This window comes from Lathamus discolor, chromosome 2 (assembly GCF_037157495.1).
Source record: "Lathamus discolor isolate bLatDis1 chromosome 2, bLatDis1.hap1, whole genome shotgun sequence".
Classification (NCBI taxonomy): Eukaryota; Metazoa; Chordata; class Aves; order Psittaciformes; family Psittacidae; genus Lathamus; species Lathamus discolor.
Window position 1 is genome coordinate 82,260,579 of NC_088885.1, and position 288,358 is coordinate 82,548,936.

Genomic DNA, 288,358 nt, shown 5'->3' on the forward strand with positions numbered 1-288,358 from the left:
AGCATACAATTATTGTTGGTAAACTGTGACACTTCCAGAGTAAGAAGTAGAGAACTGCATCCTCAAATGAGATTGAAGGATGATAGAAAGAAACTATACAAATTGACCTTGGACCAGGACACTAGGTTTCACATTTATAGTATATCAGAGTAGCTATATCACTAGTCAGGTAAAACCATAATTCTGTCTTGTATTGGATAGACTCAAACACCTGGCATGGATGCTACTCCATTAGCAGCTCAGTGGCAATGCTGCTATCTGCTGAATTTCTACCTGGGTGCTCCCTAAAGGGTTCTCATCTGAGCACTGAGTTAGCCTGATGCCACGTTATCTTTACAGATCTGAACTCACAGCTTGAGGTGACAAAGGCACAAGCTTAATAGTCATGGTTAGGATGTTCTTTACATTCTAAGTGCTTAATTTCTGCTCCTTATAACTTTCTAAGCCAGAAATTTCCTGGAAGAAAATTTCTCAGACTTGTGCTCAATCCAGAGGTGAAGTGTTTGTTAAAAATCCATGTAGTTGTTACTGAGGTATCTGATCATAAGGCTAAAGGAGAATGCGAAAGCACTTCCTGTTACACAGGGTATGTATTGCAGATACTTTGTTTCTGGAAGTTATTAATGTAATTAATTTTCACGCTGACACAGTTCAAGCTGTCACAAAGCTGCCATTTGTCTATCAGTAATATTCACCCCCTACATATTTTGGCGTATCATAAGAGGCACATTCTTTGTTGTCTCTTATTCCTTTGGTGTTTACTTATAGGGCTCAGTGGAAAGAATAGAGAACATATACTTTGGTAGAGGAGATGATAATAAGCTTAGAAATTACAAAGGTACTCTGAAAAAAAGAAAATTTTAGCCCTTCCTTTAGAGAAGTAGTAAAATCTATTTTATACTAAGTTTTGACATTTTCTTGCATTCTAAAAGCAAGAGAACATGAACCCAGCATATTCGGGACTCTTAAACAGGCTCTCCAAGAATTCCAGATTTTTCTTACACTGTTCTGATATAAAAAAGGATTTGTTAAATCTTATTTTTAGTTCATAATTTCTGAAAGCAAGCCATTCACCCACAACTGGACACAGCAGACCAAATCAAGGTTTGAAAAAATTAATTGTTTCCCAGGCTGCTTGAAGAGGTAAATACTTCTTATATGCACTCCATCCTGCTCCTGTTTTTCTACATCTCTTCGTCCTGCATATGGCTCTTATGCTTCTTTCAGAGGTGTTTTTTTATCCATCTCATGGCACTGTAAACTGACAATTGTTTTGTTTGTGGGCAGGGTGATGGTATGTTTAAATACCCAGGAAGTCATGGCACTTTTGTTGCTAGCAGCTGCACTTGCTCATGAAGATATTTGTAATGGCAGATATCCACTTAGCTTCAATCCTATCATAGAATCATAGAAACAACTAGGTTGGAAAAGACTGTAAAGATCATCAAGTCCAGCCATTACCCCAGGACTACCAACATGAGCTCTTGGCCCATGGTTGAGTTTATATATAACTCTTTGATGCAATATAAGTAAGATGTGGATCAAAAAATAATAAGTCATTCAAACCTAAACTCTGCATGTTATGCCCAATTGTTTACTGTAGCTACCATATATGTGGGAATCCATTTGAAGTCTCTTAACAGGCAGCAAGTTTCATATTTTGGCAATGAGACTGGACACACAGATTACTCAGTCAGACTTCAGTTATCTAAATTCAAATGGTTTTATTCTCCCATGGGTTTGGCTTGGTTTTGTTCTGCTACTGGCTGCTTCACTGAAAAACCAAAATAAGAAATTAAAGGTTTTCTTTCTGTTTAGGAAGAAATGCCAGCAAGTACTTATTTTGTCAGCAGGCATGTAGCCTGTTCCCCCAGTTCTTCCTTATCAATATGAATAGTTTCTGTTATATTTTTAATCATCTTCCCTCGCTGCAACATCTTGGAAAAAAAGAAATGTTCTAAGAATTTTGTTTGAAAATATTCTTCCCTATTTTTAAACTCACATTTATGTTTTTTATTTTTATTCCTTTGTAATATAAACAAATCTTTAAACAAAAGAAACAAAGATTAGAGCTCCCTAATTTATTTTTTTTAAATTAAAGTTTACACAAGGCATTTGTAAAACAACAACTTATTATACAGGAAAACCAGAAAATAGTATTTCTATATTTTGCTTTCACAAGTCTCTAATTTACCCCCATAGAATGATTGACTGTTATCCTGTTACCACTGGTGCACATGATCATCCCCATGTGTCTTTAAAACCCAAGAGAAAAATCAGATGTATTAATTTAATGCTTTCTTCAGCTCTTGATTATGTTAATTTGAATTGCATTTATAAAAAAAAAAAAAAACAAACAGATGATAAATCAACTAGTCCAGGCATACTTTTTTTTCCTGTGAGTAAAACTGAAAAAGGAATATATATTGTCAATGAAACTTTGCAATATGTTTTAGTCCATTCACTCTTGGGAAGGAGTAAAATGTCCTTTATAAACAGCGAACAATGGAGGTGTTCTGAACATATGAACATTGGCAAATTACAGAGTTTTCCATTTCTATAAAATACCCTAAAATGCTGCACTTGGTCTAACAACGATACCTTCAGAATCAACATGCTGTGAAATTTGGGTTTCAAATTTCAGGCCCTTTCTGCTGAAGGGGGGATATTACCATGAATCATGATAGGGCCACAGATATGTTATTGTTAGAAAGTGAATGTAAGTTCCACATCAATTTGAATGTGACACTGTATTTAAAGCTTTTCTTTGAATTCTCTTTTATTACTTTATATATATGTATATATGTATATATATATATATATGTATAAATATATGGTATGATGCCTTATGTGTGGCCTGAAGACTAGATGCTTTTTTATAAAGGAATAAATTTACATGTTGGTTATCCCTGACATCTCTTGCCTCATGATCCACCAGATTGGGTTCCAAGCTGAACAAACTATTCTGCTAGATCACAACCTATGGCCTGGAGTTTTGTGATTCCCACTCAGTATATGATAGAAAATATAGCTATCGCATTAGTGAGTGCTGCCTCTGCACTATATGGTGGGACCACATATTGCCCTTTTTACTTGCCTTTATTTCCCTTCTTTATTACCTTTCTAACTTAGCTTCCTTGGACACACATAAAAGATCACTCATTTTTACTAGATAGTGAAGTTGAAGGAGCCTATAATTACAAAGGTTTATAGCACTGAGTAGATTGAGCAGGTCTGTGTTTTGAAAGAGAATTATGATGTCTTGTGCCCATAGGATCTGCATGATTAGCTGTCTTAGGTTATCCTGATCTTACACAGGTGACTTTTAGAGTAAGTAGTGATTATGGTGGCTAAAGATTGAGTAGAAAATTAATTATCCTTGAATTTCAAATTCTTACATAACTTGCTACTTCCACCTGTAGATAGCACTGCTTGTTGGAGAAAGAACTGAAGAAATTATCTCAGAATTAACATTTTAGAATCTAGAAGGCTATTCATGGTGAATAGTCTTAATGAGAAACTTTTCTGGGCTAACCACTGATTTTGAAATGTTATTGACTGTGAAGTGCCCTGTTCCTGAAATTTAGAAAGAAGTATTCAAATTTTTCTGGCTTTAGGTAACAGGAAAGAGTTAAGTTTCTTTCTCAAGACACACTCCTGGTGTTTGAGAAATTAAATAACTAATTTTATTCTGATGGAAATATTTTTAGCTTTAAGGTGCAGTATATACCTTGCAATGGATTTATTTAGCTTTTTGAAGGTGGCAGGACACAGTTGCACACCAGAAAGGTGTTAAAATATAATAGTATAGAAAAATGGAAAAAGAAAAAGGCTTTTTGAATAGTGTCAAACTCTTTTAAAACCAGCTTGTGCTTCATCAATGTCTCTATTTCGCCTTGACACTTTTTGAGGTATCATTTCTTGCTGTTAATTGGCAGTGAAAAGCATGCTGGCAGTGTGAAGCTTCAGAAATTGCAGAGCATCTCTCTTTGTGTGTTAATTGCTGCTTGCATATACTATCATATATACCCCATATAGCTTTTTTTTTCTGCTGGGCACTACAGGGAAATTTCAGAATAGCATTAAAAATTGGATTGTTTTCCAGTTTGTATTTTTGATCTAAACTACAAAGTTCTCTCTTGCTTTGCTTATAGAGATGCATAGGAGGAATCCCTAATGTATAATCAGTGTGAGACTAAAACTCTTACAAACACAGAACACTTGGGCATTTGTAGTAATGATAATAGTCATTAAAGTTTATACTTGTGTCTAAAGGGTATTTGCATATACTGCTTGAAGTAGCTAACTAAATCTCTGTACAATTTGCTTTGGCTTTGTACAAAAGTATATGTGAAATATAGCTACCCCAAGGTTACTGAGAAATTTACAAGCTCAGGAGTGCTGCATCCCAACTAGAAGGAAGTGCAGCAGGAGGGCCAGGAGACCTCCTTGGATGGATAAGGAGCTGCTGAGGAAAATTCAAATGAAAAAAGAGGCTTATAAAAAATGGAAGCAAGGACAGGCGGCCTGGGTAGAGTACAGGAATGTTGTCCGGGAAGCTAGGGACCAGGTTAGGAAAGGTAAGGCCCAGTTAGAATTAAACCTAGCCAGGGATGTTAAGGATAATAGGAAGGGATTCTACAGGTACGTAGCAAACAAAAAACAGATTAGGGACAAAATAGGCCCCCTGAGGAAGCTTTCAGGAGAACTGGCTACGCAGGATTTGGAGAAGGCTGAGGTACTGAATGACTTCTTTGCCTCGGTCTTCCCTGGCAAAGGCTCTGACTGCACCACCCAGTTCTTAGAAAGTAGATGCAGGGACTGTGAGAATGAAGACCTTGGGCCCGCTCTGGGAGAGGATCTGGTTCGAGACTATCTTCAAAATCTGAACGCACACAAGTCCGTGGGACCTGATGGAATCCATCCGCGGGTCCTGAAGGAGCTGGCGAATGAAGTTGCTAAGCCACTGGCCATCGTATTTGAAAAATCATGGCAGTCAGGTGAAGTTCCCGAAGACTGGGAAAAGGGAAATATAACCCCCATTTTCAAGAAGGGGAAAATGGAAGACCTGGGGAGTTACAGACCAGTCAGTCTCACCTCTGTGCCTGGTAAAATCTTGGAGCACATTCTCCTGGACAACATGCTAAGGCACATGAAAAACAACAAGGTGCTTAGTGACAGCCAGCATGGCTTCACTAAGGGGAAATCCTGCCTGACCAATTTGGTAGCCTTCTATGATGGGGCTACAGAATTGATGGGGAAGGGTAAAGCAGTTGACGTCATCTACCTGGACTTGTGCAAAGCGTTTGACACTGTCCCACACGACATCCTTCTCTCTAAATTGGAGAGATATCAATCTGATGGATGGACCACTCGGTGGATAAAGAACTGGCTGGATGGCTACACACAAAGAGTTGTGGTCAATAGCTCGATGTCCGGCTGGAGACCAGTAACGTGTGGTGTCCCTCAGGGATCGGAGTTGGGACCGGTCTTGTTTAACATCTTTGTCGCTGACATGGACAGTGAGATTGAGTGTGCCCTCAGCAAGTTTGCCGATGACACCAAGCTGTGTGGTCCGGTTGATATGCTGGAGGGAAGGGATGCCATCCAGAGGGACCTTGACATGCTTGTGAGGTGGGCTGATGCCAACCTTATGAAGTTCAACCATGACAAGTGCAAGGTCCTACACCTGGGTTGGAGCAATCCCAGGCACAGCTACAGATTGGGCAAAGAAGAGATTCAGAGCAGCCCTGCAGAGAAGGACTTGGGGGTGTTGGTCGATGAGAAAATGAACATGAGCCAGCAGTGTGCACTTGCAGCCCAGAAAGCCAAGCGTATCCTGGGCTGCATCAAAAGGAGCGTGACCAACAGGTCAAATGAGGTGATCCTGCCCCTCTACTCTGCTCTTGTGAGACCTCACCTGGAGTATTGTGTGCAGTTCTGGTGTCCTCAACATAAAAAGGACATGGAACTGTTGGAACAAGTCCAGAGGAGGGCCACGAGGATGATCAGGGGACTGGAGCACCTCTTATATGAAGACAGGCTGAGGAAGTTGGGTCTGTTCAGCCTGGAGAAGAGAAGGCTGTGTGGGGACCTAATAGCAGCCTTCCAGTACCTGAAGGGGGCCTATAGGGATGCTGGGGAGGGACTCTTCATCAGGGACTGTAGTGATAAGACAAGGGGTAATGGGTTAAAACTTAAACAGAGGAAGTTTAAACTGGATATAAGGAGGAAATTCTTTCCTGTTATGGTGGTGAGACACTGGAATCGGTTGCCCAGGGAGGTTGTGAGTGCTCCATCCCTGGCGGTGTTCAAGGCCAGGTTGGCTGAAGCCTTGTGTGGGATGGTTTAGTGTGAGGTGTCCCTGTCCATGGCACGGGGGTTGGAACTAGATGATCTTGAGGTCCTTTCCAACCCTAACTATTCTATGATTCTATGATTCTATGAGATAATTTTATTTTCTGCCTTGGTCTTTCTATGCTTTTAATAAATAGTGACACAAAAAAAAGAGTTAAAGCTCTAATGGAAAGCTTAAGATATTACAGCAGTAACAGGCTAATATCAATTAGAAGTAGAATAATGGTCCTCAGCCACTGGGCATATTCTAAATATTATCTTCTGTTTTAAGGCCAGATTACAGCACAGTTTTCAAGTTCCAGTTACTTTTTCAGCTTTTCTTAAAAACAAACAAATAAAAAGAGGGAAAGAAATTGTATCATCTTATTCAACCACACTGCAATATTCACTGAGAGGTTTTTGCTGTCTACATACATTTGTGGCCACTTCTGAATAGTCTTCAACAAATCAGTTTCCTTAGCTTCCAGTTTCCTTTCTAAACTAAGTGCTAGCGTGCATTTTAGAGGCTGATTGGCATTCATGTCATTAGATCCTGGAAATTACTTTTCTAGAAATAGTGAACAACACTCTTTGTTGCTATGTAGTAATTAGAATTGTTTTCACCACAGAAAAGCTGATACAACACACTGCCAAACTGGATGATAGCTATTTTTTCATCCACTTGGCAACTATTTTTCCTTTGTTTAAATGTTATGCAACATGCTGGGCAGTGAAAAGCACTACTAGGTTTCACCGAATTCAGATTAATTTTGGGATGGGGAGTGTTAGCTAGAACATGCGTAAGTTCTAATCAGGTTTGTTCTAAGATTAAAGTGTTCATGAAACAGATTGACTAGCAATTAGCTTAATTAATTGACAGCTGAATTCCTAAAAGTGGAAAAAATACAGGAAGCATTCATCTAGCATTTAATTAAAGGATACATTTTTTGTAGAACCTTCTTATCCTGATTGTCTCATCTGAGTGAGCTGAAATATCGTTCAAAACACACAGCAAAATTCTGTGTTTAAATGTATCTTTACTTCCTGGATAAGACAGAAGCAGGAGTCAAAATATATAGCAGAATCGTTGTTGCGTTGAAACACTAGGTTAGGAAAGAAGATGAAAAATATTTTCCTGCTGTAGGATATTGTCTCTCTCAGTCACAGTGCCAGTTTTCAGGAGATGGAGTTAAGGAAAACTGTTTTGGGACACTTCCTCTCCCCTTCTTTCTTTTCTCTTTTATCCTACTCTCACCCCAGTCCTGTAGTGAAAAATCAACATATTCTATTCCACTAGACCACAAACTTCCCCACGTACAGTATGCATCCTCAGTAGTAAATAAGTTCTCAAACTAATTTGCCACATTGATAGATTCCTTTCTAAAATAATTAAACAAATACAAATATCTGATATGCATGAATATCTAATAGGCACAAAGTTATGTTTCTTTTAAACTTAGAGATAGCTAAATAGCCTGCAGTTAGTATTTTTAGGATGATATAACTATGGAGGAAAATAATATCAAGAATTCAACAGTTACTTCTGGTATAAATTAATTCGTTTTCTATCTTTGTGCAATTGGTAAAAGCATATAAAAGTCTCTACTAAATCTTCAGTAAAAACATTCAGAACTTAAATCTGCCAAGATAGTCTTGCAGAAAGAGAAATTTTATTCTTTTAATAAAAATAAATTTTTTCAGCTACTTAGTTAAAAGCATTAATTTACCTCCCCCCTCAAAAATAATCAAAATCTTGTAGTACCAGCCGAAAAATAAATCTGTACCACTTTGTAGGGCTGTTTTGAGCCACCTGAAATAATTTCTTTATATCCAAGTGGAACATGACTAATCAGTTTCTGGGATTTAATTTTTTTTTTTTTTAATTTAATTTAAGGATTTAAATCATTTCAATGCCTAAGTGAGATCATGGTATTCAATGCTCATCCTATTGTTCAGTATGAAATCTCTCATTGACTTTACCAATATCACAGAATCACAGACTTACTAGGGTTGGAGGGGACCTCTAGAGATCACCTACTTCAAACCCCTCTGCCAAGTTAGAGCCACCTAGAGAAGGTTACACAGGAGCTCATCCAGGCAGGTTTTGAATGTCTCCAGAGAGGGAGACTCCATGGCACTCCTGGGCAGTCCGTTCAAGGGCTCTGCCACCCTCAACATAATTCTTCCTCGTGTGAGGTGAAACTTCTTGTGGTTTAGTTTATGGGCATTGCTCCTTATCCTGTCACTTTGCACTACTGTAGGGTCTGGCACCTCCTCTTGGCACCCCTCTTCAAGATATTTGTGTGCATTAATGAGATCCCCTGTCAGTCTTCTCTTCTCTAGACTAAACAGGCTCAGCTCCCACAGTCTTTCAACAACAGAGAGATGCTTCAGCTCCCACAGTCTTTCCACAACAGAGAGATGCTTCAGACCCCTTATCATCTTTGTGGCCCTTCACTGAACTCTTTCTAGTACCTTGCTATTCTTGTACTGAGGCTCCCAGAGTTGAACACAGTACTCCAGATTTTGCCTCTAATCGCTAGGGCTCATTAGAAGGGGAGCATCATCCCTCTTGACCTGCTGGCCACACTCCTCCAGGATACGACTGCCTGCAAGGGCACACTGCTGGCTCATAGTCAACTTGTCCACCAATACTCCCAGGTCCTTCTCAGCAGAACCACCCTCTAGTAGGTCAGCCCCCAACCTGTACTGGTACTTCAGTTATTCCTTCGCAGGTGCAGTACCCTACACTTGCCCTTGTTGAACCTCATTAGGTTCAACATTAGGTATATATATATCCATCAATATTTCATATTAATATAATTTATCATGAGAGTAATAGTACATTATACTGGCAGAAATATTGGGCTCTGATCCTGAAAGGTCTTATGTGGTGTAGGTTCCTGATGCCTGGAAAGAATCCATTAATCATATGCGTGCTGAAACTAATGATTCTTAATATAAAATTCCTTTCTTAGAGACAGAGACTTTACAAACAGAGACTGTAAATTGAGTCCCCATGACCAGTAAACAGAAAGTATGTGGAAGTACTGGTAAATAAAGGACGAAAATCCCATTTTGAATAGTTGAAATAGTTGAAATTCCTTGTTTAAAATTTAATATTTAAATATCTTGATAAATATAAAGGCATTTAAGAAGCAAACTGGAATATTATGTAGCATGCATCTACTGTATTTAAAAACAGAAATGCCCTGTTTTTTGAGAAGCCATGGAGGGACCATTTTTAACATGGTGCATTCTCCATGAAGGATGTGAAAGATGACTTTCAGCTGTTTATAGTGACAACACTAATCCAGCCACTTTTTCCTTTTTTTCTTTTTTTTTTTTTTTGTTTATATACATTTTCTGTAAACTCTTTTTATCAGATAAAACAATTGCAATATATATTTCTCCCAGTATTTGTTGTACTCAGAAGCACTCTAATTTAGAGTGAGGCTCACCCAGTTCCCTGAGGGGATGGTGCTGAGGGTTAAGAAACTAATTGATTTTGCACACCTATCCTTTAGTTTTATAACTAAGCTCTGTTCATAACAAACACAAATTGCTCTCCACACTGCACATCTGATGAAGATTCGTGCCCTACAGAATTAAGTACTAAAGTTCAGTCAGTGCACAATGACTATGTCATCAGCCCAGTCTTTACACCCTACCCTTTCCATGTGAAACATACCTTCCTGTGACCCCTAAACATGCCACAGTAAACACTGGTCCCTCCCATATGTCCAGCAATTTTAGTGCCATACTCCACCTGTTTTCCTGTTCCTTGTCTTTCCTTGCATGTTAGTCAAGTAAGTGACTCTCCTTGGCATTCTTGATGTAAAGCTACTTTCCAATTGCCTGGCTTAGTAAATATATCCTGGTTGCCTACATACTGGCAGTTAAATAAATGAGGATTACAGATGAACTCAGAGTTTAGCTGCTCCCACTTAGGAGCATTGCAAAGATGTCTCTCTTTTACTCTAGTGTCTATTTTAATTCACCTTACAAAGGGTTAATATTTTGTAGAATTTTGTGCCTTTGTTTTCTGCTACTGGGTTCAAAATATAGTAGGAATAATCTGGCAGACAAACACACATTCTGTATGATTATGCAAGTTACTTTTCCTTAGGAAAACAAACTAGACAATAAATCTGGTGATTAGAATTTTTATGTTCCCTGAACTTCAGATCTTCCATTTTGAAATTTGTCAGACTGACCCGTTACTTACTCAAAACCAAATTCACAGTCCTTTTTGTAACTTCTTTTTATTTCTTTGAGTCACAGTTAACAACTATAGCATTTTCAATTTCAAAGCCAAAGCAACTCTGTTTTCTCTCTGAAGATAAAGACCAACTTAAGCAGAGTTATTGACTCAAACCCTTTAATTCTTCAATTTCTTTCATTTTATTTCAGTAAGATACTGTTGATTTCCTTTAACCTCTTTGCACATGAAATCTGCTCTACTGTTGAAGGCGAACATGTAATTTACATACTATTTTTAATATGATACCTAGGCCTGTGTGACTTTCTGTACTAGCAAGGTATTTTTTCTTTATTATAAAGGACTGATGTAGTATCATCGATCAGAATCTAGAAAAATGCTAGTATACATTGTTTGTGCATCATCGGTGCATATAAATATTGCTGAGACACTGAAAATTTGTTTCTGAAATTGGTATCAATACACCTTTAGACCTTTAAAAACCTTTCAAACATACTCCCCATTCCCCATTTTTTAATTGCTAGATGCAGCAGATTTACAGTATCACCCAAAGGTTTCAAATTGTGTTATTTTTAATGAAGAGAGATACATGAGGATGCACGAAACCTTAACTGGTGCCTCCTCCTGTTTATTCAAAGCCAACTTTTTCTGCTGCTCTGAACTAGGTGAGAATGGTGGTAAGGAAAGAGACTGCTCTTCACAAGGTTATCTCATGAGCCCATAGAGCCATAGAGGTCAAAACAACATCTTGATCTGCACACAGATAGCTATGGAATAACAAGTAAAGGAACATCTGATTTAGTGTATTCACAGCTCTTACAACCAATAGAGATGCTACATTCTACTTTTCCATAGGGTTGAGTTTGGGTTTTTTTGCAATTTTAGCATGCTGCTCCATATAAAATAACCTGCGCAGAAGGTTAACAAGGATACTGGTGATCTCTGCAGACTAATTCTGCAGGATGTTAAGATTTTTATGAATACATGCCTGACTTCCTTATTACTTGTTTATTTAGACAAGATCAGTATTGGTATATATGTACAATACGAGTCCATCTGGCATAAAATGACCTGTATCTATACTATTAAATTCACTTTTCCTTTCAACAAGATGCCTCCAAACATATCGCCTGTTACTAGTGACTTCATTCTTTTGAGGGGCTATCATTTCTAAGAGTGGTACATCTTAAAAGGTGAAATCCTAGTCATTATCATTACATTGTGCCACCCCTTTCTTTCATAAATTATCATTTCAGTCACTTAAGAGGAGAAATAATATGGCTGAATGAAATATCCTTCACCACAAAGATTAATATTATAAGAGGCTGGCAGAGGTGATATTGGCTCATCCAAAGATCTGTAAAAACTGATGGCATTTTAATTTCATAAATATTGCCACTTTCATTTTACACAATTTTATCATCCTGAGACCCCATAGTTACGTCAGTTATTCCTTCTTCCAACAAGTTTTCCAATGCTGGGATCTTTTAATCATCACATATTTCGTGTTTGTTCTGTTTTATTTCACTGTTCTGTTTTATTCCACTCCATAAAGATTTCTCCTATCTTTATGGATAGGAGAAAACGTTTTGTTTCTGGTTTACTAGTTATTCACATCATAGAGTCAGAACTCTGGTTTACTAGTTATTCACATCATAGAGTCACAGAACGGTTTGGTTTTGTTTGGAAGGGCCTTTTAAAGGCTATCTAGTCAAAGCCCCCTGCAATGTGCTGGGTCATTTTCAACTAGGTCAGGTTACTCAGAGCCCTCTCCAGCCTGACCTTGGACGTTTCCAGGGATGAGGGATCTACCACCTCTCTGTGCAATCTGTTCCAGTGTTTCACCACCCATCTGGTAAAAATATTTATTCCTTATATATAGGCTGAATCTGGTCTCTTTTAATTTAAACCTGTTACCTCCTGTCCTATCACAACAGGCCCTACTAAGTCTGTCCCCAAATATTTCTGGTCTGTGCTAACTCCCCAAACACACTCAAGAATTTGTTACAAGGGTGTTAATCAGAAAGGATCACGGTCTTGTCATGGACCATTTTGATAACTTAAAAACATAGAAACAATTGATTTCCTTTACTTAGGAACAGTACCTGGGATTCTTTAATTTCCTAATATAGATATGGCCTATACCAATGTCCAGTCAGAGTTTTCAACTACTGACCTCACCAGCCTATTGTAAATAAACCTGCAAAAAAGAACAGATTTTCCACTTCTACTTGCTCTTACATAGCTTTCTGACTTCATTTTTTTGCTGTTTTTTTATCTGAAGACAGTTTTGGTGAGCTAACTTTCATAAAGTACACAGTAAAAATGAAACTAGCTAAAAAAAAAAAAAAAAGACTTTTCATAAACTTTTTGATACTTTTATCACTTTCAGATTGTTTTAATACTACCAGGGGTCAAAAAACACTTTTCAGCTGTGGATGGTAGTTCATAGATCAGTATGTGTTTACATATTTATGCCCTGCGGAGAAGGACTTGGGGATGCTGGTCGATGAGAAAATGAACATGAGCCAGCAGTGTGCACTTGCAGCCCAGAAAGCCAGCTGTATCCTGGGCTGCATCAAAAGGAGCTTGACCAGCAGGTCGAAGGAGGTGATCCTGCCCCTCTACTCTGCTCTCGTGAGACCTCACCTGGAGTATTGTGTGCAGTTCTGGTGTCCTCAACATAAAAAGGACATGGAACTGCTAGAACAAGTCCAGAGGAGGGCCATGAGGATGATCAGGGGACTGGAGCACCTCCCATATAAAGATAGGCTGAGGAAGCTGGGGCTGTTCAGCCTGGAGAGGAGAAGGCTGTGTGGAGACCTCATAGCAGCCTTCCAGTACTTGAAGGGGGCCTATAGGGATGCTGGGGAGGGACTCTTCGTCAGGGACTGTAGTGATAGGACAAGGGGTAACGGGTTAAAACTTAAACAGGGGATGTTTAAATTGGATATAAGGAGGAAATTCTTTCCTGTTAGGGTGGTGAGACACTGGAATGGGTTGCCCAGGGAGGTTGTGAGTGCTCCATCCCTGGCGGTGTTCAAGGCCAGGTTGGACAAAGCCTTGTGTGGGATGGTTTAGTGTGAGGTGTCCCTGCCCATGGCAGAGGGGTTGGAACTAGATGATCTTGAGGTCTTTTCAAACCCTAACTATCCTTTGATTCTATGATTCTATATTTTAAATGTAATTGTTGCTCTGATCCACTATTTTCAGTAAGGTTTCCACCAGACAATCTCATGAATGGGGTTTGAAGAAATGGTTTGCAAGCCATCTGTAATTTTGAACTGTTTTAATGCAATATTTTAGCTTAGCTTCTTGAAGAAATTGGTAGTATGCAACCCTATTGTTCCTCCATCCGTGTATTTGTAAATGTCTTCTAATAACTTTAGAACCTGTGAGTCATTTCAGTTATATTTGGCTGAGAGTAGAGCTTTCAAGGCTATTTTATTACTATAAATCCAGAAAAAAAATGGTAACTGATTAAAGAGATGTTAAAGAAAAGCAGTTGTAACTCTGTCCTGTATTCCTTCCAGAATGAAACAAACATCTAATTAAACAATATACTTGTTTCAATATACTAAACCTCACATTTTTTCCATTAAATCTAAGGAGGAACCTTGTGCAAGGGAGAAAAGAGAGGGCTTTAAGAATATGACAGGGAATGTGGCTACTAGAGAACGAATGATTAGGAAATATACAGCACTACCTCATAAAAATTTGAATTTCATGAGCTCTGCTTTTCATGCAACAACCTTTCTTTACTAGCCATGTCATAATAATAGCATCAATGGATAAGGAAATAGAAATGCTAAGAGAGAGGTGTTAATACAAAGTTCATTGTTTAAGTGCCTTTGAATATAAGGGTGAGAAAGATTTCAAGTACCTGACGGGGGTTGCTGACAGGCAGCGTAGTTGCCAAAGGCAGCACAGAGAGATTTGTCTGAGGCAGATTTTTAAATGACAAGGAGGAGGTCCATCATTGAAACATAGTATCTAGAGAGTGGCATCTATGATAAATAGTTGGTTTTCCTGATTTCCACTGACATCCAAACTCAGCAAAAAACCTGGGAGCTACTGTCTCACCCGGAGACAAAGTACAGCAATTAAGATGCTTGGGCTCCTTTTCCTCTGAGAGGCAGAATCTTCAGGTTGCAACTGCATTCAATCTCCAATCTGAGAATGAAAAAACACAGCCTGACACAGCAACCTTGAAAGACTGCTGACCCTGTGTTGTAGCTTTTACTCTGAGCGCAATAAAAATGAAAAGTTGCTTTTTCTGTTGTTTGAGTGCTTCTAATGCTTCAGGAATAAGCATAGCTTTCTTAATTTTCTTTAAGACAATAGGAAGTCTGGAAGGAAAAATGTAAACATGTAAAATGTGCATTTTCCCAGACTACTATGTTAATGAAAACTATTGGAAGTGAATCTAAACCAGACTTAGACCTTGATTCACCCTGAAACCTATTCTACCATTTGGTTCCATTCTTTTTGTATTGCTGTATGCAAGGAACTTGACTGTCTGGCCCCTTAGTTTTGAAGGCTTGCACTAAGGCAAGTAAGTAATCATGGAATCATAGAATAATAGAATCATAGAATACTTAGGGATGGAAAAGATCTTAAGATTTTCTAGTTCCATCCCCCCTGTCATGGGCAGGGACACCTCACACTAAACCATTCCACCCAAGGCTCTGTCCAACCTGGCCTTGAACACCGCCAGGAATGGAGCATTCACAGCTTCCCTGGGCAACCCACTCCTCACCACCCTTACCGTAAAGAGCTTCTTCCTTATATCCAATGTAAACTTCTGCTGTTTAAGTTTGAACCCATGACCCCTTGTCCTATCACTACAGACCCTAATGAAGAGTTCCTCCCCAGCATCCCTATAGGCCCCCTTCAGATACTGGAAGGCTGCCATGAGATCTCTGCTCAGCCTTCTCTTCTCCAGGCTGAACAGCCCCAACTTTCTCAGCCTATCTTCATATGGGAGGTGCTCCAGTCCCCTGATCATCCTTGTGCAATATACTAACACTGCATATATGAGAACTAAATCAGAGAGAAAAATGGGTAGTTAGAGTTAGCTACCGCCAAAGTAGCTAGTGAAGACAGTAAGTTGTGAAAGACTATGTTTCCTTTCAAAGGTCAGGCTTTATGGAAGGATATATGTTGTTTCTTCTCCCCTTCGTCTACTACCTAGAAACAGAAATTATTAGCAGAGATTTTACAGTTGTGGGCATGTGCCAAAGTGATTGCCGTTCTTATTTTTATAAGTGTAGATAAAATAAAATATACTGTGTTTATTTGGAAGATGCCCTCTGCACAAATAAGTGTGTAAATAACATATAAGCATGCATTGGCATATATTTAGTAAATGTAGGCAGAATTTCCTTCTGATCTGCATTGCAAATACCCTATCTACACTGGGAAAATATGTTGGATATTCTGTAGTCATTTTGAGTACAGAGCAGCCTGACAGAATTTGCATTGGAGTTCCACAGTTTATATGATGAGAGTATTTTTTCTTACGTATCTATAGTGACAGTTGTTTGTTTGTATAGGGACCCTGGGGTTTTCATGCATCTTTCTTGTTCTATTTATTTATTTATTTATTCACTTATTCATTCATTTCTTAATTGTAACATTTATAGGATATGGTGTTTTGTGAGTTTAAACCTTCAGAATTCAATCATCAAAATAAACCTCCAGAATTCAATCATCAAAATAAACCTCATTGATTCTGTTTCATTATTAAAAAAAAAAAAGTTTTTGCAATGTATTTCAATTATAATTTACTCCATATTTGAAAAAGTTTTAAAATTATATTGTGTCTTTTACACCACTAATGCTTTTCAAAGCTAAGTTGGAAATTACAGAAATTCTATTTTTGTGTGTGTGTTGTCCCTATATAGGGTGTTATAATTTCATGTAAAATTATGTTATTGAAGATTAATAATCTTTATCTACATAGCAGCATTTCAAATATCTAAAAGAACAATTTATTACACATTACTCATTAGCATATTCATAAACAAACAAGGATATCTTAACGCCAATTGATTTCAGGGAAAGCTAATGGATTAGTTAAAAAGAAAGTATTTCCTTGCAATATTGGTGGCACTCTTTTGTATAGCTAAAGTTAATGGTGCCTTTGTACCAATTATAACAAATCTTGTGGCAGGCAGAAGATCTGGTACTTTTAATATTTTAACATCTTCAAGAATCCCCAGGCAAATTATACTTTTTCCTTTAAGGCAAACTGCAATGCAGTCCAGTGCAGTGAAAAATTAAGGTCTCTATTTTCAGATAATTTTAGGGTATTGGTTTGAATCATTATTTTAAAGTAATTTTAAAAATTCTACAAAGTTACAAATTTTAGTACAGAATGAATACAAGAGTATGCATGTTCCTCATCTTGTAAGAAATAACTTTACTTTTATTTGTTCTTTTGGGGTTTTTTACTTCTTAAAAGAAAATATATTCTGTGAATCTACTCTGCTCTGTGAAGCTACTCTTTTGACATGGACCTCATGCTTATCATTTACAAGTGCATCAATAAATGTATGGCAATTATATCAACCACTGTCTGCCTGAAAATTAAAACCAGATTTTTTTTTTCCACTTTTTTTTTTTTGCATGATGTTACTTTATCTTTTTTTTTTTTTAAATGTAAATTTCTTGACTGTTTACTCTGCTATTTCCTTGCATTTTGATTTAATATTACAACATGAACCTGTCAATTTCTGTTGCACATACCTTATAGGCTGTTTGCTACAAGAAGTTGCACAACAAATTTATTTGTGTAGAAACAAGCATTAAAGATTGACATAGCTATTCTTCACATGATGTTGTAAAAACATCTTTTATGTGCTGTGGTTAATGTACAGTATGACAAGCACTTTTAATGAGAAAAAAAATAGAAAATGTTAATCGGGTATATAGTGAGGATAAAACTGTTGTCTCCATTACAAGGGAAGTTTGATTGTTCTCTATTACAAGGGAAGATTGTTCATCTTTTACAAAAAGATGAAGTTATAAAATTGCAAGCAATAATTGATAAAGTCCAGTGTTTCATATCTTAAAATGAAAATAATTTTTTCCTACATGTCTAGGACATCATGCCATGTAGAAGATAAATAAAATTAAAAAGATATAAATAATACATGGTTATATTTCCATATGATACTACCTTTAATTTTGGGGGATCTGCCTTAAAATCTTTTCTTGTATCTGTTAAATGTACTCTAAAAATAATATATTCAAGGAAAAATATTATCTTGCTCTCTTGAACTGGTTAAAATTATGTAAAGGATATTGGCATGAAAGAGAAAGAAGACTGTTTGCAAAATCTAGAATTGTTCTGGTTTTAAGAGTAAGTTTAAAATTCTTAGCTACTGTTTCCATTTCCTCTCCAAATTTGCCATTGCCATCACTCAATTTCTGTTTGTTCTTTGAATAAAGCTTAAGACTTAGATAAGACGAATGGAAAGTAACTTTTTCATGAAAAGGATTTTATCACGATTCTTCCCTAAACTGCTCTTTAAGTTATAGAGCACAACTAAACGGGAGAAGCATATATAAATTCTAAAGAGCTACTAAACAAAAATGAAATGCAAACTTTGCACTCCGCTTGATTTATGATGATAATTGGAGTTTTCTTTATAACTTTAACAAAGTTACTCAGCCCTTAATGAATTCTTAATTTTTCATATTAAGAAATAAATGCACAAAAAATAGAAGTTAATATGTGAATATTCTTAATGTAATGACAACAGAATATAGGAAAACATGAGAATTTGGGGTTCTTCATTTATTGAAGACTTGATGATTATCATGAAGTGTGGCTAGCAGCTTGATCAAGGCGATTCTCCCCATCCACTAGACTCTCATGAGACTCCACCTGGACTAAACCTCTTCAGATCTGGGTCCCACAGCACAAGAAAGACACAGGCCTGCTTGAATGGGTTGAGGAGGATCACAAACACAGTCTGGGGGCTGGAGCACCTCTTCTATGAGGATATGCTGAGACAGTTGAGGTCATTCATCCCAGAGAAGAGAATGCTCTAGGGAGACCTTATGGCAGCCTTACAGTACTTAAAGGAGGCCTACAGGAAAGACGGTGGGTGGTGGAGCGAAGTCCTTATCAGGCAGTGTAGCAGTAGGACAAGGAGTAGTGGCTTTAAACTGAAAGAAGACAGATTTAGATTCACAGTAAAGAAATTCTTTACTGTGAGGGTGGTGAGACACTGGAACAGGTTGCCCACAGATGTCGTGGATCCCCCTTCCTTGGAAGTGTTCAATGCCAGGCTGTCTGAGGCTTTGAGCAACCTGGTCTAGTGAAGGTGTCCCTGCCCATGGCAGGGGTGTTGGAACTAGATGATGTTTAAGATCTCTTTCAAATCAAACCATTCTATATTTCAATGATTCTATGATTCTATGATTTAGTGAAGATTTAAAAAGCATTACGGGTTTTTAAGAACACCTGTTCATTTGTAACATTAATTATAAAGAATTCCTTCTTCACAGCTTTTATTTTACAGTCCTCATTAAGACACTTTTAAACTGCACTGTACTTTTTCCAAATGTAGGATTACTGTCTTTTGCTACTTGTGAGGGTTTCCTGAGGTGATAAAACAGAATTCAGCTGTCAAGTGAAATATCATTCTATAGACAGTGTAGGTTACAATGTTCTGAACAATTAGAAGGAGCAATAACAACATAAGGCAGTAGTTCCCACACCTGTACAAATCAGCCATCCTTACATACAGATGCAGTCACAGCTGTCTTCCACTCCTGGGCTGCAGGCGAAGTATATTTTCCCCAGTCATATTGCAGTTGCGCTCTGTCTTGTATCTAATGTAGTTAAACTTGATTGTCATCCACCTCATTTGAGAAAAAAATACTTTTCATTTAGATTTGCTGCAGGCCAGGCAACTAAGGACTGTCCCAGAGCCTCTGTTCTGAAAAAGACACAGGTCTTCAAAGCTGGAGCTTCTAACTATTACCCTAAAAATATTGATGGACCTCTTTGATGTCGGGGAGGAAGTGCTAGATGTCAGCTTGTGCAGTGGGCAAGGAGGTTTATTCTTTGAACGACCATGGGAAATTTAACCACAACTAAAAAGAGATTTAACTATATTTCTTAATGTTTCTTTGGTGATGGAATCATCAGTGATAGCTGCTTTTTCTTTCCTTTGGCTTCCAGCTCAGTGACAACAGGAACAGCACAGCATGAGAACATGTGGGCATACAAGAACAGTGGGAATGATTCAGTAGAGGAAAACACAGAGTAAACAATACCAAAGATAAGCAAATAAATAAAAGAAGGTAAAAAGTTGGGTGAATAAGGCAAAGTGCTAAATAAAATATACAAGAACACTGGAAACAAATTAAAAGCTTTTAAGAGACTCAGTTACCATGGGAGCATTTTCTAAAGTAAGCAGTGAAACAGAAAGATAAATTTCAGATTTCTTTCTGGAACAAGTCCATAAACAGGGACTTTTTTTAAGAGCCACAGCCAGACAAGTCTTGTAGAGATTCTTCTGTCCATTTCCCCCATTCATTTCCCTGTGTTTATATGCATTGTCTACCTCAGTAAAGGCTGGTCATTAATATTTGACTCAGAACAAAACTGTAAGTAAAACAAGAGAAGCACAGCCAAGAACTGACAATAGATTCAGCTAAGAGTAACTGATAATCTTGTGACTGAGGCAGTTAATGTGAGATGCGGGTGACCTAAGCAGGGTCCCAGAGGTGGATGCTAACTTGGTTACAAGTCTCTTTCTCAATAGATGATATAGAAAATTGTATAGACAACACAAAACATTCTGAAAAAGATTGCAATACATACCAAGATTTCATATATTGCTTAAGCTTTTAAAATTCCTTGTTATTGCACTCAAACACTAGAGTTCTATAGAGCATATAAAAATTGCTGTAGGAAGTGTACGGTAATTATCAGTAAGGAGTTTGTAACCATGAAGGCAGAATGCAAACAGCATATTGAAGATGGAATTTTAGAATCATAGAACCATACAATAGTTAGGGTTGGAAAAGACCTTACGATCTAGTTCCAACCTCCCTGTCATGGGCAGGGACACCTCACACTAAACCATTCCACCCAAGGCTCTGTCCAACCTGGCCTTGAATACCTCCAGGAATGGAGCATTCACAACTTCCCTGGGCAACCTACTCCTCACCACCCTTACTGTAAAGAACTTCTCCCTTATATACAATCCAAACTTCCCCTGTTTAAATTTGAACCCATTACCCCATGTCCTATCACTACAGTCCCTAATGAAGAGTCCCTCCCCAGCATCGTTATAGGCCCCCTTCAGATACTGGAAGGCTGCTATGAAGTCTCCATTCAGCCTTCTCTTCTCCAGGCTGAACAGCCCCAGCTTTCTAAGCCTCAACTTTCTCAGCCTATAGAATCATAGAATCATAGGATAGCTAGGGCTGGAAAGGACCTCAAGATCATCTAGTTCCAACCCCTCTGCCATGGGCAGGGACACCTCACACTAAACCATCCCACACAAGGCTTCAGCCAACCTGGCCTTGAACACCGCCAGGGATGGAGCACTCACAACCTCCCTGGGCAACCCATTCCAGTGTCTCACCACCCTAACAGGAAAGAATTTCCTCCTTATATCCAATTTAAACTTCCCCTGTTTAAGTTTTAACCCGTTACCCCTTGTCCTGTCACTACAGTCCCTGACGAAGAGTCCCTCCCCAGCATCCCTATAGGCCCCCTTCAAGTACTGGAAGGCTGCTATGAGGTCTCCACGCAGCCTTCTCCTCTCCAGGCTGAACAGCCCCAGCTTCCTCAGCTTGTCTTCATATGGGAGGTGCTCCAGTCCCCTGATCATCCTCGTGGCCCTCCTCTGGACTTGTTCCAGCAGTTCCATGTCCTTTTTATGTTGAGATCACCAGAACTGCACACAATACTCCAGGTGAGGTCTCACAAGAGCAGAGTAGAGGGGCAGGATCACCTCCTTCGACCTGCTGGTCATGCTCCTTTTGAATGCAGCCCAGGATACGGTTGGCTTTCTGGGCTGCAAGTGCACACTGCCGGCTCATGTCCATTTTCTCATCGACCAGCACCCCCAAGTCCTTCTCCGCAGGGCTGCTCTGAATCTCTTCTTTGCCCAATCTGTAGCTGTGCCTGGGATTGCTCCGACCCAAGTGTACGACCTTGCATTTCATAAGGTTAAAATTCATAAGGTTGGCATCAGCCCACCTCACAAGCATGTCAATGTCCCTCTGGGTGGCATCTCTTCCCTCCATCATTGTGGTTCCCTCAACCGAACCACACAGCTTGGTGTCATCAGCAAACTTGCTGAGGGCAAACTCAATCCCACTGTCCATGTCACCGACAAAGATGTTGAACAAGACCGGTCCCAACACCCATCCCTGAGGCATATCATTACTGGTCTCCAGCTGGACATTGAGCCATTGACCACAACTCTTTGTGTGTGGCCATCCAGCCAGTTCTTTATCCACTGAGTGGTCCACCTATCAAATTGATGTCTCTCCAATTTGGAGACAAGGATGTCATGTGGGACAGTGTTGAACGCTTTGCATGAGTCCAAGTAGAGGACGTCAGCTGCTCTACCCCTGTCCATCAGTTACATAGCCCCATCATAGAAGGCTACCAAATTGGTCAGGCAGGATTTCCCCTTAGTGAAGCCATGCTGGCTGTCACTAAGCACCTTGTTGTTTTTCATGTGCCTTATCATGCCTTTCAGGACAATGTGCTCCAAGATTTTGCCAGGCATGGAGGTGAGACTGACTAGTCTGTAGTTCCCTGAGTCATCCATTTTCCCCTTCTTGAAAATGGGGGTTATATTTCCCTTTTTCCAGTCATCGGGAACTTCACCTGACTGCCCTGATTTTTCAAATATGATGGCCAGTGGCTTAGCAACTTCATTCGCCAGCTCCTTCAGGACCCATGGATGGATTTCATAAGGTCTTATGGACTTGTGTACTTTCAGGTTCTTAAGATGGTCTCGAACCAATGATTGCCTCTAACCAATCAATTTTTTAAGTTAGAAATAAATATTTGCTTTTCAAGGATGGAAACTGAGTTAAAACCATAAAGATTTTTTTTGTTGTTGCTGACGTACTAGTAGGGAATCACGTGAAATTCAGCAGCAAGTTAGTAACGTGTTGATTATTAAGGCTTAGCTTCATGCATTTCAATCATTAAAATGCACTTTGCTTAAGGACAGTTTAGACAACCACATTTATTTTAACATCAGAAAAGGTGAATTGGTCATTACCTTGAAGAGCTATCTGGAAACAGTTTTACTGGAGTTTGGAATCTTGGAGGAGCTGAGAGGAAAGACTTTTGCTGGCTAACTTTACATTTTTAGAATGCTACCAGTAGCCTCTCTTTCCAAAAAGACAATTTTACAAATTTATCACTGTCTGAATAATAACAGCGCAGAGTGACAACCTTAATTATTCTTCTGTGCACTCCTACAAACTTTCTGTGACACTTCATTGTGCCCAATATAGCTGAAATCATGGTTTCTGAGTGGATTTCATCTCTGTCCATAGTGTCTTTCTTAAGGTTGAGACTACTGTTCAATCCGTACCAAAGGAGGAAATTACATGATTTTTAATTTCTCATACCAGGCCTTGGGTTTCAAATCCTGTATACAATACCTATAAACATCTCAATTTGACTTAAGATCAAACCATATCTTCCTCTGCAAGCCCAGGACAACCTCTGTTGAAGACATAATTCAATATATTTAGAAGGATATTATTTCCAACTAGGTCCATGAGCCGTGTAATAAATGCAGCTTCATGCCCTCTTGACTCAGATTCGTCATCATTATCCACCATTTTCAATAGACTTCAGTATCCCAGAATTGGACAAATATGTGTACCAAATAAATGTGCTCTGTGCTGGAAAGATTTTCTTTTTCTCTAGAAACTAATTTTCTTCTGTTCCTTTTCCTGAATAGATTACCTAGTAGTTAACAAGGAGTGCCTTCATATTGTTGCCTCTACTGCTGAGCTACTATAAAGGTGTAAAGAGTGGTGATACCCACATAATTATTTTTTATAAACACAACATTCAAATTCCATTTAAAATCCATTTATTTAGGAACTGTGGCAAGCATTCAAGCCTTGTTGACTGAAGAGCAACATGTTAGAATTCAGCTAACTACCATCAGTACGTAAGGACTACAATCTATAAAAATTTTGCACATATAACATTACACATCTGTGAATATTCACCCTGTTTTTCTGGAAAAAGTATCCTTTATTTTGAGTCTGTAAATAATATATTGGAAATAGGCATTGTGGAGAGCTATTTGCAAATTTAGAAAGATTCTGTTAAATTTCATGCGTCGTATTTACTATGCAGTCCTAATGATGTTAGCATTATTTATCATTTAGCTCAGTACAGGATATATGCTTGCTTCTATTTTATGAAATTATATAGATCTAAACTTTTGTATTATTACAGGTGTTCTTATTCCCTTTTGTTTAGCTTTGTTTGTGTACATGACGGAAGCCTTACAACATTTTTTGAGGCTTTTTTCCCCTAAATTTCATTCTCACTGGCTCTGAAGGCATTCTAAGGAGACTGGATTGCTAACAAGATCTGTAAAACCTGGTTGTTAACAAGGCATGTGTAAAACTGCTGGTGAGCGAATGATATATGTTTTACCTTGACAAAACCACTCCTCAATTTGATAAAAGCAAGAAAGTGCACTTCCAATTGCCTTAGGTGCTGTGAACAACCACACAAAATAAGAAATATCACCTCTACACTTAGGTTATTTTTGAAAAATAATAATTCTTTTATTAAAAATGAGAGTATCCACAGATACACAAAACCAGTATTTCAAAGCCAATTGTTATATAAAACCTCTGTGTTGCATAAAGCTTTCTTCACTGTAGAACAATTAGTGAGTGCAAGAGTATGTTCTCTATCAATCTGTGTTGTAGCACTCTGCTTGTTGCCTTGAGTACAGTGTACAAGCTAGCCAGAAGGCAATCCTTTTTCCTTTAGAAAGATAACAGCAGCAATCCAGACTTTGTATTGCAGCCATCAGTAGCTCAGATAAAATGTGGATAGTAAATATAATCTACCATGTCTTGGGACGAGATAGCAAATCTTTTCTAGCCATCCATGATTTCCCTGTCAATTTTTAAGATTTTAAAACTACTCAGGGGTATATGTAGGAGTCAATATTTTTCATTCACCATTATACATGTGAATTTCTGATGTCATATATATGTAACCCATATGCATAATTTTATTTATGGTAATGCATTTGTGCCTGCAATCATCAGAATTATGCTTGCACTTTAGATTTTTTTTTTTTTCCTAACATTCTTACTTGTGTTGGCAAAAGCAAAATCCTAAAAATGTTACATAATGGTATCTAGAAATGCAGTATACTATTTCCAGTTGTTTGAATAGACCTAGGAGGTATCATGCTTCTCTATAGAATTACTTAAACACTATTTTTCACTTAGAATTCAGATAGAGAGCGTTCACTGCAACATAATATGAGGAATAAAGCAAGTCAATTATGAAGTGGGTATTTAAAATTTTACGAGAGAAATACTTATTTTTGTGGATGACAATAAAAGAAAAAGTGAAATTATTGGCACATATGCCTCACATTAAAGAAATGTGTAAATCAGTAGATACACAGATTCTTGTCACAAAGACCATTCATGTTGGCAGTTTATAGATATTTGATTTAGTAGGCTAAGTCACACAGTAGGAGTGTTACTGAGGTAACTGTGTGTATGCATAAAAAGTTCATAAAAGTATATAGAAGTTAAATTCCTGCTTATAAAAGGATCACACAGGGATTAACTGGTAAATACATCTACAACTAGAGAAGTAGTTTTGCTTGCAGTTAAAAAAAATAAGTTATGATCTTGTAAAATTTACTTTTTCACATCAAGTTTTAGGAGAAGAAAAGTGGAGTAGCTGTAAAGTTGGAAGGCTGTAAAAGGAATATTTCAAATGGCAATATTTGGTTTCACACTCATAATTTTAGTTATGTAAAATAGGAGAGCAAAATGGTAAAAGGGGACAGATAAATCTCCAGAAAATGATTAAGGGGCTTTGCATTCCAGATTAAATTTTACCAAAGCACTCTTGGATGTCTTGCTGCAGTATGTGACCTTCAAAGAAACATGAAAGGATATTTACTCATAAGACAATTTTAGACAGAGATATGTGGTACCTCAGCAGTTACACAGGTCAGATGACTAAATCATTGTCATTCAAAATGTCTGTTGCACGTGAAAAAAAATAACTCAGAAATCATATATGAGTAGCCCCAAGTTCCTCCAAAACCCAGAAGATTAACAACTTTTTCAGACTGATGGAAATCAGTAAGATATTTGACTCATAACAGTGACTTCACTGAGGTCTGTTTCAACAGCAACCTAGTGTCTGAGGATGACAACAATTTCATCAAGGCCACCTGAGCACTTCTGAATATGCCAAACTGGAGACCTTAGAGTCCTAATTCCAGCAAAATGTTGTCATGGTTCTGCAGGTAATGCTTTTTTGTAAGGATTTTTTTTTTTTTCCAGTGTTTCTAAGGAATTCCTTTTTGTTTACATTTCTGCTTACTTTTCATCTAGGGCCTGCCATGACACTTAGAGCACATCATACATAAACACTACAAAGGCTTGGTTAAATACAATTCTTCCCTTTGTTCCCAGTGATAGAAATCTGAAGCAGATTGACTATACTTTTCAATTAACTTGAAGTCTGAGAGGCTTTTGTGCTCCTTAGGCAAGAAAGTATGAGCAAAGCATAATAATGTTTTTCCCACTAGCTGCTGCTGAACTGCTTGTCTTAGAGCTTCCACAAGACACAGAAAAACATTTTGCAAAAGCCAAAGCCTATTCTTTATTTACAGGTTATGCTGACATAGTATGGAATAAGAAATAAACCTGGAATGCAGTAACAATAAATCTATACACTCAGCCTGACAGGAGGCCAGCTACGTTTTATATACCAACTTTTCTCCGTATTTATGTGTATGTGCCTTATGAAGCTGGATTAAATAGAAATATTAATGTGCATGAATATTTTATTTTTAAATAATTATCCAAATTTTAATGCATTGTTTTCAGTTATGAATCTGTGATAAATGATAAATAGCTTCCCCCACACACACAAATATTCTGTTATTAAGGGCACATTTTAAATCACCAGTGGGAAGAGTAAATCAGAATATTTAAATTCCTGACACACTGGTGTGGTTCAGCTGAACTAGTCCTGGCTTATTCAGAATAGCTCACATTTTTTTGAAACACTACACTAAACTCTAATTTTCTGATTTCAGCTTCACATTACCGGATCATTCAAGCTCAATAAGCTCAAAAAGCTCAACAAGCTCTTCAAATAATTTAATAAGATAAATTTCAATTTGTGAAAGTAAGAGCTACCCTTTTTTATTAATGAATTTGCTGCAGTAGTAACAATAATGACATCAGGAAGAAAATAGTCAAGAAAATGGCTTTCTGAACACAAAACTACAAAGTTGCCAGACACCTTTTCTCTTTCCCTTTTCCAAAATAGTTTGAATTTTTCCAAAGCAGCTTGCACAGAGCAGTGTGACTTCAATTTTCATTAAAAATTATAGTGCAGGATTCAGAGCACTGGAAAATCCTCACTTTAAGCATTCTCCTTATATGAGGAAGCTTACTTTTTTCAGGTTTGGAATCTAACCCATTGAGAACAACATCAGGCCTGCTAAGGCAAAAAAGCATATAACTTTCGTGAAACTATTCACTCTTAAACGTCAGGTTACTTCTTAATGATACCAACTAAATAATTTATCAGGAATAATAAGTCAAGGAGTTCTGGTGCATAATGTGAGGATTTATAGCACTTGAAGAAATTTCTAAGGTTTTACTAAGAAGAACTTATCAAGCTCTGTATGGAAAATGGCAGGTCCCTGTCATTATTGGGAATATGCACATCTGTAAAGAACTGGGGAATCGCAATCATGGATTCTCTAGGAGACAGTTAAAACCCACATGTCAGTACATGTACAGAATACACTAACAACTTGTAGTTGCTAGCTTACACTTTAAGAAGTGAGACAAGGGGGACACAAAATCACAAAATGGAATATATAAACCTTTAGAATCAGTTTTAAGTAATGTTAAGTTTGATGGCTTTGTAACAGTAGCAATGGAAAATTACTAAAGTGCATGATATATAGAAAAAAATAGAGTGCAGCTAGAGAACACACTGAGCATTCTTGTACAAGATAAATTGTTATAGTTGACACAGTTTTAAGAAAAACAGTCTAGAAGAACAGGACACAGAGATAAGGAGTATCTGGGAAAGGCAGGTTTCCAGGGTGGGCTACAGTTAAACTAACTGATAAGTAGGAGGATAGGAGGATTATTATGTCTCCGGTATGAGCATCTACTGAGCATGCTCCAAAGGCTGCCAGAAGTGATGAAGATTGTTGGAAGAAGTAAACGACCCTCAGAGACCACCACCACGATTCTGTACGCATGCAGAGATCTTTCTGGAAAATGATGTAATGTATGTAAGCCCAGGGACTATATAAGGACGGCTTGTGTAGCAACAGGGAGACACACGTTAGGAGGAGCTATCCCCCGTGTCTCCTGGCGCCACAATAAAGAATACCTGCTTGTCAACTTGAAAACTTTGTTGGCAAGTTTGTTCCTGGAGTTTTCTCTGAATCAGAAGACACCATCACAATTTGATACTCAAATAGATAACAGGGAAAGCTGTAGACAAAACGTGTTATCTGTGTTTGTTTTCAGAAATAATATTCAGTTTTGCTAAACTTTCAGTTTCTGTCTTTGTTTCTTGTTTTGTCACCATGCTCAGTATGGATTTCAAGTTTATTTAGTAGCCTTGACTCAGTTTTACCCTAGACTTTGATGTACAGTAAGAAACTAAAATGGCTGACTTTAAATGTGACATTTAAAGTAATGATATAAGAAAAATAGTTGGTGAAGCTTCTCCATGTTGTAGAAAGCTTTGTCAAATTAAAGAGTTAAGATTTATTGCAGAAATTTAAAGCAGACAAAGAATTTGATACCTTAGAAAAATCTTTAGAGGGGAAATCTAAGCATCTTTGAACTGCAGAACATCACAGCAAAATTCAGGCTCAATAAAGATGCCTCAGATTCAGCATAGAATCTTAGAAATACTAATGATGTTTTTTCATTTCTTATGTTTTTATCTGCTTTTTATATTTCTTCTTTTTGTCATTTAAATGATTTGCATAATTACGATTATTCTGGCACAGCCTAATGCAGTGATTTGATGGTTATAAATTGTCATGGAGTTAGATTAATGATAGATTAGAAAAGTCACATTTGGTATATTCTCAAAGGTTGAAAACACCTCAGGATTCTTGTGTCTTTGCTCTTTGTTATAGTGAATCAAATGAGGTTTTTCATATAGCACTCGGGCTTGATAACCAAGTTTTACAGATGTTTTCAGCAAATTGAAAGAACTTGTTATTTACTACTCATCAAAAAAAACCTGGATTCAATTTCACTTTTTATGTAGTTGACCCTAATACAAACAGAAAATAATTCAGCAAATGACTGAATTAAATTGTTGGCAAAATTAGATAAGCTTAATGATCTGTTTAGGTCTCACACTTAATGTGCCTCCCAAGACCACTATTCTCAGAAATTTGTTTTGTGTTTATCATAGATATAGTAAGACATAAACTCACTAGTAACATACAAGAATAATAAGTTTTCTTTTTGAAAGTTAAATATAGCTACCTATAGCAGCAGCAAATGCAAAAATATTTGAATGAAAAAACAGATCTAAGGTTTGTTTGAATAATACATTATTACTCATTTGCACAGATCATAATTATGGGTTCTTGTTTGCATTTTAACAAGTATGGATCCCACTAGAGCAATAAATAGTGACAAGTTTATTCACAAAGTGCAACTAAATGATGCTTGTTATGGATTTTTTTAATTTCTTCTGAGAAATATGGGTTATAAACCTAAAATACATATATTTTCAACAACCAGTCTCATTTTATGGTCAATGTAGATCACAAGGTACATTTTTATATATTTTCATGTATTTCATAATAATTTTATATATAATTTATTGAAGTAAACAAAGTAATGTACAGCATAACATAATTCACACTAATATTTATAGACTTTTTTTCTCAGCTATCATGGCATATTTATATTGGGCGCATTTAAATATCTTTAAAGCTCTTAAAGAAATTGTAAAATGTAATAATTGTGTTGTGGTTTTTGGCTTTTTTCTAAATTAATTGCTGCTCGGAGGAATACCAGATTTTAAAGAGTCCTTATCTACTTTACCAACCACTTGGAAAAAAAAATTAAACTTGACTTTCTACCTGATTCTAATATCATCAAATACATATGAACTGACTCAGCGCTTCAAGAAATGAATTGTCATAAAATCTGTATGAGTCACCCAGCATTTACATAGAAACAGTCTTCTTCACATCCTAATTCCAGTATCTTGGTATTCGGTTCACCCCTTTACATTAACCTCACAGTGCTGTGGACCTTTTCACACACCTGTACATGCATATACACACTTTTGCATATGTGTATGCATACATCATATACATATAGATATACTTACACATATATATATACACACATATGTGCATAGGTACATATACATACACACACACATGTATACATATACACACATATACTCACATATGTATATATGTTGACCAAAGATCACTCAGGAAAAGGACATGATAAAAGACAGAGCAACTTTCTGAGTATTTGAGACTGGGACTTCATAAAATCCCAGTCCCAAATTTCAGTTTTATATTTGTGAGGAGGACTTTCAGTGGGCACAAACTGAAACACAGGAGATCCCCTCTGAACATCAGGAAATGCTTTTTTACTGTGAGGGTGACTGAGCATTGGTACACAGTTTCTGGAAAAGTAGTAGAGTCACTGTCCTTGAAGACATTCAAAAGGCATCTGGAATCAGTCCTGGGAAACTTCCTTTAGGTGGAAAGGGGAGTTGGACCAGATGACCTTCAGAGGTACCTTCTAATCTAACCATTCTATGATTTTGTGATAAAACCCCATTTGATAGCTATATTTCAACCTAGGTTGATTTCATAATGCTCTAACTTAAGCTTATGAGTTGTGGTGTAGTCTTGTCTCCTTCACAGAGTCTTCAGATCAAAAGGAACTGTGGATATTTCATAGCGTCAGTCAGTCTCTTGCGGTGTTTTCAATCCAAAACCCACTGGTCCTATTAGTAGTCAGTACACCTGAACAGAAACAGATTCCAACTGGGTTGGGTAAAGGCCTCAGCAGTTTGGAAACTATTCAGAAATCCCTTTTCCTATGTCCTTTTATTAGCTTTCTCTTACTTCATTTTTACTTTCTTAATCCAGTTTAAAAAGATAAAGTTAATTAAGAAATAGAGGAAATTATTTAAGAGCATGCATTAACTGTAGTTTACCCTCAGAACAAAAAACCCAGTCTAAAAAATACACTCCTCCCTCCTCATCTAAACACAGCAAATATTTACAGTAAACATTGTAAACATACACCTATTAACTCTATGTAAGGTATCAAGCAGTCCAGCAAGATGAAGAAAGCAGTACCTATGGGAAAAATCTGTTTAGTGGCCAAGCATAAAGAGTAGGATAAATAAAGCATTTCAGTTGGCTAAAAATAATGTTCATTATATTGTCTTTTAATTTTTTTTTTTTTTTTGATGGTGCTTATGCATCAATAAAGCAATTACTAAAGAAAACAGCCATGAAAGAACTAATATGTTTGGAACTTTGCTAGTCTTATAGGCAGGTTACGTTTTAGATCAATTTACAGTGTTTACAATGCTCAGATATTGCAAACTCTGTGTCATAGGAGTATTTAAATAAACATGACCCAAATAGATGATACTTTTTCTTTTATGTCTAGAGTTATGATATATACCAGCTCTGTACGTGTCAGAAACTAAAACATAAGAGATCGATACCTGTCCACAGAATTCTCAGCAAGTATTGATCAGTTTTAATGACGATATATTAACTTTTTTTTTTACTACTGTTTTTCTACCCATAAAACATTATTCTTAAGCATTAGTTATTCCAAGAGCTGTAGTAAGAGACATGTAGTGTACTATTTGATTCTCTAACTCCACAGCTACTGTGCGCAGATCAAGTAATGAAAAACATCGTTATTCATTCATTGTCAATCTCCTATGAGATAAACAGAGCAAATGATTATATTCATGATTCTTAATAGCACACTATTTATTTGTGTTTATGGAAACTATCTTACTTTAGTGAATTTTGGAGCATTTGAACCAAAACTCTCTCAGTTGCAGGATGCTGTGTGAACCCCGCATATGTTAAAAGTTTAAATGGCTTTAAACTCCCAGTTTTCTACATTTTTATTTCAAATGATACAGTAAAATAGTATTTTCAGCTTTTCAACATAAATACAACCTGTCAGTTTGAAGGGAACATTATGCACCTATAAAGAATGGTTTTTTTAGATATTTCAAAAGACAACTGGGTAGCACTTCAATCATCAAGAATTTTTTGTGTATTGTCTGTAATTCCAAAGGAGTATACATGTGATCATTGAAAGCATTTCCAAATGTTACTATGAGGATGCCTGGAACACTGTGTTATCTTACTTCATAGAACACCTAATATGGAACCTATTATAGTTGCTGAGGGATGTCACACTGATTTTATTGTCAATAAAAGAAGTACATCACACAGAAATCAAGAAGTGGAAAAATTTATTTTGTTAGTAAACACAAAGGAGAGATGAATCTCTCTGCACCAAATTCAGGATCACACCACATCACATTGATTTATGATTTAGTCATGTGAGTCTCATCACACTGAAGTCAGAGACTGACATCTGATCAAAGATTAACATTGGTTCACAAGCAGTCCGGTTAAGCGGGCGTGATGACCTGTCATATAAAATAAAAAAAAAATTGCAAGGAGGATTTTCAAAATCTGACATCTAGGTATGATAAGTATTCTAACCTTCTAGACCTATGACATAAATCCAAGGGCATAATAAAAAAAGTAAACTAAAGGCATTATTTTCCGTAATATATTTCACACATAGTATTAAATGGATATATAGTAACACAGTACACCTTGTGAAATATCATAATTATTTGAAGGTCATAATTAGACTCAGGACTCAAAAATCCTACAAAGATTGTTTGTAACAACTAATCTTCCAATGATAGTGGTGCTCTTCATTTTCAGAATGTCATGGTTTAACCTCATCAGAAAGCTGCTTGCTCATTTCTTGCTCCTTCGCAAGTGGCATGGGGAGAGAATTAGAAGAAAAACCCATGGGTTGAGATAAGAACCTTTTAATAACTGTGGTAGAATATGTCACTGCTACTAATAATAATGAAAAGGGAAATAACAAGGTAAGATATACAAAACTAAAAGGGGAACCTTCCCCCCCCAAAAAAAAACCCAGTGCTGCACAATACAATTCCTCACCACCTGCTGACCGATACCCAGCCCGACCCGAGCAATGATCAGTCCCTTCTGGGTGACTCCACTGAGTCTATATACTGGGCATGATATGCTGTGGTATGGAATACACCTTTGGCTAGTTTGGGTTTGGGTGTCCTGTCTCTGCTTCCTCCTGGCTTCTTGTGCCCATCTTCACAGGCAGAGCATGAGACTGAAAAGTCCTTGATCAGGGTAAGTGCTTCTTAGCAGCAACTAAAACATTAGTGTGTTATCAGCATTATTCTTAGACCAAAGCCAAAACACAGCACTGCACCAGCTGCTAGGAAGAAAAATCAAACATATTCCAGCCAAAACCAGGATACAGAGCAATGGTGAAAATAACTATACTTTCCTGAGAAGAGAGTTAATGAAAAGTCTTCCCTGAATTCAAGCAATTTGAAGACATTTTTAAGGCTTTATGAGCATTTGCAGAATTCTACATCTTATTTTACTAGTCATCAATGTCCTACAGTGCTTTGAGTAGTTATGTTATTCCAGAAACTAGAGATGAAGGTAAATGAACACCTCAGGTTTTGTATTTAATCATTGCCAGCTGTTGAGCTACTCACTGTTCAAACAGAAAACTGTGCCACTTTCTTAGCAGATGGAAATCTGTTTACTTCAGTGAGGAAATACTAGCCTATACAACTTTAAGAGATGGACACCATTTACAATCCCTTTTTACATCTTCATGGTTCAATATTGACAGTGGAATTAAATGAGAGAAGAGCCTCTGGAAGGCATCCACTGAACATAAAAAAGAGTTTTAAATATTCACAAAGGAGATCTTGTGGAGTGATCATGGGGACATATCAAATAGTATTTAGTCTTGTACCACCTTAAGAAGCATTTCAAAATCTAGCTCTTGTAATTTAAAATTTTAAATTAATTTCTGAAAGGCACCTATAAATATTTAAAGAATCCCTGAAAAATAGTAGTTGTTTTGGTATAAATATTTAAATGTTGACAATACTTACTCGTGTTATTCATTTTTCAGTCTTTTCCATATTCGTTGTTCAAAATAACTTACAAAGGAAATCAAAAGTACAGAATGTATATGTATAAATGTACTCATCTATAGAAAAGTTACACATTAATGTGTAAATAACTGTAAAAATGAATATTTGGTGTGTATTTTTTCTTAGGGGAAAATGTGCAATTCATTATGCCAATGTAGTGCCAACAATATAAAAAAAACCCCTATGGCCTGGTTACTCTCAAAGAAGAGATAAAAATCAACACAAAGTGCATCCACTGGTGAATATATTAAATCAAATATTGCAGGAACAAGGTAGAGCTCTCATGTTCACTAAATATTTGTGAACATACAGCTTTACTATGCTGGCACTACCTGCTAACTATATATTGCTCTGTGCTGAATGTCTCAAATAAGTTAGCTTTTTTAATACCTTATCCTGGAAATGGTACAAGGTCATAAAATTTTTCTTATGGCGAAATACAGTATGAGCTAGAGAGTAATTATAAAAAGACAGGTCTGTATTAGCTGTTATCCTCTAATCAAACAAAATACTGGCTTACACAAATAGAAAAATATGGTGAATAATTCCCATATAGAGTCACATGTACTCGGTTTGTGTTGCAAGTGCTAAATTTAAGTTCTTTAGAAAAAGAAACCTCTTCTGCATTTTTGGTGGTGTTTTTGGGTTTTTTTGTTTTTTTTTTTTTTTCTTTTCTTTCTTTTTGCAGTGAGATTAGCTTTAGAAAGACAGGATCTATGAAAAATGAACAGTCTTTCAAATGCTTCCTAGTCCTGATGCCTTTCGGTCCTGATATTTTTTCTCCTAGTTCATTAAATGACTTGTCAGTTTCCCGGCTTTTGGCAGGCTGGGTCCTCATACACTCATCAATGAGGCTTAGGCATCTCATTTCTCCCTGCCCCTGTCAATAATCACTTCCAAGCTTGGCAGATACTGCTGATTTCTCCTCTACTCCTTTACTGTTGTTTTCCTCCTTTAAAATAGCTGCTCTCATTTCTGAGTCTGGAACATGTTGCATTTTGTTTAGTGCTCTTCTCCACAGCGCAGGAATCCTCTCTCCTCAAGTCATTCCTTGCTAATGTCACTCCTCTACCAACTTGCTCTGATAAGCTATTTAGTTTCCTGGTGTGTGCTGACAGTCACTATCAATGTTTTAAGTGCTTTTCAGTATGTTGATCCCCAAGGATTCACATGATCGTAAGAACTTGCTTTTAAATATGAGTGATAAACACAATATTCCATAAGATAAAAGTCGCAATGGTCTTTGAAACACAGACTATGTGCCTACAAAATTTTCAAAATTTCAGAAATGTTTGCATCTTTCAAGACATATAATAAACACAGAAACACAGAAAGCTCTACAGCTTTCTAACTCGTATATGCAGGCTGTTCTAAAATTGAAGTTATAAGATACTAAGTGCTACATCCGTTAATTGAACTGGAGGCCAATGTGATGTTCACAAAAATAGATGGGGGGAATCTCAAAACTCAGTGGGGAAAGTGAATATTTCTTCACCTTGAGAAAGAAATTGGATATGGTTGTCTGCACTCACAGAGTGACTGTTCTGGGCCTCCTAATAAGGCTTTCTTTTACAGGCAATTTAGAAATATACCATTTTTCCATAAGGTATAATTATGAGCAAGAAGCACTATTTGCTTACAAGTCTGAGAGATTATTTTCTGAAGTATTATTTACCTTCAAACAGGGTCAGTAGGTAAGGGTCCCCCACATGCAAGCTTTTTTACTTGACATCAGAAGTAACTAGCTGGTGCAGCAGTTGCTTCATGAAAAAGCCAGAGAACAGAGCTGCAAATAGTAAAACTTCAGGAAAAGACTCCCTAGATATGGGGTGTTGCCCAGTTAATCTATGCTACTGAATTTCTCTCTCTAATGAGATGTTGTTCATTAAATGAATTGATTTGTGTTTTAAGAGGCGAAAATGAATTCACTGAGCACCAGAAGTTTTAGATCCATTTTCTCAGACCCTACGTGATGTATGATGTCAGCATATTATTATGAACCAATGAAATTGAAAACTGGCCCATCTGTCATCAGATCCTTGAAGAGAAATTTTAAAATGTAGTTAGCTTGGTAAGTAAAACTTCTTACTAAGGGTTGCGTTTCCCTGTGAGTTCTAATATTTAGGTTTCGAGCTGCTTTTTTAATAGTTCATTTCTCTTTATAAAATACTGAATTTTGTAGATTGTGATAACAGAAAAAAACAAGACTTCAAGGTGAAATTAAATTGATTTATTCTAATTTATCTATAAAATACCAAAGCCTTTTCACCACGGAGTGTATTGGCCTCTGAGCTACCTGAATGCCTCTTTTTCTAAACTGTCGGACAAGAAGGCTGGTAAACTGATAGCTTGAAAAAAAGAAGTAAAAACTCCTACAGTATCTAGCCATCTCACTCAATTATAATTCTGAGAAAAAAAGATAGTTATCATTTTATTACCAGAATCAGAAGATGCAGATGGAGAAGGTTATAAATAGATGGAATTAAATTAAAAAACCCAACAAACCAAAATTAGATCACTGGGCCCATGTGACATGAGGTCAATCCCAGGTTAAAATGTTCTTGACTATCAATTATTTTCTTGCATCTTTAACTTTGTGGGCCCTTTTAATCTGAAATACGTGTTTATGAAAAAAACCTAATCTTTCTCTGTGTGTCTCTCAGCATTGCTACAACGATATTTCTGAAGGGAAAGTATAGCTTCCACAATTGCTTGAGCAGAAACAAAAAGCACGTCTACTCTACTGTGGCTTCATCCATGAGGGCTGAAAGCCAGACTTCATAATTTATGAAAAGGATGTTGTACATAGAGCTTATTTCTGGGAAGTTTTGACTCAGCTATGCAGGCTGCTTAGGGACCAGTTTGAGCTTCTTGCTTGTTTGAATGTGAATCAGTTGTAGCCAAGAAGCCTTTAACTTTGTCTGGCACTGTGCCTAAACTAACATAGCTTTACCCTCAGACAGACATATACAAATAGACTATGCAGTCAAAAGTTGGCTTCAACTTTAATTACAAATACTAGTTTGGAAAAAAATAAAATACAAAATTTCCTATTGGGTTTCAAAGAGAGCCATGATTTTGACTCAAGCGGAGTCAATATATTTTAAAATATGACTTTAATCAAACTGTTTAAGTATGCACAAAACAATTTCATCTATCTCTGTGTTCTTTCATTAGAAGCTGACAAAATGAATGTTGCTCACAGGAATCATCCTCTAAAATATATTATTCTCTCTGCATTCTTTCCTCAGCCCAGAATTTTTATTATGTGTTGAATGTCTGCCAGCGTTTAATACTCATTATCTGAAAGTAAATATCTTGAAGGATTTCAGAAGTGATCCTAATTATGCCCTTAGATTTTAATGGAAGACAATCAATATCCTATCAACTATGTTGTGAAGGACAAGTGTATGAAAAATATGTAGAATTACAAAAATTGTTGACAGATTGATTGATCAGATATTGTGAAATTGCTCAGGAGAACTCCAGAGAATACAGTGTCATTACCTGAAAATAAATCAACTGGAAGTACCAAAGGAAATGCAAGCCAAACTTGCAATATGAGTCTAGTCAATGCCTACATTTCTACTTTTATTGATTTTTAGAAATGATCATCTGTTCCAGCTTGTGCATGACTGTCAGCCTGGGACTGAACCTGTTATCTGTGATGACCTTTTGCTGAGGAAAACGATGAACTGAAAAATCTCTCGGTCACCTTTAATCACCATTTACTCCTCAGTTCCTACACAGAAAGGCATTAAGCCACAAGAGGTAGTTCAAGAACCACTTCAGCAGCGAGAAAAGCCTGTTTTTAAAGGTGAATTACAATGCATTTTATTTCTCAGCACTTTTGTGATACCATATTTTTGGTTTTGTTTGTTGGGGTTTTTTGTTTGTTTTTTTAATAATTTGGATAATCTAAGATGTAAATTAATGAATGTGAAAGAAAAAATTTCTGCATGTTTTCTTTTAGCAGTCAAACTAGCTATTTAGCTCAGCACCTCACATATGGTGGTTAGAATGTTTTAGACCTCTAGAATTCATAAATTTTCTTACAGGACACACAAAACTTAATTTTTCAATGTTGCACTAACATGGAAATTGTTTTTAAACCAAATTTTCTTGGTTATATTATTATTTTTATAACTTATATTAATCATACTGAGGTAAACTGACTTTCCTTTAATTAGCCTTAATCTTTGTCAGGGTTCAGGGAGCAGAAGATTGAGTCTGAAAATTGGGAAGAATTGTAAAACCCCTTGACAACAGCCTTCCTCCTACACTGTGCTGTTTTATTGGTTGAAGTGGAGTCTGAACTGATATCTACAAAGGAAACATTTGGTTTAGATCTAGCTGAAGTCAAGAAACACTAGTGTTTTGCTCTTTTTTTTTTTTTTTTTGCTTTTGTGGTTTTTTTTTTTTTTTTTTTTTGCTTGCTTGTTTGTTTGTTTTCTCTGAATCCCACATGGATACATTTAACTTCCTAACATGTCCCTTCCTAGATTTTATTTTGTTCTGAAGGCTGACAGCCTCACATACCAAAAGCCTAGTTAGCTATTTACTGTAATCAAAACAGAACAAATACTTGAAAAAACCCATATTGTGTATGTTAGAGAAGGACCCAGGAAAATATATCTCTGGGAATTGTTTAGAGGCAAGAGATAGAAATGCAAGGGCTAAAGTGCTTACTGAGTACTAGGTCCAGCAGCCTGATTACAAGGCTTCTCCATGACATTGATTTTATTTTTATCTCATGCCATAGTCCTGGCAAAGTAACTGTTCTTATTGTTCATTAAATGCAAGCAAGATCAAGAGCCACAAGCTGTCTTCCCTGTTCTATATTGTTCATCAGCCCAGAAAGGCTACTGGTCTTTCAGTGTGAGAACATGGGTTGAAATTCTGCCACATTTGCAGTAAATGTATCTTTTTTATTTAGTTTACAAGTGAATTATAGCTTTAATCATCATCGTGCTCATGCAACACATAGTAAAACTGTATATCTATTGACATAATAAAACCTTGGTTTAAGGCTTTCTTTCTCAGGTGTTGAAACGCAATTTGGATGCAACCTGACGTGTGAATTTCATTTTGGGAAAAATGGCTTACACTTCCTGTGACTAAGGTGTCATTAGTTTCTTTTTCTAATTATTTATAAGTCCATAAAATGTTTTTTCTTCAGATTGCTTCTCATTTGCAACACAGACACACACAAGAAACTGCTACATTCTATTTCACAATAAATATAACTCTTTCAGTGCAAAATCCCACTTTGTGTTTTTCATAGGGGGAAATAAACCCCCTGATTTAATATGTGCTTTAATTATCTTCTCTTAGAATAAGGACTATTGTTTTCCTAAGGATCTTTAGATATAGTTCCACCTTGTTAAACAGATTTAAAAATCCAGAAAACATTAAAAGCATTTAATAAACAGTGGAGCTAACGTAGGTATTTGTATATCAAGATTTTAAATTGTACCAATGTATCTTTAAGGTCTCAAATCGAAGTTGGCATATTTATTTTCAGTGAAAAAAATTATCTGTTTCTTTACCTTTTAATCAAATAATCAAGATATTTTTTAAAGGTAAACACTGCTGAGAATTTTTTTTAAGCAGTCAAGTTCATTTTTTTTTTCTATTTTGTTATGAACAGAAGTCATTATTTACAAAGTCACTGCAAAAATTTTTCTGCAAATGAGTGGACTGCATTAAAAACAATTAATAAATATTATACCATAGATCATTATATGAATCCTCATTAAATTCATAGCAGGTGAAACCAACCAGTCCTTATTCATGCGGTAATTATTTTTGACACTTACTTTACAAAGATAAACTTACAGAAACAGATGAAATTGTGTATAAACAACGAATAAGGAAAGCATTACCCTGACTAGGGAATGTGCCTTACTGAAGATGATCTTGGAACATCAAAGATGATTTTGGAATTAAAAGTGACACATGCATACTGTTGTTTTGTTTTGTTTTGTTTTCAGTCTTCTTTGTTTTTTCTACAGAAAGACAAAAGACTTGAAAGGTAGTTTTCCCTGGGAAAAAAAAAAAAAACAAACCACCACCAACAAAAACAAGCCCCAAACTGAACAGGGCAAAAAAAACCCCAAATCAAATGAAAAAAAAAAAATCAAATTAAACCAAACAAACAAAAAAAAAAACCAACAAAGAAAACCAACAACCAACAGTCCCCCACTCCCCAAACACCACAAACCCCAACACTCAAGTCTCATTTTTATTTTTAATAATTGCAGTTTTCCAGTTTGAAATCTGTTTGGTCAGCATTTCTATGATTCTCCTTGCAATATAATTTTCACTGATGACAGGTGGTGTTTATGTATGTACCTAGAACCGCTGGAATGAAGTTTTGAAGTTCTTAAAATGCCAAAATATGCCCTACCTGTTAAACATGATCAAACTTTATATTTTGTTTTTAAACCATGAAGCATTTTACATACCTGAGTATAGTACACTGAGGTGAAAATTTTGTGGCTGTAGTGGTTTTGGTGGGGATACTGTTAATCTTTTCCATAATAGCTGTTTAGGGCTATGTTTTGGATTTGTACTGCGTCAGTCAGTGTTGATAACACAGGGATGTTTTAGTCGTTGTTGAACAGTGAGTACAAATCATCAAGGCCTTTTCTGCTTCTCATATTGCTCTGCCAGTGATTCGGCTGGGGGTGCACAAGAGGCTGGGAGGGGACACATCCAGGACAGCTGACACCAACTGACCAAAGAGATATCCCACACCATATGATGTCATGCTTAGCAGTAAATACTGGGGAAGGAAGGATGAAGACATTCACAGTTATGGTGTTTGGCTTCTCAAGTAACCACTATACATAGAATCACAGAATCATAGAATGGTTAGGGTTGAAAAGGACATTGACATCATCTAGTTCCAAACCCCCTGTCATAGGCAGGGATGCCTCACCCTAGACTATGTCACCCAAAGCTTTGTCCAGCCTGGCCTTGAACACTCCAAAGGATGGAACATTCACAACATCTTTGGGTAACCTGTTCCAATGCCTCATCACCCTCACAGTAAAGAACTTCTTCCTTACATCTAAACTGATCCTCCCCTGTTTAGATTTGAACCCATTAATCCATCTCCTGTCGCTATAGTTCCTGATGAAGAGTCCCTTTCCTGTACCCTTCAGATACTGGAAGGCTGCTACGAGGTTATAATCTGACAGATGATGGGAAGTAGTGAATTAATTGGGTGGGATGATCTCCACAGGTCCCTTCCAACCCTAACAATTCTGTGATTCTGTGAACTCCTTGGTTTGCCGTTCTTGCTTGCACAGATTTTGTTTTATCAATTAAATGGCCTTTATCTCAACCCATGAGTTTTCTCACTGTTACTCTTCCCATACTCTGTCCATCCTAATGTGGGGGTAGTGAGTGAGTGGCTGGTTAGATACTAGCTGTCAGCCAGGGTTAAACCATGACAGTGGTATGCTGCCATTTTGTCATGGTTTAAGCCCAGATGGTAATTCAGAGCCATGCACCTGCTCGCTCACTCCACCCATCTTTGGGTCAGGTGTCCTGTGTCTGCTTCCTCGCAGCTTCCCATGTCCCTCCTCACTGGCAGAGCAGGAGACACTGAAAAGTCCTTCATCGGTGTAAACATTTCCTAGCAACTACTGAAAACGTCGGTGTGTTGTCAGTGCTGTTCTCAGGCTAAAGCTGAAAAACACAGCACTGCACCAGCTACTAAAACTGAGAAAAATGATTGCTACAGCTGAACCCAGGGCACATTTATACAGCTTTAAAAGGATTTCCAATGAATTTTTTTCAAGTAAAATTCAGTGGTGAACATGTTTTTCTAAAGAGTGAAGAAGTTATCAGAATAAATTTTTTTACATACTTAGATAAATTAGACATGTTAAACCTGGCTAATTAAGTGGGCTTTTGTTCATTTAAATATACATATTATATTTTGAAATTCAGATTTTAAAACTTAGGTTCTATAAGACAGTTTCGAGAATAAACATCTAGAAGGCACAAAATTATGAATGTGTAAAAAAAATTCCCACCTTCATTTTTTTTTTTAATTCCCATGTGGATTTGGAAATAGCTAGCATGTTGGCAAATATATAATAATTTTATAAATAATTGTGAAATTTTCACTGGCAGACAGGAATTTACAAATGTTTATCCTTCCTTTATGGTTTGCATTTCTTCTGTCAGAAATAAAAAGCAGGATTTATAGCAGCTATACAGGGAACTCATCAAAATAATAAAACAAAAATTCATCTGTCAAAGTAAAGCAGAACTGTTCTGGAATAGAAGAAGGGTTCAGAAACATCTGATATATTTTTGTACCAGTTTATGCTTCTCAAACTTCACAAGCACTCTTCTGATTTTCATCTTAATTTCCTCAAAAAAAGGACAGAGTATCCTAAGCTCTTGCAGTTGAAATGTAAGCACTTGAAAAGAGTGTGACAGATGAGTGCATTGCAATACACCTGAACAACTGTATAAGCAGTTTGGTTCACAAAAGCAATCAGTTAATTCAGCTACTCAATAGAGACAATTTACTCAATTTAAATGCCCAGCTTGTCTACTCTTACCACTCCTTTACTTGGAATAACTTTTAAATAGCAGAAATAGCATGTATAATCACAGCACGCTGCTTTGGTGTTCTAAGTGGACCAGAGAAATGGTCCCCATGACTCTTCTTATGAAAGAAAAAAGCCCTGTGGTCTTCCTCAAACTCCACAGTCACCTAACAGCAGTAAACCCAGAAGAGCTATACAAAGTTTTGCCCCAAAAGTGACAGCTTTGCACAGTCTACTTGGACAGTTCCTGGGCATCACCAGGATGTTTTGTTTGGCAAAACTGGATAAACATTTCTTCTTATAATCTTGTGATCCTTATGGTCTTCAGGATAGAGAGGTTTTAAACACTCAGTTATTGATTATTTGTCAATATACTTGAGGTTCAAAATTGTACATTGCCAGATCTTCTGTACAAGGGTTGTTGGCTTTGGGTTTTTTTTTTTTTAACTGAAACGTGCAAGCACATGCACAAAGCTCAATGCACAAGAGTAACTGGTACTAATTTTTTCACCCTGCTGGTGACCTCTCATGGTCATCCTGACCATGAATAAGTGGAAATACTGAAATGTGAGGAAAGTTTTCTTTACGCACTGCTCTACCACCCAGGAGCTCTACCACTGCTCTACCTATAGCTTTCCCCTCTATCCCATTTTTCCATTGTCTGTAGAGAAGTCTGCTGAGATTTCTAACTCATGTTTCCAGGCACAGGAGGAGAGTGTGGAGGATTTCGTTTCCAAGAACAAATGTTATCATCTAGTCCCTTGCTGTAATCTAGATTATGTCTGTTTATTCATCCTAAATTATTTCAAATTTCTACATATGTTTAAAATTATAAATAAATACGGTAAATCATAGCAAAATATTTTGGTCCTCTATAATCTATCATGATTTTTTATTTTTACTGAGGTGGAAAAATTCCACTTCAACAGATGAACTGGATGTACCTTTGATAATGACAGTCATAGAAGAAAAATATAATTGGGAAGAAAAGAAGGACAATTAGCCTAATATTCACTATATTTATCGTAATTCAGCATAATTATAGCAAATATGTAAACCAGATTTGTGTTACAACGGAATTTCTTATGTTACAGTTTATCATTTTTTGATGTTCTATAAATCAGTATGGACAGGTTAATAAAACCATCCCAAGAAAAACAAGGAAATAAGTTAAAATTCCTGAAACCACAAAAATCTCCAGTCCAGCTCTTTACATACACATTCTTAACTTTGAACATGAAAAATGTATGCAAACAAAAATGAACTTTTAGAAATAACTCCAATCAGTCTGGTAATTAAAATATTTATTGAACCTTTTAGTAGACAATCTTAGATTTTTTTTTATTTTCCACAAACGTGGTTTAGTGCATTTTACATAGGCTGAAAAATATTTGACAATATTATTTACACAAGGCAAGCATAAGCTACTCCCTGAATGAAAAACAAGTTAAATTACTGTCCATGACTTCTGTTACTCAGAAGTGTCCCCAAAATGCAGGAAGATTATAATAATGTGATAACTTGAAATATGATGGTTTATGGTTATCTTGTGATCCTTTTAGCAGTTTCCTTGATTAAAATAAGTGTCATTTTTTCTCCTTATCACTTTCAAGATGAACAGTCTCTGTAAATTTAAATTATCAACAAGCATAAATCCCAGAAGGGGAAAATGCTGTGAATTTTTCAGTCTCCCGTGTTGTATCTCTGTAACTACCAAGTCTGTAACTAATGCCAATTAAGGTTTTATTGCAAAAAATAAAAGCACTGTGAGTGATGTGCAACAAATACTTACAGTAGACTCCTGAGAAGTCTTTTATTATTGTTTCTAAGGAAGATTAAACTACGTGTGCAGCTACAGGTATGTTTATTTTTTTATGGAAAGGCTGGAGTGAAGGGCTAACTGGAATTAATGAGATCTTCAAACTCTTGGTTTAGGATGGATAAAGCTCTCTCTCAAAAAGAGACTGTGCACTTTTGCTGGTCTATACCAGTAACTGCAGATTTTGTAGATAGGTACTCCAACCAATTTTGCAGAATTAGGCAGGAAAAGAGTTACACAGCTCACAGAACTTCTTATTTTATTATCCTCACAGTATCAAGTAAATCTTCAGTCCTCTGCTAGAGTGTGTAATTAATGCCAGGAGTAAAACTTTCTAAGGACTAGAGACAGGAGGATTTTTATTACTAACCACTCATCTTCTACCATTTCATTGTTAGAATAAAATTGTAACTGGTGGCTATTCTTACTCATATTTAGCAAATGACAACTGTGGGGAGTGAAGGTGATAAGAATTGCATGAAAAAGAGTTCAGGACTGAGCTCTGAGGCCTTGGTGCTTTGACAAGCCCTGGGGTGATGAGTTGGGGCCTTGAAGGCCAGACAATGTGGGGGTTGTGAGAGGGTCTGAAACATTGTGATTGGATTATTTACCTGGAGAGTTTTACAGTTGCCAATGAAATTGAACGTTGTATGCATGCGCAGGTTGGAAAAGTACTGAACAAGGGGATAAAAAGGGTTTGGTGCTAATAAACGAGGATTTGATTCTCTGCATCAACTTGAGTCCGTGTCATGAAATGACACAGACAACACGTTCTGAAATGGTTCCCAAAGTTACTTGTGTTGCTTCTCTTAGTACAGAGCAGCACCCAATCTATGTCCACACACCACAGTCCATATTTCCACCCTCACTTTTGTACTTAATCTCTCAGGTTTGGAAAACTGTAATTATAGCCAGCCATTCATTCACAAAGCTGGCCTCTGTGCAGCAGCAAAGATTTGACTGGTATTAACAAAAGACGTTGGCTGAGGAAAAGAATTCAGCAACAATCATTCAGGAGGGCCTCTTCAGCTCGTTTTTGTCCTTGATTCCTAATGACAAAGCTGGCCCAGAACCCACAGTTTTGGCTTTTAAAGATCCATCCTTTTGTGGTTCATATGCAAGCCAGTTCTGAGATCCAGGTGGTTACACATTAACAGTGATACCATGGCTTTTGTCCAGTAAAAATTTTGGTCCAGAATTTTAGATTTCAAAAGTATTTGATGAGCTGCCCCAGACTTTTTCTTGTTCATCTCCTTACATCTGATGCATCAGTTTTCCATGATTCCATCAGATCCAGCAGTAGTGAGCTCACAAACCTCTTCTACTAAAAAATGTCTCGGTATACCGGGGCCTGATTCTGTGTCACTGAAGCACCTTCTTCTTTTTAGAAAGCTTTTTAGGTTAGGTGGCATGTTATGAAATGAATGGAGATCTCTGGAAGGCAGGGAAAAGATAACTGACATGGTGCGTGTCCATAGAACTGGTGAGAAAGTTTCCCACAAGTGGAGGAGTCTTGCATGTACCACAGTGTTGTCTGCCATGGAAATAATCTTCTAAATGAGTTGAGCTCTGCGGTGTGAGATTTACAAATACAGAACACCAAAGGCTGTACACCAAAATGAGTGTGAACATTACCGTATTTTTTCTATGGCCAACAAAAACATCTTCATCATTTGTTTGATGTTTGATAGTTTTACACTAAGCAACTGAAACCCTACGGAAGAGTTTAAAATCACAGAATCACAGAATCCCAAGGGTTGGAAGGGACCTAAAAAGATCATCTAGTCCAACCCCCCCACAAGAGCAGGGTAACCTACAGTACATCACACAGGAACTTGTCCAGGCGGGCCTTGAATATCTCCAGTGTGGGAGACTCCACAACCCCCCTGGGCAACCTGTTCCAGTGCTCTGTCACTCTTACAGTAAAGAAGTTCTTCCTGATGTTAACGTGGAACTTCCTATGCTCCAGTTTACACCCATTGCCCCTTGTCCTATCACTGGATATCACTGAAAAAAGCCTAGCTCCATCATCCTGACACCTACCCTTCACATATTTGTAAACATTGATGAGGTCACCCCTCAGTCTCCTCTTCTCCAAGCTAAAGAGACCCAGCTCCCTCAGCCTCTCCTCATAAGGGAGATGTTCCACTCCCTTAATCATCTTTGTGGCTCTGCGCTGGACTCCTTCAAGCAATTCCCTGTCCTTCTTGAACAGAGGGGCCCAGAACTGGACGCAATATTCCAGATGCGGCCTCACCAAGGCTGAGTAGAGGGGGAGGAGAACCTCTCTTGACCTACTAACCACTCCCTTTCTAATGCACCCTAAGATGCCATTTGCCTTCTTGGCCACAAGATCACATTGCTGGCTCATGGTCATCCTCCTATCCACCAGGACCCCCAGGTCCCTTTCCCCTTCACTACTTTCCAGCAGGTCAACCCCCAACCTGTACTGGTACATGGGGTTGTTCTTCCCCAGATGCAAGACTCTACACTTGCCCTTGTTAAATTTCATCAAGTTTCTCCCCGCCCAACTCTCCAGCCTGTCCAGGTCTCGCTGAATGGCAGCACAGTCCTCTGGTGTGTCAGCCACTCCTCCCAGTTTTCTGTCATCAGCAAACTTGCTGAGGGTGCACTCAGTTCCCTCATCCAGGTCATTGATGAAAATATTAAACAGCACCGGTCCCAGCACCGACCCCTGAGGAACTCCACTAGTCACAGACCTCCAGCTAGATTCTGCGCCATTGACCACAACTCTCTGCCTTCTTCCTTTCAACCAGTTCTCGATCCACCTCACTACTTGATCGTCAAGCCCACACTTCCTTAGCTTATCTATGAGGATGCTGTGGGAGACAGTATCAAATGCCTTACTGAAATCAAGAAAAACTACATCTACCGCTCTACCATCATCCCTCCACCTAGTCACTTCCTCATAGAAGGCTATAAGGTTGGTCATACATGACTTCCCCCTCATAAAACCATGTTGGCTGTTCTTAATGACCCCCTCATCCTTGATATGCCTAGTGATGGAGTCAAGAATAAGTTGTTCCATCATCTTTCCAGGGATGGAGGTAAGGCTGACCGGTCTATAATTACCCGGGTCCTCCTTCTTGCCCTTCTTATAGATTGGTGTGACCTTTGCCATCCGCCAATCCTCAGGCACCTCGCCCATTTCCCACGACTTGGCTGTCTGTACATTGAATTGCCTTTGTTATGATTATGCTCTGTTATTATGAAGCAGTAGAAGCAAATGAACACAAGAAAAATAAACTCTTTTTATGCACACATACTTTAAAATGACCAGGAACAATGAAACAAACCAAAAATGTGATATTGAAAGAACAGCTTTTTCAAAATGTAATGGTCTCTAAAGGAAAAAATTTAATAAGGTACCAGCAGTTCTTTATGGAAGCAAATAGTCACATTTGTCGTTGTTAGCCGTCCCTCAATGTAGGAAGTTTAATGGTGCAGAGAAGTTTACGCAAGCCTTTTGTGATAGGCTGCATTGTATCAATAGCATAAACATGGACACATGTATACAAACACACAGGATGGAAAGATGTTAATTCAGGTTAGGGTTGCCACAACAGCAAGATAAGGATTCATCCAATCTTTAACCAATATATTGGAAAAATTTTGTTTTCTTTTGTGGTTTATAATGTGTACTAGCTTCTGTTCTGTTAAAAAAAAAAATTTGCTTTTTGTGCTGTCCTGGTAGCTGCACAGAGTCAGGTATAAATTTATGAAGGGAGAACTTACTTCTGAGAACTGACAAATGCTTGTTCAAAGAAGTTTCCAGAGCATAAGGGTAAGACATCCGTGAGAAAAAGAGATTAAGTGTGTGAGAAACAGTAGCACTAGCTTAACAACACAACAGAGAACAGGAAAAGGCTCAGAAGTCAACGCATCTGAGGTAACACAATGAAAAAGACTCCCTGGAAATGCAGAAAAGCCTGTGTAATGTCTCTTGTAAACAAAGTCTCTAAAGGGCTGCTGGCCAACATGGGAATCTGTAAGAAGGAAAGTAATACTGATAATGGAAACACAGGGGGACCCTCCCTCCCTGGGTCACTTTTGGTCAAGGATCTTTTATTCTGTGAAAGAGATTCTGCCATCAGGATGTAAAAAATTTAAAACATAGAATAATTATGTATTCACTAATACATGCAGTATGTAGGTAGTTATGACCATGTTACTATGCTAAGCATTAGCACAGTTGCCTTCAGCATCTCCTCACCACACCTTGTACTCAGATCTGTCTGGACTTTCAAGCTGTTTAATTCCTCTTCAAACTTCCAGCCCCCTCTTAGCCCTAGACCCTGGGCTTGGATTTTACCTTGCTAAACACTCAATAGCTCTCCTAACACCTCATTAAGTCTGTCCTTTTTCAGATGTCTTTTCCCATTTGTCTCAGCAGATACTTGCTGCCTCATCCCTCATCTCACAAGCTACAGCTCCTTGCTCCCACTGGTTAAAGAATATTTCCTTAAACCTTTTGCTGACTATGGGGAGCTGACTTCTGTGAAGACAGGAAGGAAAGATGCAGACAGAAAAGGAACAGCCTTCTGGTAGGGCCCTGCTCCTGATCATTTCTGCAGTTGAGGCAGTAGAGCCTGGTCAGACTCTGAAAAATAGCCCCTGAGGAAAAACATGGCAGGTTTCTGAGAGTATATAGTGTATTTAAGTCAGACATTATGAGGACTGCATTTGCTGTGAACACAGTTACTGGGTATATTGATGCTCCTGAAGTAGGAAAATCTAGTCAATGTGATTAGATGTTGTGATTTGCTGGAAAACTGTATCTTGTTCAACATCTTCGTCTCTGACATGGACAGTGGGATTGAGTGCGCCCTCAGCACGTTTGCCAATGACACCAAGCTGTGTGGTCTGGTTGATATGCTGGAGGGAAGGGATGCCATCCAGAGGGACCTTGACACGCTTGTGAGGTGGGCTGATGCCAACATTATGAAGTTCAACCACGACAAGTGCAAGGTCCTACACCTGGGTCGGAGCAATCCCAGGCACAGCTACAGACTGGGCAAAGAAGAGATTCAGAGCAGCCCTGCACAGAAGGACTTGGGGGTGCTGGTCGATGAGAAAATGAACATGAGCCGGCAGTGTGCGCTGGCAGCCCAGAAAGCCAACCGTATCCTGGGCTGCATCAAAAGGAGCATGACCAACAGGTCGAAGGAGGTGATCCTGCCCCTCTACTCTGCTCTCGTGAGACCTCACCTGGAGTATTGTGTGCAGTTCTGGTGTCCTCAACATAAAAAGGACATGGAACTGCTGGAACAAGTCCAGAGGAAGGCCACGAGGATGATCAGGGGACTGGAGCACCTCCTATATGAAGACAGGCTGAGGAAGTTGGGTCTGTACAGCCTGGAGAAGAGAAGGCTGCGTGGGGACCTAATAGCAGCCTTCCAGTACCTGAAGGGGGCCTATAGGGAGGCTGGGGAGGGACTCTTCATCAGGGACTGTAGTGACAGGACAAGGGGTAATGGGTTAAAACTTAAACAGGGGAAGTTTAGATTGGATATAAGGAGGAAATTCTTTCCTGTTAGGGTGGTGAGACACTGGAATGGGTTGCCCAGGGAGGTTGTGAGTGCTCCATCCCTGGCGGTGTTCAGGGCCAGGTTGGCTGAAGCCTTGTGTGGGGTGGTTTAGTGTGAGGTGTCCCTGCCCATGGCAGGGGGTTGGAACTAGATGATCTTGAGGTCCTTTCCAACCCTAACTATTCTATGATTCTATGATTCTATGATCTGTGAAACGCACCATGAATAGCAGTTCTCTCGCACAAACATGGGCATTCACTGCCATTTTAGGTGACTTAGGTTATCTGTCAAGAGAAGACCAACTTCCCTGTGGAGAACAAGCTGTTTGTACAATACCCTTGGAGACAATACCAGTATCTTCAGTGCACTATCTTTAGGCAATTGAGCTGGCTAAAATGCTCCCTAATGACCCCTGACCCATGAACTACTTTTAATACAGTTGAGAAGAGCTTACTATAACCACTGAGAATAAATTTTACTTCATCAATTTTTACTTTTATTGCAAGTTTCATCTGTCTTGTGCTTTCCCTCTTATAATAAATACCATCCCAAAGCTGTGCATTGCTCAGTTGTGATTCAGGTGTTTCTACGCAATTTAGGTTTCCAAGTGATTTTTCTGCTGCTTTAAGAAATTCCTAACAAATAAAAATATCTATAAATTTCATTGTAAATCTGGATAGGCAGGATTTTTTTTCCTTCAAAACAAACCACTATCTAAATGGATAATAAAACATTTTACAGACAGACCAGTTATGACACAAACTGAACTTTTTAAAGTGCAGTGAAATGTGACACGAACAAGCATAGCAGAAATACAATATAATCTAAAAGAAATAAAATAAACTAAGAAGATTTAACAGACTCTTGAAAGCAGTTTCACTTTTAGCATCATAAATTGTCTGTAGTGACCCTGTTATTAACTGCACAGGAATGGGTGTGCTGACTGCATAAAGTTATAGTAGATCTACATAGAGGAAGGAATTAGGGACTTAAAACTGTGTTTCCATGGATGTTTCTCCTATACTGTTAGCTTAAGCAATCCCTGTCTTGTGTCACATGACTACTAATAAAGATGGAACAGTTCAGGGAATTCAAAGTTAAAATATTGCTGCAGATAGCAGTGCTTTGCAGCTAGTCTAGTTACTGTTTCCTTCTTACAGAAGGAGAAACAGGGTGACCATTTAGTGATATTTCTCCAACATTCTTTGCTGGTTTCTAGTGTTTTGTGTCTGAGAGTGCCTGAAAACTACACGTTAGTGGTTTAGAAATCCTTTCTCCCCACGCTCCCTGGAGATTTTTTTTTTGTGTGTTTTTTTTTTGTTTGTTTTTTTGTTTGTTTTTGTTTTTGTTTTTGTTTTATGGTTGGTTTGTCTTGCTTGGTTGGTTTGGTTTGATTCATCTTGTGAACCCTTATGCCATTTTAGTACTTACAATGTCTTTTGCTTGACTGTGGCTACTTATTAGATGAAAGGAACTTTGTTACAAGCATTCCCTGCCACAGTCTTTTGTTGTTTTGTTTCATTACAAGGATAATAAATGTGCTTAAAAATACTGTTGTATTTTCAGGACTTAACAGTACTACGAGAAGATCACAGTGTGCTGTGGAAGCAGATAATTGAAAGACTGCTCAGGATCAAGTTGCTTTATGGATTATGCTTTATCCTATTCCACACAATTGCTACAGGCTTAGCTACAGGCTTAGGCACAGGCACTTAGCTGCCATGGTGTGATTCTGAACAACACCTATCTGGGACACAGGGGATCATCTGCAACCTAGCATGCATGGAGATTTTTGATCTATGTTAAAGAATTTTATCTGGTTTTGGGACTACCACAGTACAACAAGAGTAAGATCATTCTTCATGCAAAATAAAGAGCTGCTTTAACTCTTTGTAGTTATATTTATTCCTGTTTCCTCCAGCCAGAAATACTTTCTCACCAACAATTCTGTCTTCTCCTTTCCCTACTAATATGCCAGCTAACAATATGAAATGCATTGTGTAACATTAATATAAAAATATCAAAGGAAACATTATTTTTGTTAGAATGTATATATTCACAGGTAGCTCTGTTTTCTGGCCTTTTTGTTTTTAATGTTCTAGTGCTGAAAACTTGTGAAGGCTTGGGATTTCAGAGGAATCTAACTTATACATCCAGCTGGTATTTAAAGGTAACGATAAATGTGGCTTAAATCCTGAAGTATCCTGTTGAGAGACAGAAAAAAAAGTATTTTCTCAGATATACTCAAAGGGATCCTGAATGACCAAGTTAATTTGCAGAATACTGCATTTAGGAATTCAGATGCATAATTCATTCCAACACCTAGCTGCAAAAGAAGGTAAATGGGATATAGGGAAACATTCAATGACTGTGGGGGTGGTGAGGCACTGGTTTGGATCGCCCAAGGAAGTAGTGAGTGCTCCATCCCTGCCAGTGGTCAAGGACAGGTTGGATGAAGCCTTGGGTGGGACGGTTTAGTGTGAGGTGTCCCTGCCCATGGCAGCAGGGTTGGAACTAGATGATCTTAAGGTCCTTTCCAACCCTAACTATTCTATGATTCTATGATTCTATTACCCAGTAACAAATATCTAAGGTGAGATCTATGGAGAAAAATGTGTTTATGAACTTCTATGAAACAATTTTTTTTTAAACACAGAATTCCCAGAGGATGAATATTAGAAGCATTTCAGGACAGAATGTCCTAGAAATACATGGAGTCAGCGAAGTATGGATGGACCATGACCTGCAAGCTAGAAGTACCATAGAATGTATGGACTGCATGTGCATTTACTGCAGAAAAACAAACAAACAAACAAACAAAAAAACAGACTGCATTCATAATTTCAGTATTCATTAGGTAGATTTCTGTACCCTCTTCATTTTGACGATGTCGCTGGTGATATGTTATTTATAATATACTATTATTTAAAGAGATATTAAATTTTCTAAAGAGAGAAAAAAAAAAAAAGCTGCTTTTATTTTGCAGGATTTTACTCCTCCTTGTCAAATAAGTATCAAAATGGCCGGATGTGTCCACTGGCATGTCAGTGACAGTGAAGTGTCCGTACAGACACTTGCAGCCTATCTGTATGAGCAAGAAAAGGCTACTGCAACAAAGTCTCCTGAGAAATTTCTGAAAGCAAGCTCTGTTCCAGATAGAGACAGGAACAAAATCAGGTTAAGGAAGTACAGAACAAGAAGAAAAGGACTGCTTGGCTTACTACAGTAGATAACAATCCTTCAATAATACAGCAAATATGGAAAAAAATGCAGAAAACTGACTTCCAAATGTCACAAGAAACTAGCACAGAAAGGGGAGAAGAATGCATCTTTCTGCCAGCTGAATTATTTTTAGGCATGCTAATAGTGTGCTACACAGATTGCCCAAATACTCATTCTGCTGCTAAGCAAGAGAATAGTTGGATGTGTCTCCTCACATTGTTAGCTATCAGCAGCCCTACAAACACAGGCCAAAAATCTCTTAAAAATCACAGAGCCTCTGCAAATATTATAAAACCGGAAATAGAGGGCTGTGGTGCAATGTGGCTACTGAAGTGTTTTCTAGCCTCAGTGGCAGCATTTGAAAAGCATGTGCAGGATTGAGGCACTCTTTTCTGTGTTTTTCTTTTGAGTATTTGACCAGTATATGTCAAAATTTAATTTGTGGAAATCCTAGGCCCATTGTGAACCATTTGGACTTAACAATGCATTGCCTAGCCTGTTGCATTCTGTTATTTTTTTCAAATAACAAAGAGTTGGAGATAAGAAATAAATCTTTAAACAAGGCCATTTATGCTGGACTGATTCCCATTCTGCTACTTTTCCCATCTTCTACTCTGGGGCTGCAAAATAGATCAGGACAAAGTTTGTCATGCACCAGCTGATGAAATGTCATTTTCTCTTTCCAAACAACCATGGGGTTTCAATTAGGAAATTTGATTTAAAGCATTCATCCTTATAGTGATTAAAGATATGCTTGAAGTCTGTTTAGATCAGCAAACACTGTGTCCTTAAATTTCTAATATACACACTATATTACAAGCAATGGCTAGAAAGACATAACCTTGTCATGGGTCATTTGTCAGTCTGCCTATTTACTGACATATATACAGAAAGAGCTGCTTGTGCTTGTATAGAGGAGTTATCATACTTGCCTTCTGCCTTGCCTACATATCTCACCTGTCCAGAGGGAAAGCATTCCACACTGCAACCTGAAAACACAAAGCAGAAAAGCTAAGTTTAGTATAGCTCAAACAGGGAAACAAAAGTAGTATTAGATGAGTTAATTTTAGTCATGCTGGGAGTTGCTCCTATAAGGCAACTGAAGAAAACCATTAGTGAGCTGCCAGGTATAGCTGTGGAAAGCAGTCCTGCTGCTGTGATATTCACTGCCTTGACACAGATGTGAACGACAGCACAAGAGCTGATGAAGTGCCTGTGAGATCTGCTTAGGCAAGTAGGAATTATGCTGGTAACTAAAGTTGCGATTCCTGCATTTCAAATCAGCTTTTTAGATAATTCTTAATGTGAAAAAAAATCCTGTGTACACACACAGCACCATAGGAGGGCAGAGAGGGTAGTTTCCAGAGAAGCTGACCCAGTAGACAGCTCAATGTAGTTGGGTGAGTTTCCAAAATAATTAAAGATGTACAGAAATCTGTTTGAAATGTCCATATATTTTTTTGTATCTCTCATAGATTAAATATACAAGAGTGTTCCTAATCAATTATATTTGATAAACTACAAAAATAATGAATACTGTAGAATTTTTATATTTATGTACTTTTCCCTTTCCCATATAGATCAGGTCCTTCTGACCACAGTACTTACAGGCTGGAATTAGAATTTCTTCTGACATCAGTAACAACTTTTTTTCCTATATCTCCATAATTTTGTAAGCTGTTAATTTATTTTTGTGCACTCAACACATGATAATAAAGGAACAGTGGCTTTGGGATGAATGCTATTTTTTCTTAAATTCAGAAAAATCCAGAATATTTTGCTGAGCATGAGAGACTGGTATTTTTCAGTGTGACCCAGTAGATGACTCGAATGCTGTAGCCCATCTGCAATATACAGAAATACACCTGTCTGTTGGTTCTCTGAATAAAATTGCAGCAGGTGTTTGGAAAGCAGATTTTACCCTAAAACCCAGATTTCTTTCCTTGTGGATGGCTTGGCAATGAACTGAAAGTTGCAGGTGTAACAGGAGGGGGCACCACAGGTCTGAAGACGCACCTTCTCCTGTGCCTGCACAACCCAGCACAGAGCCAAGTACTGTCTCTCCTCTCACACAGGGGAGGGGAGTCCAAATTCCAAAACTGAGACTCGTGCCTCCCTGCTGTTGAGGTTGGACTAGTTTGTAAAATCAGTGAGGCGCTTCACTGCAGTTAGTCAGGCTTACTGCACTGAACATAATCACATTTTGTAATAATACTGCAGCTCAGATGACTCAAAGACACTGCAAATGCTGGAAATATGAGGTCATAATTCGCTACATAAACCTGGTCAGTTGAGAGAAAATAGTAGTTCAATAAATTTTTCACAGTAAACTGTAAATAGTACCGTAGTACCTGTGTCATTATATATAAAGATAGCAAAGCTTTTGCTGCATATACAGACCATTTATTAATAACTTCTTCCAGATAGATAAGCCCTGTAGCATCCTTAAGGTACAATGAGCTGATTTTAGACGCCTGTCCACTAAATGTAGGAGCTACACATTCATACCCTCATTTTTGCAGAATGAATTGCCTACATATATATTTATTATGTTTTCTATAATCAAAGATTCCCAAGCCCATTATGCAGTCAACCACAAATTTAGAAAATGAATTTTGAAAGTAAATATGCCAATGCTTTCATAAATGTAAATAATTTCATAATTTCAAGTAGGATGAAACCATATTTGATTGAAATTAGGGTAGAGTCTAGTAGAAGCATTTCTAAGAGCTCAGAAAGGAGCAGATCTCACCTGGGTTGTCAGATACTTTGGTATCTTACAATGCAAATGTAAGGTGTGAAATGCAACTAGTTGGGTGAGTTTGCAACGGCTCAGTGTGCTTAAAGAAGCAGACTTTTCTGACTGGTGACCCAGAAAACTAACATTTCTTGAATTATCTTCTCCTTTTCAGTTAATAATTTCAAGCTCTTCAGAGACTCTCTGTCTTGCTTATAGATCTTCACATTACGTTCAGACAAGGAATAAAAGTTATACATGAATGAATTGGCAACATTAACCAATAGTGTTCTCATGCTATCTTTCCTACATATTTAGAATGTTAAATGTCCAGAGTGTCCATAATCAATGTACACGTTGCCAAGTTCACAAATATGCCCAATACCAGGTAAGTCAAATGAAGAAAACAGTGATTCACTCGTAAAAGTTGGCTATATTCTTGTAACTGTTGTGTTGATAAGGCAAACAGGGCTCATGGATGTGGTTAAATGACTCATCCATTTATGCAGGTGTGAGTCATCTGGTTTTAGGTCCAAAAACCTCTTAAACACTGACAGTCTTGTAACACCAACCACCTCTCTAAAAAACTTGTTCCAGGGTTTGACAACCCATTTGGTAGAGAAATGCTTCTTAATGCCCAGTCTAAACTTCTCCAGGCACAGCTTTGAAACATTGTCATGCATCCTGTCACTGGATACCAGGTAGAAGAGATCAGTGCTTTTCTCTCCCCCTCTCCTGCTCAGGAAGCTGCTGAGAGCAATGAGGTCACCCTTCAGCTTCCTGCTCTCCAAACTAGATGATTAGCCAAAAAACCTTAGCCACTGCTCACAGGACATTACTTCCAGGCCTTTGGCCACCTTTGTTGCCCTCGATGCATTGAAGTGCCTTCATATCCTTCTTAAATTATGGGGCCTAGAACACTGCACACAGTATCCAAGGTGAGGCCACACCAACACTGAATGCAGCAGGATAATATTTCTTTTTTTGACTGTCTGGTTATGCTATTTGATGCACCCCAGGATGTGGTTTGCCATTTGTTTCAGAATAACTGGCACAATATCCTTGAACTAAGAAAAAGTGTGTGTACTTTAAGAAGAGGTTTGTATGTTATTGGTTATAAGCTACACTGCTGTAATTCTTATGGGTTGCATATCAGCACTAAAAGGAAGTTAGGCAGAATTATACTTTGTGGAGTTCAGACGCCAAGGTAACTATAAATAAGTCATAACCGGGTTCTTGTCTTAAAAGTACAATAAAATTCACTCCTTATCCCGAACCTTCACATTTTATTTTTGCGCAACACAATCACAGAGCATGCCTGTTGGAATCAGTGACAGTAGACATATGCTTTCATTACTGAAGGCTCTGCTATTGGTTCAGGTGGATGTAAGCAAATATTTCACAGTATGTGAAACTTTGCTTGATTGTTCACTTCACCAGCATTCAGTAACATTCTTCTTAGCTCCTTTTTAGAAGAGCAGGATTGCATGTCTTTTACTCAAATAGTTCTCAGAGATAATTGTGAAGAGAGTAATATAATTAGAAATATCTTCATAAGTGCTAAAAATAGAGGTGCATTTACCACATTGGGATATCTAACACCTAGAGCAAGGACATGCTTTTAACAGTGGTCTTAAAGGGGCTAACAGTTGTTGAATTTTGGTATACATTACAAGTTTTGATGCGGGGCCAGAAACAATGCAAAACCTATGCATCCATTAAAAAAATAAATTAGCATTAATAGAAGAAACTAATAGAAGAAACAAATTGATTTCTATTCTGCTGCCTGCACCTTTGGAAGTAATTTGTTAATAATTTATATTATTCTTCTTGTCTTGTTGCTGTGTTTTTTTTTTTTTTAATCTGTTTTTAATAGACAAATATCTCATTTCCAGATTGCTTAGTTGGTTTGCAGTGCTATACTTCTACCACTTGGTGTTAGAAACACAACTTTCTAAAAGCTAATAATGCTCTACTAAGCAGAACTTGCAAGACTTGTCTATATTGTGTCTTGAGAGTTAACTCAAGAGCAGAGAGCAGTCTATTTGCCCTCCATGCAAAGAGCACACTGAGGAATGCAGTCCAAGTGCAACTGAGGGGTCCTCTGCTGAGAATGGAATACCAGGTGTCTGATCATGTCCACCACCTCATTCACTGCCAAGCAATTAAGATGCTGCCACATATATTGAGCCAAATTATTCATGAGCATTCTGGAAGCATTTTTAAAGACTCAGTTGTAGACCTTTTGCAATGAAAATTCTATTTCAATGAAATACTTTGCATTTCTGGGACTGATGTTTTGGTCATTTGATTTACACTTCATTCTTACCATCAACAGTGTTCAAGATATCATGAGGTCCCGCAGTAGAGAATAGGGTCTGGGTACACTATATTCCCAGCTCTTGCATTGAGCACTTCCTGCTCTAGAAATGTCTAGGCAAACAATGCCTGGACACTTTTAGAGCAAGCCCCTTGCAAGATAAAATTTTGCCTTAACTAGAGATAAGTCCAACATGGTTAGCAGGTACCCCTTCTCCAGAAGTCTTTTTTTTTTAGACTGGCAGAAGATATCATGCTTTTCAATATCATAAAAATTTGTCACTTCCTTTTCTGTGATAATAGCTTTCATTCTAAGAAAAAGAAATGTTTCTAGCCTTCATGTTCATAGGAAACCTTTGAAAAGCTGGATTAAAAAATAATTATATTTTTTTTTCAGAATGATAAAGAACCTAAAAGGGTGGGGTTTTTTTAAGATTCCTATTCAATTTGATGTATTCAGACTTCTGTAACTAATGAACGCATGTAATTAATTCATAGAATGATGAAATAAGTTGGAATGGACCCATAAGAATCAAATTTCATCACTATCATGACAAAAGGAAAATTAAAGGCAGATAAGATCTGTCCTGCCTATGCTCTAGACCAACCAACAAAATAGTGGTATTTAATATGGCCTTATGCTAGGAACTAAGAAACATTGCATAAGCTTGGCCATAATATCTATTGTGCTTGGCTATAGGTTTGACATTGTACTAACATGATTCCATCAGTTTTGAACCGTGAAAGGAAGTTTGAAAGCCATGAATGGTATCCAGCCATGCTGTCTGTTGACTGAAGTAACCTGGGAAAGGGGATTTTTTGAAAATATGTGAAGTAGAAAAGGGATGAGTTTGCATTTGTCCTCTGTACATTGCATAATGTCTAGATTCTAAATTAATGATTTAATTTTTTTTTATCCTCATATTTTAAGCAGAGCTCATTGATTTAGGTGAAAACCACTGCAACTTGTCATTCTACTACTTTCATCTTTAGTTTTGCACACAGGCATCTGCACACTACATATGCTAAATATTCAATAAAATGACTCAATACCAAATACAGCATCTATAAAAGATCTTATGTTTTAACAATAAAATTAATATTATAAAAATAGAAAATGAAAACCATCAACATCCCAACTAGAAGGAAGTGCAGCAGGAGGGCCAGGAGACCTCCTTGGATGGATAAGGAGCTGCTGAGGAAAATTCAAAGGAAAAAAGAGGCTTATAAAAAATGGAAGCAAGGACAGGCGGCCTGGGTAGAGTACAGGGATGTTGTCCGGGAAGCTAAGGACCAGGTTAGGAAGGCTAAGGCCCAGTTAGAATTAAACCTAGCCAGGGATGTTAAGGATAATAGGAAGGGATTCCACAGGTACGTAGCAAACAAAAAACAGACTAGGGACAAAATAGGCCCCCTGAGGAAGCTTTCGGGAGAACTGGCTACGCAGGATTTGGAGAAGGCTCTGAATGACTTCTTTGCCTCGGTCTTCACTGGTAAAGGCTCTGACTGCACCACCCAGGTCTTAGAAAGTAGATGCAGGGGCTGTGAGAATGAAGACCTTGGGCCCACTGTAGGAGAGGATCTGGTTCAAGACCATCTTCAAAATCTGAACGCACACAAGTCCGTGGGACCTGATGGAATCCATCCGCGGGTCCTGAAGGAGCTGGCGAATGAAGTTGCTAAGCCACTGGCCATCGTATTTGAAAAATCATGGTAGTCAGGTGAAGTTCCCAACACCTGGAAAAAGGGAAATATCACCCCCAGTTTCAAGAAGGGGAAAACAGATGACCCGGGGAATTACAGACCAGTCAGTCTCACCTCTGTGCCTGGTAAAATCTTGGAACAGATTTTCCTGGACAACATGCTAAGGCACATGAAAAACAACAAGGTGCTTGGTGACAGGCAGCATGGCTTCACTAAGGGGAAATCCTGCCTGACCAATTTGGTGGCCTTCTATGATGGGGCTACAGAATTGATGGGGAAGGGTAAAGCAGTTGACGTCATCTACCTGGACTTGTGCAAAGCGTTTGACACTGTCCCACACGACATCCTTCTCTCTAAACTGGAGAGATATCAATTTGATGGATGGACCACTCGGTGGATAAAGAACTGGCTGGATGGCCACACACAAAGAGTTGTGGTCAATGGTTCGATGTCCGGCTGGAGACTGGTAACGAGTGTTGTCCCTCAGGGATTGGTGTTGGGACTGGTCATGTTCAACATCTTCGTCGCTGACATGGACAGTGGGATTGACTGTGCCCTCAGCAAGTTTGCCGATGACACCAAGCTGTGTGGCCCGGTTGATATGCTGGAGGGAAGGGATGCCATCCAGAGGGACCTTGACACGCTTGTGAGGTGAGCTGATGCCAACCTTATGAAGTTCAACCACGACAAGTGCAAAGTGCTACACCTGGGTTGGAGCAATCCCAGGCACAGCTACAGACTGGGCAAAGAAGAGATTCAGAGCAGCCCTACAGAGAAGGACCTGGGGGTGCTGGTCGATGAGAAAATGAACATGAGCCAGCAGTGTGCGCTGGCAGCCCAGAAAGCCAACCGTATCCTGGGCTGCATCAAAAGGAGCATGACCAACAGGTCGAAGGAGGTGATCCTGCCCCTCTACTCTGCTCTCGTGAGACCTCACCTGGAGTATTGTGTGCAGTTCTGGTGTCCTCAACATAAAAAGGACATGGAACTGCTGGAACAAGTCCAGAGGAGGGCCACGAGGATGATCAGGGCATTGGAGCACCTCCCGTATGAAGACAGGCTGAGGAAGTTGGGTTTGTTCAGCCTGGAGAAGAGAAGGTTGCGTGGGGACCTCATAGCAGCCTTCCAGTACTTGAAGGGGGCCTATAGGGATGCTAGGGAGGGACTCTTCATCAGGGACTATAGTAACAGGACAAGGGGTAACGGATTAAAACTTAAACAGGGGAAGTTTAAATTGGATATAAGGAGGAAATTCTTTCCTGTTAGGGTGGTGAGGCACTGGAATCGGTTGCCCAGAGAGGTTGTGAGTGCTCCATCCCTGGCGGTGTTCAAGGCCAGGTTGGCTGAAGCCTTGTGTGGGATGGTTTAGTGTGAGGTGTCCCTGTCCATGGCACGGGGGTTGGAACTAGATGATCTTGAGGTCCTTTCCAACCCTAACTATTCTATGATTCTATGATTCTAACATTTTAAATAAAATCATAAGAGCAGGATGACAGTAAACGTACTACAGTTGTGATATTGGAATGCCTGAGGATTTTTTTTTATTCTGCAAAATACTTATGTGTCTAAGAATTTCATGTAGTCATTAATGCTGGAGTTCAGTTTCTTCTCTTTTGTTTCCATTTTGGCAAATGTGAAGATATGAACCTCACTTACCTGAAAATAAGCTTTTCATTGTATTTTTTTCCTGGAAAAAGGATTTCTGGAACAGAATGCATGTTCAGTACATCTATTATTTCTGCATATTTCTAAAGATTGGGCTACTAGTTGTAGCTACTAGTCTTAGTCTGGGAACAAGCAGCATGAAACAGAACACTGTGACTTTGCATTTCTATGAACAAGTAATTGTGACTTACTTGGAAAAATTACAGTCAATGGAGAAAAAAAAATTGTTATGAATCATCTGACTTATTTTAAACATTTCCTTTAGGATGAGATGAGCTTGTTCTAGAAGTGCCTAACTCTTTCCATTGCCAATAGCAAAGCCTGAGATTATGAATTTGGATAGAAGACTTTGCATTGAAAAACTCTCCATGTCTAAATAAGGACACATTTAATCCTGTTAGAGAAATATGACTATTTTTGAGATTCTGTGTCTTAATATCTTTGCACCTCACTGTGATGTAAGTGCTCCTAAGAAAGATGTTGGGGGCTGTCCTTTAATAGGGATATGTACAAAAAATTAAATGCAAAAAATATCCTGATTTTTTTTTTTTTTTTTACTTTAAATGTATTAATTTAAATTGATCTATATATCCACTTGAGATTTTAAGATATATACTGGAATACCTTTCATTGCAAAGGTACATATTTTTTACAAATATGTACTGAAAATATATAAATGTATTGCTGAATTAGTACCTGTGTAGTTCTAGTTTACTAACAGAAATCAGTTATGTGCTTTATCTTCCTGATGAAAAGTAGAAGACAATGAGCTATATCTTGATCTTTTTTCTTCTTATGCTTGTCAGTTCACAAGATTTCTTTTGTTATGATAATTGGATTAGTGACTAGTTATCTGATATATATTATTTATATTACTTTGGTTTACTAATTAGTTCCTGATCCTTTCTCATTTGATTTTTGCATTTAAATAGCTTCTGAAATTATGGTACAGTTACCTAAACCAGTGTTTGCAAGTTACTCTGGAAACTGAGCTCATAGTTTGGCAACAGATTAAATGTTTTTATCTGTTTACATATTTCAGCATCTTCTTTCTATTTTATCCAGCTGTGACCTCCTATTGCTTCTTCCATATGCTCTTCTCAGCAGATGATTTTATTATATTTATTATTTTTTTGCATAGTCATATATTAGCACTTATATATCATAAACAGCAGTTTCATTTTTTGTTGTTTGCTTCTTCATATAGATTTAGTCACTCTATTTTTGATGGGTTTTTTTTAATCCTTATATGATACATATAAACATTTCAAGGCTGAAAGTATTTTTGGAATTCCAAATAGTATAACTACATTAAAGAAATTATATTTTATAATCTTATTTTTATATTACTGAATATTTGAAGTTCAATTGAAATTACAGTATTAGTTATACAACATGAAGGAGCTCACCCTTAATTTTTGATCATATCAGTTATCATTAACCAAAAAGCTGATAAAAATTTTGCCTGCTTATTGGCCAAACAGTACTTATTTTTTCCAGGAAACTGTAGTAATGTTCGTGACAGGGGAGTAACTTCCATATGTTTAGGACAAGGCTTTGTTTCTGGTGATGTTCTGCCAGGTGTGTCTTCTCAAATAGCTTTACTTGCAAATTATTTGTGTTAATGTACTGTCTATTCCGCAGCCAGAAGCGCGGCTCTCCTGTGCTGCATACACAACATGAAAGGTCTCTAACCCAAGAACTTACAATACAGACTATGACACAGCTGACACATTCTCTCAGGAGTTAAGAAAAGGGAGGGGATGATCACAATGAGAATTCAAGATTATAGTCACTGAAGTCAAGGTACTTTCTTAGATTTCGTTTCAGTAATATACCTCTAAGGCAGAAAGTTAAGAAAGAACTGTTCATTTTAAACTGGTGGTGCCCAAATTCTGACTCATGTAAAACCACAGGCTCCTTATCTTCATTACATTTGACATGCTTTCAGTAATTTCTCTGTTTTAAGAGTGCATGGTAATTTGCAAGAAATTTGGAATGTCAGAAATTGTCCATGTTCAGAAAAGATTTCGTAACCAGTTGCCTAAGCCAAAAAGTTTTTACTTCTTGGAAGTAAACATTTCATGAGGTCAAAGACGTTCTGAATCAATTTGGGGGATCAAGTTAATTTGTAAGGTCACTATCTATAGCAATATGCTGTTCAGGGCTTTGCTGAGTTGACTAGGTTTTGAAGCCCCACCTATAGAAAGACACAATGACTTTTTTGCCTTACCTTGTGCTTAAGAAACAAGCCATCAATAACCTGAAACTTTGGAAGGAGACCTTAGGGAGATGAGAGACACTCTCAACTATAAAAGCTTTCTAAGCATTCTTCCTTGTCACTACTGTTTTTAAAACCATTAAATACTGAGAAGAGCCCATATTAGGAATTAATGAGATTTTTATGATGTCATAGGACAACAGCAAAAATAAAAATGAAAGTGGCTAAATTTTCCTGATGACTTTCAGTGCTGGAAAATGTAGCTTTTTGCCTAACATTATTCACCTGAATTGCAGAGGAGTTAACAGACAAGCTTTATCAAGGTGTTGTTTTGTCACAAGCATCCATTCCTTTAATTCTGTACTTGATGAACATTGATTTTTATGTGCATGCAAATATCTACAGCAAGCATTGCATAAGAAAGATTGCCAGGAAGCAGTGGAATCTAATTCCACTGTATTTTTCAAAGATAATCTTTATTGTTTTGGGTGGGTTATGAATAACTGAAGGCAAATCCTTAAAACAAACTAGGTCTACAAAGTCTGTCTGACAAGGAACCATATCTGAGCTTAAAGATACTCAGCCTGCAGAAGAGAAGACAAAAGCGACAAAACTCTCAAAAGCTTCCTGCCACAGGCAAAAGCCCGGCAAACCTTCCCGCATGCACAGCTCTTGTCCCACTCACATGGCTTTGGTTGGTAGGTGCAGGGGCAAGGAATTTAGGTCCTGAGCCCATGTGGGGCTACATGAACATATTTGACCATAGCTCAGATTCAACCAGGGTATAAAAGGAGCCCCGATAGAGACCCATTTTCAGTTAGTCCTCCTTGGGGCAGCGGGGTTGCAGTCTGGGAGTCTCCCCTTGGGTCAGGAGGTTGTCCAAAGGAACTCCTTGAGGTTGAGAGCCCTCCTTTTTAGGTGAGTGATTGTGCATCTTAGATCATTGCCCGTAACCTTGAAGAATCAGCAGTGCAGTGATGAATATATGTGAATCTGTAGTTAATGCTGGTGAAGCTTTAATTGAGTTTGAACAATAAATTTTGTTTAGGCCTAATTTATTGATTCCATGACAGTAAGAAAAGCCCAATTTCTCTGGAGTGGGTACAGAAGAAAACAGTCAGTTTAAGGAAGTGACATTCAGGGATATTTTCCTAAAGATAAAGAGTGGAAATCAATCAATGAGTGGTTAAAAGGTCTGTGAGATAGTACAGACTGGCATGAAGTCTGCCAGTTGTGCTGCGTCTGGTTGGGATGGAGTTAATTTTCTTCATACCAGCCTGTATGATGTTGTGTTTTGAGTCTGTGTCCCAAATGATATTGATAAAACACCAGTGTTTTGACTGTAGATGAAGAGATGAACAGTGCTTGCACAGCATCAAGACCTTCTTTGTTTCACTCTTCACCTCCGTGAGTAGCCTGGGGTGGGGGGGAGTGAAAGAGGTCGGGAGTGGTCACAGCTAGGACAACTGACCCCAACAGACCAAAGGGCTATTCCATACCATATGATGTCATGCTCAACAGTAAAACCTGGGTGGGAGTTTCTCCAGAGTAGCAGTTGCTCAGAGATTGGCTGGGCACCAGTCTGCAGGAGATGAGTGATTGCTTTTGCAGCAGTTCTTTTTCTTTCTTTTTTTTTTTTTTTTTTCCCTCCTTCACTTATTAAACTTTTTATCTTTGTTTGTTTTTCTCTTGCTTTTGACCTTCCAATTCTCTACTTCATCACACTGAATGAGAGAGCAACTTGCTGGGAGCTTACCTACCAGGTAAGCCAAACAAGCAAAAGATAGCTTCTTTTCATATGAACTGGTGAAGTGGGTTTTTATTGCATCATTCCTTTGTGATGCAGGACCATAGAATCATAGAACGGTTAGAGTTGGAAAGAACCTTAAGATAACCTAGTTCCATCTGCCCTGCCATGGTGGTTTTGCATAAGACTCTGTATAAGAGTCTTGGAGCTGATTACAGTCACCTAAAGTGAACATATCTTCATATAAACATATCTTCACTATAGGAAAGGCCTATTGTTTTGTATTCTGTAGGGGTAAGGTGTCTCTGTGAACTGAATTCACATTCCCTCTGTACTAACTGTCCTAATTCCTAGAGCACTGGAGTGAAAGTGAGCCATCACATGCATCACATACAGGGCACTAGCTAGGATGCTGGCAGAAGGTGTCCAGCCTGCTGCCATTCCTCTACACTCAGTACCTGGAATTAGCTGGATTTAAATTACTGGAGGTATGTCTTCATATGTAGTAGTCACACTTCTGAGAACAGGGTAACTACGCTGTTACCTACTGGCAGTGTTTGCACTGAAATCAAGACATCAATCAGATCAGTAAATAGGTATGCAAATGTCTGCAGGACAAGGGTCTTTGTGAAAAATATATGTAATTTAATCCCCTATTAATAACCTGATAGGTCATCCTGAGGACATAAGCATGAAATGCTGTGTAACACAGTGTCCTGGTTTCAGGTGGAATAGTTATTTTTTATTTCCTAGTAGCTGGTGCAGGACTGTGCTTTGGCTTTAGTCTGAAATCAGTGGTGATAACACACCAATGTTTTAGGTGTTGCGCAGTAGTGCTTGCCCTGGTCAAGGACTTTTCAGTCTTTCATGCTCTGCCAGTGAGGACGGGCACAAGAAGCTAGGAGGGAACAGAGACAGGACACCTGACCCAAACTAGCCAAAGGGATATTCCATACCAGAGCATGTCATGTCCAGTATATAAAATGGGGGAGTTACCCCGAAGGCCCAGACCGCTGCTCAGGTCAGGATGGTTACTGGTCAGTGGGTGTTGATCAATTGTATTGTACATCAGTTGTGTTTTCTGAATTTTCATTTCTCTTCTGTTGTTGTTCCTTATTATTATTGCCAGTATTTTTATTGCTGGTATTATTTTTATTATCTCTGTATTTTACTTTATTTCAATTATTAAATTGCTCTTATGTCAATCTCTGGGTTTAACAAGTTGAATTCTTTCAATTCGCCTCATCCTGCCAGGTGGGGGAGAAGTGAGCTAGTGGCTGCATGTACTTAGGTGCTGGATCAGTTTAAACTATGACACCTAGGTTGCCCTCCAGTCCTGCAGATCTAGAAGTTATTACTAAATTTATGTCTTGATATGATTGAGGTTCTTAATGACTTCTTTGCATCAGTCTTCACCGGCAAGTGCTCTAGCCACACTGCTCAAGTCTTGGAAGGCAGATGCAGGTAGTATGAGCATGAAGACCTTAGGCCCACTGTAGGAGAGGATCAGATTTGAGATCATCTTAAGAACCTGAATGTGCACAAGTCAATGGGACCTGATAAAATGCACAACAGCCTTCCATTATCTGAAAGGGGCCTACAAGGATGTTGGAGAGGAACTCTTCACCAGGGACTGTAGCTATAGGACAAAACGTAATGAATTTAAACTTAAAACAGGGTGCTGTGGTTTAAGCAAAGTCAGCCATAAATCATGCAGTCGCTCTCTCACTCCCCCCACTTCTTACCCTCCCCCTACTCCTGGAGGGATGGAGAGGAGAATCAAAAAGAATGCAACTCCCACAGGTTGAGATAAGAACAGTTTAGTAACTAAGGTATAGCACAAATCACTACTGCTACCACCAATAATAATAATGATGAAGGAAATAACAAGGGAAGAGAATACAACACCTCAGCACCAGCCAACCGATGACTCCCCCAACCCCACCCAAACGAGCACTGACCAATGCCTACTCCAACCCCGCAGTGCCTTAGCCCTTCCAGGTAACTCTCCGTTACATCCTGGGCATGACATGCTGTGGTATGGAATACCTCTTTGGCTAGTTTGGGTCAGGTGCCCTGTCTCTGCTTTCTCCCGGCTTTCCCTCCTCCCTGGCAGAACATGAGCCTCAGAAAGCCCTTGGTCAGACTAAAACATTTGTGTTATCAGCTCTGTTCCCAGGCCAAAAGTCAAAACACAGCGTTGCACCAGCTACCAAGAAGGAGAAAAATTACTGCTACTGCTGAACCCAGGGCACAGGGGAAGCTCATGTTAGATATAAGGAAGAATTTAAATATCTCTTCATATTAATAACTCAATCAAAACGTAGATTAGTGTTCTTTCTTTACTGTGAGGGTGGTGAGGCACTGGAACAGGTTGCCCAAAGAAGTGATAAATGCTCCATCCTTGGCAGTGTTCAAGGACAGGTTGGACAGAGCCTTGGGTGACTTGGTCTAGTGTGAGATGTCCCCATCCAGAGCAGTGGGGTTGGAACTAGATGATCTTAAGGTCCTTTGCAATCCTAATCCGCCTATGTTTCTATGATTCTATTAATGAAAGATGATAAATAATGAACTAGACCTCAGTTCAGGATTTTTACAATAACTATAGAGTTCCAGTTTCTGTGCACTTAACAAAACTTTGGTTCATATCCATATTGATGCAGTTCACTGCTATTCAGCGTGTAATATGTCTCTCTCAAAATATTTCACAGCTGTGATTCCACATTAAGAATAATTGATAAAGTGTAGGTCAGTGGTTTGCAAAATAATTTTGAATCTTCTATGTGTGTTGAAATAGACATATATAATACAAACTTACAAATAACTTTTACGTAAAAGACAACATGAATGAATTTCTGTTAGTGCAATTATATGTGAAGCTCACAGCTCTGTTGTGTTTAGATAAGCCACTAGCACTTTTTAATACAAGAAAAGAAATTGGTACATGTGTTGAACTAGCTGTCTTCTTGTAGAAGGGACGAGAGCTTTAAGAGGTCAAATAACCTGAACCACAGTTAAGGCTACACTGACTCTCCAGTCTACTAGCTGTAGAGAATGTGCTTGATAAACTCTTTCAAACTATATATCAGTATGCATGATTAACATTTGATATTTATTTGTAGGATCAGATCCTTGTATATTAGCATTCATAAATATATAAACACAGAAAGTGGTTTTCTAGAAACTAATCACAGAAATAGGTGTAGGTGCATAGACGAACAACAAAATGTTTCTATATCATTATAAATATATTTAAACTATATACATAATATATAAAAATATATTATAAATTATTAATAACAGACCTCTGAAATCATAGGAGTATAATAATATTCAGATTCCTTATTGCCAACATGAATGACATCCCATGGGTTTCATTGCTTGGCATGGTAGCTGTTACAAAGTTCAGTTACCCTAGGAACACCAGTAAAGCTCCTTTAGGATTTAAAATATACATCCCACTAATATATTTTTTGATAGAGCTATTAATATGAAGTAATGTTTAATGAATACATTAATCTCTCTAAAACAATTAAGTGATTTTGCAGTAAAGCAAATAATTAGGTTTAAACCACAGTTATTTATTCTTGATATTAAAACCTGACATTATAAAGAAATGAGCAAGTGTTATTAAAAACTTTCAGCTGTGAGCTAATCAGTGTTTGTCTGTAGAGCAGCAGTGCAATCCTCATTGCAATATGTTACTGAACATAGTGCTACTAAAAAATGTCAGTTAAGCATGAAATGCTACAGAGAATTGCAATTACAAAAGTCAAATCAGAGTCATATTATTCTTAAGAGTAATTTTTTAAAAGGATATAATTCTAAGGGACTGCATATGACACAGCAAAAATCTCCGATCTGCAAAAGGCTGCTAAGTAAACATTTAAGTAAAAGGGTAAGTGAGCAGTTACACTCATGTGAACATTTTTTTCCCTCTGGATTTGTGTTTCAAGGATGAACTCTGTGTGTATTGCTTAACGTATAATCAGGGCAAAATTTCTGAAGCAGACTCTTCCACAGTGTGCAACTTTCCTTTTTCTCTTCTCTGTTCACACAATCCTGATAAAAAATTGCAGCCTTTCTTCTTCTTATCTTTCTGTGGTTTGGCTTCAATTAGCTGGAACATTCTAAAAATATTAGAGGGAGCTAGCAGATAATAAACCAAACAACATAAATAAAGAAAACATATGATCACTTAAATCTTATTTTTATTTGGTCTTTTGATCTATCTCCACAGGTAAAACATGGGTTCTATTTATTTGAAAGTGAAATATATTGAATGATTTTATTTTTTTTTAAAGTCCAATAAACTCGAGCCAGAAGATTTTGTTTTATTTTCTAACCTATAATGGATAATTTGTCAAATCATTCATCACTTTTGTATTTCAGCAGTTTTCTGTTTTTTAAATTATTTTCTTTCTGTTCACCACTTTGTCTTGTCTTTTCACACTGGAGTCCCTCAAACACTTCCCTTAATATTAACACTAGAGGAAGAAGGATAGGAGAAGGTAAGGTTACAAAGGAAGTCTGCAGGTAATCAGCAGATTCTTTTGAAATATCAGATACTTACTGTCTGATACGGATTTATCCTACCCAATTAATAACTTCATTTTTTTGAGGCACTTGAATATGGAATAATTGAAGTGTAGTCTCCAGTTAATTATTGTAATCCCCTGAGTCACAGGAAGACCAACTGCTTTGCTTCAGATATTAACAGGATGAAGGCAGATATTTTCCAAATCCCAGAATAATCCCCCAAACACTGAAATGTTCCATCATCACTTGTAAGACCATCGCAAAAGATTGCATCAACAACCCAAAAAGAACTGCAATAGTCTTTGAGGGTACTGCAGGGTAAAACCTGTTACTGAGTTGACATTTAGGCTCCTAGACATGTAGAAGCCTTCTCCTGGGAATCTAGCTTATGAAATGGATATAAATTTGATACTCAAAAGCTGGGTAATGGTAAATAAAAATACAGCAAACAAAAATAACTCAGAAGTTGTGAAATGGCAAATAAAAATACAACAAATAAACTAAAATAAAATTTAAAAAATTGAGACATGGGGATACAAAGCCAAAATGAAACTTTTTACTGAATGAGAAACTGCATTTTTCTCTGCTATTTTCATACAGAAATCTGAAATTTCTGCTATTCAAACCACATATTTCCAAGTTAGTTTTGTAGGTACATCAGTGTATGAGCCTAAGTCCCATTCAATATTAGTTGCTATACAAAGAAATAGCTGTGATTCTTTTTTCATTTTTGTTTATCATAGCATTCCAGTCTAGCAGAGGATTTTTACTGCTTTGGAAATCCACTGGGTTTAAACTGGGCTTAAACCATAACAATGACAAAAGCACTACAGATATTCTGGAAAACATTCTGCTATTTGCTTCTTTAAAATACCTTTTGCTTCACTCAAAATCAGTGAGTGTGTCCTGGGTTTACCAGGAGCCGTTTTGCTCCTTCTTAGTAACTGGTGCAAGCTCTGTGTTTTGACTTCCAGCCTGGGCAGAGAGATGATAATACCGATTGTTTTTAATTGTTGCTAAGTAATGTTTATTCTGGCCAAGGACTCTGTGAGTCTCATGCTCTGCTGGGGACGAGGGAGGCCGGGAGGAAGCAGAGACAGGACACCTGACCCAAACTAGCCAAAGAGGTATTCCATACCATAGCACGTCATGCCCGGAGGGGGAACTGGAAGTTACCCGGAAGGGGTAGGCTCTCGGTCTTCGGGGGGGTCGAACTCGTTCGGCGGTGGTATCGTATTCTCTTGTTATTTTCTCTTATCAATATTATCATTTGTGGTAGCAGTAGTGATTTGTGTTATACCTTAGTTACTGGGCTGTTCTTATCTCAACCCGTGGGAGTTACATTCTCCTGATTTTCCTCCCCATCCCTCCGGGAGTGGGGAGTGTCGGGGGGGGTGAGTGGACGACCTGTGTGGATTGGTTTAAACTACGACAGAGTGGAATATAGTTTTTGCTGCCTTCTTAGAATATTTTTCCAGAATTGGCTTGCTGCTGTGCCATGAGTAACTGAACAATCTCAGAAACTGTTTTTGCTTTATATGAGGCAGATGGCAGTAGTACCAAGCCACAGAAGACTTCAAACTGCTGTCATGACTATAATCTCCTCTGAGCCAAACAAATATTTAAGAAGAATAGTTTGAGAGATGAGCTCATTTAGTACAGTGTGAAGAAGAGAGTGAGAAAATCGCTTACAGAAATCTCAAACTCTTTGAATCCCTGGCCAGTATGTTAATGCAGCTTTGGTTAACTATTTCCAATGAGGTACGCAGGGCTCTAATCCAATGAAATAAGCTAAAACAGAAAAACCAATTGCTATTCCCTTCCAGATGGGAAAAGACCAAATATTGGTTTTGTTACTCAGAAAATGGCTTTGCAGCAGAGGAACATTCCAGTTCAAAAGTGTCAAAGCTTGTAATTTGTAGCAAGATCTTAGTTTTGTTTGCTACTGTATTTTCAAGACTATAACAATTTTCAGTAAGCTTTGCTCTGCATTTAATGAATTAGGGTAGATATTAGAGTGTCCAACACTATGGTGCTTAGGAGTTTCTACTCTGATATTCAATGAAATAAACCTCTCTAGGAAAGATTCATAACATGTTATTTACACAGCAGGTGTCATCTACAAAAAAGGGACTTAGATTTTCCTCGGTGTACTATCCTGATCTTTAAAAGAGCAGTTCCATCATTATTAAAGGAAAAAGGAGGAAGAAAGCTGAAAGACCTTTCGTTAACCTTTTCCATGTGACCAAATTATCTGAATTCAGTGAGGATAATAATTTTGTTAGTCATTTTGCAGGACAGCAGCTGAGTCTCATTTTTAAAAGCAACTGAAATAGCGCTTCAGTGGAATTAAGGACAAGATTGCTATTAACAATTTATAACTGTGATAGGCCAGAAGATACATGGAGGCTAATAAAGGAGGTATTGAAATACAAATCCTAATTTCAAATTTGTATATAACTTCTAGGCATAATCCTGAACAAATCCAGATGCATCTTAAAAATAATATTAAAAATAAGCCTCTAGAAGATTAGACATTACACAGATGAAATGGCGACTTGCTGCAGGCTAACTCAAGCTGAGTGAGGTGACGAGTTTGTAAATTTGACCTTGTAATATGAGATCGCTCATGAGCACCTTTAGGAATTCAAGTATCAAGATTTAGTTCTAGTGCATCCCTGGGTGCTGGCACAGTCATTCTCTTCACCTCTCATAAAAGAGCACTGAGTCATAAATACTTACCATCACAGGAGGTGGAGCAAGCCATTCTAGAAACCAAAGACATCATGCACAACCCACATGGCATGAATTTGGTAGTAGTGGACTGCCCTTTATAATCCATGGCTGAGATTAGTTCTCTCTCAGTTGCTGCTTTTTCCATAAAGTGTGAGCACTTTACCCTCACTTATTACTCTGCTCGTATATCCAGCTATGTTGCTACATACATCATCATCCACTAAGAGTTCTGAGGTTTGATGAGTCCTTAACCCTAGCTTGAATATTCTCAACCTGTCTTATCATATGCAGACCTCAAGGATATGCAATTCTGCCACCAATGTGGGGAAATTTAGGTTTTATTACCATGTTCTTCAGGGAAATTACAATGTGAATAATCTGTGGCCTAGGCTGAATCCATGACTTTGCAACATGTACCTTCATTTGTTGTAGTAGTGGTAGTAGTATGGTGCAGGGGAATCGATCAGTAGTGGTCTGCTTTCTAGGGTAAAATTTTAGCCTCAGAAGTGGAAGGCTGATGACCAGAAGGAGCTCCCCATGGGCATCTCACAGTGCAATGGGACTGGCTTTCAATGGGACAAGAGAGTGGGAGAGGACCCTTGAAGGATAGGCAGCAATGCAACTTAGACTACATGCCGGGCCATTTATGGAAGCGTTCAACATAATCAGTGCTTCAGGTGCTGGAATAAAATCAATAAATATTTCATAAATATGTTTATATACCATTGACTAGTTCACATTTTTTCTGTCTGGTTGTACCAATGCAGAAGAAGAAAGAGCAAGCAAAAGCTTTCTTGTCCGTTTCCGTTAGTCTTCAAATACACCTTATATTTGATGCACTTTCTGGGGTCAAGGCTAGGAGAGTACTTAAAGCTTTCTGAGCTTTATGCAAAAGTAATTTCAGAAAATTTGCAGAGTGCTTTTATGGTTTTTTATTTGTTTGTTGTTTTTTTTTTTTTTTTTTTTTAGGCATTGAGATTTCATATGAAGTTTATGGCAGATAGCAAAGCAGATTATATACCACTCAGAGGAAGACGGTTCTGCTACATAAAAATCTTATTTCATATGCTTGGAACACTGAAACTATGAACTCATGATGATTATTGCTACTTCTGAACACTACTGTGGTTGCAGAAAGCACTTTTCTATCTACTACTTCAATGTTTGGAGACCTTCACCCTTTTAAAAAGGTGACACAAATGATTCTCTCTAAATTGAAGTGTTTTCTATTGAAAATAACAGTGTTCAGAAATAGCAGAAACAAAAAAAGATTACCATTAGCAAACACCACTTACTTATTCGAAATTCCGGAATGTTACATCTTCCTACTGCTGAAACAATGATGACTCAAATCCATATTAGATTTGGGTGAAGCGTTTCTGTTTTCAAGAATTATTTCACTAAAAATTTTTCACTGGATTCAAAGCATTTAATTAAGTTTTCTTTGATCCTTCACAAATATGTCCAGTAGTAATTATGTAAGTTTGAACTTGGATAAATTAGTATTTCTATTTAATAATTGTAAATTATTATGTTGGTTTGTATTAAAAGCAAAAGATATTCCTCAAGAGAGGATATTTTGCTAAATTAGTCATTTTTCCTTTTTCTTTGGAAATTTGGAAAAAACAGTTTTCAAAGATTGGATTATGTTTTCTTTAACTATTTGAATGTTTTCTTTTTTTTGACCAAAGACAATCAAACGAACAAATATACTAATTTTCAAAAATAATGTAGTGACAGTATCTTTGTTTATATTTTCTGGTGTTAACTTGAGCCAATTTTAGAGATATATAAAAACAGATGTGTTGCAAAGCTATACTTTATTAGTCTTATTTCTCTCATTTCTTGCACTTTTCTAATCCTGCCACATTACTGAAGCTGCTTGTATTCAATGAAAAGGAGCATATGCTTATTTATGCACTTATAGTTAAAGCTCACATTCCTGAGGCATAATCTGTAAGGACATATCCCATATTTTTTTCCTCATGTGAAACTACTTCCTAATTCCTTCCGTCTTCTTGCTGATCCATGTGTCTCCTAGCATCACCTCTGATAACTGGACACAATTATTCTTTTGCTCTCTCAAAATAGATGGAAATCTAGCCATACATTATAGAAAATGCAAGGTGACAATTAGAGCATGTAAGCCAGTTGAATTTGGTATTATGTGCACTGTATTACACCCTGAGCTAGATATACATGTACCTCAGTCTCTCATTCATATATTTAAATAATTGAATTACAGCATATGTACACCACTGGGAAAGAAACCTCCTTTTTAATTACATCTGCAATTATTTGACAGCTTATGTCTATACATCTCCAAGCTCCCAAGCTAGTAAGCAATGATTATGTCCTATGTGAAAACAGCATTTAATATTTATTTTTGTCATATGATAGTATCTGATTGATATACCCATCTTTCAAAAGGAAGAAAAATGCACATAAGAAATCATAATGAGGACAGTTACTTCTAACTGAAATAATTTCTGTATGCAAAGAAATTTGTTTGCAAATGTTTCTCTTTTAGGTGTAAATCTTCCTAATTCCCAAAGTGTCATTTCCTGTGTGTAGCCCATAGAGCTCAATTTTGAGGTAAGCAATACGGACTTGTCTTAAAAAGACCACTACTGATTTTTGTATGGGGTTAAAAAAGGGATTCTGATTAAAGAAAAAAAAAAATTATGTTCAGGTGGTTTCAATTTATCTCTGTAGCATTAGAAAGTTTTGGGTTTTTTCTGTTTTCAAACAGGATAAGAAGGTTTGGACCCCAAAAGCTTTATGCTTAGTTCTGAATCCAAATAACACACATCAAATTTTTTGCCTGAACCTCTTGTGTCGCCATGAGCTGAAAATATCAGAAAATCAGGTTCTGTACTAGGGTTTATAAAGGCTCTGCTATCATTAGGAACACTCAGTAAAATCGATCCAAATTAAGTTGGGGTGTGAATTTAAAATTGGTTATCTGCACTAAATATTTGTGTGGACACTGATTTAAGATTAAAGTGGTTTTAACTTATCTTTATTAACTCCCTAAGTTTCAAACAAAGGCGTTAATGCCATTAAACTAACTAGGTTTGCCATTCTGATTATGTTTTCTACATGTTCAGGAAAGATAAATGCTCACTTATAGAAACTCTGCAAGCAGGAGCTATTCCTTTACAGTTTTTCAATTCTTCTGGGTCTGGAAAGCAAAAGATATGAAATACATGTGAACATTTGTTGCCTTTAAATGACTGAATTGATTTCAGTTAAGAATGGCCTTTAGATTAAAAGAGACTTTATTCCATCCACTTGCATACGGCAACTTGCCCATGCATTATTTTATACTTGTCTATCTTTCATAAGTACATATCCATCCCTATGGGCTCTGTCAGTCATTACTTGAATTTAGTAGACTTAAAAAGACCAACAAGAGCAGAATCATTCTGACTTTTCAGGCAGAGAAGAAACAAAGCATTCAGTAAAATAGCCATCTTCTGGGTGACAGAAGAAGAACGCAGAGGAGGCAGAGAAAATACATTTATACTTGTGGAATCCTTGTAAGTTAATATTTCACATTTTCCACTTTAACTAAATTTCCTGACTAGGGCTGAAATGCAGCTGGCATTTGGGCTTACTGTTTGTATGTTTGATCAGCAAATTTGCCAAGTATAAACTTGGAAGCATGTGTAGACCTCAGTCTAAATGCCATGTCATCACAGCCTTGGGAATTCAGCCAAACAGTGCCCACTGCAGTCCACTGTTTTCCAGGTATGTAGTTTCAACACAGTGTATTTGTCTAAGCTGCCTTCAATTAGACAGTGGTTTAAATCTACTGTAAAAAATTATGCAGAATCTGGAACATGTTAATGCTAATCTAAAAGATGGTCTTTTCTACATGTAAATGTGGTAAATGTGAATAAAGCTTGATTTGTAATTTTTTAGCTTAAAAAAAGTATTTACTAGAAAAGAGGGTGAAAGTGAAATGAGGAATTCACTAAAGTTTTAAGCAGCTTTTATAAGTTTTTTTCCCCTAATCTCAGTCAGAATCCAACCACAGATTAGTTTTGTATCATCTTTCTCACTGGTGCTGTCTGTAGCCACTTGTGAGCAGTTGCATAACTAAATTATCTGGTTCCTTCTAGACATAATACTTCAGTCCTGGTTAGCAGTAAGCTGCTGATGTGAGTGACACATTTTCAATTCAAAATCAAATATAGCAGATATATGATGCTGAAAATATCAATGGTATGCTGCCGGTTACAGATGCGGGCATGCTTTAGCCGTGTGAATTTGCTGCTTAGTTGAAGGTAGTGGTATTTGAGAGTTCTCAGCACCTCACTAAGCTAGACCATTAGACAACAGATGAACTCCCAGTTCCCAGTTCGCAGGAAGGAATATGCATGTGGTTTTAACACATGATTTAGCACTTAACAGAGCTTCAGTATGAACATGTATTTCTGCATTGTCCAACCAGCACATCTTTATTTGATAACTCAATCACTGAAGTGCTAAACCTTCCATGCAGTTTTACAGGAGCCCTTCCCATCCACTGAAAAGAGGCAATGTGTCAAATCTTTGTTGTACGTCAACGTACATAAGATACAGAGGAGAGAACTTGGTGGGATGGGAAGCTATTCTTGCTGTTCTTCTCCTTATATGTAGGCAGAATACACATTATAACATCTCTATAACATTTCCTACTCCTGTCTTTTGAGAATATTAGAAACCAAGAACTGATTCCTAAAGACTTTCTTTTTTTCTCCCCTGGTTAAAAATATTTTTTAAAAAGCCATAAATAAATATGTCAGCTTTGGAGAACTGAAGAGAAGGCTGCAGGCGTGAGAAGCAATTGGGCAAAGACAAGTCAGGCACACTTAAATAATGAAACCTTGCAGTTAACTTGATGTGCTGGTTCATCTCTAGAGGATGCCCAATTTGCTCGGGTATTGCTAAGCCTGGGGCACACAGCACACAGGCAACCTTGCAGTTCTAGTTTGAAGGGAATTGAGCACCTGGAGATTACTTGGTGTCAGGAGAGAAACCATGTTGAATGTGTTTCTGCCTCAATAAGTTTTATAAATTATAAATGTGTGTCTCGGGCTTACTTTTTTCAGACTGTAAAAAAAAAAAACAAACTTTTCTTGTTTGTTAAGTTATTATTTTGCATTAGTTTTGAATGCATGTTTTCATTCTACCTCCTTGACTTCGTCAAAAATAGCTGGTATAGTCATATTTTACCTAGTGATTATAGTCACAACAGAATAGCAGTTACACCTAAGGCAGCATTACAAAAATAAGAGACAATGGAAATGGAATAACTTTAAGGAAGTCTTTCTGGCATGCAGACTCCACAAACAATTGCCTGTTGTGAAATGCATGAATTGCTAAGAGAAAAGCACTGCTGAAGTTGATGGTAGAATAGTTTCTAAAATACTTTTGGTTATGCCATGCAGTTCCATTATGTTTTTTAAAATAGCATGAACCAAGAGAAGTTGTTTTGAGAGGCAAGAGGAAAGGAAAACTTTGCTCTTGTGACTTTGGCTGAGCAAACTCTTAGGAAAGAAACCCAACAAAACAAACAAATATTTATTTAAAGTTAATGCTAAGATCCAAAACTTTAAATCGCAACATGTATTGTGTTTATGTGGTAAGGCTTTCTGGGGAGAGAGAGTGGCCTACAGAGGTGACTTCTGTGAGAAGCTGCCAGAAGCTTCCCTATATCTGATAGAGTCAATGCCAGTCAGCTCCAAGACATACATGCTACTAGCCAAGGCTGAGCACATCAGTGACAGTGGTAGCACCTCTGGAATAATGTCTTTAAGAAGGGGGAAATATCACTTAGGTTTTGTTATGCAGCACTTAAGATATGCATTTAAACTAAACTGTGCTCCTATGACTGATTCTGTGGAAGCTCTGCAGCCTTTTAGCTTGGGAAGAAAAGAATTAAGAGGCAGATATAAAAAAAAAAAAAAAATCCATTAGAAAGACAACAAACAATGATTATCTTGTAGCTCTCGTGGGCCACTGGAGCTTAGCAGTCCCAGTGAGCAGCAATTACTACCAGATCACAACATCTGTTGTGTATCTCGGAAACTGCGGAGGACTCTTGTGAGTAACGAAATATTGCTTACCAGGGTAGCCAGGAGTCCCTGATCCTGTCACAATGACACTGGGACCTAGATTTCAGACCTGTTCCATTACTTAGCACAGTGTAGAGTCAAGAAATGACCTTCATTTACTTGATCTAGTAATCTCCCTTTGTTTAACATGCGGTAGAACCACAGAGAGTTGGCTAATACCTTGTGCTGGGAAGGTGTCTCTGAGTCACAGACCTGCCAGCCACCCACTATGATTAGGAATCAGCAGAAGCTGACAGTCAGGGTCTGCAGAAGAGCCACTACAATTATCAGTTTTCTAGAAGCATACTTCCATTATCAGAAGCTGGACTCACAAGCTGCCTCCATGCACAGAAATCTAGCTTTCTTAATGAAGCTGACACAAAAGATAATGGGCATATAAAATCAGTGGTTTCAGTGGAAAAATCTACCTCAGTAAGTAGTTACAAACAATAGAACACCTGAAACAAAAAGCTTTAAAGTATATAAGGGAGTTAAAAAAAAAGAAAGAACAACATCAAAAGCTACCATTTTGTATCTGAGTTCCACATTGCTGGAAACAGAGGGTTAGAGAGCCTTGAGTTAGACTTAAGGGAGTTGCAGAAGATGGCTAATACTGCTCTAATTTATTATACAAGTTATTGGCAGTGTTTTTACAATGACTAGCACAATGAGGTCATACACCTGACTAGTCCCTAGACATTAACATAATAACCATGACTAATGATACATATATATCTCAGAAATGGCTTTCTAACATTTTGCTACAATTAATCCATTTTTGCCATGATGAACAAAGCTAAATAGACACTGCATTTCTCCTTTCTTTCCAGAGGATTTAAGATCCTTTCTCTTTCCATTATCTTGATCTAAAAATTGAACTTAGTGGAATTTTAATATTAATTTCATTGGAATTTGAATGAGGGTGCTTAAGCTCTGTTCTAGAAATAATACTTCAACTTTGTTTATGGAGTGAACAATTCTATAACAGATTATGTCTCTTGAAATGTTACTATATAAAAGAGATACTATTCTAAGAAGTACTAAGGACAAAAGTCATTGTCATAGTCGAGTTTAGAAAGGATAAAGGGCTACAGGTCCTTATTGCAGATTGGCTCCTCTAGGCATTGGTGAATTTTATGGTAAAAAGGAAATCAAACAACTTTCTACAGGCCAGTGATGGATTGATTAAACATAGCTGGATCTCAATTACAAGCTGTGGATAGAGTAGCATAAAATATAGATTGTATCATTTAATACAGATCACAGAGGAAGATCAAATAAGAAGACAGAGAACAAATGACACACAAAAAATAACTTTGGTAACTTGAAGGAAGAAATGGTAGAGCAAATAAAGTACAATAAAAAAATAAAGTAAATTGTTATTAGCACAGCAAGAACAAAAGTGTGTTAATATAGAGGAGAGTACAGGTTTGTAGATGCTGCGACAGTGGGCTTTTCCTGCATATGAAAAGCAAGAATGTTTTCAGGAAAAATAGGTTAGAGAGAGGATGGTGAAGGCTCAGGGCATGGGCCAAAACATGAAGGGCTCAAAGGCAAGGAAAATATGGTTGTGTATTGTATATATGATGAACATGAAGAAAATAGCGTAAGAGGAGAGATGGAGGGACATGACCTTAACAAAGCCAGCAGTTACAAAGGCAATTAAGAAAGCATTTCCACAAGCATAAGAGGCTTAGTATTTTGTGTTGGTAATAGAAAATATTCTAAAATTGGTGGAGTATACGTTTCTATACAATAATTCTTCAGATTGTTTGGCTTGAATATATGCTGACTTATTTAATATCTTTGGAAGACCACCCTAGTATTAATTTTACCTTTATTTTAATAAGAAAAATAAATAAATATTGGTATATAACAAATACAGATTGATGGATTTAAAATTCTGTCACTTACTTAGGACTCACACAGTGACTTTTTGAAAGTACCTGTCAAAATAGTATCTTCACTCTCAGTCACCTAACAAGTTTTTAGTTCTTTGCCTGCATCATGTAAAGATGCAGTTACAAGACTTAAAATCCCTGTTTGGGAACCCAAATTTCAGTATCCAGATATTTGCCCCCTGTTATTCTTTGAATAGTAAGCATTCAACATCACAATAAGTTTGTGATAAGTGTTGCTAAGCAGTAATAGTTCTGGTCTGTTCCAAAGTAATTTAAATAAAATGACTGGATGCATGCTGCAAAGTTGTAAACAAGCTTACTCCCAATTAATCTGCAAATAATATTAGCAATTATCTAAAATATTTTTATACATTGTATTTGTTGAATAAAAATTAGAAAATAACTACATGTTTGTTTGGCATACAATATGTAAAGTCAAATTTCCTAGTTTATGCTAAACAGCATCTGAAGTGAAGTAAAAGTTAATCATAACTGACATGTAAAATCCTGGAAAAATAATTACCCAACCTCAGTTGGCTTTGGTACCCAATAACTATCCGCAACATACCACCTCTGCTCTCCTGAGTGACCACCATTAACAGATGGAGCTGAAAGTCATGGACTAAACTATTCAAAAGACTTTTCGTGGACATTTCATGGGCATTTTATAGACCTTTTATAGGGGTGGTCCAAAGACTAAGGTAGTAATATCTGTGTATTATATCAAAGGATGGGAAGGAGAGTGGTGGTTAATGAGGTTACAAAGGATAGGGTGGGACCTGAGCATGATGTAAATGGTATGGAATAGGGTGTGGAGAATGTGCTGGGTTTGTCTGGGATAGGTTAATTTTTTTCACAGTAGCCATATGGGTACACACAGTATGGGTCTGTAACACAAATGTTTTAGGTTTGTGCTGGAAACAGTGTTGAAAACACAGGGCTGTTTTAAATGCTGCAAAACAGTGCTTACACAGAGTCAAGGCTTTTTCTGCTTCTCACACCACTCAACCAATGAATAGGCTGGGGCTCCACAAAGAATTGGCGGGTGACACAGCTGGAACAGCTGACCCCAGATGGCCAAAGGGAGATCCCACATATATCATGGTCAGTGTATAAAGCTAGGGAAGAAGGGAGAATGTTTGGAGTTAGGGCATTTTTATTCCCAAGTAACTGTTTTGTGTAATGGAGCCCTGCTTTTCTAGGGATGGATGAACACCCGCCTGCTAATGGGACATAGTAAATTCTTTGTTTTGATTTGCTTGTGTGTGCAACTTTTGATTTCCCTATCAAACAACAAGTTTTCTCACTTTTACCCTTACAATTATCTCCCCCATCCTATCACTTGGGAGTGATTATTGCTTCAAGAATCTACTCAGGGTATGTCATGTTTATAGCATGGACAAACATTAAAATAAATGGACTAAATATGCGCCAGGTAATCAAAACATTTTGACCCTTATGCTTTGCTGAATCACCTTTCTTAATAACCTAGACAGAGCACGCAGAATGAAAGACCCCTTGCTTATCATATTTCCTTAAGTAGAATGATGTTCCAGCAATATCTCATGAAATAAAAGCTTTGTTTATGTGCTAAAAAAACCAAAGAGCCTTTACAAATCTAGCTGTTGGCACAGTATGGATATCCCTTCTCAGTGGTACTCTCGTCACAGGGAGCGTAAAGCTGTGTGCAACTATTAGAATGAAGCCATAAATTTCTCAGTAGGTAATTTGCTTCGATGCACAGTGTTTATCTTATGTCTACATTATTAAATAGATCAACTTCTTTCTCTGCTATGCAATAGAAAGGGCCTTTTGCAACTTAAATAGATGTGTCACTTTATAGCTCATAGATATTTTTCCAAAGTTATTTTGTAATGTTCTGATGAATGTTGTTTCCTGTAGGTTTTATGATTCAAGCAACATAATTACTTATTGAAAACAGCCGTACTTGCTTTTTTTTCTGTAGATTCAGAAATGTCACCTATTACAGACTTTATGATAACTCCTGCATATATCCCCATTCCTTTGCTTCCACATAATTAAACATACCAAAAAATGCACATATTTTTTCTATAGTTCAGTGTTTTTGTATAATTCTAGCTTTTTTCTCATTATTTTTAATATAGATAAAACTATATTAGCATAAAAAAAGTCTAAAAGCAGTAATCATTTTGTTTATTGATATTCAGGTTTGAGATGAAAAGAACAAAGTTTTTAACACATCACCTATTAAGATGAATGAGAGAAAATTTAAAGTAAAAAAAATTTTGCTTAATATAGTTTTTCTCTATTTTTAAACTTTTTTTCTTAAATAAAAGATACATAACTTTACACATAAAAGAACCAAAAATGAAAGAATGTAGTTATTATGTCTTCTCAATTTTATGTTATAGGGAGGTCAAAAACTTCTGACATTGTAAGGTCACATGAAAAAATCCAGACTAATGTTTCTTCTGCAAGGACTACATTGCTGCTGTCCCATTATTCTCTCTACAAATGACCGTTAAACACAGGTCTATTTTTCATATGAAATTTACTGTTCATAAATACTGAGTAACTGATTACTCAGTGTACAATATGTCTAATCAAATCCTCAGGTACTAGAATTATTTCCAAGTGGATTGTTCAGGTTAGACTCCTGCTCAGACTGAAAAGCATTAAGCTCAGCTGGGCTGTTGCAGGCTGAGAAGGCAAGAGCAAGAACAAGAACTATGTAGTGCCCAAAAACGAGTACTTCCAAAAAATAAAAAAAAACCCAAACCAACAATCAAACAAACCCACAAAAAGGAGAAAGGGATAGAAACCACAAATGTTTTGATGAAGGGAACCAAAACTAACCTAGTCATCTGTGCACAATTGAAAAAATAAAACTTATTTGTAGACCTCAAAGTCCAAAATTTTGTTGGAATGGAAAAAACAAATTAAAAATTTAATGTGACCCAAAAATAACCTGGAAAACACCTCTGGAAATCTTGGTAAGCCCTTCTATTTCCTAGGATTTTAAGTAAGGGACTCATGTGATTTCTTTCTAGTTCACTAAGGATTATTCTCTTATGAATTCGGGCCATTATGACTGTAGCACTGTTTCTAAGAGGCTTACATATGAAACCTATTTGCAAATATGCATTACGTTCTCTGGTTCAAAGGGTCATGTTGCAAAGACTATACAGAGAAAGTGAAAAAAATAGACGGATTTGTTTAAATCCAATAAAAAGCTAACCGACCAAGCAAGCAAAAAGACAGTGAAAAGACTAGCTAAAACTGAAATAGTTACGCAGGTCCTATCATTAATACTGTGGGCTTTATTTCACCATTAATATATGATTAATTTAAAATAAAAGAATCAGAGGGCAAAACTCATTTTAGGGCTCTTAAAGAAGACAGTAATTTCTTTCTTTTTGTTAGCTGTCAAACTCTGCTCTAAACAAATCTCAAATGAAAATGATTTGTTAAATCATGTTCAGTCTGCAAGCAAAAGTATGTAGATTACCACAATATTGGACTCTTACACAATCTTTTGGACTAAAAGACATACATTTGTAAGCCTTTTGCCTTCTATTATAACATGCTCATAGCAACCTCTCACCTATGCAACATATGGACAAACGCATTGCCAGCACAATCTAAAGTCTTGCTTGTAGTGAGCATACGCCGTGACAACAGCTGTCAATGGTGAAACTCCAGTGCAAACTCCTGTGGTGGAAAATGCGAAAATGTTGCTTGCAGTTGCTGTGATTTCATGGAAGGATTCACTGCATTTGTAAGAAGTGTAAAAAGCTCTTGCTTTTAGTGTCCAAATACTGAGGATTTTTATAGATTAGATGAAATGAATGCTGTGACACATTACACCAGTGAAGAACATTGTCAGTTGTACTATTTGAAGACTGAGTGCATCTTGAAATGTATCGGTTAGCAGCATCAAATTGATATGCTTGAAGTAAACAGTACACAGAAGTATACAATATATCTATACAGACTTCAATTTATCCCATACACTCTATTCTAATAAATGTGACTCGTTTTATGGAATATAACTATTTGCTCAGTCTCCCTTGTGGAATCATTCTGTGCACACCTGACTGGATTTCTCATATATTTTAGCTTTGCCATGACTTTAAACAAAATAAATCCTCCAATGCAAAACAAACAAACAAAAGAAAAACCTGCTATTTTTTCATCATCTATTCTTTATTTGTATGGTGAAGAGTTCTTGTTAAAACAGTACTGATACGTTAACATTCTTCACCAGTCTTATAAATGCAGAGTATATTTAGAATGCAATTTATGGTTTCTTCTAGAAGGTGAAAATATTTACTTAGTTCATTATTATTATTGAATCTGATTTTGAAAATGTCAATGGAATAGCACATAATTAGAAAAGAAAATATGTAAATAATGAGACTTTCCTCCAATAAATCACTTGTTTGGGTTATTTTTTCCCTTTTTACGTCTAGCAAACAACTGCTTAATAAACCCAGCTCTTTTCTTAATACAAAGATCCTTTAGGGAAACATGAAGAAATATTTAGTTAAAATATAAATTGCAATATGATATGGATGCCAATATTGAAGTTGCATAGCCAGTTCAATAATTGTGTAAGAAAATAGTATGCATGACACAATTTATTTTTACAGATAAACATTGTATTTGACACTCAGATTGTAAAACAGTTATTTATATGCATAATGAATGCTAGCTAAACACTTAAAATAACTTGCAAAAGAGCACTGCTTATCTAGTAGTATCTTCAATTGCAACGAGGAAGTACAGTGAGAAATTTAAATTTAATTTTCCACGGCATGAAAACAGAATAAATCTGCTGAAGTCAGCATGGAATACTACTGGAAAACAACATCAAATCAGGTGAGGACAGTAGAGCTAGTGTTCTGGAAGACAAGCACTCAACAAAGGGATGAGTTAGAACCAATCTTTACATTTTCTAAAAACATAGTAATAATCCTGAGACTATTTTGAACACTTTTTATGAGTTTAGTGTAATAGTTTTTAAACTTTCATCTTTTATTTTTTTATACCATTTCAGCTCAACCTATAATTTTACTGAAAAAAATTTTTAAAAGTTTTCAGTTCCTTAAATGTTCTAGTCCTTTTCCATTGTTTTATTATTAAATTTATTTTAATTTCATACATTTAACATTTTCATATTCTTTCTACGTGTGTAAATATTACTCTGATTTTCACTGCTTTGATATCCAACATTAAGGCATACCATAAACACCATGACTTAATCCATCATATTTCACACTATCAGAATCTCTCCACTATTTTGATGTGTAGGTCACTCCCTGAGACAACTTGGAAAAACCCAAATAGCTTCTTACAATCAGAATTGTTAAGAAATTTTAGTAGGGAGAGGTTTTTGCTATGTTAATAATATTTACCTAGTAGCTGATTTGAATCATACTTGATACTTTCAAAATTAAACTACTGTCTTATAAAGTCAGGGGTTTTTTGGTAGATATTTGTAGGTGCTTTAAAGAGCACACTTTGTCTTTAAAGGTTGAATCATTTTTATTGATGCAAGTATTTGACAGAAATTATTTATTTCTTTTTTTCTGAGCGAATTTGAATATCACTTAAAAAAAAAAAAAAAAGAAAGATAGAGTGGAGATAAAAAATCTCATAAATTCAATAAATACCATGAATGTCACGGTTGGAAAGCTGTGGAAGTCAGTGCAATTGTTCTAGGCATGAAATTTGTTCTTTCGTGGCATATGACTTCAATTATGTATCGAAATTTGACAAATAGCTAAAATTCAAATGAAGGGAGAAATAATGCAAAATGAAAAGAATTCCCAGAAAGAGACATTTCATTATCTTACTTGATACCTATAAAAATGGATTTGCCTTATGAATAGTTGTGTTGTCCATCAAGATTCTGCTGAGAAACTGTATGATTGTTTGTCAAGTTTTAGTCCATTTACTAAAAAGCAGAACAACATAGTGAAAACTAAAAGCCACCATTATTTCTTAATCTCACTGAACTGTGCTCTTCAGCAACAATAACATGAGCCATTAAATGGGCTAATTAAGAAATGGTTCTTGGTTGTAATGTGACTTAGTATTTAATATTGATAGAAATCAAATTGAGTTTCATTAGGAGTAAGATGGAGCCAAGAAATGTTAATGTTCACGATGTCTACAGAAACTGAGATGTGTATTACCCATTAACCACTACCTTCAGGGTTCAAATATCCATCCAGTTTTCAGTCCTTCTAGTTGTCTAGTCATCTAGACTGCAACAGCTCTGCTAAAGACAATGTGAATCACAGAAGGGAACGTGTCACACAGTTTACCCTTAGCAAATTGTCCTGGGTTTAACAGTAGCAGTCAGTTTTTCTCCTTCTTAGTAGCTGGTGCAGCGCAGTGTTTTGACTTTCAGCCTGGGAACAGAGCTGACAACACCTGTTGATGCAGGAGTCACGGACAATGCGTAAACGATCAATGTGATCAAGCAATTGCCAAAGTTTGTTGCGCATACTCTGGGTTATATACCGATCGCGTTCTTCCAGCTTGCATTATATCCCTAGATACAGCAACTCTATTGGCTAACATGCAAAGGCTAACTTACATCACAAGCTTAACAACAACAATTCCATTGGCTAACGTTCTAACATTCCAAAGTTAACAATGTCGACTTGCTCAACATTGCCTGCCGACCACAACTTTTCAACGTCTTAATTCTGCGGTTTCACATCCTGTTTCCAACTGTAAGTCTATGCAGCATCAGCATACTTCCCTAATCATCTTACTTCCCTAATATGCCTCCCCAGGCGCTCTGGGTAAAGGAGCATGAGTTCTGTCCAAGGCCTCTTGCCTCTGCTCACAGTTATGACAAACCTGCCCACAAACACCGATGATTTTAGTTGTTGCTAAGTAATGTTTACCCTGACTAAGGACTTTGTGAGTCTCATGCTCTGCTGGGGACGAGGGGAGGCCGGGAGGAAGCAGAGACAGGACACCTGACCCAAACTAGCCAAAGAGGTATTCCATACCACAGCACGTCATGCCCGGAGAGGTAACTGGGAGTTACCCAGAAGGGCACGGGCTCTCTTCCGGGGGGTCGAACTTATTCGACGGTGGTATTGTATTCTCTTCCCTTGTTATTTTCTCTTATCATTATTATTATTGGTGGTAGCAGCAGTGATTTGTGTTATACCTTAGTTACTGGCTGTTTCTTATCTCAACCCGCGGGAGTTACATTCTCTTCATTCTCCTCCCCATCCCTCCGGGAGCAGGGAGTTGTGGTTGGGGGGCGGGGGTGGGGTGGGGAAGGAAAGAAAGAGGGAGAAAAGGAAGGGGGAGTGAGTGGATGAGCTGTGTGGATCGGTTTGAACCACAACACAAATCCATGCTGATTGTCACTTTATTCTTCTGCATGTGCCCTAAAATGAGATCCAACAGGAGCTGCTCTGTGATTTTCCCAAGAGACAAAGTGAGGCTGACTGGCCTACAGATTCCTATCCTTCTGGCCTTTTTTTAAGATGAAGGCAACTTCTGTACATTCTGTACTTCCTCTGTACATTGAGGAGTCCCTCATTCTCCACAACCTCTCAAAGATTATAGACAGCATCCTTGCTAGTGCATTATCTAATTCTCTCAGCAGCCTTGTGTGCAGTTTTAACCAAAATAAGTGATGCATGGAAACTGGGCATATACTAGAGATAAAACAGCAGTTGGACAGCAGCAGATAGAACAGCTAGAATAGCAACAGAACATTAATACTACATAGGATTATTCCATCAAAACCATTGGAATTAGATTAATTTTCACATTTGCCATAGAAGAACCCTAGAAAAACTCAATGGGAAAATTATAGCTATGTGAGTCACAATTGTCTTTCATGGTAACAAATCAGGAAAGCAGGTATGTTTGACATTTGCTGCCTTCTAATTTCTGAACAAGCTGCCAGAGGCAGAAAAGCATTAAACTAAAAATTAACTTTCCTTCAGTCACCTGGGTATTATTCAATTAAACCAGTCACTGTCATAGAAATCCTATGTGCTTGAAAAAGTAAATGATTTTAAATACAAGTGACATATGGTTTGTCCACTTCCTACCAACACATCTGAATGAGATGTTCAGATGTCACAATATATGTTTATACAAATTATATGTAACACAAAACCTTTTTATATTCCATTTTCCTTTTCATATTACCTATTTTCCTTTTTCATTTCCTTTTCCTATACAAAGAGACAACAGGACAATTAATGAATAATGATCTGAATAATCATTATAGGTTCATTGACTACTGCATGACAACTTTTAAGGAAGAGAGGTAAAAGTGCACAACTTGGAGAAAAGATGCTTAGCTGGGCACAGAATTACACCACAGTGTGACACCAGGCTATGTCTTACTAAACATATTACCACATCTTTTCAAAGACACTGACAACAATATATCCGCCACATTCTGTGCTGGTGTAGCCTCACCCTCAAACATGTGATATAACAGTAGTTACTTCTGACCTACAATTCCAACATCATACAAACCACTGTGATCAGTAGAAGTGAGTAGTGACTTACTGTGTCCAGCTTGTTGACATTTCTTCTCTGTGCTGAGCTAAGCAGTGCTGTTGCAAAGGTTCAGTACCCTATGCAACTTTTCCTATCTTTTTTTTTTCCCTGAACAGATCTTTCAGAAGAAAATATCACACTTTTTGCCATAGGCACAAGAGAATTTGTAAGCATGCTAAGAAGTCATGCAACAGAAGCCGACTTTTAGTGTTAAATCTAGAAGTTCTTAAGTGGCTTTCTGGTCCTCTGCACAAAACTTCTCTCATTGCAGGGCTGTCTCATACAGTGGAACAGGCAATATGCTTAGCTTTGGGACCATGGATGCACTATACTACCCAGGAGGAATTAATTGAATTTGCCTTCATTTGATGCCAATCATGCTTTCATCTGTTAGCTGCAGCACTGAGTACCTGCAGCTTACAGTTTTATTTAGCAGCACTGCTATAGCTGCAACTGGGGGAATATCAGAAGTACATATTCACAATTCAGTTAAACTTTATACTTTGATTTTACAGGACACACCATCCCCTTCAATTTTCACAGTACATGAAGGGGATTCTGTACTTGCACCTTCACCTAGATATAAATCACAACAGGAACGCAACTTCAGAAAAACAAGATGCAGAAAATCAAACCTAAGGATATAAATATGCTCCAATACAAATCTAGTTGCAGCTGGCTATTCCAAAACTGGGATTGTAAAACTAATTTGAATGTGACACAAAAGAATAACTTCAGTCATTTCAGAAACTTTAGTATTTCCTCAGAAGTCTAACCCTTCTGAAGTAATCATTATTCCTTTTAAGTCGGCCCTTCAGCTACTCACTTCAAATCCTGCAGAAAAGAGTATCACTGGGGAAAGTCAGAGCAAACATCAAGGAGCTTAGAAGAATACTCTGTTACAAGTTGTTAATTTTTTTTATTCTACCCAGCAAATGAATGTTTCTTTGTTGTATAATTGATATGATAATCACACAATGAAATGTAATGTGTGTTTATAGTAAAAAAGTTCTGGTTGTTGAAATCGCTAAGTTTTTATTTGTCATGTTATCAAATACGGGTGATTACCCCTCAGGAACTGTCCTGGGTTCAGCAGTAGCAGTCATTTTTCTCCTTCTTAGTAGCTGGTGCACTGTTCTGTTTTTGACTTTCAACCGAAAGCGGGGAGGAGAATCGAAAGAATGTAACTCCCACAGGTTGAGATAAGAGCAGTCCAGTAACTAAGGTATAACACAAAACCAGTACTGCTGCCACCAATAATAACAATAAGGGAAATGACAAGGGAAGAGAATACAACTGCTTATCACCCACAGACCGATACCCAGCCGGACCAAGTGGTGATCTAGCCCTTTCAGGTAACTGCCCCCAGTTTATATAGTGGGCATGACGTGCTGTGGTACGGAATACCTCTTTGGTTAGTTTGGGTCAGGTATCCTGTCTCTACTTCCTCCCAGCTTTCCCTCCTCTCTGGCAGGGCATGAGACACAGAAAGTCCTTGGTCAGAGTAAACATTACTAAGCAGCAACTAAAGCCATTGATGTTATCTGTGTTGTTCCCAGGCCGAAAGTAAAAAACACAGCACTGCACCAGCTACTAAGAAGGAGAAAAATGACTGCTACTGCTGAACCCAGGAGAGGTGGTATAGTATGAGGTGTCCCTGCCCATGGCAGGTGGGTTGGAAATAGATGATCTTAAGGTCCTTTCTAACCCTAACTATTCTATGATTTTATGATTCTATAAGAAAGCTTAAAAACTTTTACTTAATGAGTGCTGTAATGCTACTTCAGGCAAAATATTCTATTTTCATGCTAAAAAAAAAAAAAAAAAACCCAAACAACTACTGTAGGAGATCATTTCTGACTTGTGAAGAATGAACAAACAGATGGTAGGAAATATTCCTGAACAGTCTGTGAATTAAACCAGTGAAAAAGGCTAGTGATTGAGGTCAGAAAGTCATCTTTGTGGTATCAAAAACACATTTAATTTCAGTGTTCCAATTTCACTGATTTTTTTAACACTGAAAGGGCATCCTTGGAAATCCTCCGTGGATTCTTGGTCAAATATATTTCTGCAACAAAACTAGTGTTTTCTGATTCTGCAGTTACAGAGCAGTCAGACATGCTGAAGTTTCAGGTTAGCTAGCCTTAAATGCAGAGACCCAGTTGTAACTGGAGTTAAGCTCTTTGCACTGCATCTGGTCTGTGGGAACCGTTGATAATAACATCTGAAGTCACAGCTGCCTTGTCATTGAGACTCCAGAAGGGGGGGAGTTTGGAGCCCAGAAGTCCCAAGACAGTTTTTGTGACGCCAGATCTCAGAGGTCTCAAACAGCATTGCACTGGAACCTGGCTGTCTTCCAACGTAACTTCTGATCTTTAAGTATGTTACACTGTAGGGGACCAACATCATTACTTAATGGTTAATTTAATTGGCAGCCTCTTAAGAAAATGGCATTTTCAACTTGTGTTTTCATTGAATATAGAGCCAGTCTTGTTCCATCAAACAGGATATTGCCAGAGGACCTTCTGTTCTATTTTAACATGGGAGATCAATTTTGGAAGCTTGTATCAGAGAAAGAAATGGCACCTAAATTCCAAAATAGTGGCTTAGCATGAAACAAATTTTCCCTTCCATAAGGATATGGTTATTTTTCTGGGGAAGGAAAAAACATTCTTTTTGCACCTTTTCCACCTGCATTTCTTCAAAGGCTCTTTAGGAAGTGAATGAAGAGGAAAATGTGTGCTTCACTACAACTTTAACATCTTCACAGAATAAAATTGCCTAATTTGTGTCTAGTGTGTAAATACTGAAGTATCAAATATTGAAAAGACATGCTTTGCAATGCTAATTAAAATTCCATATTATTGAAAATTGCAGTGCTATTTCAGCTTTTCCATGTTCTGATAAAAGTTGTTCTGAAACAACATCTTTAAAGAAGATACAGTGATTCTTTCTGTTTGTCTTATTCAAACTGTTTTTGCAATATATCAAGTGTACATTAGCAGTAGATTAAAATCAGACTGGAACATAGTACGTAGCTTACTTTAAATGAATACGACATTGCCTATTTTGCTTTTCATGTCAAATGTCTTTTCTGATTTTTCAATATTAGAGTTATGTGCTAAACCTGCCACATTCTCAAACTTAATGGAACACATTTTAGAGATAATATACAACTAAATACCCATCTGTCTTGGGGACTTATATTTACACCAGTTTAATAATTGAAATAAAATAAAATATAATCATCATCATAATAAAAATGAAAGAAAGACAGAAACAAAACATAACCAAAAAAATAAAGTGATGCACAATACAATTGCTCACCACCCGCTGCCTGGTCACCAGCCTCACCCGAGCAGCCATGTGTAATTTTTTTCTGTATAACAAGCTGCTATGTTTTTTGCCACCCAATGCATTTATGATTATGCTGCTGATGTAAGCACTTTATTTATATCCTAATCAGCTCAGTAGACTTTGTAGTATAACACTGACATACCACTCAATGTAATAAGATTTATGATCATAGATCTCTGTTTAAAGAGTAAAAAATTGCTTTCATTACAGATCAATCAGTTTACAATGTGCACATACACATTTTCTCAATCTATGCTTTAACTTTTTTTAGTATTTTGTTTCTGTCATAAGCCTTTAACTTAGTTACCAGCACACTAGTATAGTTGATGATGGATTTGTCATAACTTTAGCAACTTGTTCTTTATCATAGACTATTAATTAGAAAATTAAATTCTTGTAGTAGAAATTCTTAGGGGTTACTGTTAAATAAGAAATGAGAGTGAAAAATTAGAGGTATTTCTAGAACATGATAATAAAGAAGGGGTAAAATGTTCTACTTATACCTCTTTCTAAATCTTCACAGGTTCAATTTCCATCCTATTTCAATGGGTGCAGATCCTTCACCACTAGAAAACAAATTTCTTAAAGAAAGGTTGTCAGAGTAAACTAACTCCCTCATCTCCAGATTGATATTTCAAGAATCATTTGAGACAGAGAAATTGACCATGCTGTACAAATGAATTGTGAGAGTTCCTGCCCAAGATAATGAACCTGCTAAATAGAAAAAGACCAAAAGGTGCGGTTAAAATTTTACTGTTAGAGAACTGAAAAGCAGATTAGCAAGTACATAAGACTTCTCTCCATCTGGCAAAAAGTTGTCATGGACCCTGGACCAAAAGCCTGTTTTTGTCGTCTTGCCAGCTGGGGGATCCCTGAAGCAGGACCCAGGCAAAGGCACACAGGTGGGGATGCAGGCATGGCAGAGGTCAGTCCGTGCTGGAGGATCACCAAACTGCTGATTTTTGCCTGTGTATCAGGGATTTGCACAGGCATAGTTTGTCACTGTGCTTTGATCTTTGCAGCAGCAGGGCAGGAATCTCAAGCATGTTTGATAGGGTGCCTCTAAGTCCCTTACATGCCTATGTTATCACACATCTACTTGTCTAACATACGAGGCTAAACAACAAGTATGATATGTGCGTCTTTCGACACTCCACCTTCAGGTCTCTGTAATTCACTTGATCATGTTTACAATCTTTTTTGCCTGTCTTTGCTATTTTCCCTAATGTCACACATACCTACATGCTTTTCTTTAAAGTGGATCAGGGAAGAGACACACTGCTGCCTTACCATCATCATCTTCCTGGGAGGTAGATCTAGATAGTTTGCCACTTTCAGATAGCTGCTCTCATCACTGAATCTGTGATTTAAAGGAAAGGAAAAAATACTTCTTACTTCCAGAAAGGAAAATATACCTCTTACTTCCAGAACAAATCTTTCCACTTAGAGCTGTCAGTTATCAAAAACATAAATTTCTATAAATATTGTTAATCTTTATGTTCAGCTGTGCTTTCCAGGCACATTAAGAGTTCACATTACTTCAGAACAACCAACACTGCCCAGTTCAGTTCTACACCGTAATGTCAGTTTATCTCTAGTCAATTATTATTTTTTAGAAAATTAGATCAGTGGAACAGTCTCATTTGGAAGAATTAAAAACAAACAAACAGACCTGATTTATAATTATTCAAGTAAATTATAATCAACCATAAAAGGATTGAATGGAAATAAAAATCTTAAAATAATAAAAATAACAGTTCTTCTAGTTCTGATGGGAAAAGTAGTCTAGAGCTGTTTGTAGTAATACAGAATCAGAGCTACAAATCCCTTAAACAATACCACATCAGCATGGGTTTTCACTTTATGATTTTGATTTACATTGATTTGCTCAGCATAGTGAAAGCTTGATATTCCTCAATGTTTTTCCTACTGCACTGTAACATTCCTATTAACTTCTCTATTCCTCTGCTGTCTTTATAAGCAGGGAGACAGAGTGACCCAGGTGTACTCTTCCTGTCTCTCATTTATATTGTTCAAACATTAATCACTTTTTAAGAAAAACGTGTTTTGTTAGGATGATAAGATTTTTTTTTTTTTTACTGTGTGAAATTCTATTATTCCTATCCATACTTATAGAACTTCTGTTTTTACTACGTTTTTATGTGAAAGAAATAAAAAGTGTGAGTTGTTCATCCCACATTCCTTGGATATCAGCTGTGTTTCATGTAAAAATCTTAGAGATGAATCCAGTCATACCAGATTGCTCACTAGCCAGTTGAAACACTCTAGCAAAATAAGCTAAAGAAATTAGGCACCTTGTGGAGTGCTAGTACTTCTCATGGCCTTATAAATATTGATAATGGCAAAACCGTTCAGTAGATGCATCTCTGTTGCAAAAGATACCACAGGGAACACTGAATGAGGTTTTCTCAATAGAAAGAAAAAAAAAAGAAAAAAGGAAAATAAAGAAAATAAAAGAAAAAAGAATCCTACAGAGATTATACTACCTTGCTGTGAAATCAAGAAATTTTGCTGAATAGCTCACTGCTCCCTGCAGGGAAAAAAACTGCAGAAATGTGTCAGACAGGCTGGTATTGGATGATAACGAAAATTAAAGACAGATTACAGTTATGTCTGTCTTTCAAAGTGAAAATAAAAAAGACATGGGTTGAATGCTTTGATTTGAACACATGGTGTTTAAATAACAAGAAAATATGTATTTGATAAGTCAAATAATGTCAGATAAAACAGACTCCCATGCAAAAAAGTATAGATTTTAATTAAGAAACCTAGTTGATGCCATCTCTAATTGGGAATCCATGGCAGAAATTGTACCAGGTAACATTTCAGTCTCCTGTCTTCAGTTTCTGTCTTTGATGATGTACCCATGGGTTTTTTTGAGCTTGCACAGTAAAACTAGTGCTAGGGTACCACGGGCACTGTCAGCTTGTTGAGGCCAGGAGCTTCCTGGCATCCATCAGGATAAAGCCTGACAGTCAGGACCCATCCCACCTACCCAGGAGCAGGGTAACTAGGAAGCACTGGCACTGCTCCAGCACTGGGCACCTCCATGGAAATCGGGACAGGCCAGACTAGTACATGGGCCCACGGGTGCCCTAGCTCAGTGGGGTCTATGGTTGCGCATGGAAGGGCTGTGGGGGTCTGGAGACTGGTCCTGCTGTGGGGTCACTGGGGAAGGGGCTGACAGTCCTGGGAAGATGTCATGGGGTCCTGGGCTATGGGTAGGCTGGTGAAAGCCCCAGAGGAGGTTCAGCAGGGACAGTCAGGGCTGGTGGTGCTTTTGAGGCCATGACAGGAGGTAACTGAATCAGTCTAGTTGGATTTTCAGGAGTTCTGAACTTCCACATTTGCTTTGGTATGAGGTGCATATGCCCAAATTCTGTCAACGGGGGCTGCAGGTTCCAGCTGGCTCCAACAGTCCCACCGCAGGGCAGATCTGAGCTCCTCAGCCATGGGAGGACACCCTGGGGAAAGCCTGGGTAAGGAAGGGCAAACGGTGCTCGGCAGCCAGGGCTGAGGGGAACCGGGAGAGAAACAGCCCTGCGAGCCCCGAGGGCAGAGCGGGAGGAGGGCAGGAGGGGCTCCGGGCTGCCGGCAGAGGTGCCCCTGCAGCCCCTTGGGAAGACTAATAGAAACTGTTACTTTTGCAAGGGTGTTCATCACCTAAGTGTTTGTAGATAGTAGTCTGTGAATCTTCCCAAATGAATAACAAAGAAGTTCTGGGCATATTAAAGAGTTCTGAAATTTCTCCAAGAATATGTTAAAGATATGTTAAAGACTATAACTGAAGCACAGGTTTTAGAAGGTGCTGATTTTCATGTAGATGATATGACCCTTGGAGGAACTCTACAAGTTCATCTACACTTCAAGTAAATATATATTTAGTAGTTGCTACTTCTTGTGACCGTGCAATGCATCAGTGATACTAGCAAATAAAAGTGAATCGATGTAGAATAACATTTATTTCACTAGCACGGAATAAACAGCTTTCAAAGTGGTATCTAGAATACATGTGTACTTCAATTTACAGCAATTTAGAAAACATATTTAAATGTCCATTTACTAGTAACATATCTTACTTGTTCTACAACATGGAATTCTATTTTTGCTTTGTGTATACCCTAATTCAAAACCCTTTGCTATGAAAAAGAACTTGTACAAATAATTGGAATGAGTATTCAAAGGCCTTAAAGCATAACAGCTTAACCCATTTTAAAGCCACTTGTATACCTATCTTGGAGAGCTGTACAAGTGAATCACAGCTCCACACTCAGTTTGACTGTAAGTTAAATGAAACTAATAAAAAAATTACTAAAAACATTTATTGCAACACCAATACAGCTTATACATTGCAAAACCAAACAGCTTACTGCATGTTCTTGAAGGAGAGTGATCTCAGTATGAACAATTAAAAGCAATGCTGAGCTAAAACTACTAAGGAATTTGTTATATTTTGGTATGATTAGCTGCTATGAGTCTCTAAGCAAACACATTGCACAGCTGTTTTCTAGAAATAACCAGAGGGAATCAAATGTAAAAAAAATGCATTGTATGATATTTCTTTTTATTTCACAATGTGATTTCTTTGTCAGCTTCTATAAGATTAACAAACTGGATATTACTGCAGTACAGCTATTTTGGAGGGTTACAAATGAACATCTGATGATAATAACAAGGATTGTTAGAACTGAGCTCCCAACTCTAGCTCCCTCCTGAGTATCTTGATTTTATTTGAGGTTGAGGATTTGAAGGAGAATTTGGGTAGGAAGCTACTATTTTCCTATGCTTGGTTTGAGAGAGTTTTGGGTTTGTTTTGTTGGTTTTTTTTTTTTTTGAGATGTTTGAACAACGCTGTCATAATCAGTAAAAGTGTTCAGATCATGAACTTTTCTTCTTATACTTTAACTGAAACTTTTACCTCCACATTGCTCACAAATTCCTCCAGTTCTTATTAAACAACTATAGTCAAAGTTCATAGAAAGCTGATTCTACATCCATAAAGAACACTTAGATTACATTTCCAGGATTTTGGGACTCATTTCCTCACTAATATATCTGATCAAAGCTGAGTCTTCTATTATTATTATTATTATTATTATTATTATTATTATTATTATTATTATTCCTTGATATTTATCTTTATTTTTCCTTTTTTCTATTAAATAAAAATAAACAAGATTATCTGTTCCTGGGAGATTCAATCCCAGAGATAAGGAAAGACATTTCCCAAGTTCTACAATACTTTGAATCCTCTCATTTCTCCACTGTAGTCCAGTGTATACCTTTAACATAAATCTAACTCTTAAACTGGACCAACTACTGCATATTCATGTGTAAGGCAATAAGAATACAGAATATAAATTTACAAGGCTTGGCAGCATTCGATAACAAGATACTCACAGAGATATCCTGAACCATTGCTTCATTTTCAGGTAGACTTTCATAATTATGTAAACCACAATGGCTGAATCTACTAATAGCCTAGGTGAATAAAGGAACAAGATGATGTTAATTTACTCATTTCTGTGCAAGTGGGCAGGAAGGAACACAAATATTTACATGGGAGTGGAGGACATATACAGTGATAAAGAGGTTCTTCTGTAGTTTTTTCATGGAGAGCACTGTGAAACTAGCTTAATAACATTCAAGACCATCATTGTGGTTTTTATTTCCTTCTATTCATATAAAAGGAGTTATCTTTTTCAGCTCCTGTCCTCTAATAATGTAAAATAGACATCTTTCTAAAATTCAGAACAAATCCTACACATGAAACAAAATTATCAATGTGAACAGTGAATCATAGCAGCAAAACATCTTATGTAATTACAGTATCATCTAGGCAGCAAAAATAATTTTTTTCCTGCATTATGAAAATGTGTAGGGCTTTGACAAAAAGGAAAATACTTAGGACTGTCTAGGGTAAAATAAAAGAGCACTCAAATAAGACAGTGGATAGTTAGCATGATGGGATATTTGCTTTATAATACCAAAGAAAGCCTTCACATATGCTAGTAACACACTGCACTGGGTATCTTTAAAACTTGTGGCAGAAACTTTAACATTTCCCTGGAATTCCAACAGCCAAACTGTCAGGGGAAGGAGAGTGTCCTCCATGTGGGGAGAGGAGTCAGGAGTGAAAGGTGTGTCACAGTTTAGGACCAGATGACACTGTGGAGACTAAATGGATTTGAATACTGAAATATTTCAGTCACACATGTATGCACAATTTTAAAAATTGCATGACTTATCTGTTCTGTAGCAAAGAAGATGTGGGGCAGGAGAAAAGTTGGGTGGTTTGGCATAATGCTCCCTGGTATGGGGTTCACCATAAGCAGCTGGGCAGATGGGTCCTATCCCAGCCAATGGTACGCAGTTGCAAGTCCCTTGGAGTATTTTTCTGTTTCCTGGCTCCCCATGGGTGTTTCAGGACAGTCCCACATTCTTGAGCAGGTTCCTTCAAAGTTTCTCAGGTTCTTTATTCTGGGTTCCCTGCACAGCTCCTTTCCTTGAAGTCTCCCTTAAATTTTTTTACTTTCCCATGTTATGGGAATGAGTAGAGAACATTTACTTGATGACTACTGTTTTCAGATACTGCTGTTGTTTTCTCATGTGCTGTTGGCGTTGTTGGTGCCATAATCAAGGTGATCAGGATACTTCTGGGAATGTTTGTACTTGAGGATCAGCAGGTTATTTGCATATTTCAGCTTTCTATTTCCTTGAACACATAAAAACTATTCAGTGCTCATTCTGGTGTTTCAGAAAAGGTGTCATATCATGTCTCCTTTGTTAAAAAAAAAAAAAAGAAAAAAGGTTGGTTAGAGTTTCCAGGCTTATGATAACAGCTATGTTAACATGGGTCTAATGCATGTAAATGGCTACACCATGCCAATGAGCCAGTGATATTGCATCTAAAATGAAAATGCTAGCTTTTCTAAAAAAAGAAAATTATTTTGCTATTAATGTATATAAAGCTATAAAGATTGAAGGCATTTACTGTGTGAGAGCAGCACTCAGCTCCCAGATGTAAGCTTTAAACAAAAATGCTTCAATTTACTTTACATTTTCATTCACCACTAGGACAAGTCTTCTCTATATACATAAAATTTTATAAGGCAATAATAAGGATTCACTATAACAACGAAGTTATTTTACCTTCAGTTATTTACTGTGGTGATATTATCTAGGTCCTTACTCACCTATACCACTATGGCTGAGGAATGAATCACTATTAAGCTCAACGTACTGTACAGTAATTCAGATGTAACATGTTGAGTGTAAGACTGAAGGTCAACAGCTGAAGCAGTATGTGGGCATAAATTATTACTTAATAAATTCACATTTATGAGAATCGTATTGTATGGCACAAGACTGGGAACATGGTAATAAAAAGGCCATTACTGGCATAAATTAGAATGACCACATTTCTTACAAGTGAATGGATAATTCTGACCTTTTAAAACATCTATGAGAGCAGATGAAGCATCTTCTGCTCTAATTTATGATGACATGGCTTTGGATTAACTTCAGAGATACCCTGATGGAGTAGCACAGTATAATTTCTACACCCTGAGTAATTTCTGAGGAAAGAAAAAGAGTAGGAAATGGGTAAAATAGTCTGAACTGAATGAAATAACTGCTGCATGTGTACTGATTAGCATGTTGGTACTTCTCTAGTGTACTTCAGTGAAGTGAAAAGTAAAATGAGACCTGATTTTGTTATATAAATAGAACAATTAAAACTCCTCAGCTTGTGTAAATAGTTTCAATTCACTAGTTTCAATTAAGTTCACTATTTCCCATGTCTATATCGATAATATCTATAATAGAATCATTGCATTATAATGACAGAATAATATTTTATCCTGGGAATCTAAAGACTTTTGGCCTTCAGAAAGATGCAGGAAAAGCTTTATAATTATTAGATTAGTTTATTAAACAGATATTTTTTAAAAAAGTTTAATATAAAGGTATTTCAAAACTAGAGGTGTCTACAACTTTGGAAACTGCATATTGTGACTATACAGTCTCTGAGTTATTGTTAATAAGCAAAACTTGGTGAATTTTCTCAAAGCTTTCTCTGTAAGAAGAAAGACTTTTTCTCCTTGAGTTGCAAATATACTGCACTGGTGGATTTTTATTTTTTTGTTATCTTTAAAAAACTAAATCTATTTAATACTTTTTGTGCCTAGAACACAACATTCATAACTGAACATGACATCAATAGACAAAAATAACATTTTTTCTCTACATTTACTTTTTAATAAGAGTTATATGAAAACTGCCTATTTGGTGTTTGAAAGATCATGTAACGCTAATAAAATGAAAACAATATTTTTCCTCTTTGGCCTTCTTAACAACAAAAAATGATTGAGTTTAATCAAAGTTCCAGTAAATACAGTGTTGTTTTCTGAGGATTTAATTTGCTTGATTTTCTCAATTTTCTCTGTGAAAGTCCAACAGCTGTTTAATGGCTCATCTCCACTGGAGCTGTTGTAAGCTGAATGACCTGTCCTATGTCAATTCTGTGCATCCACTAATGATTTATTTCAGAAAAAAACCCACAAGAATTTTCCCTCCACGGCATATTCATACCTGTTCTCTCTTTTGAACATTTATGCAATTTTTTTCTTCATTAACTTTGTCTGTTTTTTAATTTTTGATTCTTTTTACTATTTCATATTCTCTCTTGTCTTTAACCGTCAATTGCAGCATTAAATGACAATTATATACTCCTTTAGCATTACCTGTTCTATGCGTCTTGCTTTTCATGATTTTCAAAGTAATCTGCTTTTCAAGAGAATTCATATTTTTTTCAGAGTTCTTCTTGAGCTAATCTGTTGTACTTTTATATCCATTTAAGGTTTTTATGAGTGTTGTGGCCTGTCTCACTTCCTCATATTAATGTACAAAAAGCACTCAATTATATGCCTGCTTTTAACCAAAATACATTGAAATCAGTTTGATTGCACAAAAACTTACAGTGACTGCGTATGTTGAAAAAGGTTGAAAAATGCAAGTGTCTGCTGCCTTCTTACCTCCCTAGATAACAAAGACTAGATATGAGAGGGGAGATAGGTATATTTAGTGTTCATTTCCTCTTGAGCTTTCCTGAAGACAGAATTTACAGCATCCCAAGTGGAGCCTGTTGTCTGAAAAAAAGGTCATATCCAGGGCCTGTGTCGTGGTTTAAACCAATCCACACAGCTCGTCTACTCACCTCCCTGCCCTGACCCTCCCCGCTCCCGGAGGGATGGCGAGGAAAATCAAGAGAATGTAACTCCTACGGGCTGAGATAAGAACAGCCCAGTAACTAAGGTATAACACAAATCACTACTGCTAACACCAATCATAATAATGATAAGAGAAAATAACAAGGGAAGAGAATACAACACCACCGTCGAATGAGTTCGACCGCCCGGAAGAGAGCCCGTGCCCTTCCGGGTAGCTCCCAGTTACCTCCCTGGGCATGATGTGCTGTGGTATGGAATATATCTTTGGCTAGTTTGGGTCAGGTGTCCTGTCTCTGCTTCCTCCCAGCCTCCCCTCGTCCCCAGCAGAGCATGAGACTCACAAAGTCTTTGGCCAGAATAAACATTACTTAGCAACAATTAAAAACAATCGGTGTTATCAGCTCTCTGCCCAGGCTGGAAGTCAAAACACAGAGCTTGCACCAGTTACTAAGAAGGAGCAAAATGGCTCCTGGCAAACCCAGGACAGCCTGAGTACTGAGAGACCAATGAACTTCTGATATTGAACAATGTGGTGTCCTTCGGCCTGGACTTTTGATTTCTGACATTTCAACAACACTATGAAATTTAGACCTTCAAAAAGTAACTAAAATCTGGAATTGTTCTTCCTCAGGTTGTAAGCCATCAGACCAGCCAAAGATCATTACAATGTACAACAGACTGAAGCATGCACCACTAGAAGTGTTACCATAAAAGTCGGTTGAAGAAACTCTCTAAGACTCAATTTGGAGTTTTAGAAAGCAGGCATTCTTTATTGCCGCTCTGGGAGCACATGCAAATCATTTCTGAAAGGTGAGCGCACCCGTTACGTGCTGATAGCAGCTATATATTTAGCATACTCATGCATATTCATAGCTTTCCCATGAACTAATTATCATATTTGCATTCTAATTACTCATGCACTTTCTTGCTTATTGGAGGCCTCTGGTGTTCATCGATAGTCTTCCCCACTGTGTTTACTGAATGACCTCAGCTCTTGCACACAGTCAACAAGGTCCTCATGCTGAGTTAGCACTCGGTATGTCCTTGCTTTTGTTCTGTTCTAGTCTTGCTGTACATCAAGCCACACAACTATTTTTTCCTTGCATACCTTCTCAAGTTCCCTCTTTTTGCTCTTCATTCTGCCACTGCCCAGAGCATCCAATGACCTTCCTATGGTTCTGCCTTCCTTCCCTTTTTCTGCTTTTACCACTTGCACTTGCTATTTTTAATCTCTTTCCCTGAAATACTCAATTTCTCTGTGAGTCTGCAGCTTTTGTTCAAAGGGAGTATCAGCTTTGGTGAACTCATAAAATTCTGAGAAATGTGATAATCCATGTACTCGGTGGATACTTAAGTAATTCCTCTGAACAGCTGAAAATCAGTTTTTATTATGAAAAAGTCAGACAGACTTTGCAACAGATATTATTTCCTTCACTGTTTTCTGAGGTGAAGCAGGATGTAGTACGCACTTCACAACTTTACTTTTAAGGAATTATGCCCTGTTCAGCCAGTGGAGATGAGAGGGTCAGCTTGTTGAGGACTGAGTACACAGACTGCAAGAATGTGTTGTTGAATACTACTTCGAGGACTGCAAGCAGGCATACAGAAGTCGAAATCTGCTTTTGTTTTGAAAGAGAGGGAAACAGACACAACCAGAAGTTACTACTGATGATAAGGATAAAAACAGCAGCACGTATGTGTGTGTTTCTGTCTAGAGCTCTTGAACTTCTACTTATATGAACTCAACTTAGGTTTTAAATGTGGCTGAAACAGCAGAATTTAAATTTTTTACACGAGAATTTTTATCAAGTTTGTGATAACTCACCAAGCAAAAATATTCCAGATTCCAACATTACATTTTATTGTACCTATATATAGTTAAAAGGCAGTGATTCAGTTGATCAAAATTTAAGGAAAACTTGTCTGCTAATTACAAATTTGTATGAGAGGCCTTGAAAAAACTTGTGGGAAATCCACCAGAAAGTCATTCTTTGTTTGAAAGAATGTCTAATAATCTTTGCTGACTTCCTCTAAAGTAATGAAGCTTTCTTCTGTTTGATATAGTGCTGTCATCACTCAGGTTCTAATCACAAAATATTTTCGAGATACAGCACTCCATTCAATCAAAGCAAACAACCCATGTCTGTGCATTCATCACAAGAAATTGATTTCTCTTCATTCCAGACTCTCTTCTAATGGCCTTCATCCTATCTGGTGCAGTGAAGATGCATCAAGCAGTCTGTTCGTCAAAGTATTTTTTTACATCATATTTCTTCTTTGTGTTGCCATTGCCAAAATGTCAGCCCATTAGTTTTCAGGTTTGGAACTTTGTTTATTTAAGTTCATGCATCCCCTTACTTATCAGGTTTACTTCTCACTCACAAATTAGCCACAGCTCTGTCTAGCAGTTTTATGTTCCCTCTCTGTTCCTTCCTCAAAGTACTTTTTTTCTGAGCTTAATCAGAGGTTTACAGTAGCTGCATATTAAAAATGTTTTACTCCCATGTTAGGTGAAGTTACTTGATTGAAGTAAAATCTCCTCAGAGGAAGGGAGGAAGGGAGGAAGAGAGGAAAAGAGGAAGAGAGAGGAAGAGAGGAAGAGAGGAAGAGAGGAAGAGAGGAAGGGCGGAAGGGAGGAAGGGAGGGGGTGGGGGAAGAAGGGAGGGAGGCAGGCAGGCAGTCAGGCAGGGAGGAAGGGAGGGTGGTAGGCAGGCAGGCAGGAAGGAAGGGAAGTAAGTTAGGGAGGAGGGAAAGGAAGAAAGAAGAAAGGAAGGAAAGAAGTATAGTTCTGATGAAAGTATGAAGTGGTATAATGTAAAGGATAGCTTTCGTGCATGATTCAGGATGTATACTGAATTCAGAACACACATCTTACATGACATGAGGCAGCACATGCAATTTCCTAATAGATATTCAATTTTCTGCCAGAATTTTGACTTTTCCATTCCAAGTTACTATACTCAGTTGTTTTCCAAAACAAAATGAAAATACCATATGTGTTTTAATAAATAATTTTTGCGTAGGAAAGTTGCTTATTTAAACATTTACCAGTATAAATATATACCTGTACTCAAGTTTCAATATTTGTTGCAAACACTGACCAAAAAATACTTTAAACAGACCTAGTGGCTCTAGTACTTAAGGAATGATTTTGGCATAGGAAAATATTATGACACGTACAGGTATCTGATGAAACTTGTTATTTATCCTTAAGAGAAGGAATGTGCACATATGGAAAATGTATTATTTAGCTTGTTATAAGACAGAAGCTGATCTGTAACAGCTGTTGGTCCTTAAGCCATGACATCAAACTATGAAATTCTGTTGAGTTTTGTTTTATATCATAAAATGTAACAGTGTTCTTACAGTGGTTTTGATCAGGGCCAAATTCTGCCATTTTTGCCATGGACCAAAGAGGATCATTTATGTTCAGCTTTCTTAGACCACATTGTTGAATTCCTTTAAGGGTATTACTTTGTGAGATAGAATAAAGTTTTTAAAACTATAAAAATTGACACTCTGAACAAGAAATATAGAGATTTATAGTACAGCTCCGATAGTATGCCAGCAACAGTGAATTCAATTTTAATTTGCAACTATAATGAAGTCAAAGTGATTTTAAGGGTACTATTATTCTTCTACTTTTTCTGTCTATTGTATTCAGAGATTCAATTTTTCCGACGCTCGATAATGTCTTCGGTAGTTATTTGGAAAGGTGATGTTATAAACTCCAAATTTTGACCAACTGAGGTTTTTTTAAACAACTTCCAATTACCCTTTATTCCTTTCTCTAGCTGTAGTAGACAATGCACTAATTTCCTTTCATCCCCAATGATATGAAAACTCTGTTTAATAATGCTTAATAGTTAGACTGCATCAGAGAAGTAAAAATGGATATCCATTAAATTCCTCAATCTATTTCCAAGCAAAAATACTTTATTTCTTTAAGGAACAATATAGAATGTAGAATCATAGAATGGCTTGGGTCAGAATTGACCTTTAAAGATCATCTAGACCAACTCCCTGCCATAGGCAGGGACATCTTTCACTAGATCAGGTTACTCAAAACCCAGTCTAACCTGACTCTGAACACTTGCAATGATGGGGCATCCACAGCTTCTCTAGGCAACATGTTCCAGTGTCTTATCAGCTGTATTGTAAAAAATTTCTTCTTCATATCCAATCTAAATCTACTCTCTTTCAGTTTAAAGCCTGTCTCTACTCTCTTCTCTGTCTTTCACGTTTCAACATGTCTTCCAGGAAGATCTGTTCCTTGATGTTACCGGGCAGAGGCATGAGGCAAAGAAATTGATCGACATACAAATATTTCAAAACAAATTGTTTAAATAAAATGACTGTTTTTCATAATAACCAAAACTAATGAGGTATGTCTCAAAACAGAGGCATTCACTGTTTTCACTGTCTTCTACACTTTTTCAACCAAAAAACTTGTCACTCTTCAAAAGTATGTGTGAACATTTCAGCAACCTTTTAAGTCATGATTTCTTCTAACCTATACTCTATTTATGACCTGCTCTTGAGAACAATCCCACTGGGGCTATGCAGCTGACTGGAATGTGGCTTGGTTCTGCCAGTACTATTTATCAGACTGCTTGCTGAAATAATCCAATCCATCAAACCACTTTTAGATTTTATTTAGAGGTAGGAAGGTATTGTTCCCCTCCAGAAGGGATACTGGGCACTGTTCATATGAACAATTTGGGAATTAGTATTAGGGAGCAAAACAGGGAGTGATACAAACATAGGCATTTTTATTTACTATTTGATAATCATTTGCCCTTGTTATTATACTACTGTATATACTACTATGCTACTATGATACTACTGTCATTTGCATGTTTATTAACCTAAAACATCCTGAAATATTCACAGAGTTTTAAAACAGTAATACTTAAAAAAAAAAATTGTAAGGCAAACCAAGTCTGAGATACATGAATTACTGTGGTTCAGAACTCTATTAGTGGAATATTGCTGTCACATACAATATCCAGTATTACTTGTATAAGTCACTACAGTAAAATTACCTTTTTAAAACACGCCACCTTCACATCTGGGCTGTTCATCAGCCATGGTATCTAACAAAAATAAAAACTTGCACATAAAGGTATTTATCACAATTTTAACTTCACCTTCACTGAAATGTAAAGCAGAAAATCACTTTGTGCTCTGCCTGGCCACTTGCTGCTGCTCCAGGAGGGTCTGGGCCTTTTTTGTTATATCTGCTGGTCCTGTTCAATGTCTTGTATATCTAGTGCTATTCCATACTTCTAAAGCAGAACTAAGTACTTATGCTTAGGCACCTGATGCATTCCTTATAATGTTGGGATCCCTGATATTTTTTCTCATTATAATCTTGGAAACAAGCAGAGTGCAACAAAAATAACACTTGAAATTAAAAATACAGCCAACAAAAGGGAAAACTTAATAATAAAAAAAGCGATAATATATGCAAGAGTGATAAATGATGAACTGGTAAAAAGAAACATAGTAGAGGTTTGAAGGTACTGAATATTTGTGTTCAGACAAGGGGGGGGGCACAAAATCACAAAATGGAATATATAAACATTTAATATCAGTTTTAAGTAATGTTAAGTTTGATGGCTTTGTAACAGTAGCAATGGAAAATTACTGAGGTGCATGATGCATAGAAAAAGAATAGAGTGCAGCTAGAGAACATACGGAGAATTCTTGTACAAGATAAATTGTTCTAGTTGACATAGTTTTAAGAAAAACAGTCTAGAAGAACAGGACACAGGGATAAGGAGTATCTGGGAATGGCAGGTGTCCAGGATGGGCTATAGTTAAACCAAAGGATAAGTAGGAGGACAGGAGGATTATATGTCTCTGGTGCTAACCAATTAAGCTGGCATAAGCATCTACTGCATGTGCTTCAAAGGCTGCCAGAAGTGATGAAGATCGTTGAAAGAAGTAAATGACCCTCAGAGACCACCCCCACAATTCTGTACGCATGCGGGGAACTTTTTGGAAAATGATGTAATGTATGTATGCCCAGGGACTATATAAGGATGGCTTGTGTAGCAACAGGGAGACACACGTTAGAAAGAGCTATCCCTTGCGTCTCCTGGCGCCGCAGTAAAGAATACCTGCTTGTCAACTTGAAAACCTTGTTGGCAAGTTTGTTCCTGGAGTTTTCTCCGAATCAGTGTCTCCATCTGTCCTGAACGGTCTCCATCTGCCAACTTGTATTTTTCAGAAGACAAATTTCTTTATGGCAGTGTTTGCACTCTCCCAAAGGATACTAGACACAGTACTCCAGTTGAGCCCTCACCAGGGCTGAGCAGTGAGGAAGTATTACCTCCCTCAACCTGCTGGCAATGCTTTCCTTAATGCACTCCAGGATGTCATGTGACACAGTGCCAAAAGCCTTGCTGAAGTCCAGGTAGACAACATCCACTGTTCTCTCATCTATCCAGTCAGTTGTTCCAATGCAGAAGTCAATCAGGTTGGTTAAGCATGACCTCCATTTTGTGAATCCATGCTGACTACTCCTGACCACCTTCTTGTCTTCCATGTGCTTAGAGATGGCTTTTAGGATGAGTCATTTCACCAGCTTTCCAGGGATTGAGGTGAGGCTGACTGGCTAGGGGTCCACCTTCTTTATATTTTTCAAGACTAGGGTGACATTTGCTTTTTTCTAGTCCTCGGGCAACTCTCCTTATTGCCATGACCTTTCAAAGATGGTTGAGAGCTGCCTATCAGCCTTATCTGCCAGCTTCCAGAGGCTGAATGTAGGTCCACAGTTCAGAGGAGTTCAGATTCAAGTTTTCATGTTATCTAGAATGCAGATGCTAAGGGGAAAAGCTCTGCAAAATGTGAAGTCTACCCTCTAAGTAAAAGCTATATCAAAAAACTATTATCAAGATGACATGTGCGACCGTGGCATGTAAATATATCCAACAATAAATGACTAAAAATTCTGAAAAGCATAATTAGAAAACATGGGGTACGATATGCTACTTAATACCATAGTATATCAGCTATGCAGAAAAGAAAATCTGACAGAGGAGTAAAATGCATGCTACAACTAATTTACATTCATTTAGAATGCTTTATAAATTAATCATGCTGGATTCAGCTCTTTTAGTGAAAGTAAATAATTTAGAAATGAAGACTGACAGGTCATCTTCTAGTGGGCTGTCTCTTAGCTCTTTGATTTTATAGAATTCAGTGAATGTTTGAGTGCTTTCAAAGTTTGTTAAGTAGTAGTGAAGCAGTATCAAGCATGGATATTATATTGCCATGTCCTATTTTTTCTGTCTACTGAGGTTCTTTCCTTTCTTAAATCTTATCCTCTCTAAACAAATCCATATTGTGTTTTGACTTTCTAGCAATCAGTCATATAGAGCAAGAGTAGCGATAGGTGCAAAAGAAGTGCATTATAGCAGGGTTTGCCAGTCTGTATTCCCATTTTATGTATGGGGGCAAGATATTGGAAAATAGGTACCATGTTTTCTAGAGGTTTTGATGAATGACTAGGTAAGTTCAGTGCAAGTTAACTGCTCTGCCAAATGTCTTCTTTTCAGCTGGGGGCTTAGTATTTCTATTTTCATTCAAGTGATGAGAAGCAAACCATTTTTGTAGACTCAGTGATAAACTGAATTTTCAACTTCTTTTCACTATTATAATTGAACAGATATTCACAAAGTGCACTACAGTAAAAAGGTAAACAATCAATACATTGCTGTCCTTCATTACAATATCATAAATGGGAACACCAGCTGTATTACTTCATAACCAAAAAATGAGCTATAAGAAATTGTGTGTTTAAAAAATTTACAATAGCACAAAAACGTATGCAGGAATTATTCGAAGTCCTGATACACAATTCTTCTGAGTCTTCTGCAGTTATGTACAGATAAGCAAAACTAATGTAAAGCAGGAACACTGGTATTTTAGCTCTCATGCTCTCTTTAGCAGAAGTGATGACACGCAAAATATTCCACGTGTTCCTAAAGGTCCATCTAAATGTCTCTACCCTGTCTCAACAGTGACTATACCTTCTTGTGAAATAGTATAAATAAGAACCTAACATAATAAAGGATGGAAAGCCCACATGTAAGTCAATTATTTCTTCACTAATCCAGTGAAGATTACACTCTTTTCAGCTTTTGGGCCAAATAACATCATAGTAACATCAAAGTAACATCTCACAGCCTTCCAAAAATCTTTGGAGCCATGTAGTTATATTGTTACATAAGTTGCTATGCTATAAAGTACAGCAGTTTATTTTAGGTACAGTAATTTTTTAGAAACGTACAGTATTTTTTTAGAATAAGAAAAAGTAATCTGCAGATAATATTTGCAGATACTAGGTGCAGAGAGCTGGTAGGTTCTGTCTGAAATCCTTTGAATGTCTGACATTTTGCCAGTACAGCAAGTCAGGCTTGAGTCAGGAAATCAGTCCCTGTGTGGCACAAACCAGTGTGTCAAACTAGTTTTTAATGAGTTTATGCTTTTTGCATATGACAGCCATTCCTTGTCATGCTATTGTATTCTTAATGCAGTAGGAGACAGACTATTAATCTTGGTAATAAAATGTCCGAATACAGAATGTACAAAGATATGCACAGCAGAAACCATACAGAAGTTAATGGGCCAAATTTAGCACTGGCTTAATTCCACTCAAATCACCGGAGATTGGATAGGTCTTGGTCTGAGTTAATAATTTTTGTACTATGCTACAGAATTCCTGTCATATATATGGCTTGGTTATTGTGTTCAAAACAACAAATGATGTTCCCTACTAAGTGCACTATTGCTTATTGTATAAGCTACTCATGTCAAAGACACTGATATTATATAAAGACATTGAGATTATACGGAAGTGCTTTTCAGCCACGTACACAGTGACAAAGCAAATATCTGGTAAGTTAGAAAAGGGAATTGTTTATTGAACTATGAATTATGATTAATAGTGACCAATAGCCACACTGATTCTGTAAAAAAAAAGTAATCCAGATCACTGTTTTGTTAATGAAGTTAAAAAAATCCCAGCCACGCAACCAAGCTCTGCCCAGCCCCAAACCCTTAGAGAAATGGAGCACAACTCTGTAAGAAACACGGCCAGTTTGTAACAATTAATGATCACATGCTCAACTTTTTCTGTTCTAAATAATGATACATCATGGGAGCAATTTGCATTAAGTTAACTTAGTAATTAAAAAATGGCAGTTGTTAAAAACTCCTTCTTACTTCATAACAAGCATAAAAACATTTCAAGTGAACTAAACACTTAGTGAACAATCACCTTTTGTGATAAGAGCTCTCCACGGAGAATAAAAGAAACTCTCATGTCTGTTCTGGTGAAAATAAATATGTGATCCACTTTTTCCTAACTAATTTTCCTTCCTTCTCTGGATAGGCTGCTCCAGCGTCTCACCACCCTTATAAAAAAAAAATTCTTCCTTACATTCAGTCTTTATCTACCCCTTTGCAGTCTAAAACCATTTCCCCTTGTTTTACAGATCCTGGTAAAAAGACTTTGTCTTTCCAGTAAGCCCCTTTGAGTATTGAAAAGCCACAAAAAGATCTCCCTGGAGCCTTCTCTTCTCCAGGCTGAACAACTGAACTCTCCCAGGTGCTCTTCATTGAATCAGCCCTCTGATCATATTTGTGAACCTCCTCTGGACCTGCTTTAACAGATCCATGCCTGTCTTGTACTAGGATCCCAGGCTGGATGCAGTTCTCAGATGGGTTCTTAAGAAATTGGAGTAGAGTGTGAGAATCATCTTTCTTGACCTGTTGCCTATGCTTCTTTTATGTAGCCCAAGATACAACTGGCTTTCTGAGGTACACTGCCAGATCATACATAATTTTTCATCTGCCATTATCCCCAAGTCCTTCTCTGCAGGGCTACTTTCAATCAGTTTTTCACACAGTCAGTATAGATATCAGGGACTGCCTGAACCAGGTTCAGGACCTTGAATTTGGCCTTGTTGAACTTCATGAGGCTTATACAGGCCATTCCTCAGGCCTGTTAAGGTCCCTCTGAATGACATCCCCTCCCTCAAGTGAATCAGCTGCACTACTCAACTTGTGTCACTACCAACTTGCTGAGGGCTCATTCAATCCCACTATCTATGTAATTTCTGAAGATATTAAATAGTGTTAGTCTCAGTACACACCTGGGGACTTCACCTGCTGACATGACTTTTCAAATATGATGGAAAGTCAATCAACATGCTTTTATACATCCTGGAGTTTTGCACATCTCAGCACATGTATTCAGAAGTTGCTCATGGAATTTGTCCTGAGAAGCTGAAAATGTGGGAAGCATTGTTTTATTTCCTTGTCTCTGATACAGTATGTTCATTTATTAGTATTTTCTTATAGATACTTATCATAGGTAATAAAAATTATGAAACGTATTTTTATATATGAAATTAATTGACATATATTGTTTTTATTGGCATGTCCACGGACAATGCCACCAAAAATGCAAACACTCATAAACAAAGCTACTTTTTCACTTCATAGAACAGAACAACTATGTTGGCAAAACATGCAGTCAGTGACCCTTTACTATGTGAAGAGGCAGCTCTGTTTTTTTTCAGGGCTGCCAATACAAATCTGCTCATTAATGTTGCTTTCATATATTCAATTTCTAATTCGACTCCACATCATTTCACCTACTCATTGAAATTCAGTTTAATGGGATTTTTATGAATAAATTTTTGCCTTAAAAAAAGAAAAAAGTTATTTGCTGTTAACCTGTTCAATAACAAATTACATCTAAGTTGAAAATGCACTTCATGGAAGATGCAGCTTCCATCCAGCATTAGACAGAATGATGTTAAATTACAGATAAATATATGACACAATGGTTGCAGGTGTGCAATCCATTATTGGCCTTGATGTCCTTTATAAAGACATTTTCAAAGGGATGAAACTAGTCAGTCTATTTTAATAAGGCCTATTGCAGACTAATTCAACTTTATTTCAGGCAACTGAAAAGCTACCCATTTTACTTTTATCATACATAACCAAATTCATTACTAATGGGAACGGCCTCTTGTGTCACTCTGGGTTGTCTTTGAACTACAATATGTTACACAGCCATCTGCTTTTGCAGGAAAAGTCTGAGCTAATTCAGTTTAAAAAAGGGTTTATCCAATGCAGATGCTTGGCTGCACCATCCATCAGTGTGGTGCAAATGAAGTCCCAGCTTCTGCTCATATTAAAAATATCTGTTCTCTTGGGAGTTCTCTCACATGATACTTTATTTGGACTCTGTCTTCTCTTTAAGGAAAAAAGCAAACAAACAAGCAAAAAAACCACAAAACACAAAAAAACCCAAAAAACAACAACAAACAAAAACAACAACAAAAAACCAAACAAAATAACAAAAAAAAAAAAAAGCCACAAAAAAACCCAAACCACAACACCCAGTGTTTATAAGCATGTAGCATCATGCCATACTTCACCATGCCTTCAGCATCATATGTGTCTTGGTAAAACATGCAAAAATTTTTTCAGCAAGACTTAATGTTAGGGTTTTAACTGAAAGAGTAGAGCCAAAAACTTGTAAATATAAAAGGTGGTCTAATTACATTTAATAGATAGTTATTGAGGTACTCATCTTTTTCTGGTCTGAAATTCTAAGATGTAATTCACAGTCAGGGGTTCATGATGACACACAAATACTGCCTTTGCTTATGAACCTAGATAATAAATGTGCTGCTTTCCAGACTGGGTGGTCCTGCTCATGAGCTAATCAGGGTCCTATTCAGGTTCTCCCTCTAGCAAATTCTTAGGGTCCCTTTTTAATCCCAGGCATTTACTTAACTCCCATTACAAACATAGGTATGGAGTTTCATGCATGCCAAGCTTCTGCTATGTCAATGAATTTAGGCTTTGGATACAGATAGAACTGCACTTAATAGTTATTGAAGGTCTTAAATCAGTTACATGTCATAAGAGAATTTCTTCTGCCACCATTTAATCCAAGACCAACTGTTTCAATTTAAACCATCCCCCACACTGAACTGCCACTGCAGTGCATTTGTAATGTAAATTACGTAAGTTAATATTATACAGCTATTACATGTTTTCTCTGGTGTATCATCAGCTTTATGCAGAAAACACATAAATCTTTATTGATCCTTTTCATAACATGATACATAGCACATGCTGATGAATCTGTGTTTCTTAATCATTTCCATGTTACAGTGACTTTCTCCTCCTCTCTCATATGCTAAATAAAAAGAAAGCACACTACATTTAAAAGAGATTCTAAATCAAAGTTCTGGTTTACTACTGCATGTGGCCTGAACTGCCCTGCGTCTGTATTTCAACTGAAACCAGTAGTCCTGATAAATTTAAAACTTGTTTTCCAGCCATCTGTTTACAAACAAGATAAAGACAAAAGGGAATGGTAAAATATTTTCAGCCTTGCCAATTCATGTGAGCTATTAGTGGAATTATCTTTAAAGAGCGGGTGATCATGCTAGCTTAGTTGTATTTAATCCCTGGGAGATTCAGGATTTAGAAATATGCTCATTCAAGTCTTTTCACTGAAGTCTGATCACAGACAACAGACTGTTTCAGTCATTAATGACTTTACTTGGGTTTGGAACAAATTATAGTTAACAAAATCACTTCAAAAGTACATGGTAAATATATATTTCAATATAGAGCTTAAGTGTATATTTAGAAATCTTGGTACTTAAGTGCTTATTAACTATTTGGAATCTTAATTTGAGAATTTCCCATAAACTCCAAAATAATTCTATGTTTAACTTACCAATTTCTACAGTTCTCTCTTAATATCTGTTAGACAGTGTTGAGATCATTTGAAGAAACTTTAGAAAAACAGACTCATTGTTCTTGATGTAACTGATGTGAGCAAGAAAGAAGCAATTTGCAAGGATTTTAATTATAAGAATGAAAGAAGCAATTTGCAAGGATTTTAATTAAACAACATTATTACAGGTACATTTTAAATAGACTTCAGGACCCAAATTTCAAAAACTAACCTTGTTTAACCAAAAAATAACCAGTCTTTTGAAAGCATCTTTATTTATAATGCATCTCCCTTGTTTTTTCTTCTACCCAGTAAATACTTTAAAATTATCTACATGCCATTACTTCTTTCTTCTCTGAATATAATTTTCTGTCAGATAATGTATGCATTATCTAACTTTACTTGCCTATAAAACTATTGTAAGCATATTAAAATGTAAACATATAAAAGTGGCTTATCTAAAAATTAAAGCCAAAGTAGTTCTCTGATCAGTGCTAATGTCCTCATATACACTTAAAAGGAAGACTGAGTTCTCCCAGAAGACTATGAACTCACTATACTTTTCTGTATTACAAACATGCATGCACATATATGCAAGACACAGATAGCAAGAGCTGTCGACTTCCATTCTCTAACTTAAAACTTGTTGGCTTCCAGCCATTATTTTAGCTATTACATCAATTACTTTCTCTAAAGTACTTCATCCAGCATTTCTTTTGTAAAGAAAAGGTCAGCTTAATTTCCTCATTAATGTGGCTTTCAGCTAAACCAACAAATTCTAACACCATACAGTCTTTTATTTCTTTATATGTGGAGTTGTTCCTTTAGTTTTTTATGTTAACTTTCCTTTTTCCATTTTGCATCAGTATCTCCAGTAGCATCTGAGATTACTGGATGTAATTCTGCATTTCTCAGACATTATGTGATGCTACTGAGATTTAATCTGTTTCAACAGTTTCCTTACTGTGGCAAATCTCTCTTTCCTCTTTGGTATTGTCCTTACCTAATGGTATGGACATTTGGCCCTTACCAATCAAGCCATCCAACATGCAATAAATTCCCCATAATTTTTTTTCATATTTCTTGCACATTGTAACAACAGGTATATGATCAGTCTGATTAATAACAAAGAAACTAGAGCATATCATTCAGAGAATATAGCTATGTAGAAGAATGGTGACATAATCATAGAATCGTAGAATCAGCTAGGTTGGAAAAAACCTTTAAGATTATTAAGTTCAACCATTGTCCCAGGACTGCCAAGTCCACCACTAAATAATGTCACTCAATGTCACTAAAGGACTCATTTACGCATTTTTTTGAACATTTCCAAGGTTGGTGGTTCCATGAGTTCCCTGGACAGCCTGTTTCAACGCCTGACCGTGCTTTCAGTGAAGAAATTTTTCCTAACATCCAGTGTAACCCTCCCTTGATGAAGCTTGAGACAATTACCTCTTGTCCTGTCACTTGTTTAAATGCTTCCATGGAGTTTTACATATTCAACTGTTTTCTGAAGATTTAACAAGATCTTCAAACTTAGTCTTCTTTCCTTCGCATTATTTATGTTTGATTCAGTGCCTAACAAACAGTTTCACTTTCTTTTACAAATATAATTACAGTATGGTTAAATAACACAATATGTAATATGCCACATGTATGACTTGTGTTAAACACTATCTGATGATTGTTAATGTTGTAACTCACTTCCTGAAGGCATCTCTTTCCTGATATAATTGTAGAAGTCTTTCTTGTTGCCCGTCATGTCCTTTGCCAGATTCAGCTCTGGATTGTTTTTGACATTCTAAATCTATGCCTCAGACTTTGAGAGTGACTTTTTATTCCTTTTGAGTCATGAGATGCTTCTTCCAGCTTTTGTACACTTCCTTTCTTATTTTTGTGTATTTTCAGGATCTCCTTCACAAGCCTTGTGCCATCTTTTCTTGATTTTCTCAGGATGGACCATTCTTGAGCTTTGAGGAGGTGACCATTGAAAACCAACTGTCTTTCCTGGACCTCTTCTCTTCACAGCTGTATACCATAATATTCTTCCAAGAAAGTCTCTAGAGAAGCCTAAATCTAATCTATCAAAGCTCAAAGCTGTGATCCCACTTGTTGCCTTTGTTTCTCACCCCAGGATTTTGAACTCCACCATCTCATAAGCGCTGCAAGCAAGGTTGCCCTAACCTTCTGATTTCTCACCAGTACTTCATATTTTTATAAATATCAGGTACAGAAGAGTGTATTATCTGTTCCTCGATCATCTGTGCCATGAAGTTGTCATCAAGCTACTCACCACAACACCATCCTGTTTGTCTCCCCCCTAATTCTGAGCTGTTAAGTGGTTCTTCACAGAACCTAATGTAGAGCTCCATGCATTCCCACTGCTCCTTCACATAAGGATGGCTCCCTGTACACAATTTCTCAGCTTGTTCTTCCTAAAAACACCCTATATTCACCAAGTGCAGCACTCCAGCTGTGTGACCTATCCCACCACATCTCTTTCATCTCAAAGCAACCACAGCACACAGATTTCCAATTTCTATTATTTGTTCCCCATGCAGCAACTTGCCAATTTTAGCAAATTTTAGCAAAAGTGATTTCAAGAGTAAATATTCTTTTTATAAGGTTCAGAAAGATGTTTTGGGTGTTCTGGGGGGGTTTGGGGGGTCTTTTTTCCCCTCCAGATTTTTTCACAGTATGTCAGTTTTTTTCTCAGAGCTATTTGGAACATACAATTATCTGACTTATTGGGAAAAAAGGAAAACAAATTTATTTCTAAAAATTAAAAAAAGAAGTATATCAAAGCACAAGATGTGAAATTATAACAATTCAAATAAAACTTTATTTTCCGTTGTGGTTTTTCCAAGACTTCAGATTTCATAAAAATTTATGATTTGACTGTTTCAGTGAATCAGTCATTTCATCATAATTTTTCTGCCTTAATTTCATCTATTTTTTTTCTACTCATTTCTATCATTCCTTGCACCTAATTTCCACATCAAGGTTCTAAAATACTTGCATTTACAAAAATGCAAGCAATTTATTCGTTATTAAAAAGAATTAAGTTGGTGAATATTTTGCCTCTAACACATCACTCTTTTCATGAGGACTTTTTTACTATATTAAAACATATTTTAGTATAGTTTATATATTAAAATCATCTATACATCCTAGCTGATTTGAGTGTCTTTGTGAGAAAAGTTTGGTTTATTTTGTTGATAACAGTTATGCAGATTTAAATCAATAATTTATTATGCAGTAGCAAGAGAAATAATAGACACATTTATTTCTTCTTTACCCAAGCATAACTGGAATACCCTACTGCAGTGCTGAAGAAATTCAGACTGTAATGTGACACAGGTATAGCTTATTTATTTGGCAAAAAATCCCACACCTAATACCTTTTCTTAAAATCAGTGTATTCTGGGTGTCACAAAAACGTGTTGACAAATTACTACCCCATTTAGTCTATGGTTTATCTGCTCTTTTCCTACCCTTTACTTCCTCTCTTTGTAGAGTCTGATCTTCTCTGACGCACCTAGAATAATTCTCCAGATTTCAGTGAAAACATCTGATTATGCTTATCTGCAAAGTAACATATTAGCAAGCATCCAGGAAAAGGGCATGTTCAGGGCACTTAATTTGTACTAAGAAATTTTGTTCTATACATTTATTTGGAGCTGACAGAGCTATTCAGGTATAGAATACAATACAATTTGGTTTGAGGAAGAAAAAGAATGCAAAATAAAATTTCCATTTCTCAGAGTGGGACATATTTTGTATATATATATGCCTATGTACTTTTTTAAAAAAACAAACCCACAAACAACAAACAACAACAAAAGAACCCAAACAACGCACTCATTATGTAAAATTATGTATCTAACATTCTTATTTCTCCTTCAAAATAACAGCAAGCTCTTTATTACAAGTACTCTTTCTTTCTTTACAGAGACTTGTGAAGGCTTATGGCTCATTATTATTACTAATATAATGAAGTTGTAAAAACAATATTACATTCAGTAAGGAATCACATTTCACCATACTCTTTCAAAGAGCCACATATACCTATCAACACATGTATTTATACAGCTACAGTATGCTTATGAATCTCCTGAATTAACATTAGGGACATTCACTATTCAAGCACATCCCAAACCAAATTACTTCTTTTCAAATTTGTTGAAATACAGTACATGGTTTTATATTAAATCTCATATCTTTGTTACAGTTACCATTTCAATTATTATCAATTCTGCAAGTGAGTAGAATATCATAAAGAAAAACTACAGAGAAAGCAAACAGCCAGCTCTTCTTAATCTTAGATCCAAACTGATGCTCATTGACAAGCTACACAATTCATCTTCACTAGTGCAGCAGGCTGCTAATAATTTATTTACTTTTTCTTTAATTTAGAAAACTTCAGATTAAAATTAAGGTAATATGGCTGATACTGTAAAACACAGTTCTAGGCATCATTTACAATAGTGTTTTGTGAGTCATTGCTGTTCACAGCAGCACAACTTACTAATGCATATGAAGCTTTAGTTTCTTCATTAAATTGTCATTACTGTTTACTAGAAGTTCCAGATTCATTGTTCCCTGTTATTGTTACAGCTTAGTATTTGCTCTGAGTTCATCCAACAGCATAGTTCTACGACCTGAGGTCTTCACTTTACTTCAACACTCTAGATAGATAAAAAAATTCTATTTCCACCACGGTACTCTGGTATTAATTATCACCAGAGTAATAATTTCTATTACTCTCTCTGGTGATATTATCTGCCATTGATTTATAGGTGCCATACTTGTATCAATTCTCTTTTCTCTAGGCAACTGGTAGTCATTTAAGTGATCAAGATATTTCTGAGAATTTGTTATTCTGTTTTAATAAATAACTCTATGGTGCCATTGAAAAAGGTTGATTACTAGAACACGTGCATTTTTTTAATTCACGTGTTAAACAGCATTAGAGATTAGTTTGAACTATGCTGCTCATATAACAATTAATTTTATATTGATATATATATGTTTCAGTTCATTAGCAGTATTTCCTAAATCCTTGTTACCCTGTAACTGTCCAGAACAGTATGTTACATACTTGCTTATGTGTAGATCTTTGGCTATAAAGAACATTTTGCAAGAAGGACAAGTGCAATGATTTATGGAAATGTAGACTTTTTTTTCCCCTCTTGGATTGAAATGAATGCCAACATGAGTTTACATGTTTAGTCTTTTCTTTATTAATTTGGTAACTTGATCAGGATTTAGATTATTAATATGACTAATATTTTACATCTGACCTTGAAAATAACTTACAGATATTTTTTAATTTGGGCGAATTTGTTTCACATAGACCATGCAAAATTGATAATTGAGTCTTGCAAGAGTTAGGAATACTGCTTAAGAATTTTTGCTTAAGGTCTTAAGAGTATGAAGTACAGGAGAGCTGAGACTCAAACTTTACTTCCTTTATTTTCCAACGTGGATTTCCCTTTGGCTTTGAGGAAAACGATGTGTCATGATAATAAGCAGTAAATATTTATAAAATCAAAACTGGAACATTAATATAAGGAGTAAGTGCAGGAAAACAACACATCTCATTACACACCCATTTACAAAAGACATTTTGAAAACAATACCCTGAAATTTAATTTATAAGCTTCCACTGAGTTTTAGTTTCAGCCAGTTCACACTGTAAAAATGGAAAGCAGCAGTGTAAGTTCTGCAGATTCACCTGCCAGTATATATTTTAGTTGCTCAATGCAATGCGCCTCAGTGTTCGCTTACCTTATATCACTAGCAAGGACACATGCTCAGCAAAGAGCTTAGTTTAAAAAGGAACAAAAACCAGAGCATGGACTGGAAAGAACAGTTTTGGAATTCAGAGGCAAGCCTCAGGGGTGGCTGATGGAAGAGCTATTCCTCACTACCTGAAAAAAATGAAGACAGAAATTAATTTTTAAAAATACCGGGAAATTAAAGACACCATCATTTCAGACAGCACTTTAACTATTATTTGACCGTGTTTATACTTATGAAAACATCTCTTCTAGAAAAATGTTCATTGTGTTTACTTTAGAAACAAGATTATCACACATCGAGGCAGTCTGGAGGAGACTCCAGCTAGGCTTTCTCTGTCCTGATTAATTCTCCAGCTATGTGACATCCACATTCATTGTGCAATACAGATATGAGGGTCAAATCAGTCTTCCCTCAATTACATAGCATCGAAGGATGATGACTTGAGGAAACAAAGAACCTGTATGCCCCCCACCTGGATTTTTGACAGTAATTTAGGTACTTTTTTTCAGCTTTTCTCAGAAGAGCATCCATCTATGATCAAACTGATGACAAGGCATTTAAGGTGGAGTCTTGTGTAAAAAACGTAAGGACAGTCTTGTGTAAAAGCATGAAGTATTGATTTATTTTAATCTTTTCCACTTCATAGATCAGAATTTATGAAATTTCTGTTCCTCTACAAGAAGGAAGAAAGGGGCTGGAAAAATGTGTAAACTACATGCAAACAAATGTTAACAAAATTGATGATATTTATGATAAACTATATAACAAAATATGACTGGCTAGAAATAATGTCTTTTTGGTTTATCCCTTTAATGTTGCCATCTTTACAGATTTTGGCAGTTTATATTATCAAGAAAAATACATTTCCTCTTCAGTTAATGTAAGTAATTTAAAGATAACATTAACACGCACCTCTCTTCCCAAGATGTATATTCAGGATAATGCTAGCGCTGCTAATAGAATAATTAAAAAACAAGGTGACTTGACAATAGGTCAAGCATATCAACCCAGTGAGAAAGAAAAACTGATTCAATAGACTGTCCAGGATGAGATTAGGTCATTTACGCTGAACTTGGTGCAAAAACCCCACAAACAACTAATGCAAATCATTTAAATACACAAACCTTCCAACCAAGAGAACCAAAACCTAATGAGCCTGATAATTAATAGAAGGCAGTAAATAATATTACTGTAATAGTATTAAGAATCTGACAAAACTTTATCAGCTTCTCAGAGGCTACCTAATGTTTTCTTGAAAGCTCCTTGTCATGTCCCAAAATTACTTTATAGCACATCAAAGCTTTAGTTTTCTCACTGTGCTCAAGCAATAGGAAATATAACATAGGCTAGGAACAATGTGGGCCCTTTCCAGAAGCTATCAGGAGAACTGGCTACCCCGGATTTGGAGAAGGGTGAGGTTCTTAATGACTTAGTTGCCTCAGTCTTCACTGGCAAATGCTCTGACCACACCACCCAAGTCTTGGAAGGCAGACGCAGGGACTGTGAGAATGAAGACCTTAGCCCCACTTTAGGAGAGGATCTGGTTTGAGACCATCTTAAGAACCTGAACGTGAACAAGTCCATGGGACCTGATGAAATCCATCCGTGGGTCCTGAAGGAGCTGGCGAATGAAGTTGCTAAGCCACTGGCCATCATATTTGAAAAATCATGGCAGTCAGGTGAAGTTCCCAATGATTGGAAAAAGAATAATATCACCCCCATTTTCAAGAAGGGGAAAATGGACTCCCCAGTCCTCTTTTACCAGATTCAATGACTTGGTGCCTAAACTGTTAGGAGTCTGGCAAATGATATCTTGCTTCTAAAATAATTGGTGCTTTTTTAAAAATATGACTAAGGTTAGGACTCACCTGGTGGTGTTGCCTGTTTGCTTTACCTCTCCAGTTAAGCCTTATGGAAACTTAAATATCACCTGTAGAAGTAAAATAAGATATAAAATAAGGTATAATCTGCACAAAGGCATTTTCTTCCCGATTACATCAGCTAATGAGTGCCTGATATCCTGTACCCTGTATATAGATTTACAATAACTAATTTAACCTGGCTGTCTTACCTTTGGTTAATTTTGCTGTGAAACTAAAGCCTTACCTTTTGAATATAGCATTCAGTTCACTGTATGTGTACTGATTGAATATAGTATATTGCCTATTTGACTTTTTTGTGTATAATGAATTATAATCACAACCATCACTTTCCATGTTACTAAAAGGAGAAGAAAGTAGCAATATTACAGCTCATAAATTGAAAATATTTCTGTTTTCTATACCATTCTACTTTTTAGAGGGGCAGATTTTCTGAAGACAATTCATGTAGTGTATCGGGCTCAAATACCAATTGGAACTTACATGTCTCATTTCAATTTAATCTCTTGATATAAGTTAATTTCCATCTTTTACACAACTAGTTCTCTTGGGAGACCTGTTCTTAACAGCTGAGGCTGGCCTCTCACTTATGGAGATGTGATATGAGGTGTGAGACACTTTTTTCCATTAACACCTCGCAGAGGTGCGTTTAGTATAACCACAGAGGAAGGAAAAATGATATATATTGAGATTTTGTTGTTCCTACACTTAAAACCATTTCCAAAAGGAATACAAAAGCCAGTGCATATGGCACAAATGTAATTCAAGATGGAGCTTGTATATGAAATACCACTCAGTAAACACCACCATCTGTCCAGAAAGTCCTTTCTGATCTCCTTTCTTGAAATTAAACAGAATCAGAGCAAGCATGCAACACTGCGAGAGAAACAGAACAAAGCAGCCAGCTCCTCATTGTAATAAAAAATGAAGTTGAAAAGAGCTGCTGGATAATAAACTTTCAGATCTAAACTAAAATTTTTCTTTGATAGTCTATGATCTCATCATGTCATTTGTTCCCCAACCCTCAGCCTAGCTTAGCATTAATGATTGTCAAAGCTTTAGCTATGATGAGAAATTTTGGCTTAACTTTCCTAAAGAGGGGAAAAAAAAAAAAAAGGGGGTGGAAAAATACTCTAGAATACCTATGAACTAATTAGAACTATGTTCAGATGTTAGCTTTGCTTTAATATGTCTTATTCCACAAATAACTGCAATGCAGTCAACTAGCTGTTGATACATTAAGTTATAATTATTTATCAAAAATGACCTGTTGTGATTTATTGAACTAAACACTATTTCTGCTAAATATTTAATTACTTCAGTCTAGGAGGACTGATGCCTAAACAAGATCAAGAAATAAGTAAGTAGGTAGCCATACTTCCCTAAAAGATAAACTTAAAATGTTAAAAGATAAACTCTAAAAGTTTATGGATCAGAAAGTGCAGTTCTTTAAAAGCGGCTTATCCGTTAAGAGTTTGTCAAACATCCTTCAAAGATTTTTCCCTATGAAAAGTATCTGCATACAGAATTATTAAAACTTTTTTAGATTATATATTTGTTTAACTAATGGTTAAGGAATTAGGAAGAAATGTAAATATGAAATTATTTGCTTAAATCAAGACCTTTATAACCACTTCAGCAGACTTTAAACTACTTATTCAGCTCACTTCCTGACCAAGCATTATTTCCAATAAAAGTCTAATCAGAAAAAAAGATTATTCAGAATATGAAAAATTCTTGTCCACTTAAAGTTTCTGATAGAAGTCTCTTGCATATGAGATCTAGGCAGGTGATCTAAGCAGGATTACATTTTAAATAAATGCTATATATGTGCTTTATTTAGATTCAAAATAATCCTGAACAATTCCAACATTTAAAGACTTACAGCAGACTATGTTAAAGAAACAGAAGCTGTACTACTTTTTAATTTATTTGAAATTTAGCAACATAACTAGAATTCTAAACAAAACAAATTTCTAATTTTTGTAGACACCTCTGCAGAAAAAAACCAATAGCAAACAAAACCAAAACTAAAGAAGTATTTGATTCATATTTTCTTTCTTATATAGAATATATGGTTGTATTTGTATTTGCTTAGCTTAAATCTGCATGATATGTATTAAGGTTAAAAATACTATTTTTGTTGACACATTTTGGTTGTCAAGAAGGATGGACAAAAGTTGAAAGCAGCTTTCAACTGTTTTCTTAGCGCGATATGACAAAAATCTGCATTTCCCAATTGAAATTTTAAATAAAAAAGTTTTTCTACATCTTCATATTCCATATCATTATATTTTATTATTTTGACAGTAGTGAAAACTCCTGAGAAATTGCATCATATTAAGGCCACTATAAAACAACTAAAACTGCAGAAAATTTTATATTGTGTGATAAGTGCAGCTGCATCAGATTTAATGGAAGGAAGAATAGAACTGGAAGGAAAACCAAAGTAAATAGTCATTTAATCTGAAATTTCCAGTTGAGTATCAATCTTATACATCAACATACCTTTCAAAAGAAATTGTCCACTGAGGGACTAAGGGAAGATATTCAGACTCTTTTTTTGTTTTTACATTAGACAGCTCAAATGATCAGCTATTTATTAAGAAAGTTCAAATTATGACCTTAATAAACTGGGGAATAGGAACTTAGTAAGCACAAAATCACAAGAAACAGCCTACAAAATAAAAATAATAAAATTTTAAAAATTATAAAGCACTTGAAAAGTGCTGGAACATGTGGATTCTACAGAAGTATTCAATCATCTGCAAGATTTTTTATTGACTGGGTTCCAAAAATTTCAAGCCACCCAAAAAAAAAAAGCCCAAGAAAAAAAAACAACCCAAGTTGCAGAGGAAGCTAGATGCATAAATAAAAACAGGACACCTGAATATTTCCAAGTGACCCCTACAAATCTTCTGGAGTTTACACTAATCTGTGTTCAGAGTTATCTAAGGATTTGGGAAAAGCAAATGTATTCTCTTGATATGAAGAACTCAGCAAGTTACGAAGGTCTGTAGCCTTTCTTGGTAATACAAGAAGCAGAGCTGTAAGACAACTGATAGGGAAGCAATGCCCTAACAAACAGTGTCTTCCAGATTGCAGCCAGACACTGGCAAATATGACAGAATTTCACACCTGCTTGAAAAATACCACTGAAAGAAGACACATGTTGGTTGACCGAGCAAAGAAGACACTAAGGTCAAATTCTGTAAAATATGAAGTACTTTTCATGAGATACAGAGTGCCTCCAATCTTCATAGACATCAGTAATCAGATGCCAAACTCCTCTCTGGGACAGAATATCAAGCAGTTAAAAATACCCATCTTCTTTTTTATTAGGTAATCTGTTATTGGCACACATACCAATTTTCAGAAGTATTATTAGAGGATGCACAGTAAAACTGCAGGTACTTTGAGAAGGTAGCATATATAAGAGAAATACAGTATGTTTTCATGTAAATAAATCCAAGAATACTTAAAATTATCTCTGTTCTGCCAATGAGCAACTGTGTGCATATGGGTACATTGCATTCATCACTACATCATACACATTCCCCTCTTTCATGATGTTCATAGATAAATAGTTAGCTCTTAAAAGTGAGGATTGATAATTGTCATTATAAGTCTTGAATAATGTTTTTAGACAGAGCACTGGAACAGGTTGCCCAGGGGGGTTGTGGAGTCTCCTACACTGGAGATATTCAAGGCCCGCCTGGACAAGTTCCTGTGTGATGTACTGTAGGTTACCCTGCTCTTGCAGGGGGGTTGGACTAGATGATCTTTCGAGGTCCCTTCCAACCCTTGGGATTCTGTGATTCAGTGATTCTGTGATTCATATACCTGAGTGTACCTTATAAAAGGAGATGAATGCCAGAATTTGTGATATAAAGTGGCATGAAATGAGTTTGGAAAAATTTGCACTTGACACTAACCAGATCTTCTGATTTCAGTTTAAATGCTTTATCCACCAACTATGCAATAATACATTTGAAAACTGGTTAGCAAACAGGTATGTTATTCCAGATGGGGCTTCTAAAGGCAAATGGATACATTCAGGAATAGACACCAACACACATAAATTAAGCAGTTAAACATTCAAACCAGCAGTAGTTCATAGCCATATGCTGTGTTTAAAACTTGATGGATAAACATTATGATGCTGCCTGGAAAAAAGAATCTGGGCCTTGGTTAGTTGACCAATTGTGTTGCCAGAACATATAAATGATTTATATTATGGGATTTGCAAAGTATCAGTGTGTGACATTTTATTACAAAACTAACATTTAGTTAGTTGCCTGGAACTTGACTGATGAATCGAATATGGTCATACATTTAGCATTAATCCAGTATAAAAATAATGCATAGTTTCAGCCAAGATGACATTGTTGTTACAAAACCCTTCTATTTTGAACCCATTTGAGACCATGGAAGATATTTTCAATGTTAAACATTTTTAGCAGTGTTGGTTAGCCATTCTATAGCTCTTGAGTGTCGTGGTTTAAACCCAACCACAAACCTCTTTTGCTCACTTCCCCCCTTCTTGCCCTCCCCCTGCTTCTGGAGGGACGGAGAGGAGAATCAAAAAGAATACAACTCCCACGGGTTGAGATAAGAACAGCCCAGTAACTAAGGTATAACACAAATCACTACTGCTACCACCAATAATAATAGTGCTAAAGGAAATAACAAGAGGAAAGAATACAACACCTCAACACCAGCCGACCAATAACTCGCCCCACTCCCCCCAGCCAAGCACCGACCGATACCTCGTCCAACCCTGCAGTCCCTCTACCCCTTCCGGGTCACTCCAAGTTACATCCTGGGCATGACGTGCTGTGGTATGGAATACCTCTTTGGTCAGTTTGGGTCAGGTGTCCTGTCTCTGCTTCCTCCCGGCCTCCCCTCCTCCCTGGCAGAGCATGAGGCTCAGAAAGTCCTTGGCCAGACCAAACATTCGAGCAGCAACTGAAAACATCGGCGTTATCACCACTGTTCCAAGGCCAAAAGATCAAAACACAGCACTGTACTAGCTCCTAAGAAGGAGAAAAATGACTGCTGCTGCTCAACCCAGGACATTAGTATACATGCTTCAGAAAGTAGTATTTGTAAATTAATTTTTGAAGTTTTATTTCATTTCAGTGCAGAGTCTGAATAGATTAGAACTGTGAAACAAAAATGCAGAATGATTTTCTTTTTGTATTCTAAAATGAAATCTATTTTTCTACATTGAAAAATAAATCTTAAAATACAAAATCTCAGTTCTTGTTATTATATGCTTTGATATATGAAAAATAAATCTTAAAATACAAAATCTCAGTTCTTGTTATGATATTCCTTGATATATTTAACTTCTGTTGGGTAGCTTCTTGGGTTTTTTTGTGCTTCCCCACAAAGTTTTTCAAAGGTCATATTGGTTATTCTGTTAGTTGCAAAGACATGTCCATATATATATTTTTTAGTCTTGTGAGGTATGGAGGTAGTCTGTTCTATAAGACTTCTACACTGAACTCCCTTAAAAGTTAAGTTAGGAATAGTTTAGATTTTAATTTTTACACATACTAGTCTGCATAAGAAAGACATGGACCTGTTGGATTGAATCCTTTGTGAGGGCCACAAAGACGATCAAAAGGCAGAAGCACCTATTCCATGAAGACAGGCTGAGAGAGCTGGGGTTGTTCAGCCTATGGAAGAAGAAGGCTCAGAGGAAAATTAATTCAGAGAGTATACTAGCATTCCAGTACCTGAAGGGAACCTACAAGCAAGGCAGAGAGGGATTTTTTATAAGGTCATGTAAGGATAGGACAAAGGACAATGGCTTTAAACTGAAAGAGGGTAGGTTTAGATAAGATATTGGGAATAAATTCTTCATTATGAGACACTGGAACAGGTTGCCCAGAGAAGTTGTAGCTGCCCCATCCCTGGAAATATTCAAGGCCAGTTGAATAAGGCTTTAAGTAACCTGGTCTAGTCGAAGGCGTCCCTGCCCATGGCAAGAGAGATGGAACTAGAGGATCTTCAAGGTCCCTTCCAGCCTAATCCATTCAATGATTCTATGATCTCTACTGAATTTAAAAAAAGATAAAAATAAGAACTATCAAAAGAAAAATAGTACTCCTAAGACTTGTATTTTTTAGCAGACTCAGGCAATTTATCTTGGTTTTTTAACTAAAAGTAATTAAAGTATTAAAACAATATCTGACCTGAAATGCTTGAGGTCCAACAACCACTGAAATGCATCCCTTTTGGAAATAGTCTAGAGGATATAAAATCCTTAAATATACCTCTACAGTTTGAAACTATTTCAAACCCTCATGTATTCTCTTGACTGTAGGATTAAAATTTAATCACGATGGTAGTGATCATGAGACATACTGTGTAGCTTGTTTAGCTCAAAAAAGTGAAACATGCATTGCAGGATCAGGCCTTGCTCCTCATATTTGACTACATCTCCTTCTACTACAAAACTGAGAAAAAAAAAGAAAAAAAAATAACCAACAGAAACTCAAGAAAGGAAGGAAGGTATCTTTGGAAGGGTCCATTGGAGAATTTAAAGCTGGAGACTTTATTTAAGACTAGCTACTGCACAGAACCTTAAGGATCTCTGTGTTTCTATTGGAAGTGGAGTCTCTTTTACCAGTGAATAGCAGAAATACTGTACTGTCAGATTTTTTGCAGGAAATTATCATCCCACCTACAGGGTGTGCAAAGGCAAATATAAGAAGTGGCATCATCCCTACAACCAGATCCTGTCCCAGGCAGTGGGTTTCAAAGGCTAAGAAGAAGATCTTTGCACAGGTGTGCCAGAGCTGGGAGCTGGGAGAGACAGGCTCAGGGAAAGGAGTGAACTTAGGAAAGGTAAGACAGAAAATCTGGTAGTTGATGCAGCAGTGGTAAAATAAAGAAAACTGAAAGCAAAAGTTCAGATTAGGGATCTGCATAGCAGAACTAATCAGAGAGTAGCCTTGTAGCCCAGTAATTCTGTTGCTGATTCTTGCAACAGCCTATGTTATATGACATGATTCCAGACTCATCTGAGATGGGCTGCCTCTGCCGAAAGATTCATTTTTTTTCCTGTAATAGCAATTGTCTAATAACCAGTTATCTAATATTTTACTGAGTAAATAAAAGCACTGTATCCTTCGCTTTGGCACCCTGATACGACATTTTGCAAAAGTAAACATGAATTCCACAGCAATATACCACACTATTTCATGTGCCCAATCTTGTCAAGTCACACAGAAGCATCATCACAAGAACTGCATACATTTTTAAAGCATCCTCAGCACAAGTGATCCTTTTCTGCACATGAGATAATATTATGGTTTGTCCATAGCAAGTAAAAGTATTTATATGTGAATTCTGACAGCTTTTTGATGTAGAAATACAAATAAAACATAAAAAAATGCTGGTTTTAATTAGCCTAACACATTCAAAAGCCATACTGTTCAGCTTAGAATGTTCCCATCACCCTGTGAAGTAAAACAGAAACAACAATGGCAAGTATTAGTGGCTTAGTTGTCATGTATTTTTCTTAAGATCACTCCAGTCAGTGGCCAAGTTAAATCAATAATCTTCTTGACCATCCAGACTAATCGCTCTCAGTTGTTTATGTCAATGACTACATGAATTCTCACAGAATGTTCGTAAAAACTTACCATCTCCACTGGGAAATAGCTATCAAAGAAATCAAGAGTTCTGCATCCAGATTTATTAAGATTTAAAGTACTGCAGTTCTTTATTAAGGCAATTGCATTTATGCTTTTTTTTGGTTTTTTTTTTTTACTGATGTGACAGTATAAAGTATTAGGTTGCTATGCATGATCTAAAACTAAACATCAGACCTTGGTTCATGTGTTGCATTACTACGTAAAGCAACACATACACACACTCAAAATTCTGATCATTAAACCTTAAAACCTGCTTTACACACAATAATGAAATGGGATTTATTTAACTCTATAATGAGAATGATGACAAAATCTATTTACAGGCATCATTGTCACTATTTGTATATATAATTAATTAGTATATATGTCACAGTTTTGGTTGAATTTACATTAAGGCTTTGTAAAGTCTGCAGAAGATTAGTATTTTAAGGAACATTAGGGAATCTAGTGATAAGACAAGGAGTAATGGGTTCAAATTTAAACAGGGGAAGTTTAGATTGGATATAAGGAAGAAGTTCTTTACCGTGAGGGTGGTGAGGCACTGGAATGGGTTGCCCAGGGAAGTTGTGAATGCTCCACCCCTAGCGGTGTTCAAGGCCAGGTTGGATAGAACCTTGGGTGACATGGTTTAGTGGGAGGTGTCATTGCCCATGGCACAGGGGGTTGGAACTTGATGATCTTAAGGTCCTTTCTAACCCTAACTGTTCTATAATTCTATGATTCTATGATTCTATGACTTGATGTATAAATCACAGAGAGGTAATTTTTCATTCATTCTAATCAATATGTAACAAGCGGAATTTTCTATTTTACTCTTTTTTGTTTGGCTGCTGTTTTTTTTTTTGGGGGGGGTGGTTTAGTTTGTTTTTTTTTTTCTTTTCTGATTTGCGCTGCATCTATCCACGTACTTTTCCTTGATGCTTGCAAAATTATTCTGAGTGCATAAAGGGCAGTAGATCTAATGTAACAATTGTGCCAGAATATCTTACTGGAGCTAGAGTGATATATTAATTTCTTTTAGATTGGTTTTCTTCAGGTTTCTAATAATATTTTTAATTTAATTTATTTTTCATTTATTTCTAGTATTTGTGAGTGCAACAGAGAAGTAATTAACAATGCACAGTGTTGGACTGACCACTCACGACAAAAAGAATTTCATAAATAGGCACATCTGTCACTTTTCAGAGTAAAAATTTACTAATACATTTCAGCTAGTTTGGATAATTCAGCTGTAGGTATAAGAACAGTGATTTCTTTCTTCACCTCTAGCTTCCTTGAAACTTCTTATTCTAGGAAATGCATTTGTCCACAGCTTTTTACAAACAAATATAGATATCTGTATACATGAGCATGAATATTCATAAGTGCTTGAGCTCCACTCACTATAGACACAATATTGTTTTTCCCCAGAATTTTCTGAAGCTTGGAATTTCCTTTTTGTCAATGAACTTATATTCTTCGGAAAAATAATTCTGCAATTCCTTAAAAAACCACCCAGACCCCAAAACTCCTGTTATGTCTATATGCACCCCGATCACCAATTATTTGCATTTTATCTCAAGAAGTAATTTTAAAATGAAAATTTTTAAAAAAGAGCGAGTAGGCAACTGAAAAGAAGGATTAACTGATTGACTGACATATATTACTTTAAAACTCTCATATGCAAGTAATATGGTGGGCTGTATCATACAGAATATCTGATTATTATTATGATTTTACAACCTGGTCGACTTTTTAGTTTACTAGCTCTACTCAGTATCTCCAGTTACCATCATGCATTTTGACCTGAATCTTTTTACTCTTAGCGAGTTCTTTCAAGTAACTCATCCATTTCTCTGTATTACTGACAGAAGAGTATCATATGAGCTGTCTCCAGTGGCAAACTGTATTATTACTTATACGTGAACAAAGTTTTGGCAAAGCATGTTACTAAGGCCTCTGGAATGTTTAGAATGTCTTAGTCCTTGCTATTTTTACATTATCTGTCATTTACTATTTATTGTTTTTATGTACTTATTATTGTTTTATTTATTATTCAAATATTTTTGTCAGATCCTTTTCTGTGCATAATTCACCCAGTGCACTGTTCATAAACAATTCCTTTTTTACAACATCCTATTTTCATTCAAAGTGCGTGGAGCAGTCACTTAGGGGACAGAGACTCCTGCTTCATGGTTGCATGGCCGTTTTCTCCAAAAAGGTAAAAAAGAGTTAAGTGATTTCAGACAGTTCAGGAGATATCCCTCTGTGCAAAATCTTTTTAAAAACAAACAAGCAAATAACCAAAGCAAACCCCAAAGCAACTAGGCATTGTTATTTAGTGTGAAAAAATGTAAGCAATTCATGTTTTCTGAATAAAGGTATAGATTTTATTCAAACACTAATTTTTTTCTATAATTTTATTTTTTCTTTCTTCACAGAATCTTACTACAAAGTGAGATAGTTCTCAATTTGTAGTAAGAGTGCCAAATTTAAATGTATACAGTTTAATGTTGAAATAATAAGCTTTCTTCTATTTGTTTTTCAAGTATTTATCTCAGAGATGAATTATCAGTAATTGTTTCATATGAGATATATATAAAGAGTGAAACTTAATTAGTAATGTAAATGTACACCAAATTGGAACATTTTGAATCCCAATTAAAATTAATGGCTGCAATTAATTCAGACTTATTAGTCACCAGTTTGCTCCCATTCCAGCTGCTGACATTTTCAAGTAAATGAGACAGTGTTTGGTGAATCCATGTCATAAAAAAAAACATCAAGGGATGCTGTCAGCTATTTATTTGTCAGAAAAATGTTAAAATATTTCCATCTGCCTTGCAGTGGCCAATATGAAGGATCTACCAATCACAAAAGCTCTCAGATCACTAACTGCATATGAGAAAGCTTCCATTAGTCCTGAGATAAGCATAGATCTGCTCAAATCCTTGTTTTTATTAAATTAATATTTCTTATTAATATGTAAGGAAATAAAAATTCAGATTTGTTTGCACATGTTTCTCAAGAGGAAATCATGTGTCTAAAAGTTACAACCATATCTTTAGGAGTAAGTGATCTTACAATAGGTAATTTAAGTCATCCTTCTTTTTCTTTATTCTGAGACCCAATTTAGTCAGAGCTTTTGCACATTTTTTTCAAGCTGTGTGTTATAACCCTAAACCAGCCCAAATCCAGACAAACATCTTTTTTTCTTTTTTTTTTTTTTTTTTTTTTTGGGGGGGGGGGGGGGGGAGGGTGAAGGGGAGAACATTTCATTAAATATCCACTGGGTCCAGTACTGCTTAACTTATTCATCAATGACTTGGATGAAAGGATAGAGTGCCTCCTCTGCAAGTGTGCTGACAATACACAACTAAGAGTGCCTGACACCCCAGAGTGTTTTGCTGTCATTCAGAAGTAAATAGAAAGGGTGGAGAGATGGGCAAAGAAGAACCTTTTGAAATTCAACAAACACAAGTGTAGGGTCCTGCACCTGGGGAGGAATAACCTTATGTGCCAGTATAGGCTTGGGGCTGATCTGCTGGAAAGGAACTTTGTGGAGAAGGACCTGGGGGCCCTGATGGGCAAAAGTTGTCCGTGAGCCTGTAATGTGCCTCTGTGTCCAAGGAGGCCGGTGGTATCTTGGGTTGCATTAAGAAGAGCATTGCCAGCAGGAGGGGGATGTAATCCTCCCTCTCTACTCAGCCCTAGTGAGGCCACATCTGGATTACTATGTCCAGTTCTGGGCTCTCCAGTACAAAAGAGATGTGGAATTCTTGGAGCAAGTGCAGTGAAAGGCTACTAGGATGATTAAGGGTTTGGAGCATCATTCCTGTAGGGCAAGGCTAAGGGAGTTGGGTCTCTTCAGCTTAGAGAGGAGAAAGCTTGGGCAGATCTGATGATCTGATCAATGTGTCTAAGTATTAGGTACTCTAGTGATAGAACAAGGGGTAATGGGTTAAAACTTGAACAGGTGAAGTTTAGACTGGATATAAGGAGAAAGTTCTTTACTATGAGGGTCGTGAGGCATTGGAATGGGTTGCCTAGGGAGGTTGTGAATGATCCATCCCTGGCAGTGCTCAAGACCGGGTTACACAGAGACTTAGGTGATACGGTTTATGTGAGGTGTTCCTGTCCATGGCAGGGGGGTTGGAACTTGATGAACTTAAGGTCCTTTCCAACCCTAAATATTCTATGGTTCTATCTGAAGAGAAGGATGTCAAGAGGATGGGGACAGACTCTTCTTGGTGCCAGACAATATGACAAGAGGCAATGAGCATAAATTAAAACACAGACAGTTCCATCTGAACATGAGGAAGAACTTCTTTACTGTGAGGGTGATAAAGCATTGGAATAGGTTGCCCAAAGAGGTTGTGGAGTCTCCTTCCCTGGAACCCTGGTTGACCCTTCCCAAAAGCTTTCTTGACAAAATCCTGAACACTTCTAGGTGACCCTGCTTGAGCAGAGAGTTTGGACCAGACAATCACTCCAACCTCAGCCATTCTGTGATTCTATGATTAAGTTTCACCTTTACTTTTACATGAGATTATTTCACTACATTCATTTTAAAAGAGATGAAATCTAAAGCATAAAGAAAATTTCACCTGAAGTCAACCAGAGAGTCTTATACAAACCCCTTAGTACTGATACCCAACACCCAGTGCTCCAGTCAGTAAATGGCAACTTCTTTCCAAAATCAATAAAGTCTATGCTGAAGTTCTCAACTTAACTTGTTAGCAAGATATATTTAGATTGTGCCACACAACATACTAAAATCTTGTAAACATGGCAAATTAAAACTGTATCTTACCACCATGGCTATGATTTCATGTTAGGTAAAAACCAATTAAAAAAATCCCATGTTAAAAATAATCCTTTTGCCTAGGACACAGACCGAAATATCTGCCTTTTGTTTACAAAATGACCTATGCAAAGAAAATGATTCCAGGTTAAAATGCCAGAGTAAAATGTTAATGTAGAAAACTTCACTCAGCAAGTCGAGTATTAGTAGACACACTCAGCATGCACCAGGATTAGTGTTATTATTGTCTTTTTAACATATGACTAGAAAATAAAACAGTACCTTCTCTGTGATGTTTTCAAATGGCCCTGAAACTGTGTTTGCCATCAGATAAGCCTTGCTTTTCTTTTCAACTGGCATCATAAACAGCAGCAAAGTCTGTAAAATCTCTGGCGTTTAGTATAATTTTCTCTGCATTTCCCTTGAATGCCAATAGATAAAAGTAACCGGAGATATCTAGGTTCAGACATTTTATTTATCAAACACAGTCTCCCAGAAAATCAGTAGTTTTCTATTGTAATTTTATTATACATCATATACCTTATTAGGAGAGAATAAACATGACAAAAAAATGATGGAAGCTCAACATCAATAAGTTTGAAAATACAAACAAAATCATTTAGACCTTAGTGCCAGTATTCATTCCAAGATCTGTGCAGCCCCACTGCCTAACCATGGCTCTTGAAATGTAAAATGATATGCAACTGCAGAAAATAAGAGGGCTGAAAGGGTGAAAGGAGGCAATCATGTGAGGAACAAATCATCAGTGTAATAGAGAGACCTTCATGATAGACAGCCTCAGAAATGTAAAGGACTTGTGTGCGTGATAATGAACTGTGAGTTTTCAATGTAAAATGACAGCAAAGGAAAGCAAACATTTTCCAGTTTAGAGCTGCGTATGCAGAGATATCTAATGACAAATCAGGCAGAGAGTACTTGCCTCTGGACATCTCTAGTGGAATAACACTTTGATTCACTTCAAGAAGTTACCTTCCAGATAAACACTTATAAACTGCAGGGAATTCAGAGACAACCATAAAAAAAAATAACAATGAAGGAACTGATTTATGAGGAAAAAATAGAAAATTCTAGAAAATTCGACATCTCTAGCTTGTCTGGTGCCTGGAATTAAACAAGAAATCAAGTGTTTGAAGGATGAAAACCCAAAGAACAGAAGTCATATTTAAACGAATGCAGGAGAAGGTAATAGAAAATCGTACTGTTACTATATTGAATAACATCAATATATGTTGAACTGGCTGTTTAAAAAATATCCCAAGTTCATTTATAGTGGTGGTATTACTTTCCTGGGGAAAATGACAAGAACATTTTGCTAAATAAAAAAATCCCAAAAGTTTACTTTACTTTTTTACACCCAGTCTAGTAAAATAATGAAGAAAAGCCGCTCCTGGAAAGCCAGCCCAACAGATTTGCATTTCCTCTCCAAACTGATTGATTTTATATAAAACCAGCTATTAGTCTATTTTGATTGGAATACATTTTATATTTCTAGCAACTTTTAGAATACAATTGGCATTTATTGTCAACATTTGATCTTTGTTTAGAAATGGCTTCTCCAAAATCAATTTGCTGACTTAATTTTACATGGACATCAGAGTTCATGTCTCACTAGATATTACACCCTCATGAATATTTGAAAAATTGTCATATTAATAAGCCTTATGCTCAAAAGAGAAATCAACCTCCTTGTAAACCTGAGCAATCACTGCATATGGATATCAGTCTGAATACTTACATACTTGAGTATAACAAACTGTATCACAGAGAAAAAAACTACCTAAATTTGATGCTTAATGAAAATTCTTCTATTTGTTTAAAAAGTTATTCTATAGACTGTAAGATCTAGTAAACTGATAAGTAATCTAGGAAGAACTAAGAAACCAAGCTCTAGACAGATTTAAGCATGTAGTGATCGTAAAACTCGGAGGAGATTAAGACCAAAAATGTCAGAAAGAGAAGCATACACTGATGATAGTACTCTTGCTTATAAGTGTAATATTCAGCTTTTTCCTAGTTATAAGGGCTTTAAAGAAAAAATTACATTGTGATAATACCTGGACCCTTCGATGCAGTAGTTATTTTTACTTCATTTTACAGTTAATCACTATGGTTCACAGTAATAACTGTCTTCCACAAAGAAATTAAAAATAAAAGAAATAAGGTAGCAAAATTTAAGAAATTGAATTATAATTCCTTACAATTTAAGCATTAATATTTCAACTGCATTATTTGTAGTAATTTTTTTATATCAACAGAATAATTGGAAATTCTATGAAGTTCATGGTTATTTGGTAATGTTTAGGTTTCTGAGAGACTAAAGCTTTAAGTTGGTTGATATAACTCCAAAATAGAGTTTTACAGTCTTGCAAAGAAACTGAATGAAAGTATTGTAGTTCACCAAACTACTGAAAAATTTTGCTTTTTCCTTCTGAGTGACAATTAAGATAGAATTCCTCAATGGCAGCATTTCTAGCAGAATTCCACTCTTTGAACAACTCCAGAAACACTAAGAATGTCACTATTGTTTAATTTGTCTAAAGTTCAGTGATAAAATATGCAGGAATTACTAGCAGGCAAACATTAATAGAAAAGCCTTACTGCTGCTTGTTGAAGGTTTTTTGCAATAATTTTGTCACAATGAAAGAAAGAAAATTTTCAGTGCGAATAGATGTTTTCACACACCAGAGAAATATTTTAAAATGTAAAGAGAATACCATTCAAATTAAGTCTTGGCTATTGATAAGTATCAGACTAAAGAAAGTATGACTTATATTTACAGAAAACTAAGTTTTCCTTTCATATTGAGTTCTCAGTACATTAAGAAGACAAATTATTAAAAGGAAACACATGTATCTTTCTTACAGTTTCCATGTTTATGAAAATACTTCTTTTACACTGAGGTATAAATTATATCTCAAAAAGAGAACAGTAATTTGTCCAGAGAAGCAATAAAACGAGAATATGAGTTATGCAGAGGTCTCCTGGTTAGTAAGTGTGAAGTAATTTCATGTAATAAAATTATAAAATTAATTTTAATTTATTAGTAACTGTTTGGATGCTTGTGTTTGTAGATGCTGAGATTAAGACAGCATAAAAATATTAGCATTAAAATGTATATATTTTTTTCTGGAAATCAGACAAACAATGTGAAGACAAAAAATCTGGGATTCCCTAGCCTCCTACTCATTTATGAAATGTTAACCTTTCAGTCCAGGTTTCTTAAGAAATGAAGTATTAAGTAGCTAACCTGTAAATTCTATTAGTATTTATTGAAGAGAAGAGCTACTGTTAAGTGTGTGTTCAATGTAGTACAAACACAACAGTGAACACGTCATTCTTGACTCAGAATTGATACCGAACCTAGTCCTTGATTTTCTAGGTAAAGAACATACTTTTTGTCATCCACTTTCCAAGCTTAATAAGACTAAGTCATGCTTGCAAATCAACAGCTTTCAACATGTACACCCATGCAACAAGGTTGACATATGTTATTACACAAGCAATTGCATTTTTAAATTATTGTAATACTAAGTGGAAATATATAGCTTTCCTAGGACCCATAGGTTAATAGGAAGTTCTTCACATAAATACTATCAAAATTTCTACCCAGCTGGTAAGAATACTATTTTTATTTATTTGAATCTGAAGAATGGTGTCATCTTAGACAACTTATCTTTAGAGCATTTTATTCACCTCTTCTACTTTATTCATTTGTTCTCCCATATTCTGTGTTAACTTGAAACAGTTCATCACCAGGTCATAGCATTGGCTTATGAGCAGCAAATGAACATTGTGAGTGACCATAAAGAGATATTTTTCATACCACAACTGCGAGGATATCTTTGCATGTGACATCAGGGAAAAAAAGAACTATCTTAAATTTTCAGATTTGGGGAATGGAAGAATTTGAAAGTTGGGGGAGAGGAAAATCAAACAATATGTCTTGATAGACATATCTGCTTAAATGAATGAGACAACTTTAAAAGTAGAAAGAGTATAAACACTCTTCTTTGTAAAACCATAAAACAATTGTTTGCCATACATAGTACATTAAATAAGGATGCAAAGACCAATTTTTTTCAGTTGTTTTTTTTTTTTTTCCTGGTAGAATTTTTGAAAGGGAGTAATTAAGATGCATGCGATTAAAACCTTGTACTATGAGGAGAAGCTACTTCAATATGCAATGTGATTTTATACATTTAAGTGTTAAATCTTTGAGTCGTAACAGGGGCATTCAAGACTAAAACCACTAATGCACCCATGCAGAAATATCAAGGTTGGACAAGCAGCACTTATTTTAATAAAGAAGCAGTGAAATAGAAGCAAGATGCTCATCTAGTATTAAAATATTTAATCATATTAAAAACAAGTTCTAAGAAACAATTGAAAGGATCTAAGGAAGCAGTTAGAGAAAAATTCTCTCACCTGTGATAATTAAGTTCTTCTAAGTTGAAAACAGCACAGTAACACTTCTGTCCTGGGTTGAGCAGCAGCAGTCATTTTTCTCCTTCTTAGGAGCTAGTACAGTGCTGTGTTTTGATCTTTTGGCCTTGGAACAGTGGTGATAACGCCGATGTTTTCAGTTGCTGCTCGAATGTTTGGTCTGGCCAAGGACTTTCTGAGCCTCATGCTCTGCCAGGGAGGAGGGGAGGCCGGGAGGAAGCAGAGACAGGACACCTGACCCAAACTGACCAAAGAGGTATTCCATACCACAGCACGTCATGCCCAGGATGTAACTTGGAGTGACCCGGAAGGGGTAGAGGGACTGCAGGGTTGGAGGAGGTATCGGTCGGTGCTTGGCTGGGGGGAGTGGGGCGAGTTATTGGTCGGCTGGTGTTGAGGTGTTGTATTCTTTCCTCTTGTTATTTCCTTTAGCACTATTATTATTGGTGGTAGCAGTAGTGATTTGTGTTATACCTTAGTTACTGGGCTGTTCTTATCTCAACCCGTGGGAGTTGCATTCTTTTTGATTCTCCTCTCCGTCCCTCCAGAAGCAGGGGGAGGGCAAGAAGGGGGGGGGGAGTGAGTGGACGAGGTTTGTGGTTGGGTTTAAACCACGACACACTTCCCAGTTTAGATTGCAATTTATTTCATAGAAATTCAGTTGGCAGGGGGAAGTTGTAATTTTCCCAGTGTTAGTAATAAGGAAACATTGACATAACTTGATAAAATGCACTACAAGAAGAATGTGAGAATGAACAGAAATGAATGATCAGACTTCTCCAATTTCATGCTTAATAGTTGATTCAATAGCCAGTTTGGTTAGATTAGCTCTGCTAAATTAAATCATAGTGAAATTGCCATGAACTACATGTTATAGAAATATATAGAAATGCCTGCCTTCTAAATAATGCTCTTTATTAGCTGAAAGCAGAGCAAGTATTTACAAGGTGCATGGGTTCATTTTTATAGTGAGTACACTTGTAGCAACTTACATGAAACTGGCAGATTCAGAGTAGATATGCTGTGAAAGTAGCCTGGCTCTTGGAACTGTAACTAAGAGAGATTCTAAGAAGAAAGGGAAAAAGGAAAAGCAGATGGGATAATAAAATCCATTTATCTACATGACTTAAAGAGTACCTGTTGTATATTATTTCTTCAAGAGCCCATGTATACACAGACATAGGTGACTTCAGGCACTTCTGCTAGCATACCTGGTTAAGCATCTCGGTGTCCCCTAATCAAAGAACAGTTGCTAACACTGCCTTACAGAAGGCTTTGTCAGCTTCGTATGCCTAAAGGATGTTGTAGTGCTCAGCAAAGATTCTATTGTGCTATAAATCTCTACGTCACTTTTATGGAATTTTCCAGTTATTACATGGAATGCAGTTTTGTTGTTGTCAGCTTTATAAAAAGTCCATACACAGCCAGAGGTCCACTGGAAGAAATGCTGCAAGGAAATAGCAGAATCCTGATCCCCCTGCCTCCCCACTCTGCAACACACAAATAACTTGTCTGTGAGACGTCTAAAAGGAAAAAGTTGTTCTAACACTCCTACTACCAAGATTATGTAGGTCAGTCTACTGCTATTAAATATTATAGTGCTAGAGCTGTGCTGGGCTTTACGAATTGCTGGGTAGCAGTTGAAAGCACAAGAAATTGCCTAAAGTCTATAGGTAGGTTAGAGCAGGGAGCAAAGGTTGAACTCAGATTTTTAGTTCTCTTCTTAGTTTCCCTTTAATTATGAGGTCACAATGTACTTTTACGTAAAACCATCACAGTTGCTTTTTCTGGGCCTTTGCACTTTTTGGGAAAGCTACAAAAGACACTTAGAACAAGCTCTGATCTGACAGCAAAGAGAGACCGATTTCCTGTCCTATAGTTAGTTTCATTCTTTATTCAAAATGGAGCAACTCTAACAAGAGAGGTATGATCTGGCACACTTTCATCACCTTTTACCCTGACACACACTTTTCATCCCAAGAAAATATACTGAATAACTATTCAGTTTTTGTAGGCACCACTATAATTTTGCTGAAGTCGATATAGAATTAGAGCACTAGCACTCACTCTGCTGGACCAGACTGATTCTACATATTTTATTTATAGCTGGTAAAATTGCATGCCAACTGGAATGGTTTGTTAGGAAACAACTAGGGGAATCGTAAAGAACATGAGATCTGCTATAGAAATGTGGAATGTATCAGGCCTCAAACACCAGGAAAGTTGTGTCAGAACTTTTTATTTGCCTACACCCAGTCTACAGACTACTGCCACTTGATAAACATTGAACTGCATACACACAGAAATGTCTCTTTGACACGGAAGAAATGGGAGTTCATCGGTGTTGAAGTACAGGAAAAAAGGTAGATGATCATACCAACATCATCTGCTTTTCCAGATTTTCCCATTCATTCCCCAGTATTTTCTATTTGAAAGCACTTGATTAATTTGAGATCATAAGCAGTTCAGATACAACTAAGCTAGTACTTTTTTAGAAGTAATGACTTCTTTTTAGTAAAGTATGACTTAAATCATATTCAACAACATGCCTGGAGCAGCAATATAAGCTATCATCAAACACATCAAAATATAAAGAACTAAACCCCAGCTTCTTCTGTTGGTAATGCCTGCACTTATAAAACATATCACTCTTCATTTCTATGCCTTTTGTAAAGGGCTATATGTTCCTTTCAACTCCACAAGATCTAATAAGGGATGTTGCAGTAAATAACAGTATTTCAGAGTCAGATGATCACTCACTCTATATATTCATTTTTTTTCCTTGCTATGTTCTCAGATAAATTTCAGCCATGCATGCATCTTAGCCATTGTCATATAACTTCAGAGTTTTGCCCGTGGGTCATTGGTGTATACTGCCTGTAGGCAGTAGTTAAGGAGCTAAATTGTTTCTTTTCATGGTACGACAAAGCATATGATAGCAAACGTTTACAGTAAAAAGTTTTGTATATTACTAGACTAATAGGAGGTAGCTGGAGTTGACTTTTGCAGCAAGCAACCTGAGAGTCATTATAAGAACGAAAATGAATTGCTTAAAAATGACCAAAGAGCATCTGAATTTCATGAGCCAGAAGGCAAGAACAATTTCTATTTTTAAATGTCCTTTACTATCTTTTGTATCAGTGACAGCTTTCTTTTATGCTAGGCAAAATAAGAAATACCCAGGAAAGTGTGTAAGAAAACTCCAAGTACAAAATAATTCATGAAAGACCTTTAAAACTGCCCGAGTAACACTAAAATATTAATAGAAGAGAAACTCATTTTGCTAATCCAATAAAAATGCTTCTTGTTCAGTTGATAATTTTGCCTTTTGCCGACTGAGGATAGGGATCATTCTTAGTGAATTACTTGCAAGAGATGCAGTAAACCACTAAGCAACAGGAAGAGGAAGTACAGTCCAAATAAAGAACCACTACAGATTTTGCAAATCAGATACCGTAGCACAACTAGTCCTTGATTACTGATTCTTTTCTTTTGACAGATGTATTTCATGTCCATTGCATGGTCAAATTTGGCTTGGAAACTTTTAACTGCATCCTATTTCAGCTCCCAGATATTCTGTTTCCCTTTCTACAGTGTTTCTTTTTTGGTGGTCTGGTCTGTCAAATTATTCCCCTTCATTCAAATGTTTCCTGAAAATTCTCTTCTTCCCAGTGTTACATTAGCAGTATACCAGGTGTGTGTATAAGTAGTATATTAGCTGTGGGTCTTTTATCTTGACCCACACCTTAAAAAAAAAATAGAAAGCTACAGCAGAACATATTCTATCAGTATCACACAGAGTATCAGTGTCACAGCTAAGCCCTTCCTCAGACTACTTCTTTCCTACTTTGTAATAGCTGGATTTATTACACCAGGTTTACTTTTCTGTGATAGAACTCTAGTGTAAAGATCTTTTTTTTTTTCCTAAGCACAGGATGCTGTGTCCCTCAGCTGAGGAGGGCACTGGATTCAGGTTCCCCATATACTAAGCATCGTCCTCTTTGTGATAATGGGTAAGAGCTAAGCAACGCCACTTGCTATTTTTAGTAAAAGGACATATGCGTATTGCTCATTCACTCTGAACAAGCTTTCTGGCCTGACCTGGGAGGAATCTATGCAGAGGTTTCCAGGTGAAGACAGATGGGTAGGAAGCATTAAGGTGCTCAGTGCTACCAAACTGGGAAAGATTTGCAAGAGAATTGCCTGCACTAGTAGAAACTCACTAACAAAAGTTCAAGTGCCTATACGTATTAGATGCCTAAAAAGACACATTGTGGTTTTGAGGACTGTGCCTGATAGTTAAACTAGGCACCTGCATCCATCCTTTGTGGATTTGAGTATATACATTTAAATATTACTGGTCATATCTTCTGCTTTCTATTGCCTCTGAATGCATTTAGGTGGACATCCCTCAAGTCCCTTGACAGTCCACGACATCCTTATAAAACAATGGCATGACAATTTTGTTAGAAAATTATAATTTGGCATTTAAAACACCAAATGCTATTTCTACTATATGTTGATATGTCCGGAATTAGTCTATTGAGCTACAACCCTTATGAAAGTATAATTTGTCATTGTGTATTTTACAGTTAAATATTTAAAAAGCAATTTTACTTTCTTTCCCATTTTAATTAAATGGCCTGTAACAGGCATATGACCAAAGTTTCTCTCTCTGTACCTTGTTATTTCAGAGGCATCAGATTATACAGTTCTGAGTTATTAGCAATTTCAAAAGTGGTAACAGTCTTTTTATAAATCAGTTCACAAGGGGTATTGGTTAAAATTAGTACAGAGACTGCATTTCTTCAGGTGTGAGAACATGGTTTTGGTCAACTAAATGCTTCAGTATCAAAAAATTCAAACACTCCAGTGTAATTAAAAAATAAAAGGGCTATCACTTTTTTATAATTTATTTATGATGAAGAAATCAGTAAATTCTGAACAAAGGTAATTTTCTACTAAACCACTGATTTAGTTTATCTCAATTGGGTTTCGTATAACGTGTAAGAAAGATTTTTATATTCATTAAACCTGAAATATAAGGTCACAAATATCAGATACCATTTTCATTAAACAGGAATCAGTTCTAAATAAATTCTTCTTATGTATGAGCCACTTCAATGCACCTCTACTGCCCTGATAAATATTAACTTTAGAACATCAGAAATTACATAATTCTCTGAAATTCAGAAAGCTAACTGACACTGAATGGAAAAAGAAAATTCACACAGTGCCATCTGCTATGATTTTTGCTCATATATTGCAGATTACATTTTATAGCCAGAAAAATCTCTCCAAATTTTAAAATGTAACCTCCCAATAATTCAGGCTTATGTCAAAAGAATTAATAGAATGAAGAAGCTGCAGGGAAAGAAACTCCAAAGCTCAATACAAAATAAAAAAAAAAAAAAAAAAAAAGAAAAGACAACAAGAGGTGCTGTTTATATTAACTGTTTACTCATATTTTTTTATACAAGATAAATGGGTACAAAATTGATGAAACTCTCTTTGATGAAATTTAGATGCTTCCACACTAAACACCATAAATAGAGGAAAAAAGTACAATGCTTCCTCTTAAGTGTTAGGAAAAAAATAAAATAAACAAAACAAAACAAACCAAAAAAAACCCAACAAAAAACCAACCAACCAAAGGCTGATTCCTTCATGTTTAAGATTTATCGAGACCTCCATCATCACAATTTTCTAAAAACCTTTGCTTTCTGAATGAGAAAAAAAGGACTGTGAAGAAAAAGCAGGTACAACCCATTTACCTTATGTTGCTTATATCAGAAGAAATTGTGCTAAATTTGACAGAAAAAAACAATTAGAATTTTGTACACCACCAGAAGTGTCAGTAGATGATAACTCCAATCAACCAGTCAGTGTAAACCCTGCACTGCCTATGCATTGGATTTTAGTGTGGGGCTGGCAGAAAGACTAACTTTGTGCAATTTTTCCACTACAGACACTATCTAATCAACAAGCCAAAGATCTGCTTTTCAATCTATTCCTGTGCATGAAAGCTCTTCTATGAGTGTACAAGAGTGTCCAGCACGTTCAGAAAAAAAAAAAAAGCTTAATTTTTATATTTTAAATTGGACACTGTAATTTGAACTTATACCTTGAAAAGATCTCACATCTCTCTTGTCCATTATACACTAACATCAACTTGGTGCTATTTCCAAAGCTCGCTGTGATGCTTGTATAACCAAACCCAGCAGGAGACAACAGACACCACGGACACAAAAAGAGCACTGAAGTACGGAGGAAGATTTACAGGCCAGATAAAGAAGAATAAAGAGAACTTAATATATAGTTATGTGGAAGCTGTCATACTAATTTCATCTGTGCTCTGAGCCAGTGTGGTACAAGCCACTTCTGATCTGAACCATGAAGCTGTGTTATTAAATGATAGGAAGTTCACCTGAAAAATAAGCTTTTTAATGTGGCTATTATTACATGCTTATATGTCCCTATCACTTTTGAACTGGAGATTCAGGTAAATGGAACGGCTAAAAATTGAACCTATGGAAAGAGAAACGTCTCTTGGCAGAGTAGAGCGGCCTGACCAGCAGTTACAGATGAATAAAAGGATACCGCTATAGAAATGAAGCTGGTAGACTATCTGGTGGCTATCTGACTTCTGTCTGGCTTGGTTAACACAGTTTTCAGCCTCAGTCAGAAAAGTGGGTATTTGCAGATGAGGAAAAACTGACCATACTGCAAAAAATATTAATCATGTTCAAGATGTCCCTAGGAATCTGTCAATAGCTGGTCAGACACATATTATTCTTTTAAAAACTATTAGTGAAAAAAATTTAGGGACATATTAAAGTTACAGATAATACGCATGGTGCATTTATAAAAATATGTGCTCATTTAAATGTTCATGTGACTACTGAAAGCAATGAATACTAATGTTGAAACAATACAAATGCCCGTACCATGGGGAACAAACAGGAGGAATTAGAGATGTGTGCACATCTACGGGGGTATGATATAATAGGCATCACAGAAACATGGTGGGATGGCTCCTATGACTGGAGTGTTGGAATGGAAGGTTACAGGCTCTTTAGAAAAGACAGGCCCAGCAGGCGGGGAGGGGGAGTTGCCCTTTATGTTAGGGATAGGCTGGAAAGTATGGAACTCTGTCTGGGGCCAGGTGAGCAGTTTACAGAGAGTTTGTGGGTCAGGGTCAAAGGGAAAACAGCCGTGGGAGACATTACTGTGGGGATCTGTTACAGGCCGCCTGATCAAGGAGAATCTGTGGATGAAGCGCTCTATAGACAGATAGGAAAAGCCTCACGCTCGCAGGCCCTTGTTCTCATGGGTGACTTCAATCACCCTGACATCTGTTGGAACGATGGGACTGCACGGCACAAGCAATCCAGGAGGTTCCTCGATTGTGTGGAAGACAACTTCCTTCTGCAAGTAATAGAGGAGCCGACAAGGAGAGGTGCCATGCTTGACCTTGTGCTCACCAACAGGGAAGGGCTTGTTGAGAATGTGGTACTCCAGGGCAGCCTTGGATGAAGCGATCACGAGATGGTCGAATTTGAGATCCACAGGACAGTGAGAAGAGCATGCAGCAAGCTCGCTGCCCTGGACTGCAAGAGAGCAGACTTTGGCCTCTTCAGGAACCTGCTTAGTAAGGTTCCATGGGATATAGCCCTGGAGGGCAGGGGGCCTAGGACTGTTGGTTGATATTCAAGGATCACCTGCTGCAAGCTCAGGAGTGCTGCATCCCAGCTAGAAGTGCAGCAGGAGGGCCAGGAGACCTCCTTGGATAGATAAGGAGCTGCTGAGGAAAATTCAAAGGAAAAAAGAGGCTTATAAAAGGTGGAAGCAAGGACAGGCGGCCTGGGGAGAGTACAGGGATGTTGTCCGGGAAGCTAGGGACCAGGTTAGGAAGGCTAAGGCCCAGTTAGAATTAAACATAGCCAGGGATGTTAAAGATAACAGGAAGGGATTCTACAGGTAAGTAGCAAACAAAAAACAGACTAGGGACAAAATAGGCCCCCTGAGGAAGCTATCAGGAGAACTGGCTACACAGGATTTGGAGAAGGCTGAGGTTCTGAATGACTTCTTTGCCTCGGTCTGCACTGGCAAATGCTCTGACTGCACCACCCAGGTCTTAGAAGGTAGACGCAGGGGCTGTGAGAATGAAGACCTTGGGCCCACTCTGGGAGAGGATCTGGTTCGAGACCATCTTCAAAATCTGAACGCGCACAAGTCCGTGGGACCTGATGGAATCCATCCACGGGTCCTGAAGGAGCTGGCGAATGAAGCTGCTAAGCCACTGGCCATCATATTTGAAAAATCATGGCAGTCAGGTGAAGTTCCCGATGACTGGAAAAAGGGAAATAAAACCCCCATTTTCAAGAAGGGGAAAACGGATGACCCGGGGAATTACAGACCAGTCAGTCTCACCTCTGTGCCTGGTAAAATCTTGGAGCACATTCTGCTGGAAGGCATGCAAAGGCACATGAAAAACAACAAGGTGCTTGGTGACAGCCAGCATGGCTTCACTAAGGGGAAATCCTGCCTGACCAATTTGGTGGCCTTCTATGATGGGGCTACATAACTGATGGACAGGGGTAGAGCAGTCGACATCTTCTACCTGGACTTGTGCAAAACGTTTGACACTGTCCCACACAACATCCTTCTCTCTAAATTGGAGAGACATCAATTTGATGGATGGACCACTCGGTGGATAAAAAACTGGCTGGATGGCCACACACAAAGAGTTGTGGTCAATGGCTCAATGTCCAGCTGGAGACCAGGAATGAGTGGTGTCCCTCAGGGATCGGTGCTGGGACCAGTCTTGTTCAACAACTTTGTTGGTGACATGGACAGTGGGATTGAGTACACCCTTAGCAAGTTTGCCAATGACACCAAGCTGTGTGGTCCAGTTGATACGCTGGAGGGAAGGAATGACATCCAGAGGGACCTTGACATGCTTGCAAGGTGGGCTGATGCCAACCTTACAAAGTTTAACCATGACAAGTGCAAGGTCCTACACCTGGGTCAGAGCAATCCCAGGCACAGCTACAGATTGGGCAGAGAAGAGATTCAGAGCGGCCCTGCGGAGAAGGACTTGGGGGTGCTGGTCGATGAGAAAATAAACATGAGCTGGCAGTGTGCGCTCGCAGCCCAGAAAGCCAACCGTATCCTGGACTGCGTCAAAAGGAGCGTGACCAGCAGGTCGAAAGAGGTGATCCTGCCCCTCTGCTCTCACAAGACCCCACTTGGAGTATTGTGTGCAGTTCTGGTGTCCTCAACATAAAAAGGACACGGAACTGCTGGAACAAGTCCAGAGGAGGGCTATGAGGATGATCAAGGGATTGGAGAACCTCCTGCGTGAAGATAGGCTGAGAAAGTTGGGGCTGTTCAGCCTGGAGAAGAGAAGGCTGAGCGGAGATCTCATGGCAGCCTTCCAGTATCTGAAAGGGGCCTATAAGGATGCTGGGGATGGACTCTTCATTAGGGACTGTAGTAATAGGACAAGGTCTAAATGCTTAAAACTTAAACAGGGGAAGTTTAGGTTAGATATAAGGAGGAAGTTCTTTACTGTAAGTGTGGTGAGGCACTGGAATGGGTTGGCCAGGGAGGTTGTGAATGCTCCATCCCTGGCAGTGTTCAAGGCCAGGCTGGAGAGAGCTTTGTGTGGGATGGTTTAATGTGAGGGCAGTTTAATGGCAGGGGGGTTGGCACTAGATGATCTTAAGGTCCTTTCCAACCCTAACTATTCTATGAAATCTGTCCTAATATAAGCCTTTTTTTTAGGTGGAATAGGATGCTATGCAGGCTGCTACAAATCCAATAATCAATCACACAGGTCAGAATTTTTGTACTGGTTTTGTGTAGGATGCTTAAGTTTCTTCATAGCAGCTAGTATGGTGCTGTGGACCAAAGCAGAATTTATAGCACACCAGTGTTTTAGCTATTGCTGGCTGCTGTTTCCAAAGACTTTATCTTTCTCACAATGCCTCAACAATGGGGGTGGTACACAAGAAGATGGGAGGGAACCTAGATAGGGCAGCTGACCACAACTGACCAAAGGGATATTCCATACCATATGATATTGAGCTGAGCAATAAAACCTGGTGGAAAGAATGAGAAAGGGAGGATGTTCATGATTATGACATTTGTCTTCCCGATGAATATGTTTTCCAGCAAAGTGGCTGGACATCTGCCTGCTGATAGTAAGTATTAAATGATTTATTCTGTTTTGCTTGCATGTACATTTTTGCTTTTCTTGTTAAATTGTCTTTATCTCAGCTGAAAAATTTTCTTGTTCTTAACCTTCTGATTCTCTTCCTCATCCCACCCTGATGATAACTGAGTGAGCAGCTGTGTAATATTCAGCTGCCTACCAGGTTTAGCCCAGAACAGGTGCTGATTAAAACTCCTTCTTCAGGCTCTCTGTTAGTTTTCTCTCAATTCCTTTATACACCAAAAGCCTTTAGCACAATGTCTTCACACAGTGGAGATAATTAGAACATTCACAATAGCAGCTTTTGAACAAAATATATTTCAACTCACACTAGTGCATTAATAAATTTAATGACTTGGAGGCATTTTTCCATGAAGCTGTTTAGAGGTTGTCCCCACATTAAACCCAGAAGCACTAAAGCAGTGAAACATTCTAATTCAATGCTCATTTGTATATTGCTAATATTTTAAAATCCTGACAAAACTGTATCTGAATGTCCCAAGTAATTTGTATTATAAATACAATTTTATAATATACATGTATTATTAATATTTGATAAAATTATTTCAATTGGAATATCATACAGTCTCAACACCAAAAATCCAAAAAGAAAAGAAGTGTTACAAACACTATGCTCTGCTCAAAATCTGACAGACTCCAACACTTCAGTCTCTGTCCATAAAAGACTACACGGAGCTTCTAATTAAGAAAACTATTCCACCGATTTCTGTCTTGATTTTCGTGAACAAACTCTTCACGGTAGAGCCATTGCTTTCTTTTATCAAAACTAATGCTTTTGCAGAACTTATTAACTTCTGCACTAGGAAATTATTGGCAAATTTTAAATAGAAATAAAAATGTGTTCTTCAACACAAGACCAAAACTGCTTGTCATTATTTGATTTTATTATTGCCTATTTTGGGTATTCATATATGTCTTTATGTACAATATAGGGTGAAAGGAGATAGAGACCTTTTGATACCTGGGATTTGGAAAGTAATTAAGTATTTGCTTTCTATTAACTTGATTAAACATTACTTCTACTCATAGCACTATATATATTATATTTAAATTATTTTTCCACACTGAATGTGAACTGTGAGGGAAAATATTTTTCTTATGACCAATTTTACATCTAAACATGCATATTTATGTGCGCACACACAATTTGAAATTTGAGCTTCAAAGTTTGGTGATATGCAGCCTGAGAAATCTTGAAGCTTTAGAAAACATTGAATCGCTTGTTATTTGCTTAAAAATAAAGGTTTCCCAAGAGGCACTTACTCCAGAAAATATTGTTCCAGACTTTGTAGTTTGCCTAGAAACTGTTATTCTTAAAAAGATACACTACAAATAAGAAGTTTTGCAAAATAACCACAATCTAAACATTTTGCTTCCTAAAGCTTTGTCAAAAATCAACCCTGAATTAAAATGAAGCTCAGATCTGACAAGTCCATAGGTATAACCTGGCTTACCTGCTCTGTAAAAGTCAGGCAGGCAGGGTAAAAAAGTAAATTCAGACCATGCTATGCTCTCTATTGCAGGAAAGGAGGGAATTGTAGCAACTGAAACTGTAAGATAGAGAGTAACCTCTCCATGGATGGGATTTGCATAGTGTCCTGTCAAAAAAAAACCATCTGGTTTTGCCCAGCGCTGGGTTCCAACTGAAAAAAAAAAAAAAAAAAACACAACGAAAATTTGTTCCTTAAATAGGCAAGTGAGCAGAAGGAAAAAATAACAGTTGCAATGCAGTTTTATTCAAAGAATGGCAAAATAAGAAATTGGAATATAGCATTCAAATGTGTAAAATGAGCTACAACACTGTGTCTCCAAATGGCCGTAAGACAATACATAGATTGGTAATGACTAGAAGTACTTATTAGGTATGATTACATTTATTTGACAATGTTCAACAGCTTTTCTGACAGATAAAACTGTTTTGAAGGTACTGCTGAAAATTCCCTGCAATTCAGAATAAGATTATTTTCATTAATACAATTTAGTAGTGACATTAAATTTCATTGTAAAACTCATTGCAGACATCCAACCTAAACTTTTGCTTGAAGAAAGAAATCACACCTTGCCATACTTTAGGTTGTAGATATTTTTGAAAGTTAGGAATATTGCCATACATCAACAAGAATAGCATAAATTATTTGAATAATTTGATCTCTTAGACTATCATGACTTCAAATTCAACTTCATGTGACATACTTATGTAATTCACCCCTTACCCTCTAGGCTGCAATTTGAGTTAGAGTCAGATATTCTGGTTTCTCTGAAGTTGTGAACCTCTGTAATAATTACGATGGAAAACACCTCATGAAAATTTTTATTTTGTAAAGGAGAAGCCTTCCAGGGCACATCTTTTCACTGAGCCAGGAAATCAAGCTGGTAAAAACTTGGACAAATGTCAGAGTACAAATGAAGAGAAAATGAAGCCTTTTTCATCATTATTATCTTGTTTAAATGGCCTAGTATAATTTTAAAGAAAGACAGATTACATTTCTCATTTATATAATAAATTCTAAGAGAAGATCTCAAAAGACCTGGTAGAAGCTTCCAATAACACCTCTGGAAGGGATTACTACTTCATGACTTCATGTAAGCTTGCAAAGAGGAATAACTAACACAAAAAGACTAGGGATTCCACTCAAGCAATGCTATCAGAATTCAGATTAACAAACCAAGTCTGAACTCACTAGTTTTTCCTTTGACTGTAACAAAATAGCCTCCAGAGCTCTGTAATGCTGGGTGTTAATTGTGTGCTGCAATGCAGTACATACTCTGAAAAGCAATACTGCCTTTGTCATTTGTGACTGATTACCCAATTCCGCCTGTGTTTGAAAGAAGTTATTTCCTGAAATTTGCTTTGCAATTCAGTTCATGTCTCTGCTCATCAGTTTCCTTCAAGCTGCATCATTTTGCATACTTTATCACAGACAACAGAAATGTAATGCTAGGAAAAATGCTCACTGAAATACACTTGGTGAGCCCTGCAGTATTCCCATCCAGTGCCACACTGTCTTTGTTCCCCAGTAACAAGCTTTCCTAGGCAAAAACTGCTCTGAGTTAGTGAGTACTGTATCGGGAATCCTGTTCAGTGAGCAGCACATACCTTGTGTTATCCTCTGAATGAATCTTTTTTTTATTGTTCCTTCAGCAAATAACATCAGTCTGCTAGTACCACACCTCAATGTACATGGCTGCCTTGAGCATCTGCAGTGAGTTAAGCAAGGTGATTTTTCAAGCACAGTTATCAAAGGCAATTGATGCTTTGTCTGTAAGTAAACATACATGTGCTTTACCTCTGCACTGTCTCCTGCTCTTGTGCATTAATCACTTAAAGTCCAAATATTGTTTTATACCCATTTACTCTTTTGAGCTTGTCTTTGCAAAAAAAAATGTAGAGGCATTATTTTAACTGAAAGGTTAGTTTTCCCACCATAAAACCCAAAGATGATCTCTTTGAAGTTACATACCCCATACCAAACCACCTCTGCTTTTACTTCTACCTTATAATGAGCTAAGGCTCAAGAGCTGCCAGGCATTAACAGATGATAAAGTCAGAGGACCAATATGGGGTTACCTTCACTAATAGAAACACTAAAAATATTATCTCAGGATTTTTACTAAGAAAACAACAGGGAAATAGACTACAGTTCAGGGAAATAACTCCATTCTACCGTAGAAGCCTCCTCACAAGATAGAATAAGTTGTTTTCTCTAGAAATATTGTTTTCACTCCATTACAGGAGAGGTAATGGTGTCACATAAGTGTAGGTTGTAGACTTAATTTTAGGAAAATTAATTTACTTATGAAATCAATGGCTAAAACTAGTCTCATAGGGCAAACCTAGTCTCATAACTGAAGTTGTTCTCTTGGGCACTAAAGAACGAGCTTCTTGATTAATAATAAAAATCTTTCTTCTATTTTGAGTAATAGACAAATTTCCCGTTCACCAGGCACTAAAGTAGAAGATGACTTTAAAAAAGCCAAAGTTTCAGCTCTAGCTTCATAGCGCAGTAAGTCTTGGGGGGTAGCGCTGGGGTTGGGATGCTGTTGTTTGGTTTGGTTTGTTGTTTTGTTTAAGTTTGGGGGCTTAGGAATGGAGGAGGGTGGCCGTTGCTTGCTTGTAACAGGACACAGGCTTTGTATTAGGCTAACACAAAAGCCTGAGGACTTGTCAGGCTTTTCCAGGTTTCTTTGTGTCTGTTGGGAGATTCATTTTGGGCTGTAGCAACAGTTATCTGTCCAGTTCACTATTTTTTATTTTATTTTTGTTTTTCAGCTTCCGTTTGGATTTGTAGAGTTGTGTAATATCAGGCTTATTTGATGTCAGGAGATATTCTATGAAGAATCAGCTATCTATGATGTTGATAAAATGCAGTGTTGAAGAAAACCAGCATGAAATGGCAGGAGGGGCCCTGAGTTTGCAGACAAGGAGTGATACTGGTGGCAGCAGGGCAATCAACAATTCACCAGGCCAAAGGAAGGCACCCTTGGGAGCTTTGTAACACTGATTTCACACGTAAAACATCTCTCATAGTAAATTTAGATATAGTGTGAACTTTCACACCAATGAAGGCAGCCCACTACACTCTGTAGGCAACATAAAAGTGCCCCCAAACACATCCTACAGTGAGGAAAATCCTCTCAGCAAAGGACATAGGATGCTGAGTAAACACCCACAGACTGAAGGCTTTCACCTGAGTGGGATGAGCATGACACCAGAGAAAAGAAGATTCATCAGATAATGTCTCTTTTTAACTTTACATAATTTGAACTCGAAGTTCTAATGTCACTGTGATCAAACTAAGAATTTTTTTATTAGACATAATCAAAGGTAAGGAATTCTACTAACAAATTACTGAGCTTGCAGTGGTATAAAATCTTTTTATTTGCAAAATTTTGAGTATAAAATGCTGATGACTTTTTTATTTATTTTTATTAAAAAAAAAAAAAACAAAAAACTATACTTTCCAGCAGGATTTACTTTTCTCCTGTTTAACTGAAAAGACTGCACACACAACTGTGTCTATATTAGCATAGAGTTTCCATTTAAATTCAAGACAAAATGGGAGAAACAAACCTCCTGTTTTTGTCTCAGTGACTGGGAAGCAGAATGCCACATTTTGTATACAGTCGTAAGCAGGATTTTGATCAGTTGGAGAGAAAAAAAAAAGAAAAATTAAATGCATCCTTTCTTTAGTCCTTTAGATTACTAGACTTTTCTTTTTTCTCCACATTTTAGTCTACAGTATATCTGCTGCTTAAAAATTAGACTCAAAAAAATCTCTAGCATATCCAATAACCAAGTTGAAATGATAAAACAAATTATTCAAACCTTTGTGGAAAATGCACTGAGCTCTCAGAAAGAGGACTGTTGACCTCTTTGTGCAACTCATTAAATAGTATGACCCATTTAAATTTAGACTCTGTAGGCAAGATGATAAACAGCAGCTCTTGTAGTTTTCATTTAAACTGAGTATCAGAAGAATGAGCAGGCTAATATTAATGCAGGATAACAGTCCTGCACAACCAATTAGAGCTATAGATTCTAATCACCAAACAAAGTAGCTGAATGTGAAACTATTTGTATTAATGCTGAAGCATCTTTCATTAGACAGGCATAACCCCATTAAACCAGAATATTTTTTTGTTTTGTCTAAATCTTTTCTGCAGCACTGGTTAAAGTTTCATCAGACAGAAGAGAACAGTCATTGAGCTGCTGCCAAAGTCATCATCCATTGATACAGACAAAGAAATCTATAATCTGTGAAGTCAATATGTAACTGCATAATTTGTTTTTAATTTGTTTAGAAGTATGATTAAAATTGTATTTAATGAAGGGCACTTAAAGATGTATTTCAGAATGTTCCTGATTTTATTTTCCTTTAATTTGTTCTGCAGGTCCTTGTCAAAAGAAATTTTCTCTAGTGTGTTTGAACATTCCCACTTCAGTTAGTGATATATATAAGTAGTGTCTTTAAGAACAGATAAATGTTATCCTGACACCAACCATTCAGCAACACAACTTGAAATAGCTTAACCAAATTATACCCTTTATTAAGTCATACGTTGATAACCAGACATACACAGATATTAAATCAAGCATCCTAAGTAAAAAAAAAAAAAACAAAAACAAACCACAACTTTAAATGACAGCATGCACTGTAATTCCTCTGAGGATGAGTATTATGAATTATTGTCACATTGTACTTTCATTTTAAATTAGTCACATGAAGTCTATAGAATGAATAGCTTTACTTAATTTTTACACACATTTGAATCCAGTCGCTGAGAGCTTTTCTGTAAGTTCAGTAGGGTAGCATATTTGAAAAAAATAAAAGATCTGTTTGCATAGCACACAAATTGTTGTATTTTTGCTCATATTCTCCTTCATTCAGATTTTTATGCTGCTCCATACAAGCACTGATGAAATAAACCGCAGAAATTTGAGATCAGTATGAACATGTAATTTAAGACAGAATGTAATGAGAATGTCTGAAGAGAAATATTAAAGAATAATAAAGAAATAAATATTAGTAATGGGAACCATCTACTTCTTAGCAAATGATAGCAATAGTCATAAACTTGTAATGCCTAGGGGAAGTTATATTTACTCCATGTTCGTAATCCTCTCCAGGGGAATTGGTCATTGAAGGTGATAGCCGGTGAAAAAAGTCAACGGTTGAAGAATGAGTCATAGATGTTGAAATCCCAGACTGTGTCACAGAAAGTGAAAATGGGTTCAGACACATGGGCTCTCCCTTTTCACACCATCAGCTATGGTATAATTCATCCACAACATTATTTCTGGCTTCCTTTCAGTTCTTCTGGATTTTTTTCTTTCCATCTTGATTTAAGCCTCTAACCTTTCTCCCTCACCCTATTACACATCACTATTTATTTACTGCGAGGGTGGTGAAGCACTGGAATGGGTTGCCCAAGAAAGTTGTGAATCCTTGGCAGAGTTCAAGGCCAGGTTGGACAGAGCCTTGGGATACATGGTGTAGGATGAGGCATCCCTGCCCATGGCAAGAGGGGAGGAACTAGATGATCTTCAGGTCCTTTCAAACCCTAACCATTCCATGATTCTATGATCTCCACCTACAAGACCCCTGAACTGTTATCATTCTAATACTATCAGCTAAACTTGTGCCTATGATGCAAGTTCTTTCATTTTTTTATTTTTTTATTTTCCACAAGACATAGTAGCAGGTTGTCAATGGGTTAAGTGTTCAAAGCTAAGATCACCTAGGGTAATTTTATTTTCTGCTAGGATTTACATTTATGCTGTGAGGAGTGGAGGCATTTCAGAACCAAAATCTTAACTGCTACTGAACCCATCTTGCATCATCAACATACATTTATATTCACAGAAGAGATCTTCTTTACACATCTTCTTCTGATCTTTATTAAATAATATTTTAATCTTTAAAATACTTGACCAATGCTACAGTAATAATTGGCCTAACAGAACTGTATGAAGGAGGAAGAGAAAAAAGTCTCACTGACACAGTGTTTTTCAGCAAGCCGTTGAGTAAGAGCTTTGAGCCATGCTGAGTATGAAATCTGTAGTTAAGGCTGATTAGTGTTCAGATTGTAAGATGCCCTTATAGTGTCAATAAATCAGAACAAAATTTCACACAAGAGAGTAACTAACAGCATCTTGCTGTCACATTAAAGTGCAAAGATGTCTAAAACCACAGCCACAAGGCTGAGATTCTAATTAGTTATGAAGGTGGTAAAATTAATGTAAATCATGTTTGCCCTTTCAAGCTAAACAATTAAAATTGGCAATGGCATTAACTTTCTCATTAAATTTTGAATAAACAAAAATCACCTAAACTCCTGTAGAAACCTGACCAGAATACAAACCACAGTTATCAATACCAGAAAGGGAACTAGGAAAGAAAGAAATCTGAATGACTTTAAGGAAAGTTCTTCTAGATGAAATATTTTTTAGACATGGTCCTGAGGAGTTCAGAAAAACTGAGAAAGAAAAAAATGTATAGTAGATTAAACTTCACATACTACAAACAATCTTGAATATTACTGAGCCTTTGATGAAATTCAGAAACATTTTTTCATTGAAAAGCAGGTTTCTTGTTCTGTAACTACCCACTTCTGGTATCCTAAAAACTTATACTAAAGGTGCTCTTTGCAATACTTGCAGATTTCTCCAGGTCTGTTTAAAGTTCAAATTTAGTAATCATTCTTTATATTTCACCCCAGATATTAATACTACCAAAGAATAGGATGTTTCCAGAATGACAGTTTTCTTTGAAAATGTGTGACATAGGCTTCTCCTTTGACAATGAATCCTATTAAGTTTCTGGAAGTGTTTTTCACCAACAAATGCTTTCTCTGCGCTGTAATGTCAATCAATAGAAAATGCCCTTTCTTTAAGAAAGTCACCTGAAACACTTTCAGAAGCACTATTTAAGGTCAAGATCTGTGACACCTGCTGCTTCTTTCCTCTCCACAAAGGTTTTTAACTGGTAACGGGATGTTCTTGACAAATCTGTGTTGGCAGTTAGTTTTCTTATTTTGCAGGTGCTTACAAATAATTTCATTGCTTTACCATTTTTCAAGGCATTCTAATTAAACAGAGTAGTCTGTAATCTGTAATTCCTTGAGTTTTCTCCTGACTCAACCCATTTTACTTTTTTCTTTTCCTTATTCTTTTTCCTATTCTTATTCTTTTTAGTTTTATTTTCTTTTCCTTTTTTCTTATTATTTTTATTTTTATTTTTTAGAAATTCATTTGCATTTTTTCAAGTGGTAGCATTACCTTGAGATTCTAAAAATAACTACTGCTATTGTGTAATCTGAATATATGTGACAGATTAATACTTTTCAAGTTTTATATCATGTCTTTCATACCAGTCTACACTGAGAGTGCCTCTCTTTTTTACCAGTATTAGTTATGTTAGTTGTTAAACACAGCTGATTTTTTAAGACATCACAGATGAAAAGAAAATGATTTTGCATTCTGTGTCATCTGTTTCTAGTTTTTCTCTTCACAGAGTTATGGATCTCTACTCTCCTTGAAAATATTTTTGCTAGCAATGTAAGTTAATACATGTGCATTGTAAAAAAATGTCTTGCTTTCGTTGATATTTTCCAGCAAGCTGCATTGCATTTTATAGTCCAACCTTTTTGATTTTGTCTTTACAAAAATTGTTTTACTCTTTTATGTTTGCTTTGGAACATTTTTTTCCTGTGTATTAGAATTTTTTTTATGCTTCGTTTATCTGTTTTGGTCAAGGTAAACTACAAGCTTACGATTTGTCAGTGCTGGTCTTCTGCACTCAATCTTCACTCATATTAGAATAATTTGCTTTCAACTTCTTAAAGGTCTGACAGCTCTCCTTCATTCCTTAGACCCACTCACATGTACTTCAAGTTTATTGTATTCCACCAATATAATAACAATGCTCAAAACTCTTTTAATTATTACTTAAAGAATTTGTGTGTCTATTTTTCTGTACAGTCAATCTCAAACCTCAACCATCTAATCCAATCTGCCACTTAGAACTGAGCCAGGTTTGATACTAATATAACATAATTCTTTACAGTACTACTCAAGTCATGAAAGTTTTTCTGCTGTGGTAATTAAAACATGATCTTGATTTAAAGCATCTGGAACAAAAACTTCTCTTGCAAGATAGAATACGAGACTGACAATAGAAATATTGGCTTACAGAAGCTAATTAAAATCCCATATAACCATGTTTGAATATTAAGAGAAGGTTTTGATTGGACTAACCAGGTCTTACTTGTGCCTGAAACTCTCAGTTACTTTCTTGCCTGTAGCAAGACTACAGTCTTCAGTGAAAAGGACAAGTGAGGTGTTAAATAGTTGTTTCCAAGATCTTCACTGTTGCAGAAAATCAGCCTTGACAACCTCTAGATGGGCTTCTTCTTGCAGAAAAAAAGTACATGAACAAGCACTGCAAGGTTGCTCCCAAGATTGAGAATGAATTTCAAGTGTAGACAGAGGTCACTGCAGCATGGAGGACTCTGCATACTTGTCAATGCTCCAAAGTATCTTCTTCAACCATTAATACATTTTTATGCATCTCAGTACAATAGACATGACTACACAGTCTGCTTTTGGGTTGCTTGCAACACATAAATGAGAAGTGAAAGACCTGACTGCAGCTCCCAGAACCTTCCTGATAGCTCTGCCTGTGACAGCTTAGTAAGAGCTATTTTGATACATGCAGAGAGTAAATCATCAGTATTGCTAACTTCTACATTGTTTTAATGAGAATAATGAGTTTATCTTATTCTTTAAAATTTGTATTTTATTTGAATTTTACCTTCATTTCCTAAAGAAATCAGGTTCTGGCAAGCACTGTCTTGCTGTTTTTTAAGCTACTGGTTGACTGCAATTAGATTTTACTGAATATTCAAAGTTACCAAGCTCCTACACGTACCAGTACTGGAAAATTGATAGAAGAACATAGTTCTCCTTCCATTTCAAAAGAAGTTTTTTATTCATAGTGAAAAGAAAAAGTCAGGTACATAACCACAAGTTGCATAGGATCTGAATAATCAACATACATATATATACCTGACCATAACATGTGACTACTCCCCTGGATGCAGAGGACACCTGAGGACACTGCAATGGTGATAGATGCTAGGGATGTGCAAGAGCTGAGAGTGCTATAACAGTGTGAAAACAAAATATGGCAATTTACAAATCCCTACAGAGTTGGACTTCATACTTCTACCACTTATGAATGAATGGGTCTTTTTCACCATTTGGCAGCATTGAGACAATTCTTCTAAACGTTAACTAGTCACCACTTTGTAGCATGAAATAAATATATAAACAAGATAGGTAGATAGAGAGATAGACAGATATAAACAAGATTTTTCCGTTGCTGACACATCACCACCATCAGATTTAAGGGAGTCAGTATCCATATACTGTTTTCTAATGGTGAGACTTGTTTCAAATTTTTAAATGAAAAAAATGAAAGACATATGGGCTTCCCGACAAAAAACTCATATTGAATAACACATACTATTATGATGACCTTCAACTACCTTGTAAATTATGTTTTGGAGGTCATTTCTAATACCTAGATACTACTAGCTTGTGTGATTTACCTAATTCCTTGCCCAAGTAATTTACATGAGTAAAACCTGTACTTGCTATGTAGTTATGTAGCCCTAGCCATCAGTGGTGGGATCTCTGCAAGCAGACTTGCATGTGAGAAAAAAGGTTGGGTAGAGCACAAGCTGGAATGATGCATTCAAACTTGAAATCAAAGGTTGAAGAACAAATTCAGTTCACTAACAATGTAATTAAACTGCTCTTCACATCAGTGGCATGGTTTCTACCAAAAAGGGAAATGGGTGCTTTCACCTGCAATATTCAGAAGTGATGCCACTATGCTAACAATGGAAACACTCACAATGTGTCTTGTAAAACTTGCTGTCTCTTGCTTTGTTTGAAAGATGTTTTTTGTTCAGTTATGCACTAACCTCTAAACTGATTCAGGTAATACAAGGACAGGGTTACATTATCTATACAAAGCTTCTAGACCACGGGTTTAAGACTAAATACAACATCACAACAGAAAAGTAGTACTGAACTTCAGCCACAGCTGTGCACACCTCAGTTAAAGGTTAACTGAAGTAGTTTTGCTGTGGTTTTATATCTCTGGAGAGTGTCAGGCTTGTAGCAGTGTCTTTGTGAAGGCCCTGCAAGAGTCATTGTGTCTTTTACTCAATTTCTTCACTCTGACAGAAAAAAACTTGGATTGTGCATTTTTCTTATCCAGTTATTATAATCTTCTGCTAGTGTAAAATAAAAAATATTCTTCACTGAAATTCATTATTTTAGTAATTTTTCTGTGTTACTTGCAGCTAGAAAAATAATAGAAATATGCCTTTTAATACATCACTAGGTCCATGTACCATCCACCACTTCCCCCACGAAAAAAACAAACCACCCAATAAAAACAAACAAACACAAACAAAGAAACAAACAAAACAGTAAAAAACCAACCAAGAAGCAACAGAAAACCAAACCTGTGGGCTTTAACAAAGTATTTGAAAAATCTTTACCAATTACAGGCTACTGACTTCTCTGCATGCTAAATTATGATGAAAACTTTATTACCAGTTTACCAGTGAAATATGCCAATCTTCTCAAGAGAGACTTAGCTTCAGAAAAGACTGGGAACAACAGCTCTCAATTATGCAGGTACATGAAGAGCCAGAGCATGAACCTTTTGAACTAGTTGGAGTAGGGTACACACACAGCAGTTCAGAAAAATAAGGTGTTTCTTCAGGCTCAACCTGAGGCATATGGGGATCTGTTCGAAAACAGAACTTAACAAACACCCATAAAGTGTTAGAATACTCCACAGCACCCTGCTTGTCCCCTTTGTTTTTTTCCTTCCCTAAATAAATGTTCGCTTCTTTGCACTTGGCAGAAAGTTCTACACCCCAGCCTAGCAGACAATGAAAGCACCTTATCTGTTCTTTTAGACAAACTTACTGAAAAACAACCCAAAGCAGAAAATAGAACAAGATGGAATTTTTACATGTGAATCATATTCGGTCAAGTATAGGTGATATCTGAATACTCTTATTACATGCATCTCTCTCCAAACTCCGTTTCAGCAGGTAATTATACTTTTCAGTTTCAGGTTCTTCCTCACTGTTGCACTCCTGCTTCTCTTGTTAACCACTGAGCAATCAGAGTTAGCATGTTTATTTTGTTTGTAACAGCACTCAGTAATTTTTTCCAGTTTAAACTTATGTTTCTTCAGCTCCTGATATTTTCTACATCTACTTGACACATTTCTCTTAACTGCAGCAGTTAGGGAATATGGAAAACAACATTTCTCATAACAGTTTGTCCTGGTCCTTTGACTATTGCCATTTTAAATTGCTCTAGACAAAAGTTTTCTCCTCCAGGCATGTCACATTCATCTATAAAACATAGCTCTGGTTATACGGCTGTTGGTGTTGTCATAAACAGTATTCTTTTCCAAAGATAACTTACCATCATATTTCTCTTGCAATAATGATTCCAGTTCCTTTGGATTTAGAATCATTACCTTTTTTTTAATAATAAGAATTGTACCTTAGAATCATAGAATAGTTAGGGTTGGAAAGGACCTCAAGATCATCTAGTTCCAACCCCCCACAGGCAGGGACACCTCACACTAAACCATCCCACATAAGGCTTCAGCCAACCTGGCCTTGAACACTGCCAGGGATGCAGCACTCACAGCCCCCCTGGGCAAGTGATTCCAGTGCCTCACCACCCTAACAGGAAAGAACTTCCTCCTTATATCCAATCTAAACTTCCCCTGTTTAAGTTTTAACCCGTTACCCCTTGTCCTGTCACTGCAGTCCCTGACAAGGAGACCCTCCCCAGCATCCCTATAGGCCCCCTTCAGGTACTGGAAGGCTGCTGCTACGAGGTCTCCACGCAGGCTTCTCTTCTCCAGGCTGAACAGCCCCAGCTTCCTCAGCCTATCTTCATACGGGAGGTGCTCCAGTCCCCTTATCATACTCGTGGCCTTCCTCTGGACTTGTTCCAGCAGTTCCATGTCCTTTCTATGTTGAGGACACCAGAACTGCACACAATACTCCAGATGAGGTCTCATGAGAGAAGAGTAGAGGGGCAGGATCACCTCTTTCGACCTGCTGGTCACGCTCCTTTTGACGCAGTCCAGGATACGGTTGGCTTTCTGGGCTGCGAGCGCACACTGCCGGCCCATGTTCATTTTCTCATCGACCAGCACCCCCAAGTCCTTCTCCGCAGGGCCGCTCTGAATCTCTTCTTTGCCCAATCTGTAGCCGTGCCTGGGATTGCTCAGACCCAGGTATAGGACCTTGCACTTGTCATGGTTGAACTTCATAAGGTTGGCATCAGCCCACCTCACAAGCGTGTCAAGGTCCCTCTGGATGGCATCCCTTCCCTCCAGCGTATCAACTGGACCACTCAGCTTGGTGTCATCGGCAAACTTGCTGAGGGCACACTCAATCCCACTGTCCATGTCAGTGATGAAAATGTTAAACAAGACCGGTCCCGACACCCCTCCGTGAGGGACACCACTCGTTACCAGTCTCCAGATGGACATTGAGCCATTGACCACAACTCTTTGTGTGCAGCCGTCCAGCCAGTTCTTTATCCACCGAGTGGTCCATCCATCAAACTGATATCTCTCCAATTTAGAGAAAAGGATGTTGTGTGGGACAGTGTCAAACGCTTTGCACAAGACCAGGTAGATGACATCAACTGCTTTAGCCCCATCATAGAAAGCCACCAAACTGGCCAGGCAGGATTTCCCCTTAGTGAAGCCATGCTGGCTGTCACTAAGCACCTTGTTGTTATTCACGTGCCTTAGCATGCCATCCAGGAGAATGTGCTCCAAGATTTTACCAGGCACAGAGGTGAGACTGACTGGTCTGTAATTCCCCGGGTCTTCCATTTTCCCCTTCTTGAAAATGGGGGTTATATTTCCCTTTTTCCAGTCATCGGGAACTTCACCTGGCTGCCATGATTTTTCAAATATGATAGCCGATGGCTTAGCAACTTCATTCGCCAGCTCCTTCAGGACCTGCAGATGGATTTCATCAGGTCCCACGGACTTGTGCACGTTCAGATTTTGAAGATTGTCTCGAACCAGATCCTCTCCCAGAGTGGGCAAGTGTCCCAAGCAAGAATGAAGTGGTCTTCATTCTCACAGTCCCTGCGTCTACCTTCTAAGACCTGGGTGGTGCAGTCAGAGCCTTTGCCAGTGAAGACCGAGGCAAAGAAATCATTCAGAACCTCAGCCTTCCCCAAATCCGCCAGTTCTCCCAAAAGCTTCCTCAGGGGGCCTATTTTGTCCCTAGTCTGTTTTTTGTTTGCTACGTACCTGTAGAATCCCTTCCTGTTATCCTTAACATCCCTGGCTAGATTTAATTCCAACTGGGCCTTAGCCTTCCTAACCTGGTCCCTAGCTTCCCGGACAACATCCCTGTACTCTACCCAGGCCGCCTGTCCTTGCTTCCATTTTTTACAAGCCTCTTTTTTCCTTTGAATTTTCCTCAGCAGCTCCTTATCCATCCAAGGAGGTCTCCTGGCCCTTCTGCTGCACTTCCTTCTAGTTGGGATGCAGCACTCTTGAGCTTGTAGCAGGTGATCCTTGAATATCAACCAACAGTCCTAGGCCCCTCTGCCCTCCAGGGCTATATCCCATGGAACCTTACTAAGCAGGTTCCTGAAGAGGCCAAAGTCTGCTCTTTTGAAATCCAGGGCAGTGAGCTTGCTGCATGCTCTTCTCACTGTCCTGTGGATGTCAAATTCGACCATCTCGTGATCACTGCATCCAAGGCTTCCCTGTAGTACCACATTCTCAACAAGCCCTTCCCTGTTGGTGAGCACAAGGTCAAGCATGGCACCTCTCCTTGTCGGCTCCTCTATTACTTGCAGAAGGAAGTTGTCTTCCACACAATCGAGGAACCTCCTGGATTGCTTGTGCTGTGCAGTGCATCGTTCCAACAGATGTCAGGGTGGTTGAAATCCCCCATGAGAACAAGGGGCTGCGAGCATGAGGCTCTTCCTATCTGTCTGTAGAGTGCTTCATCCACAGGTTCTCCTTGATCAGGCGGCCTGTAACAGATCCCCACAGTAATGTCTCCCATAGCTGTTTTCCCTTTAAACCTGCCCCACAAATTCTCTGTAAACTGCTCACCTGGCCCCAGACAGAGTTCCATACTTTCCAGCCTATCCCTAACATAAAGGGCAACTCCCCATCCCCGCCTGCTGGGCCTGTCTTTTCTAAAGAGCCTGTAACCTTCCATTCCAACACTCCAGTCATAGGAGCCATCCCACCATGTTTCTGCGATGCCTATTATATCATACCCTCGTAGATGTGCACACATCTCTAATTCCTCTTGTTTGTTCCCCATGCTATGGGCGTTTGTACAGAGGCATCTGAGCCAAGCTCCAATTGAAGCCGGCTCCTTGGCTGGAGCAGCCGGAATGTATGTACATTGTTACGAGCATTTATTATAGGTGTTGGCAACTGTCTGGGTGTGTTGGGATGGAATGATGCCCCCCTCCCCCAACATCTAGTTTAAAGCCTCCTTGACCTCCTACCAAAACTGTTCTTACCAGAGCAGCTCCAACAGCCCCCAATAGACCTGGCCTACTAACTTCAGTCCTATGTTCAAGACACCCAAAGCTCTGACTATGACACCACCCTTTTAACCATCTATTGACCTGGCCAATCCTCCTAGCTTTTTCTTGGTCCTCTCCTGTGTCCTGGAGAATTGATGAAAAGACAATCTGAGCTCCAGAGCCCCTAACCACCTCTCCCAGGACTCTGTAGTCTTTCTTTATGGTCCCCAGGCTACTACTATCTATATCCCTAGCACCCACATGGATCACCAGGAGCGGGCAATAGTCTTACTAGAACTTACTAGACCAGGCATCGTCTCTGTAACATCCCTGATCCGTGCCCCTGGTAGGCAGCACACCTCCCTCGAGACGGGGCAGGCCGACAGACGAGTGCTTCTGTCCCTTTCAAAGTAGAGTCCCCTATTAGTACGACCCGCTGCTTTTTCTTTGTAGCGCCAGTAGAGATCTTTACCTGTGCATAATCAGGCTGTTTGTGGTGCAAGTGCGTTTCCTCGTTAGTCTCCTGCAGGACAGCAAAGCGGTGCTGCGTGGGGACCACAGATTTAGGAGGAAACCCCTTGCCTTTAATTGTCCTTTTCCTTCTTCTTTTGTTATTTTTCTTTGTCACTAATTCCCAACTTCCCGCATTGGTGGCCTCCTTCTTTCCTTCATGAGCTGGAGGGGAAGCTTGAGGCCCCCGCACAGTATGGGGCTGAAGCAAGCAGCCCTGCTTCCTCTCAGCTACCCTGACATCTTGAAGCCCACTAACAGCATTCCGCAGCTCAGCCCCTGCTGCAGGAGGACCTCCACCAGGGAGCACCGAGTGCAGCCCTGCCCGTCGTGCTCCTTTCCCTCACCAGACCAGTGCAGGCACCCTCTACACCCCGAGCTCTGCACTGCAGCCTCCCCTCTCATCTGCTCTGTCTGGGTGCCTCCGCTGGCCACCGCCGGGGCAGCCAGAGCAGAGCTCCCAGAGCGGGCCATGCCCATACGACGGGTGCTCACCATCCCGCTCACCACCCCCGCGCAAACTGCCTCACGCGCTCCTGGTTGCTCGCGCTCCCTGGGGCAAGTTTTTACCCCCTCAGGGCTGGTGCCGCTGCTCCTGGCTCCGCCCCCTGTGAGTCCCTGCTCGCGTCAGCGGAGCTGCCGGCTCCTGGGCACGTCCTGTCGAGGACTTGACGCTCCCGCGGTGGCTCTGGCCGCTCTCAGTTGAGGCTCCTGGATGCTGATCTCTCTCCCTCTCCGGTGTTAAAGGCTTCCTCTCTCGAGCTACTCACCTCAGTACCTTGTCCTAGAAATCATTAACTTCCACTAAACATGAAATCACATTAACTTTCCTTGGAAATTATCATAGGTTTATGATGGTATAAATGACAAAAAAGGATGTATATGTAGTATCATATATGCAATATGCAATATGCAGTTTGTATATGTACATGCATTATACACTATGAGACAGCTGCTAGAATTGACTTATTAATATGGAAAAGTGAATTCATAACAATGTCAGATGAATGAAGAACCAAAGTGAAAGACCTAAACTCCAGTGCTACTATGGAATGTAAAGATTTATCAGCCTAAAGAAAACGAAAAAGGTTTCTAAATTTATGCAGCAATTCAAAATACATCTTTGAATGATTAAAATAAAAGTAAATATTATCCAACATGAGAAACTGAAGAACAACTCTAAATTCCTTGAAATTATTAGTTTGGTTTAAGGGAAACAGATTCTTACATTAATGGCTTTACCTATAACTTGCCAAAATATTCAACCATGTCATTAACTGAATTATGAGGTATTTCAAATACATTAAAATAATAAAGAGCAAATGTATTTCCTTGAAATGATAGTTGAACAAAGCCTAAAAATGGATATGATGCTGAATTATTCAGCTGCTTGTCTGACACCACTTCAGTGACACAAATTTTATTCCAATGTAGTCATATGGAATGTTTGAACAATATTTTGTGTGCTTGAAAAAAAAAACTGTTAAAGAAAACCCTTTATTTCCGAGGTTTCTATATTCACATTACCTTTAATTAATCAACTATGCATCCTCACCATAAACTAAGAAATAATTGAATTTCTGGAAGAAAAATAATTTAAAAAAATATCATGCTGTTACATATATTGCCTTTTGCTCATGCAGAACAGAGACAATATTAAAGGATGAGAGAATAAATAAGGTGGATAACTTGCATAATTCCAGTTAATAATAGATTACTTTTTAATTGTCAGATAAATTTGCTATCTTTTCAATGATTATTAAGGCTTCCAGGGAAGAAGTGCCAGAGTTTAAAAAATTTTGTGTTTACATTCTGTGTGCTTTGTGTTGGTCTCAGAATAGGTACATCTATGCCATTAGCTCTTTAGGTTGTGGAGAAAGGAGGCAATCATTTTGTAATTAATGATAAACTCCCATCTAAAGACTCAAGGCCTATTGAATTTGTCAATACAGAAACAGTCAAGAAACTTAATCTGAAGTAACAGCTGAAGTGCATTAATTAAAATTAATTAAAGCCCAGTATTGATCCTTTTGTTCAGAATTTCAATGGTTTCAATTCAATGTAGTCCACTTCAGACTTCAAAGTGAATTAAGCTAAATTTAATTAGGGTCACTTTAATTCTGAATATGTGTCTACATTGGGATTAATGTATTTTAATCTTATACAGGGCTACAGGAAATACAAAGAAACTCTACAGTGAATTGCCTACTTCCTAACAGTTGCCTCTGCATACATCCTTTTTCCAAAGAAAATTAAATTTAAGGTAATCTTGTAACCTTGTAACCTTGTAACCTTGTAACCTTGTAAGGAGATGGGGCAAATTTACTGTTTATTAGTATCTTACTTTGATATGTTGGGTATGTCCTTCCTTCCATAATCAATTTAGACAAACTTTCTTGAGCATCCAAGACATAATTTTTTGCTGCAATTACATCTGAAAGAGCTTAATGAGAAACTGACTTCCAAATGTAAACCAATAAGGTTATGTTGGAATTTTTCCTTAGTGTTTCTCACATGAGAAGTTAATTTTTAACAAAATATTTTCAAAAAACTTGTCCTTATCCTAAAAAGACAGTTTTGATGAAAAATTGATCACTCCTGAGTATGTCAGTAACAATACTTGTTCTCTTTTGTGAGCAGTGAATGAAAAGAATCTCAGAAATGCATTACTGAACTGACCTTAATGGACTTGTTTTGTGGAGAAATTGCTTTGTTAGGCAAAAAATAGGCAATCTGAAAATGTTGTTAAGTTTTTCCATATATCAGAGAAAACAGCTAACTCAGAGTGGCTGATTTTTTTATACATAGTTTTGGGAGTAGATTAAGGAAATGATGTAAGAAAATTCAGTAATGTACAGAAGAAAAAAAAAAAAAAACAAAGAACTTGTTCTTCAGCATGCTTTTGCTCTGTACCATAAATGGTGCTTTCCACATCATATATGTAACAAGCACACTACTAAGCTTAGTAAAAGAAGTTACTCTGTAGTTGAGGTAAAATATTATTCTCATCACAGTGAAATGCAAATCCACCAGGTCTGGATTTGCATACAAAACATCAATTTAGAAAAGCAGTTCAAAAATATAAACACAGACTCAGAAAGCAATAGAAATTCTGAGTAGGAAAAAATATCAATAATTATTATAAATATGTATCTGATCTCATTCAGGTCATATGAAATCTCCATTAGCAGTCATCTGAAGCAAATACTTTGTAAAATTTATAGAACAGAAATTGTCTAATTGTCAGTGGTAATAAACACTGAAAGCTTGCATGCATAGAGCTGGCACAAGAGATGCTCTATCAAAATATATGCATTCTTTCAGCTATGAGGTACCTTTTATGTATCTATTTATTAGATGCACATGATTAAGAGTATGCTTAAAGCATATATCTATTTGTGGCATTAATCCACTCGTTACTGCTACTTGCTTTCTTGCAAACCCATTAAGTTTGTAGAAAACATTTTTCCAACAAACAAGCAAGTGTATTGAGCTGAAAATTGTCCTCTTTCAAAAAAGAATAATTATGTGAATAAAGTTGCCATGCACAGTAATGGAATGATTTTCCTGTGAATAGTATTTGGTGAGAGCTGATTTGGTCAGTCTTCTGAACAGTAGCTGTCCTTTGCAGTATCAGGATGACAATCATGAAATATACTTTACATGAGATGAATATAGACCTTTGCATTTCAGCCGCAGCTTTTGTATAGATGCAAGAAGTTAATTGCTAGTGTTACCCTGTAAACTAGGCATAAAAATAGGACAGTAATATTTGGCTTTCAGTACTTTGTGTAGCATAATGAATTACTGAAATATGATATTCAAAACAAAACAAAGTTTATGCATTTCTTCAATAACTGTTTTTGTGATATTACAAGTAATTTCATGTGGAAAAAAAGAGCAAAACCTAATATAAAGTGTCCTCTGTTGAGCAGCAGCAGTCATTTTTCTCCTTCTTAGGAGCTAGTGCAGTGCTGTGTTTTGATCTTTTGGCCTGAGAACAGTGCTGATAGCGCCAATGTTTTCAGTTGCAGCTCGAATGTTTGGTCCGGCCAAGGACTTTCTGAGTCTCATGCTCTGCCAGGGAGGAGGGGAGGCCGGGAGGAAGCAGAGACAGGACACCTGACCCAAACTAGCCAAAGAGGTATTCCATACCACAGCACGTCATGCCCAGGATGTAACGGGGAGTTACCCAGGAAGGGAAGGGACTGCAGGGTTGGAGGAGGTATCGGTTGGTGCTCGGCTGGGGGGAGTGGGGCGAGTTATTGGTCGGCTGGTGTTGAGGTGTTGTATTCTTTCCTCTTGTTATTTCCTTTAGCATTATTATTATTGGTGGTAGCAGTAGTGATTTGTGTTATACCTTAGTTACTAAACTGTTCTTATCTCAACCCGTGGGAGTTGCATTCTTTTCGATTCTCCTCGTCGTCCCTCTGGGAGCAGGTGGAGGCCAAGAAGGGGGGGAGTGAGTAGACGAGGTTTGTGGTTGGGTTTAAACCACGACATAAAGAAGTAAATGTAACAGTCATAGCTAACACACTACATTGAAAATTTCCAAAGTTCAGAGCAAAAGTAGCTGATTGTCACACTAAAAAGCATTACTTTTGTATGTTGATAATTTGTGAATGAGACTTAAAACAGGAACACATGTAATGGATCAGATGACACAAAGCAGCAGGAAATTGGTGGGATTTTTCCAAATTTTTATTCTGCTGAGACACAAGATAACCTCTGAATGGATTCTTAATCAAAAGGATTTGAAAATTATATAGATAGGCAATTGCTAGAGCTGTTTTTAGCAGCCGATTATTGCAATTTCTTTCCTTGCCGTTACAAAGAAGAAAGCATTTGTGCCAAGAGTTACATGGAAGAAAGAAAACAAACCAACATGGAGTCAGTACCTCATGGGAAGGTGAAATAATTTATTTTTGTTAATAAAAATTCATATATGAAAGGCAGTCTCAGAGTGGTAGCAAACACGGTCAAAGGAAGATAAAAATAACAAGGTGAATTTTTTGTCTAATACTGGCTATTTAGCAGGCAATACCAGACAGACAGTTCAGTTCTATCTTCTATGAAATCCTACAACAGACACATAAGTAAATAAAGAGTTTTCTCAAGGAGAAAAATAGACTGCTTAAAGCAAATAAGAACCAAGGAATTATGTTCATCTGGCATTAATATTAAACTGTTACAAGCGAAATAAAAATGTTTATATGTAAAAGCTCTAAACACTAAGGATTCAAGTGGGAAAGCAGATTTCTAAAAGTGATCTCAAGAAAGAAAAAAGAATAAAAAAAGGCTTTAATTTGTGGCAAGGAATTTGGTATAGAGAACTAAAATGTCATCTGAAAGCCTTTAGGGTGACAGCATTTCAATTTGAGAGGATGACAGTACTTCTGCAATGTAATAAATACTGAAATACACTGAAACATGGAATAAAATACCTCTTGATCTTGATTTCTTATGTAAAGATCTGTTTACTGTTAGAATGAGAGAACTTAATTCCACCAAATAGTACAATCAAGAGACTACATGAAAACACTTAAGCAATGATAAACCATTGTTTCTGACAAAATGTTGAAATAGATGTGTTTTCTACTTCAAATTCAATAAGCTTTAACATGATTTTAGCAGTTATACTTTTACTCTGACCTGAGGAAATAAACAAACCAAGCTTCAGCTTCCACTGGAAAAAAAACATATTTGTTTACTACAGAATTGCACTACATCTCTGGTAATTAAATTGATTTTCGGAATAAGGTATGTCATTCAGATCTGTAAACACAACAGACGATGTTAATGAAAACCTAGATCAAACTGAAGCTACCATTATTACATTTTTTTCTTCCATCTCTGAGTTTTAACAGTGACTCTCAGCATTGTTAGCAGATGGCACATGAAAGCATAATCAAGAGTCAAGCACCACTATCTTATTTAAATCAGAGTCCTCTAACAGTTTTCAACCATTTTCAGCTTCCGAACCTTTAAAAAAATTCAAAGTGCTGTAAAGAAGACATAAACTTTTGAGATCCACTAGAGAAACAGTACATGAACCCCAAAGGGTCTACAGGCTGCAGCTTGACAAAAAAACACAAAAAAGATTGAATTTAGTGTGCTGGAGGAGCCAGGTGTCTTATGGGAATTTTCAGTTAAGCCATGTCCTGCCTAGCAAGTGTTTGAATTCATGGAAAGAAATAACCTTATAAAGATAAGAGTGAACTTAAACTTTGTAGAAGAAAAGCTCTCTTCTTAATCAGTTTAGAGAAGAAATGTAAGCAGTGCCAGCCTGCTCATGAAGACACTTGTGGGGATTGTGTGGACTTAGCAGTACTCAAGTGATCCTAAAGCTAAACGAGAGAAAGTTTTTACACTCTTTTTTTCCCTATTAGAATTTGTTAAGAAGGGTAATTGTGACAACTTTGCTTATTGTTCCCCCCATGAAGAGGTGTACATCAGTGAAAGTACAGAACACAGGACCTGCAATCTGTCTGGCTGAAATAGAGTGCTAACTACTTTGGGGGAATGCCTGAAAATAAATCTGAGTTTTCCCAAGCACAGCTGTTTTCTACTATCCACCTCATTTTCTTTACATTTCTAAACAGATACTTTTTTATTTTTTTTCCCTGACTGCTTGCTATTTAGGTTTTGGGGTTTATGTATGCCCTCTCCTCTCTTATTAATGTATTAAAAATAACATGGCTATTAAAACCAAAAACACATGCAAAGCTATTATGTAATTATTGAGTGATGGAACCCATTAGTTTTTTTTTTTTTTTTTTTAAGTATCAATTCAGTAAAGTAGCAAAAGCTGCTAATACCTAGTTCAAGAACATCAATGTTTTTAGTTTTGTAATAATTCTTCTGTTTTTCCTCATAACTGGAGGACAGATAAATAGTCATAATTCAACAAAAATTAACAAAACAGTTTAATATGTTCTGGGTTTTGATAGACAGAACATTTTAATGGAACATGTTACATATTCTTTTAGACCTGAAAAGTCTTACACTAAGTAATTAATGTACATGCATATTTTAGTTATGGTTTGAAGAGTTTCAGCCTCCTATGATCAGCCTCCCAGGAACTGAGGAACCTGATTTTTCAGGCAGAATGAATTGGAAAAAGATCAATCTTTACTTTTTTTTTCTACTTTTTTTTTTCTCTGCAACAAATAATATACAGAGATGTGCTTTAAAATCCTTATTTCACAGAATCACAAAATTGTTCTTTGCATTTGAGTTTTTTACATAATATTAATAAATTAATGAAGAATTTATGTCATTCAATATTCTAAAAATTATTATGAAACTGCTTCATAGAATCACAGAATAGTTAGGGATGGAAAGGACCTCAAGATCATCTAGTTCCAACCCTCCTGCCACAAGCAGGGACACCTCACACTAAACCGTCCCACCCAAGGCTCCGTCCAGCCTGGCCTTGAACACTGCCAGGGATGGAGCATTCACAGCTTCCCTGGGCAGCCTATTCCAGTGCCTCATCACCCTTACAGTAAAGAACTTCTTCCTTATATCCAATCTAAACTTCCCCTGTTTAAATATGAACCAATTACCCCTTGTTCTGTCACTACAGTCCCTAATGAATAGTCCCTCCCCAGCATCCTTGTAGGCCCCCTTCAGATACTGTACAGCTGCTGCGAGCTCTCCACGCAGCCTTCTCTTCTCCAGGCTGAACAGCCCCAACTTTCTCAGCTTATCTTTATACGGGAGGTGCTCCAGTCCCCTGATCATGTAGCCAGCCTATCACATTGTTTAATCCTTCTATTATTTTTATCTTCTCAAAGACTGACCAATATAAAGCTCCATCCTTCATGTCATGGAAATATGTACAGTTAAAGAAGACAAATTCGTAATTCAGATCACACACCTTAATGCAACAATGCTATATTCATTTATCACTTTCTCTTTCTCCAGGTACTAGATTATCAAGTTAATTCTTATATTCATTATTACTGTGATTGGATTTCCAGGTTTTCAGGGGTTTGGAATACTTTTCTAGTTCTATACCATTAGGTTTCATTATCACTATATAACACTAATAATGCTTGCTAAGCGTGACCTCTCTTTTAAACTATACTGCTATATTTAAGTGTTACTTTTTCAAGTAAGTGTTCTCTTTAATCAAATGATTGGGAGCTACTCCCTTTGCTAAGCAATTATAGTTCAAACTACATTCTCTTTTTCCTTTTTTTTTTTTTTTTTTTTGACTGTTTTGGAAAATGCTTGCTTCATTTCTCATTCCCACTTTTTCAAATTCAGTAACAGAATGACCAAATCTGGATCATTTCCCTTTCTTTCCTTTCCTTTCTCTTCCTTTCTCCTTTACTTATTTATCATCTGAGATTTAAATATGCCCTCAGTATATTTATACTTGCAGAGATGAATCACTTAAAATAAACCAGTGTTACAATATAAAACCTGTTAATCCTTTTCAGGTATCTTTTATGTCATTCTTCCTTAATCCTAAAAAAATCTGCCCTCAGTAATTTCCCTATTCTTTTAAAAGCTTTTGACAATCAGACCTTCTCATCTGTTCTGAAGGCCAGATGAAATAATGACAATACTTTCCATGGTGAGGAATTGAATTTGAAAATACTCCATCAGCTTCCATTACACAATACCTCATGTGAATGCAAGCTAAAAAAAATAACACCTTTGAACAATATTATTACACTACCTGTGAAAAAACCACGACTGCAAACAGTTTAAGGTGGAATTTTCACTGTCATCCATTGCTTAGTAGTTTGGATTTTGAAATTCATAGTACAGTTCCACTGACTCTGATAGAAACATCCAAGACAAGATACTGCTGAATATCTGACAACTAAGGGGTTTTCTAACACTAGAACCTTCACATACACAGATAATTAATGAATAAGAAGCACACAGTTCTCAGGACAGCTTTAATATTTTTTCGGTGGAAAATGTAATTGCAGAGGACATAATATCCTTTCACTGTTGAAATTCAACTTATGGACCTCACAGGTTGTATTACAGTTACTCAGTTTTTCAAGGGAGAATTCAACTGTGAAATATGCCAGTGACTGGGAAAAAGAAAGGGGGCTATAGCATCTTAGCTAAGTGCAAATGAACATACATACATACCTGGAGAACTGTTAATTTGGAGTTAAACTAAAAATTCTTCACATCTTTTCCTACTGTAAAAGTGTCAAACTGTACACAGATCACACTTGGAAGAATAAGTGGATTATATTTTGTTATTTTTCCTGATCATCGTCTCAATCTATAACCACTATATTACCTTTATTTATCTTAGACAAGTAGTTGCTATTTGAGCAATTACTATTCCTTAACCTTTGCAAAAAACAGGTATACCTTTTCAATAGATGAACTATGATAGTTCTGACAGAATTATAGATATCCATGTCATGCACTGTGAATACACCACAGTCTGTGTGTTGCTACTAAACACCTTGCACAAGGTGTGAAAGTCTTTGTACAGATTTCCATTAATACAGTCACAGAGTCACAGATATTATTTAGTTCCAACCTCCCTGCCACAGGCAGGGACACTGTCCACCATACCAGGTTGCTTAAAGCCCCTTTCAACCTGTCCTTGAACACTTTCAGTGACACCCCCTGCTTGTCTCCCCAGCCTGTTTTTCCTGAAGAGCCTGTATCCTTCCATTCCTACACTGTAGTGAGAGTCATCTCACTAAATCTCCATGATGCCAATGAGGTCATCGCCCTTCAGGCATGAGTGCAGCTCTAACTCTTATACCTTGTTTCCCATGCTTCTGAGCACTGGCATAGAGGCATTTCACTTGGGACCTACTGATGCTGGGTTTGTTGGCTGAAATGTTTGGAAGTCCTTTCTGTTGCTCATCAGCTGCTCCATTGCTGACTTGTGATTCCTCTCCAGTTTATGGACATCTACTGACATCAGCATCAGACTGGTAGGAGTCAAATGGATTGAGTTTCCTTTCTCCCAGCAACTTCAGTTTAAATCCTTTTTCACCAGCTTGGCAAGCCTGTGACTAAAGACACTCTTCCCTTTCTCCGAGAGGTGGACTCCATCAGCCCCCAGCAGATCAGGTTTCTCAAAGTGAGTCCCATGGTCTATGTAGCCAAAACCCTAGCTGTGGCACCAGTCCTGTAACCATCTGTTTATTCATGAGATTCAACTGGCCCTTTCCAACCCCTTCCCTTTGACTGTGAGGGTTGATGAAAAGACTACCTGCATTCCAAAGTCCTTGACAGCTGCACTCAGGGCTCTGTAATCCTTCTTGATTGTTCTCACACTGCTTCTAGCTGAATCTGTGGTGCCCACATGAAATAACAGTAGCAGCTAATAGTCAGTGGGCGATATGAGGCTCTGTAGTCTCTCTGCAGCATACCTGATGCAAGCCTCTGGTAGGCAGCACACCTCTCTGGAGAGCACACCAGGCCAGCAAGTGGGTGTCTCCATACCCCTCAAAAGTGAGTCACCTAGAACTGCTGCCTGTCACCTTCTCCTAGATGTGCTTGTTGTTATCCTTGGTGCAGACTGGGCTGCTGTACTATTATCTAGTGTTTCACCTGCTATGGTGGGTCTTTTGTCATCAACCTGCAGAGCAGTGAATCAGTTAGGTAAGGGCACCTCTGACTTTGGGGAAGGTCTCTTCCTCCTGCAAGTCCTTGCTGTTGCAAGCTTCCATTTCCCTTTTTTATTGGCCCCAGATAACAGATGAAGGTGAAAATATTAGGAACTCTGGTCCACAAAAATGTAATGGGCTGAGCAGCAGAAGGGAATTCTGTTTGAAGGACTGCTACTTAACAGCCAGTCTCACAGAAGAAACAAGTGCCTCCTTCAGAGACAGGCATCCTACTGCACCAAAACTGGGGCTGCCAGAAGCACCAGAAGGGTATTTAGACCTGGAAAAATTAAAAAAAAAAAAAAAAAAAGAAAAAGAAGCATAACAGCAATAGCTGAAATTTTGCAAAACAAGGAAGCTGGTTTGTCTATATGGCTTTAAACCCCATTTCTGAAATGAAATAGTGAAGATCTCTGGTGCTTTCTTAGAGTCTTGTGGTGGCACTGTGTATTAGAATAACAGCACCTTAAAATGATGTCATGGATTGTGCTAAGCCACTAGAAGTAATATTACTGCTATTTTTAAATTAAATCTAGTATTATGAACTCCCTTCTGGTTTTAATAGGATTCATTGGCAGATTAAAGTTTCTGAATCTGGAACACAGCCTGTATCCCTCTGAGGAGCTCAGCAGGTGGTTGGGACTGTGTCGTTTTCCACTTTCTTTGGTTTTGCCTCAAACCAAATTATGTCCTTGAAAAGAACTGCGCAGCAAGGCTTTTTTATCCCAGGTTCTCTCTCAAAAGCAGCAGAAATAAAAAGTCTTAACAGAACTACAAGAAGCTGGATTGGTTCCAGGGAAATTAAAGCAAAGATAGAGAAATTCCAGAGATATTAAAAAAAAAAAAAAAGGAAACCACAAACCTCATCTAAGAAGGGATTTCTTATGTACTAATTAAGCTTTCCTAGAGAATAACTTCCAGTCTCTCAGATTTGGCACAGCATTTGGAAAACTACAAGACTGTCAAAGGTCTTGTCCTCCTCATGTTCATAAATATATGTAGTAGGAAATTATCACAAATGATTGCTGGAAACAGCTAAACTGTTTAATTATCTACTACCAACCACTTTGTGGTTTACAATTGGGTTTAGGCTCATTATTGTTTTTTCAGTGATTTTGCCACAGATGATCTCCTAGGAACCCCTAAGGCTCCCACTCTACCCTACCAAAAAAATTACTGACACTCCAGAATTACCTGAATATTTCACAGCCCCATTATATGCTCAATACAAGAGCCCCAAGTCTCAAATAACTTACTGTTCAAAGTTCAATAGCCAAGAAAAACTAAACATTAAGTTGGCAAAGACTTAATCTAAACATCAAGATGAGAAAGAAAGCTCCTGGAAGACTGAAATGAATTTAATAGAAATTTTTACACTTATGCATGTAATGCATGTAGAAAAGTTTTTGCCCCAAAATTTGAAGAAAGAAAACCGTGGACAGCTTAAAGATGATAGATAGTGATGAAGTTCAGGAGAGTAAAAGGTGATTAACTAGTTGTTGAAAAGGAGAGGACTATTTCAGTAATTTCTGAATAACAACCATTTTCCTCTTTGAGATGTGCTATTTATACAACTTCAGAATTAAATATTCAAGCATTAAACCATTAAGTATTTGTCCTGGTTTTGAGCAGCAGCAGTCATTTTTCTCCTTCTTAGGAGCTAGTACAGTGCTGTGTTTTTATCTTTTGGCCTTGGAACAGTGGTGATAACGCTGATGTTTTCAGTTGCTGCTCGAATGTTTGGTCTGGCCAAGGACTTTCTGAGCCTCATGCTCTGCCAGGGAGGAGGGGAGGCCGGGAGGAAGTAGAGACAGGACACCTGACCCAAACTAGCCAAAGAGGTATTCCATACCACAGCACGTCATGCCCAGGATGTAACTTGGAGTGACCCGGAAGGGTTGGTACTGCAGGGTTGGAGGAGGTATCGGTCGGTGCTCGGTTGGGGGGAGTGGGGCGAGTTATTGGTCGGCTGGTGTTAAGGTGTTGTATTCTTTCCTCTTGTTATTTCTTTTATCATTATTATTATTGGTGGTAGCAGTAGTGATCTATGTTATACCTTAGTTACTAAACTGTTCTTATCTCAACCCGTGGGAGTTGCATTCTTTTTGATTCTCCTCTCCGTCCCTCCAGGAGCAGGGGGAGGGCAAGAAGGGGGGGAGTGAGTGGACGAGGTTTGTGGTTGGGTTTAAACCACGACAGTATTAAACTGTGAGCACTTTATGCATGCATAACGTGTTGCAAATACCAATAATAATCACACTAATTCAAATGTAATAAAAAAAATTAATCTGCCTCTTTCACACGATCCTGTCTTCCTACATTCCATAAAAGTAGTAATAGAAACCCGTAGCCATTATTGTTAAAACTATATGTTTCACTATGAAACTGAAGTCTTAACTAAAGATTTCAGCCTTCCATATATAAGCCTTGTTAATTTTTTTTTTTCTTATTTTAAGTTTCTAAGGGTTGCTTCACCCCCACTCCCCAAGGAAAAAAGAAAATTAGTTAGCCTGAGAAATTGTTTAAGCCTTTAATTCAGTTTTAAATCATGGGTTAATCCCAATATCAGTTATAGCCAAAATAAAAAATAAATAAATAAATAAAAAAAAACCCACCAAAAAAAGAAGTAAATTCTGTTCCATAAAAAGTTACAAAAAAAAGGTCAGCTTTCATAGCCTGCTAATCTCTATTCCCTTTTCAGGACACAAGTATAACTACAATTACTTTCAGTTAGGTTAAGTTCGTCACTTATTAATAAATGATTATAGAACTAAGAATAAACACAATAAAATAAATTTTATCTGACTTGGACCCTAGGAAGTTTATGCATTTCTCACTGGCTTGGAATTACTTATGAGAGAGTTTTTGCATGTTTCCCACTAAACACCACTCATTTTTAGGATGTATGCTTTGAATAAATTACTACAGGTTTTGAATCAGTGTCTCTGGAACTGAGTTGAACACACAGCACTTGCTTTCTGTTTTCATCCAGAAACATACACTAAGGAACAGTTTGTCCCATATTCTGGTAAAATCAGTTAGCAGACCAGACTGTTAAAGGTCAAAATTACTGCAATTACTTAGTGTCAAAGTTTTGTGACATTTTATTGCATTAACAGCTGGATGCTTAACTGTAAAATCAACTTAGATTTCAGAGGATAGCTTTGGTTGTATCCACCTTTTTTGGGTTCTTCCTAAGTTCTTTAAGTAATGGGCTCTCCATTACTCCAGATAAATTTGTGCTGTGATTTAAAGTAACCCCAAGATAAATCTGATCAGGCTAGAAATTCTCTGAAGAAGTAGCATGCAGAAGTAAGTCCTCAGTAAAATCTTCATGAGGAGCTTTTTGAATTCATCAGAAGTTGAAACCATACAGAGCTAAAAGAATGTATGTATGTTATAGGGTGGTGCCTAGTGAGCAGATGAAGATACACATCTTCGTTATGGACCAGCTAGTATCAGTGCATGTGAGTCAAACTTTTGCACGTCAGAAGAGAGCATCACTGCCAAAGCCACCTGGAGCCATATTCCCAAGCAAGCACCAGGCAACTACAGCCACTAAGGATGAGATTTTTTATACTTTTCATCTCTCTCCAAGATTTTATCTGTCTTGTGGTGTATAACTAATACATCTTCCCAGTAAACTCTGCCAAGTACCAAAGACAAATAGGACTTAAAAAGTCTCCAGCTGGTGAAGGGGTTTCCCTACTCACAACTATCCATATGCATGAAAATGCATCATTTGTCTTTCAAAAGTGCATTGCTACATTCAGTGGAAAGTCAAACCATTACAAGTGCATTCCTTTCCAAAGGAAATTGAGCCCTAAGAAATTGGCACCACCAGCATTCTTTTTCAACTTATTTCTGGAGAGCTGCTACTATACGTATATGCTACGTGTACATAGGTGCTACTTTATCTCCTGCGTAACACTTGTTCTGCCTTTGAATTATTGAATACAGGGAATTAAGTGGCTTTATGACATCCTGATCGGCAGAAACTGCAGAAACACCAAAGTAAGATATTCCCAAGGAAACATACACATAATAAAACTTGTACAATAAATAAGAATGCTAAAATATTAATAAAGTTGTGATAACTGTACAGAAACTCATTTTTAACAGCATATTTTCACCTTGGTAAATTCATTTAGATGACAGGAATCACAAAACAGTGCTTGCCAGGGAACTCTCAAGCTCACCAAATTCAGCCTCCCAGCTGAAGAAGAGCCATGACAAACACAGGTAGTCCTGTAAGGAGCAGGGAGTTGGACTCAGTCCTTATGAGTCTTTCCAACTTGAAATATTCTGTGATTTTATGTTAAGATCAGGTCAGTCCTGGCTTTGTTAAGCTGAATCTTGAAAAATTGCGAAGATTAAAATTTCACATTTCTAGTTGCCTGTGCCATCTCTACATTACACATTTGCCTACTCTTAGACAGAACGAAAATTCTCAGACTCCCTACCCTTCAAAAAACCTAGCCAAACCAATTTTTTTTTAAAAAAAGGCCTCAAGAAAAAAACAATGCCTTTTCTTGCCCTCTGACAATCTGCCCTGGGTTCAGCAGTAGCAGTCATTTTTCTCCTTCTTAGTAGCTGATGCAGTGCTGTGGCTTTGACTTTCAACCTGGGAACAACGCTGATAATACCAATGTTTTTAGTTGTTGCTAAGTAACGTTTACTCTGACCAAGGACTTTCTGGGTCTCATGCTCTGCCAAGGAGGAGGGACACAAGGAGCTGGGAGGAAGCAGAGACAGGACACCTAACCCAAACTAGCCAAAGGGGTATTCTGTACCACAGCACGTCATGCCCAGTATATAAACTGGGGGGACTTACCCAGAAGGCCCAGATTGTTCCTCAGATTGGGCTGGGTATCGGTCACCGGGTGGTGAGCAGTTGTCTTCTCTTCCCTTGTTATTTCCCTTATCATTATTATTCTTGGTGGTAGCAGTAGTGATTTGTGTTATACCTTAGCTACTGGACTGTTCTTATCTCAACCCGTGGGAGTTACGTTCTTTCAATTTTCCTCCCCATCCCTCTGAGAGAGGGAGGAAAAAGAATTTGGAATGAGTGAGGGAGCAGCTGCGTGGTTCTGAGTTACTGGCTTTGTTTAAGCCATGACACAATCTTAGTAGCTTCTCTGGGACCCCCACTAAATCTAGCCTAAAGCTCACCTTATAAGTCTGGCCAGCTTGTTGGCAAAGACACTCTTGCCCCACTTGGTCAGCTGAATCCCATCGGCTCCCAACAGACCCATCTCAAAAGTAGATCCATGACCACAGAAGCCAAAATCTTGGATATCTAGACAACATCACTCCAAATAATATTACTTAAAGATCTGAGCATATTGAGATGCTAAACAAATGGGAAAAACACAGAGTTTTATTAAACTAGGAAGAAGTTCCATATCATTACTGGAAAAAAACATTCCTACTTATTAATTCAAAAATTAATAAAGTCACTCATCAGAAACCATGGTCAAGTAAAAAAAAGAATTTCTAGACTGAAAACCGTTAACTTTTTCCTGCTTTTTCTTCAACAAAATCATCCTGCCTATTCCACATTGGTCTTTTTTTCTAAGAGATAAATTCCCTGTATATCACCCAGTGTTTTCAGGTCTTTCATTTACCTTACAAATAAGATGTTGGCAACACGCAATTGCTGCTAGCTCAGAAAAGAAACCCCCTTCCTGCAAGTAAATAACAGAAATGCTTCTGTTTAAAAAGATCAGTCTCTTGATACAACTAAAGGTGATTACTATCCATTCTTGAAGAGATGTTTCAATCTTACAAAATAATGAAAAAATCATGCAGTAGATGCCATCCTACAACAGTCTTGGCTCAGACTTGATACACCTGAGCACACATATCTGATGTTAGGCTATTGCCAAATAACATTTGTCAAATTACTAGTATATTTCCAAACCAGACAGCATATATTATTGCTCAATGAGCTGTATTTGAACAATGTTCAGCAAGTCCACTGATCTTGAACGGCTGTAGTTTAATTCACAGCTGCTGGTGGCTCTGATATCTTTAACATGTTTCATTCACATCAACATCTCCTTCTAACTTACATCCCAGATATTCTTCTGAGGATGCTTTACATGACCTCACCAAAAATCTAGAATTACATTGAATTCCAAATTAATCCCAGATTGGAATAAGCTTTCTAAAATGCAGAGTTTTCTAGTGTAATTACACAAAGGAAGCATTTCTTGTGATTTCATCTTTCATTAGCTGCAAAAGGATCTAGGTTTTGTCCAGGTTTATCAGAAAAAATACCGTGAAAAATACCGTGTTGTGACTAGTAAGGCACATGGCAGTTAAATCTCATTCATACCCATATATTCTTATTCCAAGGAAAAATATATTTATCAGTTTTTCCTTCTTTTGTGTGATTATAGACTGCAATTTAATATTTCTAGACAGATATTAATAGAAATATGAACTACATTAATTAATTTGTAATATGGCATTTACAGACAGAATTTCATACAATGACTGAAGTAGAAACTCTATTTGCACCATGTTTAGCACTGGTATTTATTATCGCATGCGTGAGACTAGTGGTGACCTGCATTCTATGTGCTGGTTTTACTGTTTCACTGCAAAGGTGTGTACTGATATTACTGAATTCTTTAGCACTCTTGGAGAGATGAGAGAGGCTAACTTTCAAATTTAATGGGAACTAAGGTGATTGATAGAATTTCATTTACAGGTTTTATTTCTAAGAACACCAGTTTTAGAAGTTGTGAGAAATACCAATTAGACTACTATCTTGCAGAATTGTGATACATTTAAAATAAAAGATACAAGTGTCAGCAAATACATTAAACCAAGAAAGATGGAACTGAAATCAATAACTTCTGATAATAAGTAGTTATCACAATGTCTCTATTTCTGTTAACACCAGTAGTTTTACATCAGTTTTTATTGGCTGGCAGTATATTCTTGGCAATTTCACAGGATGTTACTAAAAAACTGACTTTCTTCACCAAGTCAAATGGAATGAGTGCTTGATATAAAATATGAAGAGATTTGGCAAAAGACTAATTTATTGCCCTACCATGTATTATTTTTTCAGCGACTACTAGGTCATTTTCTTTCCATACCACCATTATTTTGCTGATTTTTTTGTGTGCATTCTTCTTCACTCTGAAATTTATGGCATCTGATCAGTTTTGATATGACCTTACATTAAAATCCAAGACCTAACTTAAGGTTCTAAAAATAAACAGATCATCATTTAATGATTGTACAAGACATACTTCAACCTCATTTGTTCTGTTGTGGGTATTTTTCCCTTCAGTTATGCACTCAAATGAGTCTATGTGAATACAAAAATTAATAGATTGGCAGTGCTGGGAGCTGCCAGCTAAATTTTTTAATTAGCAATAGTCATCAGAGGTGATTGTACCCATATCTATCAGGTTTCAGAAGACCAGAAAACAATGTAACATCACCCCACTATGTGGTGTGATTTCCTTTTCCCAAAACATGGCAACCTGGATGTTTGTGGTTTTAATGACTGTTGTTTTAGGAAGTGATGATCGCCATATAAGTACAAGTGACTGAGCAGCAGTAAAGAAGTCCAATTACACCGATTTATAATGAAAGAGATGACTGGAAGAACTCTAGTATCAGAATTGGGAAGAGAGACGTGGTTTTGTACTGCTTTGGAATTTGTTCCCCTTTTCCCTCCTGCAAAGCCACAAATTTGCTTATTTCTTCACCTATCGGTTTCACTGCTAGAGTAGTAAAAGACCAAAACCAAATGAACATCTAAACACAATAGTTGCTGTACAAATGCACAGATAACATCATTCCTTAATCAAAGTGTACCATTTTAAGAAAGAAACTCTACAAACAAATTAATAAAAGGAAAAGAATTATTATTTTATATTCCCACAATCAAACTTTCCAAACACTGAAGAACAGTTTGAAAGGCTTTCTGAAATGCATGCAGATGGAGCCAATATTATTTTGCTTGCACTGCAGATTATACAGACTTGCTAAAAGGAAAGAGTTCTCTTTTTTTGTGGATGTTATTCCAATTTCAATGAAAGGCTTTTAAATCTAAACTGCCTCCTACCCAGCCAACATAAAGAACCAGCAGTGGAGTTCTCTCTTATCTGAGCCTGATTTCTTCAGTCACAGTAAAAGTTAATGGTATTTTGTGTTTATTCAACACTACCCATATAGCTACTGGACTCTTCTCTTACACTTCTCAAGAAACTGCATTTTTGAAAACAATTCAAATATCAAAATATTTTGCATCAATGTTTAGTTTCATTGTTTAGATGTGCCCATAGAAATGGAAGTGAAAATCTCAGTCATTGAAACACCTTTCTCAGAAAAAAATATTCTCAAAAGTATTTTCTGCAACTAGTATTTTGAGAGTTGGCCATAAGAAGTCTGTGAGGAAAAAAAAGAGGTTCCCCTTGGGAAATGAAGGCAAGGATTAAGGGGGTATTAATACAGCTTTGTTTTTCTAAACAGGCACCACCATTAATGCTAAGACTGCAGACAGTATTTGTCAGGATCAAGTCAGTCACATGTAGACTTTTACTTTAGCACTGTGGCTCTAGGGCTAGGCTTCCCCAGAACACTAACAATGAGTAATATAGGTAGCCTGAAACTCACCAGATATCACAGGCCATAGGGATGGGTGGAAAGAGAAAAATGGATACACACATTGCGCTGAATACTGTGGGTATAAATCTTTTCAACTGATAACAGACAGAAAGGCTTCAGAAGTGATGTACTTCAGTGGCACTTAATCCACTACCACATGACACATACAGCTTTCTGGCGACAGCTGCTGCTTAGCAGCAACCCTGCTATCTCCCCTGCTTCCAAAAGAAGAGTAGAGGCATGATATGAATACAACTTAGAAAACAAGACCCCTTGTAGTTACAGCACAAGTATATTCTCAGCAGACCACACATGGTTTAATTTATTTGAGTTTGGTTTTGAGCAAAAGAAAATGTGCATGTGCCTTAATTATCACACACACTACCTTCTGTGTAGGATGGGTATCACCAGTTGGGAAGTCATTTAGTCTTGCATCAGGTAATGTGTGAACTGAAAAGCCTCCAGTGTAAAACTTTACTGTCTTGCCATATTCTTCGCCTCCCTCTTTGCCTGTCTTGAGAAGGATGTGATGTTTGCCTTTTTCCAGCTGTTACATCCCCCCATTACTGTAAATTTTTAAGTGGCAGCAACCTCACATCCACCTTGGTGAGCTCTGTCAGCACCACATGTACTCCCATACATGCATGTTTTATTTGCTTAAGTACTCCCTGTCTCTCCCCCCATCTGCTCTGGGGGTGTTTCATTCACACATCCTCTGTCACAAGGCTTGCTGACCCAGCAGCCTGATAGTACACCTTTCCCACAAAAATGGAGGCAAAGAAATCAATCAGCATCTCACCCTTTTCCATTTCCATTGTCACTAGGTTCCTTGCCTCGTGAGCAGAGGGTGCAGATTTTTAGTTTCTTTTCTGTGAGTGCAGTGGACAATAAAATAAGAACAGTACCTAAGTCTAGCACTCTGGCTGTGACAAATGTCATTAATCCGTACTATGTTGTTAAGCGCCAAATACTCCCATGCTGACTCATGGAATTTAGCAAAGTGTGATCTGGAACAACTAATGACAAAGACGGAGCTATGTTATTTTTATTGTTTGCCCACCCATTCCAGATCGGGAAAAGAAAACTGGACTTCTTGGCATGTAAAAGGAAAAAGTACTTGCAAGTTACACTCCAAGACCAGCTGCTTCTGCAAGAGCCAGGAAAGGTATTCTTCCAGTCATCTACATTTAGAATAGTCATGTTGACTTCTTCAAATGGGTAGGAGTGCATCAGAGAAAAGAGTTCTTGCCTTCTTCTGAAGCACCCGGTGTTTGGCACAACTAGATGTAGGACCACCAAATGACATGCAAGTGCTCTGATGTCTGAAAAAAAATCTGAGGCATAAGACTGCAGTCATATTTCTCACACTGCCCTGCTAAAGCAAAACCTGATCAGTAGCTTTGGGATCAGGTAAGAATTTTTCTCCAACTTAAACCTAAATCAGCTTAAGCTGATTTTTTTCACCTTTCACTGAAAAATCATGACCTACATGCCCAGTATTTTTATTTGAGGCAGTCTTATTTAACTTTTCTTACTCTTGCTGACATTGGGTATATCCCTCTCCTTCCTCTCCATCCACAGTCAAAAACATTTAGGCTTCTGAAATGCTCCAGAACTACCTAATGTGGCTTCACCTGCTTGCTAACATTGATTGAACAATTGTTGAAAAAAGGTCAACAAAACAAACCTCTAAAACTGTCAGGTGAACTGTGTTTTTTTGTCATCAGCAGCGGAACATATTCACAGCTGTTTTATACTGCTGAACTCTCCCTGGGAGTTTATTCCTCTTTCCTCACAAGGGTGAGTGATCTGAATAACATGAAAAAGTAAATGGAAGGCATGTATACTGAGCAAGTGGCAAATGTAATATTTGAAGCTAGCTAGAAGGGTGGGTACATGTCAGGGAGAGCACCATTGTTCTGAAGTAGCAAAGAAACATGAAATTGGGCTCATAATTCAGACATGCGTGTAAAAAAAAAAAAAAAAAAAAAGGAAGTTAATATTACTTTATTTTGCTGTCAGGAAAGCAAATTCTGGATGTGAATCTGTCTCAACAGAAAACACCTATTCACACGCCACATTAGACTGCTGGCTCTCACTCCTCTCTTAGCGCTCATATAGTGAGCATTAGCTGAGAACTTCCCAGAGTGGGATAGAAATACCTGTGCTGATGTAAATTCATATTGAGGTATCTGCGGTATCTAATTAGCCAGCAAATGGAAATCAACATAAATCCAAAAAGGAAATAATAGCTAACTTAAAATTGAGCTTGAAATGCAGTTAGAAATTGAGTCCAAGATGCCTTAATTCAAATCCCAATATGTAAGAAAAAGTCCATCCTTTTTCTCATCTACTGAAACGTAGTAAAATGACATGTACTAAGGAGTACATTATACACATGACTTAAATAATACACTTTTTAATTTCACAGTGTATATTTGCTGGGAAAGGCATCATAGCAAAGAAAAAATATCAAAGTTTGGGGTATGAATTTGATATGATAGGGCAGAGATCCTGTTTTGCTTATAACTTCTTATCTTCAACACAGCACAGTCAAATTATTAGTATGGGTGATTTTTTTCTAACACCTTTGCATGCTTAAATTCTTATTCTTGAAGAACACTGAAATCATATACCAATATATACTCACTATTTATTGATGAAATATGAGTTTGAAGGTTTCTTGTCTGGAGGCACAACATAAATTATTAGTGTATTTAACAATATACTGTGAAGTACTACAGACCAAGGAAGAATTATCAAGATTCTTGAAGTCTGTCTGCCTGCACAGGATTTAAAACAGAATTGTAGAATGGTTTAGGTTGGAAGGGACATCTAAAGATTATAGAATCGTTCAGTTTAGAAACAGCTCCTAAGACCACAATCCAACTGTTAAGATAACACTGCCAAGTCCACCACTGAACTATGTCCCTAAGTGACACATCTACACATCTTTCAGATACTTCAGGGATGGATACAGTACACCAGATGTGGTCTCACAAGGGTGGAGTAGATGAGGAGGATCAAGTCTTTTGACGTGCGGGTCACGTTTTTTTTTTTATGGACTCCACAATACAGTTGCTTATCTGAACTTCAAATGCACATTTCCAGTTCATGTATAATTTTTCATTGACCAATATCCTCAAGTCCTTCCCTGCAAGATGACTCTCAATCTATTAATTATCTATTCTATACTGGTACTGTGGATTTCCCTGAGGTTCAGGTCCTTTAAGTTGGCCTTTTTGAGCATCATGAGATTCACCGGGGCCTACTTCTCAAGCCTGTTAAGGTCCCTCTGGATGACATCTCTTCCCTCTAGTGTATCAACTGTACCACTCAGTTTAGTATCATCAGCAAATAATAAATAATATTCATTTGCTAGCACCTTCCTTCTACAATCATCCTTTCTACTAAATCTCAGTATAAGGAGAATTATTATAGCTAGCATACCAAAAAGCTCCATGGCATTCATAAAATAATACCTCCTAGTCCTTGGTCACTTCAGAAAAAGTGAAAAAACAGAAATAAGAAGAGCCTAAATTAAATGGATAGGCTGAATGACAAGAAAGCACCATCATCCAGTTTTGAAACAAACAAAACATTCTTTTAGTATTTGCAAGCCAATTTCCTTTTTTTTTCTGCCTGGCTAATTACTTGTAAAGTAGTTTCTGTAAGAAACTGTCAGTTTAGTACTGTTACTCCTTGTACCAAGAAGTTAGCCACTGTTTCACACCTTGCTAGAATAGTTTATATTAGACACAAGAAGACCTCAGAAGGTAGTCACTTTGGACTATTTCTTTAAAAGAAAGAGTTTGGGGGAGTAAAGGAGAGTGAAGTAAAGGAAACACAGAGAAGCAATTCCCTGAATACTAACAACACTAAACAGAAGCAGCTTCAGCTTTCCTGCTCAGGAATCCCCAGACTTATTCCTGTATAAACCTCTGTACTCAGAAAATCTTTTTCTCTTCATGGTGGTGCTCCTAGCTGCATATCCTGGCTTTCTGATGTATTTTATCACTTCTAACATTAGCTCTTAGATTTTAAGTTAAAATTAACTGGTATCTATTTTACCTAATAACAGCTTAGTATAAAGTCTGTAAACTTCCATTAGAGAAATCAATGCCTTTGTGGCAACCCAAAGTAAAATTCCAGATTATAGAATGAAGTACACATGAAAAATCTACTTCTTCTTTTGCTCTACACTTGCCAGGGAAAGGGTTGTGCAAACAGCTGGAAGGTTATAATACAATAAGCCATCAAAACATTTATATATTAAAACCCACAAACTACCACAGATAACCCTTTTATTTCTGCTGACAGTTGCAGGGACAGAAATATGTCTAATTCTCCTTCTTCTTTATAACCTAGAAATACATGCTTGATAATACTTCCTGTCTTTAACAAGGTACTAATATATCTCCATGTAAAAGATCTGCTGAATAATAGCTACTAGAAATTCTAACTTAAGATATGAAAACAAACAAGCTCTAAGTTTTCACTTTGAGACAATTAGCTGTGCTTTGCCATAGCATTCTGTGCACTTGCTGAATTCAGGTTGGCAGCAGAAGTTCCAGTGGAGCAAGCCGTTTCTACTTGGGGACTCTGAAAAATTTTGTAAAGAAGGAAAATACTGGCTATATTTTAAAGATCATAAATGCCCCACAGATATTCTGTACCATTGCAGATAAGAGCCTTCTTTCTCCATCTGCCACTTCATCTACTCAATATCCACCAGTTAATGTGCATGATATGATCCTAACTTGTTTCCCACAGCAGCATTATATCTTGTTTTCTTAGCCAAGGCAGTTTATGGGATATCTCCAAGACATGGCTAAGAAGAATAGGAATTCGTGTTGTATACCATGGCTAGTCTGACCTGAGGCCAGAAATCTTTTGTACACAATTCTTTATTACATAAAATCAGTTTCTGAAATGGGCTTTGGCAAAAAGAGGCATTGAGATTTTATGTTAAACAATTTGAGATCACAACTTATCTCTTTTTACTTATGTATTTCTGTTTCATCCTATGTGATTATCTCACTGAAAAGGCTTGGATTTAATCATAACATAATAAAATGAAGCATAGAGAGATTTATTTCTGCTATCATCACTCTATTATTACTTGGACCACTAGAGAACAGCAATGGACATACTTAACAAAGCAGTCTTTTGGTGAGAGAGAATGGAACAAGAAAGTTTAATTCAAGAAGTTTCCTCATGCATTTCCTAGTACTTTTTCCTAATTAAAAGAGGAAAAAAAACCCCAAACCACAAGTTTACATGCATGTTGCTTTAATTAACAAATAAGATAGAGTATACAGTGTGCTTCCTACAGAATTAAATGCTGGGTAGGTACAGAATCAGTTCATGATCTTCCTCAAGCAGCTGAATGGAAAGGAGAGTATGAGGGACATGAGAAAAGAGTCAAAGAACAGATGTCTACAACATGCTGCTGCCTGGTACCTGGCTGGAGTGGATCCCTTGTTTGCCAGCTTGAGTCTCACTCTGAATTTATGTTTGACTTTACACATCAAGTAATTTTAGTAATATATGGTTTTGATATTCTTCCTAAATCTGACTGTTGTTGAGACTATATAAAGTAGATTGCAGTGAATCCACATCCAAAGCTGGACTAGCAGCCAGACTCCAAAATAAAGTTAGTTAATTCGCTAGAAATTTGCTTTTGTGAAAGATGAACAACAGTGCACAGAAGATGCTGGAAGGCACTGCAAGTACAAGGTACAAGACTACCTGGAAGACAGTTATGATGTCCTTCATGGATAGAGAGGAAGCCCAATCCAATACACATACAGAAACATCTCATCACAGCACTCATCCCTTTCACAGAAAAAGGGATGAGTGCTGTGATGGCCAGCTAAGATTTAATGTGTCAAATGTTAGCAGAGGGAAGAGTTTGAATGGCAGTGAATTAAGAATGGGATGGGTAAGAGAGGTAAAATGTGATTAGGTCAAAGGTTTAAAGTGATTCACATTGCAAGTGAAGGGTTTATGGGCACATGTTGTGTGATAAACTGAAAGAGAACACAGCATGTGAATTTAAAAGAATTACAACTGAATTAGTTGCAAGAGGACTTACAAATAAATGTATTTTTAATTTGTCCCAAATGCACTTAAAGGTAGATTTCAGAATGCTTTCACACTATTTGATTAAAATCTGACAAAAACTTTAAACATTATTTAGCATGACAATGAAGATTTTGAGGAAAGCAGGTCAAAGTCCTGTATTTGTTCTTAAGTTATCTGCATTAGTTGCCCCCAGAATGAATTACATCTGGTTACAGTTTCTTAATCTGCCCAGTACTCTTTCCTATTGCAGATGGTAGATTAATATATGGGCAAAGTTAACATATCATCCTTCGAAGACAATTTTCCATTTCTCAGCTGGAAAACAGTGTTGGAAATAGTTAAAGATGATGCTGTTGAAAGCAGGCATGTTACAAGTCAAGTTGTACTTGCTCTCCAGATTTGTGCTCCAGAATGGGTACATACAGTTGTATTGAATGCTGCAGCTGCAAGGAGTGTGGCTCAGCTTAGATGGGGCTGTTTACAAAACTAATGCTATAATAATAAGAGATTCAGCTGTACTTGAACGATATGCTTCATTCTAGAATTCAGTAGTGTAAGTTCACTGGAGACATACTGTGCGTGTGCTAGAGGGACTGCCAACAGCCTAATGATTAACATGACAGTAATATTACAGGGAAAGACAAAGACTGTACCTCACAAAAACTTCTCCGTTCAAGTATAGAGCAAAACCAGTTCTGCAAGTATGTGGTGAGAATTGGGAGCACAATCTGAATGCAGGATGTATACACTTGGACATATTACTGCAGTACTTAATTGTCTAAACAGCTTCTGAAATGAGCACGTGAGGTAGATGAAGATATGCACTGTTGAGCTTTTGCACAGCTAAGGAATATCCAAATGCCTGCTACCAGGCAAAACAATACGGATGAACAGGGGAAACTATAACTTCAAAATCACATTGGCTTTCATTGCAGAATGTATTGGTCTTACACTTCATTCAGCAATAGCCCATGGAAGTATGTTTATGTAGCTTATCCTTTGGGCTAAAGGACAGAAAAAAATACCAAATTTTTTTGGCGGTACACTCAACTGTATGAGAAAGAAGCAAACAGTCTGTATCTGTTTAGAAAAGAAGTTTGGAATTCAGATTTTCATTTTCTTGCTGTGATGGAAAATGTAACCATGTACTGCTGTACATGTTTCTTCATCAATCAATCACAACCCCAAGTTCATTTTGAAAAATTAAGAGAAATTCACAGAGTTTATAGGCAGGTTCCTCTGCCAGTGAAAGGCTCTAATTCTCAAGTGGAGACTTAAGCAATTTTCTCAGGAAGCATACTGTGTTTAATGTTGTTATTTCGCTATAGCTTTTTCTGAACAGTTAATAAAAGAGATTAATTGTGTATGATTTTAAGTACTCTGCTTGAAGAGTAATTGGTTTGTTCACACAGTATGAAGCATAGAGTCTCTATTTATAAAGCCTTAAATACATATATGGCTCTATTACCACAATAGTTTGAAAACACATGAGCAGACAGCACGCACACATAAATGTGTTTAGAATACTCTCATACACACTTTTCATTTATACACAGATGAAAAGCAAAAAGGCACATAGGCATGCATTATATTAGTAAAAATACTTTTCAAACCCCTGCATTAATTCCCATTTTGTGTAACTGGCATAAACATTGTCCTTAATGAATAAACATGCTATTATCAAAAAATTGAAGTGTCACAACATATGCAATGGAAGTTTTTTACATTAATGAAATAATAAAAAAAAAAAAAAAGAATAGTTACTGTTTTTACAAAGGGTTTATAATTGAAATACTAGCTATGTTTGGTTAGATATAAGTAAATATAACAATGTAAATATAATTTTGTTATTTACTTGATTTTAAACAAGAATTGTACAATCATTTCCATCAGATTTTCAGATTTGACAGCTATAAGAAGGGAGAACTTGAGATATTTTGTTCTCTTTTCTTATGAAATGTAATTTTCAACACAACTGCTTGGCATTCTAACAATAAAAAATTATAATTCTATGAAAAAGAAAGCAATAGAAAAGAATGAATTATGGACATTGAAAATTATTTGTGTTGTTCCCCCTAAAACAATTTTTTGGAAATTTTTAAGTCACTCAGTTGGCCACTGAGAAGTGCATAATGTTGAGAGTTCAGTTTGTACATATTAATTTCTACGCATCAGGTTAATGACAACTAACAGAAAAAAATCAGTGCATTGCTCTTAAAACAAAACAAAACAAACGAAACCAAACAAAACCAACTCCCCAAAAACTCACAATGGTAACTTTCAAAACTTAACAACGAATTTCAAAATTTTGTTACATGATAGTACATCACTGATGTGCTTTGTCAGAGATTTTAAATCCTTTCTGCCAACTTTATACTGGCTGTCACTGAAAATAATAGCTGCCATATTTTATTTAACCCTAACCCATGGCGTCAGATTTCTGCAAATGCTGTGCAGAAAAACAAGTTCAGTGGACAAGACATGCATAGTCCCACTATTTGCACCCTCTTCTCCTCACTCCTAATAAAGCATATGCCTCAACCTTCTCCTTGGCAGATTTTAAATTTAAAACCTCTAACTTCATGTCAAGGCTATCAGTCAACCTTAAAATTATACTGTACCTCATAAACCATATGAATTATGATGTTCTCATTTCTTATGTCAACAGAAACCTTCCCTTGAATCTCAAACCTTGAACCAAATCTGAGATTAATGTTTATTTTGTTTCTCATTTCCACTCTTCCACAAAAATTTCTTTAGTCGATAGGCTTCTGACATGAATTTAATAGTAATATCTATAATAGAGCAGCCAAAAACATTCCTTCTAAAAATGTCTCCTGTTTGATCATCATTAATCAAGGTTCATCCCAAATAATCTCTGCTATCCATGCTAAAATCACAACTTGCATAATCTTACGTTGTTAATATAACACTATCATTTAAGATGACCAAGTAAAAATGCACATTTGACATACAGTTATTAATTTCAGCCTCACCTGAAATGTGATCCTGATCTTCTTCTGTACTTAAGGCATAGGCTATTACCAGGAAGTTTGGTACACTCATAAAAAGTTTGCTTTATTTGACTGGATTTCATGATCAGTGAATTCTTTCTACCAGTTTCCTAAAGCACTAATGAAGCTTCTGCCAGTATTTCACATATGTGAAATCTCATGGAGGTCAGTAGTAATTATGGTAGTTTGCTATTCATTTAAGAGGATTGTGTCAATCTTAATAGAAAGCTAACAGAAGTTTAATGAGGAGAGATAGGAAGGAAGATGTATGTCCTTTCCCACTGTTTTTGCCAAGCCAAAATCCAGGCTAAATGCAGTAACCAAAAATTTGCACAAAATAAAGACAAAATGAGAAAAGACTACTCTTCAGACCAATTCCTGTAGCTAAACGATTTGATTTAACAACCTTGTTCAGCAGAAAGAGGCTGACAATTATTACTGGGGAGTGAAGCTGAGATAAGTAAATGAATTACTTACTCTCTTTAGTCACCCACATTTGATGCTGCTTGCAGCATGGCAGATGGTACTGCCATTTATTCTCCATTTTCTGTCTGACAATTTACACAGGAAATAACCCATTTCAGATATCTTTGATTTTATTAATCACAGTGGAAACAGCTCTTAAACTTCCTGTGATATATCCGTGCTGGCTCAAGAATTTCAAAAACAGAGAGGTTCAGCTTTTCAGCAGCAGACCCAGAGAATGCACATGTTGTAAAAGATTCAGCTATACTCAGAAGTGAGATGTATTACAAGTGAGACATGAATATCAACTAAAAAGAAAAAAAAAATCAAGACAACATGTATCCAATCTTTTAAGTGTAACCAGTCAAGAGTATATTCAGCCTATTGCCTCAGCTGTGTGAGAGACTTGAGCAGACTCAGAAAAAAAGGAAAAAATTAGCAAATCTTGACCTTAAAGATATCATTCAGTTCTGCTTACAACAAAAGTCACCTCTGAAAATTATGTAATTTTTCTCTTTTTTTATCTGGAATTTAAAATTTCAAATTAAATACATCTGCTTACTGTTTTGTTAGAGGATTCAGACTTGTTCTATGAAGATTTTTTATTTCTCATTTCCTTCTATATAAAATGGCAAAAAATAATAAAAGGGAAAGAAACATCAGAGGAATAAAAAGACAATATGCTGCACAGAACAAATACATTACTATTCACTTTGTTATGTTCCAAAAGCAAGTTTTATTTCTGTTTTGTCTCATTTCAGCTGTGTCCTCGAGTGTGACTTTTCTATTTTATGCCTCTGACTCTTTCCTGTAAAAAAAGAAAAGTGTCTGCAACAGTGAACCAAACTCCATGACAAGAAAAACCAAAATTCCAATGAACCAGTATGGAACTATAAATCACAAACTCAGTCACACAAATGATATTTTCACATTACCATTCAGAATCAAATGCAATGGTACAATGCTAGGAATATAATATTTAAAAAAAAATATCTAGCAAAAGCAAGGAAGGAGAACCTTTTGTTATCATCATCTACCTGGCAGAACTATATCACATGCCAGGATCAACAAGTAGAATTATCATATGGACTAAAATAAGATTATTACCAACTATTAAAAGAATTCAGTCATTATACATTCTTGTAATGAGAGGGAGACAATTACTTTTATATGCAGTTTATTAGGGCTTTGGAGATATGAATCTGAATTATTTCTGCATGTAGTTTTATAGGGCATGAGAATTACTTACTTCAGTCTATGGTGACATCTGCTCATTTTTTTTTCCCTAGAACAAAAGCCACTGCTTTATAGATTTTATTATTCTATATATTTCAAAAGTATTCAAGCCTAATCAGCTTTGCATTTTGTAAAGATAGCACATGATATAAAACTAGACCTAGATCCATCTTTATCACTTCTCATAAGAAAGGCAGATTGTCATGTGGTTTTGATGATAAATCCCATACTTGATTAAAAGCATGATGTGGCAGAAGTATAAAATAGATACTAAATATTCCAATTCCACGCTATTAAAAAAACCTATATTTAAATACTTCTCTTAATTGAATATAGGAAAACACACTAGTCACAGACAAAAGGTCTTTTTTCCATTTCTCAGTTTAGCTTTTTAAAATTTAGAATGCATTTAAATTGAGGGGGAAAAAATGTCTCCACTTCTATTCCACTTGGGATTGAGTAATAATTTCTTACAGGTTGCTCTTACTCAGAATTAAAACTTATGATACTTATTTTGCAAGAATATTAGAACTTATCCTCAATAAACCCCATAAACTCAGGGATATAGATATCCACTAGCTATGTTTCATGGACATAACTTATGCTTAACCAACATTTGGCCAGAGACAAAGACAATTTTTTAACTTTAATTTACTTAGACTTTTAAGATTTTATGGAGAACTCTCCAAACCATCGTTTCCAAATTTTATTTTTTTTTTAAGTTCTACTAAGATGCGCCTCTGGGAAAATAATAAATTTCAGTCACCTGGAGAGAAAAATTTGTCTTTCTTTTCTCTTTCTATGTAAAGACCTCCTGAGAAAAAGAGTTTTCTTGATTATTCCAGTAGTCTTGCCTGATAACTTTCCCCATTTGAAGGTCAACCTAGAGAGATCGTCAGTCATGGTTGTTTTCTAGAGATCGTCAGTCATGGTTGTTTTCTCCTCTAATAACTTATATCAGCAACCCCATCATATTTGCTGGAAATTTTATTGTCAATCATAAAACATGTGGTAAGCTATCACAGGTTTCTAATTCAATTCCAAATTTCCAATTTTAATTTACTACATCCACAGCAAAAAATGGAAAAAGAATGTTTCTTTAAGAATAAACTGCAGAAAGTTATTGGCTGGTGCAAAGGTGAATGAAATACTGAGATTATAAAATCATTTAAACTGCCTATTCCTTTCTCCCAAGTCTTGATATGGAAGAAAAATAGAGTGTGTGCTGAAAAACTCTAGCCGTCTGTATTTGTTAAAAGTTTAACAAATCAAAATATGGAATTATTTTTGAGTTCGTTGACATTATCATATGTGAGAAGAGACTCAGAGCATATATCTCTCAACTAATGTTAGGAGAAGTTCCTCAAGTTACTGTGGGATTTGCTGTTTATTACATTTGGAAGAATAGTAAAATTCAGCATAAAGTACAACTTTTAAATAATTACTTGTGACAAATATTAATTTGAAATTTTGTCACAGAGTTATTCCAGAAAATTTCTCAAACACTTGATGGTATCTAAAATGAGTGACTTAATATAACTAATCTCTGTTTATTCATATGGATGCATGCTATGAAGGTGAATTATTACACAAGCGACTTTGAAAATCCATCTCTAAGTGAAAAGTCCTTTAAAGTACTTAAGAAAAAAGGAAAGCTTTCTACTAGTTAGAATAGAAAATAAAAGTATTTGGAACATGACAAAAGAAGTGTTCATTCAGTGTCAAGAAAAATTGTACAAATAGTTTGCATGAAACTTCTATTGATGACACTCAGGTTTTGAGGAGATAAAACATAAGTGATATGACTTTATGCCACTTCAGTGGATGAGTACAAAATTAATAGTGAAAATATACCATGAAGAAGGGATTCTGAAGCTATACATAATGAACCTATCCAGATCACATTAGTTAGTGAAAAAAACCCAAATGTTACTACTACTGAAACATTGAAAATCTTAATCATGTTCTTCTCTGATGAAGTTTACAAAGTCCTAGTGACAAATACAATAATTTTACTGGATGAGGGAGAGTGAGAGGATCAGATTTTTGCTTGCCTTTTCATTTCAGTATTCTCGTTTCTTCATGGTGAAAGACACTGAATAGGGATGATATGTCGTATAACAGTAGATAGGAATTGATATGAGATCTCTTTGTGACTTGGGTCAGCACTGTACAAGCTGTGCCCCTGACAACCAGAGGGCTTGAGAACAATCAACAGTTGCCCGCTGAGCATCAGGAGGCCACTACACCAGAAATTATTCAGAGCCAGAGCCAAAGCCAATAGCTTTTTGCCTCCCAGTATTATTCCTGAATTTTCTCCACTATATTTGCAAAACGTGGCTATTTTAAATTCAATTATAGGTGTAGTATCTATTCATCATTCAATTACTTGCTATTTCTCTGTCTTCAAAGGACCACTGGACCCCCTCCCCCTAAAAAAACAACAAAAATAAGTACTGTTTATGTTACATATCACTTTCTTTTCATGACTCATAGGTATCAAACATAGATTCAGTTATAAGCTGCCTTCTTCCACAGATTTGTGGTGCATTTAGGTGGATGATCTCCAAAGGTTCCTTCTAACCTCAACCATTCTGGGATTTCCCTATCCCTCTGTGCCATTCAGGGAGAAAGAGCGGAATTGGGAATGAAGAAATGAAGCTGAGTATGTTGGGAAAAAATGGAGAGTAGGGGGAAGATGTTCTATTTTTTTTCTTTGTTTTGCACCATCCTATGTTCATATAAACTAGAAGATTATGTTAGAACTGGCAATGGAATTTTAACCACAGGAATATAACAGAGTTACAAGGGTGCATCTGTAGAGCTGCAGTACATAAACATCCATTGTTTTATTCAATAAGTAAGAACAGGACTAAAATATGAAAGAGAATTTAATTAAGACACACTTCTATCAGTTAAAAATATACTGCAAATTAAATGGCTATGCACACGCTTGCAAAATGCCTTGTTAAGAACAATTTGCTTCCTTGGGATTTGTCTTTAGAAAGTGCCTTAAAGGATACACATACTATAGAGTTACATGTTTCTACATATAATTTTTCAGGCTTTTTAAGTTTGCCTGTTACAGTAAGCCATCAACTACGTATTCACTGTTACCCTACTGCTGAAATTGTGACTAGCTATATGAAGGAAATCATAGCAGACATGCATTAAAGTGATGATTTTGTATAACCCAAACCTGCAGTAGAGAGGAAAGATGTACCCACTAACTGGTACTTATCCAGTTTGAAACCCCATCCACGTTACTGGCTGTCTTTTCAGGGTGCCTAACTACTCCCTTAAGACCAGCTCTGCCCTCTGCCCATGAGCCACTGCACAGCCAGAGGAAGCTCTGGAAGGCATTCAGGGCATTGCATATATGAGCATAAGATGCATATGCTGGAAACTTGGTATGGTCATAGTTGTAGGGTCAGGCTGCCTAATACCTACAGTACATGAATAATGTATTCTGTACAGGTTTTTAAGTTTAAAGATTTTTTTTTCCCAATTTTTTTTCTGATTGGAGTAGCTGGTATTTTGGTGAGTCAACTCCACAACTCAAATAAAATGTTTATATCATAGAGAATTTGCATTAATCTCTTGCAGGGGCTACATCTTCATGGTAAAAGGACAAACTGATCTTCAAACAAATATGTTTTAAAATGAGAGAAAACTTAAAAGAAGATTTGGCATGTACTGTTGTTGAATCTGTCAGGGCAGAGTGGGAGGAAGGAAGCACAAGTATTTATGGAATCATGTGCATTTACACATGAACTCTGTGTATGTTACAGTTATAGAAGCCAGGAAAAGAAATGGGTTTGTATTTAAAAGATTTAGTTACAGTTCTATAATATTTAAAGATATTTCTGATTCTGTGCTTAACCACAAGAATCAGAGAAGATTAGGTTTGTTATTGCTGTTTCTATGAGGAAACATAGTGGATAATTTAGCATGAGCAGGACATAAAAAAGAAACATGTTAGCATTCTAGTAGGATTCTCAATCACTGTTATATCTACAATATTTTTGATAATTTTCTTAATGTGATAAAATTAAAGTCATAATGGGAAACTGTCAATCTGAAACAATCCGTTTTTCATAGGTTAGATTAAGTCCTCATTTACACATGGCATCCCTAGGACTTTTATTTTTTAAATTTACTTTTAGATTAAAAAACCTTTTTCTATTAAAAGAAAAAAAAAGTTCTTCATGCTTTTCAGCTTTCATTTGTTCTTTCTTACTGCATCTGTTTCGTTCCGCTATATGATGCTACCTGTGGTAACAAAACCTGCCTTTTGGAGATCTTTACAAAAGTCAATGATACAACATATCCTATTGTCAATAATAACTAAAAGAAAACCTACACTTTCCTGCCAGAAGTATTGGTTTTATAATCCCACAACTGAATGCTGTTTAACCAAGAGAAAAATGCAACCTGTGACACATCACCTACAAGCTTATCAGCAACAGAAATGCTGGATCAAGTTCACTGAAGCAAATAGCTGTGACCACAAGCTGTGTGGTTTTGGTCCTTGCATGACTTCAGAAGTGGCAACACTAGATTTACTGCTCCAATCTATCAGCTAGAATGAGAATTAGTTTCTTGAAGATTATTTGTGCTCTCTGCAATAGGAAGTGTTGATGATATGAAAATCAGCTATAGCAAATATGAGAAGCTCATTCATGCTTATTCTGGAAAACATCCTTATATGTACAGAGATTAGCTTAACAGTGAGGCAGCTTGTCGGCTTAATGTGTATCCCTGGGAAAGCTGGTATTAACCATGTTAGCAGAGCAACATTTATTAGTATATGCCACATCTTTCTAATGGCATTTACTAACACAGCGAAGATAGCATAGCCACGACTGTGCTGCGTGGACCTTAGTGGCCAGTTTCAGAATGTCCTGTCCTGTGGTAAACTACATATAATTTGCAAACCTACTTTCTGGAAATCTGGAAGGCAATGCCTTATTAGCAGTTTTTACAGCTGGGGAGTAAAATTATGAAGCCTCAGGGAGAAATGTTACTACCACTTAAAAAAAAGATATATATAACTCCATTTCCTTACACACACACACACACATTGAAGAAGGAAATCAATAAGCATCTGAAAAGAAACACTTGATCTACAACAACAAAGAGGAATACTCCTTACGTTACAATATATATCTGCATATAGCCCATATAAACCAGGCTTTCTATGGTAAAGACGCTGAGTATTCTCTATAGTCTGGTTAAAAAACACCCAAAACACCGAAACCTCATTGAATTAATAATTGACTTTTCCACAGTGTTTGGACTCTGTTTAGTGCCTCCTCAGAAGCAAAGCACCAGCAACCCCATGAGATTTCACTGCATGATCAACAAATCTTCTCACCCTTTCATACGCTATGAACTCTCTTTGGCTATAATACTCTTATTCATATCACATGATTTGCCCTATTTGACACACCAAGTGTTAGCACCGCTAAAGAGTAGCTTGTCTTTCAGACTCCCTCTGATTTAATATTACCCTTCTGGGTAGAGAGAGAACTACAGCAACACTGAGAGATAGTTTATCATGTCTCAGGTCATGCACAAAATTATTTGGAGGTTGTCTAACAGTCAGTGAGATGTGTTGTCAGGGGGAAAGGCTAATAAAAGCTCTGACAGCCCAGTTTGTTCTTATCAACTTGGAACATGCAGAGTATTTCTTTGCTTCAAAGCAACTATTACAAACTTGTAAAATTGTTAGTCAATTTTCTACAAAAATATCCAAGAACAGATTCCAGAAACCTATCAGCTCATTTGAGAAATTAAGGATATTTCAATTCTTGGGTATTGCAGCAGTAATACAAGCTTCTGTGTCATAGGTGCCAAAAGATTGCTTTTGGGTTTAAAAGAATGTTGTATTTTTAGGGGGCACCACTTTCGAGAAGAAGTGTAAAGGCACTTAATCATCACAAGGGTCAGCATAACATTTCATTTTGGAACAGTAGAGAAGCTACAAATGTTTACTAAATTGCTCTTCTGTTACCTGCCCTTTACGTAACAAATTCTTACTGCACTTTTTCGTAGAGGCTTTTGCTTACCCTTGGCTTGTACAGCTTCATACAGCAAATACATGCAAAGCAATACCCTAGATTTGGACATCCCCAAGTGAAACACAATGCAGAAGGCTAGTTTTTAGCTGTAGAGAGTTGATAATTTCATTTTCTCTTCTTCCGTGTCCTGGGTTCAGCAGCAGCTGTCATTTTTTCTCCTTCTCAGTAGCAGTGCTGTGGTTTTGACTTTCAGACTGGGAACACCGCTGGTAGCACCAATGTTTTTAGTTGCTGTTCAGTAATGGTTACTCTGACCAAGGACTTTCTGAGTCTCATGCTCTACCAGGGAGGAGAGGAAGCTGGGAGGAAGCAGAGACAGGACACCTGACCCAAACTAGCCAAAGAGGTATTCCATACCACAGCATGTCATGCCCACTATATAAGCTGTGGGCAGTTACCCAGAAGAGTTAGATCACTGCTCAGTCGGGCTGGGTATCAGCCGGCAGGTGGTGAGTGGTTGTATTCTCTTCCCTTGTTATTTTCCTTATCATCATTATTATTGGTAGTAGCAGTAGTGGGTTTGTGTGATAACTTAGTTATTTAACCGTTGTTATCTCAAACTTTAGGAGTTACATTCTTTTGATTCTCCTGCCCATCCCTCTGGGAATCGGGGGGAGGAAGGGTGTGTGGGGGGGAGTGAGAGAGGGGCTGCGTGGTTCTGAGTTACTGAACAGGCTTAAATTACGACACTCCGATATTTAAATTTCTGTCAATACAAGTTCAGTACAGGAAAATACTACTCATTATCCATACATACTCATTATCCATATTTTCTTCTTACACAGGAAAGCTGCCACCCTACCTCAAAGCAGCTCAGATCATCTTCCAGTGTAAAAAAATAGATGATGTACCATCTCAGGCTACTCATTTCCCATCAACTATTTCTTACAACAGATATTTCCTTAGTAGGCAAAGAAGAGAGAAAGTGAATGATGAGTGGGTCAAGGACTGCTGCATCCCTGACTGACATTCCCTTTCCGAGAAGCATGTTGACCAAGGGCACACACATATCAGAGCATACCTAGGGGGCTTAGATTCCAGACATCCAGCCTGAGGTCCTGTTCAGAGTATGTATAGCTCTCTTACAACCTCTGAAACTCTGGTGCACATAGTGTGTGTGTGCAGATATGTATGCAAGGAGGAGGACAGACTGGTGAAAACTTCAATTTTGATTCAGTAAAGATTCAGGGTACATTTCATATCTGGAACAAGCATCAGTGAAAACTTTTTCCTGTTGAAAGAGGACTGGACCACATGACCTTCCAAAGTTGCTTTTGTTTCTTTTCACTAGGGCTCTACAACTGTTTGATTTTTTTTTTTTTTACTCATAATTTTAATAAAAAGCATAAGTTACTTAGAAATGACAACTAAGTAGCTCTACCAGTTAAGAAAGGTCTACAATGACAAAGCATAGGAAAAGCACTGTGGTTTTGAGAAATTTAGTAAATTTAAATGCAGTATATATTATGGAGAAGCACAAAGATCTGTCTCATGCAGGAAATTCAGAAAGCAGATATACTTAAAAATTTTTAAATGTAATATTTTTACTTTGGTATAATAACAAATATGGCTGATGTTCTATTTATTTATTGATGCAGCCCATTCTGATGTGTTTCAAAATGACTGCTGTTAGATAAAATTTGAGAAGAGTGAATTATTTAATGTTGCTAAATGGCATACTTGACTACCTGCCACATATTTTTAGTAAAACATCCAAAGGCAAATATACTACTCAATTACACCAAAATCAGCAAATAAGAGAGTATCCTCTATTTGATTAAAAAACATTAAATCCATGATGACAAACTGCATATCAAATGTCAATGTAATGAAAACCAATCATTATCTGAGCATTAAAATAATCAAGATTTAATACTGATAATGTTAGCAGTATGAATTATGGGAAGACTTCTCTTGTGACTCTGATGTTGAGCACAAACACAGCAAGAGCTGAATGTTTCTTAGACATATGCAGCTCAGCTACAAGCTACACCAGGACTGAGATTAATAGCTATACAGTTGCCATTTGATCTTATAACCCTCACTATTCTGAGGGGACCTGAATGATATTGCACAGGGCAATTTAAGTACCAAAGATATCTAATAGTTCTGATTCATTTTTAAGGCACAAATGCATAAACAGCTTAGCTGCTACGTTAGCAACAGAAATCAAAGATAAAGTGGCCTAAAAAGACAGAGTAGTAAGCTCACCAGCAAGAGCTACAGCATGAAAAGCTTGTCAGCAGGGCAGATGACATTTTGAATATGTGAGCATTTCCTGACACATGTGGCGAGCTGTCTCCTAGACATGCAGGGAAAATGTCATACAGTATGCGCAAAAATGACTCAGTACTGGCTCAAAGGCAGAAAGCTTAATTTGCTCTATGTCAACACATATGGGTGGGTGCCAGAAGAGTCAGGAAACATTGAAAAACATGGACGTATCTAAATGCCCTGTCAAGGAATAAGGAAAACAAAGGGGAAAGGAGGGAGGGAAGGGGTAGAGGGATGGCCAAAGACTTCCTGAGGCAACCTGACTTACAAGCCATTTACTCCATTCTATCTTATGCTGCAGCTTAACTGCAGTGAGTAGCACCATATTTCTTAGCAGATGTGATTTGTATGAATGACATTGTTTATGCATTAAAATACTCTTGCATATGAATAAGTATTATCTACTGTCACTGGACTCCTATGTGTAATGCAGTTTCACCAGAAAGCAAAATATACCTAAAGATGCTACACAGAATCGTTAATAGGAGACAAGTTGAATCTGTGTCCTGTCTTATACACTTGTACTGCTTCATTGTGATGGAAAGGGAAAGGATTTATCAGGAGAAAGGATTTATCAGAAGAAAGGATTTATCAGCAGGAGAGAGAAAAATAGAAGTCAGATACTTCAGATTTAGCTGGGTACCTACTCAGACCAGGAAGGACATTTTCCCCTGTAATTCAAAGTGGTTACATAAGTTATATGGTTCATTCCTCTTGTCTTGTTTTCAACCATTAGCTTCTGGCCACAGCTACAACATACCAGAATGTCACAAAGCCAGTAAGCTTACACCAGATACTTGTGATACTCGGTGTTTACGTTGAGGATACTTGCTCTGATTCCCAGTGGAAAATTGACTGTCAGGTCACACGACATCTTTTCACTGAAGTGTTTTGTCTCCCCCAGTGTTTTCAGCACACTGAGAAGTAGTTAGGATTCTTTTAGGCCAACCTCAGTCGACTCATTTAATACCACTGCAGAAGCCTCAGAGACTAGTGAAATATTTTTTCTCCTACTTTTCTAATTGTAGCTACCAGCACTAAGGATTCCTAATTTTTCTTCGGCTTTTAAGGATGTGGATCATCACCACTTCTTAAGCAGTTCTAGGTCAATAAAATTATGGAGAGATTATGACATGAGATGTAATTAAAGATCTAGTAACTGCATTAAAAATTGTTCCAAAGCTGCATACAAAAGTTAAACTGTGAAGTCCTTCCAGTGACTTTCAGTCTTGAGTGCCAAAATTTCCACCTGTGCTAGTAGCTAAAACCATGAGACTCATATATTCGTATACCTTTGAGAAGTGTAAAAAGGTCATTTGAAAAACAAGCAAAAAAAAGAAATTAAAAATGCAGAACCTTTTGGAAGAACATTCTTGTCCTTAGTATTTACCTGGCTCTATCTTAAATTACCAAGAGGGTAAATGAAAATAAAGGTATTATTTCTTTCCTGTACAGACTAGAAAATCTTTTGTACTAATGAGACTTGTCAGATTGACAGCCTGGGAGAATAACTTCTGTACTAACAAATCCAGAGAATGAATATTATCTTAGAAGTGATAATGCAAGCTCCCTTAGACTAGCCCATCGATGTGTCTCAGTCCTGACCTGAAGGGAACTACCTCCAGATGTGGAAAAAGTTCAGGTTCGTTAAGCATGCATCTCTCAGCCTTTTTTGTTAGAATTGCCATCCATGGCTACCAAAGTAATATTGATACCACTCAGGAGTCACTGAGAACAACATTATTATCAGAATTTAGATAGAGTAAGCTGCAAAACTGAGATTACAAAATAACTTTGTTGCTTGGTCTTGTTTTCTGTCTCCCAAACATTTAAACTGTATTTACCTCCCTGTGGGGTTGTTTGCTCCCAATATTACTACTGCTGTAATAAAAAAAAAAAACTCTAATAAAAAGAGAGTAATTAGCTAGATAGTTGTTTTGGAAAATGAGGTTTTAGTATTTCAGGACTCCCGGGTCTTGTAAATCTGCTCCAGCAAGACTGATTTATAAAATCACTTTGGGAAAGTGGTTGACCTCTCTATCCAAGCTCAAATTCTAAAGTGGTCTGTACTTCCCAGTACTATATTTCCTATTGGAAAGTTGCTCAACACTGTCACGGCTCTTATAGAAAGGAAATGCCAAACATTTGGGCAACGCCATTGCCAGTTTGTTCCTGTATTACTCTTTTACCATCACCATCCTTCAGGTTCACCAACACCAGCCCTCATTTCCTTGATGTATTTCTATTTAGGTCTGTATGGCAATATACGTAAGTCCTGTTACTGCAGACTTCGTCATAAGATATTATACTAGTCAGGAATTATACAGAAAGAACTAAAATTAAATCACACAGAAAAAAATGAAAATTTAGTCTCTAGAATCTAAAGATCTATTCTAAAGAAAACAAAATAGACCAAGGTTATAAAATAATGCCCTTGTGAATAGAGAAACCACTAAATTATATAATGTGATATGTAGGACAGTTAGAGTAATAGCATAAAAAAATAGTTGCTTTGTCTCAGAAACTATAGCAAAGAAAAAATTATTCTGTGCTGTGATAATATGATTATATTATCTCAGAATAATTTAATGAATGAAAGTACCCCTCTGCAGCGGTTCAAGCCTAGCCAGGAACTCAGAACCATGCAGCCGCTTGCTTACTCCCTCCTCTTTCTTCCTCCCCCTATTCTAGAAGGGATGGGGAGGAGAATCTAAATAATATAACTCCCAAGGTTTGAGATAAGAACAGTCGAGTAACTCAGGTATAACACAAAACCACTGCTCCTACCACCAATAATAATAATGATAAAGGAAATACAAGGGGAGAAAATACAATTGCTCACTACCCACCAACTGATACCCAGTCTGACCCGAGCAGTGATCTGGGCCTTCCAGGTAACTCCCCCCAGTTTATATACTAGGAATGACGTGCTGTGGTATGGAATACCTCTTTGGCTAGTTTGGGTTGACTAAAGTCGAAAGCACAGCACTGCACCGGTTACTAAGAAGGAGAAAAATGACTGCTAGTGCTGAACCTAGGACACCCTTTCTCTGATGCTAGTCTCTAGCAATCACTATAGTGTTATGACTGAGCCCAAGCTGACTTGCAATACAGGGAGCTTGACATATCTTTTGAAAAAACAGTTTTGTGGTGGTTTTTTGCTCATAGCCACTACAATTTTATAAAAGCACTCCCAAGGACTAGGTTTAACTTGCTCCCAAGATAATGAGTTCAAGGAGAAAGGCCCTGAACCAGAAATCAATTCTTACAAAGAATTTAAAATAATTTTTGAAATCTCAGGGTAATTTTCGCTACTCTTTTTTGTTATCATTTCTACATGAAAACTTTTTAGTTACAGTGATTCATTGTTCTCCTGCACATCAACATTTAGGACAAGCTTTTTCTTAAAGGCTTGAGAATTGACCTGAAAAGTGCACTAGGGAAAGTCAAAGTCTGATAGTAGTGATTCATGCCTGTTATCCCCATGTCTCTGAGTTGAGAGGAACTTCCAATTTTGCACATGTGGATCCAATTCAAGATTAATCTTCAGTTTTAATCTGCCTCTCAAAAGTAAATTACAATGTGCCTGCACCATACTCTCTAGCTTTTTAAAACATGAATTATTAATATGGAAGCTAACTTTAACATTAAATATTAGTAACATTCAAGCTAAAACCATGGTATTCAGTGTAAGTCAACCAACAGAGTATTTCATGAGGGTTTTTTTTTGCTACATATTGATGCTTATACTATGTTAGAGATGCAGCTCAACCGCTAGTGATGTCTGAGCTAACATGTACAAAAGTTATACCCAGGTTAATTAAAATTTGTAGATCTCTTTAATTTAACTGTTAAACATAAAATTTTCCTATTTAACCTTCACATAGTTAAAAAATATGTGTTGAACTCTCCAAAGGTCAAAAGAAAACAAATAAAAGGTGCCAAACAAAAGTGAACAAGAGAGAAGACTGAGAGAAGTATAAGTAAGTCAAACGAGGGAAAAGGTTTTTCCACTCTTTTGGATAAGCCAGACAATGAATTGCAACCTGCACTTTCAGAGTGATGGAAGCACAAAAACAGGAATTAAAGACTGATCTTTATTCAACTGCTGAACATGAAGCACCATGACAATAACTAACAAAATATAGCAACTGTAAATTTTTTAGAGGCTGTTTATGAACAGTTTATGAATAAATAACTCACTCATTTCCCTTTTTTTTATTACACAGAGGTAGTCCCTGTTATTACCAGTAATATTCTTAGATTCATCTTTTTTTTTTATCATAAAAGGAAAACCTTAATACAGCAACACCTAATACCTGGTGTTCGGCCATAGCTTGCACACTTGAAAGATTGACTGGAAGCTGGAATCAAGTGTCAGGTTAAAGCTTCAAGGTAGGAGAAAAATGAAAACATTCATTTTAAGCACAGAAGAACAAATAGAATGGAAAAATTCAGACAACATTTTAAGAACTAAGCTTAACTGTTAATGTGACCACAAAGCAGAATGAAATGTAACTTAGTATTACAGGACAACCAGGTGATCTGGCCCAGTCAGCATGCATTTATGAAAGGCAGGTCATGCTTGTCTAACCTGATCTCCTTCTATGGCAAGGCGACAAGATGACGTTTAGTGGATGAGGGAAAGGCTGTGGATGTTGACTACCTAGACTTCAGGAAAGCCCTTGACACTGTTTCCTACAGCATTCTGCTGGAGAAACTGGCTGTTCAAGGCTTGGACAGCTGTATTCTTTGGTGGCTAAAAGACTGTCTGGGTGGCCAAGCCCAAAAAGTGGTGCTGAATGGAGCTAAATCCAGTTAGTGGCAAGTCAGAAGTGGTGTTCCCCAGGGATTAGTACTGGGGCCAGTTCTGTTCAATGTATTTAGCAATGATCTGGATAAGGATATCAAGTGCACCCTCAGTAAGTTTGCGGATGGCACCAAATTGCATAAGAGTTTTGGTGTACTTGATGGTAGGAAGGCTCTACAGAGGACTCTGGACAATCTGGACAAATGGGCCAAAGCCAATTGTATAAAATACAGCAAGGCAAAGTGCCAGATCCACTTGAGTCACAACAATTCTATGCAATGTGTATATCCATTTTCCCCTTTCCACACATCCATATTGCCTGTGATGCTTGGTGAGTTTCAGGCTATTTGTATTTCTTAGTATTCTGTGGAAGCCTGGCCCTAGGGCCACAGTGTTGAAATTAATGTCTACCTGTGACTGACTTGTGACTGACAAATACTACCCACAGTCTTAATATTAATGGAGGTTCCTGTTTAGAAAAATAAAGTTAGCTGTATTAATATTGCCTTAATTACTGTCATCTTTCCCCACAGGGGACCTCTTTTTTTTTTTTCTTCACAAAGTTATAAGTGATCGGATGAGAGGAAATGGCATTAAGTTGTGCCAGGGGAATTTTAGATTGGATATTAGGAAAAATTTCTTCACCTAAATGGTTGCCAAGCATTGGAACAGGCTGCCCAGGGAAGTAGTAGAGTCACCATCCCCGGAAGTATTTAAAAGAGCTGTAGATGTGGCACCTGGGGACATGGTTTAGCCACAGACATAACGTCAAGGTATGGGGTAAAAAACAAGACAGAAAAGACTGAGTAACGGTTGCACTGAAAAGGTCTCATAGGAAGTTTGCTATAGTTATTGTACATCTTTATTCCAACTCCATAAATATTTGATTTTTTTTTCAAACTGACCATTCATATTGAGATGGATGGGCAAACAATCTACAGAAGAGACATTTAAAAATGTATTTCAAATTGGTTTAATTAGTAAATAAATTTTCCAAATTAAAAACAAACTAAAAAGACAAACATAATTGACAATGTGAGAAAATAAGGCCTCAATCTAAGACAAGCAAGACATCACCTCTTTTAAAGATTATAGACAGGTGTTTTGGTGTGTTCACTGTAAGATAAATGCCATACTGATAACCTACCTTTATACCTCCACCTAAACATAGGTTTCAAAAGAAGCCTGAGACCATGAAAAAAGAGCAACCTCCTAGTTTTTATGAATGTTTTGCTGTTTGGACAAGGAAGGACATGGTAGTGACTTATATGAAATTATTTAAAACACTTTCCTGAATCTATTTTTTTCCAAAGATTTCATAAAAGCAAAATCAGTTCCACAATAAGATCTATAATATTGCAGGAGAATGAATTACACAAGAGACAGAAAACACTTAATTTTGTTTTGGCATGTGATTTTAGATTTTAATCCACAATGTATTTTTAATGAGAAAATATGACATAAGATGGAAGAGAAGTAGAACTAGTTGTACAAAAGAGTGTGGGCTGGTCAGGTTTTGGTGGGTTTTGTTTTTTTGGGTTTCTTCTAAAGCTACTTGAAGCTGTCATTTTTTAAAATGTTTTTCACCTACAAGAAAAAAAAAATCTCCAACAATCTAACCTGAAAATAAATCACTGGAATTCTAAGGAAAAGAAAAACACCTACTCAAGGTGCCAAAACCAGGTTTTGGGAAAAAGCAACACAAACAATTTACAAACCCAAGTCTGACATTTTCCCCCGTTACAAGAGAGTAATAGAGATTTGATTAAAAGTCCTCATAAGGCAGTTAAAGCAAACAGGTGCGTTAGATATTAAAAGCCCTGACATGAGTTGATCTATTACTTTCAGCACATTCTCTCCACAGAGTTTCACAACAAACGGTGTTCCTGACATAGTGCATCCACCCTGTGTATTAACCTAATTTACTGCAGCAGGCAGTTAACTGGTGAAAAGCCTGTTAAAAAGTTATCAATGTTCTCTTCTTTTGGCAACAATTTACACTAACAAGTTAGAAGAATTCTGTTCCACCTTGTGGCTACGATCTGTTCTACATTTCTGTAGAACTGATTTGTAAATGTTTTACATTTACACTGTAATTTGGGGTACCCTGGGGAATCGTTTTCTCTGTAATTAGTATAGAAAGCACAACAATAGACACATCTGGGCATCTATGCCTCTAAATATTTGGAGAAACTTTGCCCTTAGGAAGTCACAGTGTGTGAACTCTATTCTGAGAAAAAAATACAAGCTTTGAAGGCAAACAATCAGTTGAAGAGAATTCATAGAATCATAGAATAGTTATGGTTGGAAAGGACCTTAAGATCATCAAGTTCCAACCCACCTACCATGAGCAGGGATACCACACACTAAACCACGTCATCCAAGGCTCTGCCCAACCTGGCTTTGAACACTGCCAGGGATGGAGCATTTACCATTTCTTTGGACAACATGTTGTAGTGCCTCACCATCCTCACAGTAAAGAACTTATTCCTTATATCCAATCTAAACTATGAGGATTCATCATAGAAGGTCACCAAATTGGTCAGGCAGGATTTCCCCTTAGGGAAGCCATGCCGGCTATCACCAACCACTTCGTTGTTTTTCATATGCCTTAGTATGCCTTCCAGGAGAATATGCTCCATGATCCTGCCCCGCACAGAGGTGAGATGTGGGCAGGTTTGTCATAGCTTTGAGCATAGGCAAGAGGCCTTGGACAGAACTCGTGCTCCTTTGATTGAAATAAAGAGAGCTTGGGCCTTAATATAACCAGGGTGTCTGGGGAGGCATATTAGGGAAGTAAGATCGCTGATGCTGTATAGTCTTACAGTTAGAAACAGGATGCGAAACCGCAGAATTAAGATGTTGAAAAGTCGTGGTCGGCAAACAATGTTTAGCAAGTAGACATTGTTAACTTTTGAACGTTAGAATGCTAGCCAATGGAATTGTTGTTTCTAAGCTTATGACGTAAGTTAACCTTTGAATGTTAGCCAATGGAATTGCTGTATCTAAGGATATGATGCAAGCTTGAAGAACGAGATTGGTATATAACCCAGTGTAAACGCAATAAACTTTGGCAATTGCTTGATCACATTGATCATCTCTGCGTTGTCCGTGACTCCCACATCAACAGTGAGACTGGCTGGCCTGTAGTTCCCTGGATCATCCATTTCCCCTTCTTGAAAATGGGGGTTACATTACCCTTTTTCCAGTCATTGGGAACTTCACCTGACTACCATGATTTTTCAAATATGATGGACAGTGGCTTAGCAACTACATTTGCCAGCTCCTTTAGGACTCATCCTTTAGGATGGATTTCATCAGGTCCCATGCACTTGTGCACATTCAGGTTCTTAAGATTCTCTTGAACCAGATTCTCTGCTACAGTGAGCCCAAGGTCTTCATTCACACAGTCCCTGCTTCTGCCTTCAAAGATTTGGGTGGTGTGGTCAGAGCATTTGCCAGTGAAGACTGAGGCAAAGTCGTCATTAAGAACCTCAGCCTTCTCCAAATCCTGGGTAGCCAGTTCTCCCGAGAGCTTCTGGAGGGGGCCCATGTTGTCCCTAGTTTGCCTTTTATTTGCTACATACCTGTAGAATCCCTTCCTGTTATCTTTCACATCACTAGCCAAGTTTAATTCTAACTGGGCTTTAGCTTTCCTAACCTGGTCCCTAGCTTCCTGGACAACATCTCTGTATTCTTCCCAGGCTGCTTGCCTTTACTTTCATCTTTTATAAGATTCTTTTTCACTTCTAAGCAGCTCTTCATCTACCCATGGAGGCCTCATGGCCTTCATGCACCATTTCCTTCATGTTAGAATGCAACGTTTCTGAGCTTCGAGCAGAAGATCATCAAAAATCAACTAGCAGTCCTGGGTTCCCCTGCCCTCTAAGGCTTTATTCCATGGAACCTTACTAAGCAGGTTCCTGAAGAGGCCAAAGTCTGCTCTCTTGAAGTCCAGGGCAGTGAGCTTGCTGTGTGTCCTTCTCATCGCCCTGAGTGATTTAGTTCCATTGAATATTAGAAGAGACAAACCAAAGACAAAACTTGAATGCAAATAAGTCCTCACTTTGGAAGGGTAAAGATAATAGCTTTGGGGAATTCATTGCTTCTTATAATTTCTTCTGCAGAGGCTGAACTTCAACTTCATCACTGAAGTGAGGAGGTAGTGCAGAAATGCAAAAGTAGAGAGAAATCAAAGAACAGATCGTGATATGTAATAAGGCAGAGAAAGTCCAGGAAGCTGGTAGCCAGTATTTTTATCAAAAGAAAGAAAATTATGTCCAGCAATGCAGCATCATGAAGACATGCTCTAGAAGCAGGTGTGAGCATGCAGATGGTGGAGGCAAGATGGCTGCCATAATCATGTCTTCCTGCTTTTGGGTCTAGAGGTAGAAACTCATTCAAAATAAGATGAGTATTTTTAATGCTGCACAACATTGCACAGAATACACATGTGCTAGAGAAGGTCTTGCAACCAGCTCAGCTCACTCAGGGCTGCCTTAATTGTCATTACAGGCATTACATTCTACGTATTATCTTTGCCACATTTTTCAAGATTGTATAGAAATATTGAACTGAATTCCAAATCTAGAGACTAATTCAGTGCCTTTGCCATAGAAAATAATCTTTCAAGTCTGTCGTTCCTGACCTATGACTATTATTTTTTTAAGAGCTCATCATTCCCCATATCTAATACGTTTTTATTCCTACTCCCACCCTGAGGCTTTTTAAATCATTTGGATTTTTTCCATTCATGCTGTGATCAAGAAAAAAATAACTTTAAAATAGTGCTGCAGTATCATTGTTGCTGTATACACAACAAAGTATGAAATTAATTCACAGCACCTATCATGTTTGATCACCCATGGGGAGAGATACATGAACAAAATCAGTACCATATAAAAGCAATTTCTGAAGCAATTACTTCTGCAGAGATTGTCATGTAAAAGACAATGAATTGGATAAACATCAACACATTATCATTGGACCATTTAGGATATGAGCATGAATAAAGCATTAAATTCGAGTTGGATCAGAAAAGAACTAGAAATCAGTGTACAGAAGGATATGAGAGATGGCTGGCATAGATATTGGACAGGAACAAGTGTGCTAGATTCTGCAACATCAATTATTTGTCTTGCAAACTTCTTGGTGTAAGACAAGAAGTCCACCTCAAAATCACACCATGACAGTTTTGCTCTTCTGTGACAGAACTAGCAGAACAGAACATTTCTTTTAATCTAAATTGCTTTGTTTTCTAAGCAGAAAAATCCATGCATTAAAAAATTCTGACTTGTCAGAAAGTGCTGTGTTGTATAAAACAACAAATGGCATCATTATTATTTGCATTTTATTCTGGCAATAAAATAATAGATGCAAAGAATCTCTGAATTCATGTGGTGCATGCATTTCATTACTAGGGGAAGTAAAATACGAAAACTTAGGTTTCCAGAAATACAAGAGGAGATTGGAGGCTAAGCTTAAATTTAATTGATGATGAATAGGAACAAGTTTCAACAGATAGTAATGAGGAGTTTAGATAAAATCCAAGTTAAAAAACCCACAACAACCAAACACAGAATCCCCACCTGAAAACTTAGGTTCTTTAAAAGCCATTGCTACCTCCATTTCTGTTAATTATGTAAGCAACCAAACCTGCACTACTGGATATATTGAAGATGATGTTACTTTGGCTGTTTTGAGCATATGAGGCATAAGTAAAATAATTCAAAATGCACAAAGCAGACCTCCACTTAGATAAGTTTCCCACAGGGCCCTATTTAGAAAATGTATTCAAGAGGAAAATTAGTGTATAAAGACAACACTGACTTTAGTACCGTGCATAAGGAGAGCAGCCCAAATCATTAAAAAGCACAGCAAAGGAAGATGAACAAGAGAGAACATGATTTTGTGGGCCACTGATGACAGCATTTCTGCTGTAAAAGGGAAAATTTGTTTGCTTCAGGGAGTGCTTACACATCTTGCACTTACCAGCCATTGGATAAAGTCCAATATATGAGGAGCTACTGGAACCGAGCACTAGAATCTAGGCCTTTTGCTGGGTGAATGCCTTCAAAAAATATTACTAGATAACAGATTTTATTTTGGGTCCATCAGTCTGATATTCTTAACAGCTTCTTAGTAGCAATATCAGATAATCTTTGCTTCAAGACTTGATTTTAGTTATTGGAGAAAAGGTGATGGTTTTCTCTGGAAAGGAATACAAATGTGACAATGAGTGAATTATTAAATAATAAAGCTGGTAGCAACAATAATCATCCTGTCCATCAATGTTTTCTGCTTCACCTACTAATCCCTCACCATGATGATCTGAATCAACACACTGCTTAAAGCCATATCTAAATGCTATTAGCTTAAATTATATGTCAAAATAGGGATTAGAAATACAAGAAGCATAATTGTTACATTTTTAAACAAAGGTTAGAGTCAAATCAAGTGTATACACTAACAACTCAGCAAGAAACTCAGAATCCACATGGACAAAAATTCTGATCTTAAATGCAAACAGTACAATATCAACACTTCTTTACCACCCACTTGAAAAAGACAGTAGTTCTTATTGCAGGGAGATCAAAGAGACTACAATAATAGAGAAGAAACCCCAATTTTCCTTTTCAGGCTGAGCACATATCATGATAAACATAGCCAAAGATCAGACTGTTAGGTAATACCTTTTTTACAATACCTTTTTTAGGAAAAATTTAGATTAAAGACATCAGATGAAATCTTAGATTTAGTCTTGCGTGACATACAACATCTGGCTCAATATCTTTAAGAAGCACTACGAAAACGGCTGTAATGCAGACTCAATGTAACTTTCATAAAAGGAAGTCACCCTTACAGACCTTCTAGAATTCTGAGTGGGCCAAAAGCTGCAGGAACAAGGATCATCCATTTCACACAATCTACCTGAATTCCTATTTTTTTAATAGAAAGGGTGAGAGCAAGTGTGAACAATTCAAGGTAAGAAACTTAAGAAGTGAATGACTAGACAATAAACCATCAACTAATACCATACAGGAAGAAATGTCTATATGGGGAAAAAAAAAAAAAAAACAAAAAGCAAAACACCAAAAAAACAGCTACTTCGTGCAGAAAAGCCAACTCTGAGGCCATCTAGGAAATGTGATTTTATGATTATAATATAGAGAATGTATTTAACTTGTATCAGGGACTCAGAAAGGGAGTCTTCTCATATTGCAACATACATTAACAAATTTTTTCCTTCCACTCAGCTGTTACACTGCACTTGGGACACAAAGTTTAGATCCCCCAAGTCCTTATTTAAGTACTTAAATAAGTGAGCAAATTCCCAAAATAATTACCTTAACTAATATCTTGCCTACAGATTACTGAACTGCTCAAGTCAGGTTTAGAAGCAATATATTCTGAAGGATTGTGGCGAAGCCAAACCTAATTATGTGGCTACTCTGCTTAAAAATCTGAACTGTTAAGTCATTACAGCCCTGTTGCACAAACTGACCCTCCTGCAGTCAGAAATCTCTTTTCTGGCTTCCTCTACCTAGTTAAAACAGAAGATTTTTGGCCAAAGCCAGGATCAATTATACTTAAATCCCTTCTAACAGATGCTTGCTTAATTATACCTTGGTGATGGAAATCTCATTATCTATCCTGGTGCGATCATAACTTTTTTTTCTGCGAAAACAAGCAAAAATTTCTACAATTTACTAGATCTGCCATGTTTCAGGGATGAAAACTTCCATCTTTTTGAACATAATAAGGATTATCACATTAAGGTATCATCTTTGTTGTCTTGCAAAGTGAAACATGAAAGAATTAGAAGTTAATGAAGAAAAGGCTGAATACTGTATGCCTTGATGGGAACATGGGAACGGCAAAACTTGAAGCTAAAAAACATTAGCCTAAACACATTTTAATGCGCATTTCAAATAATATTCATGTGTCTCAAAGTATCAACCAAGGGAGAAGAAAAGTTGGTTAACAGTTAAAGAAAGAAAGGAGAATTCTAGACTTTAGTTATTTTCTGCAAAGACAGAAAACCTTCTTTGCAGTCTAAATTTTATAAAATACCGACACTGAATTTAACAAGTCAGATGAGTTGTTCTGCTTATTGATCACATACTTATGCACCATAATTTTAATGTGCATGTGGTTTTATCTTCTGATTTTCACCTGATAGTTAAAATATGTTTGGTATGGGGAAGGTAAAAGAGAGACAGATGTTCAGAAATCAAGGGTGAGTCAGGCAATAACTGTTCACTAGGACAGAATTAAAAAATAAAAATAAAAACAAAAAAAAAAAAAAATCAAGCCTATTTTCCTATATAGGAACTAGAGCTTATTGTCAGACCTTAACAGTAAGTAGGGCAAATTCAAGAACTGCCATGATTTGCTTAGGAACTCACCCCAGAATTTACTGAAACATTTAACATCTTCTCCCCAAGGTATGATGGTTGTGTCTTGTGGCTTTTGCTCACATTAAAATTTTGGTATGTAGTTGGTAGGGTTAACTAACTCCATCCTAGATCATTCTGTGCTGGAAAAGAAAAATGGAGGGCATGGAGGAATGAAAGGAAACAAAAGAAGAGAAACAAGTGAACTTAAACATTTACTTTTAATAAAACATTACTTTTACTTTTAGTCAATATAAAAAGACCCATATTGGTCCTATTTTGCATCAGATTTTCATAATAATCAAATCAAAATATTACAGAGAAACAACTGATCAGATTTGATTATAGGAAGTTACAGAGAGTTGAAAAGCATAGTGATGCTAAATCAGAATTAGATTTCTTCTTTCATGAAGAAAGCTGTCCTTAAAACAATTTTCCCATTACACTTCTAGGTTTTTCAAGTTGCACAGAGAGTGTCAAAGTAGCAAAAAACCCAGTTAACATACTAATATTTTTCTTCATTTTAATTTGGCAACATATTCAACATATTTGTAAAATACAAGTTAAAGTACTTTTTTTTTTCTTTTTCCTTCTTTTTCCAACATGGTCAGTCTAAGACTATGGCATCAAACTTACTGCATGTACCCATGCTGCCCTGAAAGCAATGCAAGGGAAGAATTGTACAGCTGAGTTTTCTCTTTTGGTTTCCTTTTGCCCTGGGCAGGTAGTAAATTTGCGATTGACCTCTAGTGGCACAAATTATATTAGGTTAGCTGTGTTTGGCTTGTGGTTTGGGCCAGGTCAGCATTATGCCTCAAATCCGTTTTCTCTGCCTTCTTTGTTGACTGCAGTTTGTTGATGCCATCCACTGTTTTGTGCACCTTGTTCGTGGGGTGTAAAGAATTCAACCTACCTACTTGTGTTACTTTTAGGCCACATAAATTAAATGACAGCAAAAACGATAAGAATTTTATTGAAGCTGAAGAGACAGTGTACACATTCACAGCACTGATACATCATTAAAGCAATGAAAGTGAGTAGGCCTTTTTTGTATTGTCTGAATGATTAGAAAACATTTCTTCTAGGAGTAAGTGCAAATGCATCATAACTCTGCCGGGGTTAGCTATGACAAGCAATCGGAATGCACAAGAAAAATTGTAACATCTGTTTTTGACATGAAAACAAAATGGATTCCTGAGGGAATACTTGCAGATCCACTAGAGTAAACTAATGATAATTGTTTACTACAGGAAATTACTATTTATTTAACTTCAATTTGATAAATGAATGTTATGTTTTAAGAGAATTCTTCATTTGGGGGAAGGAACCTTAAAAATATCAATTCACTGCAGAACTGAATAATGAGGAGTTATGGTTGAGTATTTTGAAAAGTATTCATGAAAATAACTCAGAATTTTAAATGACCATTCAAATTTGCTGACTTATATTTGTGACTTTTCCCTTTTCCCTTGTTATATCAAACACTTGGAGAAGTTTTTGGTGTACTTTAAGAAATAAATCTATCTAAAATTTTCATTTGTTAAGCTAAAAAACAGCAAGAATGATATGACATTACTTTGGTATCTTGAAAATGCAACAGCTGCTATCTGGGATTTCCATAATGAGATCTGTTGTGGTGACTATCATGGTTTAATTACATTTTCACTTTTCTTTTTTCTTTTTTCTTTTTTTTTTTTTTTTTCACCAGGAGTTTCATAGTACTTAATTTTATGCACCTCATTGAAGCAGCTAGATTTTTGCAGGCTCCCTAGACAGTCAGTAAAAGAGATTAATCTTATCTATAAAATTATATGGAGCAAAATCCTGGGACTGCTCTTCTGAGTAACCTCTCTCAGCAGGCTGCTATGGGCATGCAGGGGAACTCCATGGCAAATATGTCAGACAGACTTCTCTATATGTATTTCTTCTTCCCATAGGTGTTTTACAATAAAGCAGGCATTCCGGGACAAAATGCTCTCGTGACAATTACTATCCCACATTTACATCAGCTTCAGAACAGCTCAATTTAGTAAGGATTGGCAACTATAAAAGTGTCTTATTATGCCAGTATTTCTAAAGATTTGTTAAAAAATCTCAGATTAAGAACATTTTAGCTCAGTGTAAGCCATTATTCAGAAGGAATGTTTTTGATGATACAGTTTTCGTAGCCAGAATCAGAATTAACCCTAGAGCAGGTACTTCAATAGTGCAGCATATATTATTACCAAGAAACTGAATATTCTCGGATTTTTGGACTTTAAAGAGAGGTGCGATTATTAACAATGGGCTCATCTGAGTCAGGTGTTTGGTCCTGAGGTACACACAGGCTCTTTGAAAGCATCTAATTCTGATGCCTGCTGTAGAGTCAGGAGTAATCTTTCTTCTATTATATTTTTCCCAGGTTTTTTATAAGCAGTCACTACATTTCGGGATCAGCTTTTGGCAGCCTGATACATAAGTAAAGTTTGTATTCTGAGTCAGCTACCTGTCACTGCTTTGACATTGGAAAAGCTCTCTGAATGTGAGGAACAAATATCTCTAACTACCAATGGTGTGGAAAGACTGCCTCACTCATTCTTCAGTGCTAGCCTGCAAGGCTAGTCCTCACCCTCGCCCCATTTCCTCCTGCACTTGTTCTCAGTGACAGCGATAGATGCAGTGTTGGTTCTCACACTTTTACCAGCTGATCTGTATGTTCTGTTAACACTTCATCTGGGTCACCAAAGGTGTGAGGATGCTAAGATAAAGGTCCAGCAACACAACAAGCACTTTTTTCTTACTGTTACACTGTATTGTAGACTGTCAACTGTAGAAGTATTTGAACTTTTCCACTACTCAGCTTTTCATCAGCTTCCACTGTACACTTCTTTGACTCTCACCAACAATCAAAAACTCCTCCAGCTCTAGGCTAAATAGAAATGTCAACAGTTTTTCCATCTCTATGTGGTTTGATAGGCTAATAACTACTTCATTTCTCTTGTTGTTCCCTTGAGTCTGGTATAACCTGTGGGTAACTGAAAAATATACACATTTTCTCCTTTTTTGTAGACATTAGTAGCTTTATTTTATTACCTGCTGTTCTGGTTTCTACATTGCTGTCAACACATTTGTTTTTACTCTGTTCAGTTTCTTTAAGTTTTTGTTCTCAGTGAAATAAAAAAATAAAATATTTCTCTGTTACTACAGAACACAGATAAAAACAATTTTCCAATTTTCTTAGGTTCCTAGCCTACAAAAAAATATAAGGAAGTCTAAGAAAACTCTCCTTGACTTCATTGAAATTGGTAATAACAGCCCAGTGGCAAGATATTCCATATTCATAAAGTCTGGAGATTCCTGCTCCATATTAAGTTATTCTTTGGATAAAAGATGTTAATGTTTTCTAGTCTACTGTATTAATTTAAGAAAAATCATTTCATTAGATATAGATTTTAGTGTCCATCACTTAAGAAAAATCATTTCACTAGGTATAGATTTTAGTGTCTATCACCAGCACGAGATTTAAGAAAATCAGAAAAGGAAAATCTGCCTCATGATATAGGCAGAACAGTTTAGGCTGAGCAGTAGAGATGGAAAGTACTTCATCCTACAAGAAAATTACTGTCAAAGATTCCAATATTTACAACCTTAAACATTTCCACTTTTATTAGTGTGATGTATTCTAGTGATTAAGCCTTAATACATTCCAAACATAATCAGCACTTAAGGCACTGTAGCAATCGGTAGGGCTCATGAAAAGTACCAGGCTGATAGTCTGAGAAGGTGCTGGTTTAAGGTTATTCTCCCAAACAGTTACAAAACATTTTCCCAGACTATTCCCTCAGTATTTTTTCCTCCACTTCTTTTATGTCATTGTTTTCAAAAGGAGACACAGAAGAGACAGGTTGCCATTTGAACACTGAATTGAAAATTTCTGAGCCTTCCTGACTTTCTCCTTTGGTCTTGGGTACATTAGACTGTATCATCTACTAGTTGATGCCTCTGTCGCCCAGCAGCAGAGTTGAGTTCTTTCTGCCTTTCCCTCAGGTCTTAACCTCCACTTCATCTTAAAATCCTCAGCTATTAAATTGCAAATTACCTTAAAATAGAAAGCACAGGAAATATGAAGAATGGAAGAAATAAGATCCTGCACCTGCATGGTCCTGCACCTGGGTCATGGCAATCCCAAGCACAAATACACTGGGCAGTGAATGGGCTGAGAGTAGCCCTGAGGAGATGAACTTGGGGGTGTTGCTTGATGAGAATCTCAACATGAGCCAGCAGTGTGCGCTTGCAGTTCAGAAAGACAACCGTATCCTGGACTGCATCAAAAGGAGCATGACCAGCAGGTCGAAGGAGGTGATCCTGCCCCCCTACTCTGCTCTCATGAAACCCCACCTGGAGTCCTGTGGTCAGCCCTGAGGCTCCCAACACAATGGGGATGTGGACCTGCTCAAGCAAGTCCTGAGGAGGGCAGTGAAGATGATCAGAGGGCTAGAACACCTCTCCTGGGAAGACAGGCTGAGGGAGCTGGGGTTTTTCAGCCTGGAGAAGAGAAGGCTCTGGGAAAACCTTAGAGCAGTCTTCCAGTATTTAAAGGAGGCCAACAAAAAATCTGGAGAGGGACTCTTTACAAGAGCATGTAGTAACAGGACAAGGGGGAATGGCTTTAAACTGAAAGAGGGTAGGTTTAGATTAGGTATTAGGAAGAAGTTCTTTACTGTGAGGTGGTGAGATACTAGCACAGGTTGCCCAGAGAAGTTGTGGCTACCCCACCCCTGGAAGTGTTCAAGGCCAGGTTGGATGGGGCTTTGAGTAACCGGGGCTAGTGAAACGTGTCCCTGCCCATGGCGGGGCGGGGTGTGTGTGTGTGTGTGTGTCTGTAACTAGATTATCTTTAATGTCCCTTCCAAACCATTCTATAGGTGATTTTGTTTAAACCAGAAACAGACATATTTTTTATGTGAAAAGGTGGGTTCTGACAGTTACCACTCCAGAAAAAGGAAACAGAACTTTAATCAGAGCTCTTGAAAAGGGAAATTTTTCTATAAATACTCAATTGTTCTTGGTCCAAGGAGGTGAACCAAAGTATCTTTTAGAATTAATTTTTAGGAACTTCCATCTACAGTAAAGTAGCATGACAGCTGCCACTGGAAAACAGAAGGCAAAATTACTAAACAGCCTACAGTGGCAAAATGCCAAGAAGAAATCATTATATATGATGATACATAAGTGCTGCAGATGCACACAAGATGACTTTAAACAGATGATAATTTACTACATTTTGATAATTTAAAGCAAGCAAATTTGCTTTATGTCTATCCATAGTTTATCTTGCAGATGACTACATGCAGTATTACCACTCAATACTATGGCTCTGAAGTTAGATACTCCCCTCGAAAAATGGAAAAAGTATACATGAAAGAGAGTCATGTGAGAACCTTAATCTTATGCTAACTTAAAATAATACATTTTCTTTGTTCATGGGGTTTCTAATTTATAGGAAAAAATATTTGTCTGTGTCAAATCACATTAATAAATTACCAAAATGAAACTCAGCATTTCCTGACTATTTCATCCAGATACCTTCAGGTATCTGAGATTATATAGACATTTGTGTTAATTTGTTTTCTTTCAGCAAGGAAAGAAAGATAAAGAGACTTTAAACAGGGCAGCTCTCCCTTTCCTTCCCCCCCACCCCCACCCCCACACACACTTTCTTGAGTTAAATTGTACCATATTGGCAATTCTCAGGATATTCATTAATAGACATCTACAGCCAAAAGACGTAAAAAAGCGTTACCTCATCCAATGTGTCAAAAAAGCAAACCCATTAAATTTTGTTTTAATGCAAAATTTATCCCCATCGCAATAAGTAATGACAATTAAATTTAATATTAAATGCCCAAGCTTGATAAGACTGACTTACTTCCTGTTTAATAAATGAGCTTCATAACAACTTTTGTCCTCTGTAAAACATTCTGAAAACTCCCTCATTTTAGTTAAGATGCTAAAGCTACTATGATAAAAACCATGAAAGTGTATTCACTTGTCCAAATATATTTATACGTGCATCAGTAAGCATTTGTGAAACTGATACTACAGATGCAACATTAGCATAGAATGTATGTATACAATTAATAAAGAGGGCCTAACTTTTAACAGACCTTTGTTTATACAAGAGAGCACTATTTCATCCGATTAGGATTTACATTTATATAAAATTGTCATTGATTCTTTGAATGGGGAGAACAAAGAAAAAAATCAAAGCCCTATCTCTAATAAACTTTTTGGATGCCCTAAACCTGAATTCCTCCCCTAAGGTCCCATAAAATGTAATTTTCCATGTTTGAAGAGATCTCTGTACTTATTGTGAAGCATTTTGACTGTATCTGGAGCAAAATATTGAGAATGGTCAGTTCCTGACTGCAGCACAAAAAGAAGTAATAACTAATTTGAATAATATTGTTTCACTGCAATGTTTCCCTTGCAAAACCGGCTGGTTTTACCTTACAGGCATTACATTACAACAAAACTCTACACTAATTTAACTGACTCAGACTGAAAATCTTAATGAAATATATCAGAATACTGATTTATGAATTTAGTGAAAAAAGAATGAACCAAGCAAATAATAAGTTTATATCCAATATGCTAGTGAGAATTTTGTTAATGTAATTTTTCAGCAATAAAGTACAAAAGGAAAAAAAAGAGCAAACATGAGGCAATTTGCTTGAAAACTCATCAGGTTTTCTGTTCAATAAAATATTTCTAAAAAATCACATTCCAGATTTAAAAAAAAGTATGTGAAGTGGTACTAGCTGTGACAAATTACAGTGCAGTTTTTGAAGTTTATTCATTAAATTAGGGAAAATAGCACTATAGACAGACTAGAAAAGGCCTGCCTTTTTAATAACAGTATTACATGTATTTCAACAAAAATATGGTTATCTACTTGTCCCAGAATGTTTTTCTGACTTGACACTGACAACTTCTTAATTCTACTATTATACCTCATTGAACAGTACAAATTTTGGTAGCTGCATTTTTTCATTATTTAAAATCTTACCATATGCAATTCCTTGGAAATCTGGATAATGCAAACTACATGTTATATGCACTTTTATTTGAGGAAGAAAATATACCAGAATTGCATCTGGAGGTAACAGTTCTACAGTGTTCAGTACCTTCTGTTTCCTTAAAAACATGGTCTTCCAAAGACTCTTGTCTCAGTTTAAGAACTAATGGTACCATAATATTTTGTATGGCTAAATTCTACTTAGTTTAATGAGAGTTAAAGAAGAAACTCATTCAGACTATGTGTACTTTATCAGATATCCATTATCCTCTTTTGTATTTTTATGTCATACAAAAAGAACATTTAAGTTTACGCTGCCTGTGTTTCTATTGCTTGTTGTACTATTTTGCATTATCAGTGTAGTAACAGCAGGAGAAAATAACTATGAGCAGTGATATGTCATAAGAGGCACAGAACAAACCTGTTGTAATTGAAACTGGTAGTTTAAATCTTTCTCCTGTTCCATCATTGAACAGTACATCCCATTGAAAAAAACAATGAAATACACATTGGTGAGCATGTAGGGAGATGACAATAGAAAGTGCATACTTTGGTATGAAGATAATCTAGTCCATAATTTTGAGGATTAGTCTTGTAAATAATTAAAGACATGAGCATTTTAAAAGTATATACATTGTGATGTTATGTTTAGGAATACACAGCCATTACTTCTTAAAAAGTGTTAGCTATTTTATTATTCCTTTAAAAAGGAATAATAGATTATGATAACATGTAATAATTATGATAATTATTCCATTTTAAAAGCCTGTTTCTCTAGGAAAGAGAAATTAACTACACTGGGTAACAAGAAAGAGTAGATAAAAAACAAGAATAAAATTAACAACTATGGGGAAGAAAAACAATGTTATATTTGTGTAAAATCAGTTGCAGTAGTAACATTTTTAGAGGAATTTCTCCATGCAATCTTTTACAGTTCTGCAAGAAAGGAAATAAATTCTTGTGGGATTTTATCCTTGGTCTTTTGCTCTTAATCAGTTATATTTGAATTTATTAATCTACTTGTTCTTAATTTGTTTAATTTTATCAGACCTTATTGCTCATTTTCTAAATTTGTGTATTTTCATGGGAGAATATAAAAATAAATTCCAAGCTATGTGGAAAAAAACTTAAAGTATATTCAAATTTTAGTTCATTCATAGTCTCAAGTCATTCACAAATTTATTTGGGACTGAAGTGTGTCAGTTTTAGAAGTCAATCACTTAAACATTTTTTTGGAATTCAAAATTAGGATACCACTTTAAAGATGCCTTGAAAAATTCAGGTCATGCTCTGACAATTTCATGATCTGTCCAATCCAATCATGAACAGTTTCTGGCTGCCAACCAGAGGATTTAGAAGAAGCAAGAAATATGCCTAACAAAAGCAGAAAAAGCAATTAACCAGGCCTGAAACAGCTGGATCTTCCTTCCCCTTTTGTTTTGAGCATGCAAGGAGTATTAAAAAAACACTGAGTGAGGAGAGGAAAGAATAATATGTGCTTTGTTTCCAGCTCTCAGGCCTAATGACCTCAACCACCATGACGAAGACCACTGAGGACTGAGGTCATCAGTCAGCACTGACAGCCAGCATCAGTCCCTGGTGTTACTTATTCAACTGATCAAGGTCTTACATATTCACCACTAATCAAGCTACATAAGGACTAATGGTTCAAGTACGTCATGACTGAAAGTCATTAAAAACTAATCACTGCCCATGTGTACTCTAAATCAATGTCAATCCATTAAAGTGTTGCTTTTTAAAGTGGTCTGATTTGTTAGTCTTTAAGCATTTCCATCAAGGCAATCCCTAACTTCCAAATACATGTATGTAAATACATGCATACATGCGTATGCAGTTACAACACATACGACATACTTAGGTCTTGACAGGACTCCATGTTTTTGTCACTGTGCTGTTATCCTCTGAAGGATACAGCTATATTCATGTCCATTTTGTTTCCTGCTGAGATAATGGTTTGTGATGTACAAATGAATTTTTTTATGGAATGAGCTGGAATATGTATATTTTCCAGTTGCCAGCTCTGCAGTTGTTAAGTATAGCTGGACAAGCAGACCTGGTTACAGTAATCTAAATTCAGTGAAAATGACTTGACATTTAGGCATTTTATGTTGACATCAAAATTTAAATCAGATGAAACAACTATACTGCAAGGGGTTACAGAAGAATAAAAGAGAATCATAACTCAAAATAAAAACTGATGGACATGTTCCCTGTTTCTTCTTTCTCCTCCACAGATCACTCCTTTCTAAATATTGAAGGAATAAGACATTTTACTCCATCTCTTACCAGCCTTAATTCTAAATCAACCCATTTGATACAGTCCAATAACAATACACATTGATGCTTTAATAACATGTAGAATTGATTTTTAAAATGTAATAATTCAGAAACATTAAGAGGATACCACTGAAGCTAGTTGCAGACGAGTGTTTCAATTGCCAACTAATAAAACTTTAAAAGGAGCAGTTAAAATGGAAGACATTAAATACTTCCAAACATATTGTAAAAAAAAAAAAAAAAGTGCAAATACATAGAAAATGACATGATGCAGGAATGCTTTACATATAACATGCTAGACTAATCTGTTAGATCTCTTGGATAAAAAAAAAAAAGTTCAAATACATAGAAAATGACATAATATGATGCAGGAATGCTTTACATATAACATGCTAGACTAATCTGTTAGATCTCTTGGATAAATTATTCCCTGAACAAAAGAAATAAAGTCAATCTCAAAATGGATTTCTATATCATTCATATGTGATATAAAACCATATTTAAAACTAAATTATTACACTCAAAAATATGGATATAAGCAGACAAACTAAGATGTGGAGAAGATACACAAACAGGCTGCATGGAAATGAAGGGAGGTAGACTGTATTGGAGGCTAAACAGGAAGATTCTCAGAGATCAGGTCCATTATCTACTGCAGTCAAAGATTTTGGTAATGATGTTGGTGTGGATATTTTGATCACACTGCTGACACAAAGCCGTGAGGCATCATCAGAACATGACAGGACACAAAGAACTAGAGATAATTCACGCACACACACACACAAAAAGTAAAATGAAAGATCTAATCAGAAAAAATGTGCAATAGAGGCAAGCAAGCCATTGTCACCTTGTTACACTGGACAGCAGGCTGTAAATTCACAGTGCCTCAGTGAGGAGGAGCTGATGGCAGCACCTAAAAGTGCCCAACATCGAAAGCAGTGTTGTCGTGGTTTAAACCAATCCACACAGGTCGTCCACTCACCCCCCCCAACCCTCCCCACTCCCGGAGGGATGGGGAGGAAAATCAGGAGAATGTAACTCCCACGGGTTGAGATAAGAACAGCCCAGTAACTAAGGTATAACACAAATCACTGCTGCTACCACAAATGATAATATTGATAAGAGAAAATAACAAGAGAATACGATACCACCACCGAACGAGTTCGACCCCCCCGAAGAGCCAGAGCCTGCCCCTTCCGGGTAACTTCCAGTTCCCCCTCCGGGCATGACGTGCTATGGTATGGAATACCTCTTTGGCTAGTTTGGGTCAGGTGTCCTGTCTCTGCTTCCTCCCGGCCTCCCTCGTCCCCAGCAGAACATGAGACTCACAGAGTCCTTGGCCAGAATAAACATTACTTAGCAACAATTAAAAACAATCGGTATTATCAGCTCTCTGCCCAGGCTGGAAGTCAAAACACAGAGCTTGCACCAGTTACTAAGAAGGAGCAAAACGGCTCCTGGTAAACCCAGGACAAGTGTCTAAGGTGATATATACTGCCTAAGGACCACCTATCCTCTGGTTCACTCCAGCCCACCTGTAGGTCCCTGTCAGTAACCTGGTTGCTACTCATTCCACAGGCATAATCAAACCAAGCTTCTCACTCATAGAATACTGTTTACTCTTCCGGTGTCTCTTCCTAATTTGTCACTCAAGTTTCTTTATTCTGGGAACCACAGTAGATCTAGAGCATAAATCTGTCAGTGATCAGAGGGGACAGAGCTGGGTCTGCCTAGCATCTTGAACCCAAAGAATTGAAGCCAGTTTCCTGAAGTAAATGTTTTTGTCAGCATCCGATAATCTCTTATTGAACACTTACTTTACTCATGTCCAAGCAAGCACCCAAGCTCCAGTCTTGAGCATTACTGGGTCATTCTACAAAATCTACTTATACATATCTATATATAAATATATGATAATATGTGAGTAGTTTTTCACTCTGCTTATCTCAGTGTATAATTATTGTGCTTATTGGTCTATTATTGTCTTAATTTCATTAACTGTAAAACTCCATGTAAAGCTCCATGTTACTTCAATATTAACAACCAACTATATTCACACTTCCTGCTATACATCCTTCACTTTGCTTGTGTCTTTGCTGGGAAGAATGACAAGCCCAAAAATGTTGTGTTCACTTCTACTGGGAACTGAAGAAAATAATAAAAGCTGCTGCAAGTTTTTAAGTGAGTTTAAACTCACTTTTTTTATTAGCAACAAATCTTTGGTTTGTAACTCTCGAGCTAAAAATAACAGAGAACTAGTGATCATAGTAAATGGTCATATGATCACTGTAGTTCGGCAGTCTAGTGTAGTTGTAAAAAAGACAACTACAATCCCAATATCAGGATGATTATTTTCAGCAGAGACTGAAAAGCATTAGCATAATTGCTGGAGATCTCAGAAATGTTAATCTAGAATCTTGCATGCAATTCTGCGTATGTATGTTTAAAGACAAATACGGAGAATGGAAATCTTACTCTGTAAGTGAAGACTAAAAGAATAAGACTGGTTTCACCTGGAGAAACAAAGTGCTAAAAGGAACAATTACTGCATAGAATTACACTAGAAAAAAAGGTCTAAGCACAGAGGATGTAAGAGAACTTTATATGTGCAAAGACAAAATAAGAACTAGGATTGAAGGAATCCACAACAATTGATAAGGAATTTTAGCCTGGAAATGAGAATACTCTTACCCACAGAATCACAGAATCCCAAGGGTTGGAAGGGACCTAAAAAGATCATCTAGTCCAACCCCCCTGCAAGAGCAGAGTAACCTACAGTACATCACACAGGAAATTGTGTGATCACAGACGGGCCTTGAATATCTCCAGTGTAGGAGACTCCAAAACCCCCCTGGGCAACCTGTTCCAGTGCTCTGTCACTCTTACAGTAAAGAAGTTCTTCCTGATGTTGACGTGGAACTTCCTATGTTCCAGTTTACACCCATTGCCCCTTGTCCTATCACTGGATATCACTGAAAAAAGCCTAGCTCCATCATCCTGACACCTACCCTTTACATATTTGTAAACATTGATGAGGTCACCCCTCAGTCTCCTCTTTTGCAAGCTAAAGAGACCCAGCTCCCTCAGCCTCTCCTCATAAGGGAGATGTTCCACTCCCTTAATCATCTTTGTGGCTCTGCGCTGGACTCCTTCAAGCAATTCCCTGTCCTTCTTGAACAGAGGGGCCCAGAACTGGACACAATATTCCAGATGCGGCCTCACCAAGGCTGAGTAGAGGGGGAGGAGAACCTCTCTTGACCTACTAACCACTCCCTTTCTAATGCACCCTAAGATGCCATTTGCCTTCTTGGCCGCAAGAGCACATTGCTGGCTCATGGTCATCCTCCTATCCACCAGGACCCCCAGGTCCCTTTCCCCTTCACTACTTTCCAGCAGGTCAACCCCCAACCTGTACTGGTACATGGGGTTGTTCTTCCCCAGATGCAAGACTCTACACTTGCCCTTGTTAAATTTCATCAAGTTTCTCCCCGCCCAACTCTCCAGCCTGTCCAGGTCTCGCTGAATGGCAGCACAGTCCTCTGGTGTGTCAGCCACTCCTCCCAGTTTTGTGTCATCAGCGAACTTGCTGAGGGTGCACTCAGTTCCCTCATCCAGGTCATTGATGAAAATATTAAACAGCACTGGTCCCAGCACCGACCCCTGAGGAACTCCACTAGTCACAGACCTCCAGCTAGATTCTGCGCCATTGACCACAACTCTCTGCCTTCTTCCTTTCAACCAGTTCTCGATCCACCACACTACTTGATCGTCAAGCCCACACTTCTTTAGAAGTTCTACCCAGTTCTACCCAGTAGAACAATAAAATTATGAGATGTGTATAGGGAGACAAGAAGAAGAAACATGTAGAAAGCTGGAGTGCTTTTTGGAACTTGCTGCATTTAGGAAGTGGACTATATGACATGGAGCATAGAAATTAGAATGTGAAGATCCCTTCCTCTTCATATGCTCTAATAATCCCTATTCTGAACTGTCAGATAATAGTCAAATAATAATTTAAAATAAAACAAAACCATAAGCTCACTTTTGTAGGCAGCATACAAAGGCCTAGATAGACTGAATAATTGAAGATTGCGGCAAAAGTGAATCTATTTTGATCACAGTAGACGGTATTTTAGACATTTGCTTAATTTACTTACTGAGAACCTCCCTGTATAAAGACCTTTAAATCAAAGTGCCTACTAAGTTGTCGCTACAAAATACTGTACAGAATTCTGCAGAACAGTCTTACAGCCACTCCTTGCAAGTCAGGGGTAGGAGAATTTGTTGCATTCCTTTCACTCATTATCACAATACCTTTGTGTAGATTTCAATTTTTTTTCCTTAAAAGAAAGAAAAAAGATATATCAGGACCTGAATTTCTTCAAAGATTTTTCTTCCTCCTCTTTGACATACAGTGTTATCAAAGCACAACAAATTAACATCAGTCTATATGCACTTTCACAAGAGAAACCAAAAAAATTGTAAAACCTTTAACTTCTTCACAAGAAATATCAAAATATTCATTTTAGTCTTAAGCTGAATACAACTTCTGAATTATTTTTATGTAATATATATATTTATATATACCTGGTCTTAGGACCCTAAAATACTTTAAAAGTACATTTTTGCAAAAGTACCAAAAGATTTATTTTTTTTTCCCTCACCTGTTTCTATGGTATTCTTATTGCCACATTATTACATTTTCTGTTACTAACTTCTTACAATTAAAATGCATACTCAGTTATCAGGTTTTTTCTTTTGCTAACACGCCCTCTTAGGTATTAGAGATTTGAATACTTGCCATAAATGCTTCTCAAAATATGAGATGCGGATTTCCACTCTGAAAGCTTCATAATTTTTCAGAAAAAAAATTACAGCTTGTTTATAAGAATTTTAAGTTTTCTATTATTGTCTAGTAAAATCAAAGGATGCTATATCACTGTCATTCCTTAAAAATCTGTGATTTTTTCTTCTTGAATTTCTGACAAATATGTATACATTTGTCTGCTGATGAAATATTTGAAAGAATTAAAGACAATTATGTTTACAATATTTTGATACTCACTGCACTTCACAGTAAAAGCCTATCTCAAAATCTCCTGATTATACTCCAAGTAAAAATATTTTCTAACAACATTTGGTATAATTCTTTTTAATGTCATGTAAACAAAGCTGCACTTCAGCTAGCATTTCTCTAGAAATTTTTAATTAGTAGAGAGCAGATGGTTCATTTGACTTTCAAACTTTATTTCCAGCATTAATGGATAGATAAGTAGCTATGCTTATGTTATCAAAGAAAAAGAAAATTGTATACAGTATTAACTATAAAGAACATGTGTCATTTTGATTAGTTCTTTTGCAAGTTGAGGTAGTGATAAAAATAGCCCACTTTCAATTTGAGGCCTCTGGGATTCCAGCCTCACTGAAGCCAGCCTGATTTTCTTGGTGTGTTTGTCTTTAGGACAGTGCTATGTCAGAGTACCCTTTATTCAATATTGAAAGCGTCCCTCCACCTGGACAGGTGGTGGATGTTACCCAGTAATCATTTCTCAAACAGCTAATTAATTTAAAAGTGTTCTATTAATTCAAAAGTGTTCTATTAATTTAAATGTGTTCTATTAATTTACCACTAGCCATAATCATACCGCAAGAGAGACAGTAAGGCAACTGACCCAGCTGACGCAGCAAACGAAAAAAAAATGTCGTGTTTAATTTCTAACCGATTCAATACACAGCAATATACAGCAGAAAAACATTATGAAATGGGATACAGATAGTGGGAACATGTTGCCTTGAAGCAGAGTTGGATACAGCCACTGACAAAATGTTCAAACACTCCGAGATGTTACTTTGGTATTCCCTTTCTTGTTCCTTCTGTCTCTTGTTTCATCTTCGTTCTCTCCTCTTCAAAAGACCTGCGTTTCTGAAGAAAAGTCTTTTTTGTTCACTGAGTTGAAGCAAACACAATTTTATGCATGTTGTTTGCAAACACCAAGTGCATCATGAATATCAGCATATTATCAGAATTTCAAATACATAACACTATTCCTAATGAAAACCAAATAAAATTAAAACCAAACAAAACCCCAAACCAGTTTGAAAAAAATCCCCCTGTATGGCTTCCAACATAAGCTTTAACAGCCAGCACTATCATCTCCAGGTGCTGCAGGCAAGTCCCTGCTCTACTGTGGCTCCTTGCAGCCCCTCCTGCCCTCCTCCTGCTCTGCCCTCTGGGCTAGCATGGCTGTTTCTCACTCCATTCCCCTGAGCCCTGGCTGCCTGGCACCGTTTGCCCTCCCTTACCCAGGCTTTCCCTGAGGCTCCCACCTGTGACTGAGGGCCTCAGCAGTCACTGGGCTGTGTTCAGCACTGGGCAGCACAGGCCACTCTATACAGGGGACACTCAGGCAGCCCACCCGTGCTGTCAATACCTGGACCCAATATAGGGGAAAGTGCTGACTGCCAAAGAATTAAATGGTTTCTTAAGTGAATTACTATTAGGACTGAAACTTAACAAAAATACCAAATGCCTGTGATTTTATTCTGTGCAAATTACTAAATGGCTGCATATGATTCTGCAATCTCAGAGCTTCTTCACTGTCATAGGAAGCTGTCATAGCAGTGTCCCTGTCATAGAGAGGTCCCTGCCCATGGCAGGGAGAGGCTGGAACTAGATAATCCAACTAGGTTGGAAATAGGTACTTTCCGACCCTAACTGTTCTATGATTCTATGATAAGCTCTACATTTTCATGGCAGCATAATGTTTTGACTTTGAAAAATATTCAGAATAAGTATTTTGTTTACCTTTTTTGTTCTTTTTGTTTCTTGTTTTTTTTGTTACTTTGTCTGAATTTTAACATGATTCTTAAAGTGAAAATGGCAAAATTTTTACAAGACATCTCAAGGATATGCAACTAAAGAATTAAGATACAACTCAGGTTAAGATTGAAACTAAAGGAATACTCTTGAATAACAATGTCATGTATGTGACAGCAAATATCTTCTAAGGGTCTCTTAATAATAAAAATAAATTGGTCCTGAACTGACAGCCAAACTAACATCCCATCCATCTGAATACATTAACTTTGAGAATTTAGCAGCTAGCCTGCCATAAAGAAAGAAAAAACACTCAATTTGTGGGTTTGCATCTTTTACCAGAATTTTGTGAAACAAGAGACTTTGCCTTGCAAACTGGGTATACATAAGAAGTATTCAGGAAGTATACAGGAAGTATACCTCTTGACACCAGACACAATGTCACCTGCTTCCTGAGCCAAGGGAAGACTCACTGATGTCTCCTCCTTTACTTTCGCATCCTTTGTACTATCATGAAACAAAGACAAATCTATCTAGAAGCATCCATCTAGAGGAAAGAAAAGACTGTGGAGAATATTAGAACTTGACTCCAAACACTTTAGTATTTCCTGATTTTTATTTTTAAAACAAACCTCAAAGAGTTTTGTGAACATTATTTTGATGTTAAATAGGATTTTTTACTACAGATGAATGAGATGGGTTTCTGCAACAGAGCATTGCAAATTTCATAATATAACCTACTTCACTCTAATACGGTAATTTTATAAATCTAATATACACTTAACACCTACCATCTTATTATTATAGACACCTACTCAGCCAATCAAGGAGTTCAGAAAGTGCCCATTGTGTGGGGGAGTAAATTTAGATACATGTCAGATATGTTAGATATGTCAGAAACACCTTGAAAAACAATATAACTTCTACTGGGTTCATGACAAAGATGTTCACCTATTCTGTTGATAAGGGAGAGGCAGCAAGAGAGAGTCAGTTTTCAAGTGATCACTTTCAGGCTGTATGTAGTTGTTCAAAACAAATTTTCAAAGTCTTAAAGAAGGTGTGTAAGGAAACAGGTTTTTAATTCATTTTAGCAGGAAAAAAAGTCAGTTTGTAAGAATGAGGAAGTTGCCAAGAAAGTTTAACATATATCCCCTAAAAAGAAAACATAGCCCTTCCCAACAAGTACCATATTTTTCACATCTATATGTGTGAAGGATTATGTTCCAGGCATCTTAATGGTTTTCCACTAGTCAACTAAGCCTTGATGGTTTAAATAAACATGTTTTATTTTGTGTGGGTGAAGACCATATTGACAATAAAAACAGCTCCATTATTGCGTGGAAGCCAAAGCAAAATAAATTAATGGTGCCATGTAGCTATCAGTCCCTATTTGAAAGATTTATGAGATACTTTAACATTAATGTGACTATTTTTCTCATTTTTAACACATATATATATACGTACAATATATGTAGAACATGGACAAGTTTATACTTTAACCCTCACGTGCACTTAGGCAAAACTTCAGGTACAAACTCAGTTTATTTCAGCTTCCAGGTTTTAGATTATCAATTAGCACACAAACTGCAGTAGAGGCCACTAAAGAGAAAATAATGTCACATTTCTATTTTGCAAGGAAGAATAGAATATTCATCACATGTAAAAGCTCTTCCTATGTATATATGCAAAATTCATGGTTTGTTATTATTGTTCTTTCTCACTTAAACTCATCAGCTGAGCACAAACGGCACAAGTGACTGAAAACTTCAGTGAAGCCACACATTCCCATTTCTTACTTCTATACATTGTCTATCTAAGAAAATTGACAGCTGTATCTTGAAGGCCTATACACAACCTTATAGCTGTTAAGAAAAAAGAGAATTAGGTTGAATAATATCTGAAACTTAATGTGCTAAGAATATGAGACACTTCATCATATGCTGGTTAATGCTAGGAACATAGATTCACTGGTTGATAGTCAAATTTCTTCAGTGATACAGGCAGTAATTTATAAATTACCTGTTCAATGTACACCTGAAATAATTCATCTGTGCTGGCAGATAATATATGACTCCTTAAATGTCAGTTCCCTTAAAATATTATAGCAAAAGACGAATAGGAAAAAGTGAACTTATGAGATGGTTTAACATGAAGTATGCTTTTCCTAAAAGACCAAGGAAAAAACCAAACCTACTTCCATCTCAAAACAGATTAAGTACTCTCTTTGTCAATTTGATGTCAGTTTTGTCAACTGAATTTGAAAGACCTGCAGTTAAATGAAATGAAGGCTACAACCATCACTCTGTAGCAGAAAACAGAGAAAGTTTGTTTCCTTGAAGTGAACTTTAATGGTACCTTGCTTTGAGGCCATGTCTCAGTTTTGCAGCTTATCCTATATTCTACTGAAACAAAACCAGACAGATTAGAATCAGTATTTGCAAGTCATTGAGGACACATTCTTTCCTTAGCCTCTTGCAGTAATATTTCAACTTCATCACAGAAAGTTGGATCAATCTGCTGGGATTATTTCTGACCAAGTATCATAGTAGAACTGTTGAGTGTCTGTGACCAGAAAAGTGCTTATAATCAGAGGGAGAGGCCTGTTATTTTTAAATAACTTGTGGCATTGATTGCTTTCTTAATTAACTTGAACTGACAGAGCAGGACAAAGAATTAAGCACTTCTGTTCCTGTGGGGTGACAAAAAAATCATAAAAGAAAGGTAGAGAATATGATGTATCTACAAGACAGCAGTTATCATACAGGTTTTCAAACAGAAGAATTTAAGTAGTTTTACAAAAGCAGCCAAAACTATCACATATTTTCACAGCTGTACCATTGAACTCCATCTATTAGTGTTGTCTACTATTTTGCATTATAGGGTCTTCTCTGCATTTGCTAATGACTTTTCCAGCTTTCAGTATTTTCTTCATACTGCTTAAGGTAATTTGGGGAGGGGGGAGAATGCAGAGCTGAGACATAGGTGAGTAGGCTGGGAGTGCACAAGAAGCTGGGAGGGGACACAGCCAGGACAGCTGACTCCAGCTGACCAAAGGGACTTCCCGTACCATATGACTTTATGCTCAACATATAAAGCTGGGGGAAAGGAGGAGGAAGGGGTACATTCAGAGTTATGGCATTTGCCTTCCCAATTAGCCATTATGCGTGATGAAGCCCTGCTTTCCTGGGGATGGCTAAACATCTGCCTACTCTTGAGAAGCAGTGAATTAATTCATTATTTTGTTTTGCTTGCATACACAGCTTTTGCAGATGAGGCCTTTTATAGACAGAGATGAGCTGCCTTGTGTTCACAAGTTTGGTGGAAAAGGGAAGAGCAACTGATATCATTTGCCTGGAGTTGTGCAAAGCACTTGACACTGTCCTGCATAGCATCCTTTTCTCTAAATGGGATAGGCATGGATTTGATGGATGGACCACCTGTTAGATAAAGGATTGGCTGGCTGGTTGCACTCAAAGAATTGTGGTCAAATGCTCAACGTCTGAGTGGATACCAGTTATGAGTGGTGTTCCTCAGAGATTGGTATTGGGACTGATACTGCTTAACAACTTTGTTGGTGACATGGACAATAGGATTGAGTGCACCAAGCTGTGTGGTGCTGTTGACACACTGATAGGAAGGGATACCATCCAGAGGGACATTGACAGGTTAGAGAGTTTGGGCTGTGTGAACCTCATGAAGTCCAATAACGCCAAGTGCCAGGTCTTGCACTTAAGTCAGGGCAATCCCAAGCACAGACACAGGCTGGGCGGAGAATGGACTGAGAACAGCCCTGAGGAGAAGGACTTGGGGTGCTGGTTGAGGAGAAGCTTGGTGTGATCTGATAAGCCAACCATATGCTGGGCTGCAACAAAACAAGCATGACCATCAGGTAGAAGGAGGTGATCCTGCCCCGCTGCTCTCGTGAGACCCCACCTGCAGGACTGTGTTCAGCTGTAAGCCTTCCAGTACAAGAGGGACATGGACCTGTTGGAGCAGGTCCAGAGGAAAGTCACAAAGATGATCTGAGATCTGGAGCACCTCTCTTGTGAAAGCAGGCTAAGAGAGTTGGGGTTGTTCAGCCTGAAGAAGAGAAAGTTCAAGTGAGACCTTATTGCAGCCTTCCAGTGCCTGAAGGGGGATTAGAAGAAAGCTGAGGACTTTTTACAAGGGCCTATAGAGACAGAACAAGGGGAACTGGCTTAAAACTGAAAGAGGGTAGATTTTGATTAGATATTAAGGAGAAAATCTTTCTTATGAGGGTGATGAGACACTGGAACACGCTGCCCTATCCCTGGAAGTGTTCAAGGCCAGGGTGTATGGGACTTTGAGCAACCTGGTCTGGTGGAAGATGTATCTACCTTTGGCAGGGTCATTGGAACTAGATCAACTTTAAGGTCACTTCCAACTCAAACTCTTCTACGATTCTATGATTTGCTTTCTCCATTAAACTGCCTTTATCTCAACCCACTAGTTTTCTCTTTTACCCTTCCTTTTCTCTCTCCCATCCTACTGTAGGAAGAGTGAGCAGTGGCTGTGTGTGGGGTCTTAGCTGCCTATGGGGGTTAACCCACAACACGTATTAACATTTTGAAAGTTCTATTGCTTCTTTTCCTACTCCAGTCTCCCCTTCAGTTTTGTTGTGCAACCAGCTAAATTTCGCTATTTTATAAACTTTCAAAAAAACAGTAATGAAAAGGAAGTTGGAAAGAGAACAGCTCATAAATCAAATCTTATTTCATGATGTTAGATCTTACCTTAATAAATATGTATTGCACATGTAACATTCAAGCTTTTGACTATGCATGGAGAAAATTAATCAGTAAAAGAACTATAATTAATTATTGTGCATGGAAATCAGTATCAAATCCAAGGTTTTTCAAACAGTACTAGAGTCAACAGTTGTTTTACTTATGTGACATTAAGACCAAACCAAAAGCAATCAAGTCCTGGAGGATTTAAAGCAAATGTTATATTTGATAGATTGTCTTTCCTTTGATTATCTTGATGTAAAGGATAAAAGACATTTGAATCATATAGCTTGCTTTTTTTTTGAGCCAAATTGCAAGTCAATAAAAAGAATTTTAATAGTGACAGGCAAAATCAATAGGTTATGACCCACTAGTATACTTCATTGCCATATATTGCCCAGTCTTATAGGAACCCATAGACAGCAGAAGAACACTGCATGAACACACAGAGAAAAAAATGTTGATTTAGATCATTATGCAAAGTCACCCAAATTTAGCAAAGAGTATGGGATGTTGATTAAAATTCATGCCACAGCCTATTCAAAATGATGTCTTTCAAACCTGGTTAATGCAGACAAAAATAATCTTGGAGTAAAAGCTCAAGGAAGAAGAAATAAAGTAGAATTTAACCTCACCTATAATTCTACAAGCTCTATACTCTCAAAGGTCATATGAAGCTCTGAGAAGGAGAAAGGTATCATCTGCCAAACTTTACTCTGCAAAGTTATCAATTAGAGTATTTTCCTTGGAGAAACCTGCTCAACTTTCTCTTTCAAGGCTCAGGAGAAGGGACATGGTCTTTTCATGATGTAATGACAAGTGCAATTGGAAATGCAAGCAAAGATCTATCATAATCAATGAGAAGCCTCATTTGTCTTAAAAAACTTTCAGACTACACATCACAGCTGACATAAAATCACAATATGGCAGCAAACATGCAATTCTGAGAATGCCATGGATGCTGTAACAACAAAATATACATGCACTGTTGGGTTCTTTTTCACTTCTTTTGGCCAGCCTAGTTGAAAATTGATTGTCTCCCCTTTACTCTCTGCTGGCTAGGAAACAGTTCAGAGATCAGGCTGCTTTACTTTTTGACTTAGGTATATCCTAAAGCAAAACTCAGGTGATTCAAGGGAGGAAAGAATTCATAAATATGTCACAGGGACTGCCTGAATTAAGAGGAAAATAAAGACAGAAGCCAATAAATATCATTGCTATACCGGGAACTAAAGCAGTTTAGACTATATCATAATGGCTATGTCTACAAACAATGTGCAACAAAACCCTTTTGACTACAGGCAGCCAATTCATGCTTGAAGTGACTGAAGGGACGTCATACGTGAAAAAAAAAAAAAATCTAGCATTTCATTTCTAGATTTGACTTGAACACATTCTAGCTGTGGCTTAGCTGATTTGGCCTCTGCAACTATGCAATTCTGCCATTTCGGTGATCACAGTGAAGGTTCAGCTTATACTTTCCTGAAAGACTAAGCCTCAGGTCACAGGAGCTCCCTATTGGATAGGTGACCATTACAGGGAAACAGTAGAATTCACATCTTAAGCTGTGCAAATGGAGACTTCCTTAGCACCATTCTGCAGATATATTGGAGGATGTAAGTAATTTCTACACTGCTATATAAGCAACAAACTGGTAGAAAGGTAGCCCCATCATTCAAGAGACAAGAAAAACTATTAACAATTCCACTTTCAAACTAAGGATGGTGTGAAATTGTTTTCAAAGTGTACTTTTTAGTATTTGAAATTTGAAATTGGTCATAAACTATCATTTAACAATGACTGAGCTCTGTTAGAAGTTTGGCATCTCAATTTTTTCCAGCGTTCTTTACTCATTCAGCATTGCGCTACTGAACAGCAGAAACTGCCAAAATCTGAATTTAACGTATACAAACTTAGCAAATAAATAACCTTAAAGATGGCTCGCTATGACCATGTAACAATAAGGATGAGGCAGGCTACAAAGGTTTTATACAGTTTTTATACAGCCTTAGAATAAATGTGTTATTCTCAAGTGAGCAGACAGGTCATTTCTATTAAGCGTCAGCAGACTTCACACTTAAGGACACTCTAAAAAATTTAATAAATTGACAGATAAAGCTTATTTTTCAGAGGGTTTCTTGGGGTTGTGTTTGTGTTTTCTGTTTGGTTTTTGTGGGTTGTGTTGGTTTGTTTTTTATAAGTGTAACTACAAGCTTACAGAGATTCCTTTGTAATTACGCTCATGTAATTTTACACAACAGCCATCTAAAAGCCAGGCTTAATAATATAAGACCAACTGTGTAAATTTTAAAAATAGAAAGGAAAATAATATTTTAGAAACTGCTAAAACTAATTTATTAGGGTCACCAATCTGTGTATGCTCTGTGTGTGTGTTTTTCCTGTTAATTTCCCAGTCTGGCTTTTATTTTGCTAAAAAATTTCAGAGGTATATTTGTGATAAATTAACCAAACACACAAAACATACACATAATGATAGTGCAAAGGCATCCTACCCACACTGTATATGCAACATATGCAAGGAATGCATCGATTCTACAGTGTATTTAGGTCATTTTGTACATTCCTATCAACTCTGACCTAATTCAAGAATTCATTCACTGCAAACATAGAGACTAATTTATACCTTCCCAGTAAATTCTCTGTTTTCTCATCAGATTGAATTGAATATTCCATGCATACAGATTATCATCATATCCAACACTCTTCTAAATATGGATGCTGCTTTACCAGAAGAATGAGAGTGTGAATAGCTGTGAGAATACCTTCTGAAAAGGCCTTAGGTCACAATGTTAGTTTTACCATATTATCTGCCAGCACAGAAAGCATTGTTATCCCTTATTTCTAGAGTATATAATACCAATGCCACCCATAGAGCAGTTATAGCTGTTACTGATATAGAAGGGCTATTGAAAAACATTAATGTATTGTTAGAATAAAGTGACAGGGCTTAGACTGGTTCCTTTGATGTAACCAGAACATGCCCAAAGCACCTCTGCATCCCTTCACCCCAATTGATCAAAGGAAAAGAATATTTATGGATGTTATTTATTGACACCCAAACCCACATCTTGAGCATTAGCCCTGAAAGAAATGTTGGTGTAGTGCTGCACTTATGAAGTAAGAGGACTATAGCCTTAGCAAAAAAAATAAAGTTGGGAAAAACCCCAAAAGTATAGCATTCTAACATAACTTTTGTCTGAGATTGCACATTGTTTCTCTTATGTTTCAGCTCAGGTTAAAAAAAAAGCAACAAGGAATAAATACCTTTGCATTAACAAGGAAATTTCTCTATGTGAAAACCCTGAAGTGAAAGTGTTTGTTTTTTAAATGTTACTGCTAAAGATAATGGATTGTAAAAATTTAAGCAGCATTTCCAAAAGCATATAAGAAAACACAAGTATAATACACTTTATAACAGAGCTATGTGTATGCATATGAAATTCCAAGGAACAGAATATCCTCTGCATAATTACGTCTACAACTGAAAAAAAAAATCTATTAGTTCACCTCTGCTACAAAGAACCCAAACAAGTCCATGATAAGTGTAGTTAAGTGTTTCAGGGAAGACTAGCACGAGTCACTTAATTATACATCTGAGGCATGAAATGGATCTGAAGTGACAAAGAAAAAAGTAACGGACACAAAATCTGCTTTCTGTGAAAAAATATGCATAATAAAGAGAAATGAACAATATTTAATTAAAATATTAATGAGCTTCTTTAAACTTTACAACTTTTCAAAACTGTTTTAAATGCCTTCATGACTTATCTGTGTTTCATGAACCCACTAAAAATTGTGGCTGTTAGTTAAAAATTATTACACATTTTAGATGGTGCTTATTGTACTTTATTCAATCCTAGGAGAATCTAATTGATTCTTTATCCTATTTTCTTATAGACTCTCTTCAAAGGCCTGCATCTGTATTAAAGAATGAAGTTTAAATGATATTCCAGGGTAATGGAATTAGCTGCATACTAAACACTTTTATCTCTATCAGTACATGTTTTTCCTTCCCAAAAGCTGTAAGAAATATGTGCCCCTGAAGTTTATGTGTTGTTCAAATAAGGTAGATAAATTGAATGAGACAAATAAGTGGAAAGAAATCTACTATGCAATTAAGATATAAATTGTAACTATGGAAATAGCCTTTGTAATTAAGAATAATTAAGAAAGGTATGGAAGATGTTTAATCAGTATGTAAATTAACTGATGATTTTTTTTAGAAAGATAAGAGAAGTTAACTGAATAAAGTTGTCTAAAACTTTCTTAGTGGCCTAAAGTTAAAACAAATAAACAAACAAACAAAAAAACAACCACCAAACCCACCCAGGCCTCAAATTCTATGTAGTTTTTCATCCATATAGGAGTAATACCCATACCGTTCTTCACAACTTCTTCAGCATGTGTCATGAAATCCACAATAGAAATTAAACCAAAATTATCATTTAATATTTATAGACCAGTATTAATATCTGAATCCTCGCACACTTTTCACTTGTAGTTTTCACTAAGAGATGACAAAATATTTTATTAAGGAAAAAAATTTTACTATTACTTTCCAAAAATGGGACAGAAGGCAGAAAGAAAAATGTTCCAGTTCAGCCAGGTTTTGAGATGTACAGCTGAGAAAGGGTATTTTGTTTCTTGACTAGTCTAGTAGTCAGTTAATTAACCAAGGAGTGAAATTGTATGAAATCACACTTAATGAAGAGCATCTAGTTGAGCTTACTCTGAAAGAAGCAGCAGAACTCCCAAACACGGTAACAGACATAAGCTGGGGCAGAACTGGGCCTTACATGATGACAATAAAACAATGATACTTCCTAAATTTAACTATTTGCATTTGGCATATTGTCTTGCTCTGGTTACCTACTAAGTGTCACAGTGTTTTTCAGTGAAACTTAAGTGTAAGACACCCCAAGCAACACCATGTTCTTGCAGAGAAATGCCCAAGTAATTTGAAGAAATCTGGCTGAAGTGACAGAGCCAGTGTAGCTTTTCAACCATATTACTAAATCTTTACTTAGTAGTAGAGATCTTCACTTTTTTGCACATATTTTATTATGTGCAGGCTGCTAAAATGCCAGAGCAGCACCTTTTGATGGTTCAGCCACCATCAGTAGTAACTCTGTAGTCCACAATGACCATTGTAAGTCAGAAGGAGGAAAGCCTGCCTGTGAAATGTCTGTAGCTCTTCATACAAACAGCCAACAGAGGGAATATAAATGTATTAAAGAGCATATTGTTTTCCTATATAAAATATCACCTTGAAATTTTTAGAAGAAAATAACCAATCCAGGAAGTAAAGAGAAATACAATGCCAGAAAAGATTCCTGTTATTCTATGTGGTAGGACAAAGGTACCCTGTTTGCTGGGATTGATGGTTAAGTCCTAGCAAACGAAAAGCATGTGAGGGAAACTGCTGACACTTTTCCAAAATCTAATTTACCATCAGCCTAGATGGTAGAGAAATCTAGACTTGTTTCACAGTGACCCCCAAGCAATTCACTAACTTACTATTTGCTTAGCCACTCTTATACTGTTTTTAACAATTTGACACTTATTATAACAAGTTTTTCAGCAACAAGAAGTGGTAAACAGTATTTTTTTATGTTACTGAAGACAATCAAGATATAGTCTAATTCTGTCAATTTAAAAGCTGGCCACAAAATTGTGAGGCCCAGATCTCTGCATTATAAAAACATAAATAAGAAAAATTGTAAGGAAAAAAAAATTCCTTAACAGAAGCCAGATGACAAAAAAAAAAAAAAAAAAATCAGTCAGTTAACCCAAAGAAGAACTGTGTTTATGGGAACACTGATTAACCAAGAAAAAGCAGACTTCTTCCTTTATGAACAGCTGAAGGAGGTATTTCCAAACAGATTACATTAACCTGCCTTCTACTCTTTTAAAATGCATGCTGTCATCAGTGATAAACACTGAACAAATCTTCTAAAGACTTTCGTAAATAGTAACACAAATAAAGGTATTTCTCTGCTGATTCAAAGAGATTTGATGAACTTGCTCCAAATCACTCTATATGATAGTTGCAGATTTGACTAGCAAACCTAGCAACAGAGACTTCCAGCTTCAGAGACTGAGGTGGGGCTGCCCCAGCTTTTCTTTTAAGCAGTGTATCAAAAGCTTCCACTTCACTCTTGCTACAGGTAACAGGTTTTTATAAGGTATGATAAATTTAGAAGATAATGATTTACCAAAGTAATTAAACAGCTAAGAATGAGACTACCACAGTCTTAATCAGAGTGAGACAGACTGAACAGAAAACCTGGAAATCAAGTATATTCAAGTGTGATCACTGTGTCCTTGCAGGGCGCAACTTTTATCTAGTCCCCTCTGCTTGGAGCACACTCCCTTTGGTTACCACACAAAATGCTTTGCTGCTGCAAAACCATTTCCCTTACTCTCCCTGCCAGCTCCACGTCTGTCCATCTATCTATCTGACCCTTCATTCCCTAAACCCTCCAAGCTGAGCCTGCGCAGCTACTCTCAGGGAAAGGCAGAGAAACCTCTCCTGGAAGTTTTTGCCATGCTGAAACAAGGGTGACACTGACACTTTCCTTTTCTCTTTTCCACCAATTCACATCGTTTAAGGGAGATCAAACAGCAAACCAGAGTTAAATGTTTCTTATATTCTTCCTCCTCATTTCTTTCAGCATGAACAGATCTAAACATCACTGAGATCTTCACAGTCTTCAAGGAAACATTTGTGTTACGTTCCAAATTCAAACTCTGTTACTCAGAACTTCAGAACAGAGTGTCTTACTGCATAAAATTCTTGTTTTAGTAATATATTTCAAGAACATTAGCGCTGTTAAGAAAGGTCGTACTTTGCCAGATACCAATATTTTTGTGGTTTTTCTTATGCCATTCTGCAACTAAAAGTTGGAAAGTCTGAAACTTCCATATAAAATAGTCGATGCTGAGGAAGATTTTCTCAGACAGTGAGTAGGCTCACTCCAGTTCTCTGTTCTAGAGGTTTGCATGAACAGGTTTTCATTGTCATGCACACTTTGAGCATCCACATCAAAAGCAGAAAGTCAGCCAGGATATATTTTTACACTATTTGTCATTCACTCAAAGTGTTTCAGCTATTTACTTAGAAAATAAAAATGCTAACTTATTATAAACTGTTTTGAAGTGATGGTTCACAATTTAACAGAAAGCCTACAGATTGAAAAGTATTTGCCTACGTTACCTGTCAAACACTTTTTAGAGATAATGTACTCAGACCAGATGTAAAAGTATGTTCTTTTCCATCATACACACAGATTCCTTTTCCTTTCTACTCATTACAGACTTTTTATTATACATTAAAGCCCAGAAACCCACTATTTCTTTCACAAATATTTATTTCTTGTGCACACACATTTTTACATGAACAAAATTACATGAGTAATTTTGTCTGTTAAGTAAACAAACAGAAGTGACTTCATTGAGCTTCTTTTGTCAATGATCACAAGCAGAAGGAAAAAACAGATATTTACCACCCTCTTTTACTAACCATTTTTTGAAACTGAGCAGTAAGACATGTAGCACATATGTGAAACTTTGTGCAGGGAGACCATGCCCTGGACATCAGACTCAACATAGAAGCATGCCCTTTGTATCTCTTATGCTCCAAAATACAGTAGTAACATGACAGACATTTTTACATATGCTCTGTCTTCAAACAGTATGCACAATTCCAGACATTCTTTTTCTAGGAAGGTTCAAGTAACAAGTCTGCTTAGGAAAAGGGGCTGACTCTTGTTTCTGTCAAATTTACAGTAAAATTATGCTAGTGCAAATCATTGTGAGTTGTGATATTGCATCCTGTTTGTGATGAAAGGACTGACACAAAATGTCAGAAATAGTAACTCAAAAACTTTTACTGTACTTTTCCATGTTTCCTACAATTAAAGGCAATAAGAAAGCCGCCTTTTTTTTTTTTTCTTTTTTCCCCCCCTGAATTTGCGTTATAGCAATTTTTTTCTCCTTTTAGGAATAAATGAAATAACACATAGAAAGCAAATCATTATTAATGAATTATACAGAATTATCACTGCAAATACCAATAGTTGTTCATACATGATTCCAAGAAAGGGTATACTTTAAGATAATTATATTTCCTATCTTTTAAATTCAATTTTAACACTCCATTTTTTTTTTCCTGAACTTTTGACCTTTGAAAGCAACCAGAGTGTAAAGAAGTTATTTGAGAGCAAGAATATTTTATTGTCTGGTAGACTAAAAATTGTCTTAAATAAATAAGTCATTGTACACTTCTCAATTATGTTTCACACATTTTTACACTGTGAGGAGGAAGACTGATATAGCTTCTGCATTCCTTCTCATCATATCACCATAAACAATGACAACACAATATTGTTATTCAATTTATGTTAATAAAGCATGAGTGCAGAGGGGCTTTCCTCACTATTGCCATATCACTGAATTGTCATTCATTCATGTGTAACACAATCAGGATAGCATTTTTTTCACCAGAACAAGTAAAATGGAGTGTTGGGTTGCCAGCCATCACTTATAACTATAGTATAAATCTTACACTTTATTAGCAGATACTGGACTAAAAAGGTTCAGATATACTGCATGCTAATTCAAACAGAAAAATCAAAATAACAAAGAAAAAAAAAGCCCTCGTTTCCTAAACAGTTTCGTTCTTGAGTAGTCCTTGTTGCAATCAGTAAAAGTCATTCTTGTTTCCTCTAATCAATGAATTTTGAGTCATCTCAGCTAAATTCTGACATTGTAGTATTCATACAATAAAATCCATTATACTGAGAAAGACTAGTTGCCTAAGAACTGAATGTCTATGTGAATCACTATACTGTCACTCCTGGAGGTGTTCACAAAGGATTAGATTCACAGCAACACAATGAGGAACTCTATCAGAGCAATTTCATATGCTAACCTAAAGTGAAAGAGAGAATATCCTTATCAGTCTGCTACCACTCTCTCTCTAAAATTTCATTAAAAGATAAAAATGAGACTAGCTTTAGTCAGTAATTTGTAGATCGCATAATTGGAAAGTGTTTCAAAGATAGTAGATTTTCAATGTGTTAATCAACAGGATATGAGTAGGAGCATATTCCAAGTGACTTCTAAACATATTTCATACAGTCTGTTTTGTTGTGGTTTTTTAAATGGGAAGACAGGGATGGGGGTCTTCAGGCTGCTCCTAATTGCATACGTGTTCAAATACAGAAAACTCACAAATGTTTACTGTGTTCCTTAACATTTTAACTCAAATGTGCAGCAACCGAATGTTTATGAGATGCAATTAATCAACAGTGGATGTTCTCACATTTATGGATGAATTAAACACTGTAAGGTTTAATTAGTTTATGCTTATGCAACATTAAATTATAAATAGCAATCACGTCTCTTAATTTACCTCTCCTACAATTTCCACTCTACTTTCAGAAGAAAATTGAACATTATTAAGTGTGAGTTAGAAACAGGATAAACACAGCAGAATGTTACATAAGGAACAGAAAATTTGAATACATTTACCAAATGCACAATGTAAACTTATTTCAGAAAAAAAACATTGGTATGTCTTCATCTTTTTAATGTTTTTTCCTCCATGTGTGAAAAATGGGGTGGGGGAGAAAAGAGATATAGGCCTTCATGTTAAAAGCAACAGAAACACAAAGCAGCTTTCAAGTGTTTTTCCTCCCTCTATTTTCATATTTAAGAGTTATAATTGTAGAAAAGGTCAGAAACAAAATTCTTCAGCAACTCCACCTCTCCAGATATATCATTTTACCACCAACTGAAGAGGCTGAAGGGATGAGAATGTGAGAGATATAACCTAAATCCACTAGAAAGAATTTGATGAAGTGTGATTTCTCCCCCTGGCAGAGATGACCGTACTGTAGCCACTGAGATGTTCTGTCATGATTTAAACACAACCACAAAAGTTCGTCCACTCACTTCCCCCCTTCTTGCCCTCCCCCTACACCCGGAGGGACGGAAAGGAGAATTGAAAAGAATGCAACTCCCACGGGTTGAGATAAGAACAGTTTAGTAACAAAGGTATAACACAAACCACTACTGCTACCACCAATAATAATAATGATGAAGGAAACAGCAAGAGGAAAGAATACAACACCTCAGCACCAGCCGACTGATAACTCACCCCACTCCCCCCAAGCTGAGCACTGACCGATACCTAGTCCAACCCTGCAGTCCTAGCCCATCCATGTAACTCCTAGTACATCCTGGGCATGACGTGCTGTGGTATGGAATACCTCTTTGGTCAGTTTGTGTCAGGTGTCCTGTCTCTGTTTCCTCCCAGCTTCCTCTCCTCCCTGGCAGAGCACGAGGCTCAGAAAGTCCTTGGCCAGACCAAACATTTGAGCAGCAACTGAAAACATCGGTGTTATCAGCACTGTTCCCAGGCCAAAAATCAAAACCACAGCATTGCACCAGCCACTAAGAAGGAGAAAAAACAACTGCTACCACTGAAACCAGGACACGTTCTCCTTTATTTAAGTTCTTTAACAATACTTGTTAAGAAAGAACAAATATAACATATTATAACAATAAAAGCTAAAAGGAAAATGCTGTTCTTTTCCTGTGCTTTGCTTCCTCACTTTTCAATAACACCAAAATTCATGAGAGGAGGGCAAATATTCTGCTTTGAAAGCAACAGTGAAAGATAGGGTGCTTTGATCTGAAGTGGAAAAGCTTAAGGGACATTGGCTAGTTTGTCCAGTCACAGTTTATCTCAGTCTCCAGTTTTCTTTTGAAGAAAAGTTCTACTGACACATTTGTCCTCTTATTTGTCATTTCTGATGCCTGGGGAAGCAATTACGAGTTGTAGAGCAGCCATCTAATGAGATAATAGTCAATTACATACACCTCTATTATCTTCAAATGTGATTTCACAAATATGCAGGTACTATCTGAGATTCTCTGGTAGATATTGTGCTCCTCTGAAAGATGGGTAAACCACCACAAGCTTGATTTTGTAAAATGCTGATGCATGCACTTCTCAGGGAGGTAAAACCAGATGAACAAAGCCACAACAGAGGAGGCAAGGGATAATAACTTGGTTAATAAAAATATAAATGAGCAAGAGAATTGATAAGAAATGATCTCTTTGCTATAGTCACTTTCCACAGTTAAATTAGCATGAAGAAAATGGAGGACAGAGACGAAATTTGGTAAGTTCCATTCAAAACTGATTAGGTATCAATAATTGCTTTGCCTAAATACTTTAGCTCACTATGGTTCAAGAATAAGGGAAACAGCATCTATGGATGATGTCTTATTAAGATAGTAAAGCCCCATTTTGTATTTGGATAGTGCACCAATGGCTGCAATGATTTTCCTAGCTAAAGAGAGTAGGTTTTGGTATAGCTAGTATTATCATATTATTAGAAGCATATTTTTATATTCTACCATTAAAAAGCATGGCACTGTATGAAAACAGTGATAAGAAATATCACAATTTAAAAAAAGTTGCAAAATTGCAGCAGTATTTCTTTGACTAACCCATATAAGCAAAACACGCACGAGATGTAAGTCAGGGGCAGAGTAAGAGACTTCTGACACAGCAGAGATTGTCTTTACAATGGATTAGTAAATAGTCACACACTGTTTTTTTCAGACTTCACTTCCTAACCTCCACAAAGTTAAGATTGAAAATAGAGAACATATAACAGAGCAACACAAAGAATTCTGTCAGTATATAGTGTGTCAAAGAAGAGATATTCAGGAGCCTGCTTAGTAAGGTTCCATGGGATATAGCCCTGGAGGGCAGGGTGGCCCGAGACTGTTGGTTGATATTCAAGGATCACCTGCTACAAGCTCAGGAGTGCTGCATCCCAACTAGATGGAAGCGCGGCAGAAGAGCCAGGAGACCTCCTTGGATGGATAAGGAGCTGCTGAGGAAAATTCAAAGGAAAAAAAGAGGCTTGTAAAAAATGGAAGCAAGGACAGGCGGCCTGGGGAGAGTACAGGGATGTTGTCCAGGAAGCTAGGGACCAGGTTAGGAAGGCTAAGGCCCAGTTAGAATTAAACCTAGACAGGGATGTTAAGGACAACAGGAAGGGATTCTACAGGTACGTAGCAAACAAAAAACAGACTAGGGACAAAATAGGCCCCCTGAGGAAGCTCTTGGGAGAACTGGCTACGCAGGATTTGGAGAAGGCTGAGGTTCTGAATGATTTCTTTGCCTCGGTCTTCACTAGCAAAGGCTCTGACTGCACCACCCAGGTTTTAGAAGGTAGACGCAGGGACGGTGAGAATGCAGACCTTGGGCCCACTCTGGGAGAGGATCTGGTTTGAGACCATCTTCAAAGTCTGAACACGCACAAGTCCATGGGACCTGATGAAATCCATCCATGGGTCCTGAAGGAGCTGGCGAATGAAGTTGCTAAGCCACTGGCCATCATATTTGAAAAATCATGGCAGTCAGGTGAAGTTCCCGACGACTGGAAAAAGGGAAATATAACCCCCATTTTCAAGAAGGGGAAAATGGAAGACCCGGGGAATTACAGACCAGTCAGTCTCACCTCTGTGCCTGGTAAAATCTTGGAGCACATTCTCCTGGACAGCATGCTAAGGCACATAAGAAACAACAGGGTGCTTGGTGACAGCCAGCATGGCTTCACTAAGGGGAAATCCTGCCTGACCAATTTGGTGGCCCTCTATGACTGGGCTACAGAACTGATGGACAAGGGTAAAACAGTTGACATCATCTACCTGGACTTGTGCAAAGCGTTTGACACTGTCCCACACGACATCCTTCTCTCTAAATTGGAGAGATATCAATTTGATGGATGGACCACTCGGTGGACAAAGAACTGGCTGGATGGCCTCACACAAAGAGTTGTGGTCAAAGGCTCGATGTCCAGCTGGAGACCGGTAACGAGTGGTGTCTCTCACGGATTGCTGGTGGGACTGGTCTTGTTTAACATCTTCATCACTGACATGGACAGTGGGATTGAGTGCGCCCTCAGGAAGTTTGCCGATGACACCAAGCTCTGTGGTTTGGTTGATACGCTGGAGGGAAGGGATGCCATCCAGGGGGACCTGGACATGCTTGTAAGGTGGGCTGATGACAACCTCATGAAGTTCAACTATGCCAAGTGCAAGGTCCTACACCTGGGTTGGAGTAATCCCAGGCACACCTACAGATTAAGCATAGAAGAGATTCAGAGCAGCCCTGCAGAGAAGGACTTGGGGGTGCTGGTCGATGAGAAAATGAACATGAGCAGGCAGTGTGTGCTCACAGCCCAGAAAGCCAACTGTATCCTGGGCTGCACCAAAAGCAGCGTGACCAGCAGGTCGAAAGAGGTGATCTGCCCCTCTACTCTGCTCTTGTGAGACCTCACCTGGAGTATTGTGTGCAGTTCTGGTGTCCTCAACATAAAAAGGACATGGAACTGTTGGAACAAGTCCAGAGGAGGGCCACGAGGATGATCAGGGGACTGGAGCACCTCCTGTACAAAGATAGGCTGAGGAAGTTGGGGCTGTTCAGCCTGGAGAAGAGAAGGCTGCGTGGAGACCTAATAGCAGCCTTCCAGTACCTGAAGGGGGCCTATAGGGAGGCTTGGGAGGGACTCTTCATTAGGGACTGTAGTGATAGAACAAGGGGTAACAGATTAAAGCTTAAACAGGAGAAGATTAGAGTGGATATAAGGAAGAAATTCTTTCCTGTTAGTGTGGTGAGGCACTGGAATCGGTTGCCCAGGGAGGTTGTGAGTGCTCCATCCCTGGCGGTGTTCAAGGCCAGGTTGGCTGAAGCCTTGTGTGGGATGGTTTAGTGTGAGGTGTCCCTGTCCATGGCAGGGGGGTTGGAACTAGATGATCTTAAGTCTTTTCCAACCCTAACTATACTATGATTCTATGATTCTGTGACAGGTGGTTCAAAGCCAACAGAAACATTCTTCTTAGTTTTTACATACAGACAGCATACATTTTTATTAGAATCATAGAATAGTTAGGGTTGGAAAGAACCTTAAGATCATCAAGTTCCAAGCTCCCTGCCATGGGCAGGGACACTTCACACTAAACCATCTCACCCAAGGCTCTGTCCAACCTGGACTTGAATACCGCCACAGATGGAGCATTCACAAATTCCCTGGGCAACCCATTCCAGTGCCTCATTACCCTCACAGTAAAGAACTTCCTTATATCCAATCTAAACTTCCCCTGTTTAAGTTTTAACCTGTTATCCCTGGTTCTGTCACTACAGTCCCTAATGAAGAGTCCCTCCCCAGTATCCCTATAGGCCCCTTCAGATACTGAAAGGCTGCTATGAGATCTCCACGCAGCCTTCTCTTCTCCAGGCTGTACAGCCCCAACTTTCTCAGCCTGTCTTCATACAGGAGGTGCTCCAGTCCCCTGATCATACTCATGGCCCTCCTCTGGACTTGTTCCAACAGTTCCATGTCTTTTTTATGTTGAGGACACCAGAACTGCACACAATACTCCAGGTGAGGTCTCATGAGAGCAGAGTACAGGGGCAGGATCACCTCCTTTTACCTGCTGGTCATGCTCTTTTTGATGCAGCCCAGGATATGGTTGGCTTTCTGGGCTGTGAGCGCACACTGAAGCCGGCTCATGTTCATTTTCTCATCGAACAACACCCCCAAGTCCTTCTCTGCAGGACTGCTCTGAATCTCTTTTCTGCCCAACCTGTAGGTGTGCCTGGGATTACTCTAACCCAGGTGTAGGACCTTGCACTTGTCATGGTTAAACTTCATAAGGTTGTCATCAGCCCACCATACAACCATGTCAAGGTCCCTCCGGATGTCATTCCTTCCCTCCAGCATATCAAACTGCACAGCTTGGTGTCATCAGCAAACTTGCTGAGGGCGCACTCAGTCCCACTGTCCATGTCAGTGATGAAGATGTTAAACAAGACCGGTCCCAACACCGATCCCTGAGGGACACCACTCATTACTGGTTTACAAATGGACATTGAGCTGTTGACCACAATTCTTTGTGTGTGGCCACCTAGCAAGTTCCTTATTCACATTATTACTTGAAAATGCTTATCTTGATATATAGGCTGTGTAAATACATAAGCTCACCATTACTATCTAAGTAAAGGGAAAAAGTAAAACAATACTATTACTCCATGTCATCTATCAAAACAATTGGTACTTTTAAATCTGTTATCTAGCAGTTTTGTTCCTGCTTAAAAATCAGTAAATCGTCTAAAATCTAAACCTTTTATTCTCAGCTGTCTTATATTTCTTTTTTTGTTGTTTTATTCCTTTAATGGTATGTAATGAGCCTAAATCCCCCTGACTTTCTCCCTCCCCGACTGAAAGGTTAAACTTGCCTAACAGAGGAAAAAGGAAAACTGCAAAACCAAGGCCCACTGTATGCATCCTTTTTCTGAATAACATTTATTTGTATGATGGAATTGGAAAATACAACTCAGCAAATTCATTTAAGTTGGTATTAGAATGAAACCACATAAGTATAATAAATGTCATCAATTGAATATAAATATCTTTATATTCCAGCCTAACAGTTGTTGTTAGCACATGATCCATAATTGGTAGTCCTACATTTTTTTCCACCATTCTCTCCTGAAAAAACATTCCAAAATAAAAACAAAACCACACTGTCACCTCGTCTAATGACCTTCTGCCACCATAATCAAGCTTTGACATACCTCATTCCTATGCACACTTTCACATCCTATTCTGCAATTAAAAACAGCATTCCTGAAAAACAGGAATTGGGAACTGCTATTGTAAAGTGGCTGCTTACTCTACTCCCATTGACTCCATGATGTGAAAAAGATTAAAAATTGCCTCAGTTTATTACCTTTGGCCATATTAAGCTGTCCTGCTTTCAGCTGTAACAGTTATTTTTTACTTCCTAGTGGGTGGTACAGGACTGTGTTTTTGCTTTAGTCTGAGAATAATGCTGATAACACCAACGTTTTAGTTGTTGCTAAGTAATACTTACCCTGATCAAGTACTTTTCAACCTCATGCTCTGCCAGTGACGAGGGACACAAGAAGTGGGGAAGAAGCAGAGACAGGACACCTGACCCAAACTAGCCAAAGGGGTATCCCATACCACAGCACATCATGCGCAGTATATAAACTGGGGGGAGTTACCTGGAATGGACCAATCAATGCTTGGATTGAGTTGGGTATTGGTCAGCTGGTGGTGAGCAATTGTATCATACATCACTTGTGTTTATTGTTTACTTTCTCTTTCCCCTTTTTAGTTTTATATTCTCTCCCCTTGTTATTTCTATTATTATTATTACCTAATAATAATAATTCTTATCTCAACCTGTGTTTTTTATATTCTTTTGATTCTCCTCCCCATCCTGCCCAGGGAGGAGAGAAGGAGGGTGAGTGAGAAGCTGCATGGTACTGAGTTACTGACTGGGTCTAAACCACAACACAAGGCAAAAACAGAGGTCTGTGCAAAAATGTAATATTTTACAATTAGTTCCAGGAATACTTTCCTAAACATCAAGCTGCCCTTTTCTGTGTCATCTGTAGCAATTTCAGGCATCTATGAGGGACACATATACAAAAGTAATACAAAATATTTAAACTATAATTATTTTGGCTGGAGTTAATGGCAGAGTTAGGGGTCTGTGTACCCATATGTACCCTCTGGATACAAGGCAAACAGGTGGCATTGTGCTGGCAAATATACATTAACGATCAGGAAATACCTTGGAGGTAAAAATAGTGCCCACGAATGATTAACTTAGCATCTGTTCACAAATGCTTCACCATAGAGTAAGACATTTTACACAGAATGTTTTCAAATACACTGTTCTCAGTAAAGTATTTATTTATGTTGGTCCACATTGCATTCTGCAAAAGTGCACTCAGGGCAAGCTGGAGGATGTGCGAAAGTGTTCTGTCACAAAAGAAATCATGTTCTTTCATGCCCCAAGAGCTGATTGTGCAGGACATTATAACTGAAAACTGTGCAATTTCTTTACGTTAGCTTAATACACTCCTACAATAGGCAAATATTAAGTTGAACCACTAGGTACGTATGTGGAGTAGCAGAACGTGACAACGAGCAGCCCTAGCAAAATGCAGAAAATCTGGGACAACATACCTACAAAATTACTGCACTATGCCATCTTATTGCAAAGGACTCTTTCATGGTTCAAAGAACTGTTGTTCTTTTTCTCTGTTGGACACTAGTATTCCTTAGAAAACAGGCTGTAGAAATCAGAGTCCTAGCATTTGACACGGCACAGGTCATACAGTTCTAAGCATTACCCTCTGCACTATTTTAAAAGCTGGCACAGATGGGGAAATTTGCAGTGGTTACTAGGATTCAATATTCTGTATCAATAAAAAAAAAAAACCAAACAAAAAACCCAAAAGCCCCCACACACCAAAACAAAACCAAACCAAACCACAAAACAAACAAACAAGAATAAAACCACAAGTGTACATCTAGATTCCAGTCATCTTACTTCGTTCTGTTTTCTACAATTGAATAACCACTCCTCAAAGCAAAGTTGATAATAAGTTGTGCAGAAGATACGCTCCATTTTATTATTCCATTTTGAGTCCAAATTTTAGAAGCACAGAAGTCATCAATACTGATGAGCTTCAGTGTAATGCTGAATAATGATACAGAGTGGATGCAGTGGCATAGCTGCAGAAAAAAAAAAAAAGGTACAATGTGAGGAAAAACGTGAGAAAGTAGTAAAAATTTGTGATATAAAGTTGAGGACATAGAGTAGGCAGGAATGTCATCAGATAGTAGATGAGGAAAGAAAAGGAGAAGAGAAAACACCCACTTCATTTTCAGCCCCCCTGAGTGATAAGCTTTTGAGCATGACCACCTCAGCCTCCAGAACCAAGTGCTGATAAAAGTTCACAGGCAAAAGCTCGTCATCCACACACCCTTATTTCACAGTCATTAATAACTCATGCCACAAAAACAGTGAGCCATTACAAAATACACACATGAAGATAGAAACATGCAGATAAAGAAAAATGCTCTGCAATATATATTAACATAATTTACATGTTACAGTAATATCACAGGTACTTGTTATCAGAATCACTTTTGCATGGGATATTTCTTTCCTTTTTCCAAACAAAATCCATATTTCAGTTCACATCCTAGCTGACCTCTTTTTCATAGTTATGAAAACCTTAAACCACAAGAGTGAGGATTAAAAAAGTAACATGAAAATATGCAAATATTTTCAGGAAAATTGATGTCATGTAGCAACTAGAAATTCTATGAGAATTTTATATAAACATCAACAGGTATCTCTGAAACTATAAACCACAAAAAGGCAAGAATGGAAAAATAGTAAGTAGAAACCGTCCTTCAAAATCAAACACCAAGTACAAAACCAAATTTATGATTTACAGACATAAATTAATTACAAGAGATGAAAAGAGAAGATTCAAATAAATTTGTGGACAAATGAAGCTTAATGATGCTTTTCAGCCCCATAAGCAAAACAACTGAATGCTCAACATTAAGAAATTAGACTTGGTGCTGCCGCAGATTCTGATGTAAAAGTGTTTGTACCTGCTTGTCAAAATACAATGGAATTGTAGGATGACAGTTACATGAAGCTATTTTTTTCTTCTGAATTGGACTCAAAGGCCCTTGCCATTACTAGGAGCTCTGTCCTGATGAACATGCCCCTCAGAAGACTTAAAACCATAACATAGTTGCCTGGCAACTGTGTTTAGGTAATAGATATGTGAGCCACATCACAAGCTAAACAAAAGTGCATTCCCTCCTTTTAAGTATTTTAATAGTCTGTATTCAAAGCCATCTTTTTCAAAAGAGTGATACATTTGAGAGGCCTTGGTCAGCTTCAGAGCTTAGGGGGAAAAAAGCTGGAAGAACTTCAACAGCAGCTCTCCTTGCCACTGTACTGTTTTGGCGTGGACAGACCACTCCTGCTCCATACTTAAAAAAATATATTTTCCATCATGATGCCCACAGACTACTGATTTCCCTGTCTAGGAAGCAGTGCAATCTGTTTGCATCATTCTGGAGATGTCCAATGCTTCCTGTAATTAAGCTAGCTCATTTCAAGCTAGATCAGTTGTCTCTATAGTCTGAGTTGGAAGTATGCTCTAAGTGGGTTCAGTTATCTATGAAAATTTAGAGCACATTATGTGCCAGTAAGAAACAGTTAGCTAAGAGTACACAGGGAACAGGTGCATGGAAGACAGAACACAGTTTATTTACATGGTTAATGTATGGCCCTGAGCCTACCTTGCCTTCTTACTGTAGAAAATTTCTTAGTAAAGATAATAGCATTGCCCTTCAGATTTCTGTTAGTTACATCTTCCCTGCTGATTTAGTTGCATACAGCAGTTCTGCTAGTCTCTTTGTAAACTGAATAAAACTCAATTTACTGCATTTTACCCCATCCCACAGTTGTATTTTTTTTCTTTCTGGTGCGGGCTATCTTAATGACCAAGTGTTTACTTAATGACCGAGTGTTTAATGACTACCCCTTAAAAATTCTTTATAAGTCTTAATGCAAAAAGGGACTATATTATTCTGTAGCCCACTAAACAGTTACATTTAAGGGCCCAAGTTAGGTCTTATGGTACCATACTTAATAGAAATAGCCTTAAAAATTAGTAAAAGACCAAAATTTTAATAATTCATTACATACTTTCTTCCCCTCATGTATTTGTGTTTATGCTACTCATTTAGTTCTGAAAATTAGGTACTTATTCGGGCTTATTAACACGAATCAAACAACAGAATTGTTTTATTGAACTGCCATTAATTTATTTTAAAGAATTTACAGAAATAAATAATCTCTTGCTGACAACAGCATTCTCAATCATCTTCTAGGGAATCACCTTATGATAGCTTATAACACATTATCAGAAACGAATAAATCCTCATCATACAAATGTACATTTTTATGTATAATTTCTGGTGAAGGTATCGATTAGTTTGAGCAATAGAAGAGCTCTTGGCTCTTAGACATTAACTTTAAATGAAAAAGTTATTCAGCGTATGCAAACCTTGCCCTTCATTATCTGTGGAAATTTCAAAACCCTTTGACTCACTAGAGCTTCAACTGAATGAGTGTCCTGGGTTTACCAGGAGCCGTTTGCTCCTTCTTAGTAACTGGTGCAAGCTCTGTGTTTTGACTTCCAGCCTGGCCAGAGACCTGATAACACCAATTGTTTTTAATTGTTGCTAAGTAATGTTTATTCTGGCCAAGGACTTTGTGAGTCTCATGCTCTGCTGGGGACGAGGGGAGGCCGGGAGGAAGCAGAGACAGGACACCTGACCCAAACTAGCCAAAGAGGTATTCCACACCACAGCACGTCATGCCCGGAGAGGTAACTGGGAGTTACCCGGAAGGGCACGGTCTCTCTTCGGGGGGGGTCGAACTCGTTTGGCGGTGATATCGTATTCTCTTGTTATTTTCTCTTATCAATATTATCATTGGTGGTAGCAGCAGTGGTTTGTGTTATACCTTAGTTACTGGGCTGTTCTTATCTCAACCCGTGGGAGTTACATTCTCTTGATTCTCCTCCCCATCCTTCTGGGAGCAGGGAGGATCAGGGGGTGGGGGGTGAGCGGACGAGATGTGTGGATCGGTTTAAATCACGACAATGAGTTAATACATTAACACAATGCAAATATATTTTTTTCAAAAGATATATTTTTTTGTACCTCAAGTAATAAACACATAAGATATCTTCCCTTGTCAAACATTATGTATTAAACAAGCCATTATGTAGTCAGAGAAGTTCAAATTCTATGAAAACAGCTGTAGCCTTTTTGTGTTTATATCAATAAATCTACAAATTATTTTTTAGCTAACCTAAGTGTCTAATTCTGGAAACTTTATTTTCAGAATAGCACAATATATACTATTTTAAAAGTTTTTCATTCGCTATTGTAGTCCTAAATATTTGATCTTAGGTTCCAGACACTTATTTTCTCTCAGAATTTGGTTTCTTTGTTTTTTTTAATTACTTTAAGATTTGTCAATGAAACCTTCTGAGGATAGTGTTTCATATTTTATCACTAAATCTCAAGGCAGAGTCAGAAATGTAACCTATCTTCAAACTATCTTCAAACATGCAGACTACATTTTCAAATTATTTTCTAAAAATTCATCTATACACCTAAGAGTTGTTGAGCTGTTTTATATTCCCAAGCAGCTCTCTGAAAAATCATTTTAGCAGCTGTGACACATGTAAGACCTTAGAAGCATAGAAACTGCAAAAACTGTTATACTGTGATAGCCACCATGGACCTAAACAACATGTAAATCGGAAAGACCTGTGTCAGTACTATAAGCATTATCCAGTTTTTGAAACATGACTCACTCCGTGCAAATGATACAAGCAACCTTGAGAAAATGTACATGAGAAAGGAACTATGTACATACCAAATTCATAACCTTGGTTGTTTTAGCTCAAAAAGTGAAGCAAATAAAGGGAAGAAGAATTACTAAAGAAACTGCCATGAGGGACAGACAAAAAAAAACAGATCAGACTCGCGACTCTTGGTCTGGATCTGGCAATTCTTTAAGCAGGTGATGTGTAACAGTATAGTAGTCTAGGAAGTGTGGAAGCTAATTATTTTTTTTTTACTACACACACTTTCTATTGTGTTCTTTAATAACTTGTACCATCATACAGCCATTGTGTAGCCTGACTTTACTGTATCTTTAACACATCTGTACCTTTAATTTTATCATAAAGTAAGCCTATAGGAGTAGCACTAAGGACAAACTTGGAAGGGTTGAGGAAAATGAACCCCACAGTTATCACTGGCTTAAAAAGCTAGCTGGAGGCTGGAGTAGGATACCCTGAAGAGGGTCTGCTCGGATACTGTGAAATGGTTTCCTCTTCTTTCCTCTAAAATAAAGATATTGGCTGGATATTTAATATAACAATAATTGATCTATTATGTCACTACATTGTGGTTAATTCCTATCACTAAAAAATAAAATCCCAAAATATTGCTTAATTGAGAATACTCTAGTTTGTGGTACAGATGAGGATTTTGGCCAGCTTAACAGAACCAGAACTGCTCTGATAAGTCAGAGAAGTCACCTTTGCCCTTTCCCGTAGGGAGAGAAAGATCTCAGGCAAGATCTATTCTGTATAAGACTAAACTCACACAAGAAATAGGTTGTTTGTTTTCCGGAGTAGAAGAGACAATAAAAATTTAACAGTAGTTAACATAACGCCATTCCACACTATCTTTAACTCTCATTAACAGAATATGAACATTTGAAAGCAATGTAACATTATTGGAGTTACAGTATATCATCCTATATCTGCATGTATTGTGAAATATGTCCTCCTACTAAATGAGGACATTTTGGAAAATCTTTGTCTGGCTTCCATCTGTTCAAAGTTTTACAATGCTTAAAATGTTCTGATCCCATGTTTTTTTAGTTAAAAAAAAAAAAAAAAAGAAAAAAAAAAAAAAAGGAAAAAAGCCATAACACCAGAAGGCAGAACTCCCTCTTCCTTCTATGTGAATGTCTTAATCATGAAGGGTGTCTCTTTTTTGTTTCAGTTTTGATTATTTCCTACATTACAGTTTGGATTATTAGTTTGAGGAAGAAAGTTTTAGAGTGTCTATACCTTTAAATTCTAGAACCTGGTGGCTATGGTGCTTTTTTAAAAAATAGGCATATGGTTTTGAACTTCCTTAGGTTAGGATGGGGGACTGAAGTCACTGCTGTATTATAAATTCTTGCTGTAACATAAACAGGAGATACAGATATTTAAAAGCAGGTCATTCTCAGTCTTGATATCTCCATGCTTTTAAAATGGGAAGTAAGCGGTAGTCTTCTTAAGAAAAACATGACATCTAGCTCTAGGAGGATGTCTAGGAGGAAGTGATGAAGTAAAGACACCTGCAATAGCGAATGAGTATTATTTCTGTTCTCAGAACTAGATGATAGTCCTGAGGAGGGCCACAAAGACAATCAGAAGGCTGGAGCATGTCTGCTGTGAAGACAGGATGAAAAAGTTGGGCTTGCTCAGACTGAAGAAGAGGAGGCTCTGGGGAGACTTTATTATGTCCTTTCAATACATTATGGGGGCCTACAAGAGATTTGGAGAGGGACTTTTTACAAGGGTGTGCAGTAACAGAACCGGGAGAAATGGCTTTAAAATGAAAGAGGGTAGGTTTAGATCAGGTAAAAAGAAGAGATTCTTCACTATGGCAAGCTATTGGAAGAGACTGCCCAGAAACATTGTGGATGCCCCTTCCTTGGAAGTGTTCAGTGCCAGGTTGACTGGGGCTGTGAGCATCCTGGTCTAGTGGAAGGTGTCCTTGTCTGTGGCAGGTGGTTGGAACTAGATGACCTTCAATGTCCCTTCTGACCCATTCTATGATTCTATGATTCTTAATTCAGCCTTTCTTACTCAGTGCATCCACCACTCAGTGTTCTACCTGGTGTGAATTTTCTTAGATACTTCAATCTTTTGTCTTATGAACAGAGAAATTTGGACTAAACTCTCGGGTGCTAGGCTCGGTCTGGGACCCAGGCACAATAAAATTCAATATCATAAGTACCAAGTCCATTCTGCTCTGCCGATATTGCTAAATTAAACAGTGTCAGGAAATTTTCCTGGGTACTGAAACATATACTTTTTTTTTTTTTTTTTAATGTGTGTGTATGTTCAAAGTATTAAAACAGTGCCTGTCATTATTTCAGCCTGGAAAAGCTAACACTCTCTCCAAACATCTCTGGTTGTGTCTCAAGAGTTGTCATAGAGCAGGGAACATTCCCAACAGCTAGCTTAGCAGCATGGATGGCAGCCTTTTCATGCCACATGGCACCAGCGCTGGATAACAATCCTGAGCACGGTCAGTTTAACATTATAGACATGGAGGTAGTGATTTGAGCTGTAGCCATTTATACAGTTTAGCCCAATGGATGAATAGGAGAAATGAGGAGAACAATATTAATGGAATGGCTAAAAGCAAAATACTGCAGCTGATGTGGATGAAACTGGCTCTGCTTTGTGCTTTTTTTGCCATAACAGGGTTCTTTTTCCTTGCAAAAAAAAAAAAAAAAAAAAAAAGAGAGAACTTTCTTCAGCACACACAGATGCTGTCACCTTTTCTTGATATATTCCACCTTAATGAATCATTCTGTTAATAAGCAACAGATAACTAGTGTTGAAACAAATGTTGTTCCACATCAAAATGTATAAAATAGCCATCAGTGCAGAGAGAATAAATCACCCTGACAGTCACCTGAACTTGGTGGGGTCAGTGCATGAAAGCTATATATATTCACCAATGATTACTAGGATGACCAATAACACGCATACACTGAGAAATTTAAAGAAATTTTTGACCTGCATTGGATTTACTATCTCAAAAACATACGAAATAAAAGTAAAATAAGTAATTTTGTAATATTTCAGTGAGCAACTTAAAATGGGAAATTCTAAGGTAGCTTAAGTCCCTCTATTGTATAAAATGTTCAAGTCTAACAATAATCTGATTGCTATAGGAAAAATATAATGAAAATATGAACTGCTTAACCCGCCTCCTATGAATTTTAATTATAATGGACATAGTCATGTCTGTACTTTTACATTTGCAGTTTTTAGTATCATAACTGGAATCAGTCCTCCTCCAAATTAAATTAGTAATAGGCAGTTTGTACTGAATGTAACATTTATAAGGTGCACTTGAGTTCTAAAGAATATTCTAAGGCAGTAGTGTCTGTTATAATAAAGATGTAATATGGATGAATTTCGTCTTTAATTCTAATCAAATTCTTTCAGCCTCTGCTGTGTTACCATGCAAAATATTTACAGGTGATATTTCATATTTGAACTCAGTCCAAAAACATTAAAAAAGGCAATCGAAATCAATGCAAAAGTTTCTGAGAGTTTTGGGTGCACAGAAGAAATGGAAAGAAAGTTTTTCTCCAACAAATATTTCCAACAACATTATCAAATTATTATCAAAATACTATAATATTTTCCTCTACTCATTAGCTTAATGAGGAGCAGTTATAAGCATGGATATATTTCTAACCCCAAGATCTGCCCAAGTAAACATAGGAAAGAATCAAGCCAGTTTCTTCTCACAGGTGAGCAGCTATGCAGTATCACTGCACTTTGCCATCTTGTTTTGCCAACAGTTAAACTCTGATTTTTACTTTATCAATAACCAATGCCTGGACTACTTGTCCAGGGAATTTTGCAGGACTGTTTGAAATGGTGCATTATACAGAAGTAACTGTGGAAAGAAATAATTCAGAAATATTAAGCTTCAAATTATTTGTATAGAGCAAGGCTACATGCTTAAGAAGTTAACTTTTTTTCAGTAATTTCACATAACTTACTCTAATAAAAGGCAAGGAAATCTCTTCTGTATATGCTGATGAACCCTGAAATAGAGTGATACTTTTAGCTTTATTTTCCATCTATAATATGTTACAGGTATTTCTTAATGGCTGTTTAGAAAGTAGGTAAGCTCCCTAAACTAAATATTCTCTTATTTGTAATAAAAACTAAAAACATTCAGCAATTATTTGATTTTTGCACACCTTGCTACAATGCTTGCATTACTGAAGAGAATCTCAGAAAACAAGGAAATTCAGGTGAAAAGTAAAAAGTACTTGGAAAAAAAACAGTATAACATTTTATGTCAAAATCGAAAATTAAGAACACAAATATATTTTTAAAAGTAAATTCATAGTTATACAAAAATGGTTGTTTCTCATTATCTGAAACCTCGTTGCCATGGCTGTAAAGCATTTATAGATGCCAGGAAATAATTTGGTAGGAAGATGTCATCCCTTCACACACTACTGGCAATGTAGCTACATAAATTCTACATGGGAAGGATAGCCATGGAGGCGTCTTAAGTAATAGTTTTGGAACTGATATTAATTTGTAGCTGCCATCCTATATTCCCACTGAATCAAATGCATTTGTGCTTGCTGTATTAAAAAAATAATAATATTCTGTGGAATAGGTCCTTTACCTGTTCAGGTGTGTAAAATCCTATCCATTAACATGGCCAAGCATTCCTATATACACGAATTTCCACTTTGCTACATTTTCTTATACATAATGTATTAAACTGCCGCTTGTTGAAGGAAGGTTCTTTCACATGCAACACAGAACTGGAAAGAGGCAGAATCCCATCTTACTGACTGCTTGAATCTTTTTAAAAAATTACAGGTAAAAAATTCATTGGAAATGGAAAAACCATTTTAGAAGACAGCCATATCTGCTGACGCATTTGTCTGAATAACCATGACTATACTTAGAAAGTTCAGCCTTTCTGTAAATTGTGATTTCATCATAATTTCTCATTTATTTAACATTGCATCTTTCAGACATATTCAAGACTAATGGATGGAGAAATCGCTGAGGAACAGGGCAAGAAACTAAATATTACTGAAAATAGATATAGGAAGCTAGGGTAAAGAAGCAAAATGGAGAAAAATTGCAACAGGAATAATAAACAATAACGATGATGTAACTGTGATTCTGTCACAGGCCAGTGGCACAGATCAGCAGCTGGTAGGAATTGTCATGGCATCCTTTCTGGTAGTCTAAAAAGAGAATGTCAGAACTGTTCTTGCTGACCTTTCTCTAACAGTAGTATAAAGTTACCCAAGAGACATACTGCATAACAAGTTCAATAAACATACTATGAAAATCTGAAATATTCTACCAGAAAAGGCACTAAAGAATGGCATGCACTGAATAAAATTTAATTCAATTTAATTTCCACCTGCACAGAAATTTCTCAGACTATTGAATTGTGTATAAGCTGTGAAAATTGAAATGAGCAACCTGCAAGTATTTTCAATTTCACTCCAGTTTTTTGGGTTATTTTTCATGCTGCATGACACTAATTTTTCTTTGAAAATAATGCATTCAAACAAATTTGCCCAGGGTAGAGTGTGTACATTACACAATATTATAATCTGACAACAGGGAAATTACATTTTACATTTTATTTCCTGCTTCCTCTTTCTCCTATTTACAAAACTGAAATCACATTCAATGTTAAATCCTCTGACATCATTATGACACTAAGTGCTAGAAGAAAAAATACAAACAGCAAGACAGTGATTGGGAAAGATTCTATTAAGTGAAATACCTTCAAATTCTGCCTCAGTTCCAAAACTTCAAGAAAATTGCATTTTCCAGTGCATCTACGTTTTAAATTACAAAGCATGTCATAATTCACCCCTGTATTCAGTCTTTCAGGCTAGGTCATAAGATTTTGCAGAATTAACCCTACTTTAGGGTGTAAAGCATTCAAAACTTAAAAACCTAAACTTTGTGATTACTGTTGATTTTTGTTTTTGTAAGGGATACTAATAAACAACATGAAGTAGAAAAATAATGATAAAAGGAACTTTACCTTTCCCGTTTTTTTCCATTTTGAAAAAATAATGAAGCAACCGTGCTAATACCCAAAGGAAAATATAATCTCTCTATAATTGGTACAATATGTACACATAAAGGCTGGTAACACCTGAACTTTTTAAGTTAAACTTTACTTTTAAAGGTCATTATGCAGTACTTTGAGAAATAAGCAGCAATGAAAGAATAATAAATATAGATGCAAACATGCAGACAGACAAATACAGCCAAATTGCAGCATTAAAGGTTACACCATCAAGATCTACCCTCTGAAGCAATTAAGACTTCAGCTTAAAGTAGGTTATATAATTTGTAACTTCTGCTTGTGCAATTGTGACTGCAATGCATAAAAAAAAGACTGGAAAATCAAGCAACAAGGCCTGTGGGAGAAAATAGTAATAATACATCTTCTCATAGTCATAAATTCACTTAATTCTGTTCATCTGTGGAGCTTTGATTTATTCTGTATGGGAGATCAACAGCAACCTGACTTTTTTCCTGAACAAAGCCACAGTTTAATCCCATAACCTTCCCAAGCATTGCACTCAGTGACTAACTTTGGCTGGATTTAGTCCTACTAAAACTAAGATACACTTCTTATTTTCCACTTTAATCTACAAAGCATTTTTGTTTTTAATCTTAATGTCATAATAGATGGAAAGTATCAGTTTCATCTTGATAACCCAACTACTCATTTTGTGTCACAGCCTCCACATTATTTAAACCTATCAGTTTTAACTTTCTTCCTAGTGTGAGTATAGATCAGTATCTTACACCATATTAGTCAAGCTTAGTCTTTGTAGTCCTTTGCTGGAGAAAATTATTCCAAACATGACTTAGGATCTCCTTTTTAACCATACACACATCAATGAACTATACAATCCAGTCTGATACCCAGCTAATCAAGATTAATGGATTAATTTACCAGATGGTTACAATGTTATTAAAATGCAAATGGTTGGTTTCTGTTAATTGTTTAATATCACATACAATTAATCTAGGGACTTGAACACTTTCTTGCAGCTTTGGTACAGTTCACCTGAAAAGCTTGGGGAACAGAAGCAAAATCTGTTTCTTTTCCCCCAAATAGTTAGATGAATAGTAGCACTAAAAAGGTAGCAATTGTGAGCTGGAAATTAATTGAAACATTGTGGGGCTTAGAACCACCAGATTGCACAAGAGATGGGAAGAAAAATTATTAGATAGAATTTCTAAGATGAAAATGCTTTTAGAAATGGAAGGAAAAAAAATCCAGACAAGTTCCCAAGAAATTTCTAGCTAATACCAGCTTGGTATAAAATGTTGATTCTGAATTTGAAAAAAAAACTAACACAACCCCAAACAAAACCAAACACAAACAAACAAAAAAAAAAAAACAAACAAAAAAAATCACAAAACAAACAAACAAAAAAAAACCCCAAAAATATGTTAATCTTTTGCCTGGACCTTTTGTAGTCAGGCAAAGACTTCAGAAGTCAACTAGATTGCTGCAGTCTACCAGATTGCCTAAGGGCACTCAGAAAGAGGGAAAGTTGTGGTTTCAGAAAGCTCTGGACAGCTATAGTTCCTGCACCTCCAGTGATTGCTGAATTTCTACAGTTTACAGTCAAAAAAAAAAAATGTGTTCTGCTCCTTTGGGCTCTGAGAACCCAAACAATGCCATTTTGTTTATTGTTCTGGACTATAAAATTGTGATGTCTTAGCAAATGAGCTGTGCCCATAACAGAGGTGAGAGCCTCTGAAGGTAGAATATGGCAATCAGTTAACAAACACTATTGCTACTGTAAGAAAAAATATTCCTGTATATAAATCATAGACTTGAAGTAGGCAGCTATGCCACAGTTTGTTCCTGAAGTTTAAAAATGTTCTAGAAAATTGCTTTGCACCTTTTAAATATGGAGAAAGATGAGGTAATTTCACTACTTTCAGATATTTTTGGATTATTGCAGAAGAATGGTTAAGACATGACAGCTGAACCTGGTAACTGTGTGTTTGGATTCTAAAGCTGCTTTAGCCTAACTGCTGAATCTAGCATGCATCCAAAGCAAATCTAACATAGTTCCTAGAAGAGAAGTTCCCAGAATTGTAGATTAGGTGTTGAGGTTTCCCAGAGGATAACAGACAGAGATAGGCACCGATGAAAGGTCATCACAATAGACAACACACTTCGAACACTCCCACAGTCAGCTAGAAGCAATATACTGAGTGGGAAGCCAGATGGAATTTGTTAACAGGAAATATACTGAAGGCTTTTATGTCGAATATTCTTCTTGTTTTTCTTTTTTCTTTTTTTTTTTTTTTCACCCACAGGCAAAGAGACCTAAATTCTAGTCCCTGATCAAATGTATATGTAATGAAGATGAAGTAATGCTCAGTGTGGACTCATAACCTTGGATTTATCCTGCTGTAAATAATAAGCTATACAGTTGTGCTCTATCCCACAGGTTGTGTTTTTTTTCCAGGATCAGCCTTCAGTTCTTCTTGGCATTGTAAAGCAGCTTTCACTGGAAAGGCGATAGGTATCCTATCTGTCTTTACAGATAGGCCAACAGATTTCTAGACAAGGCACACCTGAATACTGTGTGCCTAAATTTCTTTATACAAAAAGAAAAGAAAATAAAGGATGCACTTTCACTTACTCTTCTAAAAGAAAGCAGCAACCACCATTTTCAGACTTTTTTGTACTGCGCTCATTTATCCACAGAGAATTAGCAAGAAAAATGCCTATCTTCCAGACCTTGGCAAGCCTCAGACTCAAGCTCAGAGTAAAGGTGCCTCAAAATTTTGAGACAGAACCATTCATTTTACCTAAAGCTTATGTTAAGAACTTAAATTATTTTTAATCTGTCTCTTTCTCTTAATGCCATTTTTCTGGTATAAAAGCAAAACATCCATGCTGTGCTAGATCAGAAATCCACCACTGACAGAACAGAACAAATGGAATGATAAATGGAGCAAGCAGATAGCAGGTTTTTCTTACACCTGTTCTCCTGGTTTACACCAATTAGCTTCCAGCAATCAGAAATTTATGAGCGCCTGAGCCAAAAGCAACAGTGGTATTGCAGGGAATTAGGAATAAGCATTCCTTTTTCACCTAAAATTGTATCTGCCAGGTAGAGGGAGTAATGGTTCTGTCACTTAAAAAATATTTACCATTATCTTTGCTGTATTTGATGTGAAAGGGACACAGATATTCTTTTTTTTTTTTAATGTAATATGCATAAAATGTTTACATATGAATATTCCAGTTTACAACCTTTTCAGCATATATTTTTATTTCACACAGTGTCTTAGAAGATGGGAGAATCACAGAGTTATAGGATAATTTAGGCTGGAAGGGACTCTGAAAGTCATTTAGTCCAACTTCTCACTGATAGCAAAGAAAATAGGTGAACAATGAATAAGTTATCGTAACTCCAAGAAAATATGTTATTACATTTATAAAATTATAAATACTATTTTACTGAACAGCAAAATTCTGAAAGCACAAGTAGAGCCCCTTCATTAAAACTGATAGTAGAATACAGTGTGTAATATTACCATCATATGTACCCTTCCGAACATAGAATGAGGCAAGAATATTTGCTCTTTTCTATGGATGTGTATCAACTCAGTGTGAAATAGATCTACACTGCATTAATACTGTTTCTTGGAAGACTACAGACGATGAGGAGTTGTAAACCCTTTTAATTTGAAATTTCTTTGAATTCAATTCCAAATCTGCATGTTGCAGTTTATCTACAAACAACATGAATTTACATCACCATATTTAGGAGAATATACTAAAGAAATACCTAAATATGTGAAAGCACTAGTAATCAGATAATGTTAAATGTAAGGTTTAAAGATGAGAGGGACAAAACATAAATGATCTTCTGTGGAGGTGATGAAGGTTGAAATACTTTTGTTTGTAGATGAACTACAACCTTCAGATTTGGAATTTGATTCAATGAATTTCATATTTTTTTTCACTTTGTTTTTGTTTTCCTATCTCAGCTTTCAGTATATTTTTTGTTTAGTTTTTATTCCACAGAGGACCATGTGCATTAAAAATATTTTACTCCTTTGTATGCATTTCACTTCTCAAAACTGCAGGCAACTGAATAAAGCAGCTTCTCTTACCTGTTTAATTATCCGTGTCTTGTTTTTCTGTGCATCATGGAGTCTTATCAACAAAAGCCAATTATGAATCCCAAGTTTGACTGTCAGGTGAATATTAAGAATTATGAACAAGTGCTGCCGGATGACTGTCTTTTTGTGACTTCCTAATTTTCTTTCTACGCTTTAAGCACCTTTCCTCCCGCCTTCAAATGGTGATATTTGTAAAAGTTAAATTCTTATGTGAATATCAATGCAGTGTAAAAGAAGCCATAAAATTAATTTACTGTTTCAACTGAAGTGAATTCAATACTAAAATGACAAAGAAATTTACAATGGAAATATATTTAGTATAATCTGTGAATTAATTTAAACAAAAAGTGCTGGTTTGTTATAGCCTTCGCTAAGAATTTCTATTTGAAAGCTTTGTGAAAGCAAAGCTGTATAAATCCAGATTTAAGATATCCACACCCCAAAATATGAAGAATACATTTACAGTGTGTTCCTTCCTACTTTATAGCTGTTAAACTAATGATGTGAAATGGCAATATGCCAACACAATCCACCACCTGTGTTAAATTATTTCTAAATGGTGACTCAAAGTATAGACACCCAATTCTCACTGAATATATGCTATCTACTAATTTAGGCAGTTTTAATATTAAACAGTTTTGTGTTCCTACCCACAAAAACTGCTTCAACTCTCTACAATACAGTTCAAAATTATCTTTAAACTCCAACCCATCCACTGAGCAAGACATGCATGTACTCTGAAGCAACTGGTGCTTCCAGTAAATCTTTATGTGTGGTGTTGAAGAGCAATGAATAACAACTAGGTCACTCCTATCCAGCACAAAGCCCAGTACTTGACATTTCCTTAATTTAAATCATTGGATCTACAGCAGAGTCTAGTATCTCTTATTAACTGAATAAAGGTAGTATTACTTTCTTGTCACAATCTTGTACTGCTTTGTCAATTTTCCAACATTTTTGTTTTCACATTTCTTTGATCTACCTCCTTCTTCACGTGACATTAAAAAGAAAGCGAGACAAAGTGTCTCAAAGATCAAAGAAAAAGGTTAACACAGAAAACCGGAAGGGATCAAGAGTACTTTCTCTCAAGACTTCACCACTAATCTTTGTAATCTGAATATGTGTGATACAGGAAGTTCAGTAGATCAGAGGACTGTCTTAGAAATAAAAGCTATGGGGTTCATGTCATCGAGGTTCATAATTTCATATATTGATCTGAGACACTGAAAGAAATAACCAAATGTATGTAAAATTCTGACTTTAGCTGTCATATCTGTATATTTCCCATTAATAAGATTGAATTTCTTAATAAATTATATAGAAAGGTAAATATGCCCACAACACAAATTCCGGAAGTACTTAAGGTAGTGGCAATGCCACCAAACTAATCAATGGCATCTTAAGCCTAGTACTGCAGCACGGCAACAGATACCATGTCTTGTGCCTGGCTGACAGCTGCAGTAGCATATTTGCTGACCGTATAACAGTGATAGGTCAACTACTTACAAGAGGAGAATTGCTCCTGCAGCATAAAACCACCAGTTTCTGGGACAGTCGCAAAGGTGTGGAGAGCCTTTGAGAGGCTACAGCCTGGTCGGTGTAAGTGTCTCAGAGATATCCATGTTCCCACTGAGAGTCAGGCACTCCATACCCAGCCCCATGACCAATCACATCAGACAGTGGAGGGAGACTCCAGAGTATCAGTGAAAAACCCGGGACAGAGCATGAGGAGAGCGTCAGAAAGATCTCTGCATACTAAGTATCCTTGCCCCAAATGAATGTCATGTCTTGGGCCAGCCACCCTGACCTTCCTCCTGGCTCATGCTGTCTCCTTCAGGGAACATGGAAGTCATGTGATTTGCAAAACTGCGTATATCACTCATTGAAGTGCTTTGGTGTCTGTCTCCATCAAGTTTACACAACGCTCTTGAATGGTGACAAACCTTTGATCAATAAAGGTATAATCCAACTAAATCAGACTTCACCACCATAGCAAACTAATCATTAACACTGAGTTCAAAACACAGAAGCAATTGCTTTGCTGTTTTAGAAAAGTAGGAAAAAAGAAGGTAAGGAAGCAATGCCCAGCCAGTCCTTGAGCAGTAACTGATTCCCCAGTTTGTATGCTGGGCATGATGTGCTGTGGCATGGAATATCCTTTTACCCAGTTTGAGAGACTGAAAAGTCCTTGATCAGAGTAGGCACTACTGAGCAACAACTAAAACATCTGTGTGTTATTAGTGTTGTTCTCAAACTAAAGCCAAAACACAGCACTGCACCTGCTACTGGGAAGAAAATTAACTCTATCCCAGCTGAAACCAGGCAAAGGTACAAACAGAAACCCAGGGAAGGGCTGTGGGGATAGAGATTTATAGTTTCTACTGACAGGATGACCAGACTATTTCTTTCAGATGAGTCTTAAACTTATGAAGCTGAATTCATGATTCATACACACTGACCTGGATATTAATTTTTACAGATATTTACAAGATAAAGAAAGAAGTTCCCTGTATAATAAGGTAACTGTTTTTCTTTACCTATCTAAAAAAAAAAAAAAAAGGGTTGACTACCATCTCAGCCCTCAGATAGATACTAAATAATTAATAATCTTGAATAAGAAGAAATGGAGTCAAATTTTTAACAGTGTTATCAGAGGAAAAGAAATGGGAACAAATATTTAATTAAGAAAAAATTATATCTTCCTAATTTAATTATTAAATTAATGAAGAAAAATTAATGGGTATCTCAGAGATGAAGATTCTAGAGGAAGAGGTCTTTATGAAATTGCATATCATTAAAATGAAAGTAACTAGTGTCTCATAGTGATCTTATTTTTATTGATTTTACTTCAGTCCTGTATGCTTGTTTCAACTGTGGTTGGAAAAGTTTGATTCTCAGACTTATCTGGAGTTGTGCTCTTTGAGTGTATGTCATCAGGGAAAATAACTGGAGAATGCCTTTCCATAGACAATGAAAATTTTTACTGATGTTAGCTTATGTTTTTTTGGCATCCTGTCTTACCTTAGGAAATGAGCTATTGACTAAAACACACATAAAATTTACTGTGATACTCTATGTCTTTCAAAAAATACAGCTATTTCAATGCCACTCATAACATTTTGGTCAAGCTTGTCTTCCTCATGTTTTCCCTGATCTTTAGCTTCTTTTTCTACGTTGTGAATTAGCTGATTGTCTGGGGTTTTGTTTGGTTGGCTTTTTTTGGGTTTTTTTGTTTGTTTGGTTGTTGTTGTTATTGTTGTTTCTGTTGTTGTTTGTTTTTTGTTTGTTTCTTTGTTTCTTTGGCTTTATTTCTTTCCAGAGAGTACCATATTCATAAAAATGTAGGAATTTATTCTTTTATGTATTTTGTCATACCATAAGTATCAGATAAATATAAAAAAATACAATTGCAACAAGGAATTTAAAAGCAAAAAGAGATTTGATTGAGACAATACATTAGAGATGGGAATTAATTATAGTTTGAGAAAAGACAGTTCAAACCTGGTCAGAAAAAGGAACTTTCAGGATATAGAATGTTTTAGTTCAATTACTATTTTATTAAAAAATAAATAAATAAAAATATGGTACTTCAAAGCCTGGATTTTATTTAAATATGTTTGAAAGTTTTTTACTTTTCTTTGTAACTGATTTTAATTTAATTTCCTCTGTGTTAACTTATAGTGATAATGATAGGAAAGACACAAATCTACAGCTCAGACTTCCTTAATTTTTCCTCCCTAATGCTACAGCAGTCAGATTTTTATAGTTTTAACAGGAAAGGACCCAGGAATTAATTTGGTTCATATAGTCCCATTTCTCATCTCTACTTTTATGGCTAAGAGACACACAATACACTGTATGGAAGGTGCCAATGCAAAACAGGTGAATAGGTGTGAATAGAAATATGGATGCACATGAAAAAAAACAGTGTGAATTCTTAAATTTTACATCTACGTCTATCTGTGTAAGGTGAATACTTACTGCTTGCCACAGATGTAGTTATGGTAGCTGGATTTTGACACAGTAGCACAACTCAGCTTCAGTTAAAGTGAAGTTAGCTTTCACAGGGGACATCAGGATGGAGGAGTTCTGAGCATATTTACTTGTGATCAGGTAGCCTATCATCTGCATTTACAAATTCCAGTAGACAATGTAAAACAGATCAGGTAAACAACACTTAGATCTGTTTATGTCAAGATTGGAACTTCTGAACATTTCTGGCTATGTTCAAAAGTAATTCCTCTGTTTATCTCTAGCCCCCTATCTCAGCTAAATGAATCCATGAGTCAGAGGTTGGAAACATATAGACACATATTGCCATTTTACTAATGGCAAACGAAAGCTAAACAGATAATTGAGCTATGTATCTAGCTTCAGCTCATCTGAACTTCTCTTTAAGTTCATCTTCTTCTAAATACATTGCTAACCACAGTACATTTCCTGCTGGACAAAGCCACTGTCTAAGATCGACTCCAGCAGTATTTACCTGATAATACAATTTAGTAGAAAAGCATGCTTTATGAGAGCTTCAAAACATTGTTTAGTTAGTTGCTCATGAATGGAAGGCTGCATGGTTAAAATAAGATTGTGGTGGTTTGTGGCTACCACAAGAAGGCTTAATTTTGTTTTTTTGTGTTGGGGTGTCTGTTCAACAGACATAATGATTTTTAAGGAATTCTTAGATTAGAGAATCAGAAGTCCAGTCAGATAAAGATGCCATTTCTCCTTAAATGTTAATGACTTTTTCAGACTGAGTTTGTGTGTTTGAGAAGTATTCCATAAATTACTGTTCTGAATTAATTCAAAGGTAACCCATTACCCTTAAGCTGATTTAATTTTAAACTGAACTCTAGACTGTTGCCATCATGAAGTGCCTGCAAAATTACAAATATATCTATTGACATGGTACCATGGTACCTTGACTGTTTCATCTCTAATACATGCTGATAATATTTTACACAGTGAATACCAATAGTTCAGCACCAAGAAAACAGAATTTTCATAAGCGACAAAAAATTCAGTGGTACCCACTTAATAAAGCCTACAGCTCTTGGCCTACATCCAGTCAAATAGGGATTAAAAAGCACCTAAACAGAAAAAAAAAAAAAAGGAGAGCAGCTGCAGATTGAAATGGACGATGGACAAACTGCAATGTTTTCATGTTATTCTAGGAACTGTGAATGAAGCTTTGACACAGTTTAGAAATACATAATTTGAATATCTCTGGCAAGCTGAACTTTAAAATCTTAGCCAAGTAATATAAAGGATTGATAGGACATATGTAATCCTTTAAACATAAACCATTGACCAAGACTGAGACTAGAAGTGGATCCAAGTGCACATAGACTCATTTTTGGGAAGAAGTTCAGAAGCCAAAGGAGTCCGGTCTGAACCTCATGACTCAATGGGAAGGTCTTCCTGACAGTTTTATCTAACCTTGTCTCCTACGCAGTAAATAATCAAGTGTACCTTGCTATTGAATTTTGTTAAACCACTGTCACATTTACCATGGAACTTTTTTAATTCACTGCTTCATATCAACAAAGTGCATTGTTGCTTCTCTCTTACAAGTGAAGTGCATGAATCCATTTATTACAAGGGTGTATAAGAGGAAGGGATATTAGCAGAAGCCAGAAAGACTTCCGCAGGTATAGGAAGAATTGGCAGATGGAAGGAAACAAAAGTCTTGGTACTTATTTCTAAAGAAGAATCAGAGATTACAGGAAATGTTGGAGTGTTCATATACCACAACTGGCAAGATATACTGTTGCTGCCACTACTTCCACTAGTAACTAGGAGCAGTACAGGATTATAAAACAGAGGAGTACATGAAGACATCACTTTAATATCTAACAGGTTGCCTTGTTACACACATCTCTCAGTGTACTAGGTGCTGTAGGGCAGAACCAAAGAGCTAATTTCATAATGTAAAATAATAAATACATAAAACACAAATCAAGAAATAGAAATAGAAATCAACCACAAAGAAATAATCAAGGGTCAGGAGTATTTACTTGTAAACATAATTTTATCTTACAGATAAAAGATCTTTGATTTTGAAGAACAATTACAGAGAAAAAAAAAGGGATTAAAATGTAGTAGGAAGTAAATATAAAGCTTTGGCTGGTATTCCATCTTTTCATAGGAGCAGAAGAATAAATAACAGTATCTGCTTATAATACTTCTAAGAGCTGAGAGGTAATGAACTGTCATTACTAGGATTATATATAAAAAAAAAGAAGATAATTGGATGAGCTCTGTCACAAAATTTAGACAGGAAAATATAGATAAACAACATCTCAGAGAATCAGGTTATCAAGAAATTGAATCAAGTGGCACAGCCGCTACAAATTTAACTGTAAATATTTTCATTATAGTTGTGTTTGTGCAGGGGTTTTTTTGTCATTATATGTAAGCAAGCAGAAACAATAACCTGATTCTCAGTTATTCACAAAAAAAAAAAAAAAGGAAAAAAACTATTTGCATAGTCTAGTTGAAAATATTTGTTTTACATAAATAAGACCTGATAGGTAAAAAAATTATCAGTTAATATAATAGAATTTATTGTACATTGATTTATAATCAAGGTAGGCATTTTGTGTTCTTTTTTGAAATTAAATTTCCTGTTAACCTAAGAGCTGCTTCATAGGAGTTTTTTATGACTGCAACATAATGCACAGCCAACATGCGACTCAAAAGCTTACTTTCTTTAGGAGTGGTTTAAATTTTTATGCAAATTTTTATGCAAATTTTTTCATGCAAATAGTGCTAACACTTATAGCACTTTTTTTTTTTTGTGACTTAGCTGGCATCTGTATCTTGGTTACATATATCTGCTGTAAAATTTTCCTTACTTGTTTTTCATTTGATGGATATGTTTGCACCTACATTTACTTTGAGTCATTGATCTTAAGCCCTTAAGGCTCCCTCATCTAACGCAGAACTACAGGGTTAGGTGTAAAGTTATGGAGGCTTGACACTGCATGCAACATAAATTTTGAAATTATGTTACAATATCATTCAGTGATTATGCATAAAGAAACCTCAGAAAAAGCTGGGAACTGCTTGAAATTTGTGTCTGTTTCCTTAAGGACTTAGTTTAGGATTGCTCAGAACAATGTGTGAACCTTTGTGGTGTGCTTTGGTGTTGCTACCATTTTAGTATAGAATCATAGAATAGTAAGGGTTGGAAAGGACCTTAAGATCATCAAGTTCTAACCCCCCTGCCATGGGCAGGGACACCTCACACTAAACCATCCCACCCAAGGCTTCATCCAACCTCGCCTTGAACACCGCCAGGGATGGAGCACTCACAACCGCCCTGGGCAGCCCGTTCCAGGGCCTCACCACACTTACAGTAAAGAAATTCCTGCTTATATCCACTCTAAACTTCTCCTGTTTAAGCTTTAATCCGTTACCCCTTGTCCTATCACTACAGTCCCTAATGAAGAGTCCCTCCCCAGCATCCCTATAGGCCCCTTCAGACACTGGAAGGCTGCTATGAGGTCTCCACGCAGCCTTCTCTTCTCCAGGCTGAACAGCCCCAACTTTCTCAGCCTGTCTTCATACGGGAGGTGCTCCAGTCCCCTGATCATCCTCGTAGCCCTCCTCTGGACTTCTTCCAGCAGTTCCATGTCCTTTTTATGTTGAGGACACCAGAACTGCACACAATACTCCAGGTGAGGTCTCACAAGAGCAGAGTAGAGGGTCAGGATCACCTCCTTTGACCTGCTGGTCACGCTCCTTTTGATGCAGCCCAGGATATGGTTGGCTTTCTGGGCTGCAAGCACACACTGCCAGCTCATGTTAAGTTTCAAGTTGACCAACACCCCCAAGTCCTTCTCCGCAGGGCTGCTCTGAATCTCTTCTCTGCCCAATCTGTAGCTGTGCCTGGGATTATACGTATATATGTCATCATTTAGATATATATGTAACTTCAGACATATGTATGTAAAGGTATGTATATACATATGAAAAAGTGCCTGTGTAAATATAAAGTTATCAAAAGTCTTTAGCTTTCAAAGACAGTCCTTGTTTTTTTCAGAAAATATTTACATTGGCTTTGAAGGAAATTATTCAGGTTTTAATTTTGTTTGGATTTTTTTTCTGGTTAGGCTGTCTTATTCTGCATGCCATGTACATTCAAGGTGACATTTGGAGGATGTAATAAATTAACCCTGTCTGAACTTTGTATTTACTTTTTTTTTTTTTTGAACAGGTTGTTCATAGAATCATAGAATAGTGAGCGTTGGAAAGTACCTTTAAGGTCATCTAGTTCCAACCCCGCTGCCATGGGCAGAGATGCCTCATATTAGACCATGTTGCCCAAGGCTCTGTCCAGCCTGGCCTTGAACACTGCCAGGGATGGAGCATTTACCACTTCCTTGGGCAACTCATTCTAGTACCTCACCACCATCACAATAAAGAACTTCTTCCTTATATCTAACCCAAACATCCCCTGTTTCTGTTTAAACCCAGTAATACAGCTTATTATCTATGATGTGATCAAAAAAGATATCTGAAACCATTATGGATCATGTCCAAAACAACTAAGGGAATAGCTCTTGTGTGGTCGCAGCTGTTCAAACAACAGGATCCAATGCCAGAAGTAATTAAAAGCTACATTTGACTGATGAAGGGCAAGGACAGGAGATAAGCTTAAAGTTTCTGCAAGGCTGAGGAAAGTAGAATCTGACATTTGGTTAGAAAAACAATGATTCCAAATCTATGCATATCTGAGAATGGTCAAGTCCTGCTGGAGTGATCAAGAGAGTAAAGCAGTTGCTATGACTTCTGTAATTTCAGACCCTTATTTTGAAGAACATAGAACAACATTGTTATGCCTGAGAAAGAAAAAAATCATCTGGAGTTTAATTCAATCGGCCTCAGCATGGGAATGCATCTTGAGGCTCAACATTATTTAAATATATTGAGCAGTATGTGGTCATGCGTAACTGCAGTTGAATCTTACTGGAGCTTACACACACAATGTGTTAGTATTGAACAGCCGCATACAATGCAACGTCAATATTATTTCCTCCTTTGTCTATACTACTATATTACAGCAGGCAAAAAGAGTTTTGAGGTTGTATGATGTGAAATCATGTGATATTTTATGAGCTGAGATTGCAAAATGATCTTTTTCTTAGCTGGGGAGAGATATAAGTAAATAAAGAATAGCATCCAGAAGCTGTTATGCAAAACTGACCAGTATTCCCCAGAGAGAAAGCTATGCACATTTTCCTGTCTAGTTCCATTATGTGTGTTCATTTCAAATCCAGACACTTGCCAATAAAAACAGAATAAATTTGATTTTGTTTAAACAACATTCCCTTCTAATACTGCATGTGCCAAGTGAGAAAAGCAACACAAAAACTCTAGCAAATTAAACATCTCTTTAAGAACAATGTAAATTTTACTAATTTACTTCATGTTATGGCAGGTTTCCTGATTCCCTGCATGATGACATTCTATTTTTGCAAAGAACAAGCTGTTTGTTTCTACTTTCAATGTTGTTTGTATACAGAAAGATTTTGTCAAACTCATGAATGACAAATAATATATTGTAAATACAGCCTCTGTGTTGTGATTTCACAAAGATTTATTTAGGCTTCAGTTAAAAGGGAGAAGATAGGAGTAGGTGATTCCATCATACACAATACTGCTGAGATGAAGTGATAACGCCTATTTTATTCATCTTATGAGATCAATGGGACTGTCCTCAACTAGCAACAGCTGGAACATATGTATATGTATATAAAGTGTATTTATATATGCACACACACGCAGATGGTCCAGAGGGACCTCGACATGCTTGTAAGGTGGGCTGATGCCAACCTTATGAAGATTAACCATGACAAGTGCAAGGTCCTACACCTGGGTCGGGGCAATCCCAGGCACAGCTACAGATTGGGCAGAGAAGAGATTCAAAGCAGCCCTGCGGAAAAGGACTTGGGGGTGTTGGTTGATGAGAAAATGAACATGAGCCGGCAGTGTGCACTTGCAGCCCAGAAAGCCAACCGTATCCTGGGCTGCATCAAAAGGAGCATGACCAGCAGGTCTAAGGAGGTGATCCTGCCCCTCTACTCTGCTCTCGTGAGACCTCACCTGGAGTATTGTGTGCAGTTCTGGTGTCCTCAACATAAAAAGGACATGGAACTGCTGGAACAAGTCCAGAGGAGGGCCACGAGGATGATCAGGGGACTGGAGCACCTCCCATATGAAGATAGGCTGAGGAAGTTGGGGCTGTACAGCCTGGAGAAGAGAAGGCTGCGTGGAGACCTCATAGCAGCCTTCCAGTACCTGAAGGGGGCCTATAGGGAGGCTGGGGAGGGACTCTTCATTAGGGACTGTAGTGACAGGACAAGGGGTAACGGGTTAAAACTTAAACAGGGGAAGTTTAGATTGGATATAAGGAAGAAGTTATTTCCTGTTAGTGTGGTGAGGCACTGGAATTGGTTGTCCAGGGAGGTTGTGAGTGCTCCATCCCTGGCGGTGTTCAAGGCCAGGTTGGATGAAGCCTTGGATGGGATGGTTTAGTGTGAGGTGACCCTGCCCATGGCAGGGGGGTTGGAACTAGATGATCTTGAGGTCCTTTCCAACCCTAACTATTCTATGATTCTATGATTGGATATATGGAGGAAGTTTTTTACTGTAAGTGTGGTGAGGCACTGGAACGGGCTGCCCAGGGGGGTTGTGAATAATGCTCCATTCCTGGCAGTGTTCAAGACCAGGTTGGATGAAGCCTTGGGTGGGATGGTTTAGTGTGAGGTGTCCCTGCCCATGGCAGGTGGGTTAGAACTTGATGATCTTAAGGTCCTTTCCAAACTTAACTGTTCTATGATTCTATGACGAGCCATGTAATGTAATGTACTTCCCTTCTACTGTAGGGGAGGAATTAAACAAATGAAGGAACACTGAAATAAACCATTACAATTTTCTTTACATGCATAGTAACCAAATGTAAGCCACCAGTACATCATGGTACTGAAGAAGTAAATGTGATTCTGATCCTGAAGTATGTCAGTAGTACAGTGTCATTCATGTGAAAACTATAAGGCATTGCTATGATCCTGAAATGAGCTCTGAGCACTTTTGGTAGTCTGGGTTCAAGAAGATGAATTTAAACAGGAAGTGAGGAATGGACAACAGCTCTCACCATGTTTAGGAGAATGGAAGATTTAGTTTATGGAATGAAATGAAAAAAAATCCAATTACTCATCTGAGCAAAATAAAGCTAAGAGACAAGATTCCTCTGACTAAAGACAGCAGAAGACAGCTACTGAAAAGGAAAGGAGAAGAACCGAAGAACAATACTGGCATAGAAAGAATGGCTGGAGCTCAAGGCAGGTTTCAAAGCAACGAAGTTGTGAAGCAGTCTGCCTGTAAAGTAACAGAGGCAGAAGAGCTGTCTAGCTCTACAGGGAAGAGTGATTATATTATTAAGTTCATAAATTTATCAAGACAACTGTAGGGTATGGCTTTCTGCAGTATTAAAGGACAGAACCCTATGGTCTGATTCTAGCTTCAAATGTGTCAAGAATTCCTATAATTCACGCTAAGAACATATCACTAATTAGGGCTGTGCTGCAGGCCGTATCCTTTAGATGCATAGGAACTGACAGACATATAGGGCCTGATGCTTCACCAAGAAAGGGAGAGTATGTGTTTTGCTCTCTTTACTCCCTAATAGGTAAGAAAATAAGCAGGGATGGCCTGTGAAAGCATGATATTAATATTTGAGGCAATAAGACTGCAGGGACAAGTAAGCCAGAGAGAAACAGAACATAACAGCATCTGCAGGGGGTCAGGCCAAGACTATGATTAATAGCATATGCCTATGGAGTATAAGAACACCTATACATTTATATGTATACTTATATACACCCTGTTGCAGCCTCCAGCCATTTGTTCCCAGGTGTTTTCTTAAACAGAGATTGTTTCTAAACACTTTGAATGATTTTTTTTGTTCAGAAACCTGCTCAGGATCCTTTTAAACTCCATTCAGTATTTCAACATTGATAGCATCCTGTATCAAGGAATTCTATAGCTGAAGTAAAATTTGTGGAAAAGATCACCTCTTTTCAATTTTAATGAACTTGCTGCTTTCTGTTATACTGTGAAGACAGTGTAAATTTTTGATGGTCTTGTAATCTGCAGACTTTGATAAAAATCTCTTAAATATAGGATGAAGATTTGGGGTCATACTGTAGAATCAATACCTTTAGTTCAGAAAATACTGAGTACTTCATAAGGACCTTTCTCTTCCAAGCCATTGCACATTTGGCATACATGACTAGTCAACACGGGAAAGTAAAGCTGCTCAGACCTTTAGCATTAAGCTGCAGGCATTCTTTTCTGACTCTGAACATGTAGCCAAATTAAGTAATGATACATCATAACGACACAACTAGAACATGCCTCAGCAAATGTTTTGATACATTAAGACAGTCACTTCTTAACCCTCTCAGTTTACCTGCTAATGGCTGTAGCAGTAAATTCAATCTTAGGGGGAAGCCCTGTACATTATCAAAACCAACAGTGAAATCTCTCACTAATAACCACAAACATAGCCCATGAAATAAATCCTCCCATGGTCCTTCTTGCAAGAAAGTTGCTTTGACTGATAGCTTCATATTTGCCCCGTCTGTAGAGGTATTTGGCAAGTATAAAGAATACATTAATGAATTACCTCCTTCTCTTTGATTATTATTCATATGTTAGTGGTTAGGCAGCAAAGTAATAAATATATCTGGTGAACTTGCATTCCAATACCAATCAAAGTAATGTTCTCATTCAACAGGTCTTTTAGACAAATAGATGCTGAATAAAGCCATTTATCTGCAGCAGGAAGAGTGGATCTCAGTGACTGAAAGCTAAAAGTGAAGTGTTGTGTGATAACTGTGGTGCTTTAAACTCAGACAATAACTCAGTACCACACAGCTACTCGCCCACCCTCCAATCCCCTCCCTAGGGGTATGGAAAGGAGAATCGAAAGAATGTGAAACCCACAGGCTGAGATAAGAACAGTTTAATAGCTAAAGTACAACATAATACTATTATTAATAATAATAATGATTAAGGAAATAAGAAAGAGAGATTAAAAAAAAAAAAAAAAAAAAAAAAACCAAAAAAACCACCAAAACCAAACCATAAAACCCAACATTGATGCACAATACAATTGCTCACCACCCGCTGACCAATACCCAGCCCATCCCGAGCAGTGATCAGTCCCTTCTGGGTGACTCTACACAGTTTATATACTGGGCATGATGTGCTGTGGTATGGAATGCCCCTTTGGCTACTTTGGGTCAGGTGTCCTGTCTGCGCTCCTCACAGTTTCTTGTGCCTCTCCTTACTGGCAGAGCATGAGAGACTAAAAAGTCCTTGATCAGGGTAAGTGTTACTTTGCAACAACTAAAACATCAGTGTGCTATCAGCATTATTCCCAGACTAAAGCGAAAACACAGCAGTGCACCAGCTACTAGGAAAAAAAGTAACTCTATCCCAGCTGAAAACAGGACATTATCTTTAGAGTTATGAGCTTAGTGGGATTTGAAATACCTTGGTATGCTATTTGTTCTGAAGATATGTCATTATTTCAACAATGAATAAGTTTCTTCCAATGATAAAATATAAAAAGAACCCTCAATTATGTGATTAGAGAAAAGCTCATGCTACTACTATGAGCAAATTTAGGCAATTTTTTAACATTACTCAAGAGCACCATTCAAATTACAAACTTGAATTCCTCTATCTCACCAAAGAGCATTTCTCTCAACCGAAGGCATTTGTTCACCAACCATATTCACATTCTATTTTGTACCAGAAAGATCTTGCTCTTCAGGCTTCTACAAAAGCAATTGATTTAAAAACATGAGCATGTCTTCTGTAAGCATGCCTACAGACATAGGTATAGAGAGACTAAAGCATCCTCAGATCCAGAAATGCCTCAAATGAGCTTTCTCTTGTTCTTAATTAGGAGTGTAGCCTCTTAAGAGAGCACGTCTGTTTGGTCACAGCATGACATAAATGAATATCTTCAGCTCTTAAGGCAAAGTGATTTAAATACTTAGCTTGCTCAGCAAGTGAGCAGGACTCTAGCCAGGCAGCATTCACCTCTTCCCAGACAACTTTGTCCAAAGGTATATATTCTTTTGAAAATTATTGTTTATTTATTCAGAGGCTCTTAGACAGCAAGAATAAAACTAAAAGGGACTTTGCCTGCGAAGAGGCGCTAAATGCAGCAGCTCAATAGTTACAAGGTTGCCACAGCTCCCTGTTCCCAGGTCCCAACAAGCATGAACACGCAGGTACACTCCCCAGTGACAGCCCTATGATGGGCTAGGGCAGGAACTCATGTCTCTGATAAGGTTATTAGGCCATCATGCCTCCTTTGCATGTGTGGGGATGGACCTTTTATAACAAACTAACAATGCCTTGCTCTTACACACATTTATTTTTTTCTGTCAGCCTTAGGCATTCTGCTCCTGGCCCTGGGAATATCTTGGCGAATAAAGCTTCACACCTTGCACATCTGTGTGGTTGCCTCTCATAACTAGACTGATGTTGTCTTCCCAGCTTTAGGGTCTTCAAGGCTTTAGATTGATCCTATGTTAAGTCTTATAATGAGTAAGCCTAGATCATCTAGCTGAAGGCAAAAAATGCATTCACCAATTAATAGTTCTCTATACTGTCTCTGCAAGTCTTAATATTAGTGTCATTATTTCTTTTTTCTTAGTTTTCCTTAGACAAACTCATTTGATTTTAACACTAACCAAACAGGCAGGATAATATTACACAGTTAAAAAAAAAGACGTGAAATGTTAGTGAAAAATAAAGACAATATTCTCACTTCTCCATGGTTGGGTATAGCAATGCCTAAAGAAATGCATTTTAGATAGACACACAATGATATATGCGAATTGGCAATTATTCTTTGACCAGAAATCTCTCTCTTTCTCTTTCTCTGTATATACAGCTTATAACATTGCTGATCCAATTAAGAAAACAACTAAAAATCTACATGTTGGCTCTAAGTTCTAATGCAACTTTTCTGTGACAAGAATACTGACTTTTCACAGCCAATAACGTGATTAAATGTGCTTTGTTGCTTAAATCGTTATTTTTCTCACCCAAAGCTGCTGACAATAGTTTTAGTCAATTTTATTTAAAAAAGTTGAAACTACACTAGAAAGGCAGAAAATTAATAAGACAGAATCTGGAAAAGATATTTTTCCAGCAAGGGAATATATGTATGTCACATAAACATTTAGATTCAGAGTTCAGTCATTACTGCTGAACAGATTAACAGAGGGGAAATGCTATAATAATAAAAATAAATAACTAATAAACAGTTTCATAAATATTTGGTGCTAAACTATAATTTTACTTCATATTATGTTAAATTGCATAAAACTTCGAAAATTAGGTCTTCATTGAACCTCTTCTAAAGAGCAAAGGGTGGCTTTTTTATTTTGAAACCTTGTGATATAATTTAAAGATTCCATGCAAACTCTTCCTTGTATCAACATCCTTACCATGACCGGTTAAGTCAAAGCATCTTAAATGCAAAAACACTGTGCTGCAGTGCAGAGCCCTATCCTATAATTCAAATCTCCTAGCAGTTCAGGGCACCTTATTCCACCTTTCCCCAGTAACCATCACCTTCTTGAGGTTATATCACGAAAAAAAGCATTCTGGTAGCAAAGCTTTCTTTGTAAACATACAATAACAGGATATTTAGAAAATAATTACCTTATTTTGCAGAAACAAAAAAAAAAAAGTGGTTAAAAACACACTACTCTTTACTGATACCCAAGACAAATGAGCTCCCCGTTTGCCTCTGGAAGGCTTTCTGAGCTGCTAATTAAGGTGACTCTTGGGAGGAATCAACTTTTTACCAGCTGCCAGGATAACCAGAGTTCATCTAAAAATGGTACCTTTAACTGTAAGAAAGGTATTGTTCTGTGTCTTTTTCCTTCTTTGGATTTGTCAAGAGACATCAGCCATCGAAGCCCAATGATATTTTTTTTGCTTCTGTCCCTCTTTCATGAAGATGTCCTCAGAGAAAAGCTGACAATGGAGGACTATTTGGGAAATAACAAAGAGGATAATATTGCTGTCTTCACAAGCAGTCTTAAAACTCCAATCTGAGAGTGAACTGATGTATAAGCAGGATGACAGGCTTTGATGAAAGGAAAAGCAGCAGCACCAGTCTTTCCCCTCATGTGTTTGGGTAGTCTGCAAGGTACCAGTAGTCATATACTTCTCAGACTCACAGCAGTCCCACTCTAACCTGCAGTCAGTATTACCATTGCTAGTAGAATGCATGTTTACAGCATTTGTTCTGCACACCATTTTTTTTTTTCACCATTATTTAAGACACAAGGCATGAAGCTGACCCAACAAACTTCAGGAAAATCTTCAGGAAAAAGATAACAGATGATCCCTTAGTTGACACTTTGAGTGACTGCAGAATCACAGAAAGATTTGGATTGGAATAGACTGGTGGAGGTCATCTAACTCAAATCCCTGATCAAAGCAGAGCCAACTTTTACACTGGTATCTTGAAGTACATTTGCAAACATGTAATTATCCTTTGGGAGCAATAATGTGTTTTTCTTTCTTATTGTTTAAATAATGCCATTTACATTTAGCAAAGCAGTCTGCTTTTTGCAGTTACGTACATTAATGAGGAATACTGTAAAATCTCTTTTTAGAAAAGGTAAACTGTATTAGGCAAGTGAAGGGGTACTTATATGGTAAGAACAGTAAAATTTTTTTTTCTTATCTATGTAAAAAATATTTAGTACTGTTATGTAAAATGAATGAAAGACAATCCTTTGTCAATTCAGAATACCTCCATTTTATTTTCTCAAGAATTTTCTGTTCAAGTAGACTCCTAAATAAAAACAAAAAAAAATACAATACAGAATATTTATCCATCAGAAATATCCAGAATTGTAATTTAGCCCTCAAGACAGATTTGTGTAATTTAGAATTACAAATAAATTAAGCTAATTATTTAAATAATAAACACGCAATAGTGCTGCTGTGACATCTTGACAGAAATATCCCCAAGCAAGTTCTAAGTAATATTGACACACTCTTTTGTGAACAGACAGATATGTCCACAGGCTGTCTCAGCTAACTATGTATAAACCAGCTCTGAATGCTAAACCAATATAGGGTGATAAATCAAAGCTCATACTTTGTGCCTCAGTAACAGAGGTGTTACTGTGACACAGTGTCCTGTCTGCAACAGCTGGACTATTGTATGAGACACATGTAGAGCTGATGTACAGCTGTTGCATATTTTTATGGGTGTTCACACATTATTTGGAAACATTCTACTCCAAGTCCCAAATGCTAAGACCCTGAGGAGTAAATATGAATAATCCCACCATGACCCAGAAGTATCTGTTTCTGCCGATTGTTAGTTTTTGTCCCATTTGCTCCTTAAAATAAAAGATTTTTTTCTAAAACTTACTAAAAAAATGTATTTTGCGAGCAAGTTCAGGGCACAAACAACTACATATTGGGAATGTACCACCAATTTTTATGTATGTATATATTTATATATATATACATATATTCAGTATGAAGTACAACTCTTTTAAGTAATATTAAGATTAAATTAAGATTCTTCATTGACAGTGACTAAATTTCTCCAAAACAAGCTCACTTTCGGGAATAAACACAAATAATTTCACAAAAATGTTAAGCTAAAAGAATCACATTTTCAATGTTATGAAAATCCCAGAATCCTCAAGGGCCATTGATTATTTAGATAATTGACATCCAAGTCAAAGCTAATGACACAAAACACAGAATACTGGGGTTATTTTCACTAAGATTTTTAAAATAAAGGGGATTTTAAGCTCTTTGGCAGTGACTGGGCCTGTTTTGGTGTATGAGAAACATGGCAATTATAA